This window comes from Puma concolor, chromosome D4, assembly GCF_028749965.1.
Source record: "Puma concolor isolate L17-30 chromosome D4, mPumCon1.1.hap2, whole genome shotgun sequence".
In the NCBI taxonomy this organism is placed as follows: Eukaryota; Metazoa; Chordata; class Mammalia; order Carnivora; family Felidae; genus Puma; species Puma concolor.
Window position 1 is genome coordinate 58,561,458 of NC_141679.1, and position 238,828 is coordinate 58,800,285.

General features: G+C 41.4%; 3 protein-coding genes and 1 long non-coding RNA gene across 22 annotated transcripts; 1 reads left to right on the forward strand and 3 right to left on the reverse strand.

The window, feature by feature from the left end:
• The first annotated feature begins 790 nt into the window (after window positions 1-790).
• CLTA (clathrin light chain A) lies at window positions 791-23,203 on the forward strand. 4 transcript variants are annotated; one of them, XM_025915049.2, is made up of 7 exons: window positions 791-1,141; window positions 9,110-9,147; window positions 11,412-11,529; window positions 16,157-16,268; window positions 20,560-20,613; window positions 21,784-21,819; window positions 22,771-23,203. In XM_025915049.2, exons 1-7 carry the CDS (start codon window positions 925-927, stop codon window positions 22,940-22,942), a joined length of 747 nt encoding a protein of 248 aa, XP_025770834.1. In that variant the 5' UTR covers window positions 791-924; the 3' UTR covers window positions 22,943-23,203. The 4 variants fall into 4 exon arrangements, with proteins under 4 accessions (XP_025770834.1, XP_025770780.1, XP_025770794.1 ...); XM_025914995.2 differs by lacking the exon at window positions 21,784-21,819; XM_025915009.2 differs by lacking the exon at window positions 20,560-20,613.
• LOC147574909 (uncharacterized) lies at window positions 20,666-26,430 on the reverse strand. The gene is made up of 2 exons (XR_015242833.1): window positions 23,988-26,430; window positions 20,666-22,107 (listed from the first exon to the last, which is right to left on the reverse strand). It is a non-coding gene; the product is annotated as an uncharacterized LOC147574909 (long non-coding RNA).
• A 4,005-nt stretch (window positions 26,431-30,435) lies between these two features.
• Window positions 30,436-71,064, reverse strand: GNE (glucosamine (UDP-N-acetyl)-2-epimerase/N-acetylmannosamine kinase). 8 transcript variants are annotated; one of them, XM_086683498.1, is made up of 13 exons: window positions 70,884-71,014; window positions 67,983-68,185; window positions 65,054-65,259; window positions 58,288-58,739; window positions 56,777-56,929; window positions 54,451-54,663; window positions 49,930-50,017; window positions 48,983-49,193; window positions 45,795-45,924; window positions 44,522-44,743; window positions 42,455-42,637; window positions 33,578-33,694; window positions 30,436-32,165 (listed from the first exon to the last, which is right to left on the reverse strand). In XM_086683498.1, the coding sequence occupies exons 3-13, from the start codon at window positions 65,215-65,217 to the stop codon at window positions 31,930-31,932; spliced, it is 2,169 nt and encodes a 722-aa protein (XP_086539624.1). In that variant the 5' UTR covers window positions 65,218-65,259; window positions 67,983-68,185; window positions 70,884-71,014; the 3' UTR covers window positions 30,436-31,929. The 8 variants fall into 8 exon arrangements, with proteins under 8 accessions (XP_086539624.1, XP_086539628.1, XP_086539623.1 ...); XM_086683502.1 differs by lacking the exon at window positions 67,983-68,185 and having other exon boundaries at window positions 70,884-71,032; XM_086683497.1 differs by lacking the exons at window positions 67,983-68,185; window positions 70,884-71,014 and adding an exon at window positions 70,575-70,871.
• Window positions 71,065-100,023: 28,959 nt separating this feature from the next.
• RNF38 (ring finger protein 38) lies at window positions 100,024-232,107 on the reverse strand. Of its 9 annotated transcripts, XM_086683504.1 has the most exons (13): window positions 231,801-232,107; window positions 170,264-170,334; window positions 142,984-143,031; window positions 131,644-131,837; window positions 123,829-124,042; window positions 116,385-116,552; window positions 114,895-115,065; window positions 112,078-112,239; window positions 111,692-111,798; window positions 110,082-110,166; window positions 106,456-106,577; window positions 105,109-105,208; window positions 100,024-103,460 (listed from the first exon to the last, which is right to left on the reverse strand). In XM_086683504.1, the coding sequence occupies exons 1-13, from the start codon at window positions 232,048-232,050 to the stop codon at window positions 103,398-103,400; spliced, it is 1,755 nt and encodes a 584-aa protein (XP_086539630.1). In that variant the 5' UTR covers window positions 232,051-232,107; the 3' UTR covers window positions 100,024-103,397. The 9 variants fall into 9 exon arrangements, with proteins under 9 accessions (XP_086539630.1, XP_086539631.1, XP_086539633.1 ...); XM_086683505.1 differs by lacking the exon at window positions 142,984-143,031; XM_086683507.1 differs by lacking the exons at window positions 170,264-170,334; window positions 231,801-232,107 and adding an exon at window positions 164,784-164,950.
• Window positions 232,108-238,828: the final 6,721 nt, after the last annotated feature.

Genomic DNA, 238,828 nt, shown 5'->3' on the forward strand with positions numbered 1-238,828 from the left:
TCCTAGGTGATCCCTAAGGAGTTTTTCAGTTCTAGAAATGTATGTGTAGCCCTGGTAAGACATACTCGCTGCAAAAAGGCTTTATAAAAGGAGATATCTTCGCCTTTTTATAAAAATACTGTGGGGTAGGAAAATCGGAACGAATTAAGTTTAAGTAATCTCTACACCCACGGTGGGGCTCGAACTCACCACCCTGAGACCAAAAGTCACATGCTCCACGGACCGAGCCAGCCAGGCGGCCCTGAATGAATTACGTTTCAGTCAGGCGTCTCCATAGGTGAAAATAATCCAGGCTGGGTGAATGAATTAACAAATACAAAATTTTTAATAAAGCCAGTAAACAGCTCTGAAAGGATTCAGCCTTCCCAAGGAGCCTGGGAGGGAGGCAGTGCAAGATTCTCGATCCCATTTTCCAAACGAGGAAACCTGGGTTCAGAAAGCGTAAGTAGCTTGCCTCTTCCGTAATCCACCGATCGTTGTCGCACTCACTTCACCTCACCGCCGCCTTCAGCACTAGAGTCCCTCCGAGATGGTACTCCAGGGTCAGTGCAGCCCCAAAGGCCAGGTGGGTAAGGCTGCTTCAAGTCAAGCCACTTCCGCCTTCCTCAGGCCTGACTGGGCTCACTACCCTCACAGCCCGCGCTGCCCAAGTCACGAGTTTTCCTCGGAGGTCCTCCCCTCCTCCTGCTGATTGGGTGGTTCTTGAACTATTTCTGTCCTCTGATTGGTTGTTAGCCCTTCGGCTCCCACCCCAACACCGCCTAGACCAACCGGATATAGGGGCAGGGTTTCCGCTTCCGCCTTCTCCCTCCCGCTAGTCGTCGGATCGCGGTCGCCGCCACAGCTGCCGCTGCGGGGCGCGGTGTCGGTGGGGTGGTTGGCTTGTCTTTCAACGTTGGTGTCCGTGCCGTTGAACTGCCCGCCATGGCTGAACTAGATCCGTTCGGCGCTCCCGCCGGCGCCCCGGGCGGCCCCGCGCTGGGGAACGGGGTGGCCGGTGCCGGCGAAGAAGACCCGGCCGCGGCCTTCTTGGCGCAGCAGGAGAGCGAGATTGCGGGCATCGAGAACGACGAGGCCTTCGCCATCCTGGACGGCGGTGCCCCCGGGCCCCAGCCGCACGGCGAGCCTCCGGGGGGTCCGGGTGAGAGTGCGGGCGCGTTTGGGGCGGGAGGACTTGTGTAGAAACTTGGCCCAGGGTGGGTCTGAGGGCTCTGTGTAACTTGTTTTTTGCTGAACGGGGTGGAGGGTAAGGAAGAGTGCAAGGAGGAAACGAGACCCTGGCCCAGTCATTGCAGAAACCTAGGTTCGGTGAGCCTACTCTGTCGTATGAGTGTGTTTAAGTGCTCCTGGACGGGATAGAGCGAGAAAGCAAAGAAAATAGAGTACTTGTAAGGCTGACGAGCCTGAAGAAGCCGGTTCAGCTCAGGAACTTTTCATTGAGCACTTGCTGTGCTTTGAGCCTGGCCTCTGAAACATAGCCGCATTGGCGCAGTTTGGCTAGACTTAAAGGCAAGTCTGAACCCAGCACAGAACCAGTTACTGGGAAAGGAAGGCAGAAAAAATGAGCATAGTGCTGTCGTTTTGGGGATACACACCAACAGAGGTGGCAATACAGTTCAGCATTTAAGGACTTCAGGGGTGTAGAGTTGGATTATGGGGACGAAAGGAGGCGTAAGTAGGGAACTCGAGGAAGGTGGCCTAGCCCTGGAGGAATAAACTCCAGCCAAAGAAGGATAAGAGTTTTACCATTTATCGGACGGATTACAGCCAGGATTTCTGGAGCTCTACTTCCTCTAGGAACAGCTTTGGTAAGCAGTGTTGCCTAAGCAGAATTTAAGATTAGCCTGGACTAGCCTTCCAAAAGGTGAAGAGAGAATATTGTGTGGCCTTTTCCCAGCCAGGAGTCTGGCAAAAACACAACCAAAAAACGAGCCTTAGGATGCCAGCCCGACCTTTGAATGCCTTAGCTGTGGGTGATGTTTGGAATTATGGTGGAAGGAAGAGATGAGTGGAAGAGACCTTTCTAGTCATATGGGGAAGTAGGAAATTAGCTGGAAGAAGTAAGACCTGGGTTTTCATTTACTTAAAAAAAGAAAAAAAAAAAAGAATTAAAGGAAAATAGGGCACAGTAGGGCAGATAGGAGTGCTTGTACTACAGCCTTAAAGGGCCAGGCAGATAACATAAATGAGAGAAACCTGCTGGGAATGAGACGCTAAGGAGTATTGGAGACCGAGATTTTGTTGCACTGTAGTTGTGCTCTTCATGGAAGGATTCGGACTCAGAACTCTCAAATTACTGTGTCAGCCAAGCGGAACCATCTTTGTGAGTAGGAGTGGGGAGACTGCTTGTTTACAGACTCTTGAGTTTTTATGCTGCACCATGGTACCTCCTAAGCAAATCAGTCCCCCAATAAAAACTTACATGAGAACATACGATACACTTGAAAATGCAAATTACAGCAAGCAGGTGGGACTGAACTGTGAACTGGGCTGTGGCAGGAGATGAAGTTGGCCTTAAGTGAATAGGTTTTTGCGGTTGGGTGGTGTTAACATTTGCCGGAGAATCATAAATTTACTTTTTAGATCCTTAGTTTACTTCCCTCATTTAATAAAAGAAAACTTGAGTCCTACAGAGCAATGACTTGCTTAGGAAAAAAGGGCAAGTTTATTTCTGTGCCCCAAGTCCCCCTGCCCTTTGGTTGTACCATGTTCTGTTGCAGTTGTGTCAGCGGGGGTTTCGTGGGATAAGAGGTGGTCATTTCTGAAAGGTACAGAAGTAGGCAGTTGTGGCTACCTTGGGTAGGACAGAGTTCAGAGAATCAGGACCCATAGTTAGGAAACTGTCCTGATCCAAGGACAGTGTTACTCTTGCTCACGGTTGTGTCCCCAGTGCCTAGCAGGGTGTCTAGCACGTAATAGATACTCAAAGGAATGAACAAAAATATTAGGTCTGAGAGTCCTGCATAGAAAGACAAATGTTGGTGATGGGCAGTTTGGAGAGGTAAAAGGGAGGGGATAGGTCCCCTGTGCATTAAGCTTTCAGCAAAGGGAAGGAAGGGATGGTTGCTGACTTAGTTTCTAAGAAGGACTTTGTTAGTGACCTAAGCGTTCATGGACTTGAAGCCAGTCCCCTGACAGTGCAGTTGAGATCGGTAATAGTGTAGTGGTCAGCACTTCCTTTGGGGATTAGAGAACTAGTTGGGCTCTGCTTTCTTTCCTTTCAAAGAGGCACTCTAGTGGTTAAGATTCTGTGCTGTCCTAGACTGCTTGAGCCCGAGTTTAACTTTGTGGTTTCAGGCAGCTTCCGTAACCACCGCTGCCTTGTACAGATCTACAGAGTTGATAGGATTACATTAGTACCTGTAAAGCGTTAACACACTGTACTTGGTATTACTTGGTAGTAATACCACAGTTACCTGGCTGTACTCTTATTCCTTGGGAGTAGCGGGGAGAGCGAGGCATTACGAGGCTTATGGGCCTTGGGGTGTGCTGAGGAAACAGATTTTAGGAGGAAGCCCTGTATCGGATGTGTTACCGTACAGAAATATATGGGCAGGATGCTCTAACAGATTCAGGAAAGAGGAACATACTTAAACTTTCCCCAGCCTTGGGGGAAACTCCCATGAAGGATGGGAACAGGCAAAAACCGGAGGGCCTGAGCCTTGGATGACTCCCTCGGTTGTTAGGAGGTCTGGAGAAGAGAGGTTAGTTTCGAGGGGGGGAGGGTGACCAGCTGAGTGAAGTGGCTCGCATACTGAAGAGCAAGTAGTCAGGAAAGTGGCAGCATAAGTCTAGACCTGTGGAAAAGCCTCGATCGTGACGGGTAAGGAGCTACTGAGAGATTATGGCAGTGAGGCAATATTTGTTGTTGCTGACAAGTCTATCCTTGGAGAAGGAGGGAGGGAGGCACATGAATTAAAGTTTTCTGGAGGAGGAGAGTTATTTTCTTGGTAGCAGTGGAGGAGAGAATTCAGGGAAGTCTCATGCATGATAATTAGTAGTACTGCCTACTTAATGTATGCCAGCTTCTTTGTGGTTTCACATCCATGCAGTAAGCGCAGGCTAAGTAGTGGCGTCCTATTACAGGTAAGAGCTGATCATGGGGGAAGTTGAGCAGTTTTCCTAAGGTAGCAAGCGAATACATGTCTTCACTGGAATTCAAACCGATGTGTGCCTGACCCCCAGTGGATGGGGAATGTGGGAGTCGAAGTGGGTTTGGGACAAAGTATCTTCCTTTTCTGGAAACTAATTCTGGCCTTTGTTTCTCTCTGGAGTTCCTGAGATGCCCTAGGAAGTTTCCTTCTGGAGCATCAGGTTACTTAGCTTAGTTACCCTAATAAATCAAGGCCCTAAATGTCGTCTATGCATGTTTTTGTAGCAATAGGAAATTCTTGGACTTGGGCCAGCTGAATGTCTGTACAGTAACTAACGAGCTCAGATCACTTGCCAGTGGGTTTTGAATGAGACTTCAGACCTAAAGGACAGGCAGCATGTGACTTAGGAGGAGGTATGGGATGACCGTTGCTTCTAGTTTTGTATATGGACTAGCGATCAAAGTCTCTTCCTGTTGGGAATGGCCCTGGGTTGGAATATATTAAGGACAGTTGGTGTGTTAAATGTAATAAATTAACCAGAATTTAGGCTTAGGCCTGACCATACTAGCTATTATAAGCTCTAGGAGTCAAGATCATCTCACTCTTTCTGTCTTACAAAAACTAAATTCCAGGTGGATTAAAGAGAGGCATTTTTGTTATTTTAGTATCAGAGGAAAAGTGACTATCTCAGAGTATAAAAGTCCTTCAGCATAAAAGCAGATACAGAAATCCTAAAGGAAAAATTGATAGTGTCCGCATACAAGTTAAGTAGCTCTAGTTGTTAAATATTATAAATCATACAAAATAACAATGGGAAAAATATTTGTAATAAGAGGACAAATAGTACAAAGCGAATATTTAGAGATCGGAAGACACAAAAATGGGCAAAATTCTCACAATTCAGTAAGGAAGAAAATCAAACGTCAGATACATGACTACCTCACAAGAAATAAGATTGACACAACAAAGCCACCTTAAGTTTTTTCCCTGCTATCAAATTAGCCAAAATTTAAAAACCCAAAACTCAGTCTTTAGTGTCATTAAGAGTCTGAGAAATGGGGGCACCTGGTTGCTCAGTAGGTTAAACATCTGACTCTTGATTTTGGCTCAGGTCATGATCTCAACAATTGTGAGATGAAGGGCTCTGCACTTAGCACAGAGTCTGCTTGGGATATTCTCTCTCTCTCTCTCTCTCTCTCTCCTCTCTCTCTCTCTCTCTCTCTCTCTCTCCCCCCCCTCCCTCCCCCTCCCTCCCCCCTCTCTCTCCCTCCCCCTCCCTCTCTCCCTCCCCCCTCTCTCTCCCTCCCCCTCCCTCTCTCCCTCCCCCTCCCTCCCCCCTCTCTCCCTCCCCCTCCCTCTCTCCCTCCCCCCTCTCTCCCTCCCCCTCCCTCTCTCCCTCCCCCTCCCTCCCCCCTCTCTCTCCCTCCCCCTCCCTCTCTCCCTCCCCCTCCCTCCCCCTCTCTCTCCCTCCCCCTCCCTCTCTCCCTCCCCCTCCCTCCCCCCTCTCTCTCCCTCTCTCTCCCTCTCCCCCCCTCCCCATCCCCCCTCTCTCCTTTCCCACCCTCTCTCCCCCCTCTCTCCTTTCCCACCCTCTCTCCCCCCTCTCTCCTTCCCCACCCTCCCCTCTCTCTCCCCACTCCCCCTCTCTCTCCCCACTCCCCCCTCTCTCTCCCCCCTCCCCCCTCTCTCTCCCCCCTCCCCCCCTCTCTCCCCACTCCCCCTCTCTCTCCCCACTCCCCCTCTCTCTCCCCACTCCCCCCTCCCCCTCTCCCCACCTCCCCCACTTGTGCTTACTTGCCCACCAGCCTGCTTGTGCTAGTGCTCTCTCAAACATTAAAAGAAAAAAAAAAGTCTGAGAAATGGGGCAGTCATGTGCTGATGGTAGTAATAGAAATAGACTAAAAGGGGTCAGTTGGTCAATGTTTAGTTAAAATGTATATCCTGGGGCACCTGGGTGGCTTAGTCCATTGAGCATCTGACTCTATCTCTGCTCAGGACATGATCTCACGGTTTTGTGAGTTCAAGCCTCACATCAGGCTCTGCACTGACAGTGTGGAGCCTGCTTGGGATTCTCTCTCTGCCCCTCCCCCACTCTGCCCCTCCCTCACTCTGCCCCTCCCCCACTCATGTTGTCTCATTCTCAAACATTAAAAAAATAAAATGTACATCCTGTGACCAGCAATTCTATATATATAAGTTTATTTATTTATTTATTTAAGTTTACTTATTTATTTTGAGAGAGAATCTTAAGCAGGCTTGAGCTTCTGACTCTTGATTTGGGCTCAGGTCATGATCTCAAAGAGTCATGGGATCAAGCCCTGTGTCAGTCTCTGTGCTGAGTGTGAAGCCTACTTAAGATATTCTCAGGGTGCCTGGGTGGCTCAGTCGGTTGAGTGTCTGACTTTGGCTCAGGTCATGATCTCACAGTCTGTGAGTTTGAGCCCCGCGTCAGGCTCTGTGTGCTGATAGCTTGGAGCCTGGAGCCTGCTTCGGATTCTGTGTCTCCCTCTCTCTGCCCCTTCCCTGCTCATGCTCTCTGTCTCTCAAAAATGAATAAATGTTAAGAAAAAAAAATAAAGATATTCTCTCTCTCTTTCTCTCCTCCCCCGCCCCTCTCCCCTACTTGCACACTCCCTCTAAAAGAAAACAGGGAAAAAAAATCAAGCTTTATTAAAAAATATGAGAACTATGTTGAAATAAGCAAGAATCATAACCAGCCGTTGAAACATAGATCAAAATCCATGAAGGTAGGTAAATATTTAGATCCTGGCTGTTTGTATTCATGTATCAGATGATCTTTCCTCTGACTTCCTCGCCTGCTGAGGTATTGCACCACTTTTGAAAAGCTGATTATCTTATAAAACATGCATTTATTATTTTTTCTTACATATCTTAAAAAATCAAGAGAGAAAATACTGTCATTAATTATTTGCCCCTTCAAGAACACCTTATCTTTCAGGGAACCCTACACCTATTTTCAGGTCATTTGTGAAGGGCTGATACATCTAGGTTTATTGTAAGGATTAAAACTTAACGTGTATAAAATGTTGGACATGGTGCCTGGCACCTTGGAAACAATAGTTTCTTTCATACTAAAAAAAATGAGAATTTAAGGACATAGATGAATGAATTCCAAGAAAGCATATGTTGTAGGAGTCTGGTTTCACTGAAAGCAGTTGCCATGTGTGTGCTAAAGGGTAGAAGCCGATGGGCTGAGCGTTGAAATTATATATTTCTTTCTTCTTTCTCTCTTTTCCTTTTTTTTTTAAAAAGTGTCTTAGGGAGATGTGCTGGGGAAGTAATCTATAAAAGTTTTCAATACTCAAAGCCAAGAGGAGAGTAATTGGGAGAAGCAAGAGAACCAAAAGAATGGATAAAATGTTAGGGTTGGTTTGGAAAACAGGCATTTCGAGTTGAGTTTAATTAGGAATCAAGAGCAGAGGAGTGGTTTAATGAAATCTTTGCCTGTTCTTGAGGGAAGGATGAGAGCATCCTGCCCCAGGCCTCGAGGAAAGCCCTGATGTTTCCATAGAGTGCCTTCTGAGGGCCTTGTTGATGGTGGCCCACACTAACTGCTTGCTTGGCGTTCTTTCACTGTGTGGGTTCTTGTGTCTTTTAGGTTCATCTCTTATCTTCCGTCTCTCGCCCCAGGCGACAAGATGGTCGTTGTAGTTTGAAAAAATTGGATACATGATAGAAGTCCTTCATAGTAGGTAGTAGATGTAGGTTGGTCAGCAGCTACAGAGTGCAGAATGTGTAGGTGGAAGCTACATTTTTATGTTGCCTGGATCAAGGCTTTTGAAGGAAGGCAGAGCAGCCACTCCACAGGAATGGCATTCAGTCTGTAGATTGCCTCTTAGTGACTGCTTTTGGGTCAGGGCAGGGGTTAGGATGCAGGCTGATCGGGTAACTGAATTAGTGAGATACAGAATGGAGTTTAAAAAAAAAGTGGGACGGGGATCCCGGCAGATAGACCAGAGCACGCTGTATGTAAAGGCCATCCTTTCATAGAGGCCCAGTATTGCCAGGTCGTCCGTCTGCCTGCCTTCATCCCAAAACCTGGACATCCTGGTTTGGGGAAATTTTCTTACTTAGTACTTACTTGTGTTTTAAATATGTTTAGCTTGTGGACCACTGTTTTGTTTGTTTTTAATTTTTTTAATGTCTCCTTGCTTGCTTGCTTGCTTGATTTATTTATTTAGAGAGCAGTCAGCGCAGACTCCGACACGGGGCTCCACCTCACGAACCGTGAGGTCATGACCTGAGCTGAGGTCAAGAGTCTGATGCTTAACCGACTGAGCCACTAGGCACCCTTGGACCACCATTGTGTACCATATGGATTGATAGTCTCTAGGTCTTACTTGAAAAGGCATTTTTTACATTTCTCAGATGGACTTTCTCATTTAGCTCATGAGTAATTAATTGTGCAAGACTGGATGGTACACCATACTTTGAGTTTTTTGTAACTTGTGTCCTTGCAAACACTGATTTAATTTGGTATGCCCGAATCTTACTAGCCCAGGCTAATTCCAGGTAGTCTGGAGGAATTAGCAAGAAGTCAGGTGTAGACCCTTGGGTCTCTATAGGCACAGGATGGAGAGTTCTTACCTCCAAGAAAGCACCTTGGTTTGAATATGAAGCTGCATGTCACTGCTGACTGGATGATTCTAGGGCCCACTTTTGCTTTGCCTTCTCCAGAACTTTCATAGACAGTGTTGCTCTCTGAGATTCTTCTGCCAGGCGTCCATGTGTTCTCTTTCTAGGCCAGAAGATCAAAAGGTTTTGAACTAGGGGCTTGGTGCAGATTTTATCCACATTTTGGTGAAGTAATTTGTGTATAAGTACATCTTGATTTCATTAAACAGAAAGTCATTTGTTCTGTCTAGTGCCTAACAAGGGATAGTATTAGTATAACTTACAGTACCTGCAGCATATAGTATGGTATTATATGCCAGAGTGCTTTGGCCTAGCGTTTGACCAGCCCTGATTGATAGACTGAATTTTATGTCTTGCAGATGCTGTTGATGGAGTGATGAATGGCGAATACTACCAGGTACAGAGTACTCTGATTATGTTGAATGATAGTGGTCAAGGCTTCCTTTCCTGTGAGTTGAATTCACTGATCTAGAAAGGACTCCACTCTTTTGACTTTCCGAGATGTATTAGTATTGGGTATGTTACCTGCTAGAATGGAAGGATTTGAAGAGAAGTGACATTGATAGAGCCTTCTTCTAAAATGTTACTGACCTGGCCCTAGTGTTACCAGTTTTATTCTCCAGAAATGAACCTTCGTGATGGTGATGGTAGCAGTGACTAAACACTATGTGCCATGTACCGTGTCAAGTGTTTCTGCTTAATCTCTAATTTTCTCAACAACCTGGGGAACCTGTACTATTGTCCTTCCCACTTTACAGATGAATAAGCTGAGGCACAGAGAGAGAGTAGTCTAAAAGTAACAAAGCTGGTATGTGGTGGGGTCAGCATTTGAACTTTTGAGATGATATTGGGGGTGGGGGTGGCTGGAATTTTTGGTTACTACCATTATTTTACCTCTTCCTCACTAAGCTTTCAGTTGCTAGCCCAACTTGGATTACCTTAAACACAGCGAAGTTTTAGTAGTTTATGTAATTGAAGTGTTCTCGGACTCTGGCCGCCAAGCATGCATTTTTGTGCACTAGCTTTTTTCATGGTGGTCGAATGGTGGTCACAGGGCACATTGGGCTTCACGTGTGCATGTCCTTTTGTCTAGAACAAGTGGAGGTTTCTCCTCTTCTCCCAAGCACCCAACAAGAGTTGTGTGTTTCCTTCTGGACCAAGTGGAAGTAGTCACTATAGCCTTGGGGGAATAGCATGATGCTTTGCTTATGCCTGGGTTTCTTCTGCCCATCCCTCAACCAATTAAAGAAGGATGTTAGTCTAATTGGTTTAAACCAAAGATGGACTGGGGCGCCTGGGTGGCGCAGTCGGTTAAGCGTCCGACTTCAGCCAGGTCATGATCTCGCGGTCCGTGAGTTCGAGCCCCGCGTCAGGCTCTGGGCTGATGGCTCGGAGCCTGGAGCCTGTTTCCGATTCTGTGTCTCCCTCTCTCTCTGCCCCTCCCCCGTTCATGCTCTGTCTGTCTCTGTCCCAAAAATAAATAAACGTTGAAAAAAAAAATTAAAAAAAAAAAGTAAACCAAGGATGGACTAATTTTTTCGTTAAGTACCAGGTCGTAAACATTTTAAGCTTTGTCACGAAGGTCTCTGTCAGACTTCTCTTGCTGTGCTGTGAAAGCGTCCATAGACAGAACATAAGTGAATGGGCACGGCTGTGTTCCAGTAAAATGTAATTACAAAAACAGGCAGCTGGCACGGACTCTAGTTTCCAGTCCCTGGTTTAGAGCTTAATCCTTAGAGTGAGACACAACAGCGTTCAGATTCTGGCTCTGTCCCTAACTGGCTGTGAAGTGGACATGTCAGTTCTGTGTCTCAGTTCTCCAGCTGTGAAATGGGAAGAAAAACTTTGCTTGGGGGATAAAGCTTTTATGTGCCTGACACATGGAAAGTGTTACTAAGTTTTGTTTGTTTTTTAGTTACTAATATTTTAAGTAACTCCCCTTCCATCCTTTATGGTCTGGTTAGGTTAATTTGGAATTTACTTCCTAGTTCAACAGGTGAAAAATCTAAAAGATAAATCTCTTAAAGATTAAATTCTGTTTGAGTCTTTATCAGTGTATCAGCTGTCAGACCTTAGCCACTGTAAAAGAACCTGCCCCCCTATCCCCCACTCGTGACTCATATTTGCTTGCCTTTTTATTCTTTTCTTTGGTGTGACTGTAGGGATGCACGTTTTCTTTTGGACTCTTTTACCCAGAGTTCTCACATTTTGGTTAGGTGGCATTAAGTGATCTTTTTCCTACATTGTATAATGGCATTTAGAAGCCTTAGGTTCTAGGCCTTTCTGGGCTGTGTATTTACCTTTGTTACTTTGAAGATTCCACAGAAGTTGTGTGTCAAGTGGGGAAACAAAAACCGTTAACACTGTTTCCTAGGAAGTCCATTATTACCCGCCTCCCCAATTTTCCTCTCTCCCACTCACGTCCCATTTATTAACAGGTAGGATAAAAACTACCTCCCTTGTAGATTGTAAGGATTCTGTGCAGTAATGTTGAAAGCTCCCTATTGGCACGTGAGGTTGTGTTGTTGCTTTTAAAGGTAATCCTTTAACATTTTACAACAGCCTCCGTGCTGTACATAACCAGGGGTTCTGCCACGGATGAGGTGTGTTTCAGGAAGGAACGTCTGGTACTGATAGAACACAATTGTGTTTTGTGTTAAGGAGAGTAATGGTCCAACAGACAGTTATGCAGCTATTTCACAAGTGGATCGCTTGCAGTCAGAGCCTGAAAGTATCCGTAAGTGGAGAGAAGAGCAAACGGAACGCTTGGAAGCCCTTGGTAAGGAATCCCTTTATGTCTTTGGGTGTCTGTTTTCAGTGTGATAGTTGACCTTGACTCTTACCCTTTTTAACTAGAATTAGCCATAATGTCCTTGTCTCGTATTTGGGAAGATCTCTTTTTCAACCTAAATAAAGGCCCCAAGGCCACCCGCATGGCATGGAGACGCTTGATCACAGGCCATTGTGTGAGGATTAGGGCAGCTCGGAGAGTCGCCACTGGCCACCGAGTGCATCCTCTCAGGAAGAGCAGAGCAGTGCTGTGGAAAGAGTCCTGAGCTTGGAGTAAAAGACTAGGTTCAAGGCCCAGGCTTAACTCTTACCAGCTCTGGGCACTTGGTTGCTCAAACCTTCCAGTGTCTGTTACTTCCTCTGTGGAATAAGATCAGTGTTACCAATCCCAAGGGTAGTCTGGGGTGGTATTTATAAGGGTGTTGTATAAACTTGTAGGTATCCTGTCCATGTGAGAGACTCCAGAGTCCATTTATCATTTGAAGGCTGAATTTAAGGTAATGCTTTAAGAGGAAAATGTAAATTGTAGGAAACATGTACAATTTTGTTTTCCTGTTCTGACAGCTCTGTAAGGTACGTTTTTACCTCTGTAGGTAGGTGAGGAATGGGAGAATCCCAGGATAAGTTTTTGAGTCACTTAGCTAAGAAGTGGTGGAGTCACAATTCAGCTCAAGTCTGCCCTGTTTCATAGTCCAGACCCATCTGTCCCTTAGTCACATCGCATTTAGTGAACACTATCCCACCAGGCAGGCCCAGCCCAAGATCAGTGCCAGCTGGCCTGGCCTTCGGTGAAGATCTGTGTATGGAGTGTCGCTTTTGGTCAGGATTGGGAGGCTTGGTATCTGTACTTGGGAGTTGCAGAGGTATGGCACAGTGTGGACATAAAGCCATGGGGCAGTCTTCTCAACTTTTCATTAAAATTTCAAACAGAATAGTTGAAAGAAGAGTAAAATGAACTTGTGTGTACCCCCTAGATTCAGTAATTAACATTTTGTCATATTGGGTTATCTTTATATAAATGTAATGTGTGTGTGTGTGTGTGTGTGTGTGTGTGTATGTGTATGTTTTATACACACACATTTCTGGTCCACTTTCAGATACATCACGTATTTTATGCCTAAATATTTTATTGTGTATCTAGAAATAACGATGTTCTTCTGTGTACCCACAATGTCAGCGTTATTCTTTCTTGGGAACCGCTGAATTAGTAGACACGTGAGTCCTATTCTTCGGTTGGGGTAGTTGACACCTGGAAGTAGGACGGAGTCTGTTATTTCTCCAGTCCAATTTATGTGACTTTGAGATCAAAGGACACACCTCTATTTGAACCTTTATGGCACTATCCAGTAGTAATTTCTTTGATGATGGAAATACTACGTTATCTCTGCTCTCCAGTGATGGTAGCCACTAGCGACATGTGGCTGTTAAGCACGGGAAATGTGACTCGTGTGACTGAGCAACCGAATTTTAAATTTTAACAGCCACGTGTAGCTAGTAGCTCCTGCATCGGATAAGATGAAAATTGTCCTTGTGGTGCCGGCAGCCTTGGTCCTGGCTGCTGCTTCTGAGTAAGCTGAGAGGCAAGACTTAGCTGGTATTAGTATTTTTCACGCTTCAGAACCCAACTTTATCTTTTCCCTTTCCCCAAAGTTTAGTAGAGTTGTCTTCCATGGAGGGAGTACACTTTTGGTGTCTGGAAGAATTGCATTTTTTTCAGTTACCAGATTGGGCACCTTGGGAATGTTCAGTGAATTGTAGTTTTCTTAAGATGCTTTTAAAAAAAAATTTTTTTTTAATCTTTATTTATTGTTGAGAGAGAGAGACAGGGTGAGCAAGGGAGGAGCAGAGAGAGAGGGAGACACAGAATCTGAAGTAGGCTCCAGGCCCCAAGCTGTCAGCATAAAGCCCGACGCGCGGCTCGAACCCACGAACTGTGAGATCATGACCTGAGCCAAAGTTGGATGCCTAACCGACTGAGCCGCCCAGGTGGCCCCTTAAGATGTTTTTATGAAGGAAGTCAAACATGTGGCTTTGCAGCTGAATTAAATTGGTCTGTGAACCTTAGGTGTTTTTTCAGTTTTGTTTTGTTTTTTTTTTCCTTGCAAGAACTGTGAGAAAGCACAGATGCTAAAAATAGAGAATCCATGTCAGTCGTTTTCAGCTTAGCTGTTGGCTGTGTCCTCAAATAATTTTCCTTTCCATGAGCAGTAATAGGGATTGCCAGAGAAGACAGCCGTCCATGTGCCCTGCTCTCTAAGGGGACTCTTCATCCTTCCCTCCCTCTTCTCCTGCCCAGATGCAGAAATTGTATTGAGCTTAGATCTCTGCCCTGTTGTACTAAGCATTTAAGAATTCTAAATTCTTATTGCTAGTGTCCCTTCATAAATCTGTAAAAGCAAGTAGATGATTTAAAGAGGTGGTTTTATGCAGCGACTACAGTCTGCAGATCACAATTTTTATTTAATTTTTCAGAGAAATAACTTAAAAAAAATCATCATTAGACTACACACAAAGGCAAATACTCTGCAGTCAAAAAGTAATGTTTTAGAAGTGATTTCACCACTCTTGAAAAGGTGACCTTCAATTTTAACCTTGGTACTCTTTGGTTTCTTGTCCACACGCACTGCCAGCTCACAGCATTTCCCGTTGCATCGTGGCGTTCTCCATTTCACTTACACGACAGGCTACAGGCTAACAGCTGCTTTAGAATCCGAAACTTTCGGAGAGTTTTTAGGTGCCAGTAGGCTATTTCTAGTAGTTACAGACACAGCCTTTTCTGTAGGTTGTTACTATAAAATGTGCTTGCAAAGGCCCCAAAAATGCTCCCAAATGCTCAGTTTCTTTCCTTCAGGGGGTGACTGGCCACCACCGCTGCTTTGTAACCTCCTCGAGGATGCTACTTACAGGTCGGGCTCTGGCTCTGTGCTGTCCAGACTCTTTTCTGGAGCACTGGTGAGCACCTTCTAGTCACATCTTGTGATTTTTTTTCTAGGCTTGCTTTCCTTGCCATCCTTCCCTTTGGACGCAGCTTAATGAAGTAAGAACGTGTAAGCTTTAGAGGCAGATCTGGGTTTGAATCTTAGCTCTGCCACTGACTTTAACCTTTAGGAAAAGTTACTCAAACTTTCTGAGCTATAGTTTGTCTCAGTGCTGAGCATGGGTCTAGAGTTTACCTTCTTGGGATTGTTATAAAGATTAAATGAGGGGTGTATTATAAAACACCTGCGACAGGCACCTGGGTGGCTCAGTCGCTTAAGCATCCAACTTCAGCTCAGGTCATGATCACGGTTCGTGAGTTCAAGCCCCACATTGGGCTCTTTGCTGACGGTGCAAAGCCTGCTTGGGATTCTCTCTCCGTCTCTTTCTTTGCCCCTTCCCCCACTCGTGTGTGCGCACTTGTTGTCTTCTCTCTCAAAGATAAATAAACTTAAAAAAAAATTTTTTTAAATAAAAACACCTGCCAGAGAGTATTTCCTTAAGAACATGTTTAAAAGTGAACTCTCAGAGTAACTTCAGATGTCAGCTGCATGTGACCTGCATTTCTGTCTCCCGCTCTCTACTGACTTGGTCTTTTTAGCTAAATGTCTTAGTGAATACTTAGCTGAGAAACTTAATGTTTGAGAATCCAGTATGGCAAACCTAAGTTTGCGTCTTCTAATTTCTAGAACCTTTTGGATAACTGTTAGTGATCCCCTACCCCACCTCAACCCCCAGCAATCTCCATTAGTTTCTTTTTTACTTCTGTCTTAGCTCTGCCACAGACTCACTCTGCAGTCCAAGCAGGAATAGCTATTTTGTGGTCCCCCTCAACATTTACCATCTATATTCTACCGCCTATATTCCTGAATCTTCTCTACCTCTGGTAATTTTAACAACAGCTCCCTGCTTTATAGAGGTGTTTCTACCATTTTTAGTTAAAAGAGAGTGCCACCTTATGTTTTACAAAACCATTGGTTGTCAAACCTAGGCTGTTAAATATAGTTTGGGAGAAGATGTTGTTAGATGATGTAATATTAATTGTCCACCCTGAACTGATATTGACAGCATTATTAAAGAATGGCCCATAGTTGTTTTTTCCCTGGTTGGTGCCCCCAAAGGCTTTTTTCTATTAAGAAAGTATTCCTGGGGCCCCTGGGTGGCTCAGTCGGTTAAGCGCCCAACTTCAGCTCAGGTCATGATCTCGCGGTCCGTGAGTTTGAGCCCCGCGTCGGGCTCTGTGCTGACAGCTCAGAGCCTGGAGCCTGTTTCAGATTCTGTGTCTCCCCCTCTCTCTGACCCTCCCCCGTTCATGCTCTGTCTCTCTCTGTCTCAAAAATAAATAAACATTAAACAAAAAATAGAAAGAAAGAAAGTATTCCTCCCCTACCCCACCCCCAAAAGAAATCCCAAAATTAGTGAATCCACTAATGTCAGTGGATTGAGATAAAATATGAAACCCCTTGAATGGAATCCCTGAGATCAGAGACTGGATGTACAAACAGGGAAAACAGAATTTTGTCTTCCCTCCTGCCTAGTCTCCCGCCAGCACATAGCAGTTTTAATAAGACTAAAAAATTTATGGAGCAGACTTCGATTTGTGTTTTGCTTCATTTTATTTCTTTTCCTTCCCTTCAAAGATGCCAATTCTCGGAAGCAAGAAGCAGAGTGGAAAGAAAAAGCAATAAAGGAGCTAGAAGAGTGGTATGCAAGGCAGGACGAGCAGCTACAGAAAACAAAAGCAAATAACAGGTCAGTCCCCGGTGCTGCCAGCACTGCTTGCTTTCCAGGATGGAATCAAATTCATTTCCAGTGGCCAATGTAGTTCTCACGTGCTGCCTCTTTTAGTGTGAAATGTATTTGCAGGTTTTGGAAAAAGTACTTGAAACATAAAGGTTGCAGGTCTCTCGGGTCTTATGAGCTTAATCCAGCCTGTCCTTTAGCCATCCCAGTTGTAGTGGATTTAGCTCTTTAGCTAAGAGTTTGGTTAATATGTGTTGCTTGTATCGGTATGAAGCAGCAAAAAGGAAAGTTTATGTCATGGATTAAGTCCACATGCAGAAACGTAACCCTGAAATGAAGGGCTGCGTTATGAATATACCAGGATCTCAGTACTTTGGGGATTATAGACTTGGTCATGTTGCAGCCCCTAAATACAGCCTTGCTCTCTGAAAGCTGCTAGGCAGAGGGGCCCGTTAGCAGGGAAATGTGCTTTGTAATTCAGTAGCCAGGGATGTTCCGACACGGTGACTTGAGAACGAAGGGTCCTCCGCGTACATCTGAGAAAATTGACCTAAGATTGACCTTTTGAAAGTGCTCTTTATGATGTACTCCCTAAAGTTGAGGGAGAAACTAAACGCCTCCTCCTCTCCCCGCCGAGCAGGAGCTGTGGTCTCCATGCTCAGTCTGCTTGGAAGTAGCTCAGAGAGGTGGAGGCAGCACTGCTGGCCTTGATGTAGGCCAGTGGCTCGCCTTCCTGCTGCATCCCGAGCCCAGCTCTCACACGGTCGCTTCACTACCTCAGTGGAAAGAGAGGCTAGACTGAGCCTGGGGATAGTTGTAATTTTCAGGGTAAAGCGCCTTCTTAGGTTCCTGCCTCAGAGGCAGAAGTTGGTTTAAGTGCTTTGGTCTCTGGCAGCTTCTTGCTGGAAATCTGCCAGAAAAGAGGGAGCAGACCGCTTTGCCAGCCAGCCTGTGCCATCGTGGGCACCTACAGCAGAACAGATGGACCGTTGTGTGCGGTAGGCTTCGGCTACCTTTCTCTTGTTGGCCATAGTTGGTTCTGTTGGCTGTGTCTTAAATGCCAAATGGGAGCCTAGTCCTGGCCCCCTTCCTGTGGGGAGGTATTTTCTAGGAATGCTTCTCAGGTTCCAGTGAAGTTCTAATACGGTGGGGACTGCCCTCTGGTCTTCACATTGAGTTGCTCAGGGTAGCATTAACTACCAGGGCTTCTCCTGAGCTTGTGGTCATTTTGAAGTGCTGACGGGTCCAGGCTGCTTTATTCTGTGCTCATTCCAGATGATTTACCACAGATACAAGTTCACATCTCTAAAGGGAGAGGAGCGAGTTCTTTGTGCAAGTACCGTGTGAGGCCCCATTTATTCTAGCAAGTTGCCCGGGAGTCCATCTGCCCTGAAGTACTTGGTAAAACCGGGCTGACCCTCCCTGTTCAGGGTCCCTGATGTGTAAACAAGTTGACATACAGATTCTCAGACTTAAAAAATTATTATGGTGGGAATAGGCTTCTAATTGCGGAAATTTTTTCAGGCCAGTTTTGCTAAACTGTAGCCCTTCTGGAAAGAAAGGGGTTGTCTGTATACAGTATCAGTTATCCTTGGAGTAAGCACTCCTGTTTTCAGGAGCTCAGTCTCTAAGGTTTAGTCCCTCCAGGCATCGGTTTAGGGCTTTGGTACCTTTCTTAGAATCGTAGAATGTCGGGTTGGATGATGTCATAGGTGAACTTCCCAAGTTCCAGAGAGGGGAAAAGACTTAAACTTGCCACTCATGGAGAATGTGTAGTTGTTTCAAAACCAGGTCACGCAGCGCAGGGCAGACTCTGTGTAAAACTGGAGGCACATGAGCCATTGTCACCAGGGTTCCAGGATAGAAGGGGTGGTTTTTACATTTTACTCCAGTTTTCATGGACCAGCATGGGAGCCGTTTAGAGCCACCGTGGGGAACTTCTTCCAATGGCACACACCCCCTCCTCGAGATTGTGACATTGTTGACCACTCCCCCTCCGTGTTTGATTCTCTAAACAGCATCCTGTGGGACTAAGTCCCATTTATATATGTAAAGGAACTCTGTTCGTAGGTGAAGAGTGAGTATTTTGAGAAAATGAAGTGTTCGTTTCAAGCATGTGCCCTTCTCTCTGGATGACTTTTGTAGCAGCTGGATTTTTAAGGGGGAACACAAAGATAGGTAGAGTAGTTTGAAAGAAGAGATGCGGTGGGTAGCAAGGGCCTATATTTGAGTGTATCGTCAGGCCTCCTGACTTCTAGGTGCCCCAAACTAAAACCTTCTAGGTGCCCAGGCGTGGTGCTGGGCAGATGACCGCAGATCTTGTCTTCACTGCATCTGTAGACTGGTGTCAGTCCTCAGATTGCATCTCCCTGCTTTTATCCCAACTCAGGGTGCAGATGACACTGCACAAGAGCCATCAATTATTAGTGACAGCCTGTGGAAACAAATTCCTCCTCCACGGGAGCCAGTCAGGACAGTGTGTACTCCAGACCAGCCGCAGACCATGTTCCCTTCCAAACTGACAGAAACATTTCCCCTTTTACAGGGGTCTCTGGTGCTAACTTTTCCCCTCTTTCAAGACTTCTAAAAGTTGGCAGACATTTTTCCCATGCCCCGTTGGGGCTATTGATGTGGGTCACCTCTTGAGCACCCTGTGGTCAGGCCCAAAGGCATTCCTCCTCCCTCCCCCTGCCCCCTTTCCCACAGGCTTCCATGAGGATTGCTGCTTTCAGGCCCTTCTGTCTGGTGGGTGAAGAACAAACAGGCCACTTAGATGATGATTTTCCATTTGTCCTGCTTGTCTGTAACCCGACCCGGATGGGGCTCTGCTGTTACTAACAAGCTCTTTAGTCTTGGGGCTAACTGCAAAGGAACAGAAGCCTGGCATTCAGGCTTTTGTTGTCTTAGTGATGCCTCCACTGGAGTCACTAAACCTTTATTTTCTTCCAGTAGGAGTAAGCACAAACTGAAATTGATTAGGTTTAGCCCTTTGTGTAAACTAAAAGGATTATGGGCTTACAAGCTGTCTGGCCTTTCCTTTCCCGCCCACTCATTCTGCCCACAAACAACTCTGTTTTCCTGCTGACTCACTGAGAGTTACAATCAAATTTCCACAAAACACCTCCTATGTATAAACCAAAATGGGAAAGAAGGCAGGCTGTGGGTGAGTCTAAAAATAAACTGAAATAAAATCACTAGAATTTCCCTTTAAATAAATAAGTGACCCTAGGTTAATAAACAGGCATGATTTTCCTTCAAAATGCCCCTCCTGCTCCTGTGCCCCAAAACCAGCCTGGCAAAGGACAGGGTAAGATTTCCGCAGGGAGGTTCCCTGCCCACCCACAATAGATGGGGTGGGCTGGCTGGGCCCAGGGATTCAGCCTGGGGCAACAAAGTCTAAATAAGCCAGCCTGTCTGTGGGGGTGTAAACTCCTCCACCCAGCGTGCCCCCCTTCCCTTTCTGTCCCACAGAGCCCTGCCACTTTGATCCATTCCTGGTGTGAGTGAGAGGGGAAGTGAAGTTGGGGTTTCTGGACTGCACGTTGTGGTGGCAGTCCAGTCTGGCTGGACTGAGCGGACGAACCAGCTTATTCGGGGACACACAGGAAGACGGTGCCCGAGCCAGGACCCTGGGCTGCAGTCCTTTCCACCAGGCCACTTGTGTCCGGCAACTTTTTCCTCATCTGTTCCCAGAATACTGAAAACTGATCCCATTGAGCCAGGGTGGTTCAGAAGCAGTAGTTGGACAGTGGCTTTGGGGCCTAGCGTGTTTGGTGTCGGGCAGCTGGCAGCGTGGCTTCCCGGTCATCCGCCAGCAGGGAAGAAGCCTTACTGCACAGTGCAGAGAGCCAGGCCGGCCTGCTTCCGAGTTCTGCCGCCTGGGGTTGAGCAGGTTGCTTCATCTCTAGGCCTCCTGTTACCTGATCTGTAAAGTGTTGGTGAGACCACGTCCTAGTGTTCTCCTAGGTCGTTGGGGTTGAGGATTGGATCGGATGGATTCGGAGTCTCTAAAAGGGCTTACCTGGAAGCGGGCGCTGAGAAAGGCTCGCCGTTGTCAGGAGAAGGTGGGGAAGGAGTTGGCAGGGCTCCCTTGGGAGAACCCGCCCCTGGGGAAGGCCAGCGGAGAACCTTGCCTGCTGGTCTCCAGCACTTGAAGCCTTGCTGGGTGAGGACGGAGCCTTGGGAGCAGCGCCCTGGAGCACAGTCATGCCTCTACTGTGGATTTGAGATGTTTCTGCTTCTCAATGTTCTCTCTTTTTTCCTGCCTGCTTGCCTGCCTTTTGGACCTCTTGCTGTCTAGGGTGGCAGATGAAGCTTTCTACAAACAACCCTTCGCTGACGTGATTGGTTATGTGTATGTTGCAAAACTAATTCCTTTTCTTGTTTTGATTCTACTTTTTGTTTAGAGTTAATGTTCCTGTTATGTCACAAGTTGCTTTGCTTTCTGAATTATTTCAGATTGGCACTCTGGGGATTGCCTAAGAGTTATAAGGTTGGGGGTATGACCCATCGATTTGTCTTGCAGAATCGTGACTCCCTTTAACTCCGATAGCCCTTTTGCACATCCAGGGTTTTGGAGAGAAGGAAGCAGATTCCCTTTTAAAATGTGGGTCATTTGTGACCTTGTCTGGGAAGGCTGTGGGACGGGGGTGGGCTCTAACTTCTTGCTACCTACCTGCCCTAGGTGGGGACGGGACGTGTCCCCACCTGGAACAGGTGGAAGCTCTGTGGTTGGGAGCTATTGGGGGGGGGGGGGAGGGAGGCAGGATTTCCTACATTTAATTCTATAGAACGACATGTGGGGTTGGTTTGCTTCTCCCTTGGGGCAGCAGAGTCCAGAGCAGAGGAGGTTGTCTCATTGGGTAAGGGGGGAGCTCTGTAATTATTTCTCTATGGTTTTATATGTTGGAAATTGTTTAGTGGCCACCTTCTGCTGCCCTATCCCCCTAGTGTGGCACAAAGAGGCCCCAAGCTTTTTAAGGTCCAGATGGCCAAAGCTATCTGGTGTGGGCCACTGTGGTTTCTTCTTCCAAAGAAAACTACATCTTCTCTGGAAAAGTACTTAAGGATTCTTGTTTTCAGAGCAGTATTGCTGTTTCCTTAAGAATTAGGACTAGCTTTTGATACAAGGGAGATGAGGGTAGAAGGGTGGACAATAGGCTCATGGCTGTAGAGCCTCTTAGGGCCTGTGACCTTTACACGTTCATCCCTTTAGAATACAGAGCGGGGTTCCCTGGGTCCCCAGATGCATTTGCAATGAGATTTGTGAAATGCTGGACTTACAGGTGGTGTTGGATTGATTTTTTGCACATTCTCTCTGGAGTAGAAATGGAGACTGGAAAGGTCGAGTCTGGGTTTGCTGGGCAGCAGGGTGGCCCAGCAAAGCCAGCTGCACGTTCCCAAGTGTAGCTAGAGTGGCAAGGGCATGTCTAGCTTACTGACCATCTGCATTGAGCTCATTCTCATTTTCTATATCTGACCTAAAGTTTCTCTCCTTGTTTCTTTTCTTCTCTTCACCTTTAAGCACAAACATAAACCATCCTTGCTACAGCCTAGAACAGTTAAGTAAACCTTTCTCACTGCCCCTGTGTGTGCCATGAAGTCGCAGTGTTGTAGTGGCTCTGGGCTTCAGCAGTGTCTGCCACGGCCATCCCTGTGAGAGTGCCACCCCCTGTCCCCACAGACCAGTCATCTCCATTGCTTTTGCTTTGCCCGTGATGCTTGTCGGAGTAGATGAATATAGTGTGTCTTCCCTCCTCCTTCCGCTGTCCTTTCAGGCTGTAGCTCCCACCAGTTCCCAACTGGGGGGTGGGCTGACCTTGACGTGAAAGATCGTTGGAGCAGCATCCTAGCAAAAAGCAACTGACATTGATTGGCTGTTCAGCCATCAGATGCCCACCCCTTCCAGAGAGTGCCCTGAGTGGCCCAAGGCACCCGGCTGGAGGGAAAATGGCCAACTTTGAGCTGAACTGGACAATGTCCTAACAAACCCCCTTCCAGAATGGCTTTAAGTCTCTAGTGCCTGCTCGCATGGGAGCTTTGTCTTGAATTCCTTTTGATCTGCCCTGTTTCTCTCCGGTCTTAGGGATAAATCCAGAGGCTATCGTGCAATGACCGGTGGGCTTTTTAGAAGTCTGAATTTACTTGAAACTCAGTAGAGCCCAACATAAACCACTGTTCACATTCTTGACCAGCCTGCTGCTTTGCTCCTGTTAATGAAGGCAGTGCATAGCTGGCCAAGGACTTGCTTTTTTAATGCTCTGTGTCAACAGAGACAGAGAGAGAGTGAGCCCTGCACCAAACACCTGTATTCCAACATTTTACACAGCAGTCCCGGCCCCTGTGCCTGGGAGAACTGGCCACGTGTCTGCTCCTGAATCTGACCTGAGCCAGGCAGGGGCTGTTACTCTTTGGAAAAGCAGATGCCATTCAGTCAGGCATGAAGAGGCAGCCACCAGGTAGCTCACAAGGGGTTCTACATTAAACCAACAGCTTTCATTGTTGCTTCCAGGGCAGCAGAAGAAGCCTTTGTAAACGACATAGACGAGTCGTCCCCAGGCACTGAGTGGGAACGGGTGGCCCGGCTGTGTGACTTTAACCCCAAGTCCAGCAAGCAGGCCAAAGACGTCTCCCGCATGCGCTCTGTCCTCATCTCCCTCAAGCAGGCCCCCCTGGTGCACTGAAGAGCCACCCTGTGGAAACACTACATCTGCAATATCTTAATCCTACTCAGTGAAGCTGTTCACAGTAATTGGATTAATTATGTTGAGTTCTTTTGGACCAAACCTTTTTGTCTTTAGAGTTGATCATTGTTTGTGATTGCATGTTTCCCTCAACTGTGTTCTCCCTGGCATTCAGAGGGGAGGGGGAGGAAGCCTCCCAAAGGTAGCCTCAACCTCTACTTTTGTGCATTATTCTGAGAATAAATTTGTTTCAGAAACAACCATGAAGTCTCATTATTGACCTCAAGATACACTGCACGTTGGAGTAAGATTGGAAAGGATGATGGATTTCCTTTTATCACTTCTAGCCCTGAGGAGGCACAGCCACGGAGTGTCCATTCCTGCTCTGAACTGAAAGAGCTCCAAGTTACTGCCATCTGTATGTAGTAGGATGCTGTGGAAGTTTCTGTTTGAAAAAAGGGAGTCCCGTGGCTGAAAATTAACCTCCCATTGCTCCCCAGAGAGAGAGCTGTGAATCCCCTTACCAACCCAAATATTTTTCCCGGCCGGCTCTTGTCACTGTCCCCTACTCTAGGGGCTTGGGTAGTATTTTTCACCAGGGGTCTCTCTGGGGTATATATTATTCCATCGGATTGACCCAGTAAACCTGAATCAGGATGGCATTACTTTGTGGCTAGCCCTGTTACTCTGAATTTCCACAGCACACATTGGGGTCTGTGCCAGCCCTAGGACTCCACTCTTGCACTTGCCAAACCCTTCATGTAGGCCTGGCTAACCAGCACACTAGGCCCGTGTGCTTAAATTAATTAAAATACATTTCCAGCCCTAGATTTCATATGCTTAATGGCTGCCTGTGGTTAGGTAGCATCCCAGCCATCATCACAGAAAGTTCTGGACCATACTGATCTACACGACAGGTAGCACTAAGAGACTGTGTACTCCATTCAGGCTTCAACACGTGTTATATGCCTTTCAGCCTGTCACATTTTAGGTGATAGTTCAAGCAACTAATAAAGCCAAATCAGAAATACATGCTTATAGTTACCTGATACTATTTCCAAGTTGGAGAGTGCTGTAAACTCCTGTAATACCACCCAGGAGGGGTAGTAGATATTGCCAAGAAGGAAAGTTCACCATCTCTCCCATGGTAATTGTATCTGGAGGGGAGAGGAACCTTCATTACTTTTCTGCCCATGTCCCCGCCTCTCTCGAAGTGCTTAGGTTGGGCATTCCTTGATCTGGCTCACATTTCTGGCCTCTGCTCACTCCTCCTTCAGCCACTTTTGATTGCAGTCAAGTAATCACTCGCTGTTCAACCATTTATTACTTCTGGACCTTGCTAATGCCATTCAAAATGTCAAAATCCATCTTAAGAACCAGCTCAAAGGTCGCCTCCAAAATGCTTTCCCTTACTCCCCTCGGTGAGCTCCCATGGCCTTCTACGTGGGGCAGCTTACCTTTTGGTATTCTCCTGGTGGCAGTATCTAGGCTGGTCTTGCCTCTCTCACACCAGATGGGCTTCCTGAGGGGAGATGTGGCGGTTGTAAAAGATCCATAAAGTCTGACATTCCCCAGATCAAGAGGTGACTGGTTGACACGACAAAAGGACTGCTCTGACTTCCAAAGCTAGATCAAAGGCAACACAGCTTACAGCTGGTCTGTTGGAACACGCAAAGCTACACAGGCTGGTAAGTCCTTGAGTCACCCGGAAGCCAATTCTGTGAGGAAGCCCAGACCAGCCCACACAGAGAGATCCTGAAACTACAAGCAGAAACGTCTGGCCAGTCCCTCGTGTTCTAACTTCCCACTAGCCCAGCTCTAGCCGCTGTAAATGCAAATACATCCGATACCTGGAGTCGGAACTGCCAAGTAGAGCCTTTCCTAAATTCCTAGTCCACAGAATCCGAGAGAGAAATGATTACTGTTTGAACCTCTTAAGTTTTTAGGGTGGTTTGTGACAAAGCTGTAGTAACTTAGAATTGTTCCTGATAACCTGCATCCCCCACATGGGGTTTCATAAAAAGGAGGGAGTTCGGTCCATGGACTCAGTAGAGTGTTCAACATTTAGTTTCAAACTTCTTTCTTTGGACCACTTTGCTTTTTATGTCAAATTTTAAATGTTAACATAGTATTGGAAGTCCTAGCCAGAGCAATTAGGCAAGCAAAAGGCACCCAAATTGTCAGTTTTTGCAGATAAAATGACATATAGAAAACCCCAAAGACCAAAAAACTGTTGGAACTAATAAATTCAGTAAAGTTGCAGAACACAAAATCAATACACAGGAATCTTGCATTTCTGTACACTAATAACAAACTACCAGAAAGAGAAATTAAAATAGTCCCATTTATAAAACAGCATCAAAAACAAAATACCCAGGGATTTTTAAACAAAAACATGAAAGACCTGTACATTGAAAACTGACATAAATGAAACTGCAGACAAATCAACGGAAAGCTACTCCATGCTTAGGGATTGGGCGAATATTGTTAAAATGTTCACACTACCCAAAGCAACCTACAGATTCAATGCAATCTCTCAAAATTCCAATGGCATTTTTAAAAAACACCCCTAAAATTTGTATGGGACCCCGAAAGGCTCCAAACAGCCAACACAATCTTGAGAAAGAACAAAGCTGGAGGCCTCATGCTCCTTAATTTCAAACTATATTATTACAAAGCTATAGTAATCGAGTATTGGCATAAATACAGACCTAGATTAATGGCACAGAATAGCCTAGAAATAAACCAATGAATGTATGGTCAGTTAATTTACGACAAAGGAGACAAGAATATATAATCAAGAAAAGACAGTGTATTCAATAATTGCTGTTGGGAAAATTAGGTCACTTATCTTACACCATACACAAAAGTTAGCTCAAAATGGATTAAAGAGTTGAATATAAGACATGAAACCAGTAGGCAATAAACTCCTTGACATCAGTCTTGGTGATTTTCTGAATGTGACACCAAACGCAAAAATGAAAAGTGGGACTACATTAAAATAAAAAGTTTGTGCACAAAGGAAACCAACAAAATGAAAAGGCAACCTAATGAGTGGAAGAAAGTATTTGCAAATCATATCTGATAAGGGGTCAATCCAAAATATGTAAAAATTCCTATACCAGCAGAACAAAAAACCAAACCCGATTGAAAAATGGGCAAAGGATTTGAACAGACATTTTTCCAAAGACATACAGAGAGCCAACAGCTAGCTAGATGCATCGATGCTCAGTATCCCTGATCATCAGGGAAATGCAAATCAAAACCACAGTGAGAATGGCTATTATCAAAAAGACGGGGGCACCGGGGTGGCTCAGTCGGTTAAGCATCTGACTTCAGCTCAGGTCATGATATCACAATCCGTGAGTTCGAGCCCCGTGTCCGGCTCTGTGCTGACAGCTCAGAGCCTGGAGCCTACTTTGGATTCTGTGTCTCCCTCTCTCTCTGCCCCTCCCCTGCTCATGCTGTCTCCGTCTTAAAAATAAATAAAAACATTAAAAAAAAAACAAAAAACAACGGGGAGAATGTGGAGAAAAGGGACTCCTTGTACTATGTTGGTAGGAAGCAAATTGGTGCAGCCACAGTGGAAAATGGTATGAAGTTTCCTCAAAGATTTAAAAATAGAACCAATGTATAGTTCAATTGCACTTCTGGGTATTTTAACAAAGAAAATGAAAAGACTAACTTGAAAAGATAAATGCACCCCTTCTTCACTAGAGCATTATTTACAATAGCCAAGATCTGGAAACAACCTGAGTGTACATCAGTGGATAAACGGATAAAGAAAATGTGGTATCTGTGTACACATACATGTACACGTACACAAACACACACATACACACACACATTATTCAACCATAAAAAATGAAATACTGCCATTTGTGACATGGATAGGCCTTGAGGGCAAAGTCAGAAAGACAAATACCATATGAAATATCCACTTCTAAGTAGAATCTTAAAAAAAAAAAAAACTCCAAAAACCATGCTCATAGAGAACAGGTAACACTGGTGGTTGTCAGAGGTGCAGGATGAGGAAGGGGTGGGTGAAACGGCTGAAGGGAGTCAAAAGATACAAATTTCCATTTATTGAGTCATGGGGAAGCAATGCACAGTGTGGCAACTATAGTTAATAATACAGGCCTACCGGGACTCCTGGGTAGCTCGGTCGATTGGGTGTCTGACTTCAGCTCAGGATGTCGCGGTGAGTTTGAGCTCTGTGTTGGGCTCCGTGCTGACATCTGAGAGCCTGGAGCCTGCTTCAGATTCTGTGTCTGTCTCTTGGTCCCTCCCCTACTAATGCTCTGTCTCCTCTCTCAAAAATAAACAAAAAATAAATAATACAGGCCTACCTTGTAGATATTGTAGGTTCAATTCCACACCACTGCAATAAAGGGAATACTGCAATAAAGTAAGTCAAGTGAATCTTCTGGTTCCCCAGTGCAAATAAATGTTTACATTATAATACTGTAGTCTGTTAAGTGTGCAGCAGCATTATGTCTAAAAACATACATATCTTAATTAAAAAATGCTTTATTGCTAAAAAATGCTAACCATCATCTTAGCTTTCAGTGAGTTGTAATCCTTTTTCCTGGTGGAGGGTCCTGCCTCAATGTTGGTGGCCCCTGACTGATCAGGGTGGTGGGTGCTGAAAGTTGATGTGGCTGTGGCAAGTTCTTAAAATAAGACAACGATGAATTTGCCACATTGATTGACTCTTCTTTTCACAATTTCTCTGTAGCATTTAAATGCCATTTGATATTCGCCCACAGAACTTCTTTTGAAATTGGAGTCAATTCTCTCAAACCCCACACTGCTTTATCAACTAAGTTTATGTAATTTCTAAATCCTTTGCTGTCATTTCAACAGTCTTCACAGCATCTCCACCAGGAGTAGATTCCATCTCAAGAAACCACTTTCTTTGCTCATCCATAAGGAGCAACTCCTCATCCATTAAAATCTTATGACAGTAATAGCAATTCAGTCACATCTTCAGGCTCCACTTCTAATTCTAGTTCCCTTGCTATTTCCCCCACATCTGCACTCACTTCCTCCACTGTAGTCTTGAACCCCTCAAAGTCATCCATTAGGGTTGAAATCCGCTTCTTCCAAACTCCTGTTAATGTTGATATTTTGACTCTTCCCATAAATCATGAGTGTTCTTAATGGCACCAGATGTGGTGAATCCTTTCCAGAAGATTTTCAATTACCTTTGCCCAGATCCATCAAAGGAATCACTATATATGGCACTAGAGCCTGATGAAAGGTATTTCTTAAACAATAAGACTTGAAAGTTGAAATGACTTCTCGACCCATGGGCTGCAGAGTGGATGTTCTGTTAGCAGGCTTGAAAATAACATTAATGTCATTGTACCTCTCTATCAGAACTCTTTCGTGACCAGGTGCCTTGTCAACGAGCAGTGGTATTTTGAAAGGAATCTTTTTTTTTCTGAGCAGTAGGCCTCAACAGTGGGCTTAAAATACTCAGCAAACCATGTTGTAAACAGATGTGCCGTCATCCAGGCTTTGTTCCATTTACAGAGCACAGACAGAGTAGATTTAGCATAATTCTTAAATGCCCTAGGATTTTTGGAATGGTATATGAATGAACACTGACTGGTTCCAACTTAAAGTCACCAGCTGCCTTAGCCCCTAATGAGAGTCAACCTATCGTTTGAAGTTTGAAGCCAGGAACTGACTTCTCCTCTCTAGCTATGAAAGTCCTAGAAGACATCTTCTTCCAATATATGGCTGTTTTGTCTGCATTGAAAATCTGTTGTCTCATGTAGCCGCCTCCGTTAATGATCTTAGCTGGCTCTTCTGGATAACTTGCTGCAGCTTCTGCATCAGCACTTGCTGCTTCACATTGCAACTTTATGTCACGGAGATGGCCTCTTTCCTTGAACCTCATGAAGCCACCTCTGCGAGCTTCCAACTTTTCTACTGTAGTTTCCTCACCTCTCTCAGCCTTCACAGAATTAAAGAGAGTTAGGACCTTGCTGTGGATTAGGCTTTGGCTTAAGGAAATGTGGCTGGCTTGATCTTCTATCCAGACCACTGAAGCTTTCTCCATACCAATGATAAGGCTGTTTCGCCTTGTTACCATATGTGTGCTCATTGGAGTAGCAAGTGAACTTTTCATTTCCTTCAGGAACTTTTCCTTTGCATTTACAACTTGGCTATATGGCGTGAGAAGCATAGCTTCGGCCTGTCTCGGCTTTTGGCCTGCCCTTCTCACTCATTTCTAGCCTTTGAGTTAAAGTGAGAGATGTGTAACATTTCCTTTTGTTTGAATACACAGAAGGCATTGTAGGGTTATTAACTGGCCTAATTTCAATATTGTGTCTCAGAGAATAGGGAGGTGTGAGGAGGGAGACAGATGGAGGAACGGCGAGTCAGTGGAGCAGTCAGAACACACATATTTCTTGGTTTAAGTTCACCATCTCATATGGTGCAGCTTATGGTGCCCCCAAACACAACAGTAACATCACAGATCACCACAACAAATATAATAATGAAAAAGTTTGAAATACTGCGATCATTACCAACTAGTGACAGAGACACAAAGTGAGCAGATGCTGTTGGGAAAATGGTGCCAATAGATTTGTGTGACACAGGGTTGCCACAAACCTTCAATTTGTAAAAAAACAAAAAAAAAACAAAAAAGAAAAACCACATTATCTGTGAAGCGCAGTAAAATGAGGTACGCCTGTACCTCAAATACCATATATTTGAAAGTTGCTACAAGAGTCGATCTTAAAAGTTCTCATTACAAGAAAAAAAGTTCTGTAGGTATGGTGATGACTGTTAACTAGACTTACTGTGGTGATCATCTGAAATATATAAAAATATTATATAGCAGTACTCCGTATTATCAAAGATTTATTATTTGTTTGGTTAAGAAATCTGTACTAGATGCCTTAAGAAGTTACATGACCTTCAAAAAGGAAGCAGTGCAACAACATAAATTTCTTCTGGGAAGGGATTTTAGCTAGACAGTTAATTAAGAAAACAAAATGCAAAAATGTTAGGATTTCCACAAAGAAATATATTTATTTTTTCTTTAGAATGTGGCTCAGAACAGTAACATACAAATATTTACACTAAAATAAATTAATATGTGATTTAACTGTCAGTAATAATTATGTTGGAATATATTAATTATCCTTTCTGTGAATTCAATAAAAACTAAGATTTGGTTTTAGATTTAGAACCATCCTTCCAAATATTTGGTATGAAGCCTGGTAGCAATGCAACCGTCTGGTGTCCAGAGCAGTTACAGATGTCGCCCAGGAACAACTGGTGTCCCTTCCCAGGACACCACCTCACCCCAGATGCTGACGCCAAGCAGAACTAGCTTCCTTCCTAGGAATCACGGTGGAATTTTTCAACAATAACCAGGACCTGGAGATTATTTCAGGGCCGGTGGAGTTCTTGGAATCAGCCAACCTATCTATTCACATTAACCCACCAGGAAGGAAGTAGTTCAAATGCAATAGTGATTCTTTCACACTTTATTTTGTATGCTAACACTGAAACAATAGAAACTTTCTGGTTTTCCTAAAATAAGAATCTGAAAAACATGCATATGCTTTCTTAGATCATCTGAAAGTACCCATAAAAACCTGTATTGGCAAAATACTGTATTGGCAAAATGTCCACAGCAGAGAAGAATATTTGATTAAATTTATCACTGAGGGACAGCATCAAAGACAAATTGAGTCATCTGCTAATGAGACAGTCTTATTAAAGCTGTTGTTAGTCTGAACTAAATTAGGATATATTTACCTTCTGCAAGGTTTTTATTTGAGGGGTTGTGTGGCTTAGCAGAAAAGCACAGATGGACCTGGGAGCAAATCCTGTTTCTGAGAGTCACTAGCCACACAGCTTTAGGTGCCATCACTTAAACGCGCCAAGACTTAATTTGCGGTTGTATAAAATAGAAATTAAAACACCTACCTCCCAGGTTGTGAGAATTTAGAATAACGTATATGGAGCACCTAGTTCAGAACCTGGCACACAGTAGGCACTTAATAAATGGTGGGTATTCATATTTCTTCCAGGTTGAAATTGATAGCAAGAACCCTAGCCTTTGTATCTAGACACCAATGAAAGCACAAAATCGTATTTCGCCAGAATCCAGATTCACAGATACGAGCTCCACAAATGCTGCCTTAGGAGATACTCCAGGGTCATACTCAACATTAACATGAAAAGTTATTGAAGGGAGAGGTGTTTGTCCATAGCGAAGATCCTTTGGGGATGGTTAATCTCCTTTCAGAGGCTGTTAAGTCCTAGTGGCTTCTCAGCTGTCCTTAAGAAGATAAGGACAAGGTCACTTAAAGCCACTGTAATTCAGATCCCTAAAGTTGCTCAAGACTCTCCAAGAGTAGTAGCAAATAACATCTTTAAGCAGATGACATTTGGGGGTGACAGGTATGTCCAATGTCTTGATTGTGGTGATGGTTTCACAGGTATATACATATGTCAAAGCTTACCAAATTGTACACTTTTAAAAATATCTCAGTAAAGCTGTTTTTAAAAAAGTTTACTTTAGCCATTCACGGTGAGATTTCCTTCTGTTTCCTGACTGGATCCCTTTCTGCAATCTGAGTTTAAGGTCAGAGTAGGAAGGATTAATAATCCAAACTCCAGTATCAAGGTCCCATCTCAAGCAAGGCCTGCAGGTCTAAGTGGTACGTCTGGTGAGCAGAGTCCTAAGGCTTCCTTGTCTACTATCACAGCTCCTTTGGCACAGAAAATTGTGACTGGTACTTACAGGGTTTGAGCTAAAATGACCCCAGAAAGAGCAGCATCTACCAAAACGGGTTGGGAAAAGTGACTTTGGAAGAGGAGACTAAAAGCAAAAACTTAACTGCTGAAGTCACCTGCTAAATACCAAATTTGCTTTGTAAGAAACGCTTATCTAAAAGACAACCTGATTCCACGAAGAAGTTCTGAGTCTTGGTCCATGTCCCCTCCTGGGAGGCCTAGCAGATCCTGCGAGTTGTGTAGTCCAAAACCATGCTGGCGGCACCGAGCAGGGCGGGATCCACCAAATCCGAAACTACCACGTCCACATCCTGAACCGAGGACAAGGCTTGCTGGCGGATGACATCTTTGACGATGTGGATGTAGTGACTGGCTAGGACTCCAGAGAGGATCACAAGGGAAGGATTTATAGTGTGGAGGATGTTCACAACCCCAAGACCCAAAGCCGTTCCAGCTACAAGGAAACAAAAATGAAAATAAGTCTCAAGGAGAGAGCCAAATCAAAAACACCAGAGGACAGTGGAAAGAGTCCGCCGCCCAGAATACTCACTACATTCACACTACGTAAGAGAAAGTGGTACTTTTTTTTTTTTTTTTCAACGTTTTTTATTTATTTTTGGGACAGAGAGAGACAGAGCATGAACGGGGGAGGGGCAGAGAGAGAGGGAGACACAGAATCGGAAACAGGCTCCAGGCTCTGAGCCATCAGCCCAGAGCCCGACGCGGGGCTCGAACTCACGGACCGCGAGATCGTGACCTGGCTGAAGTCGGGAAAGTGGTACTTTTAAAGCTGTTTGTGACTTATTCTTTTTTTAGGTTTATTAATTATTTTTTAATGTTTATTTTTGAGATGGGAGGCAGAGAGAGAGGGGTACAAAGAATCCAAAGCAGGCTTGTGCTGACAGCAGAGAGCCTGATGTGGGGCTCAAACTCATGAACCATGAGATCATGACTTAAGGTGAAGTTGGCCATTTAACTGACTGAGCCACCTGCTCCTATTGATTTTGAGAGGGAAAGTGTACGCTTGAGTGGAGGAGGGGCAGAGAGAGAGAGAGAGAGAGAGAGAGAATATCCAAAGCAGACTCCTCACTGCCAATGCAGGCTCAAACTCACAAACTGTGAGATCATGACCTGAGCCAAATCAAGAGTCGGATGCTTAACCAACTGAGCCACCCAGGCGCCCTCATGATTTATTCTTAGTATGAGAAAATGTTGTTATGCTTCGAAATTTAAAAAAAGCTAGATATGGTAATACTACACCATATGCTCTCAACTATGTTAAAAAAAAAAAAAAACTGGAAAAGACTGGAAGGGAATGCTAATAGTTGACTATCTCTGAAGAGCAAAACTTGAAGGGATACTTTTTCAATTTTTTTTAATGTTTATTTTTGAATGAGAGAGAAAGAGCGCATGTGAGAGAGTGGGGGTGGGGCAGAGAGAGAGGGAGACACAGAATCTGACACAGGCTCCAGGCTCTGAGCTGTCAGCACAGAGCCGGACGTGGGGCTCAAACTCACAAACAGTGAGATCATGACCTGAGCTGAAGTCGGACGCTCAACCGACTGAGCCACCCAGGCTCCCCAAAGGGATACTTTTTCCTACTCTCCTGTATTTCTCTAGATCTCCTATAAAATGAACAAGTAGTTTATTCATGGTTTTAAAACAAAACAAAAAACTTGTTTAATAAAGCAATGCTGCCAAATACCTTGAATGCCATTTCCTTTTTTTCACTCTCAGAAAGCAGGGAAAAACGGCCCTGAACACACATTCCAGAGCATTGGTCCCGAGGGGGGCTGGGTACGTGTCGGAGCCCTGGGCGGTCTGAGGGGCCCTCTAGGGCACAGCTGCCCAGAGCCACATGCTCACCTGTTCTCAAGATGCTCTGGGCCTTCACGTTGCCAAGTTTTGCGGCTTGGATGAGATGGACTGCACTCACAGCCTCGTCTTTTGGCACTGACATCCCTTCCACCAAGAGCAGGTCTTCTGTTAGAGAAGAGGCAAGAGGCAGCAGTCATCACTGAGCTGTGGCAGCCCTGCAGCAGGGCCAACCTTTTAAGTTTGCCTGCGGGCAGCAAGCCCCCAAGTGGGAAGACATGGTTTCTTTTCACATTTGCAAAGCTTTTTACCATGCACAAATGTCCACATACATTTTCCAGAGGCCGCTGTCCTCTTGCTGTCTTGGTTACCTATCATCCAGAACTTCCCCACCTGGAAAATCCTCAACTCCAACCACAGCCTCCTAGCCGGCTCTCTAGTTTCTTTACTTCTCACCTCCACGTGAAACTGAGTCCTTAACGTGTTTTTTTCCCCAAATTATCAGACTCCTCTGTATTTATCTCCTTCCTTTATCCAGATGCAGGTCACATTACTGTGAGTGCCCCACGTTCCACGGCAGGGCCTGAAGAACTGACGCTGACAGGGGTTCTCAGTTGCTGGCGCTCGGCCACTACTAGCTGCACAACCCTGTCCATGTCACGCCACCTGCAGACCCTTCTTTTCTCTATAAGACGGGTAACACCATGTACCCTGGCAGGATTATGTGAGGAACTGAATGAGGTTAACAGATATCAAATACTTAGTTAAGTGCTGGCCAGAGTCAATGCTCACTAAACATGTCTATTATCTATAGTCCTGGTCTTTTCTGCCCCTCACCCTGCCCGTCATCAACCCAGGTCAATCTGCCTCCTCGTCTGCTGTCATACTTGTGTGCTGATGAGAGAAAATCCCAGCCATGCAGGCTGCGCCTAGACCCCATCCAAGGATCTTCTCACAGCTGCCCCTGCCAGCGCTCTCCCGTTCCCCCCCGTGGCTCTTCTCAGTTTCCACCACCTCACACCTTATACCCCACCTCCTACCACAGGATTTCCATCCTGCTGGCCTCTCTGCTAAAGGACACCAACAGGCAGCAGTCCCCTCACTTTTCTGCCCCCACCTATAAACATATCTGTTTGCACACCTTCACTCATTCTTCCCCTCTCTTGGGCCCTCTGTCGAGGCCTTGCAGCTCATCTCCTACCCCCTCGCCAGGAGCTTTATAGTAGGGACTCAACTGCCCTCTCCCTCCCGCATTCTCAACCCTTGCTTCCATTCCTACTGTCTGCGTTCCACTGGCAGGTGGTCACAATTTCCATGTCCTCAAAGCACTTCTTCCCTCTCAGCGTAGTCAAGTTTCTGCTCCTGTGATTTGAATGTGCTCTTTCTTTTTTAATGTTTGTTTATTTTTGAGACAGAAACAGAGCATGAACGGGGGAGGGTCAGAGAGAGAGGGAGACACAGAATCTGAAACAGGCTCCAGGCTCTGAGCTGTCAGCACAGAGCCCAATGCGGGGCTCGAACTCAGACCGTGAGATCATGACCTGAGCCGAAGTCGGATGCTTAACTGACTGAGCCACCCAGGCGCCCCAAATGTGCTCTTTCTTAAGACATGCATTTGCCCTGATGGGGACCAAAACTGGTTCTTGCGGGGAGGGGGGGGGCAGTTTATAAGCTTATTCTTCTTATACAAATAGTACATAAATACAAACAGATCAACAGATATATGGTATTAAAGTATTATGGGGGGGGGAGGACTAAGAAAAGTCTGAACAGGCTCCTAAGGGGGGCTGAATGTAAAAAATGAGGTTGAAAAATAGTTTTCAGGGCTTCAAATAGCGTCCTCATGGCCAAAATCAATACCTTTTTCTGATTTTCTCTCTCAAAAGCAGCACCTGACATTCCCAACTATTCCCTTCCCGAAGTACTCTCCCTTTTGGCTTCTGTGCCTTTTCCCATTCCTGGTTTTCCTTTCTGCCCATTAAACACTGTTTTGCAAGGTTCCACCTCTAACTCTTGCCTCACTCCAATCTCATTCAATTCAAAGGTTTAACTGCCACCTCAGCACTGATGATTCCCAAATCCCCACCTCTAGTCCTCTCTCCCGAGCACCAGACTCCTGTAGCCAGGCTCTGCCTACACATCTCCACCCTATGTCCCATAAGCACCCAACCATCATCTTCTGCCACAACTTGCTCCTCCTTTCATAGTCTCAACCCCCAGCTGTCCGACTAGAAAACGGGAAGTCACTCTAGAATTGTACTATTTAAAGCCACTCCATTTGGAGGGATTAAGGCAAGATGGCAGAGGAGTAGGGTGACTCCAAGCTTGCCTCCTCCCCCAAACTGCTAGATAAGTATCAAATCATTCTGAACACCTAAGAAATTGACCGGAAGTCTTAGAAGACGAAACTGCATGTCTACGAACAGAAAAAACAACCTATGCAAGGTAGGAACTGTGGAAGGTTGAGTCATTGGAAGAAAAGAATGGCTGACCCTGTGAAGGGGAGGGATCCCTGATCAGGGGGAGGGGAGATAAGAATGAAGAAAAAAAATAAAAGAGTGAAAATACATGCAGGGGACTACACAAAAAAACTGTTCCCCAAAACCAATGATGGGGAAAAAGGAGAGGGTGGAGTGCAGAGTCTGAAGTTTTAGAGGTCAGTTCCCTCGAGGAAGCAGGGCAGAGCCCCGGAGCGGGCAGTGTGGTCTGAGGATCCCCCGGAGTGCATTTGGTAGAGGCGACATGGCCTCTCAAGCAGGCAAAAGCCCTGGTGGGTACCACTGAGCTGCCCCATTCACCAGTACAGGAACAAAGATGCTGGCTGTGTGTTGCAATTTACCATAAACTCTAAGCCACTGCTGCTGCACAGTCGCGCAACTGTTGCTTAGGACAAGCCGGCACCAGCCACAGTGCGGCAAAATGTGGTCCCACAGGATTCAATGCAGGCCCAAGCTGCAGGGGCCTCTGAAGTGTGGGGTTCTGAAACACAGCTGTGTCTGAGATAAAACCCAGGAGGTTGGCACCATATGGCAGGTGGACAGCGCAGACAGACACAGGGTGAATGAAGGTGGGGAGCTGACAGAATCTGGGGACACAGGAGGATGACTGATTGTACATCTGTGGGGGCACAAACTTCCCTCTCTGGAGACTACAGAGTGGGGTGAAGCCATTTTCACCCCTAGCCCATCAGCACTGATCAACCTCAGTGAGCTAAACAGCGCCACCAAGTAGAGAATGGAGCCACCAAGTGGAGAACAGAGCCAATACACCAAGCCCCGCCCCCTTGCACCCTCCAGGCACATCTCTGGTAGAGCAAGTTGGCCTGAGAATCAAAGTAGTAGGCCCCTCAATGAGAAGACCAACACAAACCGCTTCCATGCACTAGGTCTACAGATCATAGAATGCTGCAAAGCTTCAGCTCTAGGGGAAACAGGATCTAGCTTCCTTCGGGTTTTGTTTCTTTGCTTTGTTTCTATTATTTGTTTTTGTGTTTGTTTTTTTTCCTGGGAAACAGAAAGCAAATTTTTTATTTTTTACTGTATTTTTTTAATTAAAAAAAATTTTTTTTTACCTTTTCTTAATCTTTTTTCTTCTATCAAGCTTCAAGCTATACACCAAGGATCTAGCTTCCTTTATTATTTTTTAAATTCCATTTTATTATTATTTTTTTTCCCCTCCAAAATGACAAGATGGATGAATTCACCCCAAAAGAAAGAACAGGAAGAAATGACAGCCAGGGAATTAATCAATAGAGATATAAGTAATATGTCTGAACTAGAATTTAAAACAACAATTATAAGGATTCTAGCTGGGCTTGACAAATGCTTAGAAGACTATAGAGAATCCCTTACTGCAGAGATAAAAGCTAAAACCTAGTCAGGCTGAAATTAAAAATGCTATAACCAAACTGCAAACCTGAATGGATGTCACAACAGTGAGAATGGGTGAATCTGAGAAACAAATCAGTGATACAGAAGTTAAAATTATCGAAAATAATGAAGCTGAAAAGAAGAGGGAAACAAAGATAATGGATCACGAAGGTAGACTTAGGAAACTCAGCAACTTATTAAAACGGAGTAACACTCTTATCATAGGAGTCCCAGAAAATGAAGAGAAAGGAGCAGAATGTTTCGGTGAGCAAATTATAGCTGAAAACTTCCCTAATCTGGGGAAGCATGCAGACAGCAAAATCCAAGAAGCATAGAGAACTCTCATTACATTCAACAAAAGCTGGTCATCACCAAGGCATATCATAGTCAAATTTCACCAAATACACAGACAAGGAAAGAGTCCTGAAAGCAGCAAGGGGAGCAAGTCCTTAACCTACAAGGGAAGACAGATCAGGTTCGCAGCAAATCTGCCCAGAGAAACTTGCCAAGCCAGAAGGGAATAGCAGAATATATTCAACATGCTGAATGAGAAAAATATGAAGCCAAGAATACCTTATCCATCAAAGCTGTCATTCAGAATAGAAGAAGAGATAAAGAGTTTCCCCAAAAACTGAATGAATCTGTGACCACTAAGCCACTCCTTCAAGAAATATTAAGAGGGACTCTGGGGGGAAAAAAAAAGACCAAAAGCAACGAAGACTGGAAAGGAACAGAGAACATCATCAGAAACACCAACTTTACAGGTAACATAATGGCAGTAAACTCCTATCTTTCTTTCAATAATCACCCTGACTGTAAATGGACTAAATGCTCCAATCAAAAGATACAGGGTATCAGAATGGATACAAAAAAACAAAAACAAGACCCATCTATAACCTGTCTATAGGAGACTCATTTTAGACCTAAAGACATCAGCAGATTAAAAGTGAGGTGATGGAGAACCATCTATCATGATAATGGATACTAACAGAAAGCTGGAATAGCCATACTTCTATCAGACAAACTAGATTTTAAACCAAAGACCGTAAAGAGAAATGAAGAAGGGCATTATATCATAATTAAGGAGTCTACCCATCAAGTTCTAATTGTAAATATTTATGCCAACCTGGGACACCCAAATCAATTACTAACAGACATAAAGAAACTCACTGATGAAATACAATACTAGTAGGGAGTTTTAACACCCCACTTATACCAATTTACAGATTAAGCAGAAAATCAACAAGGAAACACTTTTGCTTTGAATGACACACTGGACCAGATGGACTTAACACATATAGTCAGAACATTTGATCCTAAAGCAGCAGAATACACATTCTTTTAGAGTACACACGGAATATTCTCCAGAATAGATCATATATTGGGTCACAAATCAGCCCTTAAAAGACTGAGATCAACCATGCATATTTTGAGACCACAACGTTATGAAACTTGAAGTCAACCACAAGAAAAAATTTGAAAAGATCACAAATACATGGAGGTTAAATAACATCACACTGAAGAATGAATGGGTTAATGAGGAAATTAAAGAAGAAATAAAAAAAGTACATGGAAGCAAATGAAAATGAATACACAACAGTCCAAAACCTCTGGGATGCAGCAAAGGCAGTCTTAAGAGGGAAGTATCTTGCAATACAGGCCTACCTCAAGAATCAAGAAAGGTCTCAAATACACAACCTAACGTTACACATAAGGGAGCTAGAAAAGGGAAAATAAAGAAAGCCTAAAGCCAGCAGAACAAGGTAAATAATAAAGACAGAGCAGAAATAAATGATACAGAAACAAACAACGACAACAAAAAAGAACAGAGCAACAAAACTAAGAGCTGGTTCTTTGAAAGAATAAAATTGATAACCTCCTAACCAGACTTGTCAAAAAGAAAAAAGAAAGGACCCAAATAAATAAAATTACAAATGAAAGGGGAGAGATCACTACCAACACCTCAGAAATACAATATAAGAGAATATTATGAAAAATTACATGCCAACAAACTGGGCAATCATAAAGATGGACAAATTCCTAGAAACATGCAAACTACCAAAACTGAAACAGGAAGAAATAGAAAATTTAAACAGACTCATAATTAGCAAAGAAATTGAAACTGTAATCAAAAAACTCCCAACAAACAAAAGTCCAGGGCCAGATGGCTTCCCAGGGGAATTCTACCGTACCTTGAAAGAAGAGTTAATACTAGGGTGCCTGGGTGGCTCAGTAGGTTAAGCATCTGACTCTTGATTTTGGCTCAGGTCATGATCTCACGGTTTGTGGGATTGAGCCCTCTCTCAGGCTCCATGCTATTAGCATGGATTGGGATTCTCTCTTCCCCTCTCTCTGCTCCTCCCCAGCTTGCGCATGCACATTGTCTCAGAAATAAACAAACAAACTTAAAAAAAAAAAAAGTAGTAGTAATACCTATTCTTCTCAAACTATTCCAAAAATCAGAAACGGAAGGAAAACTTCCAAACTAATTCTACAAGGCCAGCATTACCTTGATTCCAAAACCAGACAATGACCCCAATAAAAAGGAGAATTACAGGCCAATATCCCTAATGAACATGGATGCAAAAATTCTCAACAAGATACTAGCAAATTGAATCCAACACTACATTAAAAGAATTATTTACCACAATCAAATGGGATTTTTTATTCCTGGGCTGCAGAGCTGGTTCAATATGTGCAAATCAATCAACGTGATACACCACATTGATAAAAGAAAGGATAGGAACCATATGATCCTCTCAATAGATGACAAAATACAGCATTCATTCTTGACAAAAACCCTCAACAAAGTAGGCATTGATGGAACATACCTCAACATCATAAAAGCTACATATCAAAGACCCACAGCTAATTAACCATTCTCAATGGGGAAAAACTGAGAGCCTTTCTCCTTGAGGAACAAGACAAGGATGTCCACTCTCACCATTACTATTTAACATAGTACTGGAAGTCTTAACCTCAGGATTCAGACAACAAAAAGAAATAAAACGCATCAAAATCAGCAAGGAAGAAGTCCACCTTTCACTATCTGCAGACGACATGATACTCTATGTAGAAAACCCAAAAGACTCCAGCAAAAAATTTCTAGAACTAATACATGAACTGAGCAAAGTTGCAGGATATAAAATCAACATACAGAAATTGGTTGTATTTCTATACACCAAAAACGAAGCAGCAGAAAAAGAAATCAAAGAATCAATCCCATTTGCAATTGCACCAAAACCCGTAAGATACCTAGGAATAAACCTAACCAAACAGGTAAAACTCTTGAAAACTACAGAACACTTATGAAAGAAATTGAAGAGGACACAAAGAAATGGAAAAGCATTCCTTGCTCATGGACTGGAAGAACAAACATTGTTAAAATGTCTATATTACCCAAAGCAATCTACACATTTAACACAATCTCCATCAAAATACCACCAGCATTTTTCACAGAGCTAGAACAAATAATCCTAAAATTTCTATGGAATCATCCCTAATAGCCAAATCAATCCTGAAAAAAACAAAACTGGAGGCATCACGATTCTGGATTTCAAGCTATATTACAAAGCTGTAGTCATCCAGACAGTATGGTACTGGCATGAAAACAGACACATAGATCAATGGAACAGAATAAAAACCCCAGAAATGGACCCACAACTATAGGGTCAACTAATCTTCAACAAAGCAGAAAAGAATATCCAATGGAAAAAAGACACTAAATTCTACTCCTAAAACCAATACTGTACTGTATGTTAACTAGAATTTAAATAAGATTTTGAAAAATAAAGCCACTCCATTCAACTACTATTTTTCTCCCAGAAAACAGAAAAAAATTCAGATCTGACCATGCTTTTCCCCTAAAAGTTCTCAATGGCTTCATTAGCTGCTGGTCCTGGCCTCCCTCTTGCTACGCTCTACCCTACCTTGCCCTTTATGTACCCATACCACTGTTTCCCAGGCTTGGAAGCATCCCTGGCTCATCCCAACTTGCCCTGCTAATTCTACTTACCCTCTCTCAACCTCCAGACAGCACCCTACCACTCCCTTCCCCATATGAAGAGGGCAGGGAGAGAACGCTGGTGTCCTTCTATACGTCTACATTCCTTGGCCATCATTCTCAGTGCACTTGACACTATATTATAATGATATTAAATGACTCTTTTCCTTAGGCTAGAAACCATCCTTTTATTAACATGTCCAGAAATAGCTTTAACTCAAATAGACTTCTCAGACTTCACAACTGTAGTATGTTAATCCATTTACTTCTTCATTAAAATGTGTATTAAGTGGGGGGACGGGGAGCGCCTGGGTGGCTCAGTTGGTTGAGCACCTGACTTCGGTTCAGGTCATGGTCTTGGAGTTTGTGGGTTCGAGCCCCATGCCAGGCTCTGTGCTAACAAACAGCTCAGAGCCTGGAGCCTTCTTCAGATTCTGTATCTCTCTCTCTCTGTCTCTCCCTCTCTCTTTCCCCCCACTCCCCAGCTCATGCTCTGCCTCTGTCTCTCAAAAATAAATACATGTTAAAAAAAATTTTTTTAAATGTGTATTAAGGGGGCACCTGGGTGGCTCAGTCGGTTAAACATCCAACTTTGGCTCAGGTCACGATCTCATGGTTCACAAGTTCGAGCCCCACATCAGGCTCTGTGCTGAAAGCTCAGACCCTGGAGCCTGCTTCAGATCCTGTGTCTCTCTCTTTGCCCCTTCCCTGCTCACGCTCTGTTTCTGTCTCAAAAATAAACAAACATTAAAAAAAGAAAGTTTTAAAAATGTGTATTAAGCACCCACCCTGTGCTAGAGGCCGAGGAAACAAAAATTAAAAAAATCCTCCCTGCTCTCCTGGAGCTCAAGACCCTTGTCCACCCCCAGCATTGGAGAGGAAAGTGTTAATATGGGTCAAGACTAAGGGTACCTGGGAGTTTTAGTAAGAGGAACCCCATCTTTCCTCCAGGAAGTGAGAAGGGTAGAAGTTCTGGCTTCAGTGTTCAGCTCTTTTTGGAATATGTACTTTGAAATACTTGTCTACAATTTAATCCCTCAGGAGAAAGAAACCAACCATCATGTAGCTTTTTTGCTTCCCTCTGCAAGGCCATTCCAGAGGCATATGCTTCAATACACCCATGACTTCCACAGGAACAATCAGGCCCATCCAGAGACACAACAAGGTGGCCAAGTTCTGCAGCACAGAAGGAGCTTCCATGGATCAATTCGTGCTGATGGATGATACCCCCGCCAATTCCTACAGCGAGAGACAATAATCACTGAGGTGGCTCTTCCCCTGAAACAGAAAGCTGAAATATGGCAATGCCTCATGTGTTTAGCAAAGCTTTGGAATGTGTGATTCTTTATGATGCCCCTTTTCCTAAATAGCGGAAACTTACTAAGTATTAACACTTCACCTGGAAGCATTTTGGAGGAAAATCTATCTAGCAGATCCTCTGATGCCCTGTGTCGCACCTACGTGGCTCACTGTGATTTCAAGCACAGCTGTGGGGAACAGATCCATGCAGGCTCAGACTCACCGTGTGATGCCAGTGTACCACCTCAAGCTCACAATGCCTGTTCTCACCAAGGCCATCTCCAACGCTAACGTTAGAGCCTAACTGTCCACGTGAGCACAGGGCATCCTCAACCAAGCAAGGTAAGAGCCAACAGATTCCAGTGGACAATTCTGGATGATATTCCACAGGCTTCTTGGGAGGTTCTGGTTGATTTCAGCCCCCACTGCCCTCAAGGCAACTTGGATAACGGTTTTCCATCTACTCTGTTCTACTCTTCTCACTCCTTTACTCCTGCTTCTCAGGATCACCTCCAACATAAAATTCTCACACCTAAGTCCTCATCTTGGGATCTGCTGTGGGAGAAACCCAAGATAAGACCATCTTTCCCAAATGTATCGCACACCACCTTTCACACACCACTTTCTTCCTTAAACAGAGAATATTAAGATTTTGCCTCTTAATGCCACCATGTCCAAAAATCTATGATTCAATGATTATGAATATCAATGACTCTTGTTACCAAGTTTAGGAGGAGTTATTAAGGAGGAAAGCCTGAGAAGACTATTTTTAGAGCTCTCTTGCCATCAGTTACTTCCTGTGGCACCTACTCAACTCCACCCTTCTAATTTGCAAATTACCTACTCTGAACTAAGAAATGATATCCAAGCTTGCTAAAACTGTATCTGCAACTAAGAGAAGAAGGGCCTGAGCTTCAAGAGGAGGTAGCATAATTCAGAGTTTAAGAGCACACAAGTTTTGAAGTTACATACATCTGGGATAAATGGTGGCTCAACCACTTACTAGGTCGGTCTGTTTTTCATTCCAAAAGTAGGACATCAGCAAAAATGGCAAAGTAGGCGACTCCAAAAGTCCATCCCTCCACTAAAGTAATGAATAAACTGGCAAAAACTCTCAGAACCAATTTTTTTTGCAACTCTGGAAACTAATCACAGGTTTTGTAACAACCAGGGAATGCTTACTCAAGAAAAAAAAAAAACAACTGAGTCTTAAGAGCTCCTTCTGGCATTTTCTGGTCCCACCACCCACTCCCCAGTTTGGTGGCCTTGAACCAGCCCACATCCTGCACAGAGACGGCAGTACTGGAAGAAGCAGGACCAACTTCATTCTCGAAAACCTGTGGTTGCTTGTTCTGACCTACTTGGCGGCTAGTGGAGGACCAACTCGAAGAGCTCACCTTTGTGTCACTGACCTCAGAACTCCCCTAGAGCTGGGGAGGCACTCAGGTGGCCTTTGTCAAAAACATTTAAAGGCAAAATATATTTATTCGTCTCTACTGCCTAGGGCGACAGCTGACAGATGACGCAAATAATATACTAACCAAGAAGACTGGGAGGCAAAGCTGGGAATGAGAAGCTTTGGGGAGTAAGAGCTTTGAACAGCTCTGACAAGTTCCTAGCAATCTGAGGTCCACACACATGCCCAGGGCAGGGCATATGCCCAGGAAAGACTGAGAAGGCCCTAAGCTCTCATGTGGGGCTCACCTCCTGGCTCTACTCAGGCAGGAAGTGAACACTAAAGCACACTCACAAGCAGCCTGCTGGTGCTGAAGGCATGCCCCAACACCCATTCTAGCTCCTCAAACAACCTCTTACTCCTCTTACCTGTACCTGTGATAAGTGTCACAAAGTTTTCCAGGCCCTTTCCTTGGCCAAATTTCCTTTCCGCCAGGGCAGCACAATTGCCATCATTGTCCACCCACACAGGGAGATGTAAGGTGTCAGACAGGGGGGTCCTGAGGTCCACAGAGTTCCATTCTTGAATCAGTTTAGTTGAATGCAGCACAATTCCTTCCCGAGGATTTACCCGGCCACCCGTGGAAATACCTGAGCTCCACCACACACACAAGGAAAATAATTCTCATAAGCAACCTTAGAAAGTATGCCAACTTACTGGGTTTCAAACACAAATTAATTCACCCAAGATCTCCTAAGACAAGCATTACCAAAGATTGCAAGGAAATGTCAGGCAATTCCGAGCAAAATCTGTAGCTCCCCACCAATGTACCCATAACAATTACTGGGGTTCTAGGAAGTCCTCACGCTTGGGGCCCACAGATAGGCCCTGGAGCCATCTGTACACAGAGCAGTGACATGATGGTCAGTCATGCATCAGAACTTGGAAAACTCTGTATGTCAAAATGAACATTTCTTAACAAATCAGGAGACTATAGACGCTGGAGAGGATGTGGAGAAATGGGAACCCTCTTGCACTGTTGGTGGGAATGCAAACTGGTGCAGCCGCTCTGGAAAACAGTGTGGAGGTTCCTCAAAAAATTAAAAATAGACCTACCCTATGACCCAGCAGTAGCACTGCTAGGAATTTACCCAAGGGATACAGGAGTACTGATGCACAGGGGCACGTGTACCCCAATGTTTATAGCAGCACTTTCAACAATAGCCAAATCATGGAAAGAGCCTAAATGTCCATCAACTGATGAATGGATAAAGTAATTGTGGTTTATATACATAGTGGAATAGTACTTGGCAATGAGGAAGAATGAAATATGGCCTTTTGTAGCAACGTGGATGCAACTGGAGAGTGTTATGCTAAGTGAAATAAGTCATACAGAGAAAGACAGATACCATACATTTTCACTCTTATGTGGATCCTGAGAAACTTAACAGAAGACCATGGGGGAGGGGAAGGGGGGAAAAAGTTACAGAGAGGGAAGGAGGCAAACCATAAGAGACTCTTAAAAACTGAGAATAAATAGGGTTGATGGAGGGTAGGAGGGAGGGGAGAGTGGGCGATGGGCATTGAGGAGGCCACCTGTGGGGATAAGCACTGGGTGTTGTATGGAAATCAATTTGCCAATAAATTTCATATTAAAAAAAAAAAACGAACATTTCTTGAATATGTAATTCACAATCTCACCTACTCCCAAAATTCTGCAGTTCAGTTTTACAGCTTCTGCTGCAGCTTCAACACACATCTGTAGGATTAAATTAATCCTCTCTTCATAGGTTTTAGGATTGAACTGAGTATACTTCTTGACAATTTCACCCTAAAAGAGAAAAAAGCCCTGTCTCATTGATCTAAGCTAAGAAGCAGCCTGTGAATCTTCTGACCTTTTTCACGATACATCAGACTTCACTATAGGATAGAGAGTACCGTAGATTTAGAGGACTGCTCAGGAAGGGAGCTGCTCTGATGTGGGCCGGCCGTGGGGTTATGTCCAAGTAGTTTCCTGAGAAACCATTCTGGCACATGGCTACTGAAGCAACAACAGCTCACAGCAAATCACGGCGCCCCTCTTACGCATAAAGTCAGTGCTGGCTAATCACAATCTTCACGAAAAGGTCATAGTTTACTCTTTCAGGCTGAAAAAACTTCCTTGCTTAAAAACTGAGGCACCTAAATATATATCCTAGGGAGGTAAGCGCTGATCACCTCCCATAAGTGAAGCCAATAATGGCATGGTTCCAAAATGTTTAAATTACTGTGCTTTGTGATCTGTTTTAAAGCCAGTCAAGGAGAGTCTCTCCCAATTATGGTTTTTAAGTTTTTTCTTTGCTCTTCTCACTTGTGCATCATTTTGAGTAAATTTCAGAATAATGTTGCCAAACTTTAAAAAAATCCCACTGAAATGTTGACTAGAATTGTATTAAACTTGTAATTCAATTTGGAAAAGTGCTGACATTTTAAAAATACTCAGCATTCCCATCTAGGACACTTTTCAAGCCTTTACATTATTTGTTGAAGTTTTATACTTTTCTTCATATAGACAGATTGCGTAAGTTGTTAGTTTAGATGATTCTTACAATTTTGGTTGTTGTTCTGAATAGGCTCTTTCCCAATCTTTTGTTATTAATGGATTTTATCCATTTACAAGGGTTAAAGCAATCACTAATGATTGTCATTAAAAAGACACCGAAAGTGGGGCGCCTGAGTGGCTCAGTTGATTAAGCATCTGACTTGATTTGAGATCCACACCGTCAGACTCTGCGCTGACAGCGAGGAGCCTGCTTGGGATTCACTGTCTCCCTCTTATTCTGCCCCTCCTCCACTTGTGCACACACATGTGCAAAAGTAAATAAATATTTTTTTAAAAGGTAAACCTAAAGTTGTGTTTCTCAACCTTCAACAAATAGTGAACAAATAGTGATGCCCTCGACCCCACCTGCAGAGATTCAAATAGCCTGGGCATCTGTGTTTTTTTTAAAGCTTCCAGGTAATGCTAATGGGCAGTCAGGCTAACAAACTCACCAAGAGGAAAACTCAAAAATCTGCCTAAAATTTCATGTAAGTAGAAAGTTACTGATCTTTTTAAATTTTATTTATGTATCTTGAGAGAGAAAGCACAAGCAGGGGAGGGGCAGAGAAGGAGAGATTGTGCTGTTTGTTCCTTGCTTTATCCCTTTGTGACTCCCCCAGAATTATGTGAAATAATGTTGCAGAAAACATTTCTTTTCTTCTTGATTTTCTATAGAATTTCACCACTACAAAGGGTACTGACCACTGATACAGAATAGATCATCTTCAGGTTAAGAAAATCTTCTATTATTTTTTTGAATGTTTATTTTTGAGAGAGAGAGAAAAGAATGCGTGAATGCAAGCGGGGGAGAGACAGAGGGAGAGGGGGACAGAGGATCTGAAGTGGGCTCCACACTGACACAGACAGCCCAGTGGTGGGCTCAAACTCACAAATGTAAGATCATGACCTGAGCCGAAGTTGGACACTTATCCAACTAAGCCACCCAGGTGCCCATTCTATTAATACTTTTTAAAGAGTATTTACAAAGGAGACCACCACTTCTTTTGAGAAAATTAGGTTTTGTTTTGCTCTATTTGATCTAAACAACTTTTATTTTTTTTAACGTTTATTTATTTTTGAGACAGAGAGAGAGCATGAACGGGGGAGGGTCAGAGAATAAGACACAGAATCTGAAACAGGCTCCAGGGCTCTGAGCTGTCAGCACAGAGCCCGACGCGGGGCTTGAACTCACGGACCACGAGATCATGACCTGAGTCGAAGTCAGACGCTCAACCGACTGAGCCACCCAGGCGCCCCTAAACAACTTTATTTTTTAAGACCTTACTATTTTTCATGGACTCCTAAAACTTTATATATCCACAAGATTTCAGAACCTTCTCTGGTAGGCTTTTTTTTTTTTTTTTTTTTCAACGTTTATTTATTTTTGGGACAGAGAGAGACAGAGCATGAACGGGGGAGGGGCAGAGAGAGAGGGAGACACAGAATCAGAAACAGGCTCCAGGCTCTGAGCCATCAGCCCAGAGCCCGACGCGGGGCTCGAACTCACGGACCGCGAGATCGTGACCTGGCTGAAGTCGGACGCTTAACCGACTGCGCCACCCAGGCGCCCCATAGGCTTTTTTTTTTTTTTAATCTTTACTCATTTTTTAGAGACAGAGCACAAGCAGGGGAGGGACAGATAGAGAGGGAGACAGAATCTGAAGCAGGCTCCAGGCTCTGAGTTGTCAGCACAGAACCCAATGCAGAGCTAGAATTCACCAGCCTTAAGATCATGACCTGAGGCGAAGTCAGATGCTCAACCAACTGAACCACCCAGGTGCCCCTCTGGTAGGTTTATTCTTAAGTCATCAGAGATCTTTTAACATGAACAATTTAGTGTTTTTATGATGCTCTCTCAGTCTCTGTCAACAGTGCTGATTTTTTGGTTAAGGGACTGAAGTATGCTGTACTTAACTAAAAATCATGTTCTAGAGGAGATACAATTCCCTTCCCCATTTGCTGATGTCTTCCTCTGGATAATGACCATAATCAACATGCTACATGCTGTTACCAAATATAGAATTCCAGGTCTCCTGGGTGGCAAGAGCCCTCTCTGGTGCCTAAGGGGTCTCCCATGGTTAATTCAAGTCTCACTAACTTGGATTCCCGGAGAATTTTATTTCTCTGAAATGTCAATAATTTGTAAAATATTGCGAGACAAACATTGTAATGGATCTAAAAGTCAATCCTGTGGGCAAATGATTATAAACTCTAATGTATGTTTCTAGTCCTACCTTCCAACCATACTTTAAAGAAAAGATCAGTTATTTACATGAGGTATGAAGTTAAGACTTAGGAATTATTTTACCTTCATGCTGACTATTGCAACTCGGAGGTTTGTCCCACCGAGATCAACAGCCAAGGCACTTAGAGTTTCAAGAATATGGTCAATATCTTGAGAGATATTCTCCTTCACAGGAGGAAAGCAGAATTTCTTTTGCAGTGGCTCTTGAAGATCAATAGATTTGAGAAACTTCAAAATCCTTGGAACAGCATTTCCATCCCCATATATCTTTGAACTGCAGTATCAAAAAAGTCAAATTAAATGCTTCTCTCATACATGTGAAATGGTATGGAGGACACGGTACTAAAAGAAACCAAGACTTCAGGTAATAAAGTTGTGCTTCTTCATTTTAAAATAACATCTGATATCTTCAGCGTATTATCAACGGAATGTCTAACTCCACTGTTGGTTGAAATACAACTATTCCAGACTGGGATACCATTAACAAATGTCTCTATCATCAAAGACAAATTACCTTTGTTAAGCCAATTTCAGAATATAACATAATTTGGGACAATGAATCTATTTATTTATTGCTTTTTAAACCTTTACATTCGTGAGGAAAAAAAAGTAATTTTCAGAATTCAAACATTTCAAACATCCAAATAAAGGAAAATCTCATTAATTTGAAACAGAAAGGTGAGCAGTCTAAATTAAAATGCTGAACTAGACTATTTTTAAAGAAAATCAGTTATTTTCTAATATTTATAAAAAGTCAAAGTAGGTTAAGGCAGTATTTCCTGGCAGAAGTGCTATATTAATTGAGACAAATAAAAAACAGCTATCCTCCATTTGAACCCCTGTAGAGTAATAGGGGTTCTATTGCCAAGCCCTGTCTCCCTGACAGCTAGGGACCCCTAGGGATATATAACAAAAGCTCTATTAAAATGACTGAAGAATGATCACAGCTTAAAAATGGTGCCCACAGCTCCCCCTTTTAAATCACTTCTTTAGAAAGGGTATATACTCACCAAGGGTACTGTTTGCCAAACTGAAGATGCAGTGCCTGTAGTATTTTGTCTTGGGTATCAGCATCCCGGACATGAAGGACATTCTCCCCTAGATGAACCCAGTGACACATTACAATGATTTGGAAGTGGAAATATCCAAAGAATAAAGAAATTAGCAATGTGTTGTGCTCATTATTAACCCTGAAACCCAGAGGACTTCAAATGAGTCTATCAGAGAAACATCGACTTTTCTCCTTTATACCTTTAAAGCACTTTCAACAAGATTTCCATGTACCAAATACTTAAGGACACTAGGGTCCTTTATTCCCAAAAAGAATAAATCAAGTTTTTGTTGATTTACTGAAATAAATGATGTACATTAATCTAGTACCCACTTACCCCCCACCCCTCATCTAATCGTTCAGTGCGTCCATTCTTTCAATCCACCCTGCTTTCCATCTACTTGGCCAGGTGTTCATCAGCAGTCAGGCCAGGTCGTTCCATTAGTCTATCAGCCAGTCAGCTGTTCAGTCACTTTTTCTCCATATATTTTCTGACCAGTGCAATGGAGTAAATACAGTGAAAATGGCCATATTTTTCAACAGACCTAGCTAAGAAGAGAAGAGCTGGAAAGAGGCATGGGGTTGAGGAAGGGGTTGGTTTTCAGACGTGAGAGGCGAAGGCATGTTTAAATGATGAGGAGGCTAAAGAATCATGGTAGAGAAAGGATACCCCTGAGGTCCCTGAGAAGGCAGGAAGGGTACGGATCTAGAACACGGGTAGAAGGCTGAGCAATGGGCAGGAAAGAGATGCCAACCCTTCCAATGTAAAGAGGTATGGAGGAAAGGATGGATGGACATGTGTTTATAGAAGTGTGGTGACAAATGACAAAGTACAAGACTGCCTTTGACTAAAGACCCGATGCCAGATCCAGTGTTCAATTCTTCTTTCACATTGTCCTTGAACTCTGAGCAGCGTTCAACACCATCTCCTGGAAACATTTTCTTTTCTGGGCTTTAATGCTATCACACTCCTGGGTTTCCTCTGGACTCACTGGCAACTCCTTTTCAGTCTTCCCACTGGCCCCCTCCTCCTCACCAGAACTCTAAATGCTGACTAGCTCCGGCAGTTGGTTGTGGATTCCATTCTCTTCCCTATTTACGTGTTACCCTGGTTAATCTCCTATAATCTCTTCATTTTATTTAAAAAAAAAAAAAAAAAAAATTTTTTTAACATTTATTTATTTTTGAGACAGAGAGAGACAGAGCATGAATGGGGGAGGGGGAGGGTCAGAGAGAGGGAGACACAGAATCTGAAACAGGCTCCAGGCTCTGAGCTGTCAGCACAGAGCCCGACGCGGGGCTCGAACTCACAGCCCTCACGGACCACGAGATCATGACCTGAGCTGAAGTCGGCCGCTTAACCGACTGAGCCACCCAGGCGCCCCAATCCCTTCATTTTAAATGACATCTCTGGCAGGGTGCACCATTATCTCCATATCCTTTGTCTGTACTAGCATCAGAATTTTTAGCCAGGCATCTGATAATCCAGCTCAAGACTATATTCTTTACCTTCCCCTACTGCTAGCTGTGAGCCTGTGACTATGTTCTGACAGGATACATGAAGAAATATTTGAAATTTACAGGTTGTGCTTTTAAAAGAAGGACATCTTCCCTCCTCTTCCTTCCCAATGACTAAAATGTGGACTTGATAGCAAGATTAGCATCCCTCAAGCAGACAGATGGAGGCTAAATTTCTGATAACCATGGAGTTATACCAATGAGAAACAAAGAAAATCCCACTTAGGCACTATTATCTTGGTTCTCTCTGTTACAGCAGATGAACTAATATCCTAACTAAACAACATCCACATGCCAATCACTCTAAAACTTCTATCTCCAACTCTGACTCTCCCTGGAACTATCTAGCTGCTTGTCTGCCATGTCCACTTTGATATCTAATAGGCATCTCAAACTTAACACAGCTATTAGAGAACTCTTAATTGCACCCCTCCCAAATGTGTTCCTCCCACGGTGTCCCCTATGTCAGCAAAGAGTGCCCCCACTGCTCAATCCAAAAATCTGCAAGTTTCTTCCTTTCACTGCTCACATCCAAGCAGCAGCAAGTCCTATAACAATCCCCAAATCTAACTTTTGTCCATTTCTGTTATTATCATGTACTCTAAGCCACTATCAACTCTCATATCAACTGAAATAACCTCTCAAGTAGTCTCCCTGCTTCCACTCCTGTCCCACCACATTCCACTCTCATAGAGCAGCAGAGTGGTTTTTCCAAAATGCAAGTCACATCGTGTCATCCTCCCATAAATGGCTTTCCATGATACTTGGGAAAAACCCCACATTTTTTACCCTGGCTTACAAAGGTCTGCCTCCTTCTCTGACATCATCTTGTATCGCTCTTCCTCCCGCCCAGTACCCTCCTGCTACACTGGCCTTTTGCTGCTCAAATACATCAAGCTTGTTCCTGTCTTAGGGTCTTCTCACTGGCTGTTCCCTCTGCTTCTCTCTGATCCTCACACAGCAGATTCACTGTTACTCAGATCTCAGCTGAAGTGTCATCTCCTCAACGAGGCCTTCCCTGATGCAGTCTAATGTAGCCCGGCACATCACCTGCAGGTTACACCCTGCACACTACACATAAATTCTGACAGTCTTCTTTTTTTTTTCTTTTTTGTCTATCATCTATCTCCCCTCCCACTAAAATGAAATTCTACGAGAGCTCAGCCCTTGTTAGTCTGGTTTACTGACAAATCCCAGTGCCTACACATACTAGGTGTTTATTAAATATTTTCTTAATGAATGGAGTCAAAAGAATTTCCATTCAGTGGTTTGTATTTTCTCTGTGAAGTGGGGAGCAAGGTAATATGTTAAGAATGAAAGGGGATATCAAATTCAATACCCAAAAAACAAATAATCCAGTGAAGAAATGGGCAAAAGACATGAATAGACACTTCTCCAAAGATGACAACCAGATGGCCAACCGACACATGAAAAAATGCTCCACATCACTCATCATCAGTGAAATACAAATCAAAGCCACACTGAGATACCACCTCATCACACCTGTCAGAAGGGCTAACATTAACAACTCAGGCAACAACAGATGTTGGCAAGGATGTGGAGAAAGAGGATCTCTTTTGCACTGCTGGTGGGAATGCAAACTGGTGCAGCCACTCTGGAAAACAGTATGGAGGTTCCTCAGAAAATTAAAAACAGAAATACCCAACGACCCAACAATTGCACTACTAGGTATTTATCCAAGGGATACAGGTGTGCTGTTTCAAGGGGACACATGCACCCCAACGTTTATACCAGCACTATCAACAATAACCAAAGTATGGAAAGAGCCCAAATGTCCATCGATGGATGAATGGATAAAGAAGATGTGGTGTATATACACAATGGAGGATTACTCAGCAATCAAAAAGAATGAAATCTTGCCATTTGCAACTACATGGATGGAACTAGAAGGTATTATGCTAAGCGAAATTAGTCAGAGAAAGACAAATACCATATGACCCATATGAGGACTTTAAGACACAGAACAGATGAACATAAGGGAAGCAAAAATAATATAAAAACAGGGAGAGGGACAAAATATAAGAGACTCTTAAATATAGAGAACAGAGAGTTACTGGAGGGGTTGTGGGAGGGGGGGATGGGCTAAATGGGTAAGGGGCATAAAGGAATCTGCCCCTGAAATCATTGTTGCACTATATGCTAACTTGGATGTAAATTAAAAACAAATAATAATGTAAGGGAAAGAAGACCTAAAGACAACAGAAAATTAGGGTAGCAATTACGAATAGAGAAAAAGCAGAGCTGAAACTAACCTCCTTGATTCTAGTCTTGTTCTTTTTTCACAAAGTCCATACATTTTTCCATTAGCTACAGAAATATATTTCCATGTATAGTATTAGAATTTAGACTACTATTAAAAACAAGATCTAACTCAATTAGCAAATTAATAATAAAATTTCTTTATCCTTCAGTTATTAAGGGAGCATCTTAGAGTTTTCATGCTCGAAACTACTCACTAAAAGTACTCTACTGTACCCAAAAATGAGACTAGCATTCATATACTTATAATACATTCAACCATTCTAACTTACCCACAGCCATCAAAGACCATAATCAGCTAAGAAACTCTTAGCTCTGATATTACAAAGACAATAAAAATAAATGTAGAGCCCTAAAAAAATTTGGTAATCACTTTGTGCTATTTACAGATTTTAGGCTACAACTGGTCATTAACCTCATTCACTCACTGATTCATAAAAATATATGCCAGCACTGCCTTGTAATAATTCATATACAGAATTTTAAAGATGTTACAGATGTATGAGGGGGAGCCAATACTTAATGCCTCTTCTCTCACCTTCTCCTAGCTACTGCCTACCATGGGAGGCCAAGTTACTAATCTGATTGGTTAGACAGCAGGGCAATGACCACACTGTGCTTGCCAGAGCCACTGCTTTCATATATATCTCTAGATAGCTGAGACATGGACAAAGGTAAATACCTGTTTCTCTTCCAATCTGACGTGTTCCAAGATTAATCACAGGTGTTCCAAAAGCTCCAACCTCTCGTACTCCACAGCTGCTGTTCCCAATCATACAACCAGCATGGGCAACCAGCTGTATAAACTGGTCAAATGGGACGTGTTTAACTGCACGGAAGTTGGGATGATGCTCAATGCCCTTCTTCCGCATCACTCGAACCATCTCTTTGCTCCCTGTGAAAATGAAAATCAACTGTTAAATGGTTTATGAGATTAAAAAAACCATTTTCACTGGCAAGTATAGCCCCACTTAAAGAAATTGTTCTATGCAGATGCACAATGGTTATTAGGGAGATAATAGTTTTAATTACTGATCTTTCCAGGAATGATGAATATTTAAAATGTCTGGTCAGCTCTCTGCTTCAACTCATCTAGGAACATTAAACAGCATTCATCAAAGTAAATACCTCTTACTAATGCCCCAATAAAAGCCTTTACATTAAACAACAACTAAGAAGCAAGACCGGCCAACAGTGTCTCTCTCTTAAGCTGGGAGTTCCTAAATTGAAAGGTCTCGGGCTCCACACACCAAGCTGATTAGAGAGCCTCTGCCTTAGCTATGCTCATATTTACCCTAACAACTGCTCAACTGGATAGCATCCCTGATTACATGGACTAAACTCCAACAAAATGCATGTAGAACCTGATACTGTGGCTGGTATTTTATATTAAATGCAGGATTATTTAAAATGGTACAGGTGTATGAAGGGGGAGGCAATAATTAATGCCTCTCTGCTTGCCTCTTTACTCACCCTTTCCTAACCAGCATCTAACAAGGGAGATAAGGTTGCTAATCTTATTACTTAGACAAGACCGTGAGCACCAAACTGTGTTAGCACACCATATTTAATGGTGGGCGGAGCCACTGACGTAACAGAAGTTGGGCACACATGTGCTTTCTCTCTTTTTAACTTTCTCTATGTGGCAAGGTAGGTGACAGACTCAGGGTCTAACTCCCTACCGCAGGCCTGGCCACCCCTCTCTATATCCAGTTCTGCCAGAGCACGTCAGTCATCAACTATAATTATTGTAGTATTTAGTACGCCAGAAGGTAGTACTATTCTGAGATTCAGATTTAGGCTCACTGAAGGCTTTCTCTGGCCTTAAGGCTAAACCACAGACACTACTTCTATTCTCCTCCATTGGGGAATTGGGCACTAAGCCTCATAATGATAAATGGATGCCGTGATTCTTACTTCCCTTAAGTTCCTTGTGTTAATTTTATCAAAAGCCCCGTGAGGAGGAGAGGGGCATGTAGCAGACATGATTTGGGCATTCCTGGGGCCCTTTATTTTCACTGGGGAAAAATATCTCTAATTCTAAAGTGTGTACAATCAGGAAAGTATATTATAAACAGAGTATCGCGGACAATGAATATTGAATCAGAGATATATAATTACATTACCAAATATTTATAGAAAATTTAAAGGGTTAGAAGAATCAATATTAACATTTTTGAAATACTAATATGTTACCGGGATGAAACCTGGGTTGGGAGTTCTTCTTTTTTCCAACTAACATCCTACTTTGTTTCCCCTAATAGAAAAGATTATTCAAGAGACACTAAGAAGAATACTTTCAGAGTAAGATGCTGACATCTTGATACTGCAGAGAAGAGTCCTGCCTCCTTTACCAAAAAATGCCTAAAAGCTCAGCAACGAGTGGTGTCAGCTAAACCAGTACTTGAAAATTCTGTAGCACCAGGCCCTGCTCTGCATTTCTCACTTATAGCTCACATTCCCATTAACCTGCCTAAGGTCTCACCAGCACCAAAGGCTACAGTACCATCCACCAGTAGGTGATCAACCAGGTCAGGCTTAAGGACAAACTGGTTGGGGACTCCGGATCTAAACTGCCTGTGCTCAAGATTAAGGTATAGCTAATATAAATAAGGGAACAAGAAATAACAGTAAGGGCTATTTTATTGCACTCACTTGGATCATTACTTTCCTAGAGATACCCTTTCACTCTCTAAGGTTTGTCTTTTAGCTACTGCATTTTCTCATTGGTGGAAACTGGGGGACAGAGACTAAACTTGGAACTACAGTGGAGATTAGAGAAAACTTTTTTTAAGTATTTCTTTCTTTCCTACCCAGTTTCTATCAGACTTGGCAAAAACATCACAAACTTCAATCTACTACAATATTGGTGACCCCCTAAAAACTGGAATGCATTTCAGAATACAGTGGCCTTCAATGATAAGATAAGATAGGAGGGGCAGTCAAAAGGGGACATAATAGAAACATAAAATCAGAAAAGGAGGTGGCATAATTTCATTTCCAATTACCTGCATCTATGTTTGGAAACAGAACTAGGGTCCGCTTGTTAAATGAGATAAGCGCATCCAATGTTAATTCAAACATTTTTATGGAATGCTTAATGTCAGTGGTCACAGGGTGCTGTAGCGCAACAATGTAATCTTTAGATTTTACATCATCACCTGTTTAAAGAAAATCAAACCACGTTGCTTCATTAGTTAAGAATCTTAAAGAGGAAGAAGCAAATTCTAAAACGTTAAGACCCCAAAGTCTGTGTTTTCAAAAGTTTTAAGGAAAAAAGTTTGTCACATTCCAGGTAGAGTATCTGGACATAGGATCAAACACTAAGAACTTGGAGCGCCTGGGTGGCTCAGTCGGTTAAGCATCCAACTCTTGATTTTGGCTCAAGTCACGATCTCACAGTCCTGAGATCAAGTTCCGAGTTGGGCTTGGCACTGGATGTGGACCTTAAGATTCTCTCTCCCTCTCTGCCCCTCCCTGTGCACTCTCTCTCAAAAAAATAAAAATAAAAAAATAAATAAAAAAGTAAGAATTTAGAGCACCAAGTCCAAGAATCCAGCAAATTTTATAAAGGTGCTTGCTACCATAAACAAAATATCTAACTTTAAGTAGCTGTCACTAGAACCCATTGTTTTAAAACCCAAAATAGTTCAGGGGCACCTGGGTGGCTCAGTTGGTTAAGCATCTGACTCTTGATTTTGACTCAGGTCATGAGATCAAGCCCCACGTCAGGCTCTGCACTGACAGCATGGAGCATGCTTGGGATTCTCTCTCTCCCTGCTTCTCTCTGCCCCTCTCCTGCTCACATGCACACTCTTGCACTCTCTCTCTCTCTCTCAAAATAAACTTTAAAGTAAATAAATAGGGGCGGGCACCTGAGTGGCTCAGTCAGTTGGGCATCCAACTCTTAGTTTCAGTTCAGGTCATGATCTCAGTCTGTGGGATCAAGCCCCACACTGGGCTCTGCACTAACAGCATGGAGCCTGCATGGGATTTTTTCTCTCCCTCTCTCTCTGCCCCTCCCCTGCTTCTGCTCTAAGTGAACATTAAAAAATAATAATAATAATAAATAAATTAAATAAAATCCAAAATATTTCAAAGCATTAGAAAAATGTAAATCTTCTCCGTTTCTAGCAAATTACCAGCAGTATTAATGAATCGATGAAACTCAAGATTGCTTTAAGGTGTAGCTAAACATGATCTCAGGGTTCATGAGTTCGAGCCCCACATCAGGCTCTGTGCTGACAGAACAGAGCCTGCTTGGGGTTCTCTCTCTCCCTCTCTCTCTGCCCCTTCCCTGCTCACACGTGGGTGTGCACTCTCTCTCAAAATAAATAAAAATAAAAACTTGAGAAGTCTCAGAGAGGTGAAGTCATGCCATAAGGTGAGATCTATGAACTAAAACTTTAGCCTTCCGATTTCTAATGGAATAGTCTACCTACAATGGTTTCTGAAAGAACTGAAACATACCCAACACCGACAAAAACAACCATCAGAGTGAATAGAGTTTGATACGTACCTAACCACATCCGAATGATGCTCATGTAGTCTTTGTTCTTGGCAGAGAGAAGTTTGTCATAGGAAGGGCAGCCTGCCAGAAGGATGCGATCATGGTCCTCACACATGGATATCAGGTGCTGCTCTGCACTTCGAGTGCAACACACATGATAATGAGCCAGTTTTGTTATGGCATGTCTGATAGAATCGTCAATGGTCCCACTGACTTCTCCCCCTTCAATATGAAGGATTCGGATATTCATCAAGGCAGCAGAAGTAGCCAGAGCCAGGGCATCAAATCTGTCTCCATGAACAATCATGATATCAGGCTTCAAACGATTAAGGACATCTGGTAGCTTCACTAGGGCCAGGCCTACTGACTCCACCATGGCTGCCTCATCTTCCCCCCTAACAATCGTGTGTAGCCTGGTGTTAATGTCAAAGTCATCTTGTTCAATCATGCGATATGTGTTCCTAAAGCAGGAGAGAAATAAAGATATGAGAGCATGTTCTTCAACACAGGACCATAAAAACATATGAAAAACCAATCTAAGAGCAACCCTGAAGGGAGAAACATTTTATAAAATGTACTTGTTAAAATAGACAAACTGAGGTGTAACTTACACACAAAAATTAAAAAGCATAGATCATTAATGTACAGATCCCTTATCTTACATAAATACCCCTATAGCTACTACCCAGATCAACATATAACATATCCAGCACCCTCACTAGTGTCTCACTAGTGTCCTGGCCAATACCTGGGCACTCAGGGTATTGGGGGAGAATTTTTTTATTAAAATAGAGACCAAAGTTTTTGGTGGTTGACTTTTTCTCTTTTTATAAGTTTTTTTTTTAAAACAATACGCTACCTAATTTTAAAAAAATGTTACTTATAAAAGCTCATTTTTTTTTTTTTCAACGTTTATTTATTTTTGGGACAGAGAGAGACAGAGCATGAACGGGGGAGGGGCAGAGAGAGAGGGAGACACAGAATCGGAAACAGGCTCCAGGCTCTGAGCCATCAGCCCAGAGCCCGACGCGGGGCTCGAACTCACGGACCGCGAGATCGTGACCTGGCTGAAGTCGGACGCCCAACCGACTGCGCCACCCAGGCACCCCTAAAAGCTCATTTTTTATTAAAAAAAATAGGCAATCAGGATCCCTGACATGTCACTATACTATAAATTTCTGAATGATGGAAATTCTCTTCTGAATTTGTACTGTACCATTAGTGCAGCATAATTCTGAATGGGGTGTAAATGTAGGTTTTACAGCATTAAATTGGCTATAAAATGTAATTTCATGTCTGTTTCATGCTTTAGTAACAATAGCAATTCTCAGTGCCTCAAAGTTTCCTGTCTGTTATGGCTGATTTAAAAAGATATGGTTTTTAATAAACATGTAATAATGTAATTCTGTATAATTTTTCAAAATCTGTATTTTTAAATTGGAAAATATAGAAAATTATCCTCCCTAAACCTACCACTCAGCAATATCAGTGTAATCATTTTTATTTTTCTTGCCATTTTATGCATGATATCTTAACATGGGGAGAACACACACAATTTTATAATCTATTTAATCCATTTCATACAATATTTTCTCTGATCATGAAAGATTCTTTACATACATCATTTTACATCATGTGGATGTGCTAATAGTCATTTTACAGATTCCTTGGAATTTTCCTACACAAACCATCATGTTGTCTCTAACAACAGTCTTTACCAGATTGAGTAATTTCCCTACTATTCAAAGTCTGTTAAGAGCTTTTATCATAACTGATTTAATTTTGTCAAATGCTTTTTTGACCTCTCTTGAGATGATCAGGTATTTCCCCTTTATTCTGTTAATATGTGAATAACACTGATTTTCAAATGTTCTATCAGTCTTGATTTCCTGAGATAAACCTACTTGGTTATGATGTATTAGCTGTTTTTTATATTGCTGAATGTGATTTGTTAATATCTTGTTAAAAAATTTCATGTCTATGGGGGCACCTGGGTGGCTCAGTCGGTTGAGCATCTGACTCTTGACTTTGGCTGAGGTCATGAATCACAGGGTGACAGGATCAAGCCCTGCATTGGGCTCTGTGCTGAGCATTTAAGGTCTTCTCTCTCTTTCTCTCCCCGACCCCCACCCACATGCTCTCTAAAATTAAAAAAAAAAAAAAAAAATTATATCTATGTTCATAAGGGATACTGGTGTAATTTTTTTTTCTTACAATGTCTCTGTCAGGTTTTATTATCAAGATTATGCAGATTTTATAAAACAATCTGGGAAAGTTCCCCTCTCCTCTATTTTCTAAAAGAGTTTATGTAGGATTGGTGTTATTCCCAGGGCGCCTGGGTAACTCAGTTAAGTATCTGACTCTTGATTTTGGCTCAAGTCATGATCTCATGGTTTGTGAGTCTGAATCCTGTATCGGGCTCTGCACTGACAGCATATCGTCTGCATAAGATTCTTCTCCCTCTCTCTGCCCCCTCCCTCACTTGTGCATGCTCTCTCTCTCTCTCTGAAAAATAAACTTAAAAAAAAATTTTTAATATAGAAGAATTTTGGTGTTATTTCCAAACAAAGGGGGAAAAAGAGAAAAAGACAAACCAAGAAACAGACTCTTAACTGTAGAGGACAAACTGATGGTTACAGCGGTGGGGGGGGGGGGGGGGGGCAGGCAGGAATACATGAAATAGGTGATGGTGATTAAAGAGTATACTTATCATGACGAGTACTGGGTAATGCATACAATCATGATATTATATACCTGAAACTAATATAACACTGTATGCTAACTATACTGGAATTAAAATTAAAAACTAAAAAAAAAAAAAGACTGGTGTTATTTCTTGCTTAAATGTTTGATAGATTTCATAAGTGACCCCATCTCTGTAGGAAATTATTTTCATGGGAAGTGTTTAATAATGAACTCAATTTCTTTGATACAGGACTATTGTGATTTTTCTATTTCTTCTGTGTCAGTTTGGTAAGCAGTGTTTTTTTTCAGACTTTGTCCATTTTATATACACTGATTGCCAACTTTACTGGCCTAATTTTTTTTATTCTTTTAATGGCTAGAAGATCAGTAGTGATATCCTCTTTCTCATCTTAAATTGGTAATCTCTGTGTTCTCTGTTTCTTATGCTCTGCTAGGAATTTGTCCACTTAATATTTTTAAATATAATTCTTTTATTGTTTACCCTACTTCTGTTTCATTGAATTCCACTCTTCATTCTTTTCTCCCTTCTACTTACTTAGGTGTCTTCTCATCTTTTTCTCATTTAAGAAAGTGAAAATAGACCATTAATTCAAAACTTCTCCTTTGTTACCTAAGTATTTAAAGCTATAAATTTCCTCCAAGCACTCCTTCATCTGTACCCACAAATTTTGATATACTGTAATATTATTCAGTTCAGAAGATTCTCCAATTTCCCTTAAAACTTACTTGGTCCACAGGCTTAGAACTCAACAGTAAGAACGGGGTGCCTGCGTGGTTCAGCTGGTTAAGCATCTGACTTTGGCTCAGGTCATGATCTCACAATTCGTGAGTTTGGCCTTGCATCAGGCTCTCTGCCCTCAGCTTGGAACCCACTTCGGATCCTCTGTCTCCCTTTCTGCCCCTCCCTCACTTGCTGTCATGCTCTCTCGCTCTCTCTCTCTCTCAAAAATGAATAAACATAGGGGCGCCTGGGTGGCTCAGTCAGTTAAGCGGCCGACTTCGGCTCAGGTCATGATCTTGCAGTCCGTGAGTTCAAGCCCCACGTCGGGCTCTGTGCTGACAGCCTGGAGCCTGTTTCAGATTGTGTCTCCCTCTCTCTGACCCTCCCCTGTTCATGCTCTGTCTCTCCCTGTCTCAAAAATAAATAAAACGTTAAAAAAAATTTTTTTTAAATGAACATTAATAAAAAAATAAAAAAAAGAAGAACTCAGCAGTAAGAGAAAACAAACTCATTTTTTCAATTTGAGAGAGAGTGTGCATGAGCAGTGGAGAAAGGCAGAGGGAGAGAGAGAATCCTAAGCAGGCTCCACACTCAGCCAGAGCCTGACACAGGGCTCAATCCCACGATCCGGGGATCATGGCCTGAACCAAAATCAAGAGTTGGATGCTCAACCAACTGAGCCACTCTGGTGCCCCAAAACAACCTGATTTAAAAATGAGCTAAAGACCTTAACAGACACCTCATCACAGATGATACAAAATTGGCAAATAAGCATATGCAAAGCTGCTCCCCATCATAGAACACAGAAATGCAAATTAAAACAAGATACTGCTACAAACCTATTAGAATGGCCAAAATCAGAACACTGACAACACCAAATGCTGACAAGGAAGTGGAACAACAGGTACACTCACCCACTGATGGTGGGAAAACAAAATGATACAGCCACTTTGGATGACAGCTCAGTAGTTTCCTACAAAACTAAACATATTCTTACCACACAATCCAGCAATCATGCTCCTTGGTATTTCCCAAAGGAGCTGAAAACTTATGTCCACACAAAAATCTGCAAAACGGATATTTACAGCAGCTTTATTCATAAATGCCTCAACTTGGAAGTAACTAAGATGACCTTCAGTAGGTGAATCAATCAATAAACTATGGTATATCCAGAAAATGGAATATTATTCAGTGCTAAAAAGAAAGGAATATCAAACCATGAAAATGCATGGAGACTTAAATGCATATTACTAAGTGAAAGAAACCAATCTGAAATGACTGTGTACTTTATGATTCCAACTATGACATTGTGGAAAAGGCAAATCTATGGAGATGGTAAAAGGAACAGTGGTTAAAGAACAGATTTTTAGGGCAGTGAAAGGAAACGACTCTGATACTATAATGGTAGATACGTGTCATTATACATTTGCCCAAACATATAGGATTTAAACCACCACAGTGAGCCCTAATGTAAACTATGGACTTTCAATAATAATGAAGTACCAATTTAAGTTCAACTGTAACAAATGTACCACTAGGGATGGAGGGCTGATGTGGAAAATGAGAAAGGCTATGCATGTGTGGAGGCAGAACCCTCTGCTCAATTTTGCTGTAGACCCAAAACTGCTCTAAAATTTAAAAAAAAATTTTATTACCAACTCCTAGGAAATGAATGAACAAATGAATTTCTAAGTAGTCTGTTGTTACTTATTTGATTTTCTTTTTCACCCAATTCTTAGGAGTATAAAAATACTATGTTTTTAAAAAATGTTTATTTATTTGACAGAGAGAGAACACACACGTGGGTACAAGCAAGAGAGGCAGAGAGATGGGGGGGGGGGGGTCGAGGGGGTGGGTAGAGAGAGAGAATCCCAAGCAGGCTCCATGCTGTCAGCAAAGAGCCCCATGCAGGGCTCAAACCCGTGAACCATGAGATCATGACCTGAGCCGAAATCAAGAGTCAAATACTTAACCAACTGAGCCACCCAGACACCCCTAAAAATGCTGTTTTTTAAAAAAGTACCCAGGTAGTTGAAATAGAAGGTAGCTTATTTTTCTGTTGTTTTAATGTCTTTTAATATAATAATACATTCGAATGGTTTAAAATTTAAGATACAAAAGGTTCTACAGGGAAAAGGCTACCTTCTCACTTTTGTTTCCCAGTCATCCAGTTCCTCTCCCAGAAACTTATGTCAGTGTACTTCATACAACATTTCCATTAAGTACCAGTCAAGTTTTCTATCAGTCTCACCAAACAAATACTGCCTTTCTAACCTTATAGTGGCTGGCAGATAAGAAACCTAGCACAAGTTCCTTCACAGCCTCTCTTCCACTAGTCTTCCTGTCAAATTCTTCTCACAGAAGTAAAAGAACCACTTAGACTTTCATCTCAGGCTCTGGCTAAAATTTCTCTTCTACTTTGCTCTATGTACATACGAAAACCCAGTGGATTTTCTTAGATAGCCAGAATTCATTTGACATGTTTAAAACCTATGAATTTTTGAGCTAGCCATAAGTTTCTTCTCTACTTTATGTATTTACCTAGAGCGGACTGGTTTTTAGAGACAGGTTTATGTTTGCTTTTGCTGTTGTTGTTGTCTTGCTTTTAAAGAATAGTCTGAAAAAGGCAATTGTACTTTAACACAAGGTTCTCTCACATGTAATAGTGTATTACTGATATCTTTGGAAACTGCATTAATATTTTTATGCCACAAGAGTGCACTAAATGCCACTTTATTACACAGAACACAATGAATGTTTATCTCTGGTTTAGACATTCTATTCCAAGATTTCCCAACTGTCATTTTTTCAAATTTAGACTGTGATCAATAATAAACCTAATATCACCAAAATAAATACCAATGGTAATGTAACATTCTACCTTATGTTGTAGATCAATTAGATTTTTAAAATCTTATTCCATATCTACTACTTGGGATGCTGTCAATCTATACATGAGTTTTAACAAAGTACCATTAGAAGTCACAAAATACATTACAGGTAGTTACATTATTGTAGTCACACAATATAGATTTATAAGTAGCATTTCTCCTGAATGTAACAAGTAATAATAAAAATATTTATGGCTTTCATTTATCAAGCACCTATTAAGCAGCAACACTGTGATGGACGCTTTACAGCACAATCTCCGTTCTCCACAGTAACATGCAACATAGGTTTTCGTTCCATTTTATAACTGAGGAACCTGAAGATGCAACTTCTCCAAGCCATATAAAAACTAAATGGCACAACTGGGATTTGAAGCTAGGTCCACATGAGGCCAAGAGCCAAGCTCTCTGCACACCTTGTTGCAATTAAGAATATCATAAGAAAATGCTTTCATCTTACCCATAATCATCTATCAGGTGAGAGCCAAGTACCACCACATCAAGTTCAAAGAACTCAGGTTCCATTTTAATGCCAAACATGATCGGGGCAAGTTTCGAATAATCAGCACGGTTGCAAGTCGCAACACAAACCCGAAGCTTTCGGTTATTCCCATTCTTCTCCATGACTTGTTTCTTTTGCTTTGAGAGATTCTTAAAATAGAGTTCCTAAAGTTGCAAAAACAAATTATTTATAACCAGAATGATAGGTCCTAGATACAAACACAGAATTCTGCAGTTCTAATAAGCCTTTAACCAACATTTAACACAGTGCTTCTTAACCTTTTTTCCACCCCCACTCCTGTGTGACACACCCACTGGTACACCCAGAGCTAAGAAATTCCAGCTGACTAATTCCACCCCTTTCTGTGACACTTAAGAAAACACACTGGAATGCAATTAAGAAACAGTGATATAAATCAACTCCTCTTTGAAGGGCAAGGAACCATCAGCTCTTAATTAGTTAGAAACTACTCTCAATGTCTCACAACTGATCCCAACATACCGGTCTACTACAAAACTGTGACTGAGAATAACTGATCTAGTTCAACTCTCTCTTTTACAAAAAGGGAAACACAGGTCTTGAAAGAGGAAATGAACTCAAGGTTCAAGATCACATTTTATAAGGGATAAGATCTATTCACCCTCACACTAAATACCCACTATATACAAAGCACTGTGATTAGTGCTGAGGAAGAGAACGGTAAAATAAAAACCCCTACCTTCAAAGCCTCATTAGCACCTACAGCCAGTGCCTACCAACTTGACAACTCCAAATGCCTACGAGACATCTCTTGTCTTATACACACACCTTAAAGTCAGTAGCCCAACCCAAACTTACTTTTTTCCCCCTCATTTCTGTTCCTCCTTCCTTGTTATGTAAGTCAGTTATGAACTTCCATTCATCCAAATGCTCTGACATCCTTGTCTTCTCTGTTCCTTACTTTGTACCTCCCAAGCCCTGTCAATTCCGCCTCCTAAACAGCTTTCAAATCTAGCTCCTCCTCTTCCTCCCCACCAGGACATCTCCCAGCCCAACCTCTCATTTTAGGTTTGAACTACTGTTAAGAGCTGCCACAGGGATTTGCCTGTTGCCAGTCTTTGCTTGCCTCGCACAGGCTTTCAGAGTGTGATCGGTCCAAAGTTTGTAAATCTGATTACCATGATCGACAGAATACATAACCTATGGATGAAGTACGAATTGCTGATCTGGGCCTAGCCCATCTTTCCAACCACTTCTCCTCGACCTACAATTACCTGTACTCGGTGCCAAAGCCATACAAAAGTGCCTGCGGTTCAACCAGTGAGTCTTCAAATCTCTGTGCCTTTCTAGATAGAAGTACCTCTACCTAAAACTTCCTTTTCCCCTTGCCCGGCCTCCTCCCCATTCTTCAAAACCCGGTCTCAGGGTTGCCTCTTACTGAAAACCCTGACGTAAACTTTGGTCCCTCTCCACCTCACCCCTTTTAGTTGCTATCTTCCTCTGAGCAGTATGGCCTTACCATACACATATATACTTTTGTTCAACTCCTCTGCCCTCCTGCCATCTACACCCTTCATTCAAAAGTAAAAATTGGTGGCAAGGGATAAGAGATGTTTTATGGAGCATTTTAAACTTCTCTATATCAATGTAAAATTCCACCTTATGGATGCAACGCTTTTGCTTCAGGAAGTGTGTCAATATTTAGAACTTGCAATCAGTAATACAGAGAAGCTTGAGTAAAGATGCCAGTAAAAGGGGAGCTGCCTTTTAGACCAGGATACTCTAAAACCTGCTGGAAATCTCATCAGTGGCCATCTCACCTCTGTATTGGGCTAGAACTTCTGTGAGCACACAAACTGCCCCATCATTAGGCCCATTCTGAACTTCACAATCTCTGGTAAAAGCTAATGGCACCCAACAGAAATCATTTATAAAATAATGAAATAAGCATCTGTCAAGACAGTTGTATTCATAAGCTCTAAGCAACTACCAATATCGTTAAAGGCAAAAATATTTTTCCAAAAATGGTTATTTTAAATGTTCTTGGGGCGCCTGGGTGGCGCAGTCAGTTAAGCGTCCGACTTCAGCCAGGTCACGATCTCGCGGTCCGTGAGTTCGAGCCCCGCGTCGGGCTCTGGGCTGGTGGCTCGGAGCCTGGAGCCTGTTTCCGATTCTGTGTCTCCCTCTCTCTCTGCCCCTCCCCCGTTCATGCTCTGTCTCTCTCTGTCCCAAAAATAAATAAAAAACGTTGAAAAAAAAAAACTTTTTTAAAAAAAAATAAATAAATGTTCTTGTGCATTATCCCTCTTTCACTGATGATTAAATTTGAGTTGAATAACTTGTTGGTGATATTCAACTTGCTGGGTAGGGCAAAGCAAATCTTTCATGGTTGGTTAATTTGTTTTCATTTTAGAAGAACAGTAAACTCTATCTTGCAATACTAAAATACTTAGTATTTACCAAGTAAGTCAAAGGTTATTCTAACAAAACTGAGAGTAACCTAGCTAAATAAACCAACAATGAAAAAGGCAAAAATGTTATTAAGGCCAAAGCTTTAAGGAAAGGAAGTTAAATCTTAAAAATATGGTAAAATGGCTTAAGGGGAGAAGTTTTATATATATACATATATATGTATATATAGATATATAATTTTAACTTATTTTTTGATTAGGTAATACATTTGCATGGTTTAAAACTGAGAAGTCACAAGAGGCTACATAGCAAAAATTCTTCTCATCTGTGTTCCCCAGCCATGTAGTTCTTCTCACTGGATGCTATGAGTTACTATATTCTTATCTATACTTCTGTAAGTAAACTATATGCATATATAAATACAGATGTATTTGCTTACAAATACATACAGCACATATTATGCAACTGGTAACATTCTACAAACTGATATTCATACCTTGCTTTTTAAAATGCTTTTAATTTGGGGGCATCTGGGTGGCTCAGTCGGTTGAGCATCCGACTTCAGCTCAGGTCATGATCTCACGGTCCGTGAGTTTGAGCCCCACATCAGGCTCTGTGCTGACAGCTCAGAGCCTGGAGCCTGTTTCAGATTAGTCTCCCTCTCTCTCTGCCCCTCCCCTGCTCATGCTCTGTTTCTCTCTGTCTCAAAAATAAATAAAAACATTTTTTTAATTTAAAAAAATAAAATGCTTTTAATTTTGTTTCTGAATCGAATGGGGAAATTGGAAAACTTAAAAGGCACTGGAAATATTAAACCTAAAGGTGCAAAGTTTTGAAAATTGCACCATCAACTCTTCAAATATATGAAGGGTATGAGAACCCCAAAAGTAAAAATAATCAATGTCACAAACATTTATGTGCAGAAAACTATGAAGAGAGCTGAGACAGACACAGAGCTGAGAAAGACCTAGTCTCTGATTTTTAGAAACTTAAATCTAATACCTGACACCAGGCCACATAATAGATCTTAACTACTTCACTTTCCCAAATAGAAGCACCAGAAACAAAATAATTTTTTTTTCAGCCCAGTATACATTATCATTTATTCTGCATAAGAGGTCATACCCAAAGATACATTTTTATACTGAGAACTGTGACCAGAGTCCCCATAACCAGTATAGAATGAGTAAATGTGTCAAAATGGACTTAAACTACACCAGCATGATTTAAGTTGCATAAAGTGCAATGTAAAGGAAACAAGATAAAACTCGTTTCTTTACACTCTGGAATGCCAGACAGCAATTAAAAAGAATGGACTATGTCTATATTTGTCCACACTTATGAATCTCAGCAACAGAACATTAGAGGAAAACAACAAATTCTAAAATCTTAGATACAATAAGGTACCATTTTTTTGTAAATGTCTTAATGTATAATGTACTGTTTAAATGTATAAAACATATGTTGTTTATTTCTCTACAGTAAAGTTACACACCAACTCAGGAAAGTAGTTATTATCTCTGGAGAGGGAGAGAAGGGAAAGAAAAATGGGGCTGAAAAGGCTTAGGTAACATTTATTTTTTTAAATCATACCATAGGCAGAGATGTGAAACAAACATGGTAACATATTAATATGTGTTAAATCTTGGTGACTGGTAGAGGGTGTCATACTGTCATCTGTCCTTTTCAGCATACTTGAAATTGTCACTATCAAAACAAGAAATCTTTTTTTTTTTTTTTTAAGAATCTTTTAAATAGACACTGTGAAGTAGGTATATTGTCCACATTTCCCTCAAGCCTAAAGCTCAGAAAGTCAGGAGGGGCTGGATATTTACACCATTTCACCTATTAATTCCAGAATTGTAACTAAAATATAGCTAAATTTCAGAGAAGTATGCTTTCATCTCGAATTCACTGGCAGTCTCTGAGAAACCCAATTCTTAAATTTTTTTTTTTCAACGTTTATTTATTTTTGGGACAGAGAGAGACAGAGCATGAACGGGGGAGGGGCAGAGAGAGAGGGAGACACAGAATCGGAAACAGGCTCCAGGCTCCGAGCCATCAGCCCGGAGCCTGACGCGGGGCTCGAACTCACGGACACGCGAGATCGTGACCTGGCTGAAGTCGGACGCTTAACCGACTGCGCCACCCAGGCGCCCCTCTGAGAAACCCAATTCTTAAAGCCCACTTCCTGCATTCTCTCAAGAGTGACCATTTTACATACTAACAAAAGGTGATCAACATGATCAACACTTCCCAGAAAAATATTCCTCTGGACCTCTCAACTGAACTGTTGGAAAAAGACTCACCAGCACTTGGCTCAAGTAGTCACTGAGCAGAGGAAACAGTAACAGTAAGCATCTGCTAAGTACTTCTGAGGTGCTAAGCATTAACTATATTTAGAGCTTTACATTAACCATCTCATCCTGAGAGCCCTCTCACCAATCCCATTTTACAGACGGGGACACTGAGGTACAGACAAAATAATTTACCTGCCCCAAAGTACAGTTTGTTGCCAGAACTAAAAATCAGACCCAGCACGCAGGATATTACACATCCAGTGTTTGCCTAGTGTCTGTTCCTTAACATCCACGGGCCGCCTTCGTGGCAGGTCTTGCCAGGCTCCACAGCAATTAAGAGAACATGACATACCACTCTTCCCTCGATGCAGCGGGGATGCGACTTACAATTAAGACGGAAGGAGCTATGTAAAAGCGGCCTGAAATTTCTGAAGCCTATTCCCGAGCTGTAGTTTGGTTTGGCCTCTTCCAGAGCTTCTCTAGCTGGGTTAGCCAATTATCTAGACTGCTACACGGCACTCCTCTCTTTCCGAGGAGCCCAGAGTACTTGTTCGTGCTCTAACAATTTTACAGGTGTGCTCAAGATTGGAGAGGAAAATAAACGCGCATCAAACTACTACGGAAGCCCAGACTCAGAATGGCAGGGTTGGGCGCAGACCTTCAAAATCGTCTTTTAATCCAACCCTTTACACCCCAGGGCAACTTGTCTGTCAAGGAGCTCTCCGCCCTCTTTTGCACACCCGCGTAACAGAACCCTCACTATCTCCCAGGACAGCCCCTTTCCTTACTGGGCAGCGCTGCCCGGGGGATGGAATCATGCCAGGCCTCCGGCTACCCGCCCGGGGCCCGCAATGAAGCGGTCTGCTCCGCGGACCACAAGACGGAGCCCGTAACAGGAATACGGAGGGGCCCTGGCACGTAGGCCTGCGAAGACCGGGCGAGGCCAGGGTCTGTGCTGGCCTGGGGCGCGGAGAGGTACCGGGCGGCCGCCGGACCCCGGGGGCCACGAGGCGGGGGCCGGGGGAAGAGGCCGTGGGGGTCCGAAGGATGCTCTCCCCGGCCCGTCTCCCGAGTCCCGGCCGACGCGGGGCTCTCACCACACGCTGGCGCGCAGCTCCCTCGCACGCCGCCGCCGCCGCCGCCGCCCCGCCTCGCGGGCAGAGCCGAACGCAGCACCAGCAAGCGGGCCGGCCCAACACCGCCCCCGCGCCTTCCGCACGTCGGCCGAGCGCGCGGACGACTCGGGTCTAGATCCCAGCCACGCACTCCCCTGCACGCCCACCCCGAGCGCCGAATCGGCGAACGCGCCCTTACGTAACCTGAGAGCGACCCTGTGATTGGCTGCGCCTTCCCGTGCCCCACCCCCTGGCCAAACGGTCTTTGGAGGGGGTCTGTGCGGGGGCGCCGAGTGCCTTCCGTTGTCGTGGCGGTCGGGGTCTTGCTGGTCTCGCTCTGTTCCCGCCCCGACGCCTTCTCTTGCGCCGCTACGCACGCTCGGGAGCCCGGGTCCTCACCCAGGGTAGTGGTTTTGGCCTTGCACCCAGGGGGAATTAGGCCTTGTATTCCCTCCGGCATTTTATAGGCTATCACCAAAACAATTCTGCCGTGCAGCCGGTCAGCCACAGAGCCATCTCTTGAGTTAAACCCTTGTCGCTCCAGGACCGTGTCTCCTAGAAGGCTCTGATGGAGTGTTGATGACCCAAACAAGCCACACACCGGCTGATCCTTATAAGACGCTCAGCCTAGGCCTCCTCTTTAGGAAACTTCCCACCAGCCCTGCCCCAGGGACGTCGGTCAGGGAACTTGGCAGCAACAGAAAAGGTGTCAGGGTAAAGGCTCCCACAGCTCCTAATAAAGACTTTTTAGTGATCTTTTCAAATTGCTAAGGCACCAGTGACAAACGTTGAATGAGTTGGTGTTACAAAACAGTAAAACATTTTTTTACAATCCTTAAGTAATTTACCACAGGTAAAACTATTTAAATAATCTAACAACCCATCCAGAGTTGTTGCTATAAAGCAAATTTCAGGGGCACCTGAGTGGCTCAGCTGGCTAAGTGTTCAGGTCATGATTTCACAGCTCCTGAGCTCAAGCCCCAGCTAGGGCTCTGTGCTGACAGCTTAGAGCCTGGAGCCTGCTTCAGATTCTGTCTCAATCTTTCTCTGCCCCTCCCCTGCTCATTCACTATCTCTTCAAATATAAATAAACACTTAAAAATTTTTTTTTCAAATCCAATCAAACTTTTGCACATCGTGTATTTCAATTCATGATGAAGTTCTAGGGGTGCCTGGGTGGCTCAGTTGGTTAAGCGTCCAATTTCAGCTCAGGTCATGATGTTACAGTTTGGGAGACAGAGCCCCACATTGGGGCTCTGTGCTGACAGCTCAGAGCCTGGAGCTTGCTTTGGATTCTGTGTCTCCCTGTCTGTCTGCCCCTCCCCTGCTTGTGCTCGCGCGCTCTCTCGCGCTCTCTCTCAAAAATAAATAAACATTAATAATGAAGCTCTAATTTGCAGAGTACTCAATGTACTATCAGTTACCCTGCAACTAGCTTGGAGCTACTAGAAGGTCATATCAGACACAAAAGGAGAGATCTTAAGGGGATTTGTGTAAGGAAGTGCCATCAGATTTCTTTTTAAAATATCACTTGGGCTACTATGGGGAGAATGGATTAGCATTTAAAGAATAGTGGCGGTGTAAAAAAAAAAAATTACTGAAAGGATGCGTAAAAAACTGGTAACACCGACAGGCTGCAAAGGGATGGACTTTTCCAGTGAATACCTATTTATAATATCTTTTGTATTTTGCAATATATATACATATTTCATATTAAAGAGAATACAATTAATTGTAAAAAAAAAATAATGGTGGCAGTGAAACTCAACTGAAGCGGATGGCTATGAGGTTGAGTTTGGAAGTAGAACTGAAAATTCGGGATTGGCTATGAGGGAATGACAGAAAAGGAAGGAAAAGAAACAAGGGTGACTTCCAGGTATCTGGCATTAGTAATTGGTTGATGGGTGCCATTTACCAAGATGAGAGAAAAGCTGAGGCAGGAACCAGGTTTGGGGATTTAAAAGGGAAGCTTTAATTTGGTATATGTTTGAGATGCCTATGAAGTAGCCAGATGAAGCCACTAAGTGAGCAGTAAGATACATGATTCTGGACACGGATTCACCAGAGGGTGTCTTAGTTTCCTATTGCTGCTATAACAAATCACATCAAACTTAATGACTAAAAACAAATATATTATCTTGACAGTTCTGGAAGTTAGGAGTCTGAAATGGGTTTCACCCAGCTAAAATCAAAGTAGCAATGTTGGTATCATAAGAAAAAAATTATAACTATGTTTGGGGATGGATGTTAGCTAGACATTGCGGTGATCACTTCACAGTATATACATATACCAAATGTTTATGGTGTACCCTTGAAACTAATGTAATATATATATAAAATATATAATATATATGTCAATTTTTTTTAAAGGTATCAGTGGGGGGTACCTGGTGGCTCAGTCAGTTAAGCAGCTGACTCTTGGTTTTGGCTCAGGTCATGATCTCAGAGTATCGTGGGCTTGGGCCCGGCGTCGGGCTCTGTGCTGGCAGTGTGGAAACTGCTTGGGATCCTCTCTCTCCCTCTCTCTCTCTCTCTGCCCCTCCTCCACTCACGCTGTCTCTGTCTCTCTCAAAATAAATAAATAAAGCTAAAAAAAAAAAAAAAAAAAGAAATCATGTCAAGATATCCTCCCAGAGAAGTTGTGGAGGGGAGAGATGGCCCACAAGCCTCCCATCCCCTCATGTTAAGGTGCCTTTAAACATAAACACACATAAAACAAGGTTTTCTATTGATCCATTGACAAAAACGTTGTGACCAGAGATGTGCAGGAACATAACCTTACATTTCCCTTGGGAGCAATAGTATTCACTGATTCAGTATCCACAGTCACCTCATAGAACATAACTACTGCAAGTAACGAGAACAGGCTACATTATTGTGAATATAGGGGTATAGTTTGGGCTTCACACACAGCCCTGGCAAGTGTCTCAGGGCCCCTCTCCCTTCCCCAGGGTCCCCAGACCATACTTTGAGAACCACCGCTCGGTGTATGCTATGGCACTTCCGGTAGACTGTAAACTCCATTAGGGTTGGCCACAGCCGTTTTCTTCATCTTTGTGCTTCCAAAATCTTGTATAATGCCAGGCACATAGTAGACACTCAGCAAATAAGTAAATAGTGAGTTCAATGAAAGTGAGATAATTTCTGCTATAATTACCCCCATGATTTCTGATATAAATGGGGGTAAGAGCACTAAAAAAAAAAAAAAAAATGCTGAGAAAGACAAGAATGGTCTCTTTGGTGCTGAAGGTCAGTTCAGTCTTAATCTTCATGATTTTATGTCTAGAGTAGATTATTTGATCGATTAAAAGTAGATAAACATGGGGTGCCTGGGTGGCTCAATCGGTTGAGCATCCAACTTCAGCTCAGGTCATGATCTCACGGTTCCTGGTTTGAGCCCCGCGTCCAGCTCTGTGCTGACAGCTCAGAGCCTGGAGCCTGCTTTGGATTCTGTGTTTCCCTCTCTCTCTGCCCCTCCCCTGCTCACGCTCTGTCTCTCTTTGTCTCTCAAAAATAAATAAAACATTAAACAAAAGTTTTTAAGTAAGTAAACACATTTTGGATTATTTAAAGTGACAACTATATCAAAGATATAAAAGAGAATTTTTTTTTAAAGAAAATCAGATGTGGAGAGAGTATACTCTCCCATCCTCAAAGAGTATAATAAATTGATAAATAAATACCAATCTCTACTGATGAAATATCTTGATTATTGAAGTGAGTGGATTTTACAGTGTGAAGTTTTTTTCGTGATGCAGGATTTGAAATGAGGCCTGCCCTTACATTTTTCCAGCGGCTGTGGTAACGGTTATGTAAATTTTAACGATTCTAGTTTGGAAAACATACCCTCGTTGTTCCCTATCTTTTCTTATACAAACATACCTGAGCATCGGGTCTGAGGTTTTCATGAAGAACAATCTCTGACTCCATGGGTCGAAGTCAGCCCACGCCCTCCTTTCGTTTGGTACCTGGCTTCTTCCCCAGCAAAGGCCAACAGGTGAAGTGCACATTCCAAAGAGGCTCCACAGTTCCATCGGTCCCGCTGCCCCCCCACACGGGGGTGTGGGGTGTGCTCGTACCCAGGGAGACCGAGGAGCAGGCACCTCGAGGATTCCTGGGCCTTGGTGGCCGCGGGCCACGTATCTGGAGAGGTGAGAGGGTGGGAAATGACTGAGCTGACAGTAAACCTATGGAGGGTAGGACTTCTGGGGGCATCAGGAGCAGACACACAACACACGCTTGCTGACTTGAGACGCTGACAGCGTGGGGGCCCAAGGCCGAGCAGAGAGCCTGAAAGACACCATCCGCGCTATGTCCCTGGAGACGGGCAGTCTGTGAGGCCTCAGGCGGGCAGGCTTGCAGGGCTGGGTGGGCAGGAGGTTCGAGAGCACTAGAGGCGAAGGGTCCTGACGTGGGATGGGGGCCTGGACTCAAACCACCCAAGTAGCAGAAGCCGGGAGTAGGAGGGAAGGACTGCTTCTAGCCTTTTCTCACAGGTGGGCAAATGTGCAGGTGATGGACCACAGCAGAGAGGTGGGCGAGAGGGAGCCTCCGGCTACTTCCTGGTGGCATTCGTTTCCTATGGCAGCCAACAAGTTACCACAAACTGGGGGCTTAAAACGACGACAAGTATTCCCTCCCAGTTCTGGAGGTCAGGAGTCCAAAATGGAGGTGCCGGCAGGGCCACGCCCCCTCCGGAGATTCGAGGGGAGATTCCTTTGCCTCTTCCAGCTTCTGGGGGCTGTAGATGTGCCTTGGTTTCTTTGGCTGTGGCCACGTCACCCTCACCTCTTGTGCATCTTCACATGACCTTTTCTTCTTCCGTCTTTTGTAAGGATGCTTGTCATTGGATTAAGGGTTTATGTCGGAGGATCCAGGATGTTCTCATCCCAAGATACATAATTACACCTGCAAAGGTTCTTTTTTATCAGTAAGGTAACACTTACTCACTGGTTCCCAGGGTTTGACATGGACATATCTTTTGAGGGGGTGTGATGGTTAATTTCATGTGTCAGCCTGGCTGGGCCATGGTGCCCAGATATGTGGCCAAAAATTATTCTGGATATTTCTGTGAGGGTGTTTTTGCATGAGATTTACATTTAAATCAGTGGACTTTGAGTAAAGCAGACTGTCTTCCACCATGTGGGTGGGCCTCGTCCGATCAGTTGAAGGTCTGAATGGAACAAAAGGCTGACTTCCACCAAGCAGGAGGGAATTCTGCCAGCAGATGACCTTTAGACTTCATCTACAATATTGGCTCTTCCTGGGCCTCCAGCCTAACTACCTTTGGACTCAAACAACTCTTTACTGAGTCTCCAGCCTCTCAGCCCCTTCCATCGGGGAGGTTTTGGACTTGCCAAGCCTCCACGATCATGTGATCCAATTCATGAAAATAAACCTCTTTATTATCTATCCGTATATTGTGTATCGGCTCTGTTTCTCTGGAGAACCCTGACTAATCCAGGGGACTATCACTAGATCTACTACACCAATATCCCTTCTGTGACACTGCTTCTCAGACCTGAATAGGCACGTGATTTTGCTCAAGTGCAGATTCTGATTCAGTAGATGTGGAATGAGGCCCAGGATTCCCCATTTCTAACAAGCTTCCGGGTGCTACCGGTCAGGGTGACCAATGTGTCCCAGGACTATCCCAGTTTTAGCGCTGAAATGTCCTTATCCCCTTGTCCCTCAGCCCCAAGCCAACCGAGTTGGTTGACGACCCTAATACTGGTCCAAAGGACTGCACTGTAAGCAGTAAGGAGCTAGAGATCCCTGTGAAGGGGGGACTGTGAAACTTTGAGGCCCTTCAAATATGGGGATGAGTGTAAAAGTATCTTGCCACAGGTAGATCCCTAAGTAGTTCCCAGCATGAGGAGCCATGGGTGGTTGCAAACTTACTGAAGGCTTTCCTTTTCCAGGGTTTGTATTTCTTTTAATTTTCGATCATATCAAGATGAAAGTTTCAGTCAGCGGGATTGCTTATCACATCCCCCACAGTGGCCTCACCAACAACTTCGTGGAGACAGAGAACCTCCCAAGGAAACTCCCTCATGCTTCCTCCCCTAAGCTGAATGTTTTCTAAACACTGACTCACCCTCTTCTCCGTGCCTGGCGGAGAGTAAAAGGAGCCAGGCGGAGGAGTCAGCCAGAGCTGTGTTTGAATTCTGCCTCTGCCATTTGTAGTTGCTTGACCTTGGGCTTTTCTAAGGTTGATGATACTTCCGAAGGGAGAATATTCAGAAGACTGTTGCCAGGTCGAAGGGGACCTCTATGCAAAATGCACACCCAGCACCTGACACTCAGTGACACTGAGTGTCACCCAGTGAGCTCCTTCCTCTCCCCAGGCCCGGGCAGAATGGGACACAGGCGCTCGTGGGCGGAGGGCAATGGGAGAGACCGTGTGTCTCAGTCTGATGACTGCCCTATCTGCTTGTAATATTGTTTTACTTTTATTTTTCCTGAAATCAACTTTAAATCGACTCTTTGTTTTTCTTTACTTAACCTTGAACTAGCGAATAATATTTGTGACATCATGGGTTTAACTAATTATATATTTTTCCAACGCACAGATCTTTAAAAGATATGGAGTGACTTTTATGCTTTCCATAGGATTACCATGCCAGTTAATAGATTTTTTTTCCAATACAAATGATAATGAATACATGTAGCCATTCATTTAGCAGATAGTAGAGTTAGAACAGCCTGGCACAAATCTAGGCCCTCAAGCACCCATGCTGAGGCAGTCGGGCCCCAGACCCCCCTTGTTCCTGGGACTAAGATCCATGACTTGCCACACTGGTTAGGAGGGTCTGTTATGTGTTTACCAAGAAGCCCGGGCAGAGTGCACTCGATCCCAGGCCTTGGGTGGGAGGCTTTCTTGCATTCGAGTTTATTTATTATTATTATTTTTTTAAGGAATCACGACACCCCATGTGGGGCTCCAACTCACAACCCTGAGATCAAGAGTTGCACGCTCTACTGACAGAGCCAGCCGGGCGCCCCCAGGAGGCTTTTGCCCTTCCACTGCCGTGATGCAGTGGAATGGAGGGAAGTTGAAAGGGCTGGGGGCTGGAAGGTCTATTTGAAGGCCTGAGCATCTTGTTCGTTCTTCTAAGTCTTCCTTATAGGTAAGTGCCACAAACAATCGACTCAAGCCTGCTGTGTGGGTTTGGCCATCTTCTGGGTGTGTGTGTTCCTCTCTCTCTCTTTGCCTTCAGTTCCTCTTTCCGGGCGGTTGCAGAGTAAATTGGCTCAGGGCCACGGCGACTGGGTAAGCCAGCCACACTTACCCTCTTATCTTTTCCTCAGGGTCCTACATCCTTCTCATAACATTGCTTGGGGCTCCAGGTCCATGCGCTGAGATGCCAAGGTTCAGATATGGGGGTGGTTTGGGAGATGCCAGCTCTATGCTAGGCCAAGAGCTCCACCCGGCTTTGTCTGACTGTCAGATGTGCGTGCTGCTTCAACACAACAGACTCTCACCTCAGTCTGATTTTCCAAGGCTCCTCCTTCACTGGGACTGGGGCTTGCTCAATCATCCCCCTCGTCTTTTGCCTTTTCAGTCCCCTCCTCTCCCCACAGGCTTTCCTATCTGTGTACCAACGTGTCTCTCTAGGACAAAAACAAACACAATCAACCCAAACCGGTTCTCGATACTGTAGCCACTTTGCATGGGGGGAGGGGCATCTCCTTCCTTCCTCTCGTGACATAATATTGTGAGAACAGGTTACACTTAGGGTTTCCACTCGCCAGCCACCCGCTCTTCCTTAAGTTGTCCAGTCTGCCTTCGGGCCCCACCGCTCTCCTGAAACCGCCATCTGAAAAGTCAGCGCCATCTGAAAAGTCAGCACCCTTGTCCACCTCGGCAGCCCGTGGCGGCGCATTGACCCTCCTTTGGCTGTGGCACCGGGGGGGGGGGGGGGGGGGGGGGGCTTGTGTGGCTCCTTTTCAAGGCTTTTCCTGACTCATCTTCTGCCCCCCACCCCCCCACCCCCCGGATGAGGGCAGCCAGGGGGCTGTTTTCTGGTCTCTTTCCCTGTCTCCCTGCACTCATCAACCCTCTCAGAGCAGCTCTGGCCGAGCTGCCCTTCCACACAGTGTACCTTCAGCCTTCATGAGACATTTTCTCTCTCATGTTCCATTCTCATGCCCCCTCAGAGCCCAGAACTAAAAATAGAAATGTTGAAAGCCACGTGACAAGGCCTCTGAGAAGGTCATTAGGAAAAACCCGGGGTTTCAGAAAGGAAGCATGATCCACGGGGAGTCAGGTGGTTCAGAAGAACAAGAAGATTCATAACGAATGAGACATAGCAGACCAGCCGCCTTGCTTTCTGTTGACAGGAAGCAAACTAGTCAGCTCCCTGGGGCACTGTGTAGACAAGGGCCCCTGGTTCCACATGGGTGTCAGTCTGAGCTGGTCAGGATAGACTTACTGTCAGGAGGGAGACCCAGGGGTCAGGTGAGAGTGAAGTAAGACCGTTTACCGTAAAGACTTGTGGGCGGGACTTAGGGAGAAGGAAAAGCCCCTGAGGCACCGTGACCATTTCAGAGTGACCCGAGACTCAGGTAAGGTCAGGAAAACAAAGGCCTGAGGAGTGTTCCTGTGACAGCCCGTGGGCAGCCCCCTCCCCTGCTGCGATTCCAGGCTCCTTCAGCACCCCGTAGCCCACCTAGTGCTCTCTGCCGAGACCTGGAGGCCCTTACACGCACTCCTTTTTATCAGACGGTGGCAGAAACCTCTTTCAAAAACATCAGCGGCTTCTCTGCCAGCAGGGAAACAGGTGTCCTGGGGAGGGGTGGCAGGTGTTTTCCTAGAGCTGTACTCACGGGTTGCTGGAATGTGAGCCCCAGGTCCTCCCGATGACTTGGGCAGAGCTGCCAGAGTGTAATGAGGGGGTTGGGGCGCCTGGGTGGCTCAGTCGGTTGAGTGTCCGACTTCGGCTCGGGTCAGGATCTTGCGGTCCGTGAGTTCGAGCCCCGCCTCGGGCTCTGTGCTGACAGCTCAGAGCCTGGAGCCTGCTTCAGATTCTGTGTCCCTCTCTCTCTCTGCCCCTCCCCTGCTCATACTCTGTCTCTCTCTGTCAAAAATAAAATAAACATTAAAAAAAATTAAAAAAAAAAAAAAGAAGAAGCGGGCGGGCCACCCCGTCCACCCCATTACAGCAGTGGTTCCCAGAGCCAGAGTGGACGGGTCGGCTTCAGGCAAAACTAGGAAGGAACCCACCCCCCCAGGCTCTGATTTATTATCAACAGGTGTTTGTTGTGAAGTTGCAGCACCTGTAACACATTGGTCTGGGCCAGTGTGTGTGTGTGTGTGCGCGCGTGCGTGCGTTGGATGGGGGAATATATTGATGAGAGTATAAAATAAAAGACACAGATACAGAGAGGAGGAGCAGAAGATTCAGAGGGCGGGGCTGGGTGAGAATTGAAGCCAGGAGAGCGGAGCCAGGGGAGGCATGAGACCCACAGACGCTCACGGCCTCCACCAGCAGATCTCCTAAGTGTGGGATCTCCCGGCGCTGGCCTGCGTTTTCCAAGAGATGGTGTCCCAGAGGAAGAGGCATCTATCACGTGGAAGACAAAGAGGACTATGGACCAGGGAGGTCGGACACGGACAGGAAGAGCCCATGGCCTGGGAGCAGCAGGGGTAGAATAGGGGCCCCAGGGGTGATGAGAACACCAGGCGTCATCCCCGCCTTCCCTCGGCCCCCTCATCTCTCTGCTGTTAGAGGGTGGGCCAGAATCGAAATGAATAATTTAAACCTTTTCCCGCCAGATGTTTTTCCCTCTTAACAATAAACTTTTTTTTTTTTAATGAAATACAGAGGCAGGAAAAGAGAAAAATGTAACTGCCTAGCTTTTCAATGTTAGCATTATGTCATTTTGCAGTAAGTCTTGTAATGAGATTAATATCACAGATAATATCACAGAGGGGTCCGCCCTTCCTAAGGGGTGACTCTATTTCCTTCAGCTTCTTGTCGGGGGAGATGCCTTCTGGCAGAGGAGCACACGTCCCTTGGTACTCGAAGGCAGGCACTGAAGTAGACCCTAAATTCGCTCTTTCCTGCTCAGAAGGGGAAGCAGACAGCAGAAGGTGGATATGTGGGAAGATCTGTTGTTAACTGAGGTGTAAAGAAACAGGATGTGTAAATATCTCTACCCGTGTCACTAAGAGCACAGCTGAGCATTGGCACCGGTTTTACTCATTCATGACTTTAATCTTGTTGGTTGTCTGCTCACTCACATATTTATTGCATTTGCACCCTTATTTATGGTATACCCTTTTTTAAAAAAGTTTATTTTTGAGAGAGAGAGAAAGAGCAGGGGCAGAGAGAGGGAGAGAGAGAGAGAATCCCAAGCAGGCTCTACACTGTCCATCTAGAGCCCAACAGAGGGCTCAAACCCACGAACTGTGAGATCATGACTTGAGCCAAAATCAAGAGTTGAATGCTTAACCAATGGAGCCACCCAGGCGTCCCTATGGTGTTCCCTTTTAACCACTGGGGTTCATGAACCATTACTGTAATTTTCCACTTACATAGCATGATCTGCCGATGGGTGTTACCATACTTACTCAAATATCTCCTGCTCATTCACCTGCAAAATTAGGACAATAATACCTCTTTCAGAGATTTGCTGGGGATTAAGTGAGATAATATATGTAAATCACCTAGCGTGGCAATTGGCAATATACGCAGTAAATGTTTTTTCCCCTTCTTTTCTAATTGCTCATAAAGCATCTGCTTAAAACTCTGCTTAGCATTCTCAAAGTGTTGCCAATAAGCTCCACAGTTAGAATTTCTGGAAACTACTTCTGGTTCATTAATGGAAAATGTGGCAGATCTTTTCTTCTGATTAACCTGCAGGAATTAACAGTGTTCAAGTATGATGTTTTCAAAAATGTAAAAATCTGACTCCCGGGCAAATATAACACGAACAGGGGTCAAAGATTTTAATCAAACCCATCAGTTCATAAGGGTACCAGTAAGATGTTAAGACTGTTTCAAAGGAGAATGTGAGGAACTGAGAGGCAATGAGGAAAGATAAAATGGTTTTGCTAATACATGCAAAACTAATTAATATCCTAATGCAATAGAATGTCATGTTTGGGATTATCTTTTCTGCAGAGAACAAATTGCTTGTATCTTTACCAGACAACATTCATTCGTATTGCTATGGATAAGAACTACTTGCATTACTAACAATTTGGGTTTTGTTTTGTTTTGTTTTGTTTTTTTAGGTTGTTTTTTTGTGGGTTTTTTTGTTTTGTTTTTTAGAAAGAGAGAGACAGAGAGTACTGGAGTGGGGGAGAGGGGCAGAGAGAGAGAGAGAGAGAGAGAGAGAGAGAGAGAGAGAATCCTAAGCAGGCACCATGCTCAGTGCTCAGCTTAGGGCCCAACTTGGGACTTGATCCCAACCCTGGGATCATGACCTAAGGTAAAATCAAGAGTCAGACACTAAACTGACTGAGCCATTTTTCACAGGTTTGCTTCAATTCCTACAGAGTTGGAAAATAGCTCAATCACCAAGAAATCAGTCAAGCTGCACAAATCTATAGAAACAGAAAATGACAGAGATTCTGGGGTGCCTGGGTGGCTCACTTGGTTAAGCGTCCAGTTTCAGTTCAGGTCATGATCTCCCAGTTCATGAGTTCGAGCCCTGCATCAGGCCCTGTGCTGACAGCCCTGAGCCTGGAGCCTGCTTTGGATTCTGCATCTCCCTCTCTCTCTGCCCCTCCCCTGCCCATGGTCTGTCTCTCTCTCTCAAAAATAAATAACCATTTAAAAAAATTAAAAAAAAAAAGAAAGAAAATGACAGAGATTCCAAGAGGTGGTGATAAGCATTCTTTAAAAAAATTTTTTTTAATGTTTATTTATTTTTTGAGACAGAGAGATAGAGCATGAGCATGGGAGGGGCAGAGAGAGAAGGAGACGCAGATTCCAAAGTGGACTCCAGGGTCTGAGCTGTCAGCACAGAGCCCGACATGGAGCTTGAACCCACAAACTGGGAGATCATGACCTGAGTGGAAGCCGGACACTCAACCCACTGAGCCACCCAGGCGCCCCTAAGCATTCTAATGAAAGGAAACCTAGTATGTAATCACTTTTGCCTATTTCCATCTTGGACAGTTTTTCCTAACAGAACCTACACCTAATTTAGGATGTGGCCTGGGAGGGAGGCTTTGCCATTTTCTCACTCTGAACTGTGGGACCACAAAGTCAGCTGAGAACAGCCTAGATCGAGATAGGCAGGCCCTTGCCATAGCCAGCTCCTTATTCCCAGTCACTGACGACAGGAATCCTGCTCTCTCGGGGGCATGATGGGGATTAGAGACAGTGTGCCTGGACAGCCAGTTCCAAAACCCACCATTTTGTTCCTCCAGCTGGTAGCCCAGGGGTTAGCTGTATGTGCAGCTCCATTCTTTAAGACCTCCATCCACTTGCTGCCCCAACAGGCTTCCCATGCCACGCTCCTACTTTGCCCTTGCAAGCCCTCAAGCCAAGCCAGAGAGAATCAATACATCCTGAATTTTGCAAAACTGTGTGGTTTGGCAAACAATTCATCATGTATCACCTTGGAACTATCATGTACTATCTTGTATCATATCATTTAACTTGTCTACAGTTTTAGAAATTGTTACTTCTTGTGTCTTCAGTTAAGTTGTACTTCTTTGATAGCTGAAACTTATTCCCCTCTACCACCACCCAATACTAGATGTTAAATATATATTTAATGGGTCTTAAATTAGGTGTTTAAACAGGCGTTTAATTAGATGTTAAATAAATATTGATTGAAGAGATAGAGAGTGTTAGAATAGGGGCACCTGGGTAGCTCATTTGGCCCAGTGTCAACTCTTGATTTCGGCTCATATCATAATCTCCTGAAGCGTGAGATTGAGCCCCTTGTCAGGTTCTATGCTGACAGTGTGGAGCCTGCTTGAGATTCTCTCTCTCCCTCTGCCCCTCCCCCCACTCTCTATCTCTCACTCAGAGAAAATAAATACACACACACACAATGGAGTATTACTCGGCAATCAAAAAGAATGAAATCTAGGGGCGCCTGGGTAGCTCAGTCGGTTAAGTGTCCAACTTCAGCTCAGGTCATGATCTCGCGGTTTGTGAGTTCGAGCCCCGCGTCGGGCTCTGTGCCGACAGCTCAGAGCCTGGAGCCTGCTTCGGATTCTGTGTCTCCCTCTCTCTGCCCCTCCCCTGCTCATGCTCTGTCTCTGTCTCTCAAAAATAAATAAATATATTTTTTTTAAATGAATGAAATCTTGCCATTTGCAACAACATGGATGGAACTAGAGGGTATTATGCTAAGCAAAATTAGAGAAAAATATCATATGACTTCACTCATGTGGAATTTAAGATGCAAAACAGATGAACATACGGGAAGGGAAGCAAAAATAATATAAAAACAGGGAGAGGGACAAAACAAAAGAGACTCTTAAACACAGAGAACAAACTGAGGGTTGCTGGAAGGATTGTGGGTGGGGGGAATGGGCTAAATGGGTAAGGGGCATTGAGGAAGACACTTGTTGGGATGAGCACTGGGTGTTATACATACGGCATGAATCACTGGATTCTACTCCTGAAATCATTATTGCACTAGATGCTAACTAACTTGGATGTAAAAACAAATAAACAAACAACAAAAGACTCCCACGTGAAAAACTGGCCTTCAAAAGACTCACAGGACTGTAGCTAACAAAGAAACAGTTATCAATGGGTGCTCAGCACTGCTGCTATCTCCCCAGGGCTCAGCACAGGGAGAGAAGGCCAGAGTGCCCTGTCTTTCCCTGACAAAGGTGGGTTTTTTTTTTTTAAATTTTTTAAAATGTCATTTATTTATTTTTCAGAGAGAGAGAGACAGAGCATGAGTGGGGGAGGGGCAGAGAGAGGGAGACACAGAATCCGAAGCAGGCTCCAGGCTCCAAGCTGTCAGCACAGAACCCGACGCGGGGCTCGAACTCACGAACCACGAGATCATGACCTGAGCAGAAGTCGGACACTTAACGGACTGAGCCAACCAGACGCCCCTCCCTGACAGAGGTTTGGTTGCAGACACTACTCAAGATGCTGTCTGAGGGCCTGGCTTCTAAGCTAGGGACTGGCTGCTGTCCTTCAAATCCTCCTGCCTTCTCCCTCCAGCCTGTTCCAACAGTAACCCCCAGTCACTGTTATCTTCCTAGAAGGAGCTTGTCCAGGGGCGCCTGGGTGGCGCAGTCGGTTAAGCGTCCGACTTCAGCCAGGTCACGATCTCGCGGTCCGTGAGTTCGAGCCCCGCATCGGGCTCTGGGCTGATGGCTCAGAGCCTGGAGCCTGTTTCACATTCTGTGTCTCCCTCTCTCTCTGCCCCTCCCCCGTTCATGCTCTGTCTCTCTCTGTCCCAAAAATAAATAAACGTTGAAAAAAAAAAAAAAAAAAAAAAAAAAAAAAAAAAAAAAAAAATTTAAAAAAAAAAAAAAGAAGGAGCTTGTCCACACATCAAGGGCCCCAACTTTCACAGCTGCCCCCCAAAGGACAGACCCCACGTTAAATCAGTTGTGAAGGAAGCAGAAGCAGACTTCTGCCCTTTGTGAGAGTAGAACTTAAATGTTCTCACAAGAAAGAAATGAAGGAAGGAAGAAAGGAAAGGAGGGAGGAAGGGAGGAAGGGAAAGAAAGAGAGAAGACAGGTAAATGTGAGGTAATAACGTGTGTGTTAATTAACTCTATGGTGGGACTCCTTTCACAATGTGAATATATCAACTCATCACGTACATTTAAATATCTTACGATTTTATTTGTCACCTCAATAAAACTGAAAAAAAGAACAGAGCGTGGCCTCGAGTAGGCACCTGACGCTAAATAAAAGGTTATATTCAGGATGAAGTGACAAGGGCTGGAGGTAACTGACAAAAAGGTTCAGATGTAAGGAACACGATGAAGCAGCATCTCGAGAACTTGGAGGGGAAGGTGCCACACGGCTGATCGTAACACAGAAACATGACATGCACGCGAGGTCCTAGAACTCATGTGGCCAGCATCAGGTAAGAAGCACAGCAGCGTGTCCGTTTGGAGGAGAGGCGTTCACTTCATGGGAACAGGAAAGGCCCCCCGCAGAGGACGTGTGGTACCCACGGGGCCTCAAGGGAAGGCAGAGGGTCTCAGGGCCAAAGCAGGGACAGGGAGATGCTTTGTGGAAGCATCTAGGCCTGACCAGAGCTCCTAGAGCCAAGGGTTTACGCAGGATGGTGCTGAGAAGATAGGTTAGGACCCTCCCTATGGCCATCCGGAGGGTTCTGGCTATCAGGGGAGGGAGGACAGATGTCCATCCTTTAGCCCTTCAGGTCAGAACTAAAGCTCTGTCTCTTCTGTATTTCTAACAACCAGCCATAATCCATAGGCTTATGTACAAATTGCTTTCGGATACCAGTATCCTCTTTTTGAACGTGTTTCTAGAAAAAATAAAAAGCAATGTAAGAACACGGTGTTATATCCATTTTAAGAGGGAATTTAATCCAATGATCATGAGCTTGGTGAGACTGGCTTCAGGCACCTATCTGTATATTCATCAAGTGATGACTAGTGAATGGGTGAATAAATGAATGGATGAAATATGCAAGGCTGTCTTGATTCCATCAAGGGAATGGAAGAGGGGGACAGAGTGTGAGTTGGGGGGACAGATGAGCCATTCAAAAAGAGGTCTGACTGGTAGACAGCTCTTTAAATCCTTTGCAAAGAAAGTAGAAGCAGACACTTGCCTTTTGTGGGCAAACCTTTGTTCAGCCTCAGAGCAATGTGTGCAGGGGGTAGTGTGACCTTCATTCCCCCCTGTATCCAGTCAAAGAGGCTTTCTGATTCACGTCTGTAGGACACAGAGGCAGTAAACACAAACAAGTATCTGGCTTTGGCAGGGAGAGGTTTGGGGTTGGATCCTTTTCCCCAGTTTTAATAGAGACTATAAAGGGAGATCTTTACCAAACAACATTAAAACATTTTTTTTAATGTTTATTTTTGAGAGAGAAAGAGAAAGACAGAGACAGAGTGTGAGCAGGGGAGAGGCAGAGAGAGAGGGAGACACCGAATCTGAAGCAGGCTCCAGGCTCTGAGCTGTCAGCACAGAACCCGACACAGGGCTTGAGCCCACAAACTGCGGGATCATGACCTGACCCAAAGTCGGATGCTTAACCGACTGAGCCACCCAGGCGCCCCATTTACCAAACAACATTTTGAAACACCATCATGTTGGGGTGCACAGGCCGGAGCCCTTGAAGAACAGGCAGGCAAAACCAGATGAGTGCTCTCCTGCTCCACTGTGCATGGGAGCATTTGAAAGTTCTCTTGTTGCAGGTCTGACTGGCTGCCCTTTATTTATGGGAACCATTGCAGAGCTAAAGGGAAGCAGAGACAGTCATTGCTTTTCTGGGGGCAACACTCATGGATGACTGGGAAAGCCACAGACCTAGTGGGAAAAAACATTATTTTGAGCACTGGCAGACCTGGATTTTGAGGTTGATATTACCTATCAGCTGGTTCACTGGGGGATACAACGCCTGGCTCTTGCCGAATGGATCTAAATCTGAAAATGTTAACTCCTAGCCCTGAGGAAAGAGTGCTGAGGAGAGGCTGAAGGGGATGGGGGGCTAAGGACAGGGTGAGAATAAAGGTGGGAGCCTGGCTGCAAGACCCCGGCCAGCACTACCAAAGAGCCTGTTACAGGCAGAAGCCTTGACTTGGGGGCTCCCAGATGTCCACAGATAGAACTGAGAGCATCTGTACAATCAGTAAAGAAGCAATTACACTCTGATTTTCACTAACCTCTAACTACAATTTAGACTTGCCTTCAGTTAAGAATGTAGCCAACAAACCATGGCATTTGCCCCAGCTAGGCTTACATATGTTTTCACTATCACATGATTGCTGCAGAGACCTTGAAATAGCACTTACATTCATTACCTCTTCAATTTTTTTTAATGCTTATTTATTTTTGAGAGAGAGCAAGAAAGAGAGAGAGAGAGAGTGCAAGTGGGGAAGGGGCAGAGAGGGAGACACAGAATCTGAAGCAGGCTCCAGGCTGTCAGCATACAGCCCAATGTGGGGCCTGAACCCATGAACCATTAGATCATGACCTGAGCCAAAAGTCGGATGCCCAACCAACTGAGCCACTCATGTGCCCCCATTCATCACTTCTTCAAAAGCATAATCGTTATTAGACCTACTGCTAGATCTTGTCCTTTTTTTTTTTTAAGTTTATTTATTTATTTTGAGAGAGAGAGGAAGAGCACACACGAGCAGGGGAGGGGCAGAGAGAGAATCCCAAGCAGGCTCTGCACTGTCAGCATCAAGCCTGACATGAGGCTGGATCTCATGAAGCATGAGATCGTGACCTGAGCCAAGATCAAGAGCCAGACGCTTAACCTACTGAGCCACCCAGGCGCCCCTAGATTTTGTCCTTCAATGTGTTAATAAAGTAACATTTATTTTCCACATCACAAGTTTGTTTATATTTTGGTAACTATATTTCAATATGATCAGTTCCCTTCACAGTTATTTTAGCTAGAAACAGCATTCTGAGAGGCAGCTGGGTGGCTCAGTCAGTTGAGCCTCCGACTCTTGATTTTGGTTCAGGTCATAATCTCATGGTTGTGAGACTGAGCCCTGCATTGGCCTCCACGTTGATCATGGATCCTGCTTACGGTCCTCTCTCTCTCTCTCTCTCTCTGAGAGAGGGGGAAAGAGGGGGAAAGAGTGGTGTTTGTGTGGGTGGTGGTGAGCATGGTGACTTTTTTCCTCCTTCACCCTCTCCCAACCAGCAGTGCAACAACTCACCTATTTGCTCTTTGGCAAGTAAATGAGATTGGCTCATCCCCTCTCCCCCACTTACACGCTCTCTCTAAAATTAAAATTAATTAATTAATTCTAAGAAACAGCATTCTGAAAAGCAGTCCAGAGTTCGCCAGCCTGCCAAAGGCGTGAGCTCATGGCACACAGAAAGGTTAAGAACTCAGAACAGCAGCCAGCAAAGGGGAGGTTCTGAAAATACAGAAGTGTTTAGTTCCGTTTCAACATCCTTTTCAGAAGACACAAAGCTCTTTGTTGCTCATGCCCTGGAAAGTTGATCAAGGGCAAACAGAGAACAGGATGGAGACGTGGGAGAAAATGGGCGGAGGCCCCAGGAGACATGAAGGAAAGGAAAGTCACGGCTGACATTCCCCACCGCCATCCCCCAACACACTGTACGACGGAGTCTAAGCACCTAAGTTAGAGCGGAAATCAGCAGAGGCTTGGGGCCCCTGGCCCCTTAAGTGTCTCTTACTCTGCGGCATCAGCTGGCTCCTTACAGACTCAGCAACTGTCTGCTTAAAACTCCCAGCTGGCTCCTAACACCTGCTGGCCAGCTGCCCTGCCTATTGAAGAACTCTCAGACTCCAAACATCTTGCCTCAAGAAGGTCAAGATGGACTTTATGGTCTTTTGTTTGGTGACTCTGCTGCCATTTGGTCACTGAGTGTACGAGCCAAAGTTCAGTGCTAAACACCCACTTGAACTTAATTTTTCTGTTTCATTAAGGAGGCTATTTTAGAGTCTGGCCATGCGTCAAGGACACATTAACTCTGGGGACAGCCCATTTCTCCAAGTCAGTCCCCGGGGATGGAGGGGCATGGCCAGGAGCCAACAGGAAGGGGTTCTGACCAGGGAGGAGAAAGGCTCTGTGGGAACTGGTATGGGTGGCTTAAGCAGCAGCCTCTGGGGATAGCAAAGCTCTAGGCTGTGGAGGGTTATTAGAGCGACTGCCCCAGAAATATGTCCCTGGTTAGCCCCAGCTAAGGTGTAGGTAAGGAGAGGTGAGAGTGTGGGAAGGTAATTGCAGTCACCGCAGAGCCTCCAGGTTTCTTATCCGGCAATGCTGAGCTTTCTGCAGGGGCAGGCACGGTAAGCAAAGCGTGCTCTGTTTTTCCTAGGAATCCAGTGCTGTACAGATCAAAAACCAACGACAAACAAAAAACCTAGCCAATCTCATTTACTTGCCAAAGAGCAAATAGGTGAGTTGTTGCGCTGCTGGTTGGGAGAGGGCGAAGGAGGAAAAAAGTCGCCATGCTCACCACCACCCACACAAACACCACTCATGGAAAGAACATGATACTAGGTACTAGGACAGCTGGGTCCCAGCCCTGGCCCTGCCTCTCTCTAACCTTCTGCTTGACTTCCTTTTCCCAGTGGGCCTCGGTTTCCCCATATCGGAAAGTTAACCACTGCTACTCTTAAACACAAACCCACCCGCAGTCCTGGCTGGACGCCCACACCCAGTCCGAGAAAAGGAGAGAATGTTCTACAGGTGCCAACGGCCTCCACGACAGGGGAGCGGCAGCCCCACCCAGCTGGTCTGAGTCGTGTGTTGAAATGAAGAGAAGAGGGATGCAACTGGCCAGTGTGGTGGCTTTTATTCCATTCATTCATTCATGCATGCATGCATTCACTCACTCACTCACTCATTTATTAAGTTCTGTCTTTGGATAGGTTTCTGTTTCTAAGAATAAAATGTGTTCATTGTAAAAATTTCAAACACAATGAAAATCTAAAATCGCTTCAAGTGTTTTCCCAGAACTGCCTCCTAGGAGAAACAATTTACTGTCTTGTATTTATTGTATGCACTTTTTTATTCCTTTGTCTTCCTTTTCTTTTCTCTCTCTCTCTCTCTCTCTTTTTTTTTTTTTGGTCCTTGTAGCATACAAGCACATTTTATTTGACCAGTGTAAAAGTGTTTGGATTAAAACATCAGAGCCTTCCTTCCCTTCCACTCCTTTCAACACTGAATTCCACTCCCCTCTGCAGACAGTCACTGTTAATATTCTGGTTCTGATCCTTCTAGACACTCAAGTGCAGGTAGCTTGCTACCCCAACACCTGCTATCCAGCCCTGGCCAGTGAGAAGTCACTGTTGCCAGTGCAGCCCTGTTCAGTCTCCCTTACCCTCTGCCTCCCCACTTCTCCGGTAGGCATCAGATGTCATCCCTTCTGTCCCCCGAAGTCCAGGGGCACAGCTTCAGGGGAGGGGAAAGCATCTCTCCTCCCCACTGGGTGATGGAGAGGGGAGGGGAGGCCTTGGCACTCCACAGGCTGGCTGGGAGTGAGCACTGATGCCAGCAAAGAGTGTTTCATGATGTCTTAGCATGATCCACATATGTGGTGCAGTCCTTCCCTTGGGATGTAGGGGAACTAAGCATCCATTGTGTATGTAGTCTTGGCCTTTGGGGTCTCAGCTGAAACATAGACACAAAGAATCCCGCCTTAATATCCAGTCACAGATGCCATCATTTATTTATTTCATGATGGACATTGGGTTGTTTTGTGTGTGTGCTCACAAGCTACCTCAGGCAGGTTTTTAAATTAGCTGCTGATGCTTGCTTGCTTTCTTTCTAACACTTATTTATTTAATTTTGAGAGATAGAGAGAGATGCAGCATGGGCAGGGGAGTGGGAGACACAGAATCAGAAGCAGGCTCCAGGCTCCGAGCTGTCAGCACAGAGCCTGACATGGGGCTCGAACTCACAAACCGTGAGATCATGACCTGAGCGGAAGTCGGCCGCTTAACCGACTGAGCCACCCAGGCGCCCCATTAGCTGCTGACTCTTAGAAACATTTGTCATTTTGTCACCATCTAACCCCCTGCCCTGCTTCTCAAGTTGGGAGAAGCTTACCACTGGACACACCCAATGTATGCCATGGGGCTACAACAGCGTCACATTCATTTAAAAGTTTTGGCGAAAAAGGGATGTAACATAATGATTCAGTACTTAATACAAGAGAGATAAGTCAGGAGATGTCAAGAACATTTCTCCTTTGGAGTGAGCTGTTTAGGACTTTGGTGCCAGACCTCCAGGAGATGCACAGCCATCCTCCTCTGCACCCAGGGACATCTTTCCATGCCCTGCTCTGGTAGCCAGCCTCCAAGACAGCCCCCAGTGATCCTGGCCTCCCGGCATCCACACCCTTGAAGACCCCCCGCCCTTCCACATTGTCCCAGGGACATCTATGCCACTAATGTCACCGTCCTCTTCTTTCTCCTTCAATTCTCAAATCCTGGAGGTGGCACACACATGGGCACAGGGGATAAATGACATTATACAAAATGGCTGCTCCTCTGCCCCCCTAGCTAAGGTCATGATGAGTGGAGTGCATAACCCAGGAACGGTATTTTCTTTGTGGACCAGCAACAGGTAGCAAACCTCTGTGTGCTCAGTCAGGGGCTTACAGCAGCAGGTAGGTTGCTGCAAAACGAGTTTTGAGCCCACTTCTTTATTTTCTCCGCAGGCCTGTTGTCCAAACCCCTACAGCAGTTTATCGTGCAATTCAGAGTGGATTGAGAACCCTCACTGAAATGGTTGCTTGGAAGCTGAGTTTCCCGCCACATTGCTGTGCAATGCGATTCTGGGGCATTCCCTCCAGCGTGGACTTTGGTTCCAGGTTGGGTGTGGGCAGTGGATTCCTAGAAGAGTCATGAAAGCCAGCCCGGGGTGGGGACAAGCAAGTCCCTTTCTAGACAAATGCTGGACCCTGGGTAGGCAAGGAGCCGATGGCATTTGGGTTCCGCGCACCGGCCAGGTCTTCCTCCTGATTGCGGTCTCCACCTGTATTGGGCGAGTGGGGTGTGGCTCTCGTCCTGCCTGGGATAATGGTGACCTGAAGTCATTCATTACCCAAATCCAGGAAGGGCAGTTCACTGTACCGCAACTGGTACAGTCATGGCGGCCTCTCTCTGGCACGTGTCAGCAAAAGAGTGTGTTTATTTTCTACCATCCAGAGCCACGTGGAACCTGGCCCAGATCTGGGAGAAGGTGCAGTTGGCTCCGCAGCCAGCCCTGAGGAGACTTCCTGATGAGGCCTCCTGAAGTCCGCCTTTTCTTAGCTGACACGATTAAATGTTTCTAACACTCAGTGGCCGGAGCTTCTCTCTGGTGCTCCAGACCTGGGTACTGGGTATCCATCCGCCCCTGTGTGTTCACCTCAGAGGGTGTCTAAAGGCCGGGTCCTCATCTTTTACACACACTCTCCTCTCCTGTCCTCATTTTTGTCAAAACCTGCTCCTCCTGCAAGATTCATTCCTTGGGGGATTGTTCCCTCCAGTCGCCTAACCATTCAAGCTGAGGAGTCATTCTCCATTCCTCCTCTCAAGAAACCTTTCTTGAACCACTACCCAGTGCCAGACTCTGTGCCAGGCCCTAAAGGTAAAGACAGGCATCAGAACAGGCTCTAGATGCTCAGAGGCCAGTGGGGAACCCACAAGAACGAGTGTGACACATCGGGTTGTTCAGGAGGAGGAGTGCAGTGTCTAACCCAGCGCACAGGGATCAGGAAAGGTTTCCTGGAAGAGGTGATGCCTGCATTGAGTCAGGAGAGAAGAGAGTGGAGAGGAGGCGTCTTGAGCGTTGAGACTGGAACCATGATTAGGAGCCGACTTAGGAGGGCTTTTGTTGGAGAGTAAGACTGGACTTAGTGCTACAGGCAATGGAGAGCCATTTGAGGGTTTGGGACTTCGTGGGGGAGGTGGGTGGTGAAGGAAATCCGATTTGCATTTTGAATGGCTCACACTGGAAGCTGTGGAGAGGTTTGAATAAGAGGGTGGGTGGGAGGGATGCAAAGCTGGAAGCAAGATCTTGAGAAGGCAGATGATGGAAACTGAACCAGGGGAGACAGGGGAGGAGGAAGGGGAGACAAAGGAACAACTGATTAAATTTGGGGAAGATGGGAGATGAGTGAGTTAAAATGACTTCTCGGTTCTGGCTGGGGTGTTTGGGTGGTTGGTGGGGCCAGCAATGGAAACAGAGAACACAGAAGGAGAAACAAGCCTGGGGGGGAAATGTGATGAGTTTATATTTGGAGGCACCGAGTTTGAGTGCCTGAGGGATATTAGGGAGGGGAGGTCAGCAGGAAGCTGGAACACAGGCAGAAGCTCCGCGGGGAGAAGCTGGGATAAGAGATGTGAATCTGTGAGTCTCGAGAACCGAGAGAGAACCGTTGAATCAACAGGAGGAATGTGTGCAGGGAGAGTGTGCAGAGTAGGGAAACCAGAGGGTGAAGACCATCCTAGGGAGCCTGGAAAGGAAAGGGGTGGGCCAAAGAAAGAAACTAAGAGAGCCGGGAGAGAAGAGATGCCGAGAGAAGTAAGAAGGTCGGAGTGGGAAGAGCATCACAAAAGCCAAAGGCACACAGCTCTAAGAAATGAGCGGTGTCATACACCAGAGAGAAGTCCAGCAAGACTAAGAATGGACAGTGTTCACTGGACTTGACATTGAAGAAGCTGCTGGTAAATTTGGGACTGGTCTTAGCAGATACAGTAGCCTCTGTCTCACCTGTGTGCATGTGGAAGGAGTATGGGAGTGGAGTTCATACCTATGAATTGATCTGGATCAATATAAAGGGAGCCGGATTTTAAACATTTTAGAATACAGCCCAAACCAACCAACCAACCAGTGGTAGACTGAACGTTAAAAAAAACATTTAGGGGCACCTGGGTGTCTCAGTCAGTTAAGCCTCTGACTTCGGCTCAGGTCATGATCTCGCCATCTGTGAGTTCAAGCCCCGCATTGGGCTCTGTGCTGACAGCTCAGAGCCTGGAGCCTGCTTAGGATTCTGTGTCTCCTTGTCTCTGCACTTCCTCTGCTGTCTTTCTCTCTCTCAAAAATAAACATTAAAAAAAAACTAAAAAAAAAAATTTACACTGTGAGAAACCCCACTTCGTATGGAACAGTGTTACTCAGAAAGGAATGAGTCTCTGAGTTCTTGTGATCCTGTACTATTCTGAGAAAAGATTTTCTATGTATGCTTTCTAGGTGAAAGCAACATTAAGGTACATTTTGGATGTTTATAACCGCATCGATCCTGACCTGTATTTTAAAGGCTTTTATTTGGAACTTGGTTGTGTACAACAGTGCCCCCTGGTGTGGATGTCATGCATAAAAACTTATCTTTTATTAGCAAGAAGGCAATCCTCTCAAAACATTATTCCTGCTCTTACACATGGGGTGGGGGTGACTGATTTAGGTTTTAGCTTATTTAGGTTTTGTGGGATGCAACATGCAACACTGGGGAGGGATATTGATGTAGCTAGTAGGGCTCCTTTAAATTGGTTAAAAACTCACTTGCCCATGTGTTTTGTATAGCTGTGCTTCTACCAAATGGGTCACAGAGGGGGACCTACCCCCTTTTTTTTTTAAATAAAGTTTACAAAATTATATATACAGAGAATTAAACAAATCATAAAGCACAGCAAATTTCTCAAACTGAAGCACTTGGGTAATCAAGCACATAGATCAACAAACAAAATTACAGACAGCCTGGATGGACCCCTGCTTATGCCCTCGGCTCCTTTATTCACTACAACCTCTAGGGCCAAGGATGACCACTGTTGTAATTTTTCATAGCATAGATCCATTTTGCTTGTTTTTGAACGTACTATAATTGGAGTATGATATGACTGGAATAATCAGTATGTATCCTTTTGTGTCTTATTCAGTGTATTTGACAAGATCCATCCACGTTGCTCTGCGTAGTTGTAGTTCATTGTCTTTGCTATATAACAATACCACTGTAAAGCTCAACCATAGTTTGTCATTTCAATAATTGATAAAAATTTGGGTTGTTGCCAGTTTGAGGCTATTATAGTTTGCTATGAATATTCTCATACATGCATTTTGGTGCCTGCATTTGTTTCAATATATTCCCACAATTGCACACTCATCACAATTTCAGAAAATTTTCATTACTCCAAAAAGAAACCCCACGCCTCCTTAGCTGTCACCCCTGACCCCTTCATCCCCTCAGCCCTGGTCAACAAATAATCTATTGCTACAGATTTGCCTTTGACATTTCACATAAGAGGAATCACACAATATGTGGCCTTTTGTCTGACTTCTTTCACTTACCATGTTTTCATGATTCATCAGATTTTGATTCAGCAGAGAAACCAATGTGTAAACATTCCCCTTTAAAAGACAGTGCTAATTGCTCACTTACCTGACGATATATTTATAGTTAACTTTCATAGTTTACACATTTTCATGACTATACTAGGAAGCCGCACTACTCTGAATCAATTTGTGACAGCCACTGTGGTTTATCTTTGAGTGTTGAAGGTTAAGGAATAGTTTGCCTTTGACATTTTCCAGGTCGAAATTATTTTGGCCATGTTTGATAATCAATTCTGGAGTTCTGAGTTCATTTGTTGGAGCAGATTCAAATAATTTCCTGAGATGAGACAAATCTGGCTTTTCTTAAGGTACCCATACAGCTGACCAAGTGGGGGCATAGAGCCTTCCATTCAGTTGAGAACAGAGAGACAGACACAAGGGAGGAAATGTGAAGACTCACGTGCAGAGACAGACAGAGATTGTGGAGCTATGTATCTACAGGCCAAACAACTCCACGGAGACACAGATTGCCCCTCACAGCGTCCAGAGAAGACCAACCTTGCCAACACCCTGACTTTAGACTTCCGGCCTCCATAATGGTGAGAGAATTTGTTTTAAGCCACCAAATTTGTGGTAATTTGTTTCAGTAGTCCTAGGAAACTAACCCTAAATACCTGAAAACTCCTGGGGTAACTGGATGGCTCAGTCGGTTAAGCGTCCAACTTTGGCTCAGGTCATAATCTCATGGTCTGTGAGTTCGAGCCCTGCATCAAGCTCTGTGCTGACAGCTTAGAGCCTGGAGCCTGCTTTGGAATCTGTGTCTCCCTCTCTCTCTGCTCCTCTCCCGCTCACACTGTCTCTGAAAAATGAACAAACATTAAAAAAAAAAAACTTTAAATACATGAACTCCCAATTCTGAAACTGCCTGGCATAAACTGGTGCTCTATTGAAGCTTTACAGCACATCCTTGGGGCTGTGAACACGCCTTAGGAAAGATGAATCTCTCATTTTGTAAGGAAAAGAAATTGACTTTGAACTCACTTTTTCCATTGTTTTTGTTGTTTTTAAAGAAAGCTCTACACCCAACGTGGGGCTTCAACTCATGACCCTGAGATCAAGAGTCACATGCTCTACCAGCTGAGCCAGCAGGAGCCCCATCACTTTTTCTTCCTGACTTGTTTCCCCAACTAAAGTCTAGCAGTCTGGATTACAAGAATGGTCCAACCTTCTTTTAGAAATTCTGGAATTAGAATAAATGCATCTATTTTCCTCCATACTGGTATCAAAACCAGGGCAGTCTGAGCCTGAATCACCAAATAGTTTAAATTTTTTCTTTAGAAGGCTGGCCTTGGGGCGCCTGGGTGGCGCAGTCGGTTAAGCGTCCGACTTCAGCCAGGTCACGATCTCGCGGTCCGTGAGTTCGAGCCCCGCGTCAGGCTCTGGGCTGACAGCTCAGAGCCTGGAGCCTGTTTCGGATTCTGTGTCTCCCTCTCTCTCTGCCCCTCCCCCGTTCATGCTCTGTCTCTCTCTGTCCCAAAAATAAATAAATGTTGAAAAAAAAAAAAATTTAGAAGGCTGGCCTTATTTTGGTACAAGGGTTAAGGTCATTTTCCTCTGACTTAGCTTAAGTCCAGTATTAACATGTCCAAAAGCAGAAGGGGAGAAAAAGAACCAACTAGAACACATGGATATCATATACTTGCACCGTCAACAGAAGTGTCTATCTTTACTACGATAAAGTTACACTGTCAGAAGCATATCTTACCACATTTATAGAACCCTTCTTTATTAGAAGTATTAACTACCAATAAGGTTGGATAATACAAACACAAAAGGGTTGCGGTAATGGGAAGAGGCCACCACATTGCAAATCTCTAAGTTTACGGAGGGTCTGTGGGGAAGGGATTCTAACCAACACTTGAAAGGGAGGCTACGAAAGCAGCTTCTGAATAAGTTTACTGTACATGGTGATGGGTTCTGGCAGATATTGGGTATTAGCTGTAGGTCTTATTAGCCAGCCACTGTACTGCTTCCATGTGTAGACCAAGAATCAGAGGCTTGAAGGGAACATGGGTTCCTTTTTACCGAACAATTCACTTCCATTCACTTCCTCTATAGTAGGAAAACATTCATACTGACTCTACAGCACATTTTCAGACTTCAGACTGTAAGGTGACATTCAGTATCCCCGGCTGTCATTGGTTTATTTTTCTTTCTTATTCCTGCATTTCCTGCTTGCCATCTTGGGAGGTAGAGAGAGCCACATGAAAGAGGTTAAGAGCATATGCACTATGGATAGGAATCTACCCCATCATCTCAGGGTGGGTTGGAAGTTTCCTGCTCCCAATCCTTCAGACTGCCCAACTCTGACTGGCAAATAATCTTTCAAATTGCTGTGAATCCTGAAAGGGCTAAGCAAACGTCTGATGAGGGAATGTATTGACAAGAAAACTTTGCTCTTGAAGGTTATGTAGGCCAGCTATCTAGATCCTAACATAATGGCTACCACCCACAGAAAACTTTCTGAGCATTTGAAATGTGGAGAGTCCAAATTGAGATGTACTGTAAATTTATACACTGGATTTCAAAGACTTGGTATGAGAAAACATAAAATGTCTCATTAATCTTTATACTAATCACATGCTGAGATATTTGGGGTAGGTTAGGCAGAATATATTAAAAATATTTCAACTGTTTCCTTTTACTTTTTAATGTGGCCACTAAAAAACCTTTAATTACATATGGCTCATTACATCTGTATTGGACAGCAGTCTATATAGAGTTCAGTAATGTGAAACATCCAAGAGACCCCAAACACTTGCAGTGATCTGACCAGACTCTCACAAGAATTTTTTCCTTTGGTACAAATCAGGTCTTATGATTTGTTAAGAAGTAATTGTATCCAGTGATGTTTAACTGACACATTTAAACACCAGTTTAATAGTGGTTTAGTAGTGTCAAAGCATAGTTAAGAATTTAAGATGTAAAAGATTTGTAAAAGGGGGAAATAAATCGGCAAAGAAGAAGTCCTGGTAAGAGTCCACATTTCACACCTTGTTTAAGGGCCTCTATTGCTCACAGAAAATCTGCTGAGTCCCGAGGCTTCTTCTAGGAGAGCTCTTTCCCATGTAATGACTCAGAACTCAGAGCTGCCATCACCATGGCAGAGGAAAAGAGAGCTGGCTTTTAAATGCTCCCACAGGACCTATGCTTATAAGGCCTTCAGATTTGTATAAAAATTAATGAGATACTTTATGTTTTCTCATACCAAGTCTTTGAAATCCAGTGTATAAATTTACAGCACATCTCAATTTGGACTCTCCACATTACAAAGGCTCAAATAGCTGCATGGGCTTTCCTGCCTTCACTGCAGGTAAGGAGTCACGAGAGAGCACACCGGTATTTACTGAGTAGAAAATGCTTCTGCCGTAAGACAGCACCAGCTTTGGGTTTCTTGAGGCATTCAAAGTCCAACACAAACATTCTTTCAAATATGCTGGATACAAGACAGAAACAATCAGGACTTGGTCACTTTACTGAATGCCTCTACCAGTTAACTACTGGAGCCGGGCAGAGGGCATCATCCTTCCTTAATTAAGCCAAAGAATGAATGCTTCCTGAAAGAGGGAATGGAAGGAAGTGGGATCTATTATTTCACCTCAATTTTTTGTATCTTGTGTCTACTTTCCTTCTCAAGTAACACAGTCAGCATGTACACGGAAGTAGATTACTCTTATTTTCTTCCTTTTTAGTGAAAGGAAAGGAATTACACAAACAAGTACGGAAAATGAAAGAGGCTCCTCTTTCCCTATCATGCTGACAAGAAGTTGGATGTAAGCTGCAGCTAATGTGGACAACTTTGCCTGGTTACCTACTGTAATCTTCTTTCCTGCATCTTATGGTCAACATATAAAGAAAGAAATCTAGTTACCTACTTATGTAGCCCTACTGTTCGGTGAGTTTAGGCCACATGTGTGGCTACGTTCAGCTATCTTCTTGGCTTTTTAGAAGATAGAATTATGTTCTACGTGTTGTAATGCTAGTTGTTTTTGAGTTTCTAAGACGTCTACACAAATGCAGAAACAAAATCTGAATTATACTCTAAAAATCAGATCTGGCTGCTAGCAGCTCAGCAGCTCTATCTTCCTGCTGGAATCCTGCTACCACCCTCCCTCCAGGCACACACAACCCTACCCCTTCCACAACACAAACATGAACCACAAAAAAATGTTTTAAGTGTACATCATACATTTATTACCAACAACCCTCTCAACTCCAAAATTGGGCACAGGGATTAAAAATAAAAATTCATTGCACTACTTAGTAAAGCATTACTAGTAACTTTCATAAAAAATGTACAAACTTTGTTAAAAATTTATCAAGCCTTCAAATGATTTGGTTACAGATATTTATAATACGTACATTTAAAACTATGTTAACTGATACAATGGAATATGATTTCAGGAAATGACTCAGCAAATGATTCCAAAAAACACCCCTGTAAGCTTTCATAATCTGAAACAAACAGCAAAATGAGGTAACCAAATGTACCAACAGGGGGGAAAATAGCTTTCTGATGAAGGCCTAAAGATATCTGTGAAAAATATTCTCTTTAAGTGAGTTGGTAGATCTCATTCAAAATACTGTAAGAGGCCCAAATTTAAGAATCTTAATAAATCACGTTTCAGAGAGTGTATAAAATCTAAGTATGTGTTCACATTTTCCAGATTTTGCTCAAAAAAAAAAGAAAAATTCAGGACAGAAAATCCTAATGAGATCTTGATACCTGGAGGCCTTGACTTGTTTTTTGTTTTGTTCTTTTGGGGCGGGTGGGGGGTGGGGAGAGTTAAAAAAAATTTCAAGATGATTATTCATGCAAAACAAAACGAAACCCCACAGCAGAGTTAAGATGGTAAAGCCAATATTGTTTTAGGAGAAAAGAGGAAGAAGGCAACAAACCAACATCTGCCTGCTACCTGACGCATCGCTCAAGGTGGCAACAGCTGGCACGAATCAACTGTTCCTTCTCTTCTGGTCGCCACACAGGCGCTCACCGTGGCTGGCGTGAGCTGGTTCAGAGCACATGTACATATGCTCCTAATCCGCACTACCCACCTAATAAGCAAGTCTGTACATATCTCTAAGGGCCCCATGCACAGAAAGACATTCCCAAAGAGAGATCAGTCACAAGAGTGCGACAATCCAGGATTTTACCAAAATAGACCCTGCTGCCTCCTAAGTTGCCAAATGCCTCTCAAAAATTTGCTGGACAAGGGATTGTATGACAAGAATTCATCGTCAGAGGGAGGGGAGAAAAGGCTACTTTTCCTAGTCATTAGTACAATGTGCCTTGTTAATTAGGTATCTATATAAATTAGAAAAAGTGCTTTACTTGCATGCTTCAATAAAATGAATACTGAGTGTAGTAGTGTTATGTTAGATCTGTACAGATATAAATTTTTTGCAGCTATATAAAAGAGTCTATGTATAAGATGGGCTTTTGCCATTTTCAACATGATTTTTTAATTAAAAAAAAGATTAAACTATACGTGATTTGTAATGTAGCTGATTATTATGCCAATAATTTTGGTCTTTAACACACTTTTTATTCATCAGGAACAGGTGGGGAATGTCCCAATGAGTTAAAAGTAACGTGCACTTTACTACTGTTGAGATGTATTTCTGATGCACTGACAAATACAGGGGCAAACAAAGTGTGCAAAATCCTATTTGTATGACTAGATAGAGGCAACAGTGTCTGGAAAAGGGCAAAATTGTGCTTCTGTGTGAATTGACTTTACTGAACTCTAAGCTGGGATAAGTTTATGGAGACTTCAAGGGAAGGCAAGTAGCATGGCAGTAACAAGTCGTTAACACTGTCTGAGGAGAAAACTGACACAGAGCCAGCTGAGAGCTGAGTGAGGCTGGCGAAGAGTCCTCACAGTCCTGACTGGGATTATGCAGCTTGTGCTACTGCGAACAAAGCAATGACACCAACTGCAGGAAGAGGCAGACAATGCTGAATACAACAGAAGGAGAGGAATCGAAACATTGCTGGAAAAATGTCTTTAAACAATCTAAATGATGCTCAATGAACCTATAAAAAAAAAAACAAAACCCACACAGCTATGTATTTCAGATCGACTAAATGAAGGTCAATTCCTGTTTTACAGCATTATTTTTTATACAAAAATCAAATCTTCATTTATACTGCAAGTATTCTGGACCTGTTATATTAAATTTTTCTCAAACAAAAAAAAATTGTTAAAAGCAATAAAACATCAAAGCACATCAGGTCTAAGAATTCAAGCTGTCACAGCACTTGACCCATCCTGGAAATGAGGGTTTCCAGGAGAAGCACTACTAGACAACTTTCAGAATTGGAGGTTGGCAGGTGAATCAATACGAACAGAAATAGAGTTTTCTTAAAATATTTTAGTTGCCTATGAGAGCTTAACAAAGAACATATCAGAAGTCAAGCTGAATTAGTTAACAAATTTTGTTCTGGTGGAAGTAAAGGAGGTGAGACTTCGTGGGACGAGCGGTATTCTTAGAAATATATTACTCAAATATCTTCAGAATAGACTACAAATCTAAACATTAAAAAAAAAAATCACAGGTGCTTCCTGTAAGAAGCTTACTGGAAATGTAAAGGAAAAAAACAAACCATCAACATTCAAATCACTGATTGAAATGCTAATATTGCTAACTGATGATGTATGATATTGCACCTTCTTTTTGGAAACAGCAAGTTGGAGAGTACAAAATTTTTTCCCACAACAGAATCAAAAAATCAGGTTCATGGAGTGAGAATCTGTTACACTTTTTTTCTTAAGTGACCCACTCGGGACCACCGACGAAGAGAAGGTGACAGCTGCCTGAAGCAAAGGAAGAAGGCTTTTCTCATTCCATTCACTGGGAGGGAAGGGGATGGAGTATTCGATGCTTATCATTGATGCACCCTTAGCAATCAGTGTGCAACAGCAAACACAAGGGAAAAAACCAGTGTACAGTACTAGTGCTGTTTAAATAACACACCAGATTATACATTGCAGCATAATTAAAACTACACACACATTCTTGGTACATGCTGGTAGATAGGATCTCAGACACACGTTAGCGACCATGCCCTCACACAAGTAGTTGCGCACACTCTCTCTCTCACACAGATACATTTATCACCAACAGTCACACGCTGCATTCATTTCCACTCACAGTTTCTGAAGGCTCTATATAAGGTAGATTGCTATATCATCTGGAGCTACCACTTTTTATAAAAGCACATGCTAAAAGATCACGTCCACTGTAATCTTGCAGCAACACTCGGAATGATCACACAAAACCCAGGGAATGTTAGTGCACACACAAAATTAAGCTAAAGAAAAAGTCTTTGGAGTTCCAATCACACGGTTAGTATAACAATCCCATAATTGTGAAGACTAATTGTAAGCTTTTATAGTTGATTAAGTCACACAGTGCAAAGAAAGGTCCATTGACCCTTTTGGTAAAGGGAGGGCTGGAAGCCACACAGATTAAGTTCAATGGATAGTTCGTATATACATGTGATGAGGAACACCCAAACTAAACTTGTGCTCTTAGGTTGGTCATTCTGAATCCCGATGCACTTCTGAAGCATCAGCTCGGCAAATTGGGCAAGTACGATTTGCCTAAAACATAAAAGAGAAAAAAACTTGTCCGAATTGTGAGTTACACAATGAAATACGTCAAAAGCAATAAACTATTTTTACCTCCCATATAGTTTTTACATTCTTTATTCCTTTAAAAAGGTACAAAGTAATCATTTAATCTTTCTTAAAAAAAAAAAAAATACACCATCAACTCAGACTTAGTAGCTGATGATTTTCCTAATAGGTCTGTTTTATCACACTGACAAGATTACCTATCACCAGTTCAGATTTAATAACTAGCTTAAAACTCCATCTCAACAAATGGCACCACCATTTTTCGAGTTGCCGAAGCCAGAAACCTAAGCATTACCTGCTCTACGTTCCACATCCATCATTCATCAAATACTCCCATTTCTACATTTTGACAGTTCTCGAATCAGTCCTCCTCTTTTCATCCAATTGCCAGAACCTGTTCTCTGGCTGGCCCAGGACCCATTATTTCATCTCCCCATTTCTCAGAAAGATCTCTCCCTTTCTGGTCCCCGAACAGTGGCCAGTTGTCTTTCTAAAACACAATCTCAAGCACAGCCTTCCACACTGTTTCTGGGATCAAGTCCACACTCCCTCACACTCATATGCCGGTCACTCACTGGCCATAGCTTTGAACGGCTCTTCTCTTGCCACTCTCGCTATCAGCCATACGGAATCTGTCATTTTTGGGTCAGTCTCTGTTCCCACATGACAGGGTTTCTTCTTCTGAAAAGTTAAGACCCTTTGCCTTCAGGGTTCGGTTTGGGCTAAACTGGGCACCCTTGGGGCGCCTGGGTGGCGCAGTCGGTTAAGCGTCCGACTTCAGCCAGGTCACGATCTCGCGCTCCGTGAGTTCGAGCCCCGCGTCGGGCTCTGGGCTGATGGCTCAGAGCCTGGAGCCTGTTTCCGATTCTGTGTCTCCCTCTCTCTCTGCCCCTCCCCTGTTCATGCTCTGTCTCTCTCTGTCCCAAAAATGAATAAACGTTGAAAAAAAAAATTAAAAAAAAAAAAAAATAAATAAAATAAACTGGGCACCCTTAATCTGTGCACACCGAGAAAGACTGATTCTATTTTAACTTCTCTGTCTTCCTCACCAAACTGTAAACTTCTCTAACCCAGTGGTATTATCTCCTAATCAGAATGCTCAAAAAAAAAAAAAACCAAACCAAAACCAAAACAAACAAAAAAACAGTTGATCATTTTTAAATTATTTTACTGTATCATATTTTCATTCTACTATTATAAAATATAGGACTTGTGTCCTTTGGGTTTTTCAGATCTACAAAAGAAAAAATGATCAGAATTAAATAAAAAGCACTAGAGGTTTATTTCCCAAGTAAATCTCTCACAAAGGAGCTCCAGTGAGGTCCACCTGTAAACTCTTAAGAGAAAAATGGCCCGTCAAGTTCAGGCCTTGTCCCCACACACCATGAGAAAGGAAACACTGATGACCAAGGACAGATAACTCATTTTCAAGTTTTGCACAATCACTCCCACATTAATGACTGTAGTTAATTTTTACTGATGTTTTCTCTTCATTCACAGAAATCATTGAAAATTTTGTCCCCTTACCCACCCTCCACAAGCAATGGATTTAAAACTACAGTCAGTAAAAAAGAATTCAATGTTACTTTCTTCACAGATACCATCACTTTACCTTAAGCCATTTGTCGACACACTTGGCATGGAACTCGTGGTTACAGGGTAAAACTCTAAGTAGCTGCCTTGACTCAAAATCACACATGCATACTACACACCTAAAAAAGCAAAAAGATCATTTAACCATAAAACCAAGTGGTTTCCTATTTTGTTATGACTACTGAAGCCTAGAACACCACTTACCATCTCACTTTTCAAAATGTCATTTAAATTTTAAGATAAAGTAATCTATCAATACCCCGAAATAATCATAACCTTAAGACATTTAGTAAGAGTGCTTTGCTCTACTGAGAGATCATCACGAAAATTTTATTTTTAAAGTTTATTTTATTTAATTAAACAAATATTTTTAATGTTTATTTATTTTGAGAGAGGGATAAGAGAACGAGCAGGGGAAGGGTAGAGAGGGAATCCTAAGCAAGCTCCGCGATGTTAGCACGGAGTCCAATGCAAGACTTGTACCCATGAGCCGTGAGATCATGACCCAAGCTGAAATGAAGAGTTGGGCGCTTAACTGACTGAGCTACCCAGGCACTCCCAAACTGTACACTTTAAATGTGAATTATATCTCCATAAAGTTGTTATTAAAGATACTATAATAAGCAGAATGTTTAGGTAAAAACCTCAATCTTTACATGTATGAGACTCTTCAATCTTACATAAACTATTCTAGGGGTGCCTGTGTGGCTCAGTTGGTTAAGCATCTGACTTCAGCTCAGGTCGTGATCTCATGATTTGTGGGTTTGAGCCCCACGTCAGGCTCTGTGCTGACAGCTCAGATTCTGTGTCTCCTCCTCTCTCTCTGTCTCAAAAATAAACATTAAAAAAATAAAAGTGGAGTGCCTGGTGGCTCAGTTGGTTAAGCATCCGACTTTGGCTCAGATCATGATCTCAGGGTTCATGAGTTCAAGCCCCACATCGGGCTTTGTGCTGACAGCTCAGAGCCTGGAGCCTGCTTCGGATTCTGTGCATCTTCCTCTCTCTCTGCCCATCTCGTTTGCACTCTCTCTCTCAAGAAAAAAAATAAACATTAAAAAAAATTTTTTTAATAATAAAATAATCAAAAACAATTTCTAGGCAACCTCAAAATACAGAACAGCACTGTCCAACAAAACTTTCTGAGACAGAAATGTTGAACATCTTCCAACACAGTATCACTAGCTAGTCCAATAAACTTAACTTTAAAATTTTAAACAGCCACACAAGACTAGTGGCTACCATACGGAACAGGCCTAGGGTATGCAATAGAGACTATTTATCAAGTTATCTTTGACTTTCAAGTGTTTATTTTACAAAGGTAAAAAAGGAAATTTCACATAGAGTGATGTCGGGAAAATGTACTTACAAAGTCTGCTCTGACTGGTGGTTATTAGGATTGAACCGATAAGAAGGAAGCTGTTCGATATCTGCTTTAGTCAGTCCTCGAGGCTTAGCCTCTCCCAGTCGCTCTGCCAGGTTTAAGAGGGCCTAGAAAGGGGGCAAAAGGAGTAAAAATTTTAATCTCTAAGTTTTCTATTTCAATAATCGAAAACCCCTACAACAAACAAAAAACCGCAACCCTATCATTAATATGGAAAATTTTTAATACATACACTAGTAGAAAACAGCATAATGAACTTCCACATGCCAATTACCCAGGCTCAACAATTCATGGCTAATTTCACCTAGTACTGTCCACTCCTAAATCCCAGATTATTTTGAAACAAAAGTAAAATATTGTATTTCATTGATAAAATAGTTCTGTGTATATCTTTAAAACAATCTGTCAACTTCAGCCCTTCTGACATTTTGAGCTGGACAAAATTTCATTGGGGGGGGGGCTGTCCTTGTGTATTGTGGGATATTTAGCAGTAGCCCCCAGCCTCCAGCTGCTGGATGCTAGTAACCGCACACCAATACTGTCTCCAGATGTTGCTAAATACCCTGGGGGCCGGGGTGGAGTAAAACTGTCCTCAAGTTGAGACTCACCATTTTAAAAAGTAAAAGAAGTTTTAAAAGAATATAACCACAGTAACATCACACCTAAAAAATTAACAATTCCTTAAATGTTAAACATCTCTCATTGTTTCAATTATTTCCGAAAACACTTTTAAAAATAGTTGTTCAAATCAGGATCCAAATCAATCCATACCTTACCACTGTTTGACAGGTCTCTAGTATCTTTTCAGATACTGTTTGTTCTGTTGAACAAACCGGGTCAACGGCTTGTACAAATTCACAGTCTGATTTTTGCTGACTGAACCTACCTACCTGAGATTTGTGTTTTCCTGTCCCCTGTACTTCCTATAAATTGGTGGCTTCAACTATTCCCATTAGGCTCATCATGCCTAGGACCATTAATCCATTAAAGATGGCAAAATGGTAATATTCTATCATTTTCTTAATTTATTAGATGAAATATTACTAATATTGAGCAACTGCCCCATATGAAACTGTACTCAGTAGCATAATTTAAATAGAAAAGGGTAGGCCAATGAGTTTTTTTCTTTTATTTTTTGAAGTTATCACTAAGAACTCATGGATTTTAAGACAGTTGTTATGTTTCAATATATGGCTGCTATTACACTTACTGATTTTACAACAGTACCTCCTTTCTCCCAGTTTTCATTGGTTCTAATTACTCATTTTGCTTTATTCTACAATTTTCCAGTCTTTCGTATGCTGCTTTCCCCTCTTTTTTAGGCTACCACAGGGTGAAGAAAATGTATAACAATGAAATGATGATGGACAATGAGAGGAATAGAATCAACTTCCCAAAATCTCAATAATTAATGCTGTGATAGTTGAAGCCACAATGCTGTTTTCGGTACAGCTTTATTTGGAGAATTGGGTCATCTAAATAAATTGCTCCTCCTTCACCATGCATGCCCCTAAGTCCCTTTAAAATGTTAGATAGCAAATTGTTAAATTTAATTGATGCTGATTACAATTAGCACATAAAATTTAGAATATAGCTGGTATTAACTGTTTTATACTACAGGACACTTGGGTCAATGAAAACAACTTAAGACAACTATATTCAATAAAGTATGATCATTAAGCCCTTACTGGGTGGAGGCTATGATAATCAAATCTTCAATGAATTTATATGATCTAGCAAGCAAGACACCTGAAGGCAGAACATGACAAGTCTGCATGGTTTTCTTTTTTTTTTTTTTTTAAGTTTACTTACTTTTTTAGGAGAGAGGGAGACGGAGAGGGAGAGACAAAGGGAGGGAGGGAAGGAGAGAGGGAGCACATGCACACCTAAGTGGGGGAAGGGCAGAGAGGGAGAATCCCAAGGAGGTTCCACACTGTCAGTGCAGAGCCAAGGCGGGACTCAAACTCTTGAACCATGAGATCATGAACTGAGCTGAAGTTGGACACTTAACTGACTGAGCCACCCAGGCGCCCCAGTATGCATGGTTTCGTAAGAACTTTAAGAACAAAAAGGAGGGAGAAACTCATTTGGATCTGGAAATGAACTAGAAATGCCTTTCATAGACGTAGTATTTTTAGCTGGGTCTTAAAAGATGGCTAAGTTTCAAAATGTGGAGGAGGAGGAAAGTTCTTAGGCAGAAGGACAAAGGGAGTAAAGGCACTTAGGCAAGAATGCAAAAGTATTTTTTTATTTGGCACTGGAATACCTTTCTAAACTGGATTTTAGGTCAAAACAAGAAAAGCAAAAAATTATTGACTGGATTAAAGTATGACTGCAGAAGATCAAACATATTTAACCTAAAATATAGTTTAGAAAGGTAATGCCAAATAAAAGTATTTTTCTTACACTGGGATAGTATATCACGGTTTTTTTCATTAATGGGTACATGATCATTTAATCAAGAGCTATCTTTTTTGGCGACATGACTTATGACTTCCTTTTAGTACAGAATGCCTAAAGGACAACTAACTCCTTTGCAGAAAATTAAAGTCATCAGTGTAGAAACAAAACCAGAAAATCTTTACAGCCCCTTTCTCTCTCTAGAAATCTGGAAATGGAGGGGTACCTGGGTGGCTCAGTCAATTAAGCATCTGACTTTGGCTCAGGTCATGATCCCACAGTTCCTGGGTTTGACCCCTGCATCAGGCTCTCTGCTGTCAACGCAGAGCCTGCTTGGGATTCTCTCTCTATACCCCCTACTCCCTCCCTCTCTCTCTCAAAAGTAAATAAAATATTAAAAAAATTAAATGGAAATGAAATCCAAAGGTCAGGGCAGTGTGACTATGTATATAGAAAGAAAATGACACAATACCATTTTGAAAACTATAGAAGAATATACCATCTGGCCTGATCTCTTTCACATGTGTTAAAAACAAAACAAAAACCAAAAAAAACCCCCAAACTAAAGGTGTTTTAAGATTGTGTATGTGTGTGTATGTATGTGTCTCTTACCTGTCTCTAGCTTCTATTCACAGTGTCCAAATAGAGACTGAGTGAGGATGGAGTGAGAAAGAGAACTGGCAGTATCAAAACAAAGTGACACTGTCGCTCACATTCAACAATACAAAGCTGCCTTCCAACCCCTAAACTGCACCTCCTCTTCCTAACCTCCAATAATATGAGGCACCTGGGCGGCACCTTCCTCCCGCAATATTCACTTTAGTCACCAACTGTATGTTGTTCCTCAAGAATATCCAGCACTTTCCTACCTCAATCTCACGCATAAAGCAGCCTTCCCATCCTTCAGGAGCCAGGTTAAACAACTGTGCTTCCACAAAATCTTTTCAGAATATCCGATCATAATTCACTGCTTTCTCATGTACATTCTCTCAAAGGAATTATATATAATTCTAATACAGGTCCAAAGTCTATCTCATTATCACAGCTGTGTGGTACATGTAGAAATATCCTTAAGGATGCTAACCACTTTTTGATATATTTGTATTGTGAAATGTACAACGATTTATCTAATACATGTTTAATTAGATGAGTAAAAAATACTTCTTTTGCGTATAATACTATGCAAACAAACTCACAGTTCACCTACTAACCTCATAATTTTCTACTTCTCCATCTTCCACATCCAATTCAAAGCTGAAAGTTGGGCCCACTGCAGGTGGCACTGGAAGCATTGATCTGCAGTGAAATAATCAAAACTAGCATTGATACACTGGTACATCACTTCAATGAACAGGTGGGAAGAAAAAGGCTAATGCTACAGGGATAAAGAACGGTCAGTGTTAATCAGTGGCAATTTTAACGAAATGGACTTTGCTAGCAATAAATAAAAACTGACATTTTAAAAATACCATTCAGAATAGCATAAAAAATATGAAATATTAGGGATTAGTTTAATAAAACAGGTACAAGACCTATACAATTAAAAACTAAACACTGCTGGGAAAAAAGTTTTTTAAATGAACAAATAAAGAAATATGCTGTTGAGTGGACTAGAAGATGTCAACTCTCTTCCAAAACTGATTTACAGATTTCATGCAGTCCCTACACCAAAATCCCAGCAAGATATGCTTTAGTAGAAAGCTAGCTGATTTCAAACTTTATATGGATCATTCAAGACTTTAAATCATTTTAAGAACCAAGTTCTGATACTGTCTGATTTTAAGACTTATAATAAAGCTATAATTATCAAAATAGTGTGATATTGGCGCATGGCCCTCTGTACAAAACAACATTTCCTACCCTTCTTAGAAATTAATTATAGGCACAAGACTAAATTCTAGCCAATGGGATGTAGGCAGGAGTACAAGACATGCAACTTCTAGGAAGTAGCCTTGAGAGGTGGGCAGAGAGATAGATCCATTTTCATTTTTACTAGCTGGAGTATAGATGTAATGGCTAGAACTTGAGGAACCATCTTTAATCACATAGAGAAAGCCATAAAATTTTGAAGATGGTAGAACCATTCCTCAGTTATGGGGTAACAAACAATCCCTGAATTGCCTACTTGTGAACTTCATTCCATGAGAGAGAAAAAAAGAACTATCACGTTTAACCCACGGGTGTATGTTACAAATGTAATCCTAACAATATTTCTAAGGCACAGATAACTTTTCTTTCTTCCCTTGAGAAAAGCAGCAGCATCGAAAGCTGGATAATCAAAGGTGACAAGTGATGACAGCTGCGTAAGAGGCAAAAACTGTCAATTTTTCTACCTTTTGATTTGTTAAACCTATTTTCTGGCTCACAAATTTCTTCCTCTCCCACTTCTCCCTTGTCCTTGGCTCTTCTCTTTAGTTCACCTTTAAATGGTCCCCCACCCCAACCACTCAACATTAAATAAAAACTAGTATCTGGGGTGCCTGGGTGGCTCAGTTGGTTAAGCGTCCGAGTTCAGCTCAGGTCATGATCTCGCAGTTCATGAGTTCGAGCCCCGTGTCAGGCTCTGCACTGACAGCTTAGATCCTGGAGCCTGCTTCAGATTCTGTGTCTCCCTCTCTCTCTGCCCCTCCCCTGCTCGTGCTCTGTCTCTATCTCGAAAAACATGAATAAACATTTAAAAAAAAAAAAAAAAAAAAAAAAAAACCTAATATCTAACACACCCTAAATTATAAATCACAGAGAAGATATTCATTTCATAAAATAAAGACTCTCAAGGGTGTAAAAATTCAGAATTCATTAAAATGAGAAAAACAGAACTTACAACACATATGGTAGTAAGCTGGGATGATAAGGGGGAGGTGGTATTGGCTGCTGGGATCGATATCTACTACGTCCTGTGAGCCTCCGAGGCATAAACGGAGGATAAGGCTGTAAGGGGAAAATGTTAAAACAATTTAAGATCATTCCACCTTTGCAACTATTTAATCTGTCAAACAGTCTATCTTCTTAAAAAAACCGACAAAGTTAAAAAAAAAAAAAAAACAACAAAAAAACCCAAAGAAACCAAAACATCTACAAAGTTCTTTACTGTTTAAGTCACATTTCATGTCTTAAATGTTAACACAGACACAACTAGTTTAAAACATAAAAGTTAGGCGCAAGTTATCCAAGCAAGTAATAAATTAATAACAATGAATGAAAACTTACTACTCCAAAGGACACCTCCTGATGCAAAGGATCATGGGTTAGGAACTGCAAGGGAGCTGATGGAGGTAATGTTGGGGGATGGGCCGATGGAGGGTAAGTAAAACCTCCTACTGGAAGATGTTCTCCTAAGAGTTCCACTTCATTTTCTATCCTTTGCAGAGGCTGAGGGAGGAAAAACGCAAACTAATATATTAACATACTTCCAGTATATTAGATACCTGGTGTTTAGAGAGTGTTTTATAATAATAAAAATTAACTTCCCACAAAACACTTTTAAGGCCATTTATTTCTTCGTGTTCATATCAATCTAAATTCATACATGTGAACAGACTGTAGTATCTTCCTGTCTTTAATTGGATTTCAATAAGACACTTTCTGAAACACGTCATTAAACATTTCCACTATCCATTCAAAGATATCTTTCTTTTTTTTTTGAAGTAGGCTCCACGCTCAACGTGGGGCTTGAACTCATGACCCTGAGATTAAGAGTCAAGTGCTCTAGCAACTGAGCCAGTCAGGCTCCCCGATACAGTTCTTTTATTATCTGAAACTTCTCTTAAAAAAGAGACAAAAAGGGTAAGTCAATCATATGAAAGTTAAAATTACTTTTTAGTCATATACACTTACCTACTCACAAAATTTTCAGGCACTTAATCTTTAAGAGATGAAATTGAGCATAGTATATATTTATCTATTTTTAAAGTTTGAGAGAGAGAGAAAGAGCATGCACACATGAGTGGGGGAGGGAGGGACAGAATCCCAAGCAGGCTCCACGCTGTCAGCACAGAGCCCTACACGGGGCTTGATCTCACCAACTGTGAGATCATGACCTGAGCTGAAATCAAGAGTCAGCTGCTCAATTGACTGAGCCACCCAGGCGTCCCACATAGGGTATGTATTTATAAAGCAAAACCAGGGCTAAAAGGGATAAAATTCAGCAGGCATGATGCTGTATTTCTAATACATCAGACAGATCCTTGTTGTTGTCACTAAACAGCCATGTAACTTTTATATAAATAATGTAACATGAACCTCATTATTTATTATCTACAGAACTGACATGTTCATAGCCTACTTCAAAAGTGTATTATGAACACTGAGACAATGTACAAAATCAAAGCACAGAGCATGTTTTTTTCTTGACAGTAGCTTTACTAAGGTATAATTCACATACTATAGAAATGACCCTCTAAGGAGTACAATTCAATGGATTTCGGTAGATGCACAAGAGTTGTGTAACCATCACCACTACCTAATTCCAGAGCATTTTCATCCCTCCACCCCCGACCTGTGCCCATCAAGCAGTCCACTACCCAATTTCTACAGTCCTCCCCAAGCCCTGGACAACTGCCAATCTACCTTCTGTTTCCAAAGTTTGTCTGTTCTGGACATTTCACATGTATGAAATCATGTGTGTCCTTTGTATCTGGCTTCTGTCACTTAGCATAATGTTTTTAAGGCTCATCCATCTTGTACTTAGTATAACAGTACTTCATTCCTGTTTATAGTTAAAAAAATAATCCACTGCATCAGCTGATGAGACATTTGAACTCTTTCCACTTTTTGGCTATTAGGAATAATGCTGCTATGAACATTTATGCTTAAATGTTACTCTGACTTCCTCCTGCAGTTAGGCAGTATCAATACATTATTCAAACATAAGTGATTACACTTTAATGTGGGAACTTATGCATGGTTGAGAGAAATTACAATGGCTGACACTGTGATAACACAACCTAAGTTCTGATTTGGTTATGTGACCGGACCTTTTAAAGGATTCCAAACCCAGGAATAAGTGATGGCTAAATTTTGTTTTAACCTTGAATTCCCAGGTAATGGAAACTAAGAAACATCTTGGCATCAATCCTGCCCTGATTCTAATAAAAGCTTTTCTTGTAGAAGTAGTTCTAACTTTTTGGATTAGCCAAACTTCTGTCAAAATTGGCTTCTACAATTTTCAGGAGAGCAGCCATTAAGTTCACCTCTACCTGAGACCCAGCATGGTGCATAAATCCTTGGTAAAAGGATGGTTAGGTTCTGTAGAATACACTGTCAAGTTCCTTTCACAGGGCTGAAATCTTTACCCATGCCTGATGGTTCAGATGCTCAATTTGGCCAGTCCAAAAGATATCTGGACCTTCTTCCTGTGCCCTCCCTTCCTCTTCTACAGTGCTTATCCCTCCTCCAACCCTCTACCCTCCAAAATATGCCTCTTAGCTATATTCCAGTCCCAAGACAGAATTATGTTAACAGACGATCTCATCTTCTTTTCATCAGAATACAGAAAAACAGGACTTAAGAAAAAAAAAGACTGAGGGTCAGAAAGTTACTTTACTTGCCTAAATAAATAAAATTATTGTGGCAGGTATAAACAATTTTATATTTTCACTTTCTATTTCAGAAATACATAAAAGGGAAAAACAGAACTGAATTTTTCTTCAGATTTACTTCCTGCAGGACTGCCGATATGAGAGAAGAAATTTAAATTATACAAAACACATATAAAAGAACTAGAAGGGATCCTAGATGGCTCAGTCAGTTAAGCATCTGACTCAGCTCAGGTCTTGATCTCAGGGTGAATTCAAGCCCCACCCTTTAAGGAAAAAAAAAAAAAACCAACTAGGAAAATTTAAGAAAGCAAGTTAATTGTAGGTAAATATGCTTGTTATTTTTTTGTAGGTCTGTGAATTCCCTGATTCTTTTAAGAATCTAAATTATAGTTTTTAAATGGTAACAAATTACATCTACTAAATTAATCTGCCTCTTAGGGTCGCTACACATTCTGTGAAAATTAAAGACACAAGAGCAGATACCTACCGATCGTGATTGCTGTGTCTGGAAAGGGACAAACTGGCCCGGTGGTGGCAAATGAGGTGGATGATGGGGAGAAAGGTGAGGAGGATGTAAAAGAAATGGGTCACTAGAAATAAGGGGTGGGAACGCAGCATATGGTACTGGTAAGTGCTGAACTGAACATGCTTGAAGCATCTGTAAAAGATAGTGTTATTTGTTGTTAAAAAGTATCAGAATGTATAACCAGTGGTAACAATTTTTTAAAAGTCTATACATTGCCATTGAAATATCAGAATGTATAACCAGTGGTAACAATTTTTTAAAAGTCTATACATTGCCATTGAAATATCATTGCCATACCCCCCTCAAAATACCAAAATGTTTTAGTAACCTATATTAACAATGAAACAAGTGTATTTTTGCATCTGTTAGTAAAATACTGGTAATTAGTACTTAATTCTGTATTTTATATAGTTCTGACAAATTAGTCAAAACACCTAATGTCCTATGAAATGGGGTGAAAAGTGTTGCACAGAAGAGGAAGCCCTCTCTACTTGCCTGAAGAAGTAGCAGGTATTACTGCTTTCCTTTCCAAGAAGTTCTCCTTTACAATCTTAGAGAAATGTTTTTATTTCTAAAATTTTTATACTTATTAAGAGCCCGATTCACAGTTAAGTGCCTTATGTTATGTCTCTCATAATTTTAGTCTGCTAATTTAGTACATTGACTCCATAATCTATTACTGAGAAACCAAACCTAGCTTGGGATAAATAAGTTAAACTAGTGTTGGTGTTTATGTGTTCCTTTTAATCTCAAATTGAAATAAGGATATTAGGATTATATTTAGATTCAGCAAAGTGCTTTCCTTTGAAGACCTTAGACAGTCATTTAAATCCTCTGGATTACAGCGAAATAAGGAGGTGAAATAAGGAGGTTGGACTGGAGGTTGGTAGAATAAAGGATAAAACATAAGCTTAAGAGGCAGAAAGAAGTGGGTGTGAATCCCTGTTCTCTCATACTAATTGTCTCTGGGACATTTTTCAATTTCATCACCTAGAAAATGGGGATACCATTTTTACCACAGCGGGCTTCCTCTAGTGTTAAATAAGTAACACCAAGCACTCGAAGTGCCTGTTAGAATCCCATAAGTACTGAGACTATTACTGTTGATCAGTAAAGCCTGTGAGACTTTATAACTAACTAGTTCAATATCCTATGTTAGTACCCTCAACTCAACCTTTATCAAGGTTTAATTATAAACAATGTTGATATATGAGGGAACATGCTTTGATTTTCAGGATATTCAAATATGTATAAATTTAATTAATGTAAAAATATATCAAGTTTTAAAGCTGATTTTATTAAACTGTTATTATAAGTATACTTTGAGACTTCTTTTGCAATAAAATTGCCCTTTACTTGAAAGTGAAAAGCTTTTTACAAAAGGCAGTCTCTTCAATTCTGTTTGCTTACACGACACACTTAGCCATTCTAAAGAGGGGCTGCGGACTTACCGGAGGAGGCACACTACAGACAGGGAGGTGCTGTCCACTGAAAACCACAGAGCATCCTGGGACCTGTTGGGTACTGCAAGCAGGGATGTGCTGGCCTGTGCAGAGTGGAATCCCATGCGGTGCCACTGTTGTTACCGTGTAAGAAACAGGGACAGTGCCCTGATGGAGCTATCAGAAAGAAAAACAGAACCTTAGAACTTCAGCTATTTGGGTAAAACATCAACTACTAAAAATTTAAATCTGGGCCTTTATTGATTCCCTTCTCAGTTACATAGATTTCCACAATATACTTCTCCAATAGCTTCAACCAGAATATTCTTTGTCATTATATAGGAAAGCTGTTTCAAGAATAGTATATGAAAACCAGAGAACTGGGATTAAACTCTACCCTCAAAAAGACTTGAAAAGTCCAAGAAAATAATGACTTGCTGTATTAAGTCTTCTTGCCTCCTTTACAGAATAAACTTTTCTAGAGGAAACTTGAAACATGAAAGCTCCTACCTTCTAGTATCTAGCCACATCCAATACAAAAAAAAATTTTTATGTAAACCCAACTAGTAAAACAATGTAAAGTAGTATAAAAGAAGTTAAATAATTTCCTTCTCTCTTGGCCAGTCTTATTCCTATCCTACCTGAAGCTCCATAAGCACACAAATATATATACACATGATTATCCACAAATCGATGTCATGTTTATTTTCTTTTCCTTAACAAAAATAAGATATTGCTCTGCAACTTACTTTTTTCAATTAGTATTGTAGAGATCTCTTCAAGGGAGTTAAAGTCAATTCATTGTTTCTGATACTAGCCAGATATTTCAAGTACACTCACTCAATACAGTCCTATCATTAATATACTAATGGGATATTCAAGTTGTTTTCACTCTTTCGCCAACGCAAACACAATTGTAAAAAAAATATCACTGAACATATCCCTACATACTAGTAGTTTCATTTATTTTGGAGGGATTACTGGGTAAAGGGTGAATTTTAAATTTTTTGCAAAAGGCTGAGTAAGCCACACTCCTAACAGTCTATATAGGGCCCATTTCCCAGCACCTCCACTCAAAGTAGATGTACTTTCATTGCAAGTGTTCTTACCTACCTGAAGAATGAAAAAACAAAAACAGCACTTGCTCTGTAAACTGTATCCTTTACTTGCTGCCCATTTTCTATTAGGTTTTCTGTCACATTCATTTATAGTTTGTTTTTAGAGACACAACTACTGCTTGTCATGTCTAATAAAACTGTTTTCCCAGCATATGTTTTATCTTTTGATAAACCTTTTAATGGTTAAAGTTTATCTTCCATGAATTTATATTTCTTGGACACAAAGTGTAGCTTTTGTAGTTCCCTTTATTGATGAGGTTATACATATAAGTTCCTAAATTTTCTGATACCTTTATTTTTTACATTTAATTTATACTCCAACTAAAACCGGTTTTTGTTTATAGTGTGAGGTAAGTGCTAATTTTTTCTTGAAATACTTGTTTCATTTATTAAGATGTCCTTTTTCTCTCTAAAGGGAAATACCATCTTTTTCCATTCAGTAACTTCCCACTTATATTTTATGCCAAATTTGTGCTGCTTCTGTTATAGTATCTTACTAGAAAAGTTAGTACCTAGAAGACAAATTCTTATTACCATATTTTTTTTATTGGCCATTTTCACACATTTATTCTTATGTAATTTCTATTAATCTGTGTTAAAGGTTATGTTATTTCATAAAGGACACATAATTTTATTTTAAGGCTTTTCATTGGAATATTATGCCACATATTCAATACTATAGTACTGTCCTTCAAGAAATTGCTTTCCTTCATAAAGGTGTATTACTCTTACAAAATTTATTCCTCAAAGCTCCTTTAAAGTTTATAGGTTTTAATTATATTGTCAATGGTTTTTTTCTATTTCCATATAAATTGGTTAGCACTATGAGAAAAGTTAGATTTTTATGTATTTTGAAACTAATAATCTGATCCAACTTAATTCCAGAATTTAAAAAATCACTTTCCTATGTATATAATTCTACCTGTTCAATCAAAGATTCAACCTAATTATTTACTTGTCTTTTTGCTTTAGTGATAAAGAACCGTCAAAAATGATGTTCAAAGGCATTCATATCTGATTTTCATGAAAATGTTTACTGAATCTCTTTTTATGTTCTGGTTCATAGCCTTTTCCCTGAAAATACTGCAAATACTTTCTTCCAAGCAGTGACTTGCTTTTTCACTTTTTAAATACTATCTTTGGATACGCAGTAATTTTTTATTTTAATGAAATATACCATGTTGGGGTTTTATTAAGTGGCTATTTATACATCCTGTTTAGGAAATCTTTGCCTACCTTATGAAGGCAATCTCCTTTAACTATTTAATTTTTGACCTTTCACATTTAGACCTAGAACCCAACTTTATTTTTGCGTATGATACTAAGTAGGAGTCAAGGTTCAAATTGATCTGCACTGTACCCAGTTGTTACCACACCATTACTAAGACCAACCTCCCTTTCCTTCCCTGAATTCCTTTAGCACCTGTGACAAATAAATGTTTATTTCTGACTATATATCAACAGTTCTATGTATGATTAGTACTCTTCCTATGTCTTAAGAAAGCCTTCCCTACTTTAAGATCATGAAGCTATTGCTACATTACTTTCTCAAAAGCTTATAGTTTTGCCATTAACATTTACATCTTTATCTACCCAGAACTGATTTTTGTGAATGGCAGGTGATAAAGGATCCAGTTTCATATTTTCATTTGGATACCCAATTGTCCCAGGATCATTTATTAAAAATTCTGTCTTCTTCCAACTCATTTGTTGAAGTCATTTATCATTCAAGTATTCACAAATGTGTGGGTTTATTTCTGGGCTTTATGTTCTACTTCATTAGCCTATTTAGTGTTCTGGCATTAGAATCACCTAAAACAGGTTGCTGGGTCCACACCAGGAGTTTCTGAATCACAATGTCTAAGGTAGTCTGAAAATTTGCATTTCTAACAAACGTGTAGGTGATGTTCTGCCCACCAGATTATCTAGGACATACTTTGAGAATCACTAGACCAGAGTGTCAGGCCAACTATTTCAGAAAGAGCCAGAAAGGGAATATTTTAGGATTGTGGGCATCTTGATCTCTGCACAAAACAGCCATAGATGATAAACAAGCATAGTTGTATTTCAATAAAACTCTACAAAAACAGCCAGCAGTAGTTTGCTTTTCCCCACTCTAGATAATTCCAGGTCCTTTATAAAATGCCATAGAAATTACAGAATCAGCTGCCCAAGGTACACCAAAAACTTACTGGACATTTATTGGACATTACACTATTTTTATCTATTCCATGTCAGTTTTGACAACAAGCAGTTTTTACAAAATTGGATCTTTCAAGCCAAACCTTCAGTATTTAGATAAGTGTTCTTTAAACAGCCCCAACAAAGTTTTATGATCTTCTACATAGAAATCTTAAACATCTTTTGCTAAGATTGTTGCATAACTTCCTTCATACTATTTTGACTTTTCAGTGAAACTTTTTTATTTGAATATTATGGAGAATTTCAAACATGCTCAAAAGTAGTGTAATGAACCCCCATATTTAACACTTAGCCTCCAAAACCATTAACCCATCAACTTCCATCAACTTCTCCCTTTCCTGTATTTTGTTGAAGCAAATCCCAAGAATCCATCATTTAATAAATATTTTAGTACGTATTCCTGGAAGACACAATCACAAAAGCATTATTAACATCCCTTAGGAAAATAAAGTATATCCCTTAAAAATAAAGTATTCTAGTTCAAAATTCCAATTATGTGATCAATATCAAAAATTTTAAACACAGTTTTCTTTTTTTGGATCAGAATCCAAAAATGGTTTACATACTGCAGTTAATTAGAAGACCTCTAAGTTTGTAACTGCCACTTGCATCACCCTTCCTCACCTTCAGCACCACAGCTTATCTCTTGAAACAATCTGGGTTGTTTAGCATAAAAATATCTTTTTACAAGTTTTTACTATGTTTGATTCTGGTATAGAAAAATACAACTGATTGTTGACAGTTGTTTTTGTAACCTATCAAACTGTTCAATTCTTAATTCTAATGTTCATCTAAGATGCTCTGCAATTTTTCTAAGCATTATCATCATTCCACCTGCAGATAGTGATGGTGTTATTTGTTCTTATTCTTACACTCTTTTTCTTGCCTTCTGTCCTGGTTTAGCTTCCATAATAATACTGGGAACAGAATTCATCTAGTTCTATGGACCTACCTATTCTAGACATTTCATATAATTGTGGCCCTTTGTGACTGGTTTACTTAGCATGTTTTCAAGGTTAATCCATGGTGTAGCATGAATTAGTACTTCACCACACATTTAAGTGAATATTTCATTGTATGGATATGCCATATTTTATCTATTCACCAACTGATGGACATAAAGTTACTGATTTCTGTACATATATTCTGTATTTGAGCAATGTATCAAATCCTCTCAAATTAGTATGTGTTTTCTTCTACAATTACACAACGAGGAGAAAAATACAATTATTTCTTTCACTGCTTTACATCCATTACTACATTATCTTATTACATTTGGTAGAACTAATATAACATTAAATAAAAATGGACAGAATCAACACTGCTAGTTGCTGATTCATTGCTGGCCAATTAGGATAAAATTAGGATAATTTTATTTATTATATTTAAGTAATTTCCTTCTTGTCCTATCTTATTAGAGTCTTTACTAAATTTTAACTGACTTTTCAACAACTTCTGATAAAATCACTATCATTTTCTCCTATTATTTGTTGATGTAATATGAATATTTTCATATTAAGCTATCCTCTTATTTGGAATAAACCTTGTTTATTCATAGGTTATTCTTTTTGATACATTGCTAGATTGTATTTCTAAACATCTACTTAGAAAATCTTTCTGTGGGGGTGCCTGGGTGGCTCAGTCGGTTGAGCATCTGACCTCAGCTCAGGTCATGATCTCGCGGTTCGTGAGTTTGAGCCCCGCATCCAGCTCTGTGCTAACAGCTCAGGGCCTGCTTTGAATTCTGTGTCTCCCTCTGTCTCTGCTCCTCCTCTGCTAGCATTCTCTTTCTCAAAATTAAATAAACATTAAAAATTTTTTTTTAAAAATCTGTGTATTCGAGAGTTTTCTTCTATCGTTCTTTGGGGATAGTTTCTACAGAAACTAAAGATAGCAATCCCCATTTTATTTTTATTATTTTTATTTACTTTATTATCTTTATTTACTCTTGATATTAAAATGATGTGGGGGCGCCTGGGTGGCGCAGTCGGTTAAGCGTCCGACTTCAGCCAGGTCACGATCTCGCGTTCTGTGAGTTCGAGCCCCGCATCAGGCTCTGGGCTGATGGCTCAGAGCCTGGAGCCTGTTTCCGATTCTGTGTCTCCCTCTCTCTCTGCCCCTCCCCCGTTCATGCTCTGTCTCTCTCTGTCCCAAAAATAAATAAACGTTGAAAAAAAAAAAAAAAAAAAAAATTAAAAAAATAAAATGATGTGGGTTTCATAAAGTAATCAGAAAACTGGTCTTAAGAAAAGCCTAGAATCATTTGTGTATTATTACATGAGTGTTCCTTAAAGATTAGAAAAATCATCTGTGAAGCCATCTGGTCACTGTACTTCTTCAACGGTAAATCTTTAAGTAGCTTTCACACTTATGTGGTAATTCGAAATTTTCTATTATTGTTGGTTCAATTTTGGAACTTCACATTTTCTGTTGCCCCAGAGTTACATATAGACTTTCATTATAATAGCTAACAACAAAGTTAATTAAGCTAATACCTGAGTACTTATCACTGGTACTAGTTTAAATGATCAAAATAATTCAATTCTTCCAACACCCCTTATAAAATAGTTGTTTTTATTTTACAGTTGAAGAAAATTCTTTGAATGTTTCCTATGTGTATGGATATAGATCTTTTTATCATTCCTACTCCTATTTATGTATTTGTTCTATTCTCCTTACCCAAGCTCACAAGGTGCTTGTCATTCTTATCAATTTTTTTTTTTTAAATTTTTTTTTTTTTTTCAACGTTTATTTTATTTTTGGGACAGAGAGAGACAGAGCATGAACGGGGGAGGGGCAGAGAGAGAGGGAGACACAGAATCCGAAACAGGCTCCAGGCTCCGAGCCATCAGCCCAGAGCCCGATGCGGGGCTCGAACTCACGGACCGCGAGATTGTGACCTGGCTGAAGTCGGACGCTTAACCGACTGCGCCACCCAGGCGCCCCTCTTATCAATTTTTCAAAGCACCAGGACTGGGTTTCCTTTGTGCTGCTTCAAAACAGATTTCCATATTATTAATTTTAATTATATTTCCTAGTAATTTATTCTTCTCAATTCTTTTTGGTTTACTCTATTTTCCCCCCTAATTACTCAAGCAATTAGTTCATTTATTTTCAATTTTTAAAACAAATAACGAAGGTTTATAAAATTTTCTCAGAAAACAGTTCTAGGCATATGACTTTGATAGGATTTTTCCTTTAATTTTCCTTAATTGTAATCTGCCTCAAATATTTCAGTGTCATTTTTTAAATCAATTTTCAAACTTATAATTTATAGTTGTATCAGATTATGACCACAAAGAATGTGGTCTAGAAAATGTTTTCTTTTTAGAACTTCTTATTGCATGATAAATTTTTTGAACTGTTTCACTAACACAAGGGAAGAACAAGTCTGATAGAAGATGGTGCCTGGGAGATCATATTTTCTTTCAATTTTTTGTTTCCACACTCTAATGTAGATGAAAAAAAGGGATGCTAATCTGAATCTCTTTCCTTTGTTAATTTCTCCTGTCTATAAACTTGATTTTTTCCTCATCCTGAAAATTCAGCAACTTTATTAGAATACATCTAGATTTGTGTTTTTTTGACTTCAGAAACTCCACAGAAATACAAACAATTCTGATCTTTACTCACAGGCTCTGAAGACTGGCAAGCCCTCTTCTCAATTAGTCCCTCAGTTCCTGGCAGGAACAAAAGGAAATGAAGCCTTCTACCTGTCATCTCTTTGGAGACCCATGTAAACCTATAAGCCAAGACGCATCCAACTGTCTCTCCTACTGAATTATTCCAGAAGAAACTGGAAGGGAGAGGAAAATAGGCATATGTATTCAAACCACTAGCTGTCTGCTATCTCCTATTAATCCTGTCATCAGTCATTTCAAACCAACTATTACATGAAGCCATTCTGAGCTTTCATAACCTTGCTCATTTTTTAAAGTTCAACTTTCTTTTCAGCTATGTAGAATTTAAATTTCAATCCTTAAGAATGAATCAATGAATCTAAAACAGCTTCAATTTAGGGAAGATTGTTTCCTTTCAGGTAAAATTAAAACAAATGTACAACAAAAACCAACCTCAAATAAACTGCCACCAACTTTTAGCATCTGTATTTCCTGGACATTCTGTTACTATACCTGATCATGTATGTCAACCATTACTGCATTTTGCTGGGGTGGATGAGCAGCAGGGTGTAACAGACGGGGAGATACATTCGGAGGGTGGAAGGCTCGAGGTTCCTCTATTGCTTGCTGCTGTGCATAAGGGAGATGGTGATAGTTTTCATCTTGACTAATGGAATTATGTCGAGACAGACGATCCCTTCTTCCTCTCTGGCGCCTGACAGGAGGACTGTAATATAGCAAATGTCAAAAAAGTCATTATAATATTTACTGTTGTAATCAATCCATGAGGATTCTATATTGTCTCTCCTCGCAATCCATCAGTAGTTTATGCTAGGGCAAACGCCTGAGCAACTAAATAATTGCTATGGTTCCTCATCAGCTCTAAAAACGTATAAATTTAAACAGAATGTATGTTTTTAAAAAAGTAACAAAACTGGTATTCAGCTCTGCATGTACTTAGAAATCAATAGCCCACTAATGAGTCTTTTGTTTTAATTGTATGAAACTGCCCTTTGTATAGGCAAAAGTAGTCAAATATCAGCAATTTTACAGTTTTGACCCACTATTTTGCTCCCTTTATCTTATAAACATATAATAAATTTTAATTTTCATGTATCTTGCCAGTCAGTATTCCACATGTGCTTAATGGGCACTTCATGTTTGTCTATCTGGCTAAGATATACAGAAAGACATAGTTCCTCAAACTGGTAGTTGCCAGAGGGGAGTGGGGTAGGGGGAGCAAAATGAGTGAACGGCGAGTGAGAGGTAGAGGTTTCTAGTTATGGAATGAACAAGTCATGGAGATGAAAAGTACAGCATAGGGAATATAGTCAATGGTATTGTAATAGTGTTGTACGGTGACAGATGGTAGGGTAGCTACACTTGTGATGAGCAAAGCATAACATATAGACTTGTCAAATCACTGTGTTATATACCTGAAACACTGTGTGTCAACTTTACTTCAATTAAAAAAAAAGGAATCAAGAAAGTGAAACACAAATTTTATCAAGTTGTTACTGTGAGCAGACTTCCATTTTCTACTTCTCTACAATTCTACAATTTATCTCCACTGCTTTTTATAATGGCTCAGCACCAATGCAATTCAAAAAAGCAGCCTCATTAAAATGTACTCTACATTGGGCAAAAGAGGCCAAACAGCGCCCTTCCAGACCTAGCTGCACACAGCCACCTCAGCAATCTTCACGGATTATCAGGTCACCTCTGTACTTCTAAATCTGCATCTTCTCACCCCCAACTGCCCAATCTTAAAGAGAACAAGGACACTCTTTGGCGACATTAACTCTTCAATAGTACTCTTGATACCACTCCCCAGGTTCTTGTTCCGTTAACTGCTTCCTCTATCTTTATTTTTAGTATGTCTCTTTTTGCAAAGTGTACATATATTTGCTTCAAAATCTACATATTATATATCATTGAATTTAAGATGCCATCCGCCCTAGAACTCACTTTTTAAATGTTCTGAGATAATTTTAGCATAGTTTTTTTGCATACCCTTCACCACCTAGCTTTCCTTCATGCTAGTATCTTCCATAAGCACAGAGAAATTAAGAAATAAACCTTGGTACTGTACTATTAAACAACAGAGCGCATTTCAGATTTCACCAATTTTTCCACCAATATCCCCACTGTTGAGAATCCAATACAAGATCTCATTATTGCAGATAGTTGTCATAGCTCCTTAATCTTCTTCAATGTGACAGTTCCTGTCTTTCCTTATCTTTCATGACCTTGATACCTCTCTGAAGACATTTACTCTGCAGAATGTCTCTCAATCTGGGTTTGTCTGAGTTTTCTCACGATATATCTGATGTTACATATTACTGGAAAGGATACCACAGAGATGTTCTGCCCATTTCAGTGCACCTTATCTAGGGGCACATGACATCGATATGCATCACTGGGACATATGCATGGATCACTGACCATCTGGCTAAACTTGTGTCTGCCAAAACCCTCTACTACAAAACCACCATTCTTCCTTTTGTAATCACCAAATACTTGGGGATGAGTTACTTTGAGAACATGCAAACATTCTGCTTCTGCTGAAAGTTTTGCCAATAATTTTAGCATGCATGAATGGATATTCAGCTATCATTATTACGCTATTCTAATGTTGATTTCCTATTCCCCTCATTTCTTCTACATGTATTGATTGGAATTCTGTAAGGAAAAACTGTCACTTCTCTCCCACTTTTGTTTATTCAGTTATTTATAATCAGTATGAACTCACAGATATTTTATTGTTTGGGTTATAATCCACACTACTGTTTTTGTTGTTCAAATTATTTCAACTCTGTGCACTTTGTTTAGTTCCTGTGTCCTTTCACTACATCTCTTAACCTTTGGAGTACTTCCTTAATATCTGGCACCACAATACATGCTCCCTCATCCTGTATTTTCCCTATACCAGTTCTGGAATTAACCAGTTCTCCAAAGAGCCTTGGTTTTTTTAATTGCAGAATGGTATTCAGAAGAGAGGTGTGCTTATTCCTACACATGAATCACTATTTTTAGCCTCCCTAAAAGAACAAAACAAGAAAATGTATCTACATATACTAACTCATGTGTATGCACATATCTTTTGTATCTGTACAGATATTTTAAAGGACTGTATTATGAGGCGCCTGGCTGGCTCAGTTGGTGGAACGTGAGGAACTCTTGATCTTGGGGTTGTGAGTTTGAGTCCCACACTGGGTGTAGAGATTACTTAAAAAGAAAATCTTAAAAAAGTAAAATAAAGGACTGTTTTATGTATCACTAAAAAGAGGAAAAGTTGCTAATTAAACTATGATATACCACCAATTCTAAGTCCTTACTAGATGTTAACATGGGAAAAAATATGTACCTTAAAATCAAAATAGAATGTATGTGCTCAGATCATTCATCTCCTGAAAATCTATTCAACCTATACACAAACTTTAAGGTCCCCTTTTATTATTGTTCTATTCTGTTGTTGCCACTTGTTCTCACTTCTCTACTCAAAAATAATTTCAACAGTATTCACACTAAACACAAATTAAGATCCAAGTCCTCATGCTGACATGTATGTCTCTGTATCTTCACTATATGGCCCCTCGTTAAATGGTAGGTATGTCTTTGTGACAGAGTATTTAGGAAGCAGAACTGGAAAATCTAGAAATAAGAAATGATAAAATATGGACAAATATTTCTTTCAGTTGACTTTATCGTATTGTCATTTTATTTTAGGTGTATCAACTGTAAATAGCCCAAAGCTGTTCCCTCCTCTTTACCTGCCTTTTGTTAGATGGAGTTTTCTAGATATACTATCTGTTTCAATGTGTAGAAGCTATACATTCTGTATTTCTATTCTCCTAGTAATTACCCTTAATACACTCTTCTCTCTCTGTCCCCATCTCATGTGCAGATCTTTTCCATATTTCTTTTGTATTTTTTTAAATGTTTACTTATTTAAGAGAGAGAGAGAGAGCACGTGTGCAAGCAGGAGGGAGAAGGGCAGAGTGAGAGGGAGAGAGAGCCCCAAGCAGGCTCCATGCTGTCAGTGCAGAGCCCAACACATGGCTCAATCTCATAAACGGGGAGATCATGACCTGAGCCAAAATCAAGAGTCAGATGCTTAGCTGACTGATATGCCCAAGCACCTCTCTTTTTTAGTCTTTTTGAAGTTCATTTATTTTGAGAGAGAGAGAGAGACCATGCACACTAGCAGGGGAGGGGCAGAGAGAGAAGGAGAGGATCCCAAGCAGGGTCCAAGCTATCAGCGTGAAGCCCAATGCGGGGCTTGAACTCACAAACTGTGACATCGGGACCTGACCTGAAACCAAGAGTTGAACGCTTAACCTACTGAGCCACCTTCTTTCTCTTTTTTAAACAGACCTTATTCAGACTTAAAAGCATGTCATTGTTTCCTTTGCCAACCAATGGTCTTGAATCATAGTTCTTGCATTTATTCTTCTGCTTCCTGGGGAGAGTATACTTTTTAATAATTCTTTCAAGGAGGATTTCTTGCTGGTCAATTTTGTCTTTGAATATTTGAAATGTTTTTATGTTTTGGCTTTACACTTAGATGATAAGGAAGCTAGCAGAACTCAAAAAAGTTTCTGTCTTGGAATATTTGTCAATTTTTTATTTGTCCTTTGTGTATGTTCTGAAAGTTCAAATCCTGTTCAAAACTCAGTCTTTCTTACATTCTGGGAAATGATTTTGCATTATTTCTTTAGAAAGGTCCCAAACATAGGGGAAACCACAAGAGACTCTCAAATACAAAGAACTGAGGGTTGCTGGAGGGGGGTGGGTGGATGGGTTAAATGAGTGATGGGTATTAAGGAGGGCACTTGTTGGGATGAGCACTGGGTTTATTATTACAGAAGCAATTTATCACTAAATTCTACTCCTGAAATCATTATTACACTATATGTTAACTAACTTAGATTTAAATAAAATTTAAAAATTAAAAAAAAAGAAAAAGACTAAAATAGAATAAAAAGGTCCCCCCATGAGGAGCGCCGGGGTGATTCAGTTGGTTAAGCATCCTGACTCTTGGTTTCAGCTCAGGTCATGATCTCGTGGTCATGGGATTGAGCCCCTGCACTGGGGATTCTCTCTCTCTCTGCCCCTTCCCTGCTCACACTCTCTCTCTTAAAATAAATAAATAAACTTAAAAAAAATTTTTTTTAAGAGGTCCCTTCAAGTGTCTCCATCTGAAAATATTATTAGACATACTTAGAACTGATGGCTCGGTCTCTATATTTAAACTTTTTTTTATCCACACTTCATTTTGCCTTTTACACTATATCTGGGAAAATTTCTCCACTTGATCTTCCAGAAACTAGGACACCTTTTCTACATATTTACTAATTCTAAATTCTACCAAGTAAGGTTTCTAGTTGATTTTTATGGATATAGTATCTTCTTGCATCTCTCTCATGTTACACTTACTCAAAAATTCTGTCTGTTCTATTAACGGTTTCTTCAAGTTCTTTGTTTTATTGAGTTTAGCGTCCTTCTTTCATTTTGTATCTGAAATTACGTTAGACTGTTGTTGGATATCACATCTACTTGCACGGCCTGCTTCTGGGAGGGTATCTGGCAACTAAGTGTATTAGCTAGCCTACAATAATATATCAAAGGGAGAATGGAGTAAGGAATCCTAACAGACTGCTGGGCAGGATAAGCCCACAGTTAAGTTTTCCAGGTTAAGTGCTCCCTATCCTTCCCCTTTGTGTTTCCATGACCTTAGAGCACAAAGCTTCTTTTCAATTTTAGAACCCACAGCTAGTTACCACTACCATCTGGAACAGACACTTCTGACATTCCCTTGCTGGCCCAGAGCCTTTACTCCTAGGCTTATACACTATTGACATGTTTCCACATGTACACGAGGAAATGTGTACATGAAAAGTTCCTAATAACACTCTTTATAATAGTAAGAAACTGAACATCACCATTACTCAGTAGTAGATAGAAACATAAATAATGGCATATCAATATAATGGAGAACTACTGCTACCCACATTAAAAATAGAATGCTTAGGAAACAAAGTAAAAAACGAATACATCTAAATGAAAGTAAAATTAGCAAAAACTAAAATTACATCATTTTAGAATACATTCATAAGTATTAGAAAGTACTAAAGGAATGTCCTCAAATCACAGGACAGGGTTTATCCTTTAGGAAGGATGAATAGGGTCTTGTGAAGTAGTAACAACGTTTTATTTTAAATTTTTTTTTTCAACGTTTGTTTATTTTTTTGGGGACAGAGAGAGACAGAGCATGAACAGGGGAGGGGCAGAGAGAGAGGGAGACACAGAATCGGAAACAGGCTCCAGGCTCTGAGCCATCAGCCCAGAGCCCGACGCGGGGCTCGAACTCACGGACCGCGAGATCGCGACCTGGCTGAAGTTGGACGCTTAACCGACTGCGCCACCCAGGCGCCCCAACAATGTTTTATTTTAACCTGGGTGTTGGTACACTTGTGTTACCTTTTTTTTTTTTTTTTAAATGTTTATTTATTTTTGAGACAGAGAGAGACAGAGCATGAACGGGGGAGGTGCAGAGAGAGAGGGAGACACAGAATCTGAAACAGGCTCTGGGCTCCGAGCTGTCAGCACAGAGCCCGACGCAGGGCTCGAACTCACGGAACGCGAGATCATGACCTGGGCTGAAGTCGGACGCTCAACCGACTGAGCCACCCAGGCGCCCCGTGTGTTACCCTTTTAAGTATATGCTTGTTTTACAGGTTCTTTTGAAAGCATGACACATTTCACCATAAAACAATAGGAAAGATTACAGTAGATGCTCAGGTTGTAACCCTGAAACAACCAACCATATTGTCTCAGCTACTGTATTTAACAGCTATAAAATATTTTACCTGGTTGACATACATTATTTTAAACATTCCCATAAAATTGGGTAAAAACGCACCAGGTAATGTGAAAGTCTTAGGGTCTCAACAGAACATAACTCAGAAACAGGTTTATTTTGTCTCATTTAGAACAAAGAATGGTAGTTTTAAGATCCTTCATTATTAGTTTCCTAGGGCTGCCATAACAAAATACCACAGACTAGGTGGCTTAAACAACAAAAATGAATTTTCTCATTGTTCTGGAGACTGAAAGTCCAAGATCAAGATGTCAGCATGGCTGGTTTCTGGTGAGAGCTCTCTTCCTGGTTTGCAGGATGACCACCTTTTTCACTGTCCTTACATGCCAGACCGAGTGAGCTTTCTGGTGTCTCTTCTTATAAGGGCACCAATCCTATTGGATTGGGGGCCCCACCCTTATGACTTCATTCAACCTTAGTTACTACCTTAGAGACCCCATCTCCAAATACAGCCACACTGGGGAATTAGGGTTTCAACTATGAATTTTGAGAAGACACATTCAGTCCATAACACCTTCCTAACTCCAGACCTTCAATATTTCTTAGATTACCAACATACTGGACATGCGAACAGCTGCCTCACTCCAAGGATTCACGATTTCCCTGAATAAGAAATGTATGTACTCTGGGGCGCCTGGGTGGTGCAGTCGGTTAAGCGTCCGACTTCAGCCAGGTCACGATCTCGCGGTCCGTGAGTTCGAGCCCCGCATCGGGCTCTGGGCTGATGGCTCAGAGCCTGGAGCCTGTTTCCGATTCTGTGTCTCCCTCTCTCTCTGCCCCTCCCCCGTTCATGCTCTGTCTCTCTCTGTCCCAAAAATAAATAAACGTTGAAAAAAAAAAAATTTTTTAAAAAGAAATGTATGTACTCAGGCCACAACTAAAGAGGAAGAAGCTCAGAAGAAATACATTCCCCCAGGAAAGAAAGACAGGGGCCAAGTCCCATAAGAGAGAGGACTGAGCACTGAAGTAAACTTCAGTCACTCTTTTGTACTAGAGGCTCCACGGTTTTATAAGAAACCTAATTAAGTTCCCAACTGCCTTAAGGATACACAAGAAATAGGAATGGACTAAAAAAGAGTATCTCATTTCTAGGATTTCTGTATTTCATTACAGTTGTGAGCTATAAAATTCATTTTTCTGTAATCAGGATTGTAGGCTAGCCTACAAAACACCTTAAACCATAAAGTAGCTGAATGCATATATGATGGCATGGATTGATTTTAGGTAAATCACTTTAGCCTCTTTGAATTTCTTCACCTGTCAACCATAAGCTAAATGAACTCTCATGATCTTGTGTGGAAGTCTATAAATAATGTCACCTTCTTCATGTGAATGTGTATGAATGTTTATAAAATGCCTATAGAAAAAATGCTTTTTGACATAAACAAAACAAAACAAATCTATCAATGGAAGAGAATTTAAGAAATACATTGTAATCAACTAACCTTCTTCTGTTGCGTGCAGGTGTGTTGCATCGTTCCCCTGAGAAGTGATGTTGGCTTGATCGAACTGAAGGGGGCTGCCTATTTGATGTCATCTCCCATGGTCGCATTGGTGGTGAGGGAGCTGGTGATGCTGATGTATAATCAAAGACTGAATGAGAGAGGCGCTGTCTCTTGGGACTCGGACTATCTTCACTCTGCCAATGCAACAAAATCAATCAACTTAATGAGACCTTTTAAGGATTTTGCATTACTATATACGCACAGGCGTTTAAACATATTTACCTTAAAGAGTACAGGAGGGGAAAAATATGCTGTCAACCCAAATTAAATATCTTTAAAGAAAAAAGAGGCTGAATAGGGGAAGGGAGATACACAGTAAGTATCAAATGGAAAGTAAAATCTGTTTCTTAAAAGTCATCATAAAACTCATGGACATTTAAGATGAACAATAAGGCAATAAACAATTGTATGGAACTTGACCATTTATTTAAAACCCCAAACCAATTCCACTATGTTCCCCCATCAGTTAAGTTACATTTTTAGAGATCAGTTCTCATCTGTGAGATCAGCTGAGGAGGGGGAATAATTTTAGTAGGCCCTTGACTTGATTCTAAATAACACCCTTCTGCTTCTTTATTCCCACTATTTAAGGTCATTACATTTTCTTTAATAAGGGTTAGAGGAATAAAGTAACATTTTTATGAAACAGATAAAGAGTCAACTGATCTAGATCATTAGTTCTTAACGAGAACATTACAGCATTTTGAGGAAGACACAGAGTTTCAGGTAAATCGTGGGAGTGGTGAATAATTCAAAACCTGTACCTGTTACACATTGAGTTTTCAAGGATCACAGCATCACTAGCTATAAAATTGGTATGGATCTCTTAGTTGAATTAGTAACTCTCTAGGATTCTCCATAGAATTTTCCCAACCAGTCTCACAGAAACTATCAAAATTTCAAGTTAACCAATGTCTGGCTAACCAATGTCTATTTTCTAAGAGAACCTCTCTTATCTCAAATCTACTCCTTCAAGTTCTAATTACTTGGTCATTAGAGCACTTTTGGGTGCAAAATAATTGGTGCCTGCTGCCAGCACAAAAAATATCGGATTAGCAAAAGAGTATATGGGGTTACAATACTACAACATTAGATTTAAAGAGATAAACAAGAATTAACTAAACTGATAAAAAATAAAGCAAATTCCTAAATGGTTACTTTTGATCATTCCACATTATTAAGCAGAGGTGTTCCAAAAACGATGTCACTGTCTTTCTATATTTAAAAATATTATAATTCAGGATGCCTGGGTGGCTCAGTCGGTTAAGCATCTGACTCTTGATTTCGTCTCAGGTCATGATTTCACTGTGAGATTGAGCCCTGCGTCAGGCTCTGCGCTGACAGTGCGAAGCCTGCTTGGAATTCTCTCTCTGCCCTTCTCTGGCTCGTGTGCAGATTCTCTTTCTCTCTCTCAAAATAAATAAATAAACTTTAAAAAGGATAATTCAAATTTATCATTATTATTAAAATAGTAAATAGTTTTCAGAACCATAAAGAAACACCTTATTTTCTCCCTAGATTTAATGGTGCTTGTTATTAAAAGTATGTTTGTTTTTACCTTTTGATTTTAAGAAGAAAATCAGTTATGTTCTGATAACCCTAAAACTTCAAAAATACCAATGAAATGTAGATATTTTGATTAAAACAAAGCAGAATGATCAATACCTGGCAAAGTCATACATTAACTACACAGAAGCACTAGAAATAAGTGATCTCCGGTTGGTCAACCAAATTTGACTTTTTTTTTTAAACTACCAAACGCTAGTAACCAATCACGATCTTCAGTTTTCATATATGTATCTTATACTGCGAAGCTTAATGCAAGCTATGATAGGGACTTTGAATTCTAAAAAGTCACTGCCCAAAATGGAGGGGAATGGTACAAACCCACAAAAACAAACTGCAAATGCATTGTTTTTAAGAGACAAGGTGACTGGGAAAGTTCCCTATCTCTTCTGTGTGCTGTGATAGATTCACATTAGTGAAAAAGAGGAGACAAAGAATAGGAAGTGGAGGGAAGTGAGCAATTCATTAGTACTACGGTAATAACTCTTCCTATTTTACTCAAAGTAATAGAAAACCAAAATGGATATTTAAAGACAGGGAAGTATTAAGAAGTTAGTTTACTACATATATACAACATGGTTTCATCACATTCCTCATCAATTTTAGTACTCTAAGGAACTCCAAAAATATCCTCAGTTTCCAGAAAAGGGAAGTAGGAATAACCTACAAAGAAACAAGAATTAGATTAGCATTCCCTCAGAAAACAAAAGATGCTAAAAATGCTGAGGGAAAATATTGAACCTAGAATTTTATACTCCAACCTAACTACTAATCTACTGTGAAGGCAAAAGGAAAGACTTGACAGATATATAAAGGTTCAAAGCTGCTTCTCACACATCTTTCAAAAAATTTTACTTGATTGATTTTATGTGTGCACACGTGTGTGCTGTCTTTTATTTGAGGACACAGACACACACAGAGGATCCAATGAACAGTAATAGTAACTCAGAAGTGCAATGAAAAGACATCTCAGGACTGAAAAGTAACTATTCCAATTAGAACAAGCTAGAGGACTCCAAGAATATACTCTAAATAATACGAGTTCAAAAACAGTACGACTGAGAACTTGGAAGTTCTTACAAAACTTAAGCACATGGTTATTCTGTCATAGGAAGTATAAAAGGTAACCAGGGGTGCCTGGGTGGCTCAATCGGTTAAGCACTGGACTTCGGCTAAAGTCATGATCTCACGGCTCCTGGGTTTGAGCCCCGCATGGGGCTCTGTGCTGACAGCTCAGAGCCTGGAGTCTGCTGGGGATACTGTGTCTCCCTCTCTCTCTGCCCCCTCCCTCGCCCACGCTCTGTCTCTCAAAAATAAAAGTTAAAATTTTTTTTTCTGAAAGGTAACCAGAGTCTAGAAAAACACAAAGACAAAAACAAATCCATTATCATTTTGTCACGTAAAGCATCCCTGGAGTAGAACAGGTAGAAGATTATATCTTCTCCTCCATGGGCCAACATGCTACTTAGTCCTGAAATGACTATAACAGATAGATACTCCTAACACTATGGAGACTGTTACTGGTTTTCAATTTTATAATCAACCTAGACAAGGTGTGAAAGATCACCATTGTAGTTACAGAAAAAAATATGTAAGTACTGTAAACTTTGGTAAATTAAGTATAAAGACTTGTTTTGACAAAAGCATGGACTAAATGTAAAAATCCTAATAGAAACATCTAGAAATAATGGCTTAAATACAACAAAAATATTTTTTAAGTTTATTTATATTGAGAGAGATCGAGAGAGAGCAAATGTGAAAGCGGGGAGGGGTAGCAGAGAGAGAGAGAGAGGGAGAGAGAATCCCAAGCAGGTCCATGCTGTCAGCGCAGACCCAGACGCAAGGCTCGAACCCATGAACTGAACCGTGAGAGCATGACTGGAGCAAAATCAAGAGTCAGATGCTTAACCAGACTGAGCCACCCAGGTGTCCCAACAAAAATAGTTTTTAAATGTAACAATGAACTCAGAAAAAAAGGGAAACTACCAAGGACCAGAAACAAAGGGGAAAACCAAAAACCAGATTTGGTTTTTTTATCTTGGGGTGGGACACAGAAGCTATGGCCTTATCACTCACTGAACCCTTCAAAGAGCCAAAGTTTCCCAAGTACTATACTTGCAATAAAAGGGAAGACTAGTGGGGCGGCTGGGTGGCTCAGTGGGTTGTGAGTCTGACTTCGGCTCAGGTCATGATCTCATGGTTTGTGGGTTCAAGCCCCATGTCGGGAGCCTGGAGCGAGCTTCGGATTGTGTGTCTCCCTTTCTCTCTGCCCTTCCCTCGCTCATGCTCTGTCTCTTTCTCTCAAAAATAAATAAACATTTAAAAAAGGGGGGGGGGGGAGACTAGAAAAAGCCCACTGGCATGGAGAATCAATAAGAAAACAGATCTACTCTGGACTGGACTGGAAATTGAAGAAGAGATTTATCCCGAGAATTCAAACCACAGGTTAGCTCCTCAACACCAAGTTTAGGGTTCAATTTTTTTTTATTACCCACAGAGGTTGCCTATGAGCCTCTAAGCTTAGAAATTAATATAGAAACTGGTCCAGAATTATGCTGCTACAAATTCTCTTGGCAGAGGTGAATGCACAGCAGAATCTGGAGGAATACTTCCCTGACCTTGGACAGTGGTTCTTCTACTTCTGCAAGTGTCAGCAACATCAGATTGTTCGGCCTGCTCTTCAGTCTCTGATTAAGAAATTTTGGATCAGGGCCCAAGAATCTTCATTTGTAACACAATCTTGGGTGATGGTTGCTGCTGCTGGTGTGGGACTACACTTTGAGAACCACCAAAACAAGTTAAGGGACTCTCTTAGCAAAAGTCCCGAAGGATAGACTCCCCATAAAAGAGAAATTTACTTTTTCAATTTTCAGTGGAAGAATTTCCCTTTTTTCCTTGTTGACTCTGTGCCAGTGGGCTGACTTTAGAAAGTTCCAGAAGTTGATTCAAATGAGGCACAAGTACTGTCCGTTTTGGTACAGAATACTGGTGCAGATTTAGGGATCAAGGGAGGCAAGAGAGGGAGGAAAGGAAGAAGAACAAAAGAAATCTAGCTTGCTAGCTTTTATACTTGGTATTAAACATCTGATAAAATGAATTACACCTCTGTTAACACCAAATCACCTTAAAAATTTTCTAAGTATTTATTTTTGACAGAGAGAAAGAAACGGAACACAAGTCGGGGAAGGGAAGAGAGAGAGAGAATCTGAAGCAGGCTCCAGGCTCAGAGCTGTCAACACAGAGCCCAACGTGGGGCTCAAAATCATGAACCACAAGATCATAACTTGAGCTGAAGTAGGACGCTTAACAGACTGAGCCACCCAGGTGTCCCAACACCAAATCATCTTTATAACCAAAATATCATCATTAGAAGTGAAAACAACCCTGGAGACATAAAAATGCATTGCACGATTCCAAAAGCAAGTCTAAAGTCATTAAAATCAGGGGCGCCTGGGTGGCTCAGTCAGTTGAGTGTCCGACTTCAGCCCGGGTCACGATCTCGCGGTCTGTGAGTTCGAGGCCTGCGTCAGGCTCTGGGCTGATGGCTCAGAGCCTGGAGCCTGCTTCCGATTCTGTGTCTCCCTCTCTCTCTGCCCCTCCCCCGTTCATGCTCTGTCTCTTTCTGTCTCAAGAATAAATAAACGTTAAAAAAAAAAAAAGTCATTAAAATCAAAATGTTATGGTAAAAGAAATATGTACACACATGCAACACATATGCATGTATATATATACATATATAAAACACATATTCTTATATAGATATCTTATATATTTATATATAATTATGTAAAAAGAAATGTTATCTAATAAAATTAAATTTATACATCTCAATCAGCAAGTCTTGGAGATAAAGCGAGATCCTGTGGAGACCAACTTTTCCCAAAGTGGAAACAGATTCCAAGTTGTAGATTAAAAACTGGAAACTGAAATGGCCTCTGACTTCAGCTACCAGTAGTGAGCCTCATGGACCTCCTTCTCAAAGTAGCAAGGTGGCAACTGGGAGGGGCCAGACAGGTGGGGGTAAAATTACACAATAATATGGTCCTTTCCCTCCACTTATCATTCAAGACTATTTTTCATCTCTTACAAATAAGCACAGCATGACTTAGAGTCCCCATTTCGGAAGTGCCTGGGTGGCTCAATTGGTTAAGTGTCCAACTCTTGATTTCGGCTCAGGTCATAACCTCATGGATTGGGAGTTCATGGAGCCTGCTTGGGATTCTCTGTCTCTGCTCTCTGCCCCTCCCTCTCTAGCAAAAATAAACTTAAAAAAAAAAAAAAAAGAAAAGAATCCCTAATTCTCTTTTTAAACTCCGAGACTTTCTCTACTTGCCTTAACTATCTTTGGCAAAAGATACAATTTCTCATTTCACAATTAAGAAATAAACGCTAAATTTAAATGGCCCAGACAGAGAAAACACTGAATTCCATTCATTTTACCTTTTTTTTTTTTTTTAATGTTTTTTTATTTTTGAGAGAGAGCATGTGAGTAGGGGAGGGACAGAGAGAGAGGGAGACACAGAATCCCAAGCAGGCTCCAGGCTCTGAGCTGTCACCACAAAGCCCGACGCGGGGCTCAAACTCACAAGCTGTGAGATCATGACCTGAGCCGAAGTCAGATGCTTAACCGACTGAGCCACCCAGGAACCCCTGAATTCCATTTTAATAGATGTGAAAGTACTTAAGAAACTAAAACACTCCATATAAAGCAATTTGGTAATAAAGAATATCCATCAAGACAAGACTCTTGTTTTGTTTTGTTTTTGCAAAGGAAGGATATAAGCAAGGAAAAGCAGGAAATTAACAATTCATATTTGAATCACACAATATGGCTTAAGAAAAGATCTCTAAATATTCTCATTTAATTTTCTACAATCTGAAGTCTTTGTTTAAACTACATCCAGATTAATGTTTTTCTATTAGTCAAGATAAACCAAAGACAACTGAATGATTACACTGCCCTTGAACTACATAATGTATAGTCCTGTTTCACATAATTCACATTGGACTTCAATGTATAGCTCTGCTATTCCTCAGCTCAAAATATTTCAGAATAAAATCTAAACTCATAACCACACTACCAGTACATCTTCCTGGGATGTTATCTTACTTGTAGCTACAGAGGGGAAAGAGGCTTTGAATACTGTATTTTCAAAAGCATACATCAAAAAAAAAAAAAAAAAAAAATCAGAACTTTTGCTTTTTGATATTGTTCAAGTTAGTGTATTTTCATGAAATATGTGCAGTGAGTGCTTCGAAAGGGATTCTAGTCATATAGCATTGCAGTCCTATCATAATGAGTAGAATTCAATATTGTGTGAAAATGATGTTACTACCACTGGCCATAACTGCTAGGCCAGGAGTGGCTTCCTGGGTTTAGGGAGGCCTGAATGGCTAATTTTTTAAGAATATATTAATGACCTTATGTTCTATTTTTTTTCTTAATGTTTAATCACACAAATCATCATTCATTGGTTCACAAAAACATTACCTTGATGGTGTAATTTGTTTTCAAATGTTAGTTCCACCAAAGCACTCGATTTTATGTATCATGAATCTGACTGTAATAATTTTAAGCTGTAAACACAAATCAATGGTTAAAATAAAAAATCTGAAGCATAAGTACGAAACCAATGAAAACGGAGAAGATAATAAGAACAATTTGAAATCAAGGGATCCCTCTGAGATAACCAGGTAGAGCTGTTCTGTAGACAGCTCAAGTCCAGAGACTAGAAATTTAAGGAGTTTTTGGTATACAGATAGATGGTAGGTTAATGAAGGTACAGACATGGACAAAATTTCCCCAAACAACTTATACAGTGAAAAGAAGGTCCAATATTGAACTCTAAAAAGTATTTCATGCTGAGTAGTTCATGAGACAGTGGATGGAGTGTGGTGATAGAAGGCTCGGTGAAATGGAGCAAGGATTCAACTAAAAGGTCAAGCAAGATGGGGACTGAAAAACATCCACTGTGTTTAACAACAAGGAGCTCAGTGACATGGAGTTATTTCTTTGTAATAGGATTTAGTATCTATTATGGTATATTGCCCGTTACAACAATTTTCAAAAAAGGTTTTTTTCCCTCTGTATTTTCTTTGAAAAATCTTTCTTATGAATTTAGAATAACTCTATAAGGTTTCTAAAATCATTAAAATTCTAATATTTTGGCTGGAATTTTTACTGTCTATAAATTTGTTGGAGATTTTTTTTTTTTACAATAATTAGTCTTCTCTTTCAGAAACCTAGTCTATTTCTCTGTGTATCAATCATGAAAATTTCAATCACCTAATTAACTTTTGTAAATTTACAAAATAAAGTATCAGACAGCTATCATTAGGATACATGCATACACCCTTGAAAGCAAGGGGTGTGCTAGACATGAAATCTAAGTTCCCTACAATGCATCTGTTTTATGAAAGCACACTATCTACAATCACAATCAATGGATTGATTGATGGCACAGAAACTTAATTTTAAAACTGTAAGGGGCTGAGAGAGACAAGAGGGAGTTTTGGGGGAGATGAAAGTGTTCTATTGTCTTGTTTGAGATGGTGGTTCCACATCTGTATGTATTCATCAAAAGTCACAGACTTGTACACCAAAAGGGTGAATTTTACTGTATGTTAATTATACCTTAATTTTACCTTAATTTTAAATTTCTAAAACTATAGGGAGTACCTTTGATTCTAATGTTAAATATAGACTAATTTTTATAGAGATGCAAATATGCCCACACATGTACGTTTCTTCTGTAAGAAAACTCAGACTAACAAATATACAAAGCCATCATTTTCACACAAATTAAAATATCAACTCAATATACACTGGGAGAGGGATACAAGAATATTCATGGCAACACTACTGCTTGTGATAACAGTAAAAAACTGTAAACTACTGGAAATGTTGATCAAAAAGAGAGGGAATAAACTACAGCATATTCAAATAAATGAAACACTAAAAGAAAAATGAATCAACTACATACATGGCTACAAGCATCATTATGGATGAGTCTCAAAATGACAAAATACAAAGTATGGTAACATTTATATTAAGTTCAGAAAGTAAACAGTATAGTGATACTGTTTGAAGGATACTGCATGTGATGAAACCACACAGAGAAACAAAGGGATACTAAACACAAAACTCAAGAGTTTTACCCAAGGCACAAGTATCAGACAGCAGGTAGATAGATGGAAGGTCATATGAAGACCTCGAAAGTATAGGGAATGGCTGACTTCTTAAGATGCATGGTGGTTTTTTTTTTTTTAACTATACATGTGTCTGCTTTATACATTGTAACTTTCATATATGAATTATTTCATAATTTTAAAAATTAAAAGAGCATGCAGAATTTGAAAGATTTTGACTAAAACAAGTAAAAAAGGAGCAAAACACAAAAGCTTTTAATAAACAAGGACAGTGACAAAACTGCTAAAGAGTGGAGATGAAAAACAAATATAGCCCAAAACAGGATGAGATGTTTCTTAAAAGACATCTGGTGGTTGGAAACAAAGACCCAGGGGAATATTAAACACTTCCATGTCCTCTATGACCATCCCACTTACTAGATACATACTCAATCCCCATGTATGGAGTAGGAAAAATCAACAGTTCTTTTTTACTCCTACACAAGGCTGCAGGGAAAATGATGTCCTCCAAAAAGAGACTAGTTTCAGCTAAGATAAGGATACTTTAAGAAAAAAATGTAAGAGGTAGGTGAATCTGTTTAAAACGGAGTGTTCCAAAGGGAAGGAAAAGTAAAAAAGTTAGGAGGGAAGGAACTTGGGGGAAAGCCAAGAAAACATAACACATTAAAAGAATAACTCTGAGAATAAGAAATGGGGAGATTTCTCCTTTTCACATGGAAAGTAAATATTCTAGGGCTGAGAAAAGCACAACTGGAATAAGAAATCACACCCAATTTTATTATCAGAATTAGCTGAAGGTCTCTGACAGTATCTCAAAGGGGATATGAGAAGGATTTACTTTGCTTCATGCAGAACAATGGTAGGCCAAAAAGTGGGCAGAGTTCCCTGGGAGCCAAGTATACTGAGGGCCTTGTTTTAAAGTTAGAAAAAAGTAAGATTTAAGTTTAGAGATATAAATAAAAATTTAACAATAATATCTTTCACCTTTCTGCAACATTCAAATGGAACTGGCTCTTTTTTGTTTCATTTTTAAAACGTGTTTAAATTTACTCCATTTGCCAGCAACTCCTTGAGTTTAAAGTTAATACTGACTTAATGCCGAGAGACACAAAGAAGTCTAGAAAACAAATTAAGTGTCATATAATTGTTTAGTGGTGGCAGTAGGGAAGGTACTAAGTCAATTTCTTCCTTAGCTATACTGGTTTGCTACTAAATATCAAGCTACTGCAGACCAACTGTATCAAGAACAGTAGTCAATATGCCATTTAATTCAATACAGATAGCTATGTCTCTTAACATACTGTGTTGTATTTACAGAAATACTTGTTGATTTCTACAGGTGGTATTGCTGTAGTAGAGACAAGGAATAGCAAAAGGTGAATTTAAGTCTCTGCTCTGCCAATAACTAGCTATGTAACAGGGCATCTCAGAGTTTTTCTGAGCCTATTTCTTCATCTAGAAAATCATCCATGACTGGTGTGTTGTTAGGAGGATTAAAAACAAAGGAGACAATACATGCAAAGCAGAGAACCTGGCACAAATTCCAAGGAATATCAGATTGCAGAGCCCTGGATCACCTACAAAGCTATTCTCAGAAATTTCATATCTTCAATTTAATGTATCACACAAGCATTTCTCTTTCAGAACTAGTCCTAAGCTCCAACCTACCACTTCCACACAAACAGAAAAATGGCTCTATCCAAAATCCAAGTTTTGATAAGCGACTCTCACTACCTCAGATTTATATACACATATACAAATACATACCTTGGCCCACAACCCTAAAACGCAGAAGCAATTCTACAACTAGTTTCCATTCGGTAATAAAAATACTGACTTCCATTATAAAACATGCTTCTCTAGCAGTAATGGATTAGAAATTTAGTAGCCAGTAATTTATTTGAGCACATCCTAGCAATCTTGTCAATAAACTAATGATAGTCCTTGCCTTAATTTATTTTCATTTTACATATAACAAAAATTTTAATGATATTTTATCCACAGGTTCAAAAGTGATAGAAGGTACGGAAACATGTTTTCTTTCTGAAATTTACATCACTATCAAACTCTAGGCAATAAACAAATAAGTAGTAATGGCTTTAAAAAATATCTTGCATGCTCCCACTTTTCCATTCCTACACAATTTCACATATCTGTAATATCTTCTACTTTCCTATAGAATGTGGCCTATTAGCACAAGTGATTGATACCAAAAGATTAAAAAAAAAAAAAAGAATATTAAGTGGTCAAACAATAAACAGCAGCTCAAGAGAAGACAAACATTCTTCAGAAAAGCTGGCTAAGTTATATTGAAGAAGGCCTCTAAGAAGAATACTTATTCCCACATACAATAGAAAATAAGAAGAAGATATTGAGAATTTTGTTTCAAGCCTTCCTAAAAACAACCTAAAATGTATCGGTGACTTTCAGCCCTATGTAGGGAAAGGGTAAATATATAAGAACCTGGAAGAAAGCTTTGAAGTGAGCATCCTCTTGAACGGTAGTATTCTGATCACTTGGGAGGAGAGGGAACAGGCTCTGAAGTTTCACCCTTTCACAAATCACCTTGTTAGGATGGCCAGGTAGAGGTGCTGAATTGGCCCCGGGAGATATCTGGGAAAAAGAGGGAGAAGAAAAGGATAGTTCATGGCTAGCCGCACCAATGTGGAGAATCATGTCTATGAAGGACAGTCTGGGTTTTCTAAATATTTGTGTTAGCAGAGATTGGAAAGAAATTAAAAATTAATCTTAAACATCAAAACAAATATAAGGATGGCAAAGGTTGCCTCTGGCAATGGATCTCTCTTAAAAAAAAACTTTTTTAAAAGGCAAAACAGCACTGTTCAAAAATGCAAAACCTTTCCTGTGTTTCCCGTATAATACCTATTAATAGCTTTTCTCTTGGTATTGATTCTAAAACCCTAAAGGACAGATAAGACTTCATGTTAAGAAAACCTGACATAAAATCATATATCTTAAGTATAGAAAGATTAGTGTCCATCTGGACTAAGACTAATATTTTTTCATTCTATTTTTTAATTAACCTCCTATATGATCATGCAAAGAAGACGAGAGATTTCAGAACACTTGCAGCAAAACTTCTATAGTGACCATAGGTATACAAAAGAAGAGTCTGCAGACACCTCAGCTCTATTCAACACAAACCTAGCAACCTTAAGAATAAAGGATATGATCACAAGCCCCAAAGCAAATGACTGCATGTTTTAAATGCTTGGCTTGATTGTAGGTTAATTCCCTTCATCATATGTAAATATGCTCAAATCTGCAGCATTTTTAACCATGGACATCATGAGCATCACTTGTTCCACTGTGCTGTGGAGTGAACCACCTTTGGAAGTTAAGGTTTGTGAATGTGCTTATCCCTACATTGAAGAAGACCATGTGCTTCAGACCATGTGTCTGGTTTTCAGTTTCACTGCCTCATTCTTCCCTTACATATAAATGTCTATTCTGTGACAGGCACTAAACCAAGAAGATACACATGGTTTCCTGCCTCCAAAAAGTATATGCTATGAAAAAGAAACAAAAGCAAATCACCGTACAATATACAGAGTATCATCTTTCTATGATACTGCTAGGCACTGGGTGCTACGGAGAGGTAACTGGCAAAAGACAGCAGTGTTGTCAAGAAACTGCAGAATGTTCAGTATGGCTAGCCAGTACAGAAGTAACCAGAGAGGAAGGCAGAGACAGAGCATGAAGTAGCATGCTAATTATATTAATAATACTTCTATAATAACCTTCCTTAGCCCATTTTTTGTTCTGGTTTGCTATGAGCCTGGTAAACAGATAACCAGGCCTGTTCCTAAGACTAAAAGTGCTTCCAAACACCTTCCTAGGAGTAAAAGTAGATCACTTGAAGGCACTAACTTTACAATTCACTACTACTGCTGCTGCTGCTGCTACTACTACTACTACTAAAATGTTTTGACATGAGCTAAAACTTGTCTCTGCACCACAAACATGAATGTGCCAATATTCTTTACCACTATGATGAGGTATGAAGTGCTGAATCAAGGAATATTTATGACTGCCTCCCCAAGTCAAGAGTTGTTAGTAAAGAAGATAAAACATGGATCCCACCCTTAAGGAGCTTACTGCAGTTAAAAAAAAAAAAAAAGGATGCAAAGCAGCCAACTATAGGATAATGTATTAAATGCAATACGGGCAAAAATTAGAATAGAGGTAGGAGCCTGGAGTTTATCTGAAGACATATAAAAGATTTCATAGAAAGAAGTGTATTTCACATTCCTGACTCCTCAATCTAAGGATTTCACCACTTTAAAGCCATTCTCTTCTCAAAACAGTCTGTTCCTTTAAGTTGCATATTCTTTTTGCAATCTTCTTAAGCTTATAGTTTGCAAGGTACCTTTGAAGAGTGTTTTAATAAGCTCACTTGCCTTCAACTGTCATCTCTAAAGCAGTCTGCATGAGTAGCACTCTTATAGACTGCTAGTACAAGTAGCTAGCTTGGTCAACAGAAATCAGAGGGTCAGGTTTCCTCTCCTTAATTCTGTTTCTTTGAAAACTTAAGATTTCAGTCCTATAGAGGTATAAAACCAACCAACCAACCAAACAAGAAACTGGCCAACCCTGACCCTTGTGGTCATAAGTTAATAATTTTCAAGCATATTCCTCTTCTACCTATGACAATTTCCTTTGGTCAGAAGCTCCATGCCTATAAAGAGGGAGAACAAACAATATAATGGAGAAAAGGTATATTCAAATGCTGTAGTTTATATAGATCCAGGACAAAATAAGATGGGCATGAAACGAGGTGCACCCATTGGATAAGATAAAATCACACACAATTATTTTGTATGTCCACGTGAGGCAGAATTCTTAAGAAGGAAGGCCTCCAAGATTCCCACCTCTGGTACACATCTCCTGTATAATCCATTACTCCATGGTGTGTAGGCAGGACTGTAAATAGTGTGGATTTCATTTCCATGGTTAGGTTAAATTATATAACCTAATGATATGAACCCCTTCACAGAAGTGAAGGGATTTTCAAGTGAATTAAGATCCCAAGTCAGTTGATTTTAAATTAATCAAGGCAGGCCGGAGTTAGAGAAAGCTCTTAAAAGAAGAACTCTTCAAGAGATTCTCCTCCAAACCTGCAGACAACTGCTATGTTGCCAGAAGGCATATGAAGAGGGCAATGTGGCAGACAGGAGGGCACCCTCTAGGAGCTGAATCGTTCGCCAGCTGACTGCTAGCAAGAAAATGGGGGGACTTCAGTCCTACAATTACAAGAGCCATACTGAACCAACAGCCACTGAGCTTCAGAGAGGACATCAAACCTCTGATGACATCATGGCAGCAGCCAAGTAAGACTCTGAACAGAGGGCCCTGCAGCTAACCCATGATTCCTGACCCATGTACACCATGAGATAACAGATTTGTGTTTTAAACTACTAAATGTGAGGTAATTTGTTACATACAATAGAAAACATGACATATATGTGTCAAATTGAAAGTGTTGTATACCTGAAGAAAGTTTCTTCTCCAGAATTTTAGCTGTATTAATTTGATGAAAGATACAAATTACAACATTTTTTTTTAATCTAAGCAATATAGCAGTTTTTAAAACTTCAATCTGGTAATAGCTAACTTCGTGCTAGGAACTGAACTGGGGCTCTCTGATCTTTACACACTGCAAGTTAGGGTTAACCGACTTGCTTAAAGCTGCAGAGCCATAATTTGAAGCTAAGTCTATCTGGCTCTAAAGTTCATGTTCAATCCACTAAAACACCTTGTAATTTAAGGATTTTAAAAGTAACATCTTCTTTATAATCTAATTAGTAAAAAACTATTTCATAAAGTCTATTTAAAGTTATTTTAAGTATTCAAAAAGTAAATGTTTCCTTGTAAATTGTTTCTGACATAACCTTCCACTACTTCCCTATACCTTCCTCATTCAAAATTACTTACGGTGTACTGTATCTGGAAGCAGATACAATTCTGTTTTTCTCTAGTCTGGCAACTGTTGAACATTACAAAGATACAGTAACTCAATCTTCTCTCAGGATGCAACCTATGTTTAAAAAGTCCTGCCAAGAAAACACCCCTGAGACCTGATTAATCTGCAACTCCCTATACTTCTCATCTTTTTTTTTTTTTTTTTTAACGTTTTATTTATTTTTGGGACAGAGAGAGACAGAGCATGAACGGGGGAGGGGCAGAGAGAGAGGGAGACACAGAATCGGAAACAGGCTCCAGGCTCTGAGCCATCAGCCCAGAGCCCGACGCGGGGCTCGAACTCACGGACCGCGAGATCGTGACCTGGCTGAAGTCGGACGCTTAACCGACTGCGCCACCCAGGCGCCCCTATACTTCTCATCTTTAATGTTTGTTTACATGTAACTATATAACTAATTTACCCAGCATAACTAAGAAAGCACCTGTTTCAGAAAAGTCACAGAAAACAGTTTAACCTTTTAAGCACTAATACAACACTATTTTAGGCCATCTTGTTTAATGTGGCCTTTCCCTGTGGGATAATATAACCCACAATTTAACATCTGTCTTGAACGGTGTAATTGTTATCAGTTATGATGCTAAAAATAACATAGGACTTAGGTCCAGATATTGTCCCATAACTTGCTTCCTCCAAAATCACCTCTGGTGACAGCTTCCTTCTTCATTCATTTACATTTTTCTTATAAAGGTGTGGTAGAGGATATGCAGGTACAGGACTTCTAGGCCAGCATTAAAATAATCTACTTTCTTCAAAATAAATTGCTCAAAGGCCCAAATAGTCTTCTCCAAAACAGCCACATTACTCTCCAGAAAAAAAAAAAAAAAACTGTTCATTGTTACTAACAGCATACCACCTGGTCAAAAGGACTCAAATCACAGCCTAATAGAAGAAGAAGAAGAAAAAACCAAAACAAACAATAAAAAGTCAAGTGCTTAATGTTGACCCCACCAAGTCTTTTACTCCTTCCTCTAAGTCCAAGACTGGATACCTTAAAAATGAAAAAGTCGAATCCAAGTTATCTAAAAATCCACATATTCTGACAGCTGCCATGATGGCAAATGTTAACATCCTAGAAAGTAATCAGGTAGATTTTATCAACTATTTGAACAGTTTGAATCCGTAATCTTTCATCTGATAAATTCCCAGGTTATAATCTAAAATATGGGAATACCCCAAAATATGGGAAAAACCACATGCATACACAGGTTCATCACAGTACAGCAACAATTTAAAAGGGAACTAGAAGTAACCTAAATGTTTAACAAATAAGTATTTGCTAAATAAAATAATGGTGTATATGCTTGCTGGTCTATTACACAGACTTTAGACCATTCAAGGACTGCTACTACCTACTGAGGGAAAGATCACTGCTATTTAGCACTGAAGCAATCTCTCTTTTTTTTTTTTAATGTTTGTTTATTGGGGGGGGGGGGGGGGACGGGGAGAGCCAGCGAGCGAGTAAGGGCAGGAGCAGGGGAGCGGCAGAGAGAGAGGGAGAGAAAAAATCCCAAGCAGGCTCCACACTGTGGGTCAATGCAGAGTCATGCTGGGCTTGTTCTCACATTCTCATGAGATCATGACCTTAGCTGAAACGGAGTTGGATGCTTAACTGACTGAGGCACCCAGGCACCCCTGGGGCAATCATTTTTTAAAACTATTATTTTTATTCTCGAGTTAAGGCAAACAACAAACTGGGTTCATGTCTTTCTGGGAGCACAACAGAACCAGGGTTACTGAAAATAGCTGAAAGGCTCCACCATTCTTTCCCTACCCACCCCCCCCAACCACAGTCCCATAAGTTACTCGGAAGAGGGTGGATGTACATGCAACTAAGGAGGTCTCTAACCATTACATCTTTTGAGAAGGCGTTCATAAAGGTTAGGGAAAATAAGAGTTACATTTTTTTTTTTTGAGCTACATATTATTTTAAATAAAAGTTCTTTTCTGGGGTGTCTGGTGTCTCAGTCGGTTAAGCATCTGACTCTTGGTCTAGATTATCAGGTCATGATCTCACAGTTTGTGAGTTCGAGCCCTGTATCAAGCTCTGTGATGACAGTGCAGAACCTGCTTGGGATATTCTCTCCCTCTCTTTCTCCCCTTCCCCACTTACGTGAGTGTGTGCTCTCTCTAAATAAATAAATAAACTTAAAAAAAAAAAGTTATTTTCTTTTCCTTCCACATCCAGATTTGCCTGCCCAAGGATTATTCTCCCAGCAAGGAAGTACATCTAAAATAATTTTATTTAGGCTGGTAACCTCTTAGAGCACTGTTCTAAAGTGCCTCTTCAAGATTTCTAAGAATTACATAGATTTGGAAAGTATCCAGACCATGACCAGCCCAAATCAATACAAAAAATTTATGTATGTAAACTAATAACTATTTGAAAAAAAGTGTGTATAGGATCACCGTAATTCTTAAATAAAATTCATAATTAATTCAAATATTTATAGCAGGCCTACTATGTGCTACATGCTGTGAATACATGGGGAAAAGTTATTCTTGCCCTCCAAGACTCAGTCTAGTGAGGGGCAATTCAAGAGGAACTAAATAGGGCCCCTCTAACATAGAGTGAGAAGATGCTGACATCCTTAAAAAAGGAACATGAAAAGATACAGGATGTGAGGAAAAACGAGACTGTGTAGATGGCCCCTCTTCCTCTTTTTGCTCAAATTCTCACTTGTTAATTTACTATACAGAGTTGAAGCATTTGCTTGATCTCCTCCAGACAAGGTAGTCACTTCAAGAATGTAACATTTGTTGAATGAACTAGACCAAAACTACATTCAAATGTGTTTACATCCTTATGCTCCCTCCAGAGAAAAATAAAGCAAGCTATGAGTTAACCAAAGTAAAACAGAAGTGAAAACACAGGTCTGATATATGTAGTTAAAAGGAAAATAACCAAAACTATTTAGTAGACCCTGACACTACCCACAAACCAGCACAGTGAATTACAAACTGAAGGTGGCTAAACAAAGCTGGGACTGGGACAGCACAAACAGAGAAATAGATGGAACAGACTGGAAGTAGAAGACAAAGATAATCTTGACCAATGAACTTTCCATACAGACCAATCATTTGAGATTTTTGAGGATTTCTCACCCATACTTCCCACCACAACCTTGAAATAAAGTAAAAACGAGCACAAATAGTCTGGTAATGTAACTAAAAGGTTCATCCAAAGCTGCTGGCAGAGAGACAATAGACCTACACTCCACATTATGATGCTAACAGATTCAGTTATGTCTAATTATGCCATCTTATATCCACCTTCCTCAAAAGTCAGGTCGCTCTAGTAAATTCTGAACATTTACTCAGATTAATACTTGCAACCTTCAGTTCAGCGATAAAAACAGAATGAGTATATAAACCTCGACAAGTACAGAAACAGAAATAACCTTCTAGAATCACAGAAAATATCAGAGGTGGAGGGACCATAGCCAACGTTTAAATCCAACTTTCATATTTTACAGATGAGGCCCTGGGGCCCACATGGCCAGTTTGTGGCGAAATTTTTTTAACTATAGCCTCTAAAGTCTACCAAATCTCTTAGAGATAAGTCTTATAGAAAAATTATAGAAATCAGCTTAAAACTGAACTCATGTAATGAAATGATTTAAGGTTTAGTATGCTTTCAAAAAGTGAAACATATTATGCCAATAAGTTTACAAACTAGCAAGAACTGGAGAAAGAAGAGTATGTGAAGAGATACAATTCTCATTTAAAAATCCAGTTAGTAATTTCATATTCCGACTGCAAGTATGTCCCAATATATAAATTATATACAAATATATTTATTTATATTTATATACTATATACATTTATATATATTTATAAAAAATACAAAATATATATGCAAAATTTGGTCTGTATTGTTACTTCTATATAAGTCCCATCTATTCGTATGGCCAGTGTTTTCCGAAGACAATTTTACTTTCATCCCAACTGTCCTTAGATTTTTATTAAGTTTTGATTATACAAACACGGAGAATGGATTGTTTTTTAATTGGAGTCCAGTTACCAGGGCTGCTTCCTATTTAAAGGAATTGAAATATTAACAATAGTACCTGTAATCAAGGCCAAACAAGATCCCAAAAGGCTTGCAATTTTAAAGTAACAAACCAATTGTGTTTGAGTTGCATACACTTAAATTTTCAAAGTGTGCCACGTAAGAGAAGGCAATTCATATGATGCCAGCAATGACATACGTTGAAGTGTTCATTTCTATTTATGGTGGAAGAATAAGCATACCCAACTTTTGTGGCCCAAAGAAAAAGCTGTGTCTTTTACAAGTCCTACACAACGCAAACAAAAACTTTATTTTCTTTGGCCCTCGATAATTTGGAAAATTCCTGGTTCAAAACCAACCTCTCTCATTCTTCAGCCCTGAAAGAACTTCCATCCCCTGAGAACAAAACGCAGCCTGTCCAGAAACCCGCAGCGGCAGAAGGACGCGAAAGGACCCTTCCGAACGGGTTCCGCGTTCTCCTGGGTGACATCATTTCACCTGCGCCTCGGCAAAACGGGAGGGAGCGAGGCCATCTGCCAGGCGGCGGCGGGCCGGCGCTCCCGCTGGCTGCACCCACACCTCCTCGCCGCCGCCACGGGAACAAAGAGCGCCGGGCCGCCCGGCCGCGCCCGCCAAGCACCAGGCAACCACACCTCCTCCTGGTTGCCTGGAACGGCCCCGCAGGCTCCCTACGGCCTACGGCTCGGGCCCGGCCCGCCCTCACGCGGGAACCAACGGCCGGGCGGCCAGTACCTGCGAGGGGAAGCTCCGCCCTGCGGGGCTGCTCCCGCGGCTCCGCGCTAGGCCGCCGCCTCCTATTGTGACCGCTCGCCCAGCCAGCGGCCAGCTCGCCAGCTCCGCCGTCCCCGGGCCTCCTCACCCCCGGAACCCGGGATCCGACCGAGGCGCTGTCACGGCGCTTCCTTCCTCCCGGCACCATCACACGGGCCGCGCCAGGAAGCAGCTGCACGCTCGGAGCTGACAGAGTCGGCTAACGCCTCGGGGGCTCCATCCTCTCGGCCCCCGGGCCCTAACTGCCGGGGCCGCGACACCGTCCCGCCCGCCGCACCCCACCTCGGTGCTCACGAACACGGCGTGCCGCGCGCCGGCGCACTACCCTCCGCTGCGCGCGCAGGCGACGCCCCTCACCGCCAGGCCGCAGGATGCGCGAGCACGCGGCACTCCCACGTCTCTGGTTTGGGTCGCCGCCCTCCTCTCCACCCAGTCCCCTTATAGGAACGAACCTAGCGAGCCCAAAGCGCGAAACCGCCAGACGCTCCGCCCCTTTCCCCCAAGGCTCGACTCCGCGCGCCGAGCCCCCTTTGTTTCCACCCCGCGGGGGAGGGGGCGGGGCGGCACTGCGCGCGTCCGGGCGCGCGACTGGGACTAGTTCCGGCAACAGAGCCCGTCGCACGGCGTCCCTGCGCAGCTCGGCCCAGCCCGCATCTCTAACCTCGCGCTCAGCAAGGCCCAAGCTACCGAACGCGACCCTGGGGTCGGCCCTGTCTCTCAAAACGTACACATCTTCTCACTCTACAGTATGGCTGCTGGCCCCTGCCTCCTCCCTCCTCCAGAACTGAGCAAACAGTAACTGACCTCACTCAATTCGAAATATGTATTCATGTGACCCGAGAAGTGGAATTTTTATTGATGCAAAAGGAGGTGATTAGACCAAGGTAGCTCACAAAGAAGCAAGCAGGTTGGAAACTTTAAACCTGACAGTTATTCAGACGCTGCTAAGGATGGGAAATGAAGAGGTACAAAGACCACAGCCGACATGGTGCTTGTCCTGATCACCTTCAGGATCTAAAAGGGAAGAAATATATTCCATAAAAGCACAATAAATTCAAGAAAAGGACAGTTAAGTAGTATTGGAGGCGAGGAGGGCTGTCAAGGGGACATCATGCAAGAAGTGGTCTTTAAGCAGATAGGAATTAGATGATGCCTTCAAGGATGGTGATCACATTTTAGGGTAGTCCAATCAGTAAAAAAAACAAAACAAAACAAAACAAAAACTCAGGTTCTAGTTCTTCTAGCGTTACCTTACACCAGTCTCCTTCCTGCTCTGGGCCTCAGCTGCCTCTAGCAGAAAATTAAGGAATCAGACTAAACTGATGTTCCAGGATCCTCTGAATTTCTACCTATGATTAACACTATATGGTAATTATTTGTGTACATTTATCTCCCATGTCTGACTGAGCACTGGTTCTGTAACCCCATGGTCCAAACCTACAGCCTGAAATACAACAGCAAGTGCTTAGCAACTCTGAATTAAAGTTCCAGCAATAAATCACAAGCTTTTACAATTCCTGGACAAAGAGAAGCTAGAAGGATATAACAGGCTCCAATAAACACATCCCCTCCCGCAGCCCCATACCCCCATTATGTAGTCCTGTTACCTAGCTGACTCTTCCTCCCCAACACTGTTAGTCTTCCAGAGCAGGCAGTTTGGAAATGATTACATCCAAACTGTAAAGTTTTTTATTTTTTTCTTCATTTCATAACAAGAGTCATAAATCCCATCCACACCTTTAGATGCATCCAATGCAATCTGTTCCTAACTTGTGAGTCACTCACAATTCCCAGTCTACTGCTGTAGACTCATCTGGCATTACAGATCTTCCAGCAGAACCTCAGCTGCACAAGCTTCCTTACATAATCCAGACCCTCTTGAAACCACTTTTCTTGTATACTTGGATATTGGTTCCGTGATGATAGGAGAAAAAAAAGAAAAAAAATGGGAAAGGGAAGGGATATTACCATTTGAGAACTCTCTAATCTTAAAAGCCAGATTCCTCAAGTGCTAAATTCCAGCAGCAAAAATCAATTACAGTCCTCCAGGGTTTCCACCCTTTAAAGCTCCTGTGAATCCCCCCCCTGGGCCTCAGCCAATCCTTTGTGAGGCAAACTCCACAAGAAATCTTCTCATGGTTATGATTTTAGCTACCTGGGCTCCTAGGGCTTAACTCAAGAAGTCTGCCCAGATGTAAACAGTAATCCCACAACTCAAGGTTGGATAGTTTGATATTTGTACTGTAACTTTTTCTCTAGTTTTCTTCACCAGAAAATCTAGTATCTTTCTAATAAACACCCAATCAGTGGGATAGGCTTTAAACTGGGCCACTTTTGACCTACTAATGTGGCAGGTGGTAAATTGTAAGAGGGCAATTGCTCAACCCCAGTCTTCCTAAAATTTTATTTGGTGTCTGTTCAAAAAGATACAAAGCCTTCTTGGAAGGGTGTCCAATACAACTTTCTGTGATAGATATGGCCAATATCTGCACCATCCAAAAGAAGGCCACATGTGGCTACTGAGCACTCAAAATGAGGCTAGTGTATCTAATGAATCGATCAGAATCAGTTTAAATAGCCACATGTGGCTAGGGATAGCACAGCACTTGTAGACAAAGTAATTGATTGCATCAAGAGCTTTTTGAGACTTCTGACTCCAAAATTGCTCTTTAAAATCAATTTTTACAACATAGGAAAAAACTGAATGACTGCTAAAAACTTCTTCCTGAAGTACTCAAGTAATTTAAGTCCCCTCACTTTTAAAATAAAACTATACCGAGGCTCAGTCAGTTAAGCGTCTGACTTCAGCTCAGGTCATGATCTCACGGTTCATGGGTTCGAGCCCTAGGTAGGGCTCTGTGCTGACGGTTCAGGACCTGGAGCCTGCCTGCTTCTAGTTCTGTGGCTCCCTCTCTCTCTGTCCCTCCCCTGCTCGTGCCCTGTCTCTCAAAAATAAATAAACATTTTTTTAAAATAATAAAATATTTTCAATAATGCTTCATATTTTCTGTACAAGTCTTACATATTTTTGTTCTTTGATTTATTCCAGGTTTTGTATATAATTACTAATTCTAAAAATATGATATAATTATATACATGTATATTATATAATTATATAGCTATAATATATAATTACATATAATTAATTCTAATAGTTTAGCATAATCTTTTTGAATTTTCTATATATATATATAATCCTGTTGGCAGAAAATAATGACCATTCAATTTCTTTTTTTCAAATACATTTTTCCTTTTGTCTTACTGCACTGGCTAGGACCTCTAGTACAGTGCTAAATAGAAACAATGAGAATAGGCATTTTTATTTAATTCCCAAACTAGAAAACTTCCAACATTTCACCACTAAGTATGATGTTTGCAGTAGGTTTTTGCAGATCCCTATAGCAATTAAAAGAGTTCTCTTTTATTTCTAAATTGTTAAAAGTTTATTATAAAGGGAAGTTTAATTTTATCAAAATTTCCTGCATGAGGTAATCATATAATTTTTCTGTTAACATGTGAATTACATTGGGGCACTTCGGGTGGCTCAGCTGGTTAAGTGTCCGACTTCAGCTCAGGACATGATCTCATGATTAGTGAGATGGAGCCCCACATCGGGCTCTGTGCTGACTGCTCAGAGCCTGGAGCCTGCTTCAGATTCTGTGTTTCCCTTTCTCTCTGCCCCTCCTCTGCTCACAGTCTCTCTCTCTCTCAAAAATAAACATTAAAAAAAATTTTTTTTAAATATAGGAATTATATTCACTGGATTTGTTTTGTTGTTGTTGTTGTAAAGATACATTTTTTGAAGTTTATTTATTTTGAGAGAGAGAGTGAGCTGAGGAGGGCAGAGAAACAGAGACAGAGAGAGAGAATCCCAAGAGGCTCCACACTGCCAGTATGGAGAGTCCAGGGCTCGAATTCATGAACCTCGAGATCATGACCTGAGTCAAAGTCTAGAGTCAGGCACTTAACCTACTGAGCCACCCAGGTGCCCTGACACTGACTGGTTTTGGATATTACACCAATTTTGCATTCCTAATAAAATCCTGTCTTATTTATTACCCTTATTATATATTGTTGGATTTGTTTTGCTAACATGTTGATTAGGATTTTTACATCTATGTTTTGTTTTGTTTTGTTCTGAGGGAGAGAGGGGGAGAGAAATGTTTTTAAAATTTTTTTAGATGTTTATTTATTTTTGAGAGAGAGAGAGAGAGAGAGAGAGAGAGAGCACACAAGCAGGGGAGGGGCAGAGGGAGAATCCCGAGCAGGCTCCTCGATCCGTGTAGAGCTTGATCCCATGACGGTGAGATCACAAACTGAGCCAAAATCAAGAGTCAGATGCTTAACAGACTAAGCCCCCAGGTGCCCCAACATCTGTGATCTTAAATGAAATTAGCTGTTATTTTCCATTTTTATAATGCCCTCATCAAGTTTTTTTTACAAAGATTATGCTAGCCTTAGAAATTAATGGGGGGAGCGGGGGGGGGGGGGCACCAGGGTGGCTCAGCCGGTTAAGTGTCTGACTTTTGCTCAGGTCACAATCTCCTGGTTTATGACTTCAAGCCCCACACTAGGCTCTCTGCTGTCAGCACAGAGCCTATTTCAGATCCTCTGTCTCTCTCTCTCTGCCCCTCTCCTGCTTGTTCTCTCGATAAGATAAGATAAGATAAGATAAGATAAGATAAGATAAGATAAGATAAGATAAGATAAGATAAGATGGAAATTAATTGGGGATGGGATGCTTGGATGACTCAGTCAGTAAAGCGCCCCCAACTCTGGGTCTCTGCTCAGGCCATGATCTCACGGTTCACAGGACTGAGCCCTGGGTCAGACTCTGCTAGCAGCAGTGGAGCCTACTTGAGATTCTCTCCCTCTCTCTCTCTCTCTCTCTCTCTGCCCTTCCCCTGCATGCACACGCTCTCTCTCTCAAATAAATAAAAACATTTTTAAAAAAAAAGAAATGAATCGGGAATGTTTTCTCTTTCTCTACTCCGTAGTTTCTGTAAGACTGAGGTTACAGATTAATTCTTTAATTGTTTGGTAGAATTTGCTGGTTAGCCAACTGAACTTGGAATTAAATTTCCTGTCAGAGTTGCAGTCTTTCCCTTATTATTTTTTTAAAGATTTTATTTTGGGGGCACCTGGATGCCTCAGTCAGTTGGACGTTCAACTTCGGCTCAGGTCATGATCTCGTTGATCCTGATTTCAAGCCCTGAGTTGGGCTCTGTGCTGTCAGCTCAGAGCCTGGAGCCTGTTTCGGATTATGTGTCTCTCTCCCTCTCTCTTCCTCCCTCTCCCTCTCCCTCCTTCTCTCTCTCTCCCTCCCTCTCTCTCTCTCTCCCGCTTCCCTGCTTGTGCTCTATCTCTCTCTCAAAAATAAACATTAAAAAAATTTTTTAAATAAAGATTTTATTAAGTAATCTCTACACCCAAATGGGGCTCAAACTCACAACCCTGAGATCAAGAGTCACATGCTCCACCAACTGAGCCAGCCAGGTGCCTGTCTTTTCCTTATTTTTTTTTTTTTAAGTTTATTGATTTTGAGAGAGAGACACAGACAGAGAGGCAGAGGGAGGGAGGGAGGGAGAGAGGGAGAGGGAGAGAGGGAGAGGGAGAGAGAGAAAGAGAGAAAGAGAGAGAGAAAAAGAGAGAGAGAGAGAGAGAGAGAGAGAGAGAGAGAGAGAATCCCAAGCAGTCTCTGTGTTGTTAGCACAGAGCCCTACTCTAGGCTCGATCTCACAACCTGTTGAGATCATGGCCTGAACTGAAATCAAGAGTCGTCCGACAGTTAACCAACCAAGTCAACCAGGCTCCCTTTTCCTTACTTTTTACAAAGGAGGAACAATATAATCTTAGGATACATGTAAGGAAGATCTCATACTGAAACTCACAAACTGCTTCTAGAAAACTAACTTCTAATCTTGTGACTATGAAGGGTTCTACTGCTGAAAATACACTTTCTAGCACACAGCATAAACAATAACCATGAATAAATTATACAAATGTGACAAACAGTCTGCCAAACAGTAAATATAAAATTTCATTTTGTTCTAAATTTTGCATTTCTAAGACATCACAGACTTTTCTAAACAAGATGATTATCTGAAGGACCTTTATAGGAGAGCCGACTCTGAGGCTATGGTCTTTCTTTGACACTTTTTTCACAATACCTTCCAGTATTTACTAAATGTCTGTTTCCCCCATGAAACTGTAAACTCCTCAAGAGCAGGTCCCATTTCTCTTTTGTTTGTTGTCACTGATGTCCATATTTGGAGAATGTTGGCTAGTAGAGAACACACAAAAAAGGAGAGGCATCTCTTATTTTAAGGTGTTCAAACGCATGATTCAAGAGCTGCAGATTAAAAATCACTTGTCCAGATGCTGAAGAACCACTCATGTAGACAAAAAATATCAGAGGAAAAAAAAATGGTATACACTTTTGGGACCTGCCAAAGAAGGTGTTGGGTAGAGAATGGCCTTCCTGTTGGGAGTCCATGACCTTTATAATGAAGAGGCAGTTTCCCACTGTTAACACTGTCAGGAATCAGGTTGTGCTGTCATCACATCCACTGCCAAGTCTCCTGATTGTAACCTCACTCCAATCCCAACCACTACTGCTGAACTAGTGGCCTCTATTCTGTGCTCTAACATAGGATTAATCATTTGGCTATGCAAATATGTATTCACTTGAGTCTTCTGGGCATTCGACAGAGAACTCCTTGAAGCCAAGGACTAAGTCTCACTGACTCTGGCAAGGGTTCTAGCATATGGCATGCACTCAGTAGGTTCCAAATTAATGATATGTGATATTTCATAGCAGTGGTAATTCCAATGTGTTTCTCAATAGGCAAATTCCCAAGAAGAAATGAGACACAAAAGCAGAATGGATAATAAAAGAGAAGAACAAGGAGACCAAAAAGAATTTCAAACTTTCCTCAAGTTAGCTCTGCTCACCCTCCTCCCTAAACGTTTCCCTCCCTCCACCAAAACCAGCTGAAAGGACCTAATAAGATGAAGCTACATAGTGGAAAGGTGTATTGGCCTAGCACTATTCAGGCTATACATTATCTATAACCATGACAAGATGTGATCTAATGCAAAACATCAGAATAAGCACTTTCACCCACAAGTGTTACCACCTATCAGAGTGGAAAGGTTATTTATCAGCAGCTGCCAGCTATAGTTGCTAAAGACCAGAAAGGGGCAGCAAATGCACACCCAACCCCAATTCTACTGAAAGCCTCCCATAATGTAGCCAGCTTTAGGATGGAAGAGTAGGCAGACTGCTGTTCCCACGGTACAGGTGTGAGATGCCAGGGACTAAACCATGACAGTTCTTAAGGCAGTGAAGATGAGAAGTGCTAAAGCAGAACCAGGTGAAAGGCCATCAGCCAGAAAGGAGTTCAAGATGGTTGAATACAAAAACCCGAGTGGGTTGAATAAAGAAACCCAAGCTAGGGGCACCTGGGTGGCACAGTCGGTTAAGCGTCCGACTTCAGCCAGGTCACGATCTCGCGGTCCGTGAGTTCGAGCCCCGCGTCGGGCTCTGGGCTGATGGCTCAGAGCCTGGAGCCTGTTACCGATTCTGTGTCTCCCTCTCTCTCTGCCCCTCGCCCGTTCATGCTCTGTCTCTCTCTGTCCCAAAAATAAATAAACGTTGAAAAAAATTTTTTTAATAAAAAAAAAGAAACCCAAGCTAGTCAGAAAGTGGAAAAAATAGAGACCCACATCAAATCAGAAATGGAGAGGCAAGGGTGCAAATAAAGCACACAATGCACATCATGGCATATTTAATCTCTGGAGCAGGACAAATGAGAAAGAGCGGACTCTGAGGCATGACGTGCCTTAACGCACACCCTTTGAAGCAGAGATCTTAAAGGTACCTTGCTCATTCTGATCTGGTAAACAGAGAGCATCTTGGGAGCAATTCTAATTGCTATGACTCTCATTCTAAACCGCTCCAGTGGCTCAATCTCAGGGCAAATCATACGCCAATACAATACTTTTAAAATATCCACTGGACAGGCAATGAAGAGAGTTAACCACATACAGATCTAGGTTGTTCAACAAAGCCTGTTAATTTTACTGTTAAGGATAAACCATCTCTTCTTTTTTTTCCTCTTTTTTAAAGTTTGAGAGAAAGAGAGGTGGAGGTAGGGAGAGGGGGAATAAGCACAAGCAGGGCAGGGGCAGAGAAAGAGGGAGAAAGAGGATCCCAAGCAGACTCAGTGCTGTCAGTGTGGATTCTGACTCAGAACTGAACTCACTAATGGTGAGATCATGACATGAGCCACAATCAAGAGTTGGACACGTAACTGACTGAGCCACCCAGGCACCCCAGGGATGAACCATCTCTTATTTGTAACATTAAATACTACACTTAGGGGCGCCTGGGTGGCGCAGTCGGTTAAGCATCCGACTTCAGCCAGGTCACGATCTCGCGGTCCGTGAGTTCGAGCCCCGCGTCAGGCTCTGGGCTGATGGCTCAGAGCCTGGAGCCTGTTTCCGATTCTGTGTCTCCCTCTCTCTCTGCCCCTCCCCCGTTCATGCTCTGTCTCTCTCTGTCCCAAAAATAAATAAAATGTTGAAAAAAAAATTAAAAAAAAATAAATAAATACTACACTTAGGTTTTTTTTCATTGTTTTGATATTATAAAGATAAAATGAATTCTCTCATACATACATATAGTTTGGGCTGCATTTGAAAATATCTCCTTAAGGGAGCCTGGGTGGCTCAATTTGTTAGACGTCCGACTTTGGCTCAGGTCATGATCTCAGTTTATGGGCTTGAGCCCTGTGTCGGGTTCTGTGCTGACAGCTCAGAGCCTGGAGCCTGCTTCAGATTCTGTGTCTCCCTCTCTCTCTGCCCCTCCCCCACTCATGCTGTCTCTCTCTCTCTCTCTCTCTCTCTCTCTCTCTCAAAAGTAAACATAAAAAAAAAAATTAGACACTAACATAAAATATGACCCAAAAAGCCAGTGAGCACGGGCTACACTTTTATAAGTGCTTCAAGAAAATAAATGAATTATAGTATAAGCACTGGTTAAGAAACAGAAAAGCACAGACAGACAACTAGCTCCTTCACTTTGAGGAAGACAATGAAAAAGTAGTTGCTGAAAAGGGACATGAGGATGATTGAGATGCAAGAAACATGAGAATGTTTTCTACACAGATCAGAACACAGGAATATCTTGTAATTTCCACCATATTTGATGGAAAACAGAATTTCCTGTAGGGAATTCCTGGTGAGTCTCATGTGACTGCATAGTTGATACCCTGCTCTGGATCATGCCCATGGCTGTAGACTTCTAACACCCCGCATTCAGGAGATGTGGCCAGCTCACTGAAAATGCCAATGTCCTCGTGGTCACTTCCACTGATGATATGCATTTTAGACACTGACTAACCTGGGTGGTTTTGCACAGATGTTGTGATAGATGGAACTTTGCTACAAACCCTGCACCCTCCTGCCCAAATCACATTCAACAGGCCTTTCCCAAACCTTAAATAAAAAAGTGTGTAACCTGACCAGATTCACACAAAACAGACATGATCACCTTAAATAAAAATCTTTAAGGCAGGACAACTCTATACAAGTATCAAATTTAAGCTCCCACAGTAAATTTATTGATCTCCTCTCTCCTTACTTTTTACTGTTACAAAAGTGTCTTATAAATAAAAACAAATTAAATTTAGAGGGCAATGACCTTCCAGAGGCCAAAACAAGAATGCCACATAACAGGGCACCTTGGTGGCTCAGTTGGTTAAGCATCTGACTCTTGATTTTGGCTCAAGTCATGATCCCAGGGTCATGGGATCAAAGCCTGCATTAAGAGTCTCTCTCTCTCCCTCTACATCTCTGCCCTCCCCAAAATAAATTAAAAAAACAAAACAAAACAGAATGCCACAAAACAATAATCTCAAAATATCTATCATTACAATGTGGTTTTTTCCAAGTAGGCTTCACGTCCAGCACAGAGCCCAACACAGGGCTGAACTCACTACTCTGAGATCAAGCCCTGAGCTGAGAAAGAAAATGTAGGGAACCATCTGAATGGAAACAGATTTCCTAAAAATAAGAGCAATGAAATACATTTCAGAAAGGACTACACTGACAGATTTGCTCCCAAAATAATTTTAAATTTCTGAATGGGAAAAAATTCATTAAAAATTAAAAGCTGGGGGGGGGGGGTGGGCTGGGTGGCACTGTTGGTTAAGCATCCGACTCTTGATTTCGGCTCAGGTCATGATCTCACGGTTTGTGAGTTTGAGCCTCACGTGGGGCTCTGCACTGACACTGAGGAGCCTGCTTGAAATTCTCTCTCTCTGGCCCTCCCCCACTCTCTCTTTAAACATTAAAAACAATTTTCTAAAAAATTAAAAGCTGGGAAACTTTTTTCAAGTATAACAGATGATTAATGTTCCTATGCAAAGGGATGGGAAAAGGGGAATATCCCAAAAGAAAAGAAAATTATGGGGGCGCCTGGGTGGCTCAGCCAGTTAAGCGTCCGACTTCGGCTCAGGTCACGATCTCATGGTCCGTGAGTTCGAGCCCCGGGTTGGGCTCTGTGCTGACTGCTCAGAGCCTGGAGCCTGTTTCAGATTCTGTGTCTCCCTCTCTCTCTGACCCTCCCCCGTTCATGCTCTGTCTCTCTCTGTCTCTCTCTGTCTCTGTCTCAAAAATAAATAAATGTTAAAAAAAAAAAAAAAAGAAAAGAAAATTATGCAAAAGACAAATCTTAAAAAAGCAGTGACTAAGTAACAAATGAACATATGAAATCTATACAACCTTGGTAGTAATCACAGAAATATCCATTGAAACAATTAGAAACCATTTCTCATTAATCATTCAGAAAGTAACTGGTATTATGAATGCTATTCAATGTGAAAAGGAAGTGAGACAGGCATTCTCATACGGAAGCATAAACGGATGCATATGAATGTGCAAAAAATATACAAAAAGAGACAAAGGCTGAAAAAAGTTCATATCCTTTGATTCAATTCTATTCTAATAATCTATGTTAAAGAAATACATCATTTGGAGGCACCTGGGTGGCTTGGTCGGTTAAGCATCTGACTTCGGCTCAGGTCATGATCTCACGGTCCGTGAGTTCGAGCCCCGCCTCGGGCTCTGTGCTGACAGCTCAGAGCCTGGAGCCTGTTTTGGATACTGTGTCTCCCTCTCTCTCTGCCCCTCCCCTGTTAATGCTCTGTCTCTCTCTGTCTCAAAAATAAATAAACATTAAAAAAAAATTTTTTTTTAATTAAAAAAAAAGAAATACATCATTCAAAACTTATTACACAGCTACAATAATCAAAACACTGTAGTACTGGTATAAGGACAGATACATAGACCAACTGAACAGGATAGAGAGCCCAAGAATAAACCCTTACATATATGGTTCAAGTGACCCCAAAAGGGTCAAAGAGTTCCAAGACAATTCAATGGGAAAAGAACACTCTTCAACAACAGTGCTGGGAACTCGATATCCATATACAAAACAATGAAGAGAGACCCTTACCTTACCCTATATACAAAAATTAACTCAAATGAGTCAAAGATCTGAACTTAAGAACTAAAACTAGAAATTTTAGGAAAAAACACAGGGGAAAACCTTCATGAGATTGGATTGCAGCAATTTCTTGGATATGACACCAAAAGGCAGACGAGAGAAAAATTAATTGGAATTGCTTCAAAGTAAGAATTTCTGTGCAAAGGTCACAACCAACAGAGTAAAAAGGCAGCCTCCAGAATGGGATAAAATATTTGCAAATCATCTGTCTGATAAGGTGTTAATACTGACACTACATAAAGAACTCCTACAACCAAACAAAAACCAAACCTGATTAAAAAATGGGCAAAGGTCTTGAATAGACATTTCTCCAAAGTAGATAAACAAATGACCAACAAGCACATGAAAAGATGTTCAATATCACTAATGAGTAGGGCAATGAAAATCAAAACCACAATGAGATACTACCTCATATGCAACAGGATGGCTACCATTAAGAACAATAACAGAAAATAACAAGAGCTGGCAAGGATTTGGAATGTAAAATGGTGCAGCCACTTTGGAAAACAGTATAGCAGTTCCTCAAAACTCTACAAGTATAAATGAACCGGCAATTTCACTTCTGGGTGTATACCCAAAAGAACCAAAAGCAGAGTCGCTAAGAGATATTTGTACACCCATGTTCCTAACAGCATTATTCACAATAGCCAAGACGTGGAAACAACCCAAGTGTCCCATCCATGGATGAATGAAATGACAAAATGTGTTATATATACATACAACAGAATGTTATTCAGCCTTTAAAAAAATGGAAATTCCAACATTTATGCTACAACATGAACATACCTTGACAACGTTATATTAAGTGAAATAAGCCAGGCACAAAAAGACAAATATATTATGATTCCATTTATATGAGGTACATAGAACACTCAATCATAGAGACAGAAAGTAGAATGGAAGCTGCCAGGGGCTCTGGGGAGAGATGAGGAGTTACTGTTTAATGGATACAGAGTTTTGCAAGATAAAAGAGCCCTGGAGATTGGTTGTACGATAATGTGAAAAGTATATTCACACTCAACACTACTGTACTGTACACTTAAAAATGATTAAGAAGGGGGTGCCTGGGTGGCTCAGCCAGTTAGGCGGCTGACTTTGGCTCAGGTCATGATCTCACAGCTCAAAGGCATGTGAATTTGAGCCCCACATCGGGCTCTCTGCTGACAGCTCAAAGCCTGGAGCCTGCTTCCAATTCTGTGTCTCCCTCTCTCTTTGCCCCTCTCCTGCTTGTGTTCTCTCTCCCTCTCTCTCAAATGTTAAAAAATATATATTTTTAATGATTAAGAAGGTAAATTATATGCTTAGGTGTATTTTACCACAGTTAGAAAAATATTTCATCACAGCAGCAAAAGAGATGTTTAAAAATATAAACCAGATCATAGCATTCCTTTCCATAAAACCTTGCAAAGTCTTCCCACAACAGGAAGAATGAAATCTAAACTTTCCCTGGCTTATTACCAAGTTCACGATCTGCCCTGTGCCTACCCCTTCAACCTCATCTCTTACCACTTCTATCCTCATCCACCTGGCTTGTACACACCAGTCTTTCTTCTGTTTGTATGATCTTTCTAACCTCAGGGTCTTTGCACTAACCCTTCCCTCTCCCTATGATGTTCTCCTTGTGGCCCAGATTTTCACAATTTATTCCTTCCTCTCATTCAGATCTTAGCTTAAGTGTCACCATCTTAAAGGCCTTCCCTAACACCTAATCTAGAGTAGCCAACTGCCCAATTACTTGTAGAGTGCTTATGAGCATCTGATTATTTGTTGGTTTACATGTACACTTAATTTTCTGCCCCTTTCACAAAAAATAAGCACCAGAAGAACAAGGACCTTCCTTGGTAGCCTTTTCACCACTCTACCCTGGTGACTCAACAGTGCCTGGGACATAGTAGGCACTTAATAAATATTTGCTGTAGGAATAAATGCATAATAGTTTTTAAAAATGACCTAAGCCTCCAAAATTAAAGACAGATTAAATAAATTACCATGTATCCTTATGGTAGAACATTATGCAGCCATTTTAACTGATGTTTCATGTATATACAGTGCAGAAAAGATGACCATACATAGTAAGTTCTCCCATCCTTCATTCTCTTCTTCTTACGTTGACATTACTCCCTAGTGGGGAGATTGAGGCTCCCTCCTCTTGAATTTGGGCAGGCCCGTGACTATGCTGGGAAGTGATGCTTTGTGACTTCTGAAGTTAGGTCATAAAAGGCCATACGCATCTTCCCCTCTTGGGGGGGACAATCAAGGTACAATGCTATGAGGAAGCCCACACTACATTTTAGGCACTCAAGCCAAGGGGCTCAGTTGAAGTCCCAGCTGATAACCAGGATTAACCATTAGACATGTGAGTGAGGACTTCAAGATGACTCCAGCCTCAGCCACCATTTGACTATAACTGCATGAGAAAACTCCAAGCAAGAACCACCTAGCTGAACACAGGAAACCTCAGAACCAAGAAAGATACAAGTGCTCTGCACCAAATGAATTTTAGGGTAATTAATTACATACACAGCCATAGATAACCAGAGCAATTTAGTTTTATTTTAACCATGCAGATAATGCAAAGTGATGGAGTTTTTTTGTAACAGTCTGTTGCTGTGTACTTCCCCAATTTTCCATAATAAGCACATGTAACTATGTAACTGGGTGCATGGTGAGATTTTTTTTTTTTTTTTTTGAGAGAGAGAGAGAGAGAGAGAGAGAGAGAGAGAGATAGGTAGGTGAGGGCAGAGAGAGAGGGGAAGAAAATCCCAAGCAGGCTCCACACTGTCTGCACAGAGCCCAACGCAGGACTCAGTCTCATGAACCATGAGATCATGACCTGAGCCTAAATCAAGAGTCAGATGTTTGGGGTGCCTGGGTGCTCAGTCGGTTAAGCATCCAGCTTTGGTTCAGGTCATGACCTCATGGGCCATGAGTTCGAGCCCCAAATTGGGCTCTGTGCTGACAGCTCAGAGCCTGGAGCTGCTTCGGATTCTGTGTCTCCTCTCTCTGCCCTCCTCTGCTCATGCTCTCTCTCAAAAATAAACATTTTTTAAAAATTAAAAAAAAAAAAAAAAAGAGTTCGTTGCTTAACCGAATGAGCCACCCAGGCGCCTGAGATTCGATTTTTTTTTTTTTAAAGCACGGGAGCCAGAACAATGAAAGGGATATTTAACTGACTTTTTTTAATTTTATTTTTTTTAATTTACATCCAAATTAGTTAGCATATAGTGCAACCATGATTTCAAGAGTAGATTCCTTAATACCCCTTATCCATTTAGCCCATACCCCCTCCCACAATCCCTCCAGTAACCCTCTGTTTGTTCTCCATATTTAAGAGTTTTAACTGACTTTTTTTTAAAGGACCATAGAAGATTTAGGAATGGCTTATAAGCATATAAAAAAAATGCTCAGCATACTTAGGAAGTATGGGAGAAATGCAAATTAAAACAACAACTGAGATATCCCACTACAGCTACTATAATTTAAAAGACGACCGAAGTGTGGGACGTAAACATGTGGATGTGAAGAAACCGGGTCCCTCATGCATTTGCTAGAATGTAAAATGGTGCAGCCACTTTGCAAAACAGTTTAGTAATTTCTCAAAATGTTAAAAATATATCATGTGACCAACTAAACAAAAACATACTTACATAAAAATGTTCCCAGCAGTGTTATTCATAATAACCAAAATATGGAAACATACCCATCAACTGGTGAATGGGTAAACAAAAAGCATTAGATGCACACCGTGGAATATTATTCACCCATAAAAAGGAATGGAATTCATGCTTCAAAATAGACAAACCTTGAGATAATCATGCTAAGTGAGAGAAGCCACACACAAAAGCCACATATTCTATGATTCTGTCTATACAAAATGTACAGAACAGACAAATCCATAAAGACAATGATTAGTGATTGTCAGGAGCTGGGGCAAGGGATAATGAAGAGTGACTGCTAATGGTTGTGGGTTTTTCAGTGAGGAATGTGAAGATTTTCCAAAATTAGATGGCGGAGATAGTCGTACAACTCTGGATATACTAATAACCACTATTTGCAATCATACAAATATAACTAGTTAATCTTGTTAATACTAAATTCCAATTATTACTTCTGGGTAGAAGGGTTAAAATTAGTTCTACATATCTTTTTAGAATCAAAGTGTAATTTTTAAAAAAACCTAAAAAAATTAAAATATCAAGGTTACAATAAAGTATACAGTCCTGAAAGAAAAAACAGTCACACATTTCCTACCTTCCCTGAAAGTGGTCTGCATGGCATTACACAAACCAGATTGGTACCTTCTTCTGTGACAAATGGAAGTTTTGTCCAGAAAAGACTTCTGCCCTGAGTAGCCATTCACATACATGCCAGTTTAGAAAGAATTCTCCCATTTCCTTCTCTCAAGTGACCAGCATTCTGGGAACTGTTCCAGGCCACTCTAGGAAAGTGTACCATTGAGGCTACAAATTAATTCATCTCACCCCCTGGTTCCATCCCCAGTCACATACAGATGAGTTAAAATTGAGGCAACTTTTAAGAAAAATCCTGTTTTGTTCCCAAATCTGAGAAATGGACCATGCCTGAAAGTTAAGTGAGGACAATAAGCGAGGCATCAACATGTGTTGGGACAATGTTTTCACAATCAGAATAGCTAAGCAATTATTTTGCATGACTTGTATAAGGGACAGAAGATCTGGTCTAGCTCCAGCACTGTAGGGTGACTCCTGAACAAGTCATTTCTCCCAGTGGGGTCACAGCTTCCAAGTTTGGTGTTTTTTTTTTTTTTTCAAATGTTTATTTTTGAGAGAGAGAGACAGAGCATGAGCAGGGGAGGAGCAGAGAGAGACGGAGATACAGAATCCGAAGCAGGCTCCAGGCTCCGAGCTGTCAGCACAGAGCCCGACACGGGGCTGGAACCCACGAACCATGAGATCATGACCTGAGCCAAAGTCAGACGGTCAACCGACTGAGCTACCCAGGCACCCCTTCCAAGTTTATTTTAAAAAGAGGGTTGGAGGGGTGCCTGGGTGGCTCAGTCTGTTGAGCGTCCAACTTCGCCTCAGGTCATGATCTCATGGTTCGTGGGTTCGAGCCCCGTGTTGGGCTCTGTGCTGACAGCTTGCTCAGAGCCTAGAGCCTACTTCGGATTCTGTGTCTCCTCCTCTCTCTGTCCCTCCCCTGCTCACACTCTGTCTCTCTCAAAAATAAATAAATGTGAAAAAAAAAAATAAAAAGAGAGTTGAATTATCTGAGTCCTATAATCCCTTCAATTCTCAAAGTGAGAGAATACTTTGAGTGTTGTGTATTTGTGTGAGTATGTATGTGTATGCAAACACATCCAAGTGCTATGTGTCAGGTAGCAGGCTCAATTTGTTTCTGCTTTTACAAAACCAATATCCATTTCTTAAAGAAGTCAGAAGCTGTTGCAAACATAAAGATCTTAATTTTTAGACATGCTATCCACAGCCTTCCTCCCTAGAATAATGCCTGATGATCCTATTCAAAACTGCTATCCAACTCTTGGTGGTTCTCATCCCACTTATTCTGCTCTACATTTTCTTTAATTCACTGCACTTATTGTAACATATTATTTATGTATGGTGTTTATTTTTATTGGCTGCCTCCCCCCAGCAAGACTGTACACTCATGAAAAAACAGCAATCTTTGTTTTGTATCCTGATATATTTCGTAAGTGCCTAGACACATAGCTGCCAGTCAATAAATCTGACTGAATCAGTTGAATAAATTATAAATACACAGTCAAGAGGCTCTAATCCATTCTCTCCATTTCCCTCTGGGAAACAATCATAAGTATACAACACACAGCAGGCAGGACAAAGGGGAGAGCAGTTTCTCACAATCCTTTGATCTGTTGGTCAAATGACAAAATCCCTTAAAGTTCTCTTCCCTTCTCCCCGTGTATTTTAAGAAAAAAGTGCCATCTCCTAAAAGCACAAAATCGGTCATAGAAAGATGCAGAAATTAGGAGCAAAAATATTTCCAAGTAGATGGCAAGCATCTTGTGGAGGTAGAGAGAAATCTCATCTCCAGACTCTATCTGGAGACAGAACAGAGCACAGTTTGGCATCACCACTACGAATGAACAAATGGAGAAAAGCATATTATACTTAGCAGAGGGAAGAAAAACTTAACCCCAAAACATCTTCACAATTACAAAGCACAGTTGTAAGCAATATTACTGGCCTAAAGTGATTCTGCCTTTCCCTCTATCATCACTTTTTTTTTTTCCCAAATGCTCATTTCTAAAATCTCTGGTATACTGAATTTTACAGAGCTAACTATATATAGTCTAGCAGTATCTTTCAGTGGTTTGCTACTAAAAAGTTAGAAGTTAAATCCATGCCTCTGGATTACTATAATAATAAAAGAGACTCTGGAATGCTAAAAGCATACCACTCTCTCTGTAAACAGGCTGAAATCTGTCTCAGCAAAGCTCACAAAGACAGGGAGATCAACACACAGAACAAAGAAAACCATTTGGAAAATCCCAATGACCAACCAAACTTCTTGATCTAGCTCCAACAGGATGAGGGAGGAGGATCTTGATTAAAACAGCAGAGAAAAGGATCACTTGGATTGGTTTGCCTGGGAAAACTACCAAGGGAGTGATACATTGCTCCATGTAAGACACAGGAAATGGGAGGGAAGCCACTGGAAACTGATGATGGAAAAGACTAAATTTAAGTCCATCCAACATCAGCAGCCAGATGTTCCAAGCACCAAGCCCACATTAGTATCTACTTGCAAGGGCTGGGCCATCAACTGTGCTGATGAGTACTGGAAAGTCCCCAAGACCAGGCTGCTTGAGAGAAGAAGCAAAACACCAAAATGAAACAAAACCGCCAACAGTTCGGACCTGATTTAAAAACCAAACAAAAAATGAAACAAACAAAAAAAAACCTCAGGCCCTAAGCAGGTTTCTTTTGCATGAATTAGACAGGTTCCATTCTTAATCCTCAACATTTCGATTGGGCTTTGGAAACAGAAAAAAAAAAAAGTAAGTACGAGAAGAAATGGTAATGCAACACAACCAACTAAAAAAAAAAAACAAATCAAAGTGGCTAAGATATTTCAAACTAGAAACAGACACAAATTGCTGAGACAATTAGCAGCTTTGGGAGCACCTGTTCATATATTAAGATAATCCACCCAGTCTGTGCAAGAAACGAGGAAGCAAAGTGACAGGGACAAGGATGAGCATTAAAAAAAAAAAAAAAAAAAAAAATGGAGATTTTACTAAGAGACAGCCCACTTCCTGAAAATTATCCTCAAGTGTTCTGGAGTGGTCTAATAATCTGACACATACAGCAGCAAGGCCTTCTGTATCTCAAAATCGTGCCTCCCCAGGCACACTCTCCTGGCCCCATGTCCACAGTTATGCAAGTGAATCCAACAATGTAAGGGCAGCATGCATTTTCACCATGATAGACATCAACACAGACCTCACCTTGTCACTGTCATCATGACAAATGTGGTCGTGATGGATGGACTGGCACTGAAAAGAAGCACCAACACTACCTACAAGAGAAAGGGAGGAAAAGTTAAGATGCAGTAAGTCCTTACATTTAAGCTGTTTTTCCAATTAAAAGTGCTTTTCTATCATCCCATCTTATCCTCAACAATACTCAGAAGTAGGCAGGATAGAGATTGTATTATTCATGCAGCTTAAACAAAACAAAACAGGGAGAGGCTGTCTTGCACAAAGTAGCAGTCAGTGAAGTGGTGTATCTGAAACTAGAATCTTGTTCAAACCCCTTATTCACCACTTTGTACTATACTGAGCAGTCAGCTTTCAAAGTATGGCCATCTAAGTAAGCACAACAGCCTTCAATAAGGCAAACCTATTTAAAAATATAGACAGGGGCGCCTGGGTGGCGCAGTCGGTTAAGCGTCCGACTTCAGCCAGGTCACGATCTCGCGGTCCGTGAGTTCGAGCCCCGCGTCGGGCTCTGGGCGGATGGCTCAGAGCCTGGAGCCTGTTTCCGATTCTGTGTCTCCCTCTCTCTCTGCCCCTCCCCCGTTCATGCTCTGTCTCTCTCTGTCCCAAAAATAAATAAACGTTGAAAAAAAAAATTTAAAAAAAAAAAAAAAATATAGACATACCCTCTTCAGAGTATATATACTTCCTTTGAGAAAAAACCTGATACTATAAACTCTTAGCATATAGATAATACCATCTAATACACAATTATGGGGCACCTGGCTGGCACTCAGCTGGTGGAGCACGCAACTCTTGATCTTGGGGCTGTAGGTTTGAGCTCCATGTTGGGTATAGAGAGATTACTTAAAAATAAAATGTTTAGGGGCACCTGGTTGGCTCAATCAGTTAAGCATCCAACTCTTGATTTCAGGATTGTGAGTTTGAGCCCCAAGCTGGGTGTAGAGATTACTTAATAAAACCTAAGGGGCACCTGGGTGACTCAGTTGGTTAAGCATCTGTCTCTTGATTTCAACTCAGGTCATGATCTCATGGTTCATGAGTTTGAGCCCTGCATCAGGCTCTGTGCTGACAGCGCAAGCCTGCTTGGGATTCTCTCTCTCCTCTTTCTGCCCTGCCCCATTTGCACATGCCCCTCTCTCTCAATAAATAAACTTTAAAAAAATAAAATCTTAAAAAATGTTTAAGGGGCACCTGGGTGGCTCAGGTGGCTGAGCATCTAACTCTTGGTTTTGGCTCGGGTCGTGATCTCATGGTTTGTGGGATTGAGCTCTTGAGTTGAGTTCTGTGCTAGCAGTGCAGAGCCTGCTTGGGATTCTCTCTCTCCCAATCTCTCTGTGCCTCCCCCCACTTTGTGTGTGAGCGCACTCATGCACGCTCTCTTTCTCTCAAAATAAAAAACACTCGGGGCACCTGGGTGGCTCAGTCGGTTAAGCGTCCGACTTCGGCTCAGGTCATGATCTCGCGGTCTGTGAGTTCGAGCCCTGCATCAGGCTCTGTGCTGATGGCTCAGAGCCTGGAGCCTGTTTCAGATTCTGTGTCTCCCTCTCTCTCTGACCCTCCCCCGTTCATGCTCTGTCTCTCTCTGTCTCAAAAATAAATAAACGTTAAAAAAAAATTTTTTTTAAAACACTTATTTTTAAAATAAAAAATTTTAATGTTAAAATTTTAAGTTTAAAATTTACAAAATTAAAGCATTTATATTTATTTTTTTAATGTTTAATACACAATCATATAAGATTATAAATCAGTTGTTACTTTGAAAGTATACTTTTTTACTACACCTCTTTGTTAATTTGAAGAACTATCTCCTAATGACTGCTTTATAATAGTGACATTTCTAACCAATAGGAAAACAAATGATTATTCAATAAATGATTCAACAACTGATGAGCCATTTGAAAAAGTTTGGTTCCTACATCACACCATACAGAAAATGGTGGCTCAAAGATCTATATAAATGTAAAAACAATGAAATCAGTTTTAAAGGAAATGTAGACTTAAAAAATAATCTTGGGATAAGAGAAACTTTCTGAAAGATAGCTAAAACAAAAGGCATAAACAAAAAGTCAGCAGGCATGACTGCCTACCAAAGATGAGCAAACCCCTTCTTCTTATGTATGAGAATTTGACCTTGGGTTAATCCCTCTTAAACTGATTAAAACAACATGCTACCTATATGTCGCTTGGCAACACTGCTTATTATATAAAGTTGCCAAACTAGTAAATTGCATCGGCATCTAGAAGTACAACGAACACTTAGTAGCAAGCCATGTTTTTGAGCTTCTCTGAGTCTAGTGACACGTAATTAGGCATGTCCCTTGCAGAGGATCCTTGAAACTATGCCTATGGATTTCTCTGTGGCACCCAAAGTGGTTATCATCTCTGAACCTGAGTTGTCAAAAGAACACTTTGGAAAGTATGAACTGTTACATGAACTTCCACAAGGACTCCCATTATCTTTTTTTTTTTTAAAGATTTTATTATTTTTTTTAATGTTTATTTATTTTTGAGAGAGACACAGACAGCACGAGTGGGGAGGGGCAGAGAGAGGAAGACACAGAATCCGAAGTAGGCTCCAGGTTCTCAGCTGTCAGCACACAGCCCGATGAGGGGCTCAAACCCCGCAAGATCATGACCTTAGCTGAAGTCGGACGCTCAATCGACTGAGCTAACAGGCGCCCCTAAGATTTTATTTTTAAGTAATCTCTACACCCAATGTGGGGTTTGAATTCACGATTAAGAGTCACATGTTCTACCAATTGAGCCAGGCAGGTGCCCCAGGACTCCCACTATCTTATAGACAAGTTATAGTTATCATCCTATATCCTTCTGAATAAAGTGTTGCCAAGTGAGACCTATGGTCTTTTTATCATTCTGAATACATAAATGCTTAGTTGAACCTAAGACATCTGCCACCCCTGCAGACATTACATTGTATTTTGTAATATTCACCACACCATCAATTCAGATGTCCAATTATTCCACGTGCAACTGAGAAAGAATGCTGCCTATTTTGACACATTTTCTTAATATTAAACTTTTTAATTTCATACATATTGAAGTAACTCTTTTAGACTTGTTTAAAGGTAGATTTTTATCCTATGTTACTCTTATGCATTGATAAAGAGAAAATACTGTCAGAATGGCTAAGATAAAAACTCAAGAATGGGGCGCCTGGGTGCCTCAGTCGGTTAAGCGTCCGACTTCGGCTCAGGTCATGATCTCACGGTCAGTGAGTTCGAGCCCCGCGTCTGGCTCTGTGCTGACAGCTCAGAGCCTGGAGCCTGCTTCAGATTCTGTGTCTCCCTCTCTCTCTGACCCTCCCCCGTTCATGCTCTGTCTCTCTCTGTCTCAAAAATAAACAAACATTAAAAAAAAAATTAAAAAAAAAAACTCAAGAAATAACAAGTGTTGGTGAGGATGTGGGAAAAAAAGGAACCCTCACGCACTGCTGGTAGGAATGCAAATTGGTGCAGCCACTGTAGAAGAGAGTGTGGGGGCTTCTCAAAAAACTAAAAATAGAATTACCATATGACCTAGTAATTCCACTAATGGGTATTTACCCAGAGAAGACACTAATTCAAAAACATATATGTACCCCTATGTTTATTGCAGTGTTATTTATAATAGCTAAGATATGGCAGAAACCCAAGCGTCTATCAACAGACAAATGGATAAAGATGTGGGGTGTGTGTGTGTTCAAATATTCCTGAGCCATAAAAAAGAATACAATTTTGCCATTTTGCAATGACACGGATGAACCTTGAGCATATAATGCGAAGTGAAATCAGAGACAAATACCATATGATTTCACTCGTGTAGAATTTAAGAAACAAAACAAAACAATGAAAAAGAGACCAACAAAAACCCTAGAGTCCTAAATACAGAGAACAGGTGGTTGCCAGAGGGGAGGTGGGTGGGGGTGAAACACATAAAGGGGACTAAGAGTACACTTACTGTGATGAGCACTGAGAAATGTATAGAATTGTTGAAATATACTGTACATCTGAAACTAACACTGTATGTCAATTATACTTGGAAGGAAGGAAGGAAGGGAGGGAGGGAGGGAGGGAGGGAGGGAGGAAGGAAGGGAGGAAGGAAGGAAGGAAGAAAGGGAAAATAATTACATTGGCAATAGCAGAGAAAATTTTTAAAAACTACAAAGAATAAAAAAAACTTACCAGAAGGATGCCTGGGTGGCTCAAGTAGTTAAGTGCCTGACTCTTGACTTTGGCCCAGATCATGATCTCATGGTTCAGTTTATGAACCCAAGCGGGCTCCACCCTCACAGCACTGAGCATGGGGGCTGGGGGCGGGGGGAATTCTCTCTCCGCCCCTCCCCCACTGGTGCTCTCACATATTCATGTGCACTATCTCTGTCTCTCGAAATAAATAAACTTTAAAAAAACAAATTAATCTCACTCAATCACAGGACTAAAAACACTAAATAAAACTGCAGCATACACAGTATGTATAGTAGTGACAACACATGTAATATATGTCATCATAATCTACTCATGTTTACCTAAGAGAAGCCTGATTCCTTACGTGAATTCAAAAAAAAAGAAAATTTATCAAGAAAGTATTAAGATAAAATTTATCAAGAAACAATGTCAAAAAGTCTGCTCTGAGATGCCTGGCTGACCAAATTGGTAAAGCATGCAACTCTTGATCTCAGGTTCACGAGTTTGAGCCTCACGTTGGGCATAGAGCTTACTTTAAAAGATAAATAAAATATGGGGTGCCTGGGTGGCTCAGCTGGTAAGTATCTGACTCTCAGTTTCAGCTCAGGTCATGATCTCATGGTTTCGTGGGTTCGAGCCCCGTGTTGGGCTCTGTGCTGACAGTGCAGAGCCTGCTTGGGATTCTCTCTCTCCCTTGCTCTCTACCCCTCCCCCACTCAGCTGTCTCTCTCTCTCTCCCTCTCTCTCTCTCTCAAAATAAATAAAAGTTAAAAAATTAAAAAATATATAAATATTAAAAATTAAAAAATAGGGGCGCCTGGGTGGCGCAGTCGGTTAGGCGTCCGACTTCAGCCAGGTCACGATCTCGCGGTCCGTGAGTTCGAGCCCCGCGTCGGGCTCTGGGCTGATGGCTCAGAGCCTGGAGCCTGTTTCCGATTCTGTGTCTCCCTCTCTCTCTGCCCCTCCCCCGTTCATGCTCTGTCTCTCTCTGTCCCAAAAATAAATAAACGTTGAAAAAAAAAAATTTTTTTTTAAAAAAAATTAAAAAATAAAAGTTTGATCACATCAAAAGATGCTGGAAAGCATTTGATATTATCAATATCTATTTTTCAGAAATACACTTATGAATATACTTAACAAGTTTTTGACACTGGATGATAATTTCGGGGAGGATGCGGGGGAGAGACACAGTTGCCAAAAAGTACACTTATGGATAGAGTAATATAAACCACAACGTGCCCTCTGGTATTATTATCAGTTAACATCATTTAACATATTCCAAATCCATGATTTGGAAGAAAGAATTATACAATAATGTCCCAAATATTAAAATCTCCTGAGAAAGTAGAATGACAAATTAAATCATGACATCAACTATTGTGTCAAAAATATGGTAGATGTGTTTTAAAGAGGAGTTAGTAAAATTATACTTCCAGCCACTATTAACCTAGTAATATTAAATATAACCATGTAATATTAAAGTTAGACTAGTGAAAGAAAACCCTAAGAATTGACGGTTATAAGTATACATTAGATACTTTCAAAGAGGTACCAAGACAGACATTATTTTACTCTTCCACAAAACCCTTGTATTTAACATATCATGTCAGGGGCACCTGGGTGGCCAGTTGGTTAAACGTTGACTTCAGCTCAGGTCATGATCTCATGGTTCACGAGTTCAAGCCTGCGTCAGGCTCTGTGCTGACAGCTCAGAGCCTGGAGCCTGCTTTGGATTCTGTGTCTCCCTCTCTCTCTGCCCCTCCCCTACTCATCCTCTCTCTCTGTCTCTCTCTCAAAAATAAACATTAAAAAAATTTTAACATATCATGCATGTCATCTGTGTTTCTATTGAACACAGTTTAAGAAAGATGCAATTGTGCTGGAAACAGTTCACATCATATCATTTAATGACTGTGGGAGAGACCACCACTTGGGACCATCACCAAAAACTTGGGACTCCATGAAAGCTGGAGAGATAAAGACTGAGATACATTATTTAGCAACTTAAAAATCTCTTATGAAAGAAAGTATTAAAAACAAATGAACAGGGGTGTCTGGGTAGCTCAGTCAGTTAAGCGTCCAACACTTGACTGGCTCAGGTCATGATCTCATGGTTCATGAGTTCAAGCCCCCCATCTGCACTATGAGTGCAGAGCCTGCAGGGGATTCTTTCTCTCCCTCTCTCTCTCTCTCTCTCTGCCCCTCCCCCCACTCTCTCGACAGCTCTCTCAAAATAAAACACCTTAAAAACAAAGAAACAAAAGAAAAGTCCCACAAATGAACAGACATCCACAAATAAAACAGAAACAAAAAACAAAAAACAAAAACCACCTAGACACTGACTTTACACCTTTTCACAAAAATTACTCAAAATGGATCATGGACCTAAATGTAAAACATAAAACTATAAAACTTACAAAAGATAACAAAGGAGAAAATCTAAGAGACCTTGGGTTTGACAATGAGTTTTTAGATACAACACCAAAAGCTTAATCCATGAAAGAAAAATGTGCTAAGATAGACTTCTTTTAAATTAAAAATTTCTGCTCTGTGAAAGACATTTTGAGAATAAAAAACCAAAGCCACAAACGGCTGAAAATATTTGCAAAACGCATATCTGATAAAGGACTGGTATCCAAAAATATTCTAAGAACTCAAAACTCAACAGTAAGAAAACATACAACCCAATGTTAAAATGGGCTGGGTTTCTCTGTGACCTTTTGCCCTGAATATCAGAGCTCACTCTTTTGCCATTAAGGGAAGGGCCTTTGGATAGAAAACAATGCAGAAGCACCCTAGAGATGAAAGAATACACAAAACCACCAGCTTCCCTCTCTATCCCTGTCCCATAAGACAAAGGATGTTGACAGACTAAAGCTGAATCCTGAAGAATAAAATACATGTCTTAAGGTAGCTTTGGATAAGCTAATCAGAAAAGAAGTACACAGCAGCAACATTAGAAACAAGAGGGCCAATTTTTGAAATGTGAAAGAATCTAGTAGAGAACAAGCTAAATAAATGCACATTAGACGGTGTTCACCATGAGTGTTCTTTCTTCAAATACATTTTATGAAGTTATCATTCCTGCTCAACGTGCCCTGGGAGCGCCTGGGTGGCTCCCTTGGTTAAGGGTCTGCCTTCAGCTCAGGTCATGATCTCAGCTCATGGTTAGAGCCCTACATGGGGCTCTGTGCTGACAACTCAGGGCTGAGCCTGCTTCAGATTCTGGGTCTCTTTACTCTCTCTCTGCACCTCCCCTACTTGCCCTCTGTCTCTCTCTCTCTCTTAAAAATAAACATTAAAAAAAATAAAAATAAATAAGAAAGAGCGTGCCCTGGCACTCACAGGCAGAGAAGGGGCCAGGGGGCCAAAGTGACAGCATGCTTCCATGCAGACAAGGCTGGTCCTCCCACCTGGTGGCCCATTCCATGGTCTGCTCACACCAGCATTACACTTCTCACTTGGCGTTCTTAACTTGGGACCCAAGACTTCCATGGAGACAAAATTTTATCTTTGCTATCATTAACTTGAAAATAAAATGTAAACATTCATTCTCTTGTGAATATAGCAACAAACCACATTAGTATGGACAGTATGTGACACTGTCACTATTAAAAACCATAAATATTTTCATACAATAGTTGTTACAGGTATACTGAAATGTTATTTACACTTATCACTAGTTTGAATTTATGATAGCTATTAGGCACAATGCTAAAATATATTATTTAATGCATTTATAAGATGCAAATGTATTTCTATTACAAATTAGTTTTTACTATTTTTATAACTACATCCCAGTCTAATTGATTTCCTTTGTAACCTCATGTATTTTATTTTATGCAATTAAAAATGTTCTCCTGGAGGGGCGCCTGGGTGGCGCAGTCGGTTAAGCGTCCGACTTCAACCAGGTCACGATCTCACGGTCCGTGAGTTCGAGCCCCGCGTCGGGCTCTGGGCTGATGGCTCAGAGCCTGGAGCCTGTTTCCGATTCTGTGTCTCCCTCTCTCTCTGCCCCTCACCCGTTCATGCTCTGTCTCTCTCTGTCCCAAAAATAAATAAATGTTGAAAAAAAAAAAATTAAAAAAAAAAAATGTTCTCCTGGAAAGAGGCCTAATGAACTTCACCTGATTACCAAGAATCCATGAGACACACCAAAAATGGTTACAAATCCTACATTAGCTAGCAAAGGATGCGGGGCCCGGAGGAACAAATCACATCAGAAGCCTTGTAAGGGAAGAGACCTGCATCATCCTGGGAAAACTCAGAAAAATGTGCAAAACTGAGGAAAGAGAACAGAAATGAGGATTAAAGTGAGAGTGTGGAGCCCAAAGTTTAGAACTAAGGGAGGTAAAGAGGCCAAGGGTCAAACAGTGGTGGGAAGTGAAGTTTCAGAGCAACTGCCAAGAGTATCAGCTAGGATTCTAGTCAACAGGAGCAAGGTGGTGATGTAAAGCAGAGACACTATTTGCCATGTTCCCAGAGGCCACTACGCTGCAAAATCCAACCGTCAATTTTGCATCCTCATCTTTCGTGATCTATTTGCAGCATCTGACCCACTTGATGCCACTCTCCTTCCTGAAACCCTTTTCTTCACTTGGCCTCAGGGAAACTTCCCACATTACTGACTGCAACTTCTCAGTCCCATTTGGTAGAGTCTCTTCATCTCCCCAATTTCTAAAGGCTGAAATGTTCCAAAGATCAATCCTCCGACTTCTCTTTTCTGTCTATATTTACTCCTTTAGTGATCCTGACTAGTCCCATGGCTGATAACTCCAAAATCGGTATCTCCAAACCCTAACGTCCTCACCTCCCACCACAAGAAAATTCACATTTCTATATACTGCTACCTACTCAGTATCACTTAGATGTCCAACTAGCATCTCACACATTACGTACCCAAAACCGAGCTCGTGATCTTCCCCTCCAAAACCACCCCTCTTCCAGTTTCAGTAAATGACAAAACTATTCACCAGCTGTTCACCACCACCGGCCAAAACCCTTGGCATCATCCTCAACTCCTCTCTTTCACTCACATCCCACATTTGATCAATTAGCAAATCCTGTTGGTTCTACTTTCAAAATATGCCTGAAATACAATGACTTCATATGTTCTCCATTGCCGCTACCCATGTCAAAGCCTGGACTAATGCAGTAGCTTCTTAACCGACCTCCTTAGTTCTACTCTTTCCCTGTGAACTTTCCTTATCTTCCCCCCTAGTCTATTTTCCATACTGTAGCATGGAGGACCCTTTAAACTGTTCGGACAGATCACGTCACTCCTCCTCTGAAAACCTAGGTTCCTTCTCTCACTCATAATAAAATCCTAAGTCCTTACACCTTGGTCTACAAGGTCTTTCACATGACCTGGCTATCCTAGACCTTTCTGATCTTATCTCCTGCCACTTCTCCTTTCCTAAAAGGAAATTAAAACACAGTAAATACACATAGCAAATTGTCATGCTAGTATGTGATATACTTAAAACAGAACACTGTTCTATGTATGCCTCTTAGTCCCAGGCCCATTCAGAACTCATATTCCCCTGTTGACACGCAGGATGATTTTCCAAGTGACATGTTCTAACAAGGATAGTTGGAATGTAACTGAGACTCTTCTGCACATTGCTTTGAAAAAATAAAAGTACTGTGTTTATAAAATACAAACATACAATCTTCTTATATAAACATCTGCAGAAAAACATTGTTGAGACATATGTATATTCCTTGAAATCTGGATATAAAAAAACAAGAGGCATTAAACCACAATACCAAACTAAAGACCTGGGTAAAGTGTGCACATATCTTTAAAGGTGGTTAACTCTTGACGGTGTGTGATAAAAACATGGCATTCTGAGCGCTGTGAGGATTATTCTTCATTGTGCACATCTGAGACAGGGGGTTGCATTATTTAATCTAGAATATGAAGTGGGCCCCTCTTAAGCACCTCCTGGACTCAATAGCTATTTGCCTATCACCTCAGAAACAAAGATTTGAGGGTTTTAAAATGAAGATTTTGATGTCACAGGGATGAAAGAGCATGAAGAATGTAGTTGGTAGTATTGTAATAGCATTGTATGGTACCAGATGGTAGCTCGACTTATGAGCACAGCATAGCTTACAGACTTCTTGAATCACTATGTTGCATGCCTGAACCTAACTTAACATTGTATGTCAACTACACTTCAATAAAAATATTAGTAAAATGTGTACCTGTTTAGATTTTTATTCAAAAGTATTTTCCAGATCTAGCACTTCAGGTTGAAAGGAGTATTTTTTAAAACTACACTCTTGAGGTGCCTGAGTGGCTCAGTCGGTTAAGCATCCGACTTTGGCTCAGGTCATGATCTCACAGTTTGTGGGTTCGAGCCCCACATCGGGCTCTGTGCTGACAGCTCAGAGCCTGGAGCCTGCTTCAGATTCTGTGTCTCCCTCTCTCTCTGCCCCTCCCCTGCTCACACTCTGTCTCTCTGTGTCTCTCAAAAATAAATAAATGCAAAAAAAAAAAAAAAAATTAAAAAAAACTACACTCCTGAATTTACTAATGTATTCATTTAACAACAAGGAACTGACCTGTGGTCAAACCCTAATAGTTTAAAATAAAAATATATATTTTTTATGTTTACTTAATTATTTTGAGAGAGAAGTGTGCACGTGTACAAGCAGGAGAGGGGCAGAGGGAGAGGGAGAAAGAAAAGACTCTCAAGCAGGCTCCATGCTCACAGTGCAGAGCCTGGCATGGGGCTCAATCTCACCAATCCTTAGATCACAACCTGAGCCAAAATCAAGGGTCGGACACTTAACCGACTGAACCATCCAGGTGCCCCAAGATATTTCTCTTTTAATAAATAAGTAAAATACACTTTCAAAATGGAACCAAAAAATAAATAAAATAAAAATGAAGATTTGAACGACAAAACTGGACAACGGGAAGAGCAATAGCATCCACATAAGCACCACATGCTTTCTGTGACCTATTCTAGGAGACAAAAAGCAGCAGCAAATACTGGCCAAAATTTTACCAATTTGAGCATTCAGAACAACAAAAAAAGACTATAGCTGGCCAAAACACATTCACATCAATGAAAACCTGTGAGTCTCTAATAGTACTCAAAAAAAAGGGAGAAAAGACTTCTCTTATCACTTCCGGAAGTGTCTATTAAAACAGCTTACTTCAAAAACTGGTAATTAAAACCAAAAAAACATGCATTTACCCTACCTTCTAGAGTAATCAAACAGCCTTAGTTCTATCGAGTTCTATATTACAGAAGAATGCCAGCTAATACATGTTGAAGGTATTTTTTCAGAATTAGGAAACATGGTTTTGCAAACCCCACAAAACTGTTGATTCAGGCAAGGGTCATCAATTAGGTTAAAATCATTAGGTGAAAAGCGGATGGAAATTTATAAGTGCCCAAGTAACACTACACAGGTTACGGGTAGTTGCAGAGAGAACTACACAGTAAGGAGATCAACTCCTATCATCTTAATCCAGTGGCCAATCAGCATCATTAGCAGTGGGCCAACCAGATAATATATTCTGAGGTGATACAATATGAGATTCAGACATGATGTCTGTTTGGCATTTGAGCAAAAAAATACTTCCCTTACATCCACCACGCTACTGAATATGATTTCCAGCTTACAGGAAATACAGAAGACAGATGAACAAATGACATCACAAAAAAGCAATCAGCTTACCCAAAGTCGTTGTGCAGAACAGATGGCTCAGGTTTTTAATAAGTCAGTGTTATTACTATTTTAAAAAGAAAATTTTAAGATAGGAACTATGCTAGATTAAAAAAAAGACCTGGGGGTGCCTGGCTGGCTCAGTCAGTAGAGCAGGAGACTCTTGATCTTGGGGTGGTGAGTTCAAGCCCCGTGTTGGGCATAGCGCCTACTTAATTAAAAAAAAAAAAAAGTGTTTAAGTTTATTTATTTTGAGAGAGACAGCAGAAGCAGGGGAGGGGCAGAGAGAGAGGGAAAGAGAGAGAATCCCAAGCAGGCTCTGCACTGTCAGCACAGAGCCCAATGCGGAACTCAAACTCACGAATTGTGAGATTGTGACTTGAGTCGAAACCAAGAGTCGGAGGCTTAACTGACTCAGCCACTCAGGTGCCCCTGAAAAAAAATTTTTTTAATTAAAAAAAATAATTTAAAAAAATTTTAAAGGCTTAAGGAAAATAACCAGATATGCATAACAGGTTGTATACAAGTTTCAATAAACCAGATGAAAAAAAATATTTGGGAAAGAACTGGAGAAATGTGAATATTATAAAATTAGATGAGATGAAAATTTACCAAAATGAAACAACTTAAAAAGCAGGGTATTGGCGTGCCTGGGTGGCTCAGTCAGCTGAGCACATGACTCTTGATCTCAGGGTTGTGAGTTCAAACCCCATGTTTGGCATGGAGCCTACTTTAAAAAAAATAATAAAATTAAATTAAAATTAAAAAGCAGGGTAAAGAAAAATATGAAAAAAAAAATTTTAAAGAATACAAATAGCACGATTTCATGCTGGTTACATATACATGTACACAGATATGCATAATAAAAATTCAGAATAATATATTATGATACTAACAATGGTAATCCCTGAGTGATAGGAGGAAATATTTTTCTTATTTTTGCTCATCTATATTTGATTTTCCATGACTCTTATGAAAAAAAAAGGGCCTAGCTCCAAGGCTAGCTCCCAGTATCCCTAGGAATATTGGACCAGATGGGACAACAGCCTCAAGAGACATAAACAGAGGACTCCAATAGCACCCTCATGACCATGAACAGCATTCTTGAAAGGAACTATCCATTTTCTCCTTTCTCCTGAGACCCTGTCCAGAGAATGATCTTGGTGACAACTGTTAAGATGGCCTGCTCTGCTAAGATACAGCTGTTAGCTTAAGTGTAGGGACAGATATTTTGACTCCATTCCTTTTGTTAAAAAGTTCCAATCCAAATCTATAACGGCTTCTGAGAAATGTACTTGGAGAAAGCAGTCTTACATGGCTTTTAGATCCTTTAGGATGCTGGAATAGGACCCTGCACATAGTAGATATTCTACATGTACTTAATGGATTGTTCTGAAATCTAGTCCTGTTTTCTAAAGGCATGAACAACCCTTCCAAATCAGTCTTCTGAAAACTTAATTAGCCTACCAGCCACCGCAATTCAAGGAATTGAAATAGATGCTAAAAAGCATCTGACCTCAGTCAGCAAAATAAAAAAAGAAACTAGGGGTGCCTGGGTGGCTCAGTCACGTTAAGCATCAGACTTTGGCTCAGGTCGTGATCTTGCGATTCATGGGCTCGAGGCCCATGTCGGGCTCTGTGCTGACAGCTCAGAGCCTGGAGCCTGCTTCAGATTCTGTGTCTCCCTCTCTCTCTGCTCCTGCCCTGCTCATGCTGTCTCTCTCAATAAACATTAAAAACAAAATAAAAAAAAGCAAACTATACAGTTACATTTTTGTCCATTCTACACTAAATGCAACAGTTAGACTTTTAAAAAAATCCAGTCCCAAGAATCCTGCTTGTACTGTTTTAAGTTTTATTTATTTATTTACTCACTTATCTATTTATAGTAATCTCTACACCAACGTGGAACTCAAACTCACGAGCTCAAGATCAAGACTTGCATGCTCTGCTGACTGAGCCAGCCAGGCACCCCTCCTGCTTGTACTTCTTATATAACTGTCACTACAATTACTGTCTGAAAGAGACATTCAGCACTTAAGTCTAATTTTTTGGTTCTGCTCCCATTTACTGTTCTTTCAGGGCTCTTTTCCTTTTCACTCTAACAGGATTTTTTTTTTTTAAGTGCCTGATTTTATAGCAGGGCATGAAAACATACTGAGCCATATCCAATACTTGGCCGAGAGGCTGGTAAATTCTAGAATATGATCTCTCTGGGTTTTAATCACATCACTTGCAATAGCCTTCACAACTGCTACCAGGATACCAGAGTCTATGGCGCGGTTGCAGAGAAACGCACCTAGAGGGTTCAGAGTCTTAACAACCAACAAACAGGGTCTATATTTCTGCTCCAAAGATTGAAGTATTATCCAACTGGTTAAACCCAACTTTATTCATCAATTCTCAATGTTCTACACTTTCTCCAAATGAACTTAATAAAACAGACTACACCGTTTTTAGAAATCTTAAGGTTTATAAGACAGACTACTGGCTCTATCAGATAATATACTTTAAGACATTATTGATGTTAGGTAAATAATGTGCAAGGGAAAATCTTACTCTGTGAGGATCAGCTGCCTATTCACTGTGACAATAAGATCTTATTGCTGCTTCTAGCTAAGTACAGCAGAAAAGTAAATTTCAATCTTGGGTTGTTTTAAACAACTTTATGGAGATACAATTCATATACCATAGAATTCATCCATTTAAAGTATAAAATTAATATTTTTAGTATATTTACAAAGCTGTGCAACTATTATCACAATCAATTTTAGAACAATTTTCTCACTCTAAAAAGCAACCCAAGACCATTAGCTCATTTTCCCCTTCTACACACACCTGACAACCACTCATCTAATTCCTGTATATGTCCAGTCTGGACATTTCTTATAAATGGAATCATAAAAATATGTGATCTTTGTAACTGACTTTCACCTAGCACAATGTTTGCAAGGTTCATCCATGTTATAGAATGCATCGATTCATTCCTTTTTATGACTAAATAATATTCCTGTGTATGGATAACCACATTTTGTTTATCCATTTATCAACTGATGGACATATGAGTTGTTTCCACTTCAGTAATATTAGGAATAATGCTATTAAGACATTCATAGTAAGTTTTTGTGTGGATGCTTGTTTTTCATTTCTCTGGAATAGAACTGCTGGATCATATGGTACCTCTATTGAACCTATTAAGGAACTGCCAAAGTGTATTCCAAAGTGGCCAGATCACTTTACAATTCTACCAGCAGTATATAAGGATTCCTCTGGTTGTTTTCGGAGTAGAATGAACCTTGAAGCCAGACCTAGATACAGTTCAGTCATTTACTGAATATGTCATCTTAAGCAAGTCACTGAACAAATCATACGTCTTTTCTCCTCTATAAAATGGGAATAATAATGTCTACTTACAACTACTTCAGAGTTGTTCTGAGGGTTATTTTTTAAAATTTATTTATTTATTTATTTATTTTTAATTTATTATTTATTTATTTATTTGCTCACAGCGCGCACGCAAGTGAGCAAAGGGCAGAGAGAGAAGGAGAGAGAGTGCGGAGCCCAGAGCAGGGCTCAAAATCACCAACCGTGAGATCATGACCTGAGCCAAAGTCAGATGCTTAACTGAGTGAGTTACCCATGTGCTCTTCTGAGGGTTATTACTAACAATAAATGTATGAAAATGCTCACAGCACAGTGCCTGGCACATAGCAATTCAATAAATGGTATTATAATTAACACTTCTGTTCAAACAAGACTGCTGATTTGCCTGTGAGACACTGCCTAACTCCTTAACTTTTTTCTAGAACTCTCATCACACTCATCATACTGTAATTTTTTGGTTACATGTCTGTCTCTCCAACCAGACCATAAGCTTATCTTTTCATATTCTAGCATGAAGTACATTTTCTAGCTCATGACAGCCACTAAATAAATGCAGAGACAAAGGAAAGCTGAAAGGAACTACAAGAATGAAAAAGAAAAGGGGAGAAAAAAGGAGGGGGGGGGAAGAAAGGCAAAAAAAGCTTTCCTCTCTCTTCTCTGGTCTATACTTCCATCAGTTCCTCTACCCTCCCAGCCTCAGTGAGATTTAATTACGTCTTCCTCCTTTCTCCCACACAAGCTGCTTACACCTCATAACATGTATATAACAGTTAAATACAGATAAATTCAATCTCCCCTGCTGGACTACATTTTCCGTGGAATTGGAGATTTACCCTTATTCATCTTTATTACCTTTGTAGAGCCTAATGCCAGTGTTGTTCACAGCAGGCCCTACTAAAAAGTTTTACTGAATACATAAAGACTTTGTGCAGTTGAGGAACTCTGATTTTATGCCTGACAAAAAGGAATCAACCTTGGGATGCAAGGAGTATACTACAACTGAATAGGACCTACAAGACACAGTTAGGGGGAGTACACTTTCTTCTTACACTTAGGGCTGTAATGCTTGAATGGTCCATTCTAAAGAGAGCCCTGAGCATTTCTAAGTACCCACGCTGTACCAGACACCTGTGTGCAAGACAATGCAAAAAGCAAGCAAGCTCCTTGCTCTTTGGCACTTACAGCTCAGTAGAGAGTACTTGCCTTCTATCCTGAAGGTTCTAATCTCATTCCTACTCCAGAAATTTCATCAGTGCAATGGCTTCATTCACTTAATATTTATCAAACCCCCATTATGTGTCAGGTCTATCCCAGGCACCAGGGACATGAAAATAAATAAGACAAAATCTCTGCCCTTTCATTTATCTTATATTTTAACCTATTCTATGAAGATGCATTTCTCAGTCAATAACTCTGTGAAATACCAGCATGTAACGATAACACATAGACATAAGTTTAAAAAGTAAAACAGAATGAAATGGTTTATGATGAAAAAAGAACTCCATTATTCTAGTTCCCATCATTCCTTCCCAGAGGCAAGTATCCTCAAATCTTCTAGGCATTTCCACTAGCACTGATCTCAACTTTTCTAAATAATATGTTTATGACTATTTCCTAGCTATCAATTCTATGAATTTATCAGATTTCTGCCATGCAATTATTAGAAGATTAAATGCTTCCATCCCTCCTATTCTACTTCCCCTCTCATCCAGTCCTCCAACAGAATTATAGAACATTTTGTATCTATATCAAAATGACTGGTGAAATTTCAGAAAGGGGTAAGATCTCTTGAGAAGTTGTAGCCAGAGAAAAGCAAAGAGCCGAGAGGTAAAAGGTTTTGAATAGTGAAATGTATAGGAAGCGGTGAGGAATAGTAGTTAAGAAAGGAGACAAAGGAAGAGAAGGAGACAGAAGAAAATAAAAACAAGGCAATAGTGTTGGGGACTGTGGCAGGAGCAAAGAGAAGGAGACTGATTTGATCAGTTTTCTTAAGTTTTAACAAGAGGGTAAGTGGTAAAGGGAATGGCTCCACTTTTTACTTTTCTTTATTTGAATGGAAATATGAGGACTTTAGATAGGAGGGAGTAAAATTCAATTTCCAGAGCATCTCTTTATGCTTTGTAAGGGGACATAGAGAGAATGCAGAAATTGTGAATCCAAACAAAAATATGGCCTGAATGCAATCCATTTCTCACACTATAAAATAAGTAATTTCACTGGTGTTTCTAGGCATTCTCACTGAGCTTTAAATTAATCCAAGTATTGGGGAGCCCGGCTGGCTCAGTTGGTGGAACATGCTACTCTTGACCTTGGGGTTGCAAGTTTGAGTCTCACATTGGGTGTAGAGAATACTTAAAAGTAAAAAATAAAAATATTAAAATTAATTAATGAATTAATTAATCCAACTCTTGACTTTCTTATCTATTCATTACCTTCCATTTTACCAGGGATAAAGGTGAACTTCAACAAATCGTATCAGACACTGAGTAGAAAATGCCACGTACGCATATGTTAAGCATGGATGATCACCTAACTACTATTTATGATGAGCAAATATAGTAACATAATATACTTCTTTTATACTTCAGTTCTTATAAATTCAAATCTTCAGCCTAAAGTCGAAACCTTTAACCCTCTAACACCTTTCCTAAATGAAAAGTTAAATTACTACTATGGTTTTTAGCACAGGCACAACGTTCATATTCACATATAACATTATATTCAACAATATGAAAGGGCTTGATGAGAAAAACTCCTCACTTTTCCAGGGTCATAAATAAAGTATGCAGTAACTTATAAAGAGCAGTAAAATAAGGCATAAATAAAGAGCAGGAACTTACAAAGAACCTCTAAAAATGAGAATATACAAATAGTAAGCTTTTCTCAAAAGAAACATGCAAATGAGCATTGTACAGACATATCTTTCTTACTCATCAGATTGATAAAGATCAAAAAGTTTGATAACACACTGTGCTGGAAAAGACATGAAAAAACAGGCATTCAAACACGGCTTGTAGGACAGATGTAAACCAGTACATCTTCTAAAAAGAGCAATTTGGCAGTTAACTACCTCCAATGGAAAAAGCATGTATGCTTTATTATTTTTTTTAATGTTTATTTATTTTTGAGAGAGAGAGACCGAGTGCGAGCTGGGGAGGTGCAGAGAGAGCAGGCGACACAGAATCTGAAGCAGGCTCCAGGCTCTGAGTTGTCAGCACAGAGCCTGACGCGGGGCTCAAACCCATGACTAGTGAGATCATGACCTGAGCTGAAGTCGGATGTTTAACTGACTGAACCACCCAGGCACCCCAAAACACATATCCTTTAAACCACATATTCCAATTCTAAGAGTTCATTTTACAAATATACTGACACTCAGGCAAATTGATATATATTTACAAATTATGCCTCATAGTTTATTACATGTCTCCCAAGATTAGAACTGGCTACATGGGGGCAGGAAATTCCCTCTGCTTTTTACATTGCCATCCTAAGCGCAAAGAAGAGTGCCGAGAGCACAGCAGGTGCTCAATAAGTATTTGGTCAGTGGAAATAGTAAAAGCCAAGATTTTAAAAATCTAAATGCCCATTAATAAAGGAACACTCTAAAACTGTAAGGAAGCGAAGGGAGAAAGTTCTTTATGTACTGATAAAGAATGAGCTCCACTATATACTGTTAAAGAGAAAAAAAGCAATGTGTGGAACATCACAGTAGGCCACTGCTGTGTAAAAAAGATGGGGCAGTACAGATGTATAGACAGTGATGACACCAACTGTCTCTAAGTCTAGGAAGAACTAGGAGGTTGGAAAACAGGTGTCAAAGAAAGTCTATTCACTGTATGCTTTTCTCTATTTTTTGAATTTTTGACCCATGTGAACACAGTGCCTGTTCTAAAGAATAAATTTTAGGGGCACCTGGGTGCTCAGTCAGTTAAGCATCCAACTCCTGATTTTGGCTCACGTCATGATCTCTCAGTTCGTGAGATCAATCCCCACATTGGGCTTTGGGCTGACAGTGCAGAACCTGCCTGGGGTTCTCTCTCTTCTCTCCCTCTCTCTGCCCCTTCCCTGCTCACACTCTTTCTCTAAATTAATAAACTATAAATAAATAAATAAATAAATAAATAAATAAATAAATAAATAAATTTTAGAGAAGAGATCAGCCCTACTCTAAATTACACTGGTTGTAAAATGAAGCAGATTTTTTTTTTTAAGTTTATTTATTTTTTGAGAGAGAGAGAGACACAGTGAGGGAGGGAGGGGCAGGGAGAGACAGAGCAGGAGACAGAGAATCCCAAGCAGGCTCCACACTGCCAGTGCACAAACCGTGAGATTACGACCTGAGGCAAAAACCAAAAGTCAGGCCGTTAATCGACTGAGCCACCCAGGCACCCCTAAAACAAAGCAGATTCTTAAACACACTTGAGGTTAGCAAGTTGAAAATGTGAGGCAAACACCACAGTCATAATTTTTCAGAGACATGACTTGTACCTAAGGATTATTTACCTTCCAAAACCAAAGTAGAAAGTAGGTGGAATGAAATTACATTAATAATTTATATTATTCTGTGAAATCTACATAGTTGCTATTTGGGTAACAGACCATCATTTAGAGGGAGAAACTGAATTTGAAAAATAAGCAATAGTTAATGTTCAGTTCTGATTCTTAAATGTTCAGAGACCACTGTTGATGCTGTGGCCTTCTTGAGTGGTTTAATAAATAGCAAATATAATCTAGTGCTTTGCAATTCTGTGTTTTCTTATTTACCAAAACTTGTAGGTTTTTATTTCCTAAATACCAATATCACCAGTTTCAAAATGGCAAAACAATTCATTTAAATGTTTATTTTAGGGGCGCCTGGGTAGCTCAGCAGGTTAGGCATCCGACTTCAGCTCAGGTCATGATCTAGCAGTTCGTGAGTTTTGAGCCCCACATGGGGCTCTGTGTTGACAGCTCAAAGCCTGGAGCCTGCTTCAGATTCTGCGTCTCCCTCTCTCTCTGCCCCTCCCCCACTCACGCTCTCTCTCTGTCTCAAAAATAAATAAAAACATGAAAAAAATTTAAAAAAAAAGAAAAAAAAGAAAGGGCATCATAAAGTACCTGGGGAAGCCAAATCACCTCAATGGGAAGGTTGATATTAACTGATAATCCAAATGAAAAGAGACCTAAATTCAGTTTGGAATTTAGATCTCACTCAGTTCCTTTTCTGAAAGATGTCCCTTATTACTACAATAGTAATGATGGGGTATCTGGGTGGCTCAGTTGATTAAGCATCTGACTCCTGATTTCAGCTCAGGTAGTGAGTGATCTCATGATCAGAAGATCAAGCCTCCGAGTCAGGCTCTGTGATGGCAGTATGAAGCCTGCTTGGGATTCTCTCCCTCTCTCTCTGCCTCTTCCCTCCGACACCCCCTCATGTGCATGCGCACACACCCTCTCCCTCTGTCTTAATATACATTAAAGAAAATAGCAATGACAGACATATAGCATATTCTAAATTATTGTATTAGATTCATTTACATCCATTTTTTACTTCTATTATATGCGGAAAATATTTTAACTTATAGAAGCATAATCAACAGCAGGAAACAGTCACAATAAGATTAGCATTAAAGAACAGGCACATAGGGGCACCTGGGTGGTTCAGTTGATTCAGCATTCGACTCCTGATTTAGACTCAGGTCAAGATCTCACGGCTTCATGGATTCGAGCCGCACAATGGGCTCTGTACTGGCAGTGGGGAGCCTGCTTGGGATTCATTCTCTCTTTCATTCTCTCTCTCTCTCTCTTGCTCTCTGCCCCTCCCCCACTCACACTGTATCTGTCTCTTCAAAAATAAACAAACTTAAAAAAAATTTTTAATTGAAGAATAGGAACATAAAAAATAGGAAAATAAGCCATACCTAGGAAAATAACACCAGCATTCTTCACAGAGCTAGAACAAACAATCCTAAAATTTGTATGGAACCAGAAAAGACCCCAAATAGCCAAAGCAATCTTGAAAAAGAAAACCGAAGCTGGAGTCACCACAATCCCAATCTTCAAGCTGTATTACAAAGCTGTAATCATCAAGACACTATGGTACTGGCACAAAAACACTCACTCAAATCAGTGGAACCCAGAATCAAGAGAACCCAGAAACGGACCCACAAACATATGACCAACTAATCTTTGACAAAGCAGGAAAGAATATCCAATGGAATAAAGACTGTTTCTTCAACAAATGGTGCTGGAAAAATTGGACAGTGACATGCATAAAAATGAACCTGGACCACTTTCTTACACCATACACAAAAATAAACTCAAAATAGATGAAAGACTTAAACATAAGACAGGAAACTATCAAAATCCTAGAGGAGAAAGCAGGCAAAAACCTCTTTGACCTTGGCCACAGCAACTTCTTATTCAACATGTCTCCGGAGGCAGGGAAAACAAAAGCAAAAATGAACTATTGGGACTTCATCAAGATAAAAAGCTTCTGCACAGCGAAGGAAACAATCAGCAAAACTAAAAGGCAACTGTCGGAATGGGAGAAGATATTTGCAAGTGACATATCAGATAAAGGGTTAGCATCCAAAATCTATAAAGAACTTATCAAACTCAACACCCAAAAAATGAATAATCCAGTGAAGAAATGGGCAAAAGACATGAATAAACACTCTCCAAAGACATCCAGATGGCCAACCGACACATGAAAAATCCTCAACATTACTCATCATCAGGGAAGTATAAATCAAAACCACAATGAGATACCACCTCACACCTGTCAGAATGGCTAACATTAACAACTCAGGCAACAACGGATGTTGGTAAGGATGTGGAGAAAGAGGATCTCTTTTGCACTGTTAGTGGGAATGCAAACTTGGGCAGCCACTCTGGAAAACAGTATGGAGGTTCCTCAAAAAATTAAAAATAGAAATACCCGGGGCGCCTGGGTGGCGCAGTCGGTTAAGCGTCCGACTTCAGCCAGGTCACGATCTCGCGGTCCGGGAGTTCGAGCCCCGCGTCAGGCTCTGGGCTGATGGCTCAGAGCCTGGAGCCTGTTTCCGATTCTGTGTCTCCCTCTCTCTCTGCCCCTCCCCCGTTCATGCTCTGTCTCTCTCTGTCCCAAAAATAAATAAACGTTGAAAAAAAAAAAATAGAAATACCCTACAACCCAGCAATTATACTATGAGGTATATATCCAAGGGATACAGGTGAGCGGTTTCAAAGGGGCACATGCACCCCAATGTTTATAGCAGCACTATCAACAATAGCCAAAGTATGGAAAGAGCCCAAATGTCTATCAACAGATGAATGGATAAAGATGCGGGGTGTGTGTGTGTGTGTGTGTGTGTGTGTGTACACACACACACACACACACAACGATTTATTACTCGGCAATCAAAAAGAATGAAATCTTGCCATTTGCAACTACATGGATAGAACTAGACGGTATTATGCTAAGTGAAATTAGTCAGAGAAAGACAAATAATCATATGACTTCACTCATATGAGGAATTTAAGATACAAAACAGATGAACATAAGGGAAGGCTAGCAAAAATAATATAAAAACAGGGAGAGAGACAAAACATAAGAGACTCTCAAATATACAGAACAAAGAGAAGGTTGCTGGAGGGGCCGTGGGAGGTGGGATGGGCTAAATGGGTAAGGGACTTAAGGAAATTACTCCTGAAATCATTGTTGCACTACATGCTAACTAATTTTGATGTCAATTTTTTAAAAAAAGGAAAATAAAATAAATAATACAAAATGGATAATCATCCATCTTCTAGCCTTGCCATGGCAACCTGAGCCATTAATCTTTGAAGTGTGCATCCTGACTTGCTGGTTCTGAGAAAAAGCAGTTTTCTGCCAGCAGAGAAGCAAAAGGTCCCTCTTTGCTGCCCCTGATGCAGATAAACACCAAGGAAATAAGTAGGATACCAGTGACCACTTGACAAGGTCACACAGGCTACAGTGGCAGGCAGCCAGCCCTGCATTCCCTCTCCTGGCATTTGAGCAGAGCAGGGCAGGTATAGTGAGAGAATTCATGTGTCAATCTTACTATCAAAGATGCTACTTCTCACTCATCATCAGTTGAGTCACATGTACACTATATGCTTTTTTCCTTCAACAAATCTTGCAATTAAAATATCTTCTTATATCAACTCTTGGTTATCTGTGGTGATGCAAGTGAGTCCAAATATAAATCCCAGTAAATAAAACCAACACACAGGAAAATCTCCCCAAGCCTAGCCAGTTATACTGTTACTGGTATCTTTAACATTATCCACACACCCTTGGGTTGTGAAATGTTTATCCCCCATCTGGGGAACTAATCCTTTTCACCTGAGCTCACAGCATTCTAAGGGCAACACTCTAAAAAACGGTGTTCACTCATCATCTGATGAGTGATAAGCCAATCAATGCTACTCGTTGATAGCCTGAACTTGGGCACCGGAAGGAAAAAGGCAGCAGAAACCTGGCTCCATCTTCAGGCAGCTTTCAATCTCAGAAGGGAAACACGTCCTAAATTATCATCAGAGAACCCTAAAATACCTTGTCAAGATGGTTTACTTCAGACTGTAAATACAAAAACAATCCAGGTGAGTGGTTTTTAACAGATCCTCACAGTAGTCCAGGATTCTCAAATAGTCAGAATTCACTACTCTAAAACAAAGTGTTCCAGATTCCTCCCTCCATCCCTCACTCCAATACACACAAACAGGAAGAGCTTCAGTCCAGAGTAGAGCTTTCACGGAGCTGAGCAAAAGTCCTAAAGGTTGGAAAGCTCACTCATTCTCCAAAACAATTACTCCCACAAAAACCAAAGAGGTACGGGATGGGGGAAGTGTCAAGGCCATTCCTCACTGGAAGAAAATAAAAAAAAACCTCCCTCAAACCTAGCCTGCTAGGTAAGAGGACTGGCATCTTCCTTTGCTTGGGCAGAGATGCCCTCTCTCCTGCTCTCACTACCTTAGAGGGCCATTGGCCTGGGGGAGGGCAAAGCAACACGCAGGTAAAGTTTCACAACACAGACATTAAAAGCAAAGAATTACTGTTAGATTCTGCAACAAAAACTAGAAGAAACAGGAGGTAAAATGAGCCACTGAGGCCACTTCCCAGTTCACATCTGTGTGCAGAGAGAACTATGCATGAAGACCAACAAGGGCGCAGGCGGGGGGGGGGGTTGTCTACAGAACTACAAATACACAGAAGCCAATTTTTATACATAAAACATTAAAATTATATTCAAGCCAATTCTAACATCACTGCCAAAAAAACCCATTGTACTTGCTAATAACATATTTAGATCTAAAAATGAGAAGTGAAAAAGAAACAAGATTTTGTAATGAGACCAGCTTGGATTTTAATCCTTGTTCTGCCATTCTTAAGCTGTGAGACTTTGGGCAAGTGAACTTTGATTTTTTTCCTCACCTGGAAAAGCATGTAACATCTATGACACAGGCTGATGCAAAGTTTATACGATATATATAAAGAACTTAGTAAGGTGCCCCGGCACAAAAAGGGTTAATAAGCGGCTATTCTTATAACAGATCAATAGACAAAGTTAACAGCACCGAACTCCTTTCTCCAGACTTCCAAAACTTGTCTGGCACAGTCTATAACTAGGAAAATCTTATCAGTATCCATCCATAGGAAAGTGGTTAAATAAATTATTATTATTTCTTCCTATGATCTATTTAACATACAGCTCTCCTAAAAGTTACTAACATGGAAAGGCCACCAAGATCTATTAAGTGAAAAAAAGCAAGCTGCAGACCAATAAATAAATATAATAAGGTGTAGTTTATCTGAAAATATATACAAAAGGATAATGGGACTGGGGGTACGTTATATATTTTTTATTGTTTGCATCCTCTACAATTACAAGCACTACTTGTACAATTAAAAACTAATAACAAAGAGAAAAAAGTATTATTTGTGTAATTAAAGTGACAATTACTCATACAAGCACTTATATAACCTCGGGCACTGATTTAATCTTTTTTATCTACAACTTTATTTTTCCTGAAGTAGCTCATGGTCTGACAGTTGTAAATCTCACAAGCTGACATATTTTGGGTTCCACCTGCCAGCCAATCTAACATATCAGGGCAAAGCTGCATGTGGCTCCTTTAACCATGATGGTAACTAGGGGGTCAGGGAATGGCATGTTGGTATGGACAGAGACAAAGATGGTAGAAGAAATGATGAAAAAGGAAAAACTAAATGGAAAAAAATCAGTCTTCTCTATTCTATACTGGAGTGCTGATGTTACAAAATGGTCTTTGCCCATGCTGGGGGGCACCTGTTGGGACATCTGTGTGTAACACAGCCAATCTCTCCATGAATGTAAGCTGATAAGCAAAGATATAATTTATATAATTTCATTTTTCAGGCTTTTTACCTGTTCAGAGTTACTAAATTGCTCTGCCAAATATTTCTTAATATTGAATTACATCACAAGGATGGATTCCAAAGCTGCTTCTCTTATTTTATTTTACCAGACAGCACAAAAGTCTAACATACATTCATAAACATTCTTCAATAAAAAACTCGTACACCTCCTTCAGAAAGGCTTGCTCTGGGAAATTAATGCTCAAGGATGACTTCAAGTCCATCTAAATTAGCCTGCAAAGCAGCCTTCTATTAAAAAAAAAAAAAATCACAGCTACTTAAAGAATGACCACTTTTTTTTTTTTTTAATTTTTTTTTTTTTCCAACGTTTATTTATTTTTGGGACAGAGACAGAGCATGAACGGGGGAGGGGCAGAGAGAGAGAGAGAGACACAGAATCAGAAACAGGCTCCAGGCTCTGAGCCATCAGCCATCAGCCCAGAGCCTGACGCGGGGCTCGAACTCCCGGACCGCGAGATCGTGACCTGGTTGAAGTCGGACGCTTAACCGACTGCGCCACCCAGGCGCCCCAAGAATGACCACTTTTAAGAAAAATCATTTCCTAGTATATCAAATCATTTGTATTTCCAAACTGATTTACAGAGAACATTAGATTGTAGCCTATTAGCTGTTACCACTGGATAGTAGCCTGTTCTTAGATAGTAATGAGAACATACTCTTTTACATATTATATTAAAACTCAATTCATAAAACTCCTTTTTAATACACTCCTTTAGCATTATCATTTCCCTACACAGGAAATGTCAATTTGTTTTCTGCTACTTTTAAGATTAAAAAAGCCAGGGGTGCCTGGGTGGCTCAGTCGGTTGAGCATCCAACTTCAGATCAGGTCATGATCTCGCAGTTCATGAGTTCGAGCCCTGCATTGGGCTCTGTGCTGACAGCTCAGAGCCTGGAGCCTGCTTCAGATTCTGTGTCTCGCTCTCTCTGCCCCTTCCCCGCTCATGCTCTGTTTCTCTCTATCAAAAATGAATAAACGTTAAAAAAAAAAAAAGATTAAAAAAGCCAAATTTGTCTATCAGGCATTCAAAGTTCTATACAATTGCTCTGGCCAATCTTCCCAGTCTCACGACTACCAACATCATGCAAAAGGCTTTGCTCAAGCCAGCTATCAACTTCTATTTCTTAGAACTCACCTTTGAAGACATTCTGATGGCTAATAGACACATGAAAAAATGTTCAACATCACTCATCATCAGGGAAATACAAATCAAAACCACCATGAGATACCACCTCACACCTGTCAGAATGGCTAACATTAACAACTCAGGCAACAACAGATGTTGGCAAGGATGCGGAGAAAGAGGATCTCTTTTGCATTGTTAGTGGGAATGCAAGCTGGTGCAGCCACTCTGGAAAACAGTATGGAGGTTCCTCAAAAAATTAAAAATAGAACTACCCTACAACCCAGCAATTGCACTACTAGGTATATATCCAAGGGATACAGGTGAGCTGTTTCAAGGGGGCACATGCACCCCAATGTTTATAGCAGCGTTAACAACAAAGTATGAAAAGAGTCCAAATGTCCATCGATGGATGAATGGATAAAGAATATGTGGTATACATATACAATGGAGTATTACTCGGCAATCAAAAAAAAAGAAATCTTGCCATTTACAACTACATGGATGGAACTAGAGGATATTATGCTAAGCAAAATTAGAGAAAAACAAGTATCATATGACTTCACTCATATGAGGAACTTAAGATACAAAACAGATGAACATAAGAGAAACAAAAATAATATAAAAACAGGGAGTGGGACAAAGCATAAGAGACTCTTATATACAAAGAACAAGCTGAGGGTTACTGGAGGGGCTGTGGGTCAGAGGGTGGGCTAAATGGGTAAGGGGCATTAAGGAAGACACTTGTTGGAATGAGCACTGGGTGTTATACACAGGGGATGAATCACTGGAATCTACTCTTGAAATCATTATTGCACTATATGCTACCTTGGATGTAAATTAGACGAAAGAAAGAAAGAAAGAAAGAAAGAAAGAAAGAAAGAAAGAAAGAAAGAAAGAAAGAAAGAAAGAAAGAAAGGAAGGAAGGAAGGAAGGAAGGAAGGAAGGAAGGAAGGAAAGAAAAAGAGAGAAAGAAAGAAAAGACAAGATTCACCTTTATCTGCCTGCATTTTCTCAAGTCAAAAACTCAAACCTCAAAAAAACTAGAAAAGATCATCTCCCTTATGAACATTTTAGCAATATTACTACTGGAATTTAGGGGATCATTAAATGAAAATCCCTTCTACCCACTTTTGGAATAATTGAGAAATAAAATTAAAAAGGCAAATGGATGAAGATGAAACTATTGACTTTGTTATAGATTAAGCCCATATTTAAAAAAAATTTATGTTTACTTTTGAGAGAGAGAGAGACAGAGCATGAGCAGAGGGGAGGGGCAGAGAGAGAGGGAGACACCGAATCTAGAGCAGGCTCCAGGCTCTGAGCTGTCAGCACAGAGCCCGATGTGGGGCTCGAACCCACGAACCACGAGATCATGACCCAAGTGGAAGTCAGTTGCTCAACCGACTGTGTCACCCAGATGCCCCCAGCCCACATTTTTTAAATGTAACTTAAAGGCATAGCAACAGTGTCCTTCCTAAAACTGCACCCCAGAAATGAGCCATTTCATTCACCCAATCACAGTCACAGTTGGAAAACCACAGGTTTCCACACACAGAGGTCTGTTTCTAAAGAAAACATGCAGCTTAGAGCCTATTTCTAGAAAACAGGCTATAGGTGGCTGCCTCCTCAGGTAAGGGAAAGAGGAAAGGGACTGAGAGCTAGGCCTAACTAATTCCTTACCCAAATTCTCCTAAGATCAGTCACTCCTCCCCTGGGACAAAGAGAAGCCAAGGAAATTACACGAAGTAATGTTGCCTCCACATAGAAACATGGATCTAGGCTAAAAGAAGGTCCAAGGGTCCCACCCTTTAAATAATTGCTTGTATAATGTGATTAAGAATTTATCAAACATAGGCCTATGTATGGCACTTCCTCTATAGATGCCTTAAAATGTTACTTTTTAAAGTCTTTAACTGTTTTTACTGTTGTTTGTTATCTCCAAGTAGATTTTAAACTCCTAGAGGGTGGCACGTTAAATGGACTGTCCACAGGTATAGCGGTGGTAAGACTGAGTGGTAAGTGAGGACAGAAACACTATGAACCAGATGATCAAATCTCTCATGAACTGAGATGAGCAGGATGCCAGAAATGTCTGTGCCAAGTTTTAGTAGATAAACACAAACAAAGAGGCTATGGATATAAAAGGCAGTCGGGTATAAACGTCAAAGACAGGTTTCTACATAAAGGTGTTAAAGCAAAAGTGTGAAAGATTCAAGAGTGAGGAAACTGCCACCATATATTTACATAAAAAAATAAACACAAAGCAATTCAATCTTTATATTTTTTATTTTGCACAATACAACACTTGGTGGGGCACAGAAGACTCAAATGAAAATTAGGAGTCACTAGAAGCAGATAAAAAGTCTTAATTAACATACATTCCTGGAAAATTATTTCAAACTCTCAAACCTTATAGACCAGAAAGCCACAAAAAGAATTAAAATGCAAAGAAGAAATGAATTCAAACATTAAAGGCGAGATAACCACTGAACTGAAAAAAAAAAAAAAAATGACTTAAGATGGCAAACAGACTCATCCATTTGGTTTTTGTGACTGATGGGGGCAGAGGCACTCAGGGAGAGCATGTGGAGAGAAAAAAAGAGATCCCAGGTAAGAACCTGGTGAATATAACAGGGAAGACAAAAGTTGCAAACTCAAATAGGTGATTAATAAATGAGTGAAGTGTTCTGGGTAGTGCCAAGTCAACCAGAGCGAGGATGCACCTCCCCCAGACTAGCAGCTCTGAAGATCACTGCCACAGGGAAACGGCCACCCAGTGCAGCCAGCTCCTTTACCTCTCAAAAAAGCCATACATTCAGATTTTGAACAATATATTAATGGCAACTACTATACAAATTTTCAAAGCACTTTGAGGATCAAATAAAACATGTCCACAAACCAGATCTGACACACAGATTGCCAATGTGCCATTGCTGATTTGATACATGAAAACAGCAAAGCAACCAAAGCACCTGAAAAGGAATACTAAAAAGGGACAGCGAATGCTCAGTGCAGAACAGTTCACTGCAGCCAATGGAGAAGGATTTCAAGAACAGTGATAAACAGGAAGTTCAACTAGAAATCAAGACTGAAAAGTGTCCAAAGAATCTGATTCACTAGAAATCCACTGATGGAATAAAAGGCCTAAAGGGACAGTAAGCAGGCAGCTACTTTGTAGCAAAATACTTCAGTTAACTGTCATTTTTGAGAACTCAAGGGGCCTACAGTCCAGAAAATCTTGCTAAACTAACAAAATTATCTATATATCCCTGGTTAAAATCAAACAGACCCTGGCTTTACAAATACTACAACCATAGGTTAGCTCTTCAGAAGAAAAATAAAGAATAAAATTAGAATAAAGAAATACTCTCACCCAAAATGCTGTTGGTACTCTTTTATTAATCTGATTTTTATTAATCTGAAAATTTAGCGTAATTTCATACTACAGCTTTAAGAGCCATTCTCCTTCCTCTTTAAAGCCATCTCTGGAAATCATTTATGATACACTTTAGTTAATCCATTATCCCCACCCCACCTCCACCCCCAACAAATTCTGCATAGCCCATAAAGGCTCAAATCTCCTAGGCTACACTACCTGACCCAGGGCACACAGTGCCCCACTAGGGTTCAGCATCCACAAGAGTGGACCACCTCACTCTTTCTGTTACCATGGGAGATTAAGCACAATATGATATGATGCTTCCACCCTAGAATGACAGGCAGAGTATACACAAATAATGTGATTTAGGAACACTTAAAGACAACTTATCAATAAGAAACATCAAGTATTAGAAATAAAGAACAGAAAAAAATCCAGGTGGAATGAAGTTAATCATGAAATGCTTTCTGAGAAAATCTGAACATGGAGAGAAACTGAACATGGTCAGGGAAACAGAAAAATAAACGCAGGAAGTAGATTGCATGGCCATGTGTCCCAAATTTTGAGAGAATATGATTTCATATAATTTTTTTTCCTTTTTAATAATGGTTATTTGTTGGGGCACCTGGGTGGCTCAGTCAGTTAAGCATCCGACTTCGGCTCAGGTCATGATCTCACGGTTTGTGAGTTCGAGCCCCAGGTCAGGCTCTATGCTGACAGCTCAGAGCCTGGATCCTGCTTTGGATTCTGTGTCTCCCTCTTTCTCCCCCTTACCCACTCACACTGTCTCTCTCTCGAAAATAAATAAACATTTAAAAAAATTTTTTTTAATAAAAAAATAATGGTTATTTGTTAACTGCATAATTAAATAGACTCAATTATCATTTGCTCCATTCTTTTCCTTTGTCAGACTTTATACACAACTTGAGATTGGATAACCAGTTGCCATATATATCTAAGCAATGGAACCTACAACACTGTACAAAGATGCTTGAGAATAAGGAGTTGGTATAAGACGCAGTGTAAGCAGACAGCCCCTGCTAAGACAAGAGAGCCAAACCATAAACCAGGAAGATCTGGGGGAGGGGGAGGGAGGTAACCAGCTAGTGAAAGATTCTCCTTAAGCAAGGAGGCACATGTCTCTCTGAAAGCCAGACTACAACTCCTTAATCCAGGTTTTCAATTTAGTACTTCAGAGTGTCAGCTGATCTCAAAGAGTGTCACAAAACAGCAAAACACCAGCAGTGAATACTTTCCTTTACAAAAGCAACTCACAGCTTCAACATGTCACCTGAAATGACAGCCCAGGAAAAGATGTATTGAAATTCTTCTCCCTTTCAACTCTCATCCAGGCTTGAACACTTCATCCTGAGATGGAACATGAGAGCCAGTCCTACTTACTGCAATATTTAGGAATTGAATTGTCTGGTTCTCCCACACTCACTCTGCTCTAATCTAGTCCTCATCTTCCTTCTGCCCCTTCCGCCAAAGTTTTGGCTCTTGCACAGAAAATCCTACCGAGCTCTGTGATGTGCTAAAAACTCCCATACTGCTCTGTGAGGTCCACATGCACAACTAGACCTTCTACTCATGTTAGGGGGTTTCTTTGTGAGTTAGCCCTGCCAAAGTCCTAACTATGTTAAAAGCCTCCAGGCTGGACTTCTGGCCCTTCAAGTACAGACCCTGGCAATGTTACGTTGATTTTTAACCACATGGAAAGTAATTTTCTGTTCTTAGAGTTTGAGGGCAAGGAGTTAATACACAGAGCTCATATACACAGTGAGGATTTTCCTGACAATCTCTAAGAACTGATGACAATATGAACTCAGTACAAGTTTACATGAAATGTTTTTTTTCTCCCCCATGTTTCTTAAGAAAATTTTTAGAATAAGGACATGGTTTGAAAGCAACTATTTTTCCTTGTATTAAAATAAAAACATAATCTAAAACCTACTCACTAAGTTTAAATACACGTCAAGTTAGATAGGTTAAGCTCCTGTGATTGAGGGTGGCTAGAAATTCTGACTCCAGAGTCTCATCACTGTGACTGAATAGCATGATTTACAAACTCCTCTGTGCTGCCACAGACCTTTACATAACACATCACAAAACATCACAATGCTTTGCTTCTCCTTCTAGACATGAGCTGCTTGACAGCAGAAGCCATACCTTACATGTTTTGATATAGTGAGCCCAGCATATCGCTGGGCACATAGTAGGTATTAAATAAATACTTCTGAACGGAAAGACGTGATACTCTTTATGAATTCAGGAGACCCATTTCTAACTAAAATTCTGCTATCTCTGAAGGATTCAAATTAGCAGTAAATAGCTACCTACCTCGAGCTCTAGATGTGTAGGCATTTGGTAATGTGATGCTGCTAAAGATAGATAATATAGATAACCAAGGAGAGGAATAAGTCCCGAAAGAAACAAAGAAAACACAAGTTTTCAACAGACTCTGAATTCTTGAGCCCTCTTAGCATACTTAGTATTCAAAATAACTATTGAATAAGTAACAGAAACGTAAACACAAAAAGGAAATAAATGGTCTTGCCAACTATCATTTGCTTTCTATTTTCTTTTCAAACCCAATGACCTCCGGACCAGGCCCAGAGGAAGCTTGAGATTTCAACACTCCAAAAATTTATTAACTGCATTAAGAGATCTAAATAAAAATTCACTCATGAACTCTGCAATTGGGTTTGTTTTCACTTATGTGCATAACTACTGTCATGGGCAACCAAGTACCCTGTGAATTCTAACTAAAAGCATGGAAGAGGATGATTCTTCATTGCAATACTGAAACCTACATACAGCTCAACAGCTCTGAATGGCTGGAAAGAGCCTTTAAAGCTCATCAAATCTACCTCTACCAGTTTACACTAAGGATAAAACTAACACCGTCTGTGGGGAAGTGACTTGCCCCAGGCTTACAAAAAATTAATGACAGAACAGGGCAGAAGATCTTAATGTTGTGGCCAGTGATCTGCTACCCCAAACCATCTCCCTGCAGCTACTAGACTTGTGTTCATTGTGATAAACTATATCAATGTATTATGCAAGTACAAATGCAAACTGAAATGATCAAATATAGCAAAACCTTCCTAAGCAGACTTCCCAGAAGAACTGCATATTCTAGTTGACTTAATTTTCTGGTTACCATAGGTTGGTTTTGTTAACTGAACCTCACAATTATCAGGAAAAAGAACATGAGAAAAGGGAAAAATCGAAATGTATACTAGTCCTATCTCCAGACATATGAAGAGAGCTATTTTCTTTCTGATATACTTTTGCTATAAAGTAGTGGTGGTACAACACAAAGCCCTACTGCTGACTAGCTGTGCAGCATTGTTCAAGCCAGTCTCTCTCAAACTCAGTTTTCACATCTTTAAAAAGAACAGGATGAACTAAATAATGCAAGACCACTTCCAACTCTGAAACTCAGAACATCTAGAACACTAAGCATGCTTTCTTACAATTTACAATGTTCTCCAGAAGTACCTACATTTCCCCCCTACAAAAAAAGCTCAACCCGTTTCTCAGGTTGAAACAGACCTAACAATAAACCAGTTATAACACCCACTGATACCTAGGTCTCCTCTACAAATACTCATAACTCTGATGAATACTGGCTTTTTGGTTTATGAGGAACTGCTCAGGGATCTCCCATGGTTTAAAACACTTAGGGGCCCTACAATGTGGGAGCAGGAGGGTTGCTCAACTGATGGAAGCTTTCCAGACCTCTATCTGAGGAGCTCCAATTAATGTTTTATTTATCTCGGTTTTGCTGCCCAAAGTAATTTTGGAAGCTCACTGATTTAAAGGCTGGTCTAGGTCTTTCTCCCCAAAAAGGCAACAATAAAATAAAAATGTATTAGTTCTTTTCACAAGAACCAAACTACTAAATCTCCGCGTGCTATCAAATACTGTCATGAAGTTGTCCCCCCGTCTTTTTTTTTTTTACTGTGACACATTATGCAACATAAAACTTACCATCCTAACCATTTTTAAGTGTGTAATTTGATGGCATTAATTATATTCAATGTTGTGCAACCATAGCCACTAATCTTTTTCCAAAACTTTTTCGTTACCCCTAACAGAGACCTTGTAACCATTAAGCAAGAACTCCCCATCCCCTGTCCTTTACGCTTTAGAATTATAGTCCCAAAAGACTTATTTTCAAATTATGGTATACTGCCATCAGGTGGCTAGAGACTGTAATGGCTGCCCAAGATTGGAACTTGTTTCAAAATAATTCAAGATAGACAGACATAGGGGAAATTGTCATAATCCAGTAACTGTTGAACCTGTCTGAAAGGTACACAGGGGCTGATTGTACTAATCTCTGAACATGTGTATGTGTGTGATTTTCTATAACAAATATTCTATCAAAACCATATTTCTATAACAAATACTGTGTGCCTACGATTATTACAAATACACAGATTTCATACATTTTAAAAACCTAGAAAACAAAATATACCTCAATTTCATAGATCAATATTGCAAAATACTGTATTTATCAGGTATTTTTAATGTTTTTTTTAAATTTTTTTTTTAATGTTTATTTATTTTTGAGACAGAGCATGAACAGGGGAGGGTCAGAGAGAGAGGGAGACACAGAATCGGAAGCAGGCTCCAGGCTCCGAGCTGTCAGCACAGAGCCCGATGCGGGGCTCAAACTCACAGACCGTGAGATCATGACCTGAGCTGAAGTCGGACACTTACCCGACTGAGCCACCCAGGCGCCCCATTTTTAATGTTTATTGATTTTGAGAGAGAGAGAGAAAGAGGGAGCAAGCATGCGCACAGGAGGTGGGGGGAGGGAGGGCAGAGAGAGAGGAGAGAGAATCCGACGGGGGCTCAATCTCATGAACTGTGAGATCATGACCTGAGCCAAAATCAAGAGTCAGATGCTTAGCCGACTGAGCTACCCACATGCCCCTCTTCAGGTATCATTTTAAATCTGAATAAATGTTATGTCTAATAGAAGTATCAATTATGTATTAGTTTTTTTGTTTCTAATTTTTAATTTTTTACGTAATCACTACACCTGACATGGGGCTCAAACTCATGACCCCCAAAATCAAGAGACACATGCTCTTCTAACTGAGCCAGCCAGGCTCCCCCAAGGCACAGATTCTCAAAATGGAGTCCACAAGGGGCACCAGGGTGGCTCAGTCGGGGTGGTTCAGCGACCGATTTCAACTCAAGTCATGATCTCGCAGTTCGTGGGTTCGAGCCCTGCATCCAGCTCTGTGCTGACAGCTCGGAGTTTGGAGCCTGCTTCAGATTCTGTGTCTCCCTCTCTCTCGCCCCTCCTCCATCCACATTCTATCTTTCTCTCTCAACAAAAAATAAACATTAAAAAAATTTTTTTAAAAAATGGAGTCCATGGGCCCTTAAAAAGTGTATCAGTGGAGTTCAGGAGGTTCATGAATTCCCTAAAACTGTACATAAAATTCTTCATAGATGTGCATACATGCATGTGTTAGGAGAGAAGATCTATAGCTTTATCCGTTCAGAATCACTGCTTTCAGTAAAACAAAGTGTTCAGGCTGTGGAGGCAAGACAGCTCTCTGCTGGCTGCAGAATGCTCAACACCAAAGGTCACACACAGGTCTGCTCTCTTCATAGGTACCAACCATTCTGGAATGCAGAAACTCAATATAGTGGTAACTCCTGAGAGACCAGGAGGTAACTTCCTGGTGGCAAGACTAGGAGACGAGTCTAGCATATATACTAAGTCCACTAGATCTTCCAGGTGGCATATTAGCACATTTGGTCTCTTAGCCACAGAGCCTCAAAAGACATTAGGGGCTCCTGGCTGGCTCAGTCGGTGCAGCATGTGACTCTTGATCTCAGGGCTGTAGATTTGAGCCCCATGTTGGGTGTAGAGATTACTCAAAAATAAAGTCTTTAAAAAAAAAAAAAGAGGGGTGCCTGGGTGGTTTAGTCAGTTGAATGTCTGACCCTTGACTTCGTCTCAGGTCATGGTCCCAGGGTTGCAGGATCAAGCCCCACGTTAGACTCCACACTGAACATGGAGCCTGCTGGGATTCTCTGTCTCTCTCCTTCTGCCCCTCTCCCATGCTCATGCGCGCGCTCGCTCTCTCTCTCTTAAAAAAAAAAAAAAAAGTATTCTATAAGAAAGTAAGATCGCCCTCCATGGCCACACAATGAAAAGATAGGGGAAGGGGTGAAAATGTGAGATGTGAGAGGGGAGTCCCTTAGGTAAAGGGCCTTCTAGCATACATGATCTAACCCTCCCTGAAAATAACTTTTTTAAGTTTGGGGGACTTTTTTAAAATTATTATTGGAAGTATAGTTGACATACAATGTTTAGTTTCAGGTGTATAGTGATTTGACAATTCTGTACATTAGTTAACACTCACCACAGTAAGTATGGTTACCACCTGTCACCATACAACTTTATCACAGTATTATTGACTATATTCCCTATGCTGTACTTTTCAACTTACTTATTTTGCAACCGGAGGTTTGTACCTCTTAACCTCCTTCACCTATTCTGCTCATCCCCCCACAACCCTCCCCTCTAGCAACCACCAGTTTAGTTTGTTCTCCATATTTAAGAGTCTGTTTAGGGGCGCCTGGGTGGCTCAGTCGGTTAAACGTCCAACTTCGGCGCAGGTTATGATCTCACAGTTTGTGAGTTCAAGCCCTGCCTCGGGCTCTGTGCTGACAGCTCTGAGCCTGGAGCCTGCTTCAGATTCTGTGTCTCCCCCTCTGTTCCTCCCCAGCTTGTACTGTCTCTGTCTCTCTCAAAAATAAATAAATGTTTAAAAAGGGGAGGGGGAGGAGGGGCTGCTTTGGTTTTTAGATTCCACATGTAAGTGAAATCATATGGTATCTGTCTTCCTCTGTCTAGCTTATTTCACTTAGCATAATAGCCCCTAGGTCTTTCCATGTTGTCACAATGGCAAGATTTTTTTTTTTTTCCACAGCTGAGTATATTCCATTGTGTATTTACTACCTCTTCTTAATCCATTCGGCTATGGATGGACATTTGGGTTCCTTCCACATCTTGGCTATTGTAAATAATGCTGCAATAAACATTAAGGGTGCATATATCTTTCAAATTAGTATTTTCCTATTCTTTGGGTAATACCCAATAGTGGAATTAGAGGACCACATGGTAATTCTATTTTTAATTTTTGGAGGAACCTTTGTACTGTCTTCAGTATGCATCAATTTACATTCCTTCCAACAGTGCATGTGGGTTCCCTTACCCCACATTCTTACCAACACTTGTTATTTCTTGTCTTTTTTTTTTTTTTTTTAATGTTTATTGATTCTTGAGAGAGACAGAGTGTGAGCAAGGGTGGGGCAGAGAGAGAGGGAGACACAGAATCCAATGCAGGCTCCATGCTCTGAGCTGCCAGCACAGAGCCCAACACAGGGCTCGAACCCATGAACCATGAGATCATGACCTGAGCCAAAGTCAGATGCTTAACTGACTGTGCCACCCCATCCAGGAGCCCCTTCTTCTTGTCTTTTTGATACTAGCCATTCTGACTGGGAGCCATGAAATTACTCTTAGTCTATGTTAAAGTATTAACTCCTTTTATTTGTCCAAAAAGAAAACATCTCTGTCAAAATCAGGAATGGAATACTGCCCTCATTTTGTTGAGTATTTAATATTTTGAGAATAAATCCATTATCATGGTTTTATAACCTTTGACTACAAATCCCCCTAGTGTTTTCTAAGACTGAAGAATTCATTTTTTTTTAAATGTTTGTTTATATTTTAGAGAGAAACAGAACGCAAGTGGGGGAGGGGCAGAGAGAGAGGGAGTCACAGGCTCCAGGTTATGAGCTATCAGTACACAGCCCCACATGGGGCTCGAACTCATGAGCTGTGAGCTCATGACCTGAGCTAAAGTTGGACGTTTAACTGAGCCACCCAGGAGCCCAAGAATTCATTTAAATTTGACACCCTGGATGCAGGAGAGAGAGACAGAACTTACTTCATACTCCACTCCATCACATACAGACCACGTAAAATATTAACTCTAAATACTGTATGCTGCTTACACAGAGATTTTTCTTTCTTCCCACCACCACTAAATACTATTAATTGTTCACTTCAGAGGTTTGTGGTTTTAAAAAATGTATCTTCATATTTATCTTTTACTACCACATACAAAGCTAAGAATGAGTTTTACCTGATTGCAGTGTTCTTCCAAAAGAAAATGAAGGAAGGATTAGTCAGGAAGTCTTTGAACACAAGACTCTACATAGTACTTGGTAACATCCGCACAAATGCTGTTTTATACCTACGTATTTTTAGGCTATTGCTACCTAACATTTTAGGGGGAAATATTTTAACTCCATGCAAAAAAAGGAAAAAAATTGTTTCTAACTTAAAAGGCAAAAACTTGGGGTTTTTGCACCGGGCTCTGTGCTGATAGCTCAGAGCCTGGAGCCTGATTCAGATTCTGTCTCCCTCTCTCTGCCCCTCCCCCGCTCGTGCTCTACCTGTCTCTCAAATATAAATAAAAATATTAAAGATAAAATAAAAGGAAAGGAAAAAAACTTAAGTCCTTTCACCAAAACCATATCTCTTAATATCTGAAAACTATACTCAGGGCCAAAATAAGTGCTTCCAATTAGAGACCACAAATGTAATTTTAAAACTTTTTTCTTGTGGTTCCTTACGATGATGATCAACTGCCTAGAAGACAATGTTAAGGATTAAAAACAGTAATGACTGGGGCGTCTGGGTGGCTCAGTCCATTAAGCGTCTGACTTCAGCTCAGGTCATGATCTCATGGTCTGGTCCGTGAGTTCAAGCCCCGCATCGGGCTCTGTACTGACCACTCAGAGCCTGGAGCCTGTTTCGGATTCTGTGTCTCCCTCTCTCTGACCCTCCCCCATTCATGCTCTGTCTCTCTCTGTCTCAAAAATAAATAAATGTTAAAAAAAAAAAAACAGTAATGATCAATAACTATACTAGAAATTCCAATTCTTCCAGCATAATTGTTTCATATAAGCACAAAGAGTTAATTATTCACACACCTTCCTCAGAACTCCATATGGCTGTCTAGCAAAGAAGGTAGTGGGGAGTATTATAAAAAGAGATTCTCAGTTTGCAAAACTTATGGTTTACTTCTCTAGTATAAGTGACAAAAAAAAAAAAAAACTACAACTGCCCAACCCCCCAATAACAGGGTTGATTAGGAAAGTGAAGCAAATCAAAACACAGTGGTAGGAAATGAGCTTTTACTAGGCCCACAAACACTTCATGGACTAGGAGAAGCAACCAACTTAAATCAGTGACATCTACACATACAGAGAAACAAAGGGGCCCCTGAAGGTGGCAAACAGCAACCAAAAAAAACAGGTTCTGAAACCAAACTCTGGTCATGTCTAGCTCTGGAGAGACAGTTGAGGGGAGCAGGAGGGAACACATAAATATTCTGGATACTAGAGGCATCAACTGCTGAGAGGAAGAGATTTTTCAACTCTCCCCTCATGTCACTTAGATGAAATTCTCACAAGATGAGCTCCCTGCTTTTGTTCCACTTTCATTCTGTAGATGTGTACAGAGCAGCCACTAAGTGCCAAGCACCATATAAACACTGGGTACATCGTGATAGTGAACATGAGAGACAGATTTGTCTCCTCATGCCAGTGGCAGTCTAGTAGGGAAGACAATATAAAGTGGGAGCAAGCAGGACAAGGGAACCCCAGTTCCCTTCATTCCCTCTATTTTTCCCAATGCCAAACTCCTGGTCAACAGGAGGTACATTAGGTTGACATATCAAAGTTGATTAGGAGAGATGGCTACATAAGAGAGGTCTGGTCTGTCATATAAATGTTTGGGTGTGAAGAACATGAGACCCAAAACCACCTTACTGGATAGAGCCATGAACAAGTCACCTCAGGCTTCAACACAAGCTGTCAAAGACCTTCCCTGACTTGGGCAAAAGGAAGGTTATGAGAATAGAAAGGGAAGGGGTAAAGAAAAGTAAAGAAGAAGGAACATCAAAAGAGAATGGGCTTCTGGGAATTGACCCAAGACAAAGTAAAAAATTATTTGCAGCCTCTTCTGAATTCACTTTCTTTGGTATCAGTTACAATTAAGACCAAACTCTTCTGCTAAAGTACAATTCGTCTATCTTTGCCAGACCTAGAGGGAGAAGTGTCTGGGCCACATATGTAACTCCATTAATGAGTAATTATAGACTGTGTCAAGTGCTTCAAAGGGGTGAAAAAAAACAGGGTGCAATGAGAGAGCAGAGGGTCAGAACCTCCTTTCAGACAGGGCAGTCAAGAAAAACCTCACAGGAAAGCTGAGAGCTAAGGAAATATTGGGTAAGTTCAAGTGCAGCAGCAAGCCAATGAATGATTTTAAGTAGCTACATACCCCTTGTTTTAAAAGCTCTCTGGGGGCGCCTGGCCAGCTCAGTCGGAGGAGTATGTGACTCTCGATCTTGGGGTTGTGAGTTTGAGCCCCACGTTGGGTGCAAAGCTTACTTACATAAATAAAACTTAAAAAAATAATAAAAACTAAAAAAAATAAAATAAAAGCAGGGCGCCTGGGTGGCTCAGTTGGTTAAGCATCCAACTTTGACTCAGGTCATAATATTGTGGTTTGCGAGTCCGACAGCTCGGTGCCTGGAGCTGGCTTCAGATTCTGTGCCTCCCTCTCTCTGCCCCTCCCCCGCTCACGCTGTCTCTCAAAAATAAATAAACGTTAAAAAAAATTAAAAGAAGAAAAACAAAAACTCTCCGATTGCTGCACAGAGAAAATGGGAGGGGAAGCCAGAGAAGCGTGAAGACCAACTAAAACTCTGTAAGCGACAGTTCCAAGGGAGAGACAAGATGGTTTCAATGGAAAGAAATGAAAGGATACAAGATACATTTTGGAGAGAAGCTGAAAAGGACTTGGTGAAGGATGGGGTAAAGGGGCATGACAGGAAAAACAAAAATGCCAAAAATCACTCCTTGGTTCCCAGTTTAAGCAAATGATGGTACCATGATTGATGGGAAAAAAACCCCGCGAAGGTGGAAAGGCAGGTCCCCCCAGTTTGGGCTGGGTAATAATTTTAGTTTTTGACAGGTAAAATATGAGCTCCCTATAAAATGTAAATTTGGGAATTCTCAGCATATAAATGATATTTAAATCCTTGGGAACAAACAGTATCAAGAAAGAGAACACAGGAAAAAAAAAAAGGGTACAAGGCCAAGCTGTGAACAACTCAAGCCTGTAGTGATTGGGGGGAGGTAGCTAACAAAAAAAGTACACACACATGTGAGACGAAATTAGCACTGTGAGCTTACAGAAGCCAAGACACAGGGATTCAAGAAAGAGTGACTTCTATGGATTCCAGGAAGATGTACGAGTGAGATGTGGCCTGAGTGTCCATTGGTTTGTAACTCACCATCATCGATGATCTTGGCAAGGGCAGTCAGTTTCAGAAAGGAGAAGAAAGGGTCAAGTTGACAAGGGCTGACAGGTGACGGACTGTACACCAGGCAGCCTGTTTCTGACTTAGCCCACACTTCCTGGCCACAACCAAGAAGCTGGTAAATCACTTCATCTCCTGTTCTACCAAAACTGCCTCCTAATGGCTTTTCCAACTCCAACCCCTCCCCTTCCCCAGAGCCCATCCTTAAGCACTGCAGCCAGAGTGATGGTGCTAAAAGGGAAGTCATGTCCTAACATCACTTCCCTGCTCAGTAATCTCATCTCAGAACAAAAGTCAGAAAGTCTTTTTAATGGTCTAGGAGGTTACCACCCTACTTCCTGCCACTCTGCTCCTCCTGTCTAGCCACTCAGAATTCCCTCCTGCTCCTTGAAGACAGTAAGCACACTTCTGCTTCAGGGCTTTTGCACTGGCATTGTTTGACTCCTCACTTCCTTTGGGTCTCAGCTCAAGGATCACCATACCACAGAGGTCTACTTTGGCCAACGAATTTAAATAATACCCTCTCTTTCACACTTTGCTCATCTTTCTTTACCCTACTCTATTTATCTTCTTAGCACTCACCATCTTTACAACATATTATGTATTTATTAGTTATGGTCTGTCTCACATCATCAGAATATAATCTTCGTAAGAGCAGAGGTTTTACCTGTTTTTCTTCACTACTGCATACACAGTGAGTAGGCCTAGTACAAAGTAGACACATATTTAGTTGTTGAATTTAAATCATTTGAAGATCATTTCACATTATAAATAAACTGGTATTTTCAGTTTGGATAAAAAATTTTTTTTATATATTTTGAGAGAGTGTGAGTGGGGAAGGTGCAGACAAAGAATCCCAAACAGGCTCTGCACTGTCAGCACAGAGCCCAATGTGGGGCTTGAACCCACAAACCATGAGATCATGATCCAAGCCGAAGTCAGACGCTCAACCAACTGGGCTACCCAGGCACCCTGGATAAAAGTCTTCTGTTGTATAGACAGTGTGAGCCTGATCACCTGTAGACATGCAGGAAAAGCCCAGTTTCTGGGCCCATGCAATTGAATACTAGCTCCTAGGCCTTGGAAAATTCATATTAATATCACACTGTGGTTCATCTCCTACAGACTCCTTAAGAAATATTTCCATTCAGGGGCACGTGGATGGCTCAGTTGGTTAAGTGTCTGACTTCGGCTCAGGTCATGATCTCATGGTTCGTGGATTAAAGCCCTGCATCGGGCTCTGTGCTGACAGCTCAGAGCCTGGAGCCTGCTTCAGATTCTGTATCTCCCTCTCTCTCTGTCCCTCCCTTGCTTATGCTCTGTCTCTCTCTCTCTCCTTCAAAAATAAACAAATGTAACAAGAAAAAAAAAGTATTTTCATTCAGATTTCAATATGACCTGTTTACCTTTTGGGTAAAGCAAAGACACTACAAAAATTATCTGTAATAGCGCAAAGGCTCATAGGAAAACCAGTGGTATTGATAAATCACACAAATATGAAGATATGTACACATTAGATTTGAAAAAGGCAGTAGGCACAATGCTCCAGGATTAGGTGATTCTTCCAAATAATAGAACTATGCACTCCAGTCTGTCCATCTAGTTTCCTTATTCCCCTCTCTGATCACCAAGAAAGACTACATCATTTCTCTCTACAAACTCCCAACCTCAGGCGGTTCTTCCTGGAAGGGTAACTAACTGAAAAATATTACCTTGAAACTCCTGATGAGTTGAGAGCAAACAAAGCTCTGGATTAGGTCAATGAAAATCAAACCTTAATCATACTTTTGAAATGTCCACACAGATCTACTCACGTACTATAAAAAGTATGGCTGGAGGCGGGGAGGGGGGCGTCTGGGTGGCTCAGTCGGTTGAGTGTTGCACTCTTATTTCAGCTCAGGCCATGATCCCAGGTCATGGGATCGAGCCCCATGTTGGATTCCACAAAGTGTGAAGGCTGCTTAGGATTCTCTCTCTCCCCCTTTTCTTCTAGCCCCCACTTGCACACACTCTTAAATAAATAAATAAATAAATAAATAAATAAATAAATAAATAAAGAGTGTGTAAGCATGGATCCTGGAAACTGTAGTCCTCGCCCAACAAATGAACAGATTTACATTTACTGCATAGCTAAGAATGGAAGGCAAAAGCAAACAACTTAAAATACAGATAAATCTAAATAACTGTTGTAAATCTCACTATATAATTGCATGAAAACATTTTAAAAAATCATTCTCAAAAGAAAATATGTAATATATAAAAATAACATAAATGCCAGATTATATCTACAAAAAAAAAAAAAAGCCGAGTCGAAAAGCACAAATGTACTGAAATGCTTGAAATTATAAAGACACAGGGGCTCCTGGGTAGCCCAGTGGGTTAAGCATCTGACTCTTGATTTCGGCTCAGGTCATGGTCTCACGATTGTGAGCTCAGGCTCTGTGCTGACAGCACAAAGCCTGCTTGGGATTGTCTCTCTCCTCTCTCTGCCCATCCCCTGCTACTCTCTCTCCCTCTCTCTCAAGATAACCTTTAAAGAATAAATAAAAGTTATAAAGACACAAAAGATACTATTTAGCTTTGCCTCTGACAATTAGGGAAAATTTTAAAACCTTTAAAAACCCAGGATTTCCACTCTTAGGGGTGTGCCTATGTATCTAAGAGAAACGTAAATATTATGTCCACACAAAATCTAGCACACAAATGCTCATAGCAGCTTTATTCATAATAGTTCAAAAGTGGTTCAACCCAAATGTCCATTGATTGAGGAATGGATAAATAAAACATAGTATATCCATACAACGATTATTTGGCCATTAAAAGGAATGAAATGCTGACATATGTTACAATATGGATGAACCTGAAAACATTATGATAAGAGAAAGAAGCCGGTCATAAAAGACGATACAATGCATGATTCCACTGATATAAAAGGTCTAGTATGGAAAAAATCTATAGAGACAGAAAATAGTTCAGTTGTTGCCTACCAATGAGATAGGAAGAAATGGAGAGTGACTGCCAATGGGTACAGGGTTTCTTTCTGGGGTGATGAAAAGATTCTAGAATTAGATAGTGGTAATGGTTGCACAATTGTGAATATACCAAAATACCAAATGCAATGAATTTTACACTTCATATGGGCGAATTGTATGATATGTGAGTTATATCTTAATGAAGCTGTTAAATCTTAAAAAATAACAAGATAGGGAACACACAGGGAAGCTTCTGGAGTACTTGTCATATTTTACTTCTTGACCTGACTATTGGTCACAAGTGTGTTCACATTGTGAGGATTCACTGAGGAGCAAACTCAGAAGATGTCAATGTTGCCAGACCTATATTGTTCGTCAAATAAAGGTTTTATTTATTTTTTTAGTTATTCATTTTGAAATAGCGTGAGCAAACACACAGTAGAGGGGCAGAGAGAGAGGGAGACACAGAATCTGAAGCAGGCTTTGGGCTCTGAGCTGTCAGCACAGAGCCCAACACGGGGCTCGATTCCAGGAACTGTGAGATCATGACCTGAGCTGATCAAATCAGACACCTGACTGACTGAGCTGCGCAGGCATCCCTGTCAAATAAAGGTTTTAAAAAACAAAAACCAGGAGCGCCTGGGTGGCTCAGTTGGTTAAGCGTCCGACTTCAGCTCAGGTCATGATCTCATGGTCCGCAAGGTTCGAGCCCCGCTCAGGCTCTGTGCTGACAGCTCAGAGCCTGGAGCCTGTTTCAGATTCTGTGTCTCCCTCTTCCTCTGACCCTCCCCTGTTCATGCTCTCCTCTCTCTCTCTGTCTCAAAAATAAATGTTAAAAAAAAAAAAAATTAAAAAAAACAAAAACCAGATCTATAAATTCTAACTTGGAAAGAGATCCAAGATATAAAGTAGGAAAAAGCAAGTTGCAAAACAGTATGTATCGTCCCATTTTTTATAACTTTATACAGATACACTTACATGTAAGTGTATAATAAAAACAAAAACACATATGTATATAGACACCAACCTTGATCTCTCAAGAATTTGAAGAGACTTATTTTCTCTGATATCTATTTCTGTAATGTTTGAATTTTTTGCCATGTGCATTTTTGTAATCAGAAGACGATAAATGTATAAATTTTTTAAAAACTTGTAAGGCATACAGAAAGTTTTAATAAAGATGAGAACCGAAATTCCTGAATCAGAATACAAAAACATAGAAACAATAAATTAAAAGTACAAAAATAATAAAAGGCAATCATTTTTTTTAGTAGCGACCATCAGTTGATTGCTTACTATGTAGTAAGATACATACATTAGCTCATTTTCATTATACCTATTTTACAGATGGATAAATAGGCAGAGACAGATTTTAATCTAATCAAAAAGAACAAAATACAAATTAAGATTAAGAAAGCTGATAAAATCATATTTACAGAGGAAATTTTATTTTAAGATTTATTTATTTTTGCAAGAGAGAGTGCAAGTGGGGAAGGGGCAAAGACAGAGAGGGGGACAGAAGATCCAAAGCGGGCTCTGCACTGACAGCAGCGAGCTCCATGAGGGGCTGGAACTCACAAGCCATTGAGCCAAAGTTGGACACTCAACTGACTAAGCCACCCAGGTGCCCCATACAGAGGAAATTTTGAAAGGCAAGAGAACATATATGAACTCACTCGTATTTTTTTTTAAAGCTGGAAAAGGAATTTAATTTTCTAAAAATAATATCTAACTTACCAAAATTGACTACTTGCCCCCCACCTCACTCCCAACACACAAAAAATAAGAAAACTGAATGGAATAAACTAAAAAACAAAATAGAAATGGTTACTGCTCTTTCAACCCAAACACTATTTTTCCATGCTATCAAAATCTTCATGTCAAGAATGGCACAAGGAAGGCAAATTACAGGCCATTCCCCTTGTGCATATATACCAAAACCCTAAATACTAAAATCAATCTAGTACTATGAGATTTGTTCCAGAAATTTAGTAATAATTCCATACTGAAAATTGATTAACTCAGCACAGGTTGAAAGAAACAATCTCCAAGGGTAGATAACTGAGTTGAACAGCATCTGACAAATTTATCCTTTCTGAGAAAAAAAACACTTAACAAATAAAAATACTCCTTTAACTTGTCAGGTTTCAGTCCCACAGTCAGCTCCACAATGAACAGTGAAGCATACCTGAGGCAGCCTCATTAAGTCACATATATGACATTTTTCTGGATGTTATAGTCTAGCCAATAAAATAAGAATAAAGGGGGGGAATACTGAAAAGGAGTCTAAATTAGCAATATTTATCAGTAAAGTCATCCAACTGGAATATCCAAGAAAAATCTATGAAAAAACTATTAAAATAACTAAAAAACCTCAGGAAATAGGCAGGTTTAAAAAATGTTTTTCTAATGTTTGCTTATTTTTGAGAGAGAGAGAACATGAGCAGGGGAGGGGCAGAGAGAGAGAGGGAGACACAGAATCTGGCTCTGAGCTGTCACTGCAGAGCCAGATGCAGGGCTCGAACTCATGAACCATGAGATCATGACCTGAGCTGAAGCTGGACACTTAACCAACTGAGCCACCCAGGTGCCCCAGAAATAGGCAGGTTTTTAAATAAATATCCAAAAATCCACCGCTTTTCCTAACATCAGCAAAACTCAAGAAACATGATGAAAATGCCTTACTGTGTAAAATACATTGACAAATGTGAATTAAACTATAAAACTTCACTAATGCCTTTCCAATCAATGTATCAATGACTATTGTAGGAATCCTAACAAATACTTTTAAAAGATATATCTGGAAGGGGAAAAAGTACATGATGAAAGACCAAAGTCTTCTCCAAAATAAAAATAACTACCAGGATTTGCCCTGCCAAGAATTTATCTGTATAAAACTACAATAAGCAAAATGTGTAATATTGGTGCCAGAATAGAGACAGAACAATAGAACAGAATGCAGAAACAGATCTAATTATTAATGAAAATTCAGTATATGATTAAAATTACCATGTTAAATTGGAGGAGCTTTGGGTGGCTCAGTAGGTTGAGCACCCAACTTCAGTTCAGGTCATGATCTCGTGGTTCAGGAGTTCAAGCCTCGTGTCTGGCTTTGTGCTGTCAGCTTGGAGCCTGGAGCCTGCTTGGGATTCTGTGTCTCCCTCTCTCTCTGCCCTTCCCCTGTTCATGCTCAGTCTCTCTCTCTCTCTCAAAAATAAATAAAAACATTAAAAATTTTTTTACAAAATTATCATGTTAAATATATAAGGAACTGGTTAAGTTGTGGTATGTCCATATCAAATACAATGGATAGTTTATTTAGCTGTAGCTATTAAGAATGAGGCAGATTTGGGGTGCCTGGGTAGCTCAGTTGGTTGGGCGTCTGACTCTTGATCTCAGCGTGGGTCATGGTCTCATGGGTTCATGAGTTCAAGCCCCCCCATTGGGCTCCACACTGGCCATGCAGAGCCTGCTTGGGATTCTCTCTCTCTCTCTCCACCCCTCCCCACACATGTGCTCCTCTCAAAATAAATAAGCTTATAAAATTTTTTAAAAAGAGGTAGATTATACTGATGTAAAAAATGGTCACAATGTAGTATGATGTGAGAAAAACTCATACAATTGGAAGTACAATAGGATTCCTTTTGTGTTAAATATGTACATTTATTTTAGAGCCATGTTATGTATAGAAATGTCTGGAAGTTACACATACCAAAATAGTACTGTCACTACCTCTGAGATGGGATTATAGTAGAGAGAAGAACAAGACTAGAGGGTCCATCAGTCAGGGTCCCAACAGTAAAGGGATGACAAACTCAGAATAATCTGAAAGGGGTCTATCTGTAAAAGGAATAATTACTAAATTAGTTGAGGCCTACAGAAATCACAGGGGATAGAACAGGAACCAGAACTAGCAATAACTGAACAATTATTGCTCTGGTCCCCAAAAAAGACAAGAGACAGAGTTTCCCAGAACCCAGGTAATAAAATGCAGGCTACCGTGAGAGGAGAATAAATATTCTGACTTCATCCTCCTTCCCTTCAATTTCTTCTTAAGGCTAAACCGTTACAGTAAGAAGCCAGAGGATCTGGGAGCTCTTTCCTTAGGGCAGAGAGCCAGGTGGAACAGGGTGGAGGACGGATCTAGAGAAGTAAACGGGAGGCAATCTAGCCCAGTTTTCGTATGCCTTTTTATAAAATTAATTACATAAATAGAAGTACAATCTCTTCAGTAAAAATTAAAACCTTACAAAAGAAAGCTAAAACCCCACCCTCCATAATCCTGGATCCTTCTCCAGAAAGAATAATCTTTATTACCACCAGTATGGTGTGAGTCTGTTGTTGATGTTTTCTAGACACAGACATATACTCACCATACAATAAAACACACAAAATTGTTTAATGACGTGTTATTTGCCTAACCTAAACAGTAATTTTTTTAAGTTTTCATTTAGATTCCAGTTAGTTAACTTGCAGCATAATATTAGTTTCAGGTGTACAATACAATGATTCAACACTTCCATAGAACACCTGGTGGTCATCACAAGTGCACTCCTTAATTCCCATCACCTATTTAACCATGAACAGTATTAATTATGACTTTCAGCAACCTTTCCTTCACCATTTTCAGTTACAAAATAATGCTCAAGAAGCCAAGACAGATGGTTTGATTCTCCTCTATAGTCTTTATATTCTACCTCAGTGGATCTCAAAATACACACACACACACACACACACACACACACACACACCCCACAATACCATCACCTAGAAATTTTTTGTGTGTGCAAAATATTAGGCCCTACCCCCTGGTAAAGTGATTCAAAAGCTTGGAAGGTGGTGTCACCTAGTACTCTTCCTTTTAACCAGCCCTGCAGATGACTATTACACAGTTTGAGAGCCACTACTCCACTCCTTGGCTACTCAAACCACTTCACTATCATCAGTAACCTTGCTAGAAATCTTCATTTTCATAAGATTCCCAGGTGATGCATAAATCAAGTGTGAGAGCTGTTGGCCTACCTCAGAGCCATAGACCCAATCCTCATCCATATTACTCACACCCATCCACACACAGAGCATCTATGAATGGTTTCTGGGGATAGAAGAAGGGAGACCAGCAGAAAGAGCACAGGTTTTTAATCTCTGAATTTGAACCTATCACTCCTGTGGGAAAAACATTAGCACTGCATGCCCTAGTTAGGCAGAGCATGTTAGCACTGTCATCTTTTATGCATGACAGATAGCATATAACTACCATTTAACCACACTGGAAATTTAATGCTCTTTTAAGTGTCAATGTTATATCCTAAATTCTCATTTTTCTTTTAAAATAAGTGAATTTCACTTTTAACCCTAGGCAAAATAAAATTATGTAAGACGTGCTAACCTTTGTATGGCTAAGATTGTAATGAGAAGACAAACCACAGTGATATACCTTTTCTGTTCTAACAAGGATACCTTTACCAACATCCATTAGTCTACTTATCCTCCACTGCCTCGGCTCAGGCTCCACCTCCAGACAGCTTGGGCTGGAGAGGAGGGGGTGGATATGTTCCCAGAATTCCACCTTTAACTTCCTGCTGTCTCTCAAAGGCTCAGAAATTTTCTTTCAAAAACTGCACCCTAAGACCCCTGCCTCGGCCTCTCCTTTGGCCCTTCTCTCATCTTCCGCCATTGGGTCTAAGGTCGGTCCTGAGTCAACTGCAAACATGTTGACTTAATCAGGAAATCTGCGAGGGCACTACATACACATTTGCGCTTGAGAAACACTCACTGCTCAACCCAGCCTGACTCAGACTAACACAACAATCTGCTTTTTTTTTTTTCTTTTTTAAAAAAGGCACTTTCAGTTTCACTTCTAGTTCCTACCAGGTTAATGCCCCGCCCTCCTACAACACAGCCCCCCTCTCTAAGCTTTTCTGACCCAGGAAGTAGCACAGACAATTCTGTGGAGCTCATACCCAATTTGACTTGCCTCTCCCTTCTTTTTTTTTTTTTTTTTTTTTTTTTGCCTCTCCCTTCTTAAAAGCAATCTTGGAATCAGTATTTCTAAAGCCCCTTTGCAATTTGGTAATTTTTCTTCCACAGAAACAAAGTTTGAATCAAACCTTAAAATAAATTTAGGCAGTTTTAATTACACAGCACCAGGAAAAATAAATAATATTCTATCAAACAACTATACTTCAAAAGGAAACATGTACATCTCCAATGTTCTAAAGAAAGATTTTGCTATGGCAAAACTATATTTCTACTATTTCCAACTATTTACGTTAAATTAAAATCACTTACGTCAATTGAAACAGAGTTCATTTTTTTTGAAGATTTTGTTCTACCAAAAATTAGACTCAAAGTATATACAGTATTATCTAAACATTCTAGAATCAAATTCTGACTCTTGTTTTGACCTTAACATACAATTTAATAACGTCATGAGTTGCACACAAATTCATTTTAAGAAGGCAGATCTTTTACTTGTTGCCTTTGTTGGTTTTTTGGTTTTGTTTTTTGTTTTTTTAGCACACAATGGTAGCTTTTATTTAAAGTTCAAAAATATCATAGAATAGTAATAATTTGTTTTCAACAATATATGTACAATTTTTAAATAGAAACATTGGATAATTAGATCACAAGAGTTCATGACTCATTCTTGACATACAGCAAAGGCAGTCAACAATGATTTCCATTAGAGCCCCCAAACATAACTCTAGAGTTGTTCTGAAGGTAAGATTCTTAAACTCCAAAAAGTAAATAGGTGGAAATGCCTCAATTATCTGAATTAATCAGTCTTTGCCCTGGCTGAATAGAAAGAATATCTTCCTCCGATGAACTAATTCTATATCACTTAGGAAGCTGAAAAGCAAACAATTCATTTTTCCTTTCTAGGTATCTGTAAGCAAAGTAGGAGAAAAAGATTGTTGGCAGTGCTCCACTCAAAAACAGGCCATGTTCCAAAAGTCTGTAAGTACTGTACCTGGTTTTGACCTTAGAATCTCATTTTCTCACAGCACATCTTCTAAAAGGATGGCTCGCCAATGCCTATTAAGCCTACAATATAGATGAAATATTAGAAACACCATCCATAACTGTTTATGAGAAAATTTACTCAATCTCAGATTCCAACTTAGCAGTTTTGAAGTAGCTCACTTGGTAACCACAATGCTGTATTATTTTCCTCAAATAATCCACTGTCTCAGACAGCATCAACCCCACACCAGGCTCTGCAACTAACACCTGAAATGTTCATATTCTATGCTACTGGATTAAGAGATATGCTTATGCTTTAGCTTGTGACAAACCAATTTATTATGGAAATTAAGTAGGCTAAAAAGAAAAGGCTAAAATGAAGTCTAACATCCATTCTTGGATGGATGATATTTGGGGGAAGGGTACCCATATCCACAAAAAAGATGAAATTCAGAAGTTCCTCTGAGTAGGGTCAAATTTTTCCGATGATTTTTTTTATCTGCGTAAGTGCCCAAACAAGCCCTCAGTTAAGACCCTAGTGTTCAGGATTACAGAATATGAGAGATTTTCTAAGAAGTAATTTAAATATGCCTGTTCTAATGTAAATCCACCCACCCCAGTGCAGGTACTCCTACTCTTTATGTAAAAAAGTAATGAATGACTTTTAAATATCAATTAAATAATCTTAATGCAGTAATTCAGAACTTTAAGAAAAGAGATTTCTCAAGAGCAAAGGTAAAACTAAAGACTGCAAATTCCTTTCAGTGGCTAAAGCAGTGATCACCTTTGCTTACATTCAACCTTTTGTTACCAAAACTAACTCCTAAGTCTGCTGGAAAAAAAAAAAGAGAGAGAGAGAGAGAGAAAGAGAGAGATGTAGTAAAGCATGATGGCTAAAAATATAGACTCTGGAACTAGACAGCTTCAGTTCATATCCCAGATAACACTCTTAATAGCTGCATCCTCTCTAGCAAGTTATTTAACCTCTCTCTGTTCCAGTTTCTTCATCTGCACATTAAGGATAATAATAGCATCAACCTTAGAGGTCTATAGTGCAAATTAAATGAATTAATCCACGTAAAGCACTTGGAACAGAGCTTTGCACACAATAAGTGACACTTACCATCTAGACATTTAAAAAGTGGGCTTTGGAAAATCTAAAAGCCCTTAAAGCTAAAAAATCAAAGAAAAAAAGATGAAAAAGTGATGGACATATAGACAACAGGGTATCCTATTTCCCTGGAGAATAATATTCATGAGGAAGAATAGAGATTGAAATAATGAAGACCTAATTATGCTGGTCTTGAATACCAGACCAAAATAATTTTTTTTTATTTTTTAACGTTTATTCATTTTTGAGAGACAGAAAGAGACAGAACATGAGCGGGGAAGGGGCAGAGAGAGAGGGAGACACAGAATCCAAAGTCGACTCCAGGCTCTGAGCTGTCAGCACAGAGCCCGACGCGGGGCTCAAACTCACAACTGCGAGATCATGACCTAAGCCGAAGTTGGACGCTCAACCGACTGAACCACCCAGGAGCCCCTAAAAATTTTTTTAATGTCTATTTATTTTGAGCGAGAAAAAGAGAGAGAGAGAGAGAGAGAGAGAGAGAAAGAATTCCAAGTAGTCTCCACACTATCAGCACAGAGCCTGATGTAGGGTTCAATCTCAAAAACTGTGTGGGATCATGACATGAGCCAAAATCAAGAGTTGGATGCTTAACCGACTGAGCCACCCAGGTGTCCTGAAAAAATATTTCTTTTACTTAGAAAATAACCACTCAAATTTTTTATCTGGTTAGGTCTGTGCTTTAGCGACATTAATTATCATGGTTATATATCACCACTATTAATGAAATTTTGATGTTCTCTGCCCTCTTATTAACAATTTGCAGACCCAAAAATGCATTTGTTCTGCTACCATACTGTCAGAATCTATCAGTGAACTGTTGCATATCTGAATTTTACCCGAAATCCTCACTGTGCCTGGTACAAAGTAGGCATTCAATAAATGTTTTATCACTTAGTGGCCACCAGAGAGCAGTAAAGTAAGAGTCAGAGGTTAATCTCCAAAGGAAATGTATATTATAAATGACACGAAGTAGACAAATAACAGTTTACAATTAAGCTAAAATAAAGTCACTGATAAGCACTATATTTGCCTAAACATTGGTGAGGTTGGCTGGGGGCAGGGGGCGGGAATCAACCTTACTTCTCATTAAAAGCAGATAAAATGGAGCCTTGTGTACTTTTAAATCTCATAACCTTTAGCTGTCAAATTGGTAGTCCTTTCTAAGGATTATATGGGCAATATCTTTGTAACAGACTACCCCGTAGTCTTATAGGAAGATAAATTTAAGGTTGATTTCTTTAAGATATCTGCATTCCCACGTTCCTTGCAGCATTATTCAAAACAGCTAAGATAGGGACCTATGTGTCTGATGATTGGATGAAGGAAGATGTGGTATATATGTACAATGGAATATTATTCACTCATTAGAAAGAAGGAAATCTTGCCATTTGCAACATCCAACAAATGGATGAACGTGGAGGACATAATGTTAAGTGAAACAAGCCAAACAGAGAAAGACAAATACTATACAATCTCACATGTGGGCTCTAAAATAATAAATAAATAAATAAATAAATAAATAAATAAATAAATAAATAAATAAATAAAATTGTTTTTAATTTAAAAAGTCAAACTCATAGAAACAGAGTAGAATATGGTTACCCGAGTCTGGAAATTAGGGAAAATGGGGAGATGTTGGTCAAATGGCACAAGCCTTCAATTATAAGTTCTGAAAATCTATGGATTTATCATGGTGACTACAGTTAATAATACTGTATTATATACTTGAAATTTGCTAAGAGAATAGATCTGAAACATTCTCTCTCACACACACAGATAACTATGTGAGGTGATGGATGTATTAATAAACCTGATTGTGATTATCATTTCAAAATGTATTCATATGTCAAATCATCACATTGCACACTTTTGTCAGGGGCCATGCTTTTAGAGGAAGGGCCAGCTGACAGTAGCTAAAGGTTTCCATATATAGTACACGTGATCACCCTGATTGCTTCACTCACCACAGAAGTCAGTGCTAAGCTTAACAACAAAAAGGGTCTTTTCCCTTCACCTTGCATAAAGGACAACTGGAATCCACTATCCTAAAGTCTACTGACCTCTGCAATTGTTTGGTGCACTTCGTTTTAAAGAAGCCATGTGCCTTTTTTTTTTTAATTTTTTTTTTTTTTTAATGTTTATTTACTATTGAGAGACAGACACAAAGCATGAGCAGGGGAGGGGCTGCGAGATGGAGACACAGAATCTGAAGCAGGCTCCAGGCTCGGAGCTGTCAGCACAGAGCCTGAGCGGGGCTTGAACTCACAGACCATGAGATCATGACCTGAGCCGAAGTCGGACACTCAACTGACTGAGCCACCCAGGCGCCCCTGGTGCACTTCATTTTAAAAACACAAAAAAGTTTGTTTGAGACACTAGTCAGAGTAATATATGAATAGTTAACATACTAAGAAGAAAGTTTTCATTAAAAGATTGCCAACACAGCTTGGAAGCACACGACATAGATGGTTGATATAAAAGTTTATTAAGCACATATCCCCACACTGATTTTTTTTTTTCTCATGGTGGTAGGGGGAAATTACCTTCCCAAAAACGTCAGTCAGAGCTTACTTTTAGAAACAAGCAAAAAAAGTAATAATTTATGTATTTGGAGCACCCCTAGTAATAAGTTATGTATTTGGCTTTCTTGGGCAATCAATCATTCTGGCAACAGAAACATAAAGCAAAGTAGACTGGGATTTCTACATACCTTCTTCTAAAGTAGTTTTCGGTTACAATTTTAGACTTAAAAAAAAAAAAAAAAAGACCTAAAAAAAAGTTCCGGCTGTCTTATGCTTTTTAAAGCTTCAAGTATCTCGCAAGTATTAGAATGTAAAAATCTGAAATGCATTCACTTAAATACATTCCCATCAGCATTACCAACAACGCTCCATTATCCATTTTGGTACTGACTCCAGATGATTTTTAATCCCGGCTGACTTCTCCCTACCAACAAGAACTTGGATACCATCTTTACCCTGCCTGCCCCCATTACTTGGTTGTGCTTGGGGAATTATAATTACAGTGATCCCGCCTTTAGAACATCCTCAGAGCACAAAGCCTCTTTGTATGATTGGGGGTGAGGGGGGCGACTTCCAGGCTCCACAGCAAAGGGTGGGTGGTGTCAACACAGGCAACAGAGAAGGAAGAGGAACTGGAGCCACTATGATGGCCCTCAGGTCTGGCTCAATATTGTTGGAGGGGTTTTACTTGAAGGTGCCCGGCCGAGTGGTTCTGTAAAGCCTCTGTGCCCCTCACATGGGGAGAGGAGGGGCAGGGCTGACCTGACAGATGGGTAGATCACCACGAAACCCAGAAGACCAGGGAGCAGAAGGAAGCATGACAAAAGAAAGAAAGAACTAGCTGAAGCCCACAGCCTTTGTGCCGTTCTCAGTACCTCAGGTAATGAAGTCTCTGACAATGAAGGCTATCACCCCAAGGTTATCTATACCCCAAAGTATAGGTAGTGGTATTATGACACCCAGTAGGTACTCAAATATGTATTGAGGCACAGATAGGAAGACAAATTCATTAAAACAATTTTTAAATAAGATAGCCTAAAAGCCAAATGAAAAATACTTTTGTTAATTATGAGACTCCCAACTCCTATTTACAAAGGAGTTACAAAACGGATATACTTGTTTTTACTTTCAGCCTACCCTACTACCTCAGTCTAGTCTTCAAAACTACTCACTTTCCAGTTCCATGACGGTAAAACAGATTTCAACCAAAGATCAGTAAGCACCATCTTCAGACACTGAAATCAAAGGTGCTGAAGCAGAACGGATACAGACAGGTACCTTTCAACTCAAGGAACATCCCAAAAGTACTATGAAATGTACTGCTATTTAATTGCTTGCTACTGTCTTCCAAACATGTATTTCTTCCTCTTACCACTTCTTCCCTCTGCTTTTTCTTTCAACAGGGTCAAATTATTATACATATCAAAACTCACAATCTCGCCCTTATTTCTACACATACTTTAACACAAAAAAGCAGACAATACAGTGATAGCTTTCCATATCACGATTGGAGGAACTACTGATAAACCCCAGTATAATCCGATCATTCTCCTCCTCCACCTGCCCTACGTCACTCCAGTTAAGTGTTCTAAGCAGTCCCTAAAATAGTACCAATATCCATTTAAACAGAACTGGAAAAAATTCAAACTGCTTTGGGTAAGGCCTAAAGGTGAGAACTGTTTGTTTTTCTCGTGTGAGCGTAAGACTATTTTTGTTAAACATTTTTAGCTTTAAGTATATTTTCTTCAAAAACCTCCTCCAAAACAGCAGCAAAAGCACAATGGAACTCTGTAACCATCACCCTCAATCATGTTTAAAAATAATAATAAAGACAAGAGAAACCACTTCAAATGTACCTCTCCCTTGAGCCCACAGAACAGCACTCTTCCATGACAACTGTTCTGAAAAACACACTGCCATTATTTGCAAAAGCAGTAGGAAGTCCAGTCTTGTCCTTGGTTGAGCACTACCCCCTCCCCTCTCTCCAAGAAAAAATAAAACAGCAGGAAGCGTAAACAACCACTTAATGGAAAATACAAATGGGTAAATATTTTCAAAATTGGCTAAAAAGCCTCAGGTCTTCAGAAATTCAGGAATACTAGCGTAGGGGGAAATAGGAAGAGAAAAATACCATCGTATTTCCCCCTCAAAGTGAGCACTGCAAGAATGCAAGAGCAAATGGGGTGGGGTGCATAGCTACTTTCTCTTCTTCAAGTACCGGATGCTGTTGTCTTTTTAATATTTCTCTCTCATTCTGTCTTTTCATAAATAATGGTACTTTCAAAAAGGGGCATATTTCTCTAGCTCCATAACAAATTTTTACAATTTTAAGCTGAAAGCCTGGTACAACTGAGCATGGTGATGAAAAGCCAGGGGCGGGTCCCTTCCCTTGAAAAGTTCACGTGGGGAAAACGCTTGAACTCAAGGCCCAAAACTGACATGCCCTCTTCACAGGGTCCACAACTATAGACGGCACAGTTATACACAGACCAACAAAGCTGCAAGGCAGCTACTTCACGAAGCACCTTGGTGAGAATCTGAAAAGGGTGCCCCCTCTTCTGAGAGGACACACGTCCACGCGAATTGCTCATTTTGAGAAGTGGAGCACAAATGAATTTGCACTCCCACTTGTCACCCAAAACAGGTGACTTCGGGTTGGGCACAATCTATACAACCTCACACAGCAGCCCTGCAAAAATACGGGGTCCCCAAAACCTGGGGACACACTGCCCTTTCAAGGCAGGTTTCCAGAAAGAAGAACCTTACCAAAGACAAACAAGCATTTTACACATTTCATTACCAGAAATCCTCATATTTGTTAATATAAATTAATTCCTAAACATATTAGGACTAGAGCAAAAAGGGTCTGGCAGAGAAGTAAAACTAGCAAATTTGGGAGAAAGGAAACTTCCATCTTGAGGTGATAATCAGTTGTTATTTAAGACCCTAATCTTTGACTATAGGTTCAAATAGCTGAAATTCAAATGCATGTCATAAGCTAAGGCACTAAAAGAATCTCTACCATCTGTAGAGAAAGGTTGGATCACATACATTTACTATTGGGGATTTCCTTTCTCCAAATCTGCTGGTTTTCCTTCTCTGTTAGTGCACCCCGCCCCCTTTGTTTTTGTTTTTTGTTTGTTTGGGGGTTTTTTGCTCCTATCTTAACTATAAAACCCCATATAGTGAGCGACACAAGTGGTTAAAGTTTGTAAAACCTGATAAATAGCCCTGGTGGATAATGGGCCCCTTAGCTACCTGCATGAAAATAAGAGGAAGAGATGACCAGATTATGAATGCCTTCACATTCAACAGCTTCCAACCCCATCACTCTTTTATGCCCTATAAAAGAGCTAAGTATCACATGGGTCCAAATTAGTCCCAGTTAGGCAGGAGAGGCAAGAGAAGGCAGCCTAGGGCAAAGCTAAAATGGAGTACAGCCCAGAGTCAGGAGCCTAAGGCAGTGGTTCTCAAATTTTAGTGGTCATCAGAATCTACTGGGGAACTTTGTCAGAATCAGATGTCTGGGTCCCTCCCTGCAACAGATAAGTTAGAACGTCCTGGAGCACTTATATTTTGACAAAGCTCAAACTGCTGACCTAGGTCCACCAGAAAGTTTAGAAACACTGGGGAATCCTCCATGCCTATCAGCAGTTCCAAAATAAAAGTCACCCATCGCAATACCAGGCTTTGCAGGTCAGAAAGGGGTGAGAAAAGGATCACCAGCCTGCAAGTCTAACAGGCTGTGCTGGACTGGAGTCTGTGGCAGAAGTTTCATTTTTATGGGACAAAAATCCTGCACTCGATAAATAAGAAAATGTTCTGCATGTGAGAAATATTTCAAACATCTGAAAAATATTTAAAATAATATATTGAATATCTCTGACCCAACACCCAAAATAAGCAAATCCTAATTTGCAATTATCTGATTCAGGTTTCTTGGTAATAGAATATTAGATATAATTAAAGCCCTTGGTGTACCCCTGTCCAATTCCATTCTTCATCTTTTCTTCCCAGAGATAATTTCTACTCTGAATTTGGTGTTAGTTGTTACCATGCATGTTTTTATACTTTTACGACATAGGTACATAGCCCCCAAACCATATTATTTTGCATGTTTTCACATTTTATACAAGTGCAAACATTTTGTAAGAAATCTGTAACTTGTTCCCCCACCCCATATTATGTTTGTGAGATTCATTCATTTTAAAGCATGAGGCTGTGGTTTATTTTTCACAGAGCTGTAAGACTCAATTGTGTGGGACTATCTAACAATTTATGCATTCCCCTTGTTGGTGGACATTTGAGCTGCAATGAACATGCTTATACTTTTTCTTACTTATTTTCTTGGACGACTGTATTACTTCTTAGACGCAGAAATAGACATTTTGGGTAAATAAGTACGTTAGCCCTCCAAAAAGACATCACTACACTACTGACCAAGGTAGTTGTATCCATTTACATTCCCACTAGCAGTAAATAAAAGTTGACTTCCCCACAACCTCACTAACACTTGATTACCACAGCATTTAATTTTTGCCACTCTGATGGGTGTGAAACAGCACCTCCTTATTGTTTCAATTTGCATTTCACTAATTAAAATCTTTGACCAGTAAATGTTCATGCTTTTATACATATTTGTCAAATATATGTCTCAATTTTTTAAGAAAAATTCATCTTGTCTAAATCAGGGCAGTTCTTCCAGAGCACGTCCCCATCCCCCAAACACCCACCACAGCTGGAAAGCCGAAGTGCAGGAGGGCAGCAAGAAATCGGCTGACTTAAACAAGGAATCATTTCGGACAAAGGGCCCTAATTAATGCATTTGCTAATTAGTCTTCCCCTTCCCTCTTTTGTCAAGCCTTACTTCCAAGACAATACTATGGGCCGGCAGCCTCAGACCAGGAAAGAGAATGCGGGTGGGGAGTGCAAAAGCCAAAACATTTATATAAAAGTACTACAAATGTCTTTACTGGAAGAAAATGAAGTGATTGCAGACCAGTACCTATTACTCAACCTTGTAAGATACCATCCACCTCTAACAGACTCCTTTCAAACCCCTGGCTCCCTCTTTGAAACATCCCAAGTTTTCTCTAGACTAGACACGGCCCCCCTCCCCTCAGCAACCCTTTTATCTCCCTTCCCCCACAATGACTAAATACCCTCTTCTTTTTCCCCATTCTACAGCTTTCTGAGCTCCACAGGACACTCTCCATTGCCCTCCCTCTCTCCTCTAGAACTCCCAAGTCCTCTCCTTCCCTTTCCAAGATATATCCACTACAGTAAAAACCACCCACCCCAAAGAAAAATGGGAGTCCCTGCAGCACATGGCCCCAACATGCCAGGCTGGAGGGTGACTTGTCCCAATCATCCCTGCTTCCTTCCCCTTCACGCCTCCGATAGCTGTTCTCCAGGGGTCCTCCATGTGTGACAGATCCAGACCACCTGGAAAAAAACTCATTCGGCCTTCTGTAGCAGAAATGCTTTTACTAGGGCCTTATACGCACTTCTGTTTTGGGGCACGAACGAAACTCGTGCCATTTCATGAAAACAAACACCTTATAGGTGTCTCCACAAAAGCGGGAAGGCCTCCCTATTAATCTCAGCTAGATTGGTTTAGTCCGGGCAGTGGTGGGCAATGTGGCCTGGCAGAAACCAAACAGTCCCCATGATGAGAAGTTTCCGAAGCTCTGCCCCATTCACTCAAGAAAGCCCTCCCCCAGGAGGCACACCCCTCATCCGAATCTCTCCCCACTGAGGATCCCCAAATCGGCTCCCCAGAGTACCCCCCAAGCCCTCAAAGGGGCCCCTGCTCCTTCTCTCCACCGCGCAAGAGATCTTATCCCCGAAGCCTACCTAAAAAGCATTGGGTGGGCGTGCCTAGGACCAGGGCCTAGAGCCCCCTCCTCCGGATCAATGTCTCTCGAGTCCCGGGGGCTAGGAGTTCTTCCTCCTTCCAGCCCCCCGTCCCCGACTCGGGGCCCGCGCCGGCCCAGGGTGGCCCTGGGTCCCAGCCAGGCTACGGCTCTCACCGGCTACGTGACCTTGGGCAAGTCACTTCCCCCAGTAAGCCTTGGTTTCCTCCTCCGCCAAGCGGAGACCTAGAGAGGTCCTGCCCTGCCCACCCTAGGGGAGGGGGCTACCCACCGGGTAGGAAAACGCTTTGTGAGCCGCTCGGCGCGGCGGGGACGCAGAGCTCACAGGGTATCCGGGGCCGGACAAAGCTGACCCCAGACAACGCTCCACCCCCTCCGCGGGGCCGGAAGGCTGGACCACACGCCTTTGGGCCCCCCACCCCCGAAACCAACCCACGCCCCTCCCCGCCCGGCCCGCTCCGGGACCCCGTACCTGCTCCCGGCGCTCGGCCGCAGGCGCCGCCACCCTGGGAGCCCGCCCGGAGAGGCCCGTGGCCCGGAGGGCTGAGGCGGCCGGCAGCGGCTGGCTCGGGCCGGGGCGGCGGCGGCGGGGGGCGCGGGCGGCGCAGGGGCCCTAGCTCGGCGGCGCCCGGCCTGGGAGACGACGACTGAGGCTGGAAGTGCGCGGCGGCCGCAGCTGCTGAGGCGGCGGCGGCGACCGCGGCGGCGGCGCTTCCGCTCATGGCGGGGGCCGCGGAAAGCGGCTCCGACTGCGACTCGACTCCGGCGGGCGGGCGCTGGCTGGGCCCGGGCCGGCGGCAGCAGCAGCAGTGGCGGCGACGGAGGCGGCTCCCGGAGGGGGAGGAGGCGGAGCCGGGAAGCGGCAGCGGCAGCGGCGGCGGCGGCGGTGGCGGCGGCGGCAGCGGCGGCGGCGGCGGCAGGGGGGGGGGCGGGGACGCGGAGGGGGCGGAGACGCCGCGCCGCCGCGACCAATGGGCGGCCGGCTCCTCAGCCGCCTCTCCGGGGCCGGGCGGGCGGCGCCGTAGGGCATCCTCTGCTGCGGCGGCTCGCGGAGGCGGGGAGGCAAAGGGCCGCCCGCGGGAGAGCCCTGCCCCGGGGACTGCCCCGCCCCCGGTCCGCCTCCGGGGCACAGACGCTGGCCTCCCGGGCCGGGCCTCGCGCCACCCAGGCCCGGCTGCGCCTGAGGCTCAGCTGCGCGGCTGCCTCGGGCGCCGGTGTTTGAGCCAGTGGAGTTTGCCAGGGGCTCGGCCCGGGTTGCTGCGGCTCGCCGGCGCGCCCGCCCGCCGGCCACCCATTCTACGGCGAGTGCAGCCTCGGCCTCCCTCCTCCTCTCCCTCACACTATATCCAGTCTCCTCTCCCTCCCTCTTTTGGCTGTTTCCTCAAAGTTTTTCTTTTCCAGACACTTAGAAGAGAAACTCTCTCCCCTTCTTGGGCTATGTCTCAGTGCTAAATCAGCGGACTCAGAAGGGACAGCAGAAGCAGAAACGAAAGAGATGGAGATGCGCTGCCTTCTCTGAATTTAAAGACCCATCTTGAATTGAACAGAAGCCAGCCTCCCTCTGCCCTGGCCCCTCGCCCCTTTCTCCTACTTTCTCTTCCTCTTTCTTTAAACGGCGTTGTTGTTAAAAAGCTTACAGGAAACCATCTAACCCAGCTGGGCCTAGTCTCAAAAGAGAGGCTGGGAGGTGAGGAAAGGCTTTTGAGCTGTGCTGACAGTGTTCTAAAGAGAAGATTTCTGCAGATTCGCGATCCCCTTGGACGCCCTCTTCTCCTTAGATGGGATATTATTGGTCACTGAACCCATTTCCTGTTCATATTTTTCTGACTTTCATATCAAAGACTCAACCACGTGCACTCCGTGCTAGGAGTGCCGTTAAGTACAGCCGTGTGGGTGAGGGTGCAGCTACACTGCCGACTAAATCATTTCCACAGTGTTATCCTCAGCCTTTACCCACATGCAGACACCAACAGGGAGCCGAGTAGAGAGAGAGCAAACTACAAGTTGACAAAGCACAGTGCTACGGTGGTAGGCTAACCCCATGAGAGACAAGTGTGGATGAATCTGTGGCAACTGACGTTTTAAATTCCACCTTGACATTTACTAGGTACATGATCTTTCATCATGCAATGCTAGGCACTGGGGATACAATGATTAAGATACAGTCCCCGGCTTCAGAGTTTACATGTCTAGGGGTACCTGGGTGGCTCAGTCGTTTGAGTGACTTCAGCTCAGCTGATGATACCAAGATTCATGAGTTCTAGACCATATCAGGCTTTGCACTGACAGCACCTAGCCTTCTTTGAATTCTCTGCCTCTCTCTCTCTCTCTCTCTCTCTCTCACTCGCTCTCTCGCTCTCTCGCTCTCCCTCTCGCTCTCCCTCTCTCCCCCCTCCCCCCACCCCCACCCGCGTGCTCTCTCAAAAATAAATAAACATTAAAAAAAAAGTTTACATGTCTCCTTGGAGGATGGTGAGATAAATTCTTAGAAGTTAAGAGCTTAAGGGTGACTAGAAGTTTACCAGGCGAAACAGGCTGGGGAAAGTGGACTGGGAAGACATTAAAAATATAATTGGGGGGCGCCTGGGGTGGCTCAGTGGGTCAAGCGTCGGACTTCTGCTCAGGTCGTGATCTTGCGGTCTGTGAGTTCCAGCCCCGCATGGGGCTCTGTGCTGACAGCTCAGAGCCTGGAGCCTGCTTTAGATTCTGTGTCTCCCTCTCTCTCTGCACCTCCCCCACTCACACTCTGTCTCACTCTCTCTCTCAAAAATAAAATAAACATTAAAAAATTATATATATATATATATATATATATATATATATATATATATATATATTTGGCCAGGGGCTCCTAGGTGGCTCAGTCAGTTAAGCTTCCCACTTTTGATTTCCACTCAGGTCATGATTTTAGGGTATGTGAGGTAGAGCCCTGCATGGGCTCCTCGCTCACATCTTGGAACCTGTTTGGTATTCTCTCTCTTCTCCCTGTCTCTTTCTGCCCTGCCCTGCTCGCACTCACTTGCTCACTCTCAAAATAAATAAACATTAAATATATATATGTATGTATGTGTATATATATGTATGTATGTATGTGTGTGTGTGTATATATATATATATATATATATATATATATATATATAATTGGCTAGGGACGCCTGGGTGGCTCAGTCAATTAAGTGTCCAACTTCAGCTCAGGGCATGATCTCATAGTTCTTGAGTTCGAGCCCTGCATTGGGCTCTGTGCTGACAGCTCAGAGCCTGGGGCCTGCTTCGGATTCTGTGTCTCCCTCTCTCTCTACCCCTCCCCTACTTGCGCTCTCTCTTTCGTTCTCTCAAAAATAAATAAACATTAAAAAAATTAAAACACAAAAAAGAGAATATGATTGGCCAAAGGATCTAGTATTTCCTGAATCCCATCCTTCACTTTCTGGTGGTAGGTACATATTACTAGTTAGGGTTTCAGTCCTAATGCCTACTGTAGAATGCCCATAAACTATGGTATTCTGTCTTTTGATAGGTCTCGGTAGCCTATCAAATTTGAAAGCCCAAATCCCAGTTTCAACTCTTACAACTCAATTTGGTCAAATGCCTTTCCCACCAGCCCTAGAAGATAAGGGACAGGCAAGCAGTTTAATCCAGTAACCAAAGGACCCCACTGAGGCTGCCCTGCTGACCAGGAGGAAGCAAGGGAGAGGGCCAGGTTAGGCCCTGGGCCACCTCGCCTTGCCAGTTAAAGGGTGCAAAAGAAAGAATGGAACACATTCATGTGTGTTGTAACATTTATCTCTGAAAATGTCCATCCTTCAGCAATGATCAGGAAGAGAGATGAGCATGATGTGTTTAGGGAACCACAAGTTTAATAAGACTGGGGCACAGCCTGGGTGATAAGTGGGAAGAAGAGACCAGACTGGAGAGCTAGGAGGGTACCAAAAGACCTTGAAGAGTCTTGAGTATCACGTTGAAGCATTTGAACTTAAGTAACGAAAGGGAACTATTAAAAGATTTAGTGGGAGAAGAAAATAATCAGATTGGATTTGGGAAAGACTGGCTGCTGTATAGAAAATAGATTGGAGGGGAACAAGAAGAGAAGCAATAAAACTGGCTAAGAAGCTATTAGGCAAGGGACCAAGCCGACCCAAACTGAGGCAGACATGGTAAGATTACAAGTGTATTAAGGTATTATAATCACCAAGATACAGCTGTCAAGGAAGATGGGAGAGCATCAAGGATGAGAAAGATATATTTGGCTTGGGCAACAGGATGATAGTAATGCCGTTCTTGAAGACAGGGGCTACCTGGTGAGGAACAGAGAATGATGATCCTGGTTACATCAGTTCATTTCTAGGACCCTCACTTTCCTCATACACATAAGGCAGAAGGGTCGCTGCTAGACGATTACTAATGTCTTTCTGAGATTGGCATCTAGAGATTTGCAAAAGAGAAGCAAGATAACAGAATTGCCCTTTTCATTTTTTTGTTTCTATTTTTTTTATTGTGGCAAAACACACATAATAGAATTTTACCATTTTAACCATTTTCAAGTATACAATTCAGTGGCATTAACTACTGTCTTAGCTTGGGCTGCTATAACAAAACATTACAGGCTGGTGGCTTCAACCACAGAACTATATTTTCTCACAGTTCTGGAGGCTACAAGGCCAAGATCAAGATGTCATCATGGTCAGTTTCTGGTAAGAGCTCTCTTGCTGGCTTATAGATGGCTGATTTCTCACTGTGTCCTCTCATGGTGGGGAGAGAGAGACAGAGGAAATTCTCTGGTGTCTCTTCTTTTTTTTAAAGCTTTTTATTTATTTTGAGGAGGTGGGGGCGGGGGCAGAGGATCTGAAGCTACCTCTGTGCCGACAGCAGAGAGCCTGATGGGGGGCTCCAACTGAGCCGAAATCGGACGCTTAACTGAGTCACCCAGACGCCCCCCCCACCCTCCCCCGGGGTCTCTTCTTATAAGGGCACTAATTTTAAAGGCCCCATCTCCAAATATTATCACATTGAGGGTTAGGACTTAAACATATGAATTTGAGGGGAACACAATTCAATCTATAGCAACTACATTCACAGTGTTATTCAACCATCACCATTATCCATTGCCAGAACTTTTTCGTCATCCCAAACAGAAACTCGATACTTATTAATCAATAACCTTCCCATTCTCCTCCTCCCCAGCCCCTGATACCTCTATTCTACTTTCTGTCTCTATGAATTTGCCTTTTCCAGGTACCTCACACAAATGAAATTATATGATATTGGTCCTTTTGAGTCAGCTTATTTCCCTTAGCATACTGTTTTCAAGGTTCAAGTTTCAACCATGTTGTAGCATGTATCAGAATTTCATTCCTTTTTAAAGCTGAGTAATATTCCATTATATATATGTATATATATGTTGGTATATATCTCTAAATATATATGTATATTTATGTATATGTATGCATATATCTATTTATATATCTATTACCTATATATAATCACATGTTGTTTATCCATTCATTCATCAATGGACATTTATGTTGCTTCCATCTTCTGACTGTTGTGAATAATATTACTATGAACATTGGCATACAAGTATCTGAGTCCCTGCTTTCAGTTCTTTTGAATTCCACCCAGGAGTAGAATTGCTGCATTATATGGTAATTCTATACTTAACGTTTTGAGGAACCCCCCCCCAAACTGGTTTCCATTGTGGCTGCCATCTAATGGATGTAAAGTGGTATCTCGTTGTGATTTTGATTCGCATTTTCCATTTCATTTTCACATCCAGCACATATATTGCTTGTATTTGTCTTCCAGTATGGTTTGCAAATGTTGTTTCTTGTTTTGTCTTTTGGGTTTTTGTTGTCGTTACTGTCATTTTTTGGAGGGGGAGGGAGTAGAGGAGGGGGATTACAAGAAAACACTCAAAGAGTTACATCCAGAAAAATTATAACACAACAATAAACATCTAATAGTATGTAAAACCAAAAGAAGAGCGAGATAGTCTTGGCTACACCACAGAATAACACTCTGCAGCCTTAGCAACTGAAGGACTCCAGATAAGGTAGAACTCAATGATAGTTATTACCATGCCCAGCAAAGGCAGAGGAAATAGGAACACCAAATGGAAGGAGCTGGAGCAGGAAATGAATTTAACCCGCAATATCACGTGACTATACTCCTTCACCAGCACACACAAACACCTGTGAAACACCTCTGAGGCCTCCCTGAAACACCTAGGGGTGTGTACCTCAGGGTGTGTGTGAGAGCAATAGAACGCATGCTGCTCTTTTTTCTTACTGTTACAACGCTAATAAGCATAAGGTTCTATTTCCTTAGGCTAGATTCCTAAAAGAATTGCTATGTCTGGGCGCCTGGGTGGCTCAGTCGGTTAAGCCTCCGACTTCAGCTCAAGTCATGATCTTTGTGGGTTCAAGCCCCACATCGGGCTCTGTGCTGACAGCTCAGAGCCTGGGGCCTGCTTCAAGTTTTGTGTCTCCCTCTCTCCCTCTGCCCCTCCTTGCTCATACGTGCTTTCTCTCTCTCTCTCAAAAATAAATAAAAATAAACATTAAAAAAAGCCAGAGTTGCTAGGTCAATGTTTTTAAAGGTTTTACTTTCCGAAAACTATCACAATTTATTTATTTAATCATTTATTTATTTTTACCTAAATATAGGGGATTGACTTGATCCTCTTCCTCACTCGCAAAACTTCTCACATTGACTTTATTTATTATTCTCTTTTATCCGTATTCTCCAATCTCATTCCCCTTTTCCACCATAGGAAATCATTCCAGTATGTTAAGTATATATCTTTTTGTTTGTAGATGTTTATTTAAAATGTGTATTATTGTTTTAGATTCATGTATTTTTTTTCCTTAAGTAAATAGTACTGTAAGATAGATTTTTTTCCTTTGTGTTCTTCCTTGCAGTAACATTTTTTTTAAGTTTATTTATTTTGAGAGAGAGAGTGCACACGAGCAGGGGAGGGACAGAGAGAAAGTGAGAGGGAGAATCCCAAGCACACTCTGTGCTCAGTGCAGAGCCCAATGCAGAGCTCGATCTCAGGACTGAGAGACTGAGACCTGAGCCACTATCAAGAGTCTGACACTTAACCAACTGAGCCACCCAGGGACCCCTGGAGTAATATGTTTTTAAGATCGTGTCCACTCCTTCTAACTATTGACTAATACTCCACTCACCACATTTTGCTTAAGGACTTCTTCAATTATGGACACACAAATTGCTTCTCACAACCAAAAACAACACTGAACATCTTCATGTGTGGCCCTTATGAGAACGATGAGAGAATCTCTCTGGGTTATATATCCAGTAGCAGAATTACATATTTTACAGTTTTTTTTTCTCTTTTATGTCATTTGATTTTCATTTTTTGATCACTGATAAGAATGCGTGTGTGTGGTGTGTGTATTTCTTTAACCACTGTATTCTTCCAGGAATTTTCTGATCACATCCTCAGCCCTATCCTCCATTGATTCTTTAAAGACTAATTTA

Bases quoted from the DNA above. Each gene is read 5' to 3' on its own strand.
- CLTA (XM_025915049.2), top strand. From the start codon at position 925: ATGGCTGAACTAGATCCGTTCGGCGCTCCCGCCGGCGCCCCGGGCGGC. The intron at 1,142-9,109 runs GTGAGAGTGCGG...TATGTCTTGCAG, and splicing joins CGAGCCTCCGGGGGGTCCGG to ATGCTGTTGATGGAGTGATG. The intron at 11,530-16,156 runs GTAAGGAATCCC...TTCCCTTCAAAG, and splicing joins GGAACGCTTGGAAGCCCTTG to ATGCCAATTCTCGGAAGCAA.
- RNF38 (XM_086683504.1), bottom strand. From the start codon at position 232,050: ATGAGCGGAAGCGCCGCCGCCGCGGTCGCCGCCGCCGCCTCAGCAGCT. The intron at 131,838-142,983 runs GTGATTTGTGAA...TTGCATTGGCAG, and splicing joins TACCTGGCCATCCTAACAAG to AGTGAAGATAGTCCGAGTCC. The intron at 103,461-105,108 runs GTAAAGTGATGG...TTTATGTTTTAG, and splicing joins GTGTCGACAAATGGCTTAAG to GCAAATCGTACTTGCCCAAT.
- GNE (XM_086683497.1), bottom strand. From the start codon at position 70,604: ATGATTCCATCCCCCGGGCAGCGCTGCCCA. The intron at 65,260-70,574 runs GTAAGGAAAGGG...TTGCAACTTTAG, and splicing joins CCCCCGGGCAGCGCTGCCCA to GAACTCTATTTTAAGAATCT. The intron at 33,695-42,454 runs GTTGGTTTCTTT...CTTCTCTAACAG, and splicing joins AGCAAAAAAGCTACATGATG to AAGACCTGCTCTTGGTGGAA.